Source organism: Conger conger, chromosome 2 (genome assembly GCF_963514075.1).
Source record: "Conger conger chromosome 2, fConCon1.1, whole genome shotgun sequence".
Lineage (NCBI taxonomy): Eukaryota > Metazoa > Chordata > Actinopteri > Anguilliformes > Congridae > Conger > Conger conger.
In genome coordinates, this window is record NC_083761.1 from 32,491,663 (window position 1) to 32,743,070 (window position 251,408).

The 251,408-nt window shown below is 40.5% G+C and overlaps 3 protein-coding genes and 2 long non-coding RNA genes across 11 annotated transcripts in view; 2 read left to right on the plus strand and 3 right to left on the minus strand.

Moving 5' to 3' along the window:
- Positions 1-816: 816 nt before the first annotated feature.
- On the minus strand, positions 817-3,011 carry LOC133122993 (uncharacterized). The gene is made up of 2 exons (XR_009708172.1): positions 2,453-3,011; positions 817-1,506 (listed from the first exon to the last, which is right to left on the minus strand). It is a non-coding gene; the product is annotated as an uncharacterized LOC133122993 (long non-coding RNA).
- A 4,649-nt stretch (positions 3,012-7,660) lies between these two features.
- Positions 7,661-106,877, plus strand: stx4 (syntaxin 4). 5 transcript variants are annotated; one of them, XR_009708010.1, is made up of 12 exons: positions 7,661-7,902; positions 23,551-23,658; positions 25,501-25,600; positions 34,713-34,787; positions 43,482-43,552; positions 46,264-46,372; positions 51,852-51,925; positions 52,500-52,637; positions 53,006-53,116; positions 72,865-73,032; positions 73,810-73,890; positions 105,999-106,877. XR_009708010.1 is itself a non-coding variant. In XM_061230762.1 (11 exons), exons 1-10 carry the CDS (start codon positions 22,945-22,947, stop codon positions 73,882-73,884), a joined length of 1,110 nt encoding a protein of 369 aa, XP_061086746.1. In that variant the 5' UTR covers positions 22,352-22,944; the 3' UTR covers positions 73,885-73,890; positions 105,999-106,877. The 5 variants fall into 5 exon arrangements, 1 of the variants encoding a protein (XP_061086746.1); XR_009708007.1 differs by lacking the exon at positions 7,661-7,902 and adding an exon at positions 21,896-23,193; XR_009708008.1 differs by lacking the exons at positions 7,661-7,902; positions 73,810-73,890; positions 105,999-106,877 and adding exons at positions 21,912-23,193; positions 72,148-72,323 and having other exon boundaries at positions 72,865-72,999.
- Positions 63,844-64,910, minus strand: LOC133121533 (uncharacterized). Its single transcript, XR_009708011.1, has 3 exons — positions 64,758-64,910; positions 64,598-64,663; positions 63,844-64,114 (listed from the first exon to the last, which is right to left on the minus strand). It is a non-coding gene; the product is annotated as an uncharacterized LOC133121533 (long non-coding RNA).
- A 7,455-nt stretch (positions 106,878-114,332) lies between the features above and the next one.
- On the plus strand, positions 114,333-179,781 carry LOC133118241 (junction plakoglobin-like). The gene is made up of 16 exons (XM_061228075.1): positions 114,333-114,488; positions 132,232-132,276; positions 135,738-135,902; positions 141,227-141,480; positions 150,234-150,472; positions 158,767-158,968; positions 161,599-161,743; positions 163,181-163,284; positions 165,378-165,716; positions 168,921-169,076; positions 169,958-170,077; positions 172,316-172,466; positions 173,039-173,160; positions 173,343-173,385; positions 177,581-177,737; positions 179,718-179,781. Exons 2-15 carry the CDS (start codon positions 132,264-132,266, stop codon positions 177,715-177,717), a joined length of 2,190 nt encoding a protein of 729 aa, XP_061084059.1. The 5' UTR covers positions 114,333-114,488; positions 132,232-132,263; the 3' UTR covers positions 177,718-177,737; positions 179,718-179,781.
- Positions 179,782-208,738: 28,957 nt separating this feature from the next.
- srcap (Snf2-related CREBBP activator protein) overlaps positions 208,739-251,408 on the minus strand; it is a 153,077-nt gene continuing 110,407 nt past the window's right edge. For 2 of the 3 annotated variants that reach the window (XM_061231270.1, XM_061231271.1), the window contains 11 exons: positions 250,705-250,779; positions 245,647-245,801; positions 238,988-239,292; positions 235,106-235,308; positions 233,583-233,752; positions 231,798-231,994; positions 229,637-229,751; positions 229,395-229,517; positions 221,292-221,486; positions 220,590-220,673; positions 208,739-213,595 (listed from right to left, as the gene is read on the minus strand). In XM_061231270.1, the coding sequence (XP_061087254.1) occupies positions 209,924-213,595; positions 220,590-220,673; positions 221,292-221,486; positions 229,395-229,517; positions 229,637-229,751; positions 231,798-231,994; positions 233,583-233,752; positions 235,106-235,308; positions 238,988-239,292; positions 245,647-245,801; positions 250,705-250,779 (5,294 nt within the window). In that variant the 3' untranslated portion in view covers positions 208,739-209,923. Of the gene's footprint in view, positions 213,596-220,589; positions 220,674-221,291; positions 221,487-229,394; positions 229,518-229,636; positions 229,752-230,756; positions 231,283-231,797; positions 231,995-233,582; positions 233,753-235,105; positions 235,309-238,987; positions 239,293-245,646; positions 245,802-250,704; positions 250,780-251,408 lie in introns of those variants that run through there. The other variant, XM_061231272.1, reaches the window with a different exon arrangement.

Genomic DNA, 251,408 nt, shown 5'->3' on the forward strand with positions numbered 1-251,408 from the left:
ATTGTTTATTATATTCAGTCTTTTTTCTTAATTTAGGTCCTTGTGGCAAATTTGTTCTTTGTGCAAAGAGGCTGACATTGGTCATTGACATACAAGTCTCTAGATTAAACAGGGCAGGTGTTTAAAAATTGCAATTGGTAAATGGCAGGTGTTTAAAAATTGCAATTGCTAAATGGCATTTATATAGGGCCTTTATCCAAAGTGCTGTACAATTGATGCTCCTCATTCACCATTCATACACCATTGGCTGCCATGCAAGGCACCAACCAGCTCGTCAGGAGCATTTGGGGGTTAGGGGTCTTACTCAGGGACACTTCGACACACCCAGGGCAGGATTCGAACCGGCAACCCTCCGACTGCCAGACAACTGCGCTTACCACCTGAGCCATTGTCACAATTGCAATTGTTTGACTGTTGCAGCACAACCAAGTGGCCTGTCAACACCAAATATGGTAGCCTCATGCAGTGTTGGGAGACACCCAACTTCCAATATGCAAGTTTCATAAGAATCTGCCAAGTGGTTAAGACAGTAAGTAATTAATATAAATCAAAAATGGTGGAAATTCAAGATAGCAGTGACCCAAAAAGCAAATGGCTATGTTCTGTGTAGTTATATTCTGTATGTAATACAGTAATTACAAATAATATTGAAACTCACCCAGGGTGGGAGGTTGGAGAACTGAATATGCAGTAACCCAGGCCCTTCAATTTCTGGTGCAACACACTCTCATCCAGGGGGATATTTATTGTTATTGTTATTGCTAATGAAAAATGTGTAACTTGCATTGCCAATTGTAATAAAGATCAAATGAATAGTATGCTAATATAATTTATTTCATAGAACTATGTTACTGGTAACATTTGAAATATCACATAATAAAAACTGTTATAAATGACAGCAAAAGTACATATAACATGAACTTACTGGTACTGAAAATACAATGTTGGTACACTGTTTCAGTGTACTGTGGTGCACTGGGGTTGGGGTTGACCACTGCACCACATGGTGAACAGACAGATACAATAAAGTAAGGAGGATAATTGGCCTTTATTTGGCCTGGAACCAAACTATCAAAAAACACTCAAATAATGAGGGAGAAACCAAGAACTAAAACACCAACACTACAAACAACCAAGGCTTCAAGCAGTTTCAGAAGAAAAGGTCTCTCCATGTCTGGAAACCAGGCCTCTTTCATAATTAGGTAATGGATCATCACAGCCATAGTCATTGTGATGAATCACAGCTGTAGCCATGTGGGGCATGTTCCACCTCTTGGTGGACAGCACCCATATTCAAGCTCCAGGAGGAAGCGATAACCATTGTACAGGGGGTCGGTAGCCTCTGGTGGGCCCTCTGGACAGGGTGGCACTGCCTTGCCTCCAGCTCGTTGCAGCAGGCTGTGGGGGCTCTTTTGGACAGGACAGCAGGGGATTCTCATCTGGAGGTCTTGCTGCTGTGCTTGGTACAGGTCATCCAGCTTTGTGGCCTCCAGCGGCTAACCTGGACTGAGCAATGGACACCACTTCTGACACCATGACAATGTGTATTAACATAAAGACAATCACATGATTACAAATAACCTTTTAGTGATAATCCTTATACTATTAGACCACTTTCTGAATTAAGTGCTTACTATGAGTCTTTCTCTGTCTCCCTCCAGCAGACAGACAGCCTTTCACCTTAATGTCTCTGCTTCTCAGCTAGCACATTCTGGTTTACAGCAAGGTCAACAAGGGGTATTCAGAAGACAAAATACTGATAAATGTTTGTAGCCAGCTTCATGTCTTTTGTTTTGGTAAAGCCAAAGTGTGTATAAGAGTCTTACTATGTCTGATTCAAATCAGAAAGCCGGTAAGCTTTCTCACTTTCTGTCATTTCTTTGCAAATAAATACGAAAGTTTAAGTTACTTTAACAAGAGCTATTGTTGTGTTTTTACTGGTTCTGTGTTATCAGACGATGCTCACCTGTGATATCTTATTTGTGCATGTTAAAAAGGGAATTTTTCCCTGCACAAACCTGCAGGATGCAGGATTAAGAGCCTACTGGATACCAACAGGGCACTACTGGACAACAGTTGGTTGTTGTAAATGTGTCCTGGTGGTCCCTATTGGTATCCATTAGCTGCAACATTCTCTAATGGTACCAATAGACACACCAATTGAAACCATTACATACCAGTATAAAGTCCAATAAACCATTATAATTTTTCTAATGCGGTCTATTGTTTTTTTTCAGCAGTACACGTATTCCAGCCCAAAGAACAGTATTAACTTCAATATAATAGGCTGAAGCTAGGATAGCATGATAAACCCACAGTACACTATTCCTGCCCCAAGAGCAGTATTCCCAGCATTCTCGGTATTCACTGAGGTAACATGATACTAGGATAACATGTATTATTTCATAAAATGTGGGTGTTAAAATAATAATGACAATCATAAAAAACTCACCATTGCAATAAGCCTCTTTCTCCCTTGAAACAGGAAAGCACACAATCTTTCCCTCCTTTTCTTCCAACGGAGTTGAAAGCCTTGTGTCCCACCACCTTTCATTGGTTATTTCACTGGACCATTCATATTCCTTTCTGCCCTTACAACACTTTTGAGTTAGTAAAACTCCTATGAGCCATCTATCTTGTAACCATAGTTTTTCAATGATACATTATTTCCTTAACTTAGTGGTGTTTTATAGTTTTTAAAATGTTAGCATTTTTCAACTCCAGCCAATAGGCTTATTTTCTGATTTTATAGAAAATGTATTTTATAGAATAGCTAACATTAGCTATTAGCATGGTTTTCACTTGCTGCGTCCATGACTGTCAGAGCATTGCCCAGCTATTCTGCTTTCCCTCCAACCCTGAGATGTCCCGCCAGTGGTAAAAAATTCTTGGTAGGTCTGTGGACGACTCAAATGTGGCTATGCAGTCAGCATTTTTCTCTGGAGTGTTTTGTGGATTTTATCTAATAGAATTGATTAGAGGTCCAGATGAGTTTTACGTCTCCAAGACGATGCTCTTCTTGTAAGCACACATATATCACCCGACGTCTGTGCGGTGTAGTCATATTCGTCTGGAATGGATTGTTCTTAATTCACGTCACAAATCACGTGACCATGACAACCAGAAGTTAATGTATTTTTCCGCTGAAAATATTGTTTTTAAAATCTCAGTTCAATCACATAGGATAAAAATACAGTGATAACACAGGTTCATTATGGTTAATTTCCGCAGTTTATGGTTGCTAAAATCGAGCTGATCCGGGGAGAGACAAGTTGTATTTTTGGTTTGCCAAAGATTGCCCACTAGGGATAAGAAAATGTAAAGTTATCAACAGAAAGAAGATCAAGTTGGATTCTTAAATGGAATATATATACGAGTTTGTTCAGTTCAGTTTGTCAATGCGTTCTATCATATAACTCAATGATATAACAAACCAGTGAGCTGAAAAATCACAAGGACCAGTTTTATCATGTGTAAAATCCAAACTAGCGAACTTTACAACAAAACCAGCTAATAAATGTTGTGGCACCATGATTTCTTGTATATCCTACTAGCTAACTGGTTATATCACAACTCTATTGAATGTAAAGTCATTACGCAGGTGGGTGGATAATCAACAATAATCCACTTCCAACTTCCACTTGGCATCTTAGCCAGTTTGCTAGCTAGATAAATGAAACCTGTAGTTCATTACCGAGTTGCAAAATGCCATGGTGTCACCGAAAAATTATGCTGGGTGCAGATAATATATTTTAGACCGTTATTTTCTTCTGTTACAGGTCAACCATCCAAACTTTATATGAAAACTGATATTGACGTCATCATATTTTTAAATGGATGCCATGTCATCTAGGCCTAGTTTAACCCGTGTTTTACTGCAAAAAAGAATGGGTTGCTATGGCTTCTTGACATTTTTGTTTTATTATTTAGATATCGTGGTACGTACTGGTGTTAAGGATCATGTCTATCATAACAAGTGCTCCAGGACCTGTAGAATTTGTTATATTTAAAAAGACCACCCGCCATATTTCAAAATCTATTCCTACCTACGTTTCACCACATGCAGTACCATGTACAGTCCCCTCCAAAAGTATTGAGCAAGGTCAATTCCTTTATTTTTGCTATACACTGAAGACAATTGACTTTGTGTAAGGGAGCAGGGTCGGAGGACCAAACGCAACTGAGTTGGGTTCTAAAAGTTACCCACATGACGTGAGATAACCACTAAATTTTTCTGGGGGCATCCCTAGAGACAAGAGATACACCCCAGAGGAGGAAAGGGAAAACGAAAAAGGGAATAAATAACTCCCAGACTATTGGCCAACCAAAAAAACGACCTATCAAAACGGTCAAGTCTAATCTGACTCGAGCGAGGAAATAACAAACAGCAGGGAAAATCATCCTCATGCCCTACTGATTATGGTGGTTGTAAGACGAGGCAAATCAGAGATAGGTATGCAAACAGTGCCAGGGAGACAACTATGCAGGCTCCCAACTGCGTTACAGCCTATCTATGGAACAATTGACATGGAATGGAAAAGTGATAACGAAAGACACCAAGACATCCCGTCTCTAATCAAATTCCACTGATGAAGCAGGAATACTGACCCTAACATTAGAATACACAAAAAACATTAATTGACGAAGCAGTATTACTTTAAAAAGAGATGGGATTGCATGAAACACATTAACCCTTAAGTTCCACTGCCGAAGCAGCAATCCTAATAACAGGGTAGGAAATGTACACAAACAGCGACGGGGGTCTCATTTCAGGAACCCCAAGCTTATCGGTGAGTTCACAGAGCTCTCCTCATGAGCTCTCCAATGACCATTGTTACGACTGTAAATAATGTGTTAAAATTTGTAAGGTGATCTCTCCTCCTGTAGCCTGTTGGGTGTGTGAGAGAGAGAGTTAACAGGTGGAGATGAGCGGCAGCAAGTTTCCTGTGATTGGAGTACCTGAAGAGACTGCTGGCTGCTGATTGGTCCAGGAGACTACTTCCACATATTTAAGTGGCAGCTGACAGCCACTTCTTGCCTTTACCTCTGTTCCCACACAAGACCTGTGTGTTGCTGTGAAAAGAGTTTTTGCAGCTGAACTTTGTAAGCTCAGTATGCAGTGCTGTAATGTTGGCAGTTGCAGCCCAATGTAAGTTGAGAACCCTTTTTCCTTTGTTTACAGTTTTCTCCTGTTTTGGTGTTAGGAGTTAGGTCTGAGGCCTGTTTTTTGTTTGACTTTTATTTTATGTTTATTGGGAAGTTTCATGGCTCAAGAAGTACATTTTTGTTTGTTGTGTAGGGGTTGCTCAACTGGGAAAAAACCTGAAAATAAATGGCTGCTTGTTTTAATTATAAATCGGTTTAATGGTCTTACTTGGGAACAGTAGAGTTGGGGCCACACCACATGCTATGCCCAGGTTACCCTAGGCCTGGGACATAACACCATGTATACCACTTCACCTTTAGGAAAGTCAGCAAGCACAGATATTGACCAGACGCTCACCAAGGCTCAACTGACTATGCAGGAGACTGATAAATGTGCCAACTAAATGCACCTAATGCTCCAAGGCTTATCAAACTCAGCACCCTGGGAGGTTGGCGAGTACCGCAAGGCTCTCCCATGAGAGGGGCGGTCTCCCACGACCATGCATTTAATCTTGGTGAATTCCACACTCTAATAGCAAATATATATTAATTATGACACAAATACAGTATGCTTCTCGGCTCCACAGACTTAAGAGGAAGCAAAATAAATACACAAGCTTGTATTTAGACAGTTTGAGGTCTGAAGATTTACATGAGTTTTAGCTTTTATTTCCTGGTATTTGTATCTATATTTGTTGAATAACTTAGAAACCTATCACCTTTTGTGTCAAACCATCCAATTATTTGGTGAGAATTGGTGTTTCTTGTTTCCGAGAAATGTCCTGTTAGATTGATTGGTTAAATGATAAATAGTTCAGAATGTATACTGGCTTTTGGCCTTGGGTTTTGCCAAAGATCAACCAACATGAAGACCTGTGAGCTGTCTTTGGGAGAAAAGCAAGCCATCTTTTGAAGCTTAGAAAAGAGCGGAAAACGATCAGAGCCATTTCACGAGAATTGTACAACAACTTGCAATGTCTTGAAAAAGAAAGAAACTACTGGTGTACTGAGCAACAGACATTGAACAGGTCGACCAAGGAAAACAACAGCAGTTAATTACAGAAACATTGTAAGAGATGTGAAGAAAAACCCCAAAACATCAGTCAGTTACATCACAAATATGTGACATCCACAGGACATGGGGGAAGGTTTCTCAATCAACCGTTCAAAGAAGACTTAGAGATCAGCAATATAGAGGCTATACCACAAGATGCAAACCACTCACCAGTAGTAAGAATCAGAAAATGAGATTACAATTTGCAAAGAAGTACAAATGATGAGACCAAGATTAACCTCTACCAAAGTGATGGAAAGGTGTGGAGGAAGAATGGATTTGCTCATGATCCAAAACATACAAGCTTATCTGAGAAGCACAGTTTAGGAAGTGTCATGGCTTGGGCTTCCATGGCTTCTTCTGGAGTGAGCTCACTAATCTTTATTGATGATGTAACTCATGATGGTAGCAGCAGGATGATTTCAGAATCATAAGCATTCTGTCTGCCAATTTACAGAGAAATGCATCCAAATTAATTGGAAGGAACTTCATCATGCAGCAAGTAAATTACCCAAAACACACTGCCAACACAACAAGAGACTTCATTAGGGAGAAAAAGTGGAAGGTTTTAGACTGGCCAAGTTAATCACCAGACCTAAACCTGATTGAGCATGCATTTCACCTCCAGAAGGGAAAACCCCCCTGAAACAAAAGTTATTGCAAGCAAGAGATATGCTACAAAATATTAAATGTTATTTATTTTAATTTACTTAAATACTCTCTGTCCCTATACCTTCTGCTCACCTAAAGATTGGGTGGTCTGATACCAAAAGTACTATATTTGAAGTAGTTTAACACATCTAGATGTAAATACCAGGAAATAAAAGGTTTATTGCAACTCCAAATGTATTCACTGTGTTGCAAAAACTAAGTAATTGGCCTTGCTGTTCCAATACTTTTGGAGGGGACTGTATTTCCAATGGAGGAAGAAGGATGAAATTGATGTAGGATTAGATGCCATGAATTTTTAAATTTGTCAGGTGGTCTTTATGTTTTTTAAATATGAAAAACTCTACAGGTCCCAGAGCATTTGTTAAGATAGACGTCATCATGCACACCAGTACTTGCCAAGGTATTTAAATAACAATGCACCCGCCCCCCCCCCCAGAGAGATTTCCATTTTCATTTAAAATTTTAACTTTGAATGCAAATCCACTTATGTGTACTTATATAAGAACATAATCATATCAGATAATGATATATTAAGTGTTATAGACAAGCCTATACAGTTTAAAGCATTTGTAATCATGAAAAAATGTGGTTGGCGTATGCATGCATGAAATCCACACGTGAAATGCAGCAACACATGCTGGCAAATAGGTTTTATAGAAATGAGTGTACAATCTTAGCTATATGACCTGCAATTACATCACAATTATATCCAGCGGTATTCATTTGAAAAAGAAAAACAGTTCAGAAATAGTTTTATTTACCGAACTTTTATTTTGATAAATGAAAACCGGAAGTTTCGAATTGTTGCCTGCAACAATTGCCAGCTTCACAGAGCCAAGCAAAACTAGCTAATGAGTTTTGAAACTTCGTATGTAGGTTGAAAACTAGCAAAAAAAATTAAGATGCTTATTATTTAAATCAGCCAAATCTTCCAGACCATTTTTTTTCACACCATCCGAGAATCGACAGGATTCCTGCACGGAAGCTGGCCTGGCCAAAAGATGCGAGACCGAACTAAAGAACTGGGCAAAGTGAGTTTCGAAATGTTCTCTGGATAACGAACACACCTGATAAAGTATTGCCTGGTTTCACGACAGATTGTCCGATATTTTAGTTAATCATAATTCTTAGGTTCAATATATACTTAATACGTTGTGAGCTATTCGCAGCGCTACGTAGCAAAGGGAAACTTGGATAGGCTAGCGATAAGTTAGTGAGTCTAGCTATGGTTCGCTAGCTGTGGATTCGATGGCGAAATGGAAGAAAGACCGTAAAAACTGCTCATTCACAACATTGATTTGGTTAGTGTCTGTCTATGGACCATCGAGTATGGACTAGGCTAGTGTAACGAATGAAACAGTGGTTAAAATGGAAATTTGAATCCCGCCCAACAGCTAAAGTAAACTTTGGTCCTCACCTAAACGAACTTGGCCAACTTACTGAAGAAAAAAAACATACATACTGCATACATACGCTAGCTTTTCAGGTGGGTACTTGGGGATTACATTTTTGGCTTACCAAACGTTTAGTGATTTTTAGAAGATATACTTTATTGAACCCCGCGGGGTAATTTGTCCTCTGAATTTGACCCATCCTAGTTACTAAGGAGCAGCCACCGTGCGGCGCCCAGGGAGCAATGTTGGGTTGTGCCTTGCTCAAGGGCCCAGCAGCTGTGCTGATCTTTTCATGGCTACCCGGGGCTTGCACCACGACATTTTGTTAAGCATAGGCCTGTAAAACTAGTGGTGTGTCTCAATTCTTACTCTGTTCCTGATTCTGGAGTGCCGATTCGTTTTCGAGTCATTCATTTTACTTAGTTTGTTTGATTAAGCGCCTGTGCTCCGTCTTCGTTCGCCAACAGTGTTGCCAGATCTCGCGAGAGAAAACAAGCAACCAGGTCTATGGAAACAAGCCCAAAAGAAGCGACTGAGTTCTCCAAAAAAGTCCGATATAGAAAGCAGCCCGATGAAAGTAGATTGAATTAAAATACTTATTTGTATTACCATTTAAGCAGTAGGTCTTTCTTTCATCCCACTTTTCTCCAAATTATTTTACCGACTCAACCCAAAGTATCATATATCCTTTTAACTGATGTCATCTGTGCATACATCAAATAATATGTAAAACGCTTTTCCCATATTCATGAAACAATCTTACAAATTGTGTTTGTAAGAATTGAATGAATATTTCTGAGTTGTTAGCTTTGTTTTTGCCAGGAGGGGAATACTTTGGAAAGTCTGCACAATGGGTGTGTACACAGCCACCTAGTGGGTGGACAAATGCCTATTTAAGATATTTTTTCCACATTGTTTTTCTTAACCAGTTATTTTAAAAACCATAACATGTAAGCTATATAATCGCATAGATTATTATTATTATTATTATTATTATTATTATTATTATTTATTTATTTATTTATTTATTTATTTAATTTGAGGAATGAATTTTTGAGGAGTTACTTTATGAATGAATGAAAATGAAAGTTGCATCCAACGAACTGGCCAAGTAATTATATCGGTGAAGGCAAAACAAATATCTTTTTGGCTTTTTAAACAACCATTGAAAAAAAAAAAAAGACACATGCTGAGGACCTTTGACTGGCCATCTAATATAATGTATGGGGAAAGAAATGTGTATCTTGTACTTGTTCTCCAATTCCCTGCCATTGTTGGCAAAGTAGGCTAGCTAAAGAAATTCAATCCAATCGCGCAATTTTTGAAATTTGAAATGTCTCACGTCACTCAGTCAGTGGCTGTGTCCGAAATCGCATGTTAACGTACTACTACACTTACTACGATTCAGCGCATTAGGTATGTGAGTAAGAACTATTATGGTGTTTCGGACGTACTATATCGTCATAGAACATAAGGCTGTATTATGCTCGAAAAACCATTTATATCACCATTTATGTATAGGGGGAAGGGGCGGGGCGGAGGCTACGGAGTTGTGGACGGATCCTGCAAGATGACAGAGTATCGTGTGTTTAAATAACATATCGAAAACATCTGCTTATGGATTTCAGTCAAACTTGATTAAACATGAGACATATAGGGAGTAAACCCAAATGAGCAGCTACAATTTAGAAACAAGCCCAAAGAGCCGCAACCCACGACTACTACTAATATTTGTAAGCGACTTTGCATAAAAACAAGCCCAAATGTGCTAATAAGCTGACGTGTCAACTCTGCCCGCCAGTTGGGACGCTCCTATGCGCGTGAATTTTGTGAATATGTAGTGCTTCATATGTAATATCTCGATTATTTATATACATTGAACCACGATATAGGCTACATCTAGCTAGCTAGAGATAGAAAGATCCCTGGCTAGCTAGGAATAAATAAACACCTATTGCTTATCTTCCTAGTTAGCGAGCGATCTATCCGTCCGGCTGTCTCGCTAGCTAGATATTTCGTATTTTGCTAGCTAGGGAGCTAACTTAAATATATATATCTATATCATGCTTATCTACTTCGCTACATATATTTATTGCCGAATGGTTTGCTGCCCGTTTCAGTAACTAGCTAGCGGTACTGATATTAGTCCACCGAGAGATGAGCACTAGCTATGTCTATGGCTATCTTAAACTTTAGGGAAATTGGCAATTTATATGTTTATATGTTATATGTTAGCAAGCTAAGCAAGTTAGCCAACATTCAGGGCTGGGGGGAAGACAATACAGCACTCTGGGCAAAATAGGAATATGCCGCCCCCTAGGTTCACATTTCTAAAATGATTTTTTTATTTATTTGTCGCATATTGACCCCTATTTTTGACTTAAGACAAGTGTAATATCGTTGACTCACTGTTTAAAAGAGCACATTTGTTGCTTTGGCTGCTGCAACCTTTTCAATTATCTTGGTGTAATCCAATTTGCAACATATTTGGTGGTTAATTGAAATTTTGGCCAATCTTGTGATGCAATCGATTGCAGATAGTTCAAGTTTGAGATGCAAAAAAAAACCCCTCTCTCCTGATGCCACAGTTACCAGCACAGTTAACAATAAGCGCAGGGCAATGCTATGATTTCAGTACAAATCCAAAACGTTTTCCCGGTAGTACCAAAGCATGTCAATGGGCGAATCGCGCACATCACTGGGATAGCTCTTGACAGTTGCTTTTATCTCAAAGCTCAGATAATCTTTCCTTTGCAAAATGCAGGCACTTGTCATTCAGTGTGCTGTCACTGATCGCTGTTTGCATCTCTTTGGCACTGAGGAGAAATCTGAACAATTTGTAAACAATTTCAGTTGTGAATATCTCTCAGTAAGACTGATTAAAGCTGCATGAACCTGGGGCAGAAAAACTTTTCACTTGTAGTTCTCTTCTGGTAGTATTGCTGGGTCATAATCTGGGAAAATAGTGCCCTTTTTTTCACTGGCAAACACACTACAGACCCATTAGTTGATTCATTGCGACCTTCGGCTTCTAGTACCACTGTCTCCTGTGATTGTGGTTGCAGATAAGTACCTTCCTTGTAGTCGGCCTTCGTCTTTCCATCCCTCTGCTCTTTATGTTCCGAAGCTAGGCTAGTCACTGCTGCACTAGAACTAGCTTGACTAAGGTTAGCTAGTTGGCTTATAATTGGCTATAAAATTTTCCACTTCACCAGTCCCCCCTTTTTGCTGTCAAAGGCACACTTATGTATGGCTTACAACTTCGAGAAGTGATGCATCCTAGGACAGTCATACCACACTGGCCTCAGCTTTAAACTGGAGCTGTTTCAAAACATTTATCTTCTGAACACTATATTTATGGTTAGTGGTAGCCATAGTTAAAACCGATTTCTTATAGACAGCATAAAACAATTTAATAAGCAGAATAAAGGTGATCAGTAGTATGATAATTATTATCAATATCGGAGCAATTGATTTAAGTACATTCCAATCATTTCCGAAAACATTGCATCTAAACCAGAGCCAAATATGCCATGTTCTTCAAGTAATTTCTCAATTTGGTTCTGAATCATATCAGCCAAATTCCGGGTTGCTTGTTCAGCGTTATCAGATATGAAAGTACAACATTCAGCTCCTCCTTCAGCTGCTAGAAGGTAATCTAGGCCCTTGATTCTAGGGCCATTCTATTTTGCATCACTACTTTTCTCATTCAACCATTTCACTAGTTATGCCTTGGAACGATTTTAGTGTTTGATTAGCCACTGCTTCCAGAGATTTAGATAGAAGTCTCAATTTCATCTAGAGCTTAATGAGCGCCATAAGGTGGTATTAAAAAACCAGAAAATGTGTCTGTTCCAAAGAGTGATCTTTTGTGTCTCATGTTCATGTTATGTTTAACTCGAGTTACTTGTCCTGCTTTAAAGGCAAATTCCATGTTAGTCATCATTCTAATAGGTGGCATTATGTAAGCCAAAAAAACGGGTTCCTGTCCTACCTGAAGGAAGGAGACTATGTGCTCTCTCTACAAACAAAGTACCATTAGGGGCTATTAATGCATTTTACATCCCGAATCACATTATTGTCGGTCCTCGTTCTACTGAGACAGTGAGTTCCGTACTGCAGAATATTAGGCAAAAAACATTTTCCTTCTCCTGATACACAAGTGCATTTCTTTTGAGAACAGTTTAGTTGGAGCAAGTTCAAAGTATTCTGCCATGGAACATATTGTATTGCAGCTATACAGTTAACTGGATTTAAGAAAGGATAATTTTCCAGTATTTACACATTTCTCAGTGTATGTCAAATGTGTGCGGTTAGTTTCACCTAACTAAATAAACTCAGTGAGCACTTTATTAGGTATTTATTTCACTTATTTTTAGACTTAATAAATATTTTGCTGCTGTAGCCTATCCACCAGAGTTGTGGCACGTTGTGTGCTCAGAGATGCTCTTCTGCATACCACTGTTGTAATGCATGGTTATTTGCGTTACTGTCACCTTCCTGTCAGCTTCGACCAGTCTGGCCCTTCTTCTCTGAACTTCTGCCCGCAGAACTGCCGCTCACACCATTCTAAGTAAACTCCAGTGACTGTTGTGCGTGAAAATCCTAGGAGATCAACAGTTACAGAAATATTAAAATAATGGTCTGGCACGAACAATCATGCCATTGTCAAAATCAATGAGATCAAATTTTTCCCGATTCTGATGGTTTATGTGAGCATTAACTGAAGCTCCTGATCCATATCTGTATGATTTTATGCATTGCACTGCTGCCACACAATTGGCTGATTAGATAATCGCATGAATAAGGTGTAATAAAGTAAAAATGTTCCTAATAAAGTGCTCGGTGAGTGTATATTTTCTGTGTTCACTGAGGCCAGACAGGGTGTCAATCAGTAGTTTGAATTGCCTCAGAACTTCACCTTGGTCTGCAGCAGGAGCAGAAGCAGGCTGCCTTGGCTGGAAATTCTGAGCTCTCTTTTCTGGACAAGTATAGGCCCAATGCCCTAACTGTCCACAAATGTGGCATGGATGGGTCTACGGGCCTCCCTCCCCCATTGGCCTCATTGCCTATCCCTTTCCCTTGGTTGGTTTTTCCCTACGCTCCTCTGCTTCCCCAAGAAAGTAGACTACTCCAATCAGTGATGGTGGGCAAGGTTGTCTGCTGCTTGTCTCTCATGGCAGAGTTCATGTTATTCAATACTGAGTTCAAAACAGCATCAGAATCAATTGAACAGGCACAGGCAGAGACACTCAACAGAGTTCTCAAAGCAAATTCCGGAGCAAGGGGCCTTGGAACCTGAGGAGCAGAGGGCCCTGTGATTACAGGAACCATGGACAGACTGTAACTGGGCGATTATTTAGATCCACGTAAAGTTTACGCTGATGGGGTGAAATGTCTTGTTGGCCATACACTCAATTGCGTCCAGACGTTTGGCTATGACCTCTAGCTCCTTTTCCCAATCTTTAATCTGATCTGTATCATCATATACCATATCATTCCATTTTCAGATCTTTGTCTGTATTCCGCACAATTCATAAGTATGCTTGATCACATCACATGGCTTATCAGTCTTATCAACCATAATTCCCTTAGACTCAGTAATCCATTGTGCACATAACACCATACTCTTCAGTCAGCCATTTACACTGTCTGGCCATACCCCATTTGCTTTCCAACCTTTGGTATTTTATGGTCAAAAACCTATTTTGCAACTTTAGCACTACTGAATACATGTTTGTCAAAATCAGTTTTTTCCCCCTTGGTTAGCCACACAACTCATATTAGTTGTTAACAACAAGCAACTTGAGAAATACACTTTCTTTACGATTGAAATCAAGATTGTATTTAGGTACAGTACCTTGCAAATTTTTAGGCAGGTGTGGAAAAATGCTGTAAAGTAAGAATGCTTAAAAAAAAAGAAAAGAAATGTGAATTATTTTTATCAATTAACAAAATGCAAAGTGAGTGAACAGAAGAAATCAAATCAATATTTGGTGTGACCACCCTTCGCCTTCAAACCAGCATCAATTTTTCTAGGTACACTTTTTACACATTTTGTAGGCATATAGTCAGGTGTGTGATTAACCAATTATACCAAACAGGAGCTAATGATCATTAATTTAATATGTAGGTTGAAATGCAATCATTAACTGAAACAGAAACAGCTGTGTAGGAGGGTTAAAACTGGGTGAGAACAGCCAAACTCTGCTTCCAAGGTGAGGTTGCTGAAGACAGTAGTCATACACAATGGCAAGACTGAACACAGCAACAAGACACAAGGTAGTTATACTGCATCAGCAAGGTCTCTCCCAGGCAGAAATTTCAAGGCAGACAGGGGTTTCCAGATGTGCTGTCCGAGCTCTGTTGAAGAAGCATAGAGAAACGGGCAACGTTGAGGACTGTAGACGCAGTGTTCGGCCAAGGAAACTCAGTGCAGCAGATGAAAGACTCATCATGCTGACTTCCCTTCACAATCGGAAGATGTCCAGCTGTGCCATCAGCTCAGAATTGGCAGAAACCAGTGGGACCCAGGTACACCCATCTACTGTGCGGAGAAGTCTGGTCAGAAGTGGTCTTCATGGAATAAATCTATGCACGAAAACACAGGAACTGGGGTGCAGAAAAATGGCAGCAGGTTTTCTGGACTGATGAGTCAAAAGTTGCAAGTTTGGGGTTGGAGATTTGGTCTTAATGAATGTCTCAATGCTGAGAAGTACAGGCACATCATTATCCATCATGCAATACCATCAGGGAGGCATCTGATTGGCCACAAATTTATTCTGCAGCAGGACAGCGACCCCAAATATACAGCCAATGTCATTAAGAACTATCTTCAGCATAAAGAAGAACAAGGAGTCCTGGAAGTGATGGTATGGCCCCCCACAGAGTCCTGATCTCAACATCATGTGGGATTACATGAAGAGACAGAAGCATTTGAGGCTGCCTAAATCCACATAAGAACTGGGGCTAGTTCTCCAACATGTTTGGAACAATCTACCTGCCGAGTTCCTGTGCAAGTATACCTAGAAGAATTGCTGTTTTGAAGGCAAAGAGTGGTCACACCAAATATTGATTTGATTTAGATTTTTCTTCTGTTCATTCACTTCTGCTGTTCGTGCATTTTGTAATGGATAAAAATAAACTATTAACATTTCTATTTTTGAAAGCATCATTTTAAAGATATTTTTTAGGCCTTTTTCAGCTTTATTGGACAGTATATAGTATAGAGAGACAGGAAGAAAGGGAGCGAGAGAGAGGGGAAGACATGGGACAAATGTCGGACGGTCGGATTCGAACCGCCGACGTCGCGGCTCGCAATGAGCATGCGGTCAGTGCTCTACAGGCTGCGCCACCGAGACACCCATTGAAAGCTTAATTTTACAGCATTGTTTCACACCTGCCTAAAACTTTTGCACAGTACTGTATTTGCTCAGACTTACGATAGTAGATTATCTAAACTCCTCAAAAAAAGTTTGGAAATTTGTGTTTGGTCGATCATATCTCTGTCATGCATTGTAAGGATCATGTATTAGTGGGATAAGCAGCACAGCTGATTATGTGGGTGGGGTCCCAAGTGAAATTTGCCAAATTTCCCTGCCAATGTCAAACAGTGTATTTCCCTGTTGGTATTGACTCTATTGTTTTTGGATGATTGAACTCTCTATCAGTAACAAGGAACAAACAAGAAATATTTATATTTTAGCCAGAACAGCTTGGCACCTCCTCCTCATGCTGTGGGATGGCATTCCATTCCTCATCCAGGATTCGTTGCAGGTCAGCCAACGTGGACCAGAATAGACTGTTTGAAATTTGCAGGCAAATTCCACACATTTCACTTGGACCCCACCCATATAATCAGCTGTGTTGCTCATCCCAGAAATGCATGATCCTTACAAATGGGAAATCATTGTAAATGGAAATTAACAGGCTTTCCAATGATATACAGTAAATCCTCAAATTGTGTCCGGGATTCTATTTGAAGCCGGACCTCGGATAATAGCCGGGGGCGTGGCCGATTTGGACAAATAAAGGCCGGCCCCCAAATACAAGCCCGGGTAATATTGCCTACCAGTAGGGCTATCAGTCCATGAGCACTAGAAGACATTGTTTTGATTTAACTCAATGAAATAAAAGAGCTCTTCTTAATATTTTATATTGTTGGTTGGTTTAATACTGTTGCCAATGAAAAGTCGTTGTCCTACACCATGGGTCTCCAACACGTTGCTCTCAAGCTACCAGTCGCTTGCCGTCCCCTTCTAAGTAGCTTGCCAAAGGCTGAAGCAGTATACATTTAAACACAATTGTTGCCGCGAGGCATTCCAGCCTACGAATTGAATAAAAAGTAAATCAGGCAAAATAAAAAATTAACTCAATTTAGGCTACTTGGCTACGCAATAAGGTTTCCATGTATTTACAGCACAGTGCACTTACAATGAATGAATGAAAGCGGCTGCCTTGGCTCGCAATAAACAGACAGGTGGAAATCCTGACACTCTTTCAACTACATAAAACTTAACAGTGAACCATCAAATATCCCCCAGATTTCAGTGCCTATCAGTCCCAACATTTAGCAATAGAATCAAACAGTCCAAAAGTAAATTAAATCCCAAACCAAAGCGAAGATCTTTTGATAGCCTACCGGTATGCTGCTCCAAACAAAACGCATGTCTCACAATAAAACGCACTTTAGGAAAAAAAGATCCTTAACTTGCTGTTATCTACGCTAATTTGTTATTGTTCATGAAGGCGTGTCTGGCAAGTTGTTATTTTATGGATTCTGGACTTGCATGTGATTTATTGTGTTTGAGAATATTTGCAATAAACTAAGTCTGTTAAGACTGACACTATGACTTACCAAACGGTGTTTCCTGATTAGCCCACACTAATTGATTTCTGAACGGTTACAGGAAGTGTTGAACAGTGTTGGCCCACTTTAAGTGTAGCCTTTTACTTTATTTCTAAGAATAAAATTCTACAACAGAAGCCAAATAAGAAATAAAGTCCTGCCTTGAATACAAGCCTGCCCCAAATAAAGGCCTGTGCTTTGTGCAGCCTAAGTAAGTAAAAGACCCCGGACACAATTTGAGGATTTACGGTAAGATGCTAATAATACAGTGACTACAGAGATATGATCGACCAAACACAAATTTCCAAACTTTTTGGAGGAATTTATCTGTTGAGGTGACCAAAAAGACTGACTGATTTGCCAGTAGTACGTACTGCATTTAGTTCCTTGAATGATCAGTTCAAGCATGCACCTCTCAGAACGCTGCTGAGTTAATTAAGTAAAAATGACTTTACAGACCACCCAAAATTCTAAAGACAATAAAATGTAAAGACAAAATGTCAGACCACCAAACTCTCTAAAACTGGGTCACATTTTAAAAACAAATAATTTAGCAATTAGCAATTTAGACGAATGAGCCTTACCTTGAGTCCCCGAATCTCCTCTCACTGGAATCAGAGTACAGAGTGTTCTCGGTGGAACCTCCAATTCTGCTGCAAACTGATCCAGTAGTTAGCCAGAACAACTTGGGAGAGACTCTTGGCAGATAAAAATGAGTTTTAATCAAATTATCAGGCTCATTAAACAGGATTACAAAATTGAAGAATCACTTCATGATCAAAATGGTTATTTCATAGAGTATAAGAAGTGCTGCATCGACAATTAAGTTTCATTAAGGGCTATCTCATGAGAATCACTGGATCCTGTGTTAGAAGTGCAGTGCCAGTCTGTGCAGCGTTAGGTTCTGTAAGTTTGTCTGTGGCACAAAGGGCCACACTCTTTTCTATGCAGTTAAGTCAGACGGGCTGGTATAAAGGGACGGTAGAGATGGCTCAAAGTCTCAAATCACTGAGTTATCTCCACAGCCAGAGGCCTTCAGCCATATGGCACTGACCAGAGGCCTTCAGCACTGCATCTCAGAAATCACAGGATTACATACATACATCTAAAGCTATACCTTGTTGATCAAAACATGTATAATATGTATTTAAACTTAATAATTAATTGGTTCATTATTACTTCCATTAATAATTGGGTTAGTCCAATACATTGGTTTACTAAACATCAATCAACACTATCTGATTCATTGTTTAACATTCCATGTCTCATATAATTGGATATATTTTCCCCTTCACCAATCGATTATTCAATGATCGTGCTCTTAATTTTAGCAAGGTTTGTTATAGTGTGGTGCCTCCTAGAGGTCTGTTGCCCTGGGCAATTGCCCAGTTTGCCCAGTGCTTCCACCGGCCCTGCCAACATTAGCAGCCAGGGGTAGAACATAAAGACTTGACAATACAACTACTTTTTGAAATTATGGTAGATAGGCTAACATTCCTAACTGCCAAGTGTTGACTTATCTTTGGTGGAATGCAGTATTTATAAACTGTAGACTCAAGGTGTTCCGGATGTAACCAAATAATCTTTGGTTTCTGTATGCAATGTGTAATTAGCCTAATTCCCTTTCCATAAACTTATGAGACACCTACTTACTTTACTTTTTTTTTTATATGTAAAGTATATATCTTGAACCAGTAGAGGGCGAAAGTGAACCGTCGCCGGGTCACTTTGACTCACGGGGGTATCGACCCCATTTATGACCCCATAAAGTGACACAAATAAGCACAATACACGTCGTAGCACTCGGTCTGCCCCAGCGTTCAGCATTTGCCAACCATTCGCATCGAGCAATGCAGGAGAGAGTGTATTCTCGGATACGTGAGGTGAAAACCATGTGTGTCTGTGGCATTTAAAACAAGGAAAAGACACTCCCCTAATGCTCGTTGATTTGTTGCTTTGTTGCCATGAGGTTTTAATTCGTCTCTCATCCAATCACCATATCTGTTCTAAAATCGACAGTGGCCGCTGATTGGATCGCTAGGTAGCGACTGACTGAGGGTGGAAAAACAAATGCCATGCGACACTTCAGCTAATGTACACATCACGGGACCGCATCTGAGGTAAACTTAACGGAGTGAAAAAATGTCCAAGGTCGGCTCGGGTCCAAGGTCCAAGGTCTGGCTACATTTCCAAGGTCCAAGGTCCAAGGTCTGGCTACATTTCTCAAAAACTGAAGACGTCGTAAAATGCAATATTTGCAATAAGAAAGTAGCTGCCAAGACAGGCAACACTTCCAATTTAATGAAGCATTTAATCGTGCATGGCATTAACCTGAGACTTCACTGTTTTGGTTTTACAATATCCATTTTATAGTAATTTTATTTTCTATTTAACATTGCATTTTGCACATTGGTTTTATTTAATTTAAAAGTACTTTCTATTGCCTTTTTTATTTTTAAACTGCATAAATGCATATACTTTGTTTATTTACAAGTACTTTTGCACTTGCGCTTATGCATGTTTTGCAGTTCTAATTAAATATTTAATAGTTAATTTAGTAGTTTAATAGTTCTTCAAGTGAAAAAGAAACAATAAACATTTCACACTTAAAATGAATAACATTTGGACTCTTTCTATTTGGAAAAACTAATGTAAAAAGACTTGCATAATAGTAAAAACATTTTCAGGCTATTGCATTACGAAATGTGCTTTTATTTACATAGGTATCGAAAAAAGTATCGTTTTGGTACTGGTATCGAAACTCAGGTACCGGTATCGGTACCGGTATCAAATTTTTTTGAATGATACCCAGCCCTACTCCCCTGTGACAGTGGCTTTTGTTTGAGAGATTTTAACACACTGTAGGCTATTCTATTAGTCTTTGGGAAAGTAATGTCAGTGTAACATATAGCATAGGTTTGCATTTGAAATTGGCATGGCCTAGTCTACTGCATCGGCGATTTTATTAGACGGTTTGGCGGTGTGTCTGTGTTTGCATGATTGACTGCATTTGCCTACTGTAACTACAGTGCATCTGGAAAGTATTCACAGCGCTTCACTTTTCCCACATTTTGTTATGTTACAGCCTTATTCCAAAATGGAATAAATTCATTTTTTTCCTCAAAATTCTACACACAACACCCCATAATGACAACATAAAAGAAGTTTTTTTTCAAATTTTTGCCAATTCATTAAAAATAAAAAAACTAAGAAATCACATGTACATAAGTATTCACAGTCTTTGCTCAATACTTTGTTGATGCACCTTTGGCAGCAATTACAGCCTCAAGCCTTTTTGAATATGATGCCACAAGCTTGGCACACCTATTTGTGGGCAGTTTCGCCCATTCCTCTTTGCAGCACCTCTCAAGCTCCATCAGGTTGGATGGGGAGCGTCGGTGCACAGCCATTTTCAGATCTCTCCAGAGATGTTAAATTGGATTAAATTATGGGCTCTGGCTGGGCCACTCAAGGACATTCACAGACTTGTCCTGAAGCCACTCCTTTAATATCTTGGCTGTGTGTTTAGGGTCGTTGTCCTGCTGAAAGATGAACCGTCGCCCCAGTCTGAGGTCAAGAGCGCTCTGGAGCAGGTTTTCATCCAGGATGTCTCTGTACATTGCTGCATTCATCTTTCCCTCAATCCTGACTAGTCTCCCAGTTCCTGCCGCTGAAAAACATCCCCACAGCATGATGCTGCCACCACCATGCTTCACTGTAGGGATGGTATTGGCCAGGTGATAAGCGGTGCCTGGTTTCCTCCAAACATGACACCTGGCATTCACACCAAAGAGTTCAATCTTTGTCTCATTAGACCAGAGGATTTTGTTTCTCATGGTCTGAGAGTCCTTCAGGTGCCTTTTGGCAAACTCCAGGTGGGCTGCCATGTGCCTTTTACTAAGGAGCGGCTTCCGTCTGGCCACTCTACCATACAGGCCTGATTGGTGGATTGCTGCAGAGATGGTTGTCCTTCTGGAAGGGTTTCCTCTCTCCACAGAGGAACACTGGAGCTCTGACAGAGTGACCATCGGGTTCTTGGTCACCTCCCTGACTAAGGCCCTTCTCCCCCGATTGCTCAGTTTAGATGGACGGCCAGCTCTAGGAAGAGTCCTGGTGGTTCCAAACTTCTTCCATTTACGGATGATGGAGGCCACTGTGCTCATTGGGACCTTCAAAGCAGCAGAAATTTTTCTGTACTCTTCCCCAGATTTGTGCCTCGAGACAATCCTGTCTCGGCGGTCTACGGACAATTCATTTGACTTCATGCTTGGTTTGTGCTCCGACATGCACTGTCAACTGTGGGACCTTATATAGACAGGTGTGTGCCTTTCCAAATCATGTCCAATCAACTGAATTTACCACAGGTGGACTCCAATTAAGCTGTAGAAACATCTCAAGGTTGATCAGTGGAAACAGGATGCACCTGAGCTCAATTTTGAGCTTCATGGCAAAGGCTGTGAATACTTATGTACATGTGATGTCTTAGTTTTCTATTTTTAATAAATTAGCAAAAATCTCAAAAAAACCTTTTTCCACGTTGTCATTATGGGGTATTGTGTGTAGAATTTGGAGGAAAAAAATGAATTTAATCAATTTTGGAATAAGGCCGTAACATAACAAAATGTGGAAAAAGTCAAGCGCTGTGAATACTTTCCGGATGCACTGTATGCAGTCTTGTCCCTTTTTCTGTAGCTTAGGCTGCCCCGAATTTAATTTATGACTTATTTTTTGAAAGCTTAAATGCCATAGAGTTGAATGCACAACACCTTTTATGGCTTACAGCAGCTCCACTTTTAGCAAAATTGAGAAAAAGAAAGACCACTACTGGTGGTCGGTAACATAAACTCACTGTGTTCCAAACACCAGGTTAGCTTACCACATTCCGAACAGTGCAATTTTCATGACGAATAACAAAAAAATTACTTCCAGATCAGCTTTGGTTTTTGTGTGTGTGATGTATAATTCCGTCCGTTTTCATAAAATAGCTTGGTATGGGTCACATACCCGATTCATTATTCGGTGAGGCTTAGTGCGAGCTTGTCCAGATACAAATTTTGTGCTTGGACAGAATAGTAGACTAGGCTAGCTATAGCTACAGTCCTGAATCACAACTGCTGTCTCGGGCTTTCCACCAGCTTTGCACGGTGATCGGCAAGACAACAGGAATGAGCTCACAAAATGCCCATGGCAAAAGAAAAGCTGCAGAATGTGACTGGGTTGTTGACAGAATAGCCCAGTTTAAATCATGGCAAAGTCTGACAATAGGCTGATGCATTCTGTCATACATTAGTTTTCCACACAGCCTTATTCCTAATCGCCAGATGCAGATCGAGCCCGGAATCGCTTACTATCTGGAAACTTGTTCTGGCCCGGTTCTGGCCCACTATACATTTGGTCAATGTCATAAAATCACTGTCAATGCCAGATGTCAATGATTTAGCCCAGCTCAGCACCACAATTAATTATGCCTAATGTTCTGGCCTACATCTTTTAATAATCATTGAAGAAACATTGACAACACTACTTTCAAAAAATCTAAATGTGTCACTGTCCAGGGAATTATGGTGCTCACTGTATGTTAAACCCCTGTTTAATGCCAGCATTGTGGTAAATCAGTAGTCAAGTCCCATCCATCCATCCATCCATCCATTATCTGAACCCGCTTATCCTGATCAGGGTCGCAGGGGGGCTGGAGCCTATCCCAGCATACATTGGGCGAAAGGCAGGAATACACCCTGGACAGGTCGCCAGTCCATCGCAGGGCACACACACCATTCACTCACACACTCATACCTACGGGCAATTTAGACTCTCCAATCAGCCTAACGTGCATGTCTTTGGACTGTGGGAGGAAACCGGAGTACCCGGAGGAAACCCACGCAGACACGGGGAGAACATGCAAACTCCGCACAGAGAGGCCCCGGCCGACGGGGATTCGAACCCAGGACCTCCTTGCTGTGAGGCGGCAGTGCTACCCACTGCACCATCCGTGCCGCCTAGTAGTCAAGTCAAGTCAAGTCAATCGCCAGCCTAGGAGAATGTATTATCAGTCAAGGGAGGTGGATTGCTTGTCTAAGCAGGTGAGTTGCTCGTCTAGGAGATTGGGTTGCTAGTCCAGGCAAGTGAGTTACCAGCCTAGGCTTGGCAGTTGGCAGTCATATACACTGCCTCTCAATGTACATATAAACCAATAATACAGCAAGTGAGCCAGCACCAGCAAAGTTTCTGCCCTCGGCAGAAATACATCAGATATTTGGCACAAATGAAGCCCAATTAATACGGCAATGGTCTATTTCAAGGACTAATGGACTGGCCTGGTAAACTGCAGGCATGAAGAAGAGCAGCAGAGGAGCTGAAGACTAAAACTTAACATGATCTTGGCTTTTTTTGTTGTTGTGTTTTCTCACTTCCATGACAACTTTCTGTCTTTATTTTAGGCTGCAGAGAGCTCCGATGAAGATGAGGAAAGTGTGCTTATGATCAAGCCAAAGACTAGGTCATCAGTAAAAGAAGGGAAGATGGAGAATGAGACTTTCTTGCAGAAGGTGAGAACCCCCAGATTCTGGAAAGAAAAGTTTTCTTTTCAAAAAATTTTGCAATATGTTAGGCTCAAGTTTTCTCCAACATTAAGCTTTCTCCCATATTTTCTCTCTTTTCTCTCTGACTTGTTCTTTATTTTCATCAACAATAGTTATGTAAATTATATATTTTAAGGTTTGATTCAGCATTCAACACTTTCGCAGGTCCATTGCCATTGCTTGCCTTCTTTGAAGGTATTGCAAGGCCTTTTTTAAAAAAGTCTGCATGTTTATATTCTTGCCTGCTGACCGGAAAGCACAGTTTAGAAGTCAAATCAAGTATGCACTTTGTTGTAGCTACAGTAGTGTGCAAGAATTTAGGCACCCCTGTCAAAAATCCTTTCACAATTAATATCTAAGTGAACAGAAGTAAACCTGACCTCTAAATAGTACAACGCTAAACATTTTCTGAAATTTTAAAGCAAGATTACTTTTTATTTTTCAAAATGTTTATGTTTCAAAATAATCAAAAAAGGAAAAACGCCCTGTGCAAAAGTTTGGGAACCATGTCTACTACTTTGTATAACTATAACAGCTTGTAAAGTCTTCCTATAGCCAGCTAAGATTCTTTAAATTTTCGCTTTGTACGGTATGTTTGAGATGTTTGTGGCCATTCCAAAGCCTTCATCTGTCTTTCCTGGAGGTACTAAATGGTTGATTTCGATGATGCTTTGGATCATTGTTTGCTGGTCTACCCAACCTCTCCAACTTGAATGTCTGGACTCACCTTTGAACATTAGCCTCTAGAATTTCTTAATATTTGGTGTATTATCCATTCTTCCTTCCACTCACAAAATATTCCCTGTGCCCCCAGCTGCCACACAACCCCAGAGCATAATGGATCCACCTCCATGCTTCACAGTTGGGAAGGTGTTCTTTTCAGCAAAGGCTTCACCTTTGTTTCTCCAAACAGACCTTTGGTGGTGGCCAAACAGTTGTTTGTGTAGCCTTCTTCTTGGTGGAAATGAACCATCTTCACTCACTTCAATCCATGGACAACTGTTTAGAGGAACCTGTGGTTATTAACACCAGACAGAGCCACTGCAGTTAGATTCTTTAGATTCTTTAGAAAGTTCATCCCCGGAATTATACTCACCTGACTCGATGAAGCCTTGGGTTAAAATTAAATTACCTGGTAATTAAATCGGCATAGCAATTTAAAAATGTTTTTTTAAAAAGTAACAAATATAATCTAAAAGGGTTCCCAAACTTTTTCCCATGCCCGTTTTCCTTTTTTAATAATTTATAAACAGTACAAAATTAAAATAAAAAGCAATCTTGCTTTACATTTTTCAGAAAGGTCTAATGTTTAACTCTGTACCAATTAGAGTTCAGGTTTACTTTTGATGACACACAGATTAATTGTAACACATTTAAACCAGGGGTGCCTACATTTGCCCCATTGTATCTAATTTGAAGTAGTTTTTTTTTTTTTTGTGTGTTAAACATGTTTCTGAATCTGGATACATACACTAAAATATGCTTTTTAAATTATCTTTATGCATAACTGGCTAAGTTTCTTTGCATTTGTTCCAAGATTAAGATGAACCACATTAATTCTTTCTTTCTCCCTGTACATTATCCTATTTCCACAATGGTATGATTATTTGGTATCATTCTCCTTTGTGTATAATTAAGATGCTATCAGTATGTGTCATTTCAATTATGCTTGTTTGTACTTATTTAGAAAAAATATGTTCCTTTCCAAATTTCGTACATCCCATTTAATTAAATTACATTTTTTTATTAAACTATGTTGTGTAGTTAATGACTGTATTTGAATAATGTTTCTAACCCTTTTCTTTCCAGGTACGAGAAATCTTAGAGGGTTTGGAGTCTCTAAAACGGAAGGTGTCTGACCTAGAGAACAAGCAGAAAATGGTATTAGGCGATCCTTTGCCTGAAGAAGGTGAGTTGCTTAACGTTGTGATAACGCTAAATATATGATGGAGTAAGTCTAGACAAGTGGCTTACAGGTCTGGAGGAATTTCTCTTGTTTTCCTTCAACAGTGTTTTAGCGCAGTGATTTGAGAGATGTGTCCATGTGGTACGTCATGAAATTGTGCCTTAGGCTGAAACTGTGTGCCTTATGCTTTAGTTGTCATAATGACACAATATTTAACAGTCGTCCTAGAACTGCTCAGTGCCTATTATCGGCCACGTTCTAAGGCTGCTCCTATTAATGTCCACTTCCGGCGTATGACGTGTTCCTTTTCCTTTCTTCCTCCTTTCCCGTGACAGTGAAGGGAAAACAAATGACTGCCCTCTTTTTCAATATTTGAAGTTACAAAATATGTTTTCTTCACAATCATACAAAATATGTTTTTTTACACATTTCACTATTAAAACAGCATTGTATTACCACGTGTGATCCTATGTCCTGCACGCTGCAAAATTCCACAACTTTGGATCGTCGCAAAACATTTTTCACGGTGGTTTAGCTCAATGCCATCAGAGCTAAGAAGCATAGGCCGCCATTACAGCTGAGAAGTTGTTGTTGTTTTTACATTCTACGGGTCGTTGCATAGTCCTAAAATGACAGAATCAATGAATCAGTCATGTGGTTTCACAAACTGAAAAAGTCACTTAGATCACATTACTTCCCCATTCTGACATGAATTTATTCATTTAAGTTATTTATTTATTACATATAACTCTACTGTTAACCTCACTATGTCGGCCAGAAGCAAATAGGCTCCCCCCCTGAATTCGGTTTTCTCCTGTTAGTCAGGGAGTTTTTCTTTGCCTTTGTCGCTCTAGGATTGCTCTGAGGCGGTCTCAGACCTTGACTCTTTGTAAATCTACTTTGTTACAATCTTGTGTTGTAAAAAGCGCTAGAAAAATGTAATTTAATTTAATTTAACTGTGTTCTTGTTGCATTCACGTCGTCCAATTAGGAAACACCGTCTTCATAACATTGTGAAATCTGGTTTGATGAAAATGAGTGGCAAGTCTCCACTGCATGACAAAAAAAACCGAATGTAGGTTCAGAAATAATAGAGTTAAGCACCTGAGATTAAAGCAAGTGATTTATCCAGGTTCAAGGAGTTAATAAAATTATAGATCAGGTTCAACAGAAGTATGAAGAGCAGAGGAAGTCAAAACACCTGAGTGAATGGGCGAGTGAATATAATTACTGAATAAAAAAATTAATTTACTAAATAAAATTAAAAAAATGGGGGCAAACTGCATCAGTAAAAAGGGACAAGGGGCAGGGACAACACAGCCAGAGGAAGTGGGAGGGGTATTGCAGGTGACAGTGGAAGGGACCATGGAAGGAGAAACAGAGCAGGATTAACCAATTTGTCAAAAGTATTAATAATAACCTTTCATTTTTCATACTCAAAGATAAAAGATTGGTTAGGTAGGCAGATCTAGCCTCCTTGCTTTTAATGTTAAAAGAGAGGTGATCAGGAAGCATAAACTTCTTCCACCTATGCTGCCCTTCTCTACATTGCCTTTTCTAAAGAATTCTTCACTCCCTTTTTCTCCCAATTTGGTGGCCAATTATACCCTATCTAATCCAATTAGTGCTAGTTGGGGATACACCTCCTCAAGACCCCGTCCCTCGGTAGCCCAGTAGGATCTTGCGACCCTGAGAGTGACACGCCTTCTCCAAGCCATGATGAATTAGACTGTTACTCAGAGGCGCCCGGGGTGCTATATACGGGGATCCCACTATCTCTGCCAAGTCCCTCCCCTGGAGCTGCAAGCCAATTATACCACTCCACGAGAGCCGGCCAAACTTGGCTTTTTGGCTTTTTGGCAGGATAGAATTGAACCCCGGTCCTTGGTGTGCAACTGCAACAAACTGCAACCACAAGTCTGCTGCATCTTAGCCTAGAGTGCCATTGCCTTTTCAATTACAGTCATTAAAACAAGGGCGAGAAATCGAAAAAGTCCTGTCAAATCAAGAGCTGGAGCACAAGTGTCATTAAAAGCAGTAACCAAATCAATGACTGTCAATAGCTGTGGCAGATTCTGAGTCAGATCAATAAAATCCAAAGAAAATGTTTTTGATGTCCGATTACTAAAAATCCCATGGGGGTAATGAAGAACTTCTTGTTTCTTCTTCAATACTATAACTGTTTCGCTGCTGGTACTTCGAATCGCGTTTCAGGAAAGAAAGAGTCGTTACTCGAAATTCGAGGATGTAAGACAAGTTCAGCTCTTTATTCGTGGTTCCAGGTAGTGTGCACGTTCTCCTGAGCTTTCACCAATCTTACACAATCCTTACTGGGAATGACAGAGTTTATATCAGTATCTGAAAGGAAGTGCTTCATCCATGGTGACAAAACACTCCTTTAGATATGATAATGTCTATTGACAGGTTTCCTGGTTAGGCCAAATGGTTGTGCAGACAAATGGTTGTCGGCACCTAGACCTCAAATCAACGCCAGGAAAGGAAAGTGGGGGAAAACAGGGTGATTGTGGGGATATGCATTTGAATAGGAGCAGAACTTGCGTGTCAACTTTTTAGCTCAGTTACATCTTGAAAACACCGAAATCCAACAGGAAGTACGGTTCACATCTAGCGTCAATTAGTCAAATGTTAGTAGGGGTCAAAATGTTAGTTGCTGTAATAAAGTCATTTTTACTTTATTACACCTACTTATTCATGTGATTATCTAATCAGCCAATTGTGTGGAAGCAGTGCAATGTAGGTATGGGTCAGGAGTTTCAGTTAATCTCCACGTCAACCATCAGAATGTGGAAAAATGTGATCTAAGTGACTTTGACCATGGAATGATTGGTGGCAGACAGGTTGGTTTGAGTATCTCCGAAATTGCTGATCTCCTAGGATTTTCAAGCACACTAGTCTCTAGAGTTTGCGAAGAATAATGCAAAAAAAAAAAAAAATCCAGTGAGCCGCAGTTCAGCAGACAGAAACACCTTGTTCATGAGAGACGTCAGAGGAGAATGGCCAGACTTGTCAAAGCTGACAGGAAGGTGATAGTAAAGCAAATAACCACACATTACAAGAGTGGTATGCAGAAGAGCATCTCTGAATACACAATGCATCATAACTCAAAGCGGATAGGCTACAGCTGTAGAAGTCTAATAAATACCTAATAAAGTGCTCACTGAGTGTATATGTTAAGAGATCTCTTCTCTATTACTGTGATTACTGTGAAACTTCTGAAAGCACCCATCTGAAAACCTACTGAAAATATTGTACCTTCACAAGCTAATGTTTCCTCGCATGCTACCATTTCTTATTTAGTAAGATCTCATTGGTAAGTGCATTGTTTTTATATTAACTTAAGCAGTGTGTAGGTAACGTTAAACTCGTAAACATTCAATACATTGTTACATGACACATTAATCGCCATCGAAATAAGGACTTCACCTGTTTATTAATAGCTTTGTGACATTGATGTGCACGACAACGTGGTCATTCAGCTAAATTCACGAGCTAGCCAAACCATCAGTAACACTGATACATCCTTTGTGACATTTAGGGATAATGTCAGGGAGTAAAGGTAGACTAAAAGCCAAAAAAGCTGTTTTTTCAGACCACCAAATAGTGGATGCGATTGCGACAAGGAAGAGATTGTCTTCTCCTTCATGACCAATGATCTAAAAGGTGACTAGATGGTTTAATGCAACATACTACTTTGTTTGCTTTGACCTACCCAGTCTTTTTTTTGTAGCCTATCCTGCCAACTTTCCCTAGGCCTTAAAGTGATCAGTTTGGATCTCTTGGTTGGTCTAGCACAGAAGCCAATCACTTAAAAACTTATATTATTTATTTTATTTTATTTTGTTATTGAAATGTGCCCAGCATTCCAAGGCTGTAAGAATCAGTAGCAAATTAATACAAGTTTTTTATAGAGTGCAAAAACTTTTATATTATTTATTTGAATGTAATTTATTTTGTTGTTGTTGAAAACACAGCATTCTAGGACTGTACATATTGTCAAATTCTTTGTAAGACTCTGCTATACTGTAAGTAGTTGTTGATTTTTTAAAATGAGTGTAGATTAAATGACTTGTTTATAACAGCATTCACATTATGTAGGCATATTTTCACATTTCCAGTCAGCTTTTAGCACTGACTTAATGTAGGGCCCTATGGAATCTGTGTTATAGCTTTTTAAAAATTCTCTATTCCTTGATTCTTTCCATTATTCTTTTGCAGAAACTGTAGGGCCCTACCGTAATGTTGCCATCAGTCTGTCACGGCAGGCCCCCGTCTGTCACGCCAGGCCACCGGCCCCCGTTAAACTTTTAAAAGGAACTTTTCTGGGAGAACCCTGTGTAAAGATTTGACACATCATGAGCAAGCAGAAGCTGTGAGCCTTGCTGGACACTAGTGCAACCGGGGCATGTTGGAACGCTGTGTTCCAACCACAGACTGTATAAAAATGTTCCAACATGCCCCTGCCTGTTATAAATGCATCAGCCACAATAACCTTTAATGTACCATTGTATATTCCATGTAGACCATACATTTATTCAGTCCTATTTAGCTTTTATTTAATGCCACCTCACTGAAACATTGAATAGGAGGAAGTCATGACAAATTATATAATTTAATGTTTCTTTGTGCTGGCATTATTAGAAAGCAAGTAAATCCAAGTATTATTTACAAATTACATTTATCTGGAAATATCTGCCACTTTCTCTCATTTTGGCAGCTCAGACTATGTTTGACTTGGGAGTAAAACACAAGATAGGTTACATTATGAGAGTTCTAAATGAATTCCATCGTATCGAGCCCCCAAAGTTTAAAAACTTTGTGCAGTTATCCAAGATGATTCAATGCTAGAGTTGTAGTTCAAGTTTATGAAGTGGAGTAAGGCTGAAAGTATACTATTCATTTAGTAAAAAAATATCTCGGATTGATGTGCACAGCATGGTCTATTTCTTGAACAAGGGACATGCATCAACTTAAGTTTCACCTTATTTCACACATTTGCATTTGAGTCTTGCCGGAGTGGGGTGGGTGAAGACATTAAAACAAGCTTATCTGAAACCTTACTTTATCCCTTTCGCTGTAACATTATATTCCTGTCCAGCTTTGCAAGCGAATATCAACCCCTGCTGAAAAAACATCTTAAGCTAGGTTTTGTAACAGCTGGTTAGCTGTTTGACCTGTTATGTTTTGAAATAAATGGGTAGCTCGTCTCAAACTGGTCATAGCTAGAATTGGACAGCGAATGTCAGCTAGTTGTAAAACCAAAATTTGTTTACTTTAATGTTGAATTAATGTTAATGAATTAATGCCTACTGATGAGCTAATGTTAACACCATCCATGTCTCTATAACGCTAGTTCCAAATAGCCTATATTGCAGTACGGACCAGGTCTAGCACTTTATTAGATATATGGGTAGGGCCTCCCTTTGCTCTCAAAACAGCCTGAATTATTTTTGATTCCACAAGATGTTGAAAACATTCCGTTGACAATATATGTTGATAGTCCAAGTGTGAATGTGTCTGACCCGCTATGCAGTAGCAAATTGAATGACAGAGGAGGGGACATCACAACTTGTGTCTTCTGAATTTGAAGAGAAAAAATATGTATAAAAATTCTGTGTGTATTTTTTGCAAAAACCCAGTCTCAAATATAAAATATGAATTTCAGAATCACAAGCATGTGACATGAGGAGAGGAGTGAAGGAGAGTGGAGTGAAAAATAATGGGATGCAGGCTAGGTATCTATGTGTGTCTAACAATGACAGTTTGTTAGCAAATGTAACCAGCTGGCTAGGTCTGCAAATGTTGGGAGTAATGTTAACTCTGCAAATTCGTTCAGAAGCTCAAAGCTGAGTAGACTATGCATTTATTTCATTCAAAGCTAGCCAGCTAGCTTAGAATAGCTATGAAAAAAAAATGAATGCATAGCCTACTCAGCGGTCAAATTATACATCTAGCTGCATCGCTAAATTTGACCAATTTTACAATAATTTGAGTTCACCAACCAAAATCCGGAACCGTTGCAAGGTGGACTGGAGTAAAACAGCTTAATTGTGAATTGCACAGGAGCTGCGCAAGTCACTCTGCACGTGTTTCATTTGATCTGTAACTGCAGATCTTACATTTGTGACTGGCTTATTGCAAAAAAATATATGCAGAATTTTGATATGTATATTTGCTCTTCATGTACAAATACAGTCGCCTCAAAAACAGCAAGGCCAATTCCTTTGTTTTTGAAATACACTGAATACATTTGGGGTTGAGGTAAAAAGATGAACATGAGACAAGAGTTCAGAATTTTTGCTTTTATTTCCTGGTATTTCCTGGTAAACTACTTCGAACTTCACACCTTTGATATCATACCACCCAATTTTTAGCAAAAATATTGGAATAGAGTGTATTTGAGTAAATTAAAGTAAATGACACTTAATATTTCCTAGCATTTCCCTTGCTTGGAATAACTGCATCAAGCCTGCTACCCACTGACATCACCAAACTGTTGCAGTCTTCGTTTGTGATGCTTTTTCAGGCTTTTACTGCAGCCTCTTTCAGTTGTTGTTTGTTTCGGGGGGGTTTTCCCTTCAATCTCCTCTTCAGGAGGTGAAATGCATGGTCAATTAGGTTAAGGTCTGGTGAGTGACTTGGTCAGTCTAAAACCTTTCCCTTTTTCACCTTTGTTGTGTTGGCAGTATGTTTTGGGTCATTGTCTTGTTGCATGATGAAGTTCCTCCCAAGTAGTGTGGGCCCATTTCTGGCAGTTGGCAGACAGAAGAATGTTTTTGTAGACTTCTAAATTCATCCTGCTGCTACCATCATCAGTTGCATCATCAATAAAGATGAGTGAGCCCGCTCCAGAAGCAGCCATGCAAGCTCAAGCCATGACACTTCCTCCACCGTGCTTCACAGATGAACTAGTATGTTTTGGATGAGCAGATCCCTTCTTTCTCCACACTTTGGCCTTTCCATCACTTTGGTAGAGGTTGGTCTCATCAGTCCATAAAACTGTTCCAGAACTTTTGTGGCTCCTCTCTATACTTCTTTGCAAATTTTAATCTATATTGCTGCTCTCTAGGTCTTCTTCAGACAGTTGATTAAGATACCTTCACCCCTGCCCTGTGGAGATGATTTGATGTCACTGTGATTTTTCTTCACAGTTCTCACAATGTTTCTGTCATTGACTGCTGTTGTTTTCCTTGGTGGACCTTTTCGATATCTTTTGCTCAAGTATGCCAGTGGTTTCTTTCTTTTTCAGGACATTCCAAGTTATTGTACAAGCTATCCCCTGTGCTTGTGCAATGGCTCTGATCGATTTTCCCTCTTTTCTAAGCTTCAAAATGGCTTGCTTTTCTCCCGAAGACAGCTTTCTGGTCTTCATGTTGGTTCATGTTTTCTAACATGAATGCAGTCTTCACAGGCAAAACCCAAGGCTAAAACCAAGATAACTATTTACTGCTTAACCAATCAATCTAACTGGACACATCTGGGCAACAAGAAAAACCTTTCAGTCACATGTTCCAATACTTTTGCTCACCTAGAAATTGGGTGGTCTGATACAAAAGGTGATATGTTTCTAAGTTGTTTAACAAATCTAGATACAAAAATACCAGGAAATAAAGGCTGAAATTAGGATCTGTCATCTCATGTGCATCTTTTCACCTCAAACTCAATATTCAGTGTACAGCAAAAACAAAGGAATTGACCTTGCTGTTCCAATACTTTTTGAGGGGATTGTATGTATGCATTTGTACAAATCAAACGACACAATTTGAGAGATATTTGTGTGTGGATATAAAAAACGCATTTATGAATTGTCTCTTTATTTGTCATGTTACGTGCATTTGTGAGCATGTCAGTGAGGTTACCGTGACCACGGAAGGAGCGGTATCCCCACTGAATAGTAATACAAAAAATATATATTGTAGAATATCCATTCACTTCATCCATTTCAGTGAATATGAACCATAATGCTAAGCATGCTCACTCATGTACAGTATTTTCATGTTTTTAAGGTTCACCGAATGCATTCACAATTCCTTTCGATCGCAAAAATATACCCAGCTTGAGTATAATTCAATGACTTTGGCATCTCGATGCAGCAAAGCCGTTTCTCATTAAAAATGCTCTCTGTATCAACCAACAACTCTGTTTCACCATTTACAACTTCGCTACGTGCCACGAGAGATGTTATAAGTTAGCCTAATGTAAACGTGTGGTGCAGGGTGGAGCTGGTCCAGACTGCAATTTAAAGCTCGTAATAACCTACAATGTATTCAGAACTAATCGTGTTATAGAAATGTGGATTTTGAAGAAGTGCTAGTGTGTTGTTGGCCTTTACTGGTCCACATATGAGGTTATTATGATGTAGCTAGCATAAGCTAATAGCACTAGACTAACCCCTACAATTAGCTTTTTAACAGGCTACTCAACAGTAGAACGATACAAATGAAAGCATTCGATTATGTCCAACAGCACTGAAAATTTCTGTCACAACATCCATTAACAGATTAACATTATAGGATCGATTTAAATCTTTAATAGTTATATAAGAGGTGGTGGAAGATATCCCCTTTCCATCACATTTGCTACCTGGTGGTCATTGTCTGAAAAACAAACCATGAAACATTATGGATTATAGGCAATCTTACTGCAAATTACTTTGCTTCCTGTTACAGGCCAAAATGCAACATGTCTGCCCCTACTGTCGGAACCTTGCAATTTTTCAAAATTCTTACCACAGAAGCAAACCGCCAAATGAAGCATGAAATCACTGTACCCGTACGTTAACACACAGCTAATAGAATGCATTCTATCGATAACAATAAAGACAAACCGGAACACACGTATTCACAGTGATTATAGTTAAGCTATGCCTGGGATGTAGTCAGTCTTCCACCGGTTAGATTTGAGTTACAGTAGCTAGATGTCACGCCTGGGACGGTGCTGTAAACGTCACATAAGTTTCCTTTGGAATCCATGAAAATGTGGTCTTGTGGTCCCTACACTGTAGGTGCTGTGTATGCCTGTTGTGCAGAATTCATTTTCACCAAATAAGTTGTGATCATAGAAAGCGTAATGTTGGATTGCATTTATTTTCATTCAGGCATGAAGAAGGATCTTCAGATGCTAAGGGATGAGATCAAAACAATAGCAGGACAGATCCAGAAGAATCTAAAAAGTAAGTTGAAATATCATGGAGCAGCCATCAATTATTGCAGCATCATCTCCTCCTTGCAGCTTCCCCTTTGTGCTCTCAACTGTCTTTATTTACTGCAAGTACCGCTTTACTATTCCTACTCTACCTGTCTGCCAAAAGTTGGAGGAAAGTTTATTGGGTATTTATTTTCAGAATTCACAAATTTTCGGTTGTATGCTAGTGAATTGTGGGCTACACTGTGTTAGATGCCCAAGCCCCCATAGGCTTTCTTCCTCCATTCTCCAGACAGACACTCCAGGTATCCCACCCACACACACACATCTTTCTGTTGTACTTCTGTCCTAGCCCCCCCTGTATTCCACTCCACTCCTGTGATCATGTTTTGCTGCTAATAGCATTTTTGGAAATCTGTAAGTGAAAAAAGCTTGGCCATAATTTCCTCATTGGAATCATAAGACATGGTAGATTGCATTTTCATTATTTTGATCAAAAACAAACTAAAAAAATTGGAACCCACATTCATAGATTTTTTAGATAAACAAATTGACCTGTATTTTGAATGTAATACTTCCGAAACCTCTGCTAGTACAAGATGGGAGGCATTCAAGGCCTTTATTAGGGGTCAAATAATTCGTTTTACTAGCTCCAAGAAAAAGAGTGCACAACTTGAAATGAATATATTAGATGACAAAATTAAAGAACTTGAAACCGATCTATATCATAACAGACCTAGCTCTATAGATGCACATGCAAAACTACTCCTACTTAGATCGCAATACAATGAATTGTCAGCTAACAAAGCAGCTGCTAATTTAATGAGACTCAAACAGTCCTACTATGATCAGGGGGAAAAATCCGGGAAACTTTTAGCATGGCGTATTAAACAACAACAAACTGAAAGGTCTATTAATTACATTGAGGCTCCAAATGGTAGAACTATAGTGGATCCTACAGAGATCAATGAGGCCTTCAGGGCCTTCTATGGGAGGTTGTATAGCTCTGAGTGCTCTTCCAGCCTGGATAGACAGACACAATTTCTAAACAAACTTAATATTCCTAGAATTTCCGAAGAGGAAAGTAAGGAATTGGACGGAGAAATAACAAAAATGGAAATTGCAGAAGCGATTGGCTGTATGCAGGCTGGAAAAACGGCGGGCCCAGACGGCATCCCGATCTATATTTACAAAAAATTTCAGTCCAAATTACTTTCACCCCTTTTAGAGATGTTCCAGGAATCCTTCGGGAATGGTCTTCTCCCCACATCCATGAGGGGCGTCCTAATCACACTGCTTCCAAAACCAGGAAAAACAAACACAAAATGTGAAAACATGCGTCCAATTAGCCTTTTAAATTCAGATACCAAAATACTCTGCAAAGTTCTTGCAAGAAGATTGGAGGACAAGCTTCCTCGAGTGGTGGGGGAGGATCAAAATGGATTTATTCAAGGTAGACAGGGCTTTCATAATGTCAGACGAATATTAAATATATTACACACTCAGGGAGAGGCGACAGACACGGCCTTACTCTCACTTGATGCAGAGAAAGCCTTCGATCGTGTTGAATGGCCATATCTGTTTGAGGTGCTCACACGCTTTGGTTTTGGAGATGTATTTTGTAAATGGGTTAGATTGCTTTGTACTGGGCTTACTGCAGAAATCTTAACCAATGGGGTGATCTCTAAACCCTTTAATATCTCTAGAAGTTGCCCGCAGGGAAGTCCTTTATCACCATTACTATTCATTCTAGCAATAGAACCATTTGCTATAGCGGTGAGGATGAATAGTGACATCTATGGAATACGAGAAGGTAATTCAGAACATAAATTGGCACTTTTTGCCGATGATGTAATTTTGTTTCTAAAAAACCTAAACAGTTCTATCCCCGAACTCCTAGATCTTATTGAAACATTTGGACTAATATCTGGATACAAAGTTAACCATTCAAAATCATCTATAATGTTGCTTAAAGAATCAGAGAGGAAAAATAGTCATGGTTATGCTTCTATTTTCAACCCGACAGACAATTTCACATATCTGGGTATAAAAATTGTCCCTGAGGTGAATACAATCGCTCAGATAAACTATGACCCAGTTCTGGAAGCTACTACCTCATCAATAGAACGTTGGATGTCTTTACCTATTTCAATGATTGGCAGGATAAACATTCTAAAAATGAACATACTCCCTAAATTTCTCCACTTGTTCCAGAATATCCCCCTGCCACCTCCATCATCCTTGTTTACTAGACTTAAAAAACTGTTCACCAACTTTATTTGGCAAAATAAACGTCCCAGATTACGTCTTTCCTTATTGTATTTACCATATGACCGGGGAGGTCTTAAGTGCCCAAACATCCACTGGTATTATTGGGCAGCTCAACTGCGGTCCATTATGTTTTATTTCTCCTCTGAAAGCCCCCTTGCTGGCTAGATTTGGAATCTAGCTCTGTTAAGCCAAGTTTACCACTACACTTGTATTTATACTCAGCGGATTATAAATACCTGAGAAAAAATACAGTCAACCCTATAGTATTAAATATGATTAACGTCTGGTTTGACACTTGTAAATATCTGAAAATAAATCCTTCCTGGTCGCGCTTCAGTCCTATCTGGGGGAATGTTAACTTTAAACCAGGGAAGAGCGACACAGGTTTTCGGATATGGGCTGAAAAAGGATTAAGGAAAGTTCAGGATATGTACAGTGAAGACGAAGTACTTATGTCTTTTGCAGAAATATCAACCAAATATAACATACCCAAAAAGGACTTTTTCAAATATCTTCAACTTAGGAGTTTTATTTCCGCATCTAAAAAACAATTCATTAGATATACCTGTCATCTCTCCATTAGAGGTAGCACTTACAGGACATTGTTATGATAAAGGTTTAATTTCATCTCTGTATGACAGCTTTGTGGCAGCATCTGATGAATCCTCAGAATCCAAGCTGAGACTATGGAAGGAGGATATAGAGGAGGAAATATCTTTAGAAGATTGGAGAGTGGCATGTAAGGAGGCTCAGGGACAGTCAGTCAACAGTAGCTTGAAACTTATTCAGTATAAATGGCTGATGCGTACATATATAACTCCTGTTAAATTGCACAAGTTTAATGATAACATTCCTGATACCTGTATCAAGTGTAATGAGATAAGAGGGACTCTGTACCACTGTATATGGGAATGTGTGAAAGTGAAATCCTTCTGGCAAGATGTTGTAACGTTAATTGATCAAATCCTATCGAAGAAATTACCTCTAGATCCTAAGCTTTTTATTCTGGGTATATATCCTCCCAACCCACACTTACAAAGCAAAGAGTTTAAACTCATAGACATGTGTATATTACAAGCTAAACGTATAATTGCTCTTAACTGGAAAAATGCTGATGGGCCCAGAATTGGAATGTGGATTAAAGAAATGGCGTCAAGCATGTCAATGGAAAAGATAACGTATATTGTTAGATGTAAACAGAATGTTTTTGATGATGTATGGAGACCCTTTAAATGTTTCTTAAGACATGATGTAAATGTGTCTAACATGTTGCAGCAGGAACAGGATCGGAGGGAGTAGGGTGATGTCACTACATGATTGAGAAACACCCTTTATTTTTATTTTATTTTACTATTATTATTATTTTTTTATATATATTTTTTAATATAAATATACTTTGTTTTGCTTTTAGTATTATTATTATTTTTTATTTTTGTTAAGTCTAATTAAGTGTTAGGGCTGGGGGTGGGTGGGAGGGAGAATGGGGCGAAAAAGTTTGCTGTACTTGACATAGCTTGCTGATTGTATTTGATCTTATTTGCAAACAAAATGAATAAATATATTGTAAAAAAATATATATATATATGTTTTGGCCTCAGTCAGCGGTCAAGTCTACAACTTATCCTTTCAACAATTACTGGCTGCAATATCATGCAAGTGTAAGAAGAATCACTGCATCAACTCATCAGATTGATAAATCATTGAATACACTTGAACTGAGCAATCACAGGTAGCAATCTTTAATATAATTACCAATTATATCATTAATCAATTGCATTCTTATTCACACTTCAGACTTATTCAGGTTATTTTGAGAATTTCATCAACATTAAATTCTCAAAAAAGCAAATGGTATGAAACAACAATGAGGAATCTACGGCAGGTAATACAAAAAATGTATTGTAAAAAATAAATAAATTATGTAATACAAAAGAAGGTGAAAAAATAGCAAAAAAACATGAACATATTGAAGTGTGCACAGTTCTAATGTCTTTCTGCTTTACGTACTGGGAATATTCTTGTGGAATCAAGTTGGAACCGGCGAAGTAACTACGGGCACTTCTCAATTGAAAAGCTTTATTACAGTAATGTGTGAAGGGAGATTTGTGAGGAATGCGTTCGACAAGCCTTCTGTACAACATGATAATCGTGAGTGAGGGTTCAAGTAGCCTGCTCAGAGAAGTAACAAATGTAATGAGTGAGTAAACATTGCGAACAAGGAATATATGTTGCACCCAGACTTCCTTGGGACCTCCACTGCCGGTGTGAACCCCTTTGATTTGTGATTCCTGTAATATCCTATTCAAGGCACTGACTAGAATAACAACACTTGACAAACCCTCTATGTGACCAACTGTCCCAACCAGTGGGAGGGCTATTGTAGAGTGTGTGTGTGTGTGTGTGTGTGTGTCTGTGGATGTGTATCCAAAAATGAAAAACCAAAAACAAGTGAATCAGAGTAAAAAGATTTCCCTTATACCTGTAAAATGGGTAGTCACAATTATGAATCTTGTGTCTTGTATCTCTTGTACTATTGTGTTCAATAAAATAGCAGTACAACAGGTGAATTGCTGAATCACTGTTATTAGTAGTAGTGATATGTCTGCATGGCAAATACTTTACTTGTAGATGTAGTAGTGTAATAGAAAAACAACAGACCCAACTGTCATGACATGCATGCTGCTTGTTCTGAGCAATTGACTCATTCATTGAAAGGGGCGTGTTCAAAATAATAGCAGTGTGAAGTTTAATTAGAGAATTCATTCATTCTGTAAAAAAAGGTGCCATTAATTGTCCTTTGTTAAGGAAGAAAGGAAGCAAATGTTTCACACATTGTTCTAAAATATATTTCCTTCTGAATTGCTAAGTAAAATCGGCCATTCCAAACATTGTTCGGAGGAACAACGTCATTTGATTAAAAAGTTGATTGGAGAGGGGAAAACGTATAAAGAAGTGCAGCAAATTATAGGATGCTCAAATGATCTCGAATGCTTTAAAATGGCAACAAAAACCTAAAACAAGGGGAAGAAAGTTGATTGAAGCTAGGCTATTCCCCGTAAGGCACCATTGTTGAAATAGGGCATGTACAGAATCGGTTAAAATTTGCCATGGAACACATCGATTGGCCCAAAGAGAAATGGCGTGATGAGAGTTAAATTCTACGACCCCCCGGGTACTGAATTCAAGACACAGTACACTGAAGACAGTGAAGCATGGTGGTGCAAAAATCATGGTATGGGGATGTTTTTCATATTACGGTGTTGGGTTCGTATACCAGGGATCATAGCTCAGTTTGAATACATCAAAATACTTGAAGAGATTATGTAGCCATATGCCGAAGAGGAAATGCTCCTGAAATGGGTGTTTCAACAAGACAATAACCCCAAACACACGAGTAAGCGAGCAACATCTTGGTTCCAGACAAAAAGGATTGAGTTAATGGAGTGGCCAGCTCAATCCCCCAACCTGAACCCCATTGAAAACTTGTGGGGTGACATTAAAAATGCAGTTTCTGAAGCAAAACCCAAAAATTCACAGGAACAGTGGAATGTAGTTTGTTAATTCTGGGCTGAAATACCTAGTTTCTAGGTGCCAGAAGTTGATTGACTCGATGCAACGCAGAAGCACAGCACTTATCAAAAACAATGGTTATGCAACTAAATATTAGTTCAGTAATTTAAAGTGAAGTTAAATCTTGAAGAATGTCTTCAGTTTATACAGTTTGAAGAGAGTTTGAAAAGAGAAATGTTGACACTGCCATTTTTTTGAATAGATTAATATTCCTTTTCTTTGCTTCCTGTAAAAGAATTACGCAGACTTGAGAAATTTGCTAATGCTTTGATTTGGAATTGAATGTGTAATGTTTCCACTACATTTGAAATATTGAACTAAAAGCTATTAAAAAATATCTGCTGCTATTTATTTGAACACATGTATTTGCGTAGTAAAACAAGTGTGGGGCCTTCTCTGCATTTTGGAAATCCACATACGACAAGAATGTCCATGTCCTTTTCAAGTCAAGGGTCCAGTGGACCAAATGCATAATAGTTTCTCATTAGAAAAATGTGCTGACTCAGAGGAACGTTGATAGAATGTCCAATGTTTACTTAGAATTTCTCTGGTTGAATTACTGTTGTCCGTTGCATACTTCTACAGACGTACTTATACATAGAAATGCTATTATCTACGTTTTGTATTGCCTCTCTCGAACATAGTGAGTTCAGGTACAATTGTTTCTGACCAGTATTTGCAACGTAACTGCAGAGAAAATGTGTTACCCCATCCATGTGTAAGAAAATAAATTTAGCTCAAAGAACCGACTATGGGCATGTTATTGAAGTGATGACAAAAAATTATTTTAGCTACGGACGTTACGTTTACAGCGGCATTTTTCAGCCTGCGTAACAAAAGCGTAGCATTTTCAATATGTATGCGGAGTCTGTTCGGGAAAAACAGTTCTTGAGATTTTATACCAAAAAGGTATAAATTTGCCTATATTCGCCAAGTTACCTAAATGGTATGGTGTTTAACTTAACAATATCTCGAATGTTACATACTCTATACAGACTCTGTCAGTTTATATGCTAACACCCTATGCCACCACATTCTGCTCATGATCTAACTTAGCCTAACATTAGACATTTCTAGCTCTAGCCAAATGCATGTATTTTAGTGAGCGAGAAGTCAGAAATGACAAATTGTACCTTTAAGTTACTTTACTTAAGTTAGCTAGTGGGCTGAATAGATTATTTAATGTACGTTCTCAGCCAAGGGTCTTTATTTTTTAATGCGTATTTACAATGACCTATCAACTATTAATTGAACCTAAAAACTAAGGAAATTAATCACAAAAACATGTGTTTTAAGTGGAATGTTGCATTTGCTTGAAAGCCTTAAAAGACTAAAATTACATTGATCAGCCTTAGTGCTAATGACATCAGCCTGCTCTCCATCAAGGTATCAGCACAGATCTTTGGCAACATGCAAAATTCTCATTTATACTAGGGCTGAACCATTAATTGATTTCACACCAAAATCACAATTTCAAAGAACACAATTAGCAAATCGCAAATCGCAGTTTTTCTTTGATAAATGAGTGTTTAGGTTTATTCAGGAGTGCTTATAAAGTTGTCCATCTGGAGGAAAAGTAAGGTTAGTAACCCAATTGACAGTAATGATACAAAATAGAACACACATATGCTGTTGCTTTACACTGGCAAATATGTAACACAACTCAATAGCATGAACTGCACACCGTAGCATTAAACATTATGTGGCATGGTTTGCCTAAGAACGCTTCTGAACGTCATTTACTTATCAGCAAAGGCTGCATGATGTGTCTCAAAGTGCCTCTTGAGAGGCGTGACTTATAAACATTAAATTAGCATTTTTAGTAGTGCTACTAAATGTTACTAAAATTATTTATAAGGTTACTTATTTATAACCATTTGTGTTGGGCGACCTTTGGCTTGCGCTTAAAAACTGGCTATTAGTCGCCTACTGATCTTTTTTTTTTCAGTGAACTCACCATAGCGGCATGGGAAATTAAGTAAGTAAGTAAATAAAGTGCAGAGTGCAGAGTCTGCTTAAATGGGAAGAGGGGTCTGGGTGAGAATGGCAAGAAGATGGGGCGCAGACACACCTACTTCTGCAAAACCTGCCTTTACTTTGAAGTATACCACACAAACGTTGTGACAAACGTATTGTGACCAGTATCTTATGTGCAATTAAATCAGGAATGCTGACAATGGGAAGGGACAGAGCGAGAGTGAACTTATTAATAAACACTGATTTATTGCGTTATTATTGTGGGTTTATTATGGCACTGATAGTTGGCCTATTCTTATCAGAATGCCAGTGAATTTGTGTAAAGTTCAGATTTTGAAGCATCCTGCATTCCAAAGATGCAGGATATTAAGCCAGATATCGTGCTTTCTAGCTGGTTATGTACCTTTCATGTTTTGTATTACCTGTTACGGACTCATTTTTGTTTCCTTTTTAACAATGCAAGGTTAATTATAAGAATGAATAAGAATGCTATTGATTGATGAGATAATTGATAATTATATTAAAGACAAGCTAAAATCAAAATAAACTTTTTCCTAAATTTAGTCAATACTTCATGAACATTTAACGTCAGTCAAATCGAATCAAAAATTCCCTCGAAAGAGCCGTTTCACGTGTATACACGCTGTTCCAATTTTCATTTCAGGTTGCCATTTAGGATTGCTACCTCTCAACTCAAGCTCTTTCAGCATTTATCAATTTGAGGATAAATTGTAGACTTAACCTGATTTGTGTTGATGTGCCGGCTGAGGCTGTTTTTGATCAACATAATGAAATAGGGTAGACTGCACTCTATCTTTGATTTGTATTGTTCTTGATGTCCATGTCCATCAAAAAGAACAGATGGAGAATGAACAGCACAGGCTTCCATATTTTATTTTTACAGGTATTGAACCTAAGAAAGAAGAAGAAGATGGGAAATATGTGCCTATAAATATAAGGATGCAGAGAACGCAAGTGAGTCAGCTGCTATTGACTGTGCACACTGGTACAGAGAAACCACTGCAAACATATTGGTTCTGTGGTACTTTGAAGTAAATACATCTCAATCTTAAGGAACTGGGCTGTGACCTCCCATGGCTTCCTGTATCACTGGTTTTAAAGATTAGGTCACACACAAAATACATGTGTCATCCAGATTTCGCCTTCACTATTGCACAACACCAGTGGTTTTCAATCTTTTGGGAGCGAGGCAAAGAACTCTTAGAATAAGCATGACAAATTCAGGAGATGGCTACTAACACATTAAACTAATGTGACTAATGAATTAAGACTAGTGACTGCTCAATTAAATACATATGTGCTTTTCATTGAAAAGGGGAGTCCAAATGCAGGTTGAAGGATCTTAATTAAAAGATTATGTCTGCAGGAATAGTCTGTACAGAGCAATAGCTTTGGAACTGGGATTGCAACTCCCAAGGTTATAGGTTCAGTTCCTATGTTGGCCATTGGCCTTGATGGGACTTTTTCAGAGTAAATTGCACAGTTTACATGCATTTTCCTTACTATCTAATTTTACTGTACAGATGGATATTTACATGAACTGGAATTGCCTAAATATCCAGCTGTGTAATCCACCATCATAAGGTTTTCTTAATCTTCCCTTGAGATTGTAATAACAGCAGAACTCTTATCAGGACTGTTTTCTGGAGCTAAGAAAGATTTGATTTTAGCAACATGTAGATACAGTGGGGCAAAAAAGTATTTAGTCAGCCACCAATTGTGCAAGTTCTCCCACTTAAAAAGATGAGAGGCCTGTAATTTTCATCATAGGTATACCTCAACTATGAGAGACAAAATGAGAAAAAAAAAGAATCCAGAAAATCACATTGAATTTATTTGCAAATTATGGTGGAAAATAAGTATTTGGTCAATAACAAAAGTTCATCTCAATACTTTGTTATATACCCTTTGTTGGCAATGACAGAGGTCAAACGTTTTCTGTAAGTCTTCACAAGGTTTTCACACACTGTTGCTGGTATTTTGGCCCATTCCTCCATGCAGATCTCCTCTAGAGCAGTGATGTTTTGGGGCTGTCACTGGGCAACACAGACTTTCAACTCCCTCCAAAGATTTTCTATGGGGTTGAGATCTGGAGACTGGCTAGGCCACTCCAGGACCTTGAAAGGCTTCTTACGAAGCCACTCCTTCGTTGCCCGGGCGGTGTGTTTGGGATCATTGTCATGCTGAAAGACCCAGCCACGTTTCATCTTCAATGCCCTTGCTGATGGAAGGAGGTTTTCACTCAAAATCTCATGATACATGGCCCCATTCATTCTTTCCTTTACACGGATCAGTCGTCCTGGTCCCTTTGCAGAAAAACAGCCCCAAAGCATGATGTTTCCACCCCCATGCTTCACAGTAGGTATGGTGTTCTTTGGATGCAACTCAGCATTCTTTCTCCTCCAAACACAACAAGTTGAGTTTTAACCAAAAAGTTCTATTTTGGTTTCATCTGACCATATGACATTCTCCCAATCCTCTTCTGGATCATCCAAATGCTCTCTAGCAAACTTCAGATGGGCCTGGACATGTACTGGCTTAAGCAGAGGGACACGTCTGGCACTGCAGGATTTGAGTCCCTGGCGGCGTAGTGTGTTACTGATGGTAGCCTTTGTTACTTTGGTCCCAGCTCTCTGCAGGTCATTCACTAGGTCCCCCCGTGTGGTTCTGGGATTTTTGCTCACTCTTGTGATCATTTTGACCCCATGGGGTGAGATCTTGCATGGAGCCCCAGATCGAGGGAGATTATCAGTGGTCTTGTATGTCTTCCATTTTCTAATAATTGCTCCCACAGTTGATTTCTTCACACCAAGCTGCTTACCTATTGCAGATTCAGGCTTCCCAGCCTGGTGCAGGTCTACAATTTTGTTTCTGGTGTCCTTTGACAGCTCTTTGGTCTTGGCCATAGTGGAGTTTGGAGTTGGACTGGTTGTGGACTTTTATACTGATAACGAGTTCAAACAGGTGCCATTAATACAGGTAACGAGTGGAGGACAGAGGAGCATCTTCAAGAAGAAGTTACAGGTCTGTGAGAGCCAGAAATCTTGCTTGTTTGTAGGTGACCAAATACTTATTTTACCGAGGAATTTACCAATTAATTCATTAAAAATCCTACAATGTGATTTCCTGGATTCTTTCCCCCCATTCTGTCTCTCATAGTTGAAGTGTACCTATGATGACAATTACAGGCCTCTCTCATCTTTTTAAGTGGGAGAACTTGCACAATTGGTGGCTGACTAAATACTTTTTTGCCCCACTCTATTTACTTGCTCAGTTCTTCTTTTTTGGTCATATAGCTAGTTTTTATGAGGGTGTGGTTGACAGCAGTATAATATCCTATTGTTAAATTTAAAAAGTGACAGATTGATACATGAAATGCTTTTTTTGGTGGTTACTAACTAAGTTGGCCTTTGGTGAGCATGTCGGCAGGCAACACCTAAAAGGGTAAGCAATATAAAACAACATGTCATAGTTTTTCAATTGGTTATCATGTTGAGTTGCTAGTCAAACAAGAATTGACAAGTTAGCAAAAGGATATTATTTTAGCCTAACAAGCTTTCCATCTGGGCGTAATAAGTGATTCCGCAATAACCGCAATTCATTTCTACCATTTTTGCCATTGTCAATGGCCATGTCATTGATTCTTGCTCTCTTTCCCTCTCCAGCATGGTGTCCTGTCTCGGGAGTTTGTGGAGTTGATGGGCCGATGTAATACCATTCAAGCCCAGTACAGAGATCGCAATGTCGAAAGGATACAGAGGCAGCTCAAAATCAGTCAGTATGCATTATACATAATACATCATTTGGGTCAGAATAACCAAATTACCGTTATTACCGTTATTCGTTCATAATGGCAATTGTCGGTTTTTTAATTGTAGTCGTTAAAATGTATAATTGATTGTTATTTTTGTTTGTCATGCATTAATGCCTTCGTTTACGAAGTATGGGGGTGGGTCATTGATGTTTTGTAGATGTTGTGCTGCCAGTGGTCCAAGGGGCAGTAGTTAAGATCAATGGCACAATGAATAAAAAGAAAATATGAGGACATTTTGGCAGAAAATCTGGTTGGCTCTGACAGGAAACTGAGATCGGGTCGTAGGTAGATTGTCCAGCAGGACAATGACTCTTTCTCAGACACCATCTGTGAATAATAGGGACTGTAGAGGGTAACCGTTTGTCAGGCATCTCATATGAAACTGAATTCCCAAGACCAGTGCTTTAATAGATGCCGGCTGTAATCTCTGTGACACAAAACGGTAAACTATACTTTAACACATACTTTATATGTACTTGGGTCCACTGTGAAAATGGCTACTGAAAAACCAGGCCGAGTCAAACCTGCTCTCATGGCATTGCAGATTATCCTCTAATCTAGGCTGAAGGGGGCAGGATAGACCATTTGGGGCAGCACCTGGGCATAGGAGTCTCAAATCCTAAAATTAAAATCAAGACAAACAATCAACAAACAAGCTATTTTATCGCCTAGGCCAGGAATATGTGCTGCCTGGATTGTGAAATTCCCCATAACACATAACCATGTAAGACACCTGATCAATCTGTAAATGAAAGCGATTGAAGAGCAACCTTTATTGATTATGTTAACGGTGGATTCATTGCCACAGAACATCATGATTTTCTTCCTGGACCATTGTTTTCCCCAAAGAATGGAAGCTACCACTATAGGATATATTTCAAGCAATGCTGAGAACTTCTGATTCTCTTGGTCAGACATCAGAAAACCATTGGTTTTTAAAGATACCACCGAAACCAGTCGAGAGGGCTGCATCAGTGAAAAATTCAAATTTAACTGATGTTTCTACGCAGTTGTTGTAGAAAAAGGAAATTCCATTCCACTTGTTTAACAAAGATGACCAGCATTTTAAATCTGATCTGCATCCCTCATCTAGTAAGACTACTTTGTGCAGACTCTGCGGATTTAGAAAGGTCAAGTAGCCTGGAAATAAAAGAATGGCCTTGTGGTATAATACACATAGCGAAATTCAGATGCCCTAGCAGAGAGAGAAACTCTCCTTTAGTGACTGATGGCGTTTGACATACTTTTGAAAGCTCTGTGATGTCAGATTGACCTAACCAAGCACTCCCTGCTGATTTCATAAATTGAATGGCGTGATCTACTGTAGCATAGAAGAGTGAGAAATGTTCTGAGGGAATTAGGTTATTAATGCTTTGAACATCATCAATTGAATGGGGAGCAGACAGATCTACAATGAGGCGTTTCCTTGTGGTGATGCCTATACGATTTATGCGAAACGTGTTGAAAGGTGATGTAGTGAAAGGACCAATCATGTAACCTTAATTAGCGCGTCCACTACCTCAGGTTCTTTGCCCACTGAAGGTTAGAGCAGACGTGTGATACGTTTGGGAGAAAAGTTAAACCTGCTAAGAACCCTTGAACTAAACCAGTCATCAAATAAAGCACAAAACACCGGTTTGGATTGAAGTGTAGCAGAGAAGGACTTGTGATATTTGTAAAACAGGGAACCGCCATAGGTGATGGCCAGATCCGACAATATAGCAAGGTAAGTGTCCAGCTCTTTATGCCTATCAGGGTACGCCTCACAGATAATATCTGTACACCCCAAAGCCACATTGAATTCCGCCATTATTAGATTTTTTTTATGTCTATGGTCGCTTTCTTTAAGCAGAACAAAGAAAGCTACATCTACAATGCGTCTGTCGTTAGAATCAGTATTTATCAGAATTCTGACTAAGTTGATGTCATTACATGCCAGAATCTGCACTCTCAAATGAGGAGTGGAAAGAAAGGTACACCAGTGGCCATGGCCAGAACTGGGCAGGAAGGCCTCGTTGGCAGTGGTTGGGGGCTGGAGTAACCAGAGAATCCTGCTGATGGTTCAGCTTTGTCGCGTAGCCTGGATAGGGTTGCTGTAGGATGACGGTGAGACTCCAGAGCTTGGATCCTAACGTCTGTGTCCGAAAGCAATCCATGGATGGAGACCTAAGTGGATAATACCGGGTGGCTGGCCAGTTGCTGTTGCTGGAATTCACTGGCTTCAGTGGCAGGTTGGACCCTAGGGTGTTTGGAGGCTGGTGCTGTTGTGCTGGAATCCCGGGCACAGTTTTTCCTTTTGGTGGTTTCTTTCCGCAGAGTGGCTGTAGGGGAAGATGTGATCTCTGGCAAAGATAAAACATGCTCTTGTGAGAAAAGGAAAAGTTCTTGGTGCGAAAGATCCAGGGGAGCTTGAAGTGGCTGTATAAGGCGGAGAGAAGGCCAGTCGCCGATTAAGACATGTTTGGCTGCCAACCTAGAGCTGCTTCTGGAGGTATGCGGTGGCCTCTTGAGGAGATAGCTGGGGGTCTTCCAGGATATCTGCATTTAGCTGCAGGTTATCCTCAAGATTGACGCTTGACATGATGGTGAAAAGTCAGGGTAAGGATTTTTTTTTTTGGTAAATGCATACCAAGTGAGAGCTGTACTAAAGTGGTGGGTGTTGGTGAATTAATGTAATGTAATGTTTTTGTAGACTTCTGAATTCATCCTGCTGCTACCATCATGAATTACATCATCATTAAAGATTAGTGAGCCGATTCCAGAAGTAGCCATACAAGCTCAAGCCATGACACTTCCTCCACCATGCTTCACAGCTTGTTTGTCCACTGGGTATACCATTTTGTATTGTTTTATCAGTTATGCTTTTATTTATTGTGAATTGTCTTTTGCTCATGGCATATTTGAAGTTATGTTTTCCATTTTGTCGGACCATTGTACTGTATTAGCAGCATATTGCTAATACATATTGCTAATTCACTGCTACTTTGTGACATCACAGTATATTGTTTGTGCAGACAGAACGCTAGTAGCTAATCCAATTACGATTCTGTTCATCTACTCTTTAATGATTTGACAATGTTCTAAAAGTAATTGTCTGAACTCCGCCCCTTTTGATTTATCTTTGATTTGAGAAGAGGCTATACCGTTTTGTATTTTTTCATCAGGAGGACCAATAAAAACCCCTTTGATGCACCTGAGTCCACTTCCTTAAAACCATAATTAAAAGACACATCGCAGAGCGAGAATCGCAATGAAGATTGCCAGAGGTTATACACACACCAATCTGTTCACTTTCCTCACCTGGTTCTTCTGAATCTCCAACTGATGCTCTCCCTTCTCTCTCTCACAATCATAAGCAAACAAGCACCTCCATTTAACTAGAGGATTAAATGTTTATATCTGAAGGGATGTCATTCCTGTCTGAATTTTTTCAATATCACTTGATCCATAAGTACTTCAATGGAGTAAGAGGAAATGAGCAAGCGTGTGTCTGAGCGAGCGAGCAAGTGGCTAATCTTACCTGGCTGCTGCTGGTCTGTTTTCCAGCAACCTTAAAGGTATACACCAACATTTTCGACTTACCCAGACTTGGACGAGTTTTTAGATTTCATTTTTTCACTGGCTGGGTTTCCATGTTAGCATAACACGTTAGCTTAGCAAAAAGACTTCAAGCCTATAGGAGTCAGTAGCCTACCTCCTCCTCCAAAGTGAAGGAGAACCATCTAGCTTCTCCGAAACCATAAGTCAGCTAAGAGTTGCTGTAAAGTGTATTTCTTCACTTTGAAGGAGGTAGGCTACTGACTCTGTATTTATTTAAAAAATATCATTAGCTAATGTTATGTATCCAAATTTTGGCTATTTCAAATTAATATTGGACACACTGACAAGAAACATACTACTGTTATTCGAACGTCAACTTTATTAGTGGTTAGCTCTACTCTTTATTCTTCAGTTTTTCAGCACTGAACTACTTAGCCATACTTTCACAGAGAAACTTTGTTCAACTTGAAACTGTTCAGCTTGCTTTGGAATGGTGTGCTATTGCTATTGAAATGAATGGTAGAACGTTAGGGCAAGGCGGGCCATATCTGTTTCTGGATTTCAGACCAACTTCTGCTCTGAATTATTTCATTAGCCATGATCTGTCATTTATAGCCACATTCACTGATATAAACAGCTGATAAATGTTCTTGTCTTGTAGCAGTTTATTGTGGTCTAATTTACGAGTGAATCGGTCATAGTGCATATGGCTAATTAGCTGATTGAGCCAGGGTAACTTGTGGCAGCAAAATCCTGCATATACACCGGCCCTCCAGGCCTGGAGTTGCCCATCCCTGTGCTAGAGTGTGCCAGTTGGAATTAGAATTTTTAGAAGTTTTTCTAAACTGCCATTACTCTCTCAGTTTCTACCCTACATACATATATTATACATCAAAATATTCAGTGTTTCATACTGATTCTCACAATGTTGACAGCTTTTGGTGCTTAGTACTTATACTTTTTGATTTATGAGCATTTGTTTGAGAACGGCTTTCTTCAATTCCTCATTTGATATGCAAATGAGCTGTGTGCCTGAACCCTGTGATATTACAATAGACACTAGCACGAGTTGATCTAGAACTGATGTCTCACCTCTCTGATTGGCTGATATAAAGGCCTAGCAACCACCTAGCAACTGATTAGTAATACCCTAGCAACATATATAGACTCATATAGATGTATATAGGCCACATATATTTTCATTAAACCACCTACAACTGACTAGTAATAGAACTTAAGTTGTCTTTTATAAGCTTCATAGACTTTCATTAAATATTTATCCGTATATGGTTGATATAGTTTCATGAAAGCAATTGCCTTGCATTATGCAGTAGCACCTCACATCTCTGATTGGCTGTTATAAATGCCTAGCAACCACCTAGTAACACCCTAACAACCACCTAGTAATACCCAAGCAACCATCTAGCAGCACTCAGCAATCACCTAGCAACACATTAGCCACCACCTAGCAACACCCTAACAACGAGAGGTTAGTTGACACAAATAGAAATTAATGATCAACCTGTTATGCTTAGGTTATTGTCAGCACCCATTGGTACAAAAATAAATGGATTATAAAGATGGAAAATGTGTTATTGAAGAGAGAAAGAGAAAGGATGGCTGTAAAATTAGTTGATAAGAAAGGGATGGTACAAATATGAATGAATGATTAAGTTGAGTTGAGTTGCCTTTCTGTTGTAGTTGAGCCTTCCTGTTTTTCAAAATGATAGAATCTATTGCCGTAGTCAAGTGTATTTTTTTTAAAGAGTTGTCTAAGTTGCCTCCATTCGAAATTGTTGAGTGGTATTTCTCATTAAATGTTAAAAATGTTTTAGATTTCGATGTTTTCTCAAAATTGGGTCTGATTAAATGGAAATAATGGGGTCTCCTCTCTCTCAGCTGGAAACAATGTAACTGATGAGGAATTGGACAGGATGATTGAGAGTGGGCAGACTGATGTCTTCATACAGAATGTGAGTATTCCTTGATAAGTTATAGCTTCATAGCTGTGTTATCCATGTTTTATGACTGTTCTGATGCCACCATGAGGAGATCAACCCAGCAAACCAAATAGCATACTGAACAAATTCCTTCACTCAGCATGGCTTCCTTTTGGAAAACGGCCATAAACTGTCATTGTAAGGCCAGCAGGTTGTCAAATCCATTGTTAAAAAGAAATAATAAAAATAATGAATTAAATAAAAAAACCCAGACTTCATTAAGTTGGGTATGGTGCCACTATGAATATGCCTTGATAGTTATTTATTCTTGTGGACACCTGAATGACTAACTGTGTGTGGCTTATCCAAAACTTTATAGAAATCTCTTATGGTGTGAGTGAGCAAATATGAGAGAACCTGCTTAATATACTCATACTTTCATCAAGTCCGACACTAAAGTACTGGCCCAATGAAAATGTATGGTGGTCCTCTTGTTTCCAAATTTGGAATGGCAACTGGGATCTGTATTGTTTTCTGGACTTTATGCAGCACTGTTTATCTTTCAATTAGTGCCTTTAAAATATGTAAACACTTATCTCTGTCTCAGATTTTGAGTGATGCTAAAGCCACCAAGCAAGCCCTGAATGAGATTGAGTCACGGCACGATGAGATCCTCAAACTGGAGAGAAGCATTAGGGACCTCCATTATATGTTCCAGTGCCTTGCGGGGGAGGTAGAGGCGCAGGTGAGAAAGAGCTATTGGTGAGAGGGGTATCACTTAGAGGAACTAATTAATTAGATGGAGGCAATATAGGTTTGGCTGAAGAAATGGAGGGATTCAAGAGAGACTATTGGAGATTTTGGGGACTCAAAATAGGTAACATATCGTATTGTTTAAATCTTGTTTGTACAGTGAATATGTTCTGGACTTCAACAATTGTGTATTCAAAGCTGCCATGTCAGACCTAGAATTTATTGCTCTTCACTTAAGAAAGAAGGTGAATGCAAATTATTGAATAATCTTTTTTCCTATGATATGTTTTGCCTGTAAGGCTGATTTTGATACAGGAAGTTTTTGGTTTTCTGCTGTTCATCACTGGTTTATGTCTGCAGGGGGAGATGGTGGACCGCATTGAAGCCAACATCATGCACTCCACAAACTATGTGGAGAAGGCTGTCGCTGATACCCATCAAGCTGCCCGCAACCAAAACAAAGCCCGCAAGGTGAGGTGAAGTGGGCCAGAGCTCATTGAAATGCTGTAACCCTTATAATATCAGTAAAATTCCAAAATGTTTTTATTTGGTTGGTTTCATGGATATATATTAGCAATTGACAGATGGGTATTCAGATTCTAATGATACCAAAAGAATTTGAGCATTTCAAATGCATTTTTGTCTGGTCTACATTCCATTAATGGCATTTGGCAGACGCTCTTATCAGAGCGACGTGCAAGAAGGGGAAAGTGCATACCCATAACCAGGGATCAGTGCCCTGAAAGACCAGGGAAGTACAATTTCAACTGCTACCTGTACAACAAAGATAAGGACCAGGGCCTATTTGATCATCAGATTTTTATTTATTTATTATTATTGAAGATGGCAAGAGATTCTGCTGTTCTGACCTCCACGGGGAGGTCTACTGCCCTGAATAAGCTAGTAGACAGAAAAGGTTGTGCTGTACATCCTTGGTAGCCTGTGTGTTGTGTGCAATTTTTACCCATTTATTGTCAGTGAGAGCACCTGTTACAGAAGCCTAACGTTATCAAAACAATGCTTCAGCAAGCAATAGCGGCTAGACAGCTATGCTTGATATCAAACATGCTATAGACCAGACCTAAAAACAAATTGAATGTTAGGTAACATGAGTTCTATAAATAACCTGATTTGTTTTGTATCACAGTCAGACGATCAGACCTACACCTCAGTCCACTAGCTGGAAATACAAAAACGGCTATCCTTTATTTTGCAATGAAATACAGAGTCGAAAATGTAAACTTACAACGGGTAAAACTACAACCCAGGGTGCAAAATCCCTCGTTTCAAAGTAAAATACGCCATTGGCATGTTGGTTAGGTCTCTCTCCCTCAAAAGTCGGATAAGCCAGAGCAATGGGACTACTGACGCAATGATTTCAGAGTCTATGCAGTTTATTCTATAGCCTAATAATTTCCCCATTTCGGTGCGTTTGCATTATGATGACATAGTATTATTACTAAAGGTGCCCATTATTTTAGTCGAAGTGAGTTGTTGTCAGTGGCTATTTTGTTTCTGGTTGGTCCACCCACGGTTTCTTGAAGAGAATTCTGCAACAATGCAGGTAATACACATTGTATTTTTACTGTATTGTAAGTATAAAAGTGGACTTAGTTATCTGCTGGTAGCTATGCAATTGATATTTGTTATGAGATGGAGCAATTGCCTATTCACATATGATCATACAGTGATCATACACCTACTGACAAAATCAACTGCTCATAAAACTTCACATTTTAACGTTTAATTATTAACAATTAATTGAAAACAAACATTGTTATTAACATGTCAAGAACAGAGAAACTCTGAATGGAACTGGAAAACCATTGGTAAAACACACGGTTAACTCTAGTCACATTGCAACTCTGGTTAGTCGGTAGCTATTCTAGTCATCGAAAGTCTCTTATCGGTGTGTCTTGTTGGATCGGTGGTAAAGTGATGTTACTAGCTAATTGCGTTAGCTATCTACGTAAGAGTAACGACAATTTAGCTATGATACCAACTTCTAGCTAGCTCGCTATGTTATTAAGTCCTGTAAAGCGTACACATTAATCCTTTGACGCATACGGACACACTGGTGTTACATTGCTAGACTGGTTTCTGAAGCATACAGTCACACCGGTGTAATTAGAACACAAGATTGGAATGTGTATTTATGAATGACACAACAATTAAACACAGTTATTTTCCATAAAATACTGTACTAAATAACTCTTTACAATGCTGATATTTATGTCCTCAGTGTGAGCATTTTTTTTTTTTTATGCGGACATCCATGCTCATGATATGCTCAGGGGGATATCATGATGCAGAATTACTGTGCTAGGTGCATAAATTCACAGAGTAAAACCCGGAACCCGGAACACCCGGATTAAAAAAAAAAATTTTTTTTACTTCATGCATGTACTAGTTTTGGAAGGGTCCCATGCTTTGCGATTCACCCCCTTGAAGTAGGAACAGTTGAGTCGAAATAAATGCAGACTTAATACTAGGCTATCCAGTTAGCTAGCTAACATTAGACTGTTAAAGCTGTCACCTTGAGCAAACTACGGGCTAACTCAAAGCAGAATATAAATTCTCTAATTACAACGCTGTATCGCGTCACCAGTAAACTCACCAGTGGTCAAAATGCCAGAATAACCACTCATAAAAGTTTGAAAGTAATCCATCAATAATACTGTTTTGCAGAGCTGCCATCTTGTTGTTCCACATTCAAGATCTAATTTAATCACCACGATGTTGCTCTTCCTCTCAACATATAACCCCTTATGATTTCAAAAGAGTCCAAAAGAGTGAGTGATCTTACTCACATTAACATCTTTGTTTTGACCAGATGACGTTATATGGCTGCAATCCGTGTGAACTTTACAAACAGTTATTTGGTTTTACCTTTATTTTAGCATATCGTGATCATGACAAACCTCACAAAACATGTTACAAACATAGGTGTCCATTACAATGTCTGCTAGAATTGAAATACGTCATTTGTAACATCTATTTGAAAACATACAAAGAATATATTAAATAATTTTCACCACTTGAACCGCATTTGCTGAAATTGATTGATAAACAAAATAGGCAGACAGCTAGCTTGCCTCATACATGCTACACACAGTAGTGTTGTTGTATTGTTGTATATTTAGCTATATTGAACTAAATTAAAAGTTGGATGTCCAGTGCAGGAGAAATTGAAGATGGTTAGGTTTTTAAAAATATAAACAGCAGCTGCTAAGCACACACTGAAAAGCTGCAACTTTTCCACTAAATGGTAAGATTATTGTTATTAATATTAATTATATCAAGCACTAGGCCTACTTCAACTGTGTGAAGGCAAGTGAGATGTAACAGTTTTTATTCTAGAAGGGCTGTTGCATGCAGAAAAAAAAATTCACTGCGTGGCTGTTGGAATTATTATTACATTACATTACATTATTGGCATTTGGCAGACGCTCTTATCCAGAGTGACGTACAACAAAGTGCATACCCATAACTAGGGATAAGTGCGCTGAAAGACCCTAGAGGGAAGTACAATTTCAATTGCTACCCGTACAACAAAGATAAGGACCAGGGCCTATTTTTATTTTTTTAAACAACAAATAAACAAACAACAAAGCAAAAGTGACCAAACTTAACTATCCAAATACTGCTTACCTAGCCAACTAAAAATACCGAAACACAACGTAAATCACAAAGACAACAATTAAGGTTCACAGGGAGGTAGGGAGGGATGGGGAGAGGTGCTGCTTGAAGAGGTGCGTCTTCAGTTTGCGCTTGAAGGTGGGAAGAGATTCTACAGTTCTGACCTCAACAGGGAGTTTGTTTCACCACCGTGGAGCCAGAACAGACAGTAGTGGTGAGCGTGAGGTGGAGGTTCGGAGAGGGGGAGGTGCCAAGCGGCCTGTGGAGGCTGAACGAAGAGGTCTGGCAGGGGTGTAGGGTCTGATGATTTTTTGTAGGTAAGCTGGGGAAGACCCCTTAACTGCTTGGAAGGCTAGCACCAATGTTTTGAATTTGATGCGAGCCATGACAGGCAGCCAGTGGAGGGAAGTAAGCAGGGGGGGTGACGTGTGAGTATTTGGGAAGGTTGAAGACCAGACGAGCTGCTGCATTCGAAAGGGTTAAACCAACAACAGCATTGGACTGGTACCTAAGAAGTGCCTAGCAAGGAGAGAGGCATAGGCCAAATTACCTGACGAGGGTTTAGTCAGAGCCACATCAGCGGTGTAGGGTCAATTTTCATTTTTGTTATTTTGGAAAATGCTTGAATTATAGATGCCCAAAATATGGCAAGTAAGGTCGCAGGATCTTGTTTACATCAGTCGCAGATGGAGTCTACGGTTGGAAATATTTTATGAAGCTTAGATTTAGACATGAATACCATGAACAACCTTGAATAAGTCCGTGCCTAGCACAGACCGAGGTAAAATAGATCTGATTGAGTATCCTATCCCACAGATCCTCCTGTATCTCTGTACCCAGTTCACGCTACCAAGTCTCCTTTATTGTTGACAGTGAATAGTTATCGATCTGGGAGATGATTGCATATCGTTTAGATATGGTTCCACAAGCTTCAGGGTTACAATCCAGAATCAAGTGAATGTCGTAGGTGGTATGGAGGGAAATTGGATAAACCACTGGTACCACTGGTTAAATGTATTATCTGAACTAGTGATTATTAGCTACAGGGACAACCTAAGTCCAAAGCACTTTCTGAACTGGGACCAAATCTTTAAAGAATTCAACACAACAGATTTTGACAAGACTATGTGATATGCAAAGGAAGAGAGGAGCACAGAAGGGCACATAAAGATGTAGAGCTACAAAACCTTGATTCAATGTGCAACCAATCAGGAGAAGAGATATCCCTACACCAGTAAAGGAAACTTTTAATATTCACAGTCCAGTAATAATACAAGTAATATACAAGAGGGTATAAAGGAGAAAGAAGAACATCATCCGCATATAATGATATTTTGTTTTTCCGCTGTAGGTTCCGAAGGGTAATATTCAAATCAAATGGTCAAATGAGTCTCATTTAATTATTTCAGTTTAGCTATGTTATTAATAACGAACTCAATAGTAATGATTAAATAAATCAAAACAGTCATACAGTTGAAATCATTATCTTAATTCAGTAACAACTTATTTCTGTTAAATAATAAGTTGGCTAAATTATAGTTCCTGACTAGCTAGTTGGCTTAGTTCAGTGTTGGAACAACATTGAGATGGACAACCGGTTACAATAAAAGGGTATATATTGAACAGATTTAATTACAAACACAGCTAAATAAAAAAAGGCCGTGACAGAAAGTGATGTGTGGAAGAGGAAAGGAAGATGGAGGACAAAGGAATATGCATACACGTATGCACCCGTCGAGGGAACGAAGGAAGGAGACATAAAAGGAAGAGAGGAAGAGTGCGTGTCCGTGAGTACACATGATGGATGAAGAGGATGGGGAAAGGAATTTGTAGTGAATATAGCTTGGGCCTTACAATGGTGGACTATGGTTATAGTGCGTAATGGCGCATACACCTAGTTGAAATTGAATACAAATTAATGCAATCACCCCATCCCCATGCGTGGGTTGGAAGAGAGACCGGTTGTCTTCTGGCTCCGAAGTTGATTAAAACTGCACAAGGTATGTGCGACCTCCGATAAAATTTGGGTCCTTGCAAGTATACGTGATGGTTAATTTCAGAACTAGCAGGCCCAATGAACAGAAGGGTTCAGATCAAGGGTTCAGAAAGGGAATATTGTAAAATTAATTAGGTGGGAGTCTTTTTTGGAACGAATATATATATATATATATTATGTCCAAACATATGGGGAAACTATATACTTTTATGCTAATACAATTATTCTAATTTTTCTTTTCTTTTTATTGAGTAATGCTATTTTTTATGAAAAATTTAGGTGTCCAAATTATTGGGAGTATTAAGATTATTTTAAATAAAACCAAACAAAATTAAATCTGCAGTAAAATTCTACTTATTTAAGTTAATCTGAGTCTTAAACAGTCTTAGTACATAAACGGTTAAACATACCACTAACCACTGTTAGGACAATAATCAAAAAATTTCAAACATCTGGAACAGTTTCAAACTTGGCAGGATGAGGACGCAAGTGCATCTTGCACATGCACAGTGAGGAAGATGGTGAGGGAGGCAAAGAAGAACCCAAGGACCACAGTTCAAGAACTGCAGACTCGAGTTGCATCTTGGGGTCCCAAAGTCTCAAAATCAACCATAAGACGCCACCTCCATACCAACAGACTCTTTGGAAGGGTTGCATGAGCAAAGCCCTTACTGAGAGCAAATTCAAGCATCTGGAGTTTGCAAAACGTCATTGGAACTATGACTGGAATAGGGTGCTATGGTCAGATAAGACCAAAATTGAACTTTTTGGCCATGTACACCGTCGGCATGTTTGGTGTCAAAAAAGGGATACATACAAGGAAAAGCACCTCATACCTACCATCAAATATGGTGGTGGATCATTGATGCTTTGGGGCAGTCCATTAGCGCAAACCTAAGGATATGAAGGATCTTGAAAGGTTCTGCATGGAGATCCCTCCAAATGTGTTCTGCAACCTTATTCAACATTATAGAAATAGGCTCAGTGCCGTTATCCTTGCCAGGGGAGGCTGCACCAAGTACTAAAAACAGGGGTGCCAGTAATTGTGAAACCTTTTTTTTTTTTGGAAAGAAATGTATAATTTGAAAAATGTGTAATTTTGGTCGATTCCATTGAATCATTAATAAAGTAAAATATTTTCCACTTCCACTTCCAAAATTACAATATATCTGAGTAATGGTATTATTTGTTTTCTACAGTCTTTTTTGCTAATTTCATCATTAGCAAAAAAGAGTGCCAATAAGTCTTCTGTGAAAAGCACTAAACAAAACACATTGAATTGAATTGAATTGAATTGAACTGAATTTGACCCAAGTGATTAAATTCAAGGAAGACCGAAAACCAAATCTGTGTAAAACATAAAACAAATAGTTCCACTCTACTCGGTCAAATGCCTCTCAGCATCCAGAGTGAGAAGTACCTCTGGACACCTTGAAGACAAAGCTGTGTATAGGGTGTTAAGTAGCTGCCTAAGATTAAAAAAAATGAATAAAAATTTAAAAGAGGATTTTTTGGATAAAACCTGTCTGATCAGAGACAATAAGGGTGGGTAACACAGGTAGAGTGCCAATAACTTAGCCAATATTTATTTTTATCTACATTTAAAAGGCTTATCGGGCTCTCAGCAAACATGGCTGTAAGTAATGGAGAAAGTTTGGGAGAGAACTTCTTATAAAACCGTTTGGGCCTGGGGATTTCCCACTTTGCATGGATGTGATTGCTGAGATTATTTGCTGAGTTCACTTAGGAGTGCTTTGGAATCGTCAGCCACCGACAGAATGTGGAGACCATCAAAAAATTGTCCATCAGAGCCAAATCTGGGACAGATTCAATCAATCAATCAATTTTTATTTGTATAGCGCTTTTGTCACAAAGCAGCTTTACAGAGAACCGGCCTCCAAGAGGGCAGTAGTGGCATAGAAAACCCCCTTGTCAACAGGACGAAACCTTGAGCAGAACCTGACTCAGTGGAGGAACCCATTTGCTGCTGGGTTTGTCGTAAAAAGGATAGTAAATATAAACGGATAAATTATAGTTCATAAATGTCCAATCCAAAATAATTCAGTCCAAGCAGAGATGACTCTGTTCACATGGAGGGATGGCAGGCACACTAATGAGTGGCACTGTCAGGCAAGGGGACAGGCTTGGTGCTACCACTGAATCAGCAGTGGCAGGAGGGGGGTACATAGCTGGTCTTGGGCTGGAGCTCCGGGCCAGGAGAGGGAGCTCAGGAAAATTGGGCTTGAGCTCTTGGCAGGTGCCCAGAGCAGGGCAGCTCTGTACATAATGCTGCATCAAATCTGTGAGGGATGAAAGATTGACAACTTGTGTGTTAGTATGGTGCAGGGTTATACCTTTGGCCTTCATGCAAGTTTTACCTAGCAGTGTTTTATAACCATACGTTTTGGGCCTGGCCGATACAAATTTAACAATGTGATCCCCGGATCAAGCTCACTGGTCAGCTCACCCATAAAGTCTCCAATTATGGAGTCGTGTGATGTGTTGTGATACAGAACTCTGTCAGGCATTTTGGCCATGACCGAATAAAGCTTGAGCCAGGAATATGCGGTGGTGAATGCCGCTATGAACACATTGCTGTGTTTGGGTGGCTTAAGGAAACCCTTGACGTGTTTCCACTGAACCAGGGCCACGTCTTCTGTTAGAAATGAGAAATGTGAGATGTCATGTTCACTTAAACATGAATTGCAGAAACTCTGCCGGGTCATGGATCAAAGTTGTGTTTGGAAGACTCGCTCGCTGCGCAAACTTGCCCCACAACAAATTTAGACACAGCTTTGATACCCGTCTTTTGGCTTTGTTGACTGAAATGTTGTTTGGATCCAGACGGACACCCTCCTTCTCCCAGTAACTCTGTATGTACGCATCCTTGTTGGTATCACTAGAAACCCAAGAGGGGTAGCCTGATGCTCCTTGTTTCCCCTTTAAATGCATTTTAATATAGTCACTAAAGAGAGTATTGGATCATTCTGGAAAATGCCAAACTTCCAAAATTTTGTCAATTTTGTAGCCTTTATCTTTATCACCAATAATTCACAAACACCTTGATGCTCTGATTCCGCACACGTTCTGCAAAACGGGAACATTCATTTCCCTGACACCCTGTACGGTAATACTGGTAAGTAAAGCTGTCTAGGAGGATGCTTTGACCAAATCAAAATAGTTTTTGATTGGGTGTCTCGGTGGCGCAGCCTGTAGAGCACTGACCGCATGCTCATTGCGAGCCGTGACGTCGGCGGTTCGAATCCGACCGTCCGACATTTGTCGCATGTCTTCCCCTCTCTCTCGCTCCCATTCTTCCTGTCTCTCTATACTATATACTGTCCAATAAAGCTGAAAAAGGCCTAAAAAATATCTTTAAAAATAAAAAATAAAAATAAAAGTTTTTGATTGGGTCAAAGTCGCGGAAGATGATGATGGGGTGACCAGTAGGGTAAACTTCATAATAATGTATTTGCTCACCTTCTTTACTTTTGTAATAGTAGTTTGCCCTTCAAAAAGAGCATCACATGGTTCTAGACGTTCAGGATAATCAAAGTCTCACAGGAACGTCTGTACCTCGGGGCTCTCCTGTTTGAGTTTTACCCATTTGTGCTCCCACATCACAACAACACGCAGATTGTAGGTTTTACATTAGTATCAACTTTCTCTAGGAATGTGTGAAACATATCTCCAAAAACCACTTTTGTCAAAGGGTTAACAGTGTTTGAATCAAAGAATTCTGGACAACCATGGTAAAAACAACCAGCAATTTCATACGACGTATGGACCCCATCAATATCCATCTAGATAGTACGAGCACATCTTAACCTCCCCCCAGTTTAGAGCATGCTGTATGAACACATTGTCACGGTGGTTCAGATATTCTAACCACTGACGACTTTTATTGCTGGATATAGTTGTCGGGGGATGTTATAGCAATAGTGTCTTTAGCTAAGAAACTTGTGCAGAACTGCTTCATACATACCGAGGCTATAGTTATGCACAGGAAAGGGTCTAGACCCGTGCTTCCTAGAACCTCTGTGCAGAACCTTAAACTGGCTTCTCACAAAATGACAACATTGTTCTGACAGTATTCAGCCATTTCTCTTCTAAGTTGAACCCCCCTCCAGACACGGTAGTATACCAATGCATAAATTCCTCAATCTCCTTTTCCATCATTGTATCAGCACCATAGTACAAGGGTGGCGGGTACGGGCCAATGTAATTCTGGTTCTCGATTTTATTCCAGAAATGGGGAAAGTAGCCTTTTTTTGAATCTGCAAATCCTAGAGCTGCTGGCATGGTACTAAGCTTCATGGTCAGAAAACAGAGGGAATCGATATACCACTGTTCAAAAGCATCATTGGTAATACACATGAGCTTGCTGCCCTGGGTAATTATGTGTGGTGTTATGCCTTGTTTAATTAAATATTGCATCAGCAGGTAGCCGTCATAACCCTTTGAATTATGCGCACTGAATGTGTAACACTTCTACTTTTGAGTCCGATACCGATTGAAAAAAGACTACACTTCACCCGAGAACACACGTGCTTACTCTCAGGAACTAACACAGCCTTGCATATGTGACATTGCTACATCTGTGAGGCTTAGGGTCAGTTGTACTGACATGATATTTCCTGGAGCATTTGCGGCAAAACTTGTAATGTCACAGGAGCTGTGCATTACAACAGATTTGCAAACAATCCTTACACTGTATTGATCTCGAACGGTGCGTAAGACATTCTGCATTAAAACTTGCAATAGTCTTTTGCAGCTATGGCTAATTTTGAAGCTGTAGGGTGTGTAGCAGTAGTCACAAACATATGGACTACCCAAGAAGCCTTTCAGGGACTTTATGCCATAGTAATGCCCCCCATCGAGATAGAGAAACAATGTCTTGGTATGAGGCCTGGAGGATGTTTGAAATTTTGTAAGGACACCATTTGTTGTACCATGCCACCACACAACTATCTTGATGTCTAGCAATCTCTCAAACCTTTGAATGTCAGAAAAACATTGTAGACCATGTCATGTACATGTAGACCAGTGGACATGTAGACCAGTCGACCTTTGTAATTGTACAGCCTGTCTCTCAGCCTTGCACACGGTAAATGTCAGATTTAAAAGATGTGCTAAGCATATTGCGAAACAGAGATTGCTACCCCGATTGTAGCTCACAATTAAATGCCGTAATATTTTGCGAATAATTTCACTCTTGAGACACGTTGACAATTTTCAGCGGGCTCCCACACCACCATTCTTGTTTTTAATAATGTGCGCCACCAGAACAATGTGACATGATGTGTCATCAGCCAAGATGTCAAAATTGCTCTGAACCATGTTTTCGATCATGCTCAAAAAAACATCAAAATCAAGGTCCTCGTCAGTGAACTACTGTCACGCTCTCAGTCAGGGAATTTCCACGCAACTCTAACTGTACAATGTCATTGTTGTATGAATGTTCTCAAAATCTTGTCATCAACCATTCTCTCCAACATCCTATTTTCAACATTTTCGAGTGTAGGCCTTTTGTTTCTCTGAGAATCAGAGTGTGTACCCCTCAGTCTTTTCGGCACCATTTTAAATGTTCAGGCACCGGTTTGCCAAATCACACTCACAGGTCAACTGTGCCAAAACCCATCCTGCTGTCGATGATGCTGAAACCGCCTTGCTGTTCATCTGAGCCGACCTTGGCCTGGATGTTGGGGATGTCTCTACCTCCGCTGGTGGTAATGGTATGATCACAGCCACTACCTCTGGTTGAACGATTGCGGACAGTAGAATATCCTGGTCCAGTTCCAGGGTTTCCAATTCCGATTTGGATATACTGCTCTCTGTAGCATAAAGAAATAAAATAAAACATAATTAAACATGTATTTAAAATAAGACACATATTCCCCTTTTTTTGTTTTTTAAATATGAAAAAAGATTTTTTTTAAACTCGAAAATAAGATACAACCGATAATAATAATATATTAATAATTCTGTGTTAAATCAGCCCCAGAATCGAAAGAAGTGTTTGTGGCTTCTGTGACCACTTCTACTTGACTTTCAGGACCTTAAAATAAAAAAAACCCAGCTCAGAAAATGTCACAAAAATGGATGTTCATAATACATTTTGAAAAGTGTCAGCACTGTAATATGGCCTTCGTCGTCCTCTGAAGCGTGAACCTTTGCCGCTATCACTATCGTAGGACGTTCCAAAAACAGCTGCAACAATGGACATAGATACAAATAAAATAACAAATAAACAGTTTTTAAAATATGCACACACACACACACACACACACACACACACAGATAGGCCAGTGACAAACCTCGATACCGGTCACATCAAATTCGTATAGAGTTGTCGACGGTCTGCAATATAAACTCCTCCAAATCTATATGAAAAATAAGAAAAAAGATTTCAAAAATAGGTTACCCCTTAAAAAACTAACCTATGAACACTATACCTAATAGATTAGCCATACATACCAGATACACTGATTAGGTGGTTTTCCGTGTCGGATTCGATGAGCATTTTCAGGTCGTCCTCCTGGTGTCAGTAGAGTCACCCGAGATCCTGTAATGATGATCTTTGAAGGGCCTTATTTTATACCATAAAAGGGGATAGCTCCAGGGTTGATAAGACACCTGTTTCTGTTTGAAACCTTGTTCTTGTTTTCCAGTAAATACCGCCCCCCTAAATTAAAACCACAACTGCCGGGCATTTGGCGGCATTTTAATTTTTGAATACTATTATAAGATATCCTGTACCCCGTTATAATGGGTATTACTTAGTCTATAATATTATAGCTAACTAATTTGACCATGTAGGTTTACATCTCAAGAAAGTCAGTCGTTATGAAATTGTATTGCATGTTTGGGCTAATATAGTTTATTCTGAATCGATTGCACCTTGCCTATGCTTTATTAACCATTCATATTGGTTTGAATAAATACCTGTTTATTCCGTAGATGTACCATACTTTAACACTAATTATCTAATTGTTATTTTAGATAATGTTGTATTTAAACAAGTTTGAACATAGCCTGTTATTTTAAAAGGACAGTTTGCATGCATGTATGCACCAGCCATGTACAATGTCCATGTCCATACTGATTGTTTTCGGTAACTATATGATCCAGTACACTTATTGTAGACAAGTTACTAATACCAAGTTCTTTTTAAGCCATTAAACAGTTTCTGTTATCTGGGGACTTTAATTACGCTTGTTTAAACATCTGTGGTTTAGAACGGGGAGAGCCTCGTGCCTTGGATACATTTGCGTGGGAGATATTGCTGACTGCCTTTAGAGACAGGATACGCCGTTTTCCCCCCAATGCACCTGACTCAGCAGCTTGCACATTTGCTAACATCAAATTCCAGCGGTTGATTTGCTAACGTCATATCTTTAAAAGCCAAAAGCAACTTCCTTAGTCTTTAACAATTTTAAAAACTGAAATAACTAAATGTGAAATGTATATAATATGTTTATTTAGATAATGCTACAGATACATAGGCCTGACGTGGTGCTGAAAGATAAGTTTGATAGAAAATTTTATTATTTTACACGCCTTAAATTATAGTCGTTCCCAGTGATCCTATGTTGACCTTCAAATCCGTAGGAATGTATGTTTTGGAATAATACATTTTGTAATCATTATTAATGTTTATTTTGTAGTTTTAACATAAAATAAAAATTACAAAATAACGGTCTGCATTTAGACAGACGCTTTAGCGTAAACTTATTTTTATTATTAGCTATTTGAAATGTCCAAAACACTCGGGTTACTTATACTGAGTATGTAATTGTAATGTAATTGTCCTATTTTTATTATCTAGACAAGTTCAATCATAGGCTAATACCTTAAAAAGGACCATTTGCATGTAAGTACGAGGATTACATTTATACCAGTAGTTAGCCACTAATATCGAACTAATACCCACCCAGAATGGCTACGGACACGTCACATCCTTCAGCTCTCTGTCTCTGTTCATTTCCAACTGGCTCGCGGACCAAGAACATCTCCAGACTGCCCACAGCCTTTTTCACCAATGCGAGTCTGGACAAGCTTTTGCACTGCAACTGAGAGAGAGGAAAAAAACCTAAGTATTTCTGTCTCTAAAATACCCAACTCTTTTCTCATAGAAACTAATAACTAACACTTTTCAAAATGTATTATATACACATGTCTAGATGTTTCTGCTAATTTAAAATGTCTTAATATGCTTTTACTTCAAAAAAGTACAAAAACATATATATAAATATCTTATTTTCATCTTCATTTATGTGTTAGGGGTCTGTTTGACGAAGCTACTCAAAATTAAAAATCATAAAGCACATACATAAGCAACATAAGCAATTAATCATCCATCAAACTGAATAAAACTCAGTCAATTTCATTCATTTGACTGGCTGAACTGTTTCTTAGTTGATGTGCCAGAACTTTTTTTGTTGTTGTTATATTCATACTTGTGCCTTACCTCTAATAAAGCCTGTTCAGTGGAAAGTAGGTCATATTCTGTGTGATAATTTGCTTCTTATGTAGTTCCAGAGTGAGGCTTGGATGATCTGTCACATTTCTGGTTTGAACAGTAAAGTTAGCCAAACTTAATTCGCAAACATATACTTAGCTTTTGTGTGTAGTAAGCAGTTATTGAAATGATCTTGAGATGGAGCTATCATGTTTTTGGGGGTTTTTTGCACCCCGCGGTGAAGTTGCCCCATAGGATCTAGGATCAGATTTCCCTCCCCAAATCCTAACCTTAACCATTAGTAGTAAACTACGGACCCTCGATCACAATGAAAAGAAGTCTGAACTTTTTGTTTTTGTCCTTGTTTTTTTGTTTCGTTTTTTTAACACCGGGCAATGTTGCTAGAGCAAGCTGGAAAGAAAAAACTTTATATGCTCACGCAACTCAACAGAACCACAGCATGTTGCCTATGTCATCCAATAGCTACATCATCCAGTATCTATGCAGATTCTTCACAGATTAGTTTCTCCACATGGTGAAGCATCAATTGGCACTAGCCTTGGTGTGTTTATAGGGGTAGGTTCATAGTCTATAGTGTCGTCGCTCTCCAACAACCCCTAGATCAGATCCAGCAGCACTGATAGAGCGAGAGAGGGACACGCATGTTGCGTACTCCTTCAAACACGATAACACAACCTCGAACTCTCTGTGAGATTGCTGTGTGTAAAATAGTGGCGGTCTGCTGTTATTTGTATCAGAGGAGGCACACATGCGGCATCTGTGCTCCCCATGATGATCTGAGGTATGTTGCGGCGGGATTAGATGCATAGATACATCCGGGTGGGAAAAGGGGGATAAGATGTATATAGAACAGTTGATATTTAAAAAAAGGATGTATGACCCCTTTAAAATGCAAGGGGTTTGTACTTGTATATCTGAGTCTCTTGAAAAAAAGATGCATCATAGAAACACATAGTACATACCGTAAATCCTCAAATTGTGTCCGGGGTCTTTTATTTACTTAGGCTGCACAAAGCACAGGCCTTTATTTGGGGCAGGCTTGTATTCGAGGCAGGCCTTTATTTCTTATTAGGCTTCTGGTGTAGAATTTTATTCTGAGAAATAAAGTAAAAGGCTGCACTGTTCAACACTTCCTGTAACCGTTAAGAAATCAATTAGTGTAGGCTAATCAGGAAACACCGTTTGGTAAGTCATAGTGTCAGTCTTAACAGACTTAGTTTATTGCAAATATTCTCAAACACAATAAATCACATGTAAGTCCAGAATCCATAAAATAACAACTTGCCAGACACGCCTTCATGAACAATAACAAATTAGCATAGATAACAGCAAGTTAAGGATCTTTTTTTCCTAAAGTGCGTTTTTTATTGTGAGACATGCGTTTCGTTTGGAGCATACCGGTAGGCTATCAAAAGATTTTCGCTTTGGTTCGGGATTTCATTTACTTTTGGACTGTTTGATTCTATTGCTAAATGTTGGGACTGATGGGCACTGAAATCTGGGGGGTATTTGATGGTTCACTGTTAAGTTTTATGTAGTTGAAAGACTGTCAGGATTGAAGGTGCGCTGTGCTGTAAATACATGGAAACCTTATTGCGTAACCAAGTAGCCTAAATTGAGTTAATTTTCAATTTTGCTTGATTTACTTTTTATTAAATTCGTAGGCTGGAATGCCTCGCGGCAACAAGCTACTTAGAAGGGGGCGGCAAGCGACTGGTAGCTTGAGAGCAACGTGTTGGAGACCCATGGTGTAGGACAACGACTTTTCATTGGCAACAGTATTAAACCAACCAACAATATAAAATATTAAGAAGAGCTCTTTTATTTCATTGAGTTAAATCGAAACAATGTCTTCTAGTGCTCATGGACAGAAAGCCCTACTGGTTGGCAATATTTGGGGGCCGGCCTTTATTTGTCCAAATCGGCCACGCCCCCGGCTATTATCCGAGGCCCAGCTTCAAATAGAATCCCGGACACAATTTGAGGATTTACTGTAGTACACAGCTGTTAATAAAACATTACAATTGGCTTTTAACGAGTGGTAATGTATTATACACACTGATGAACCAATGACAACACTACTGTAGTCTTCTCTGGAATTCTACATGTACCATGTGCAAGCAGAGGGAAGCACTTTATCTGGAGGTTTAACACGTGGCTACAACATTTTTGTAGGAGAGTGACTGGATGAATGGATGACTGGAAACATAATACCAATATATAAGAAAGAGGACCGTACTGATCTAGGAAACTACAGGCCTGTCAGTTTAACTTGTATCACATGAAAAATGCTGGAATCTATCCTTAGGGACAAAGTGGACTTATTTCTTGAAAATAATAACATTCTAAGGGATAGCCAGCATGGTTTCGAAAGGGTAGGTAATGCCTGACAGATCTTTTGGCATTCCTTGAGGAAGCTACCAAGTGTTTTGATGATAGCAGGGCTTATGATATTGTATATCTAGATTTCCAAAAAGCATTCGATTAGATACCACATGACAAACTCATTATCAAAATGAGAACTGTAGGAATTGTAGGAGCTATTTCGAAGTGGTTTCGGAATTGGCTACGGGATAGAACGCAAAAGAGTAGGAGTAGGAGGGGCCTTATCCGAGCAGGGTATTGTGGGAAATGGAGTCCCACAGGGATTGGTGCTGGGGCCACTGTTCTTCCTCATTTACATAAATGACCTTGACATAGGCATTGAAAGTAATTTAGTTAAATTTGCAGACGATACAAAATTAGGAAGTTTAACTAACAGGACTATGGACTCTAAATCTTCCTGGATTACTTTAGTAAACAGGATCTAGAAGTGGACGCAAACCTGGCAAATTTAATAGAACTAAATGTAAAGTTCTACACATGGGAAATAAAAATATAAGGCAGGATTACTTAATGGGGATACAAAATTGGATAGTGTTCAAGTTGACCAAAGCCTTTCGGGTTCTAGTCAATGTGTGGTAGCAGTAAAAAAAGTGGGACCACGCTATAAGAAAGATATAGAGGCACTGGAAAAGGTTCTGAGAAGGGCAACCAGATTGATTCTATGTATAAAAGATAAGACTTACAAGGATTTAGGATGATACAAATTATATTAGTAATTCATATATTAGTTAATTAATATATAATTAATTAGCAGCCAAGTGTAATATTGTAAAACGCAGATTTTGAAATGGTTTAAGTTATGAAAACACAAGATATAATCGGTCAGGGCAAGCAATGTTTATATAGATATGATTCGATTAGATTACGTAGCTTTCCACTATGCTGTATCTACATAACAATAAACAAAGCAATCATTGGACAAATTTTGCACATATTATTACAATACACTAGCAAGCTATTTGGGGCCATTTCAGAGGGTTAAGAATGCAAATACAGCAGGGAATTGAATGCTCCAGTACTATAGTTATCAAATAATTTCTGTGTTTTAAATCTGTAGTTGTGTGTTCACTTATGGCTGATTGTATGGAGTTTCTTCATCCGCATTTATTTGTTGACACACAAATTCAAACTACCAGCCAACTAAACTTCGCTTCAGGAGTGGATACAACACATTATTATACACATTATGATATCCTAAAATACACACCATAATATATAAACTTAACAGCATGTCTCTGCTGGTGACATTGACATACTTTCAAGTTTAACATCAGTTTCTCTCTGACAAATATTCATGATGATATCTCAAAGGTAATCACTGCCAAGTACTGCCATGAAAAAATCTGGCAAATGTACAATCAGATCACAGAAAACAACATTTGGACATGACTTTGTATATTGATTTAATAGATTTTACTTTTAAATATTCTTAGTTTCTATTTTTAAATGTGCACTCAGTGAGCACTTAATTAGGTATTTATTTGAGTTATTTTTTAGACTTCTGCTGCTGTAGCCTATCCACTTTGAGTTATGATGTGTTGTGTGTTCAGAGATACTCTTCTGCATACCACTGTGTGGTTATTTCGTTACTGTCATCTTCCTATCAGCTCTCCTCTGACGTCTCTCAGTAACAAGGCGTTTCTGTCTGCAGAACTGCTGCTCATGGGATTTTTTTTCTTTTCTTTGTGCACTATTCTTTGCAAACTCTAGAGCAGGGGTGCTACTTTTAAAATGACCAAGTGAAAATGATCTACCTACATAAAAAATGCTAAACATATATTTATTTATATATATATATACTAAGTATACTTCATATATACAATATATGTTGGTGTACCTTGCATAACTGCATGAACCTGTATGGCACAATACAACATTTTTGGTCATTACCTTACTCTGATGACTTGCACTGCATGGAATTAGCCAGGGTTGCATAGTCCAGACAGTAGCTGCTGGTAGCCATCCTCAAGCAGACTTCCAAATGATCATCAGTCATGGTGGTACGGTATTTGAATTTAATAATCTTCATGTGGGAAAAGGCTGACTCACATAAATAAGTGGAGCCGAATTATGCAGTCAAGGAGGTAGCACATTTCCTCATGTTTGGGTACTTTTCCTCTGTGAGTAAGTTCCAGCTTAATGTCAGCTTGTAGTGTCAAAATCTCATCCTCCACTCCAGATGAGTTCAGGTGAAACAGCGTTGCAATTATTTTTATCCGATTTTTTCCCCTTTTTCTCCAAATTTGGTAGCCAATTGGACCCCGTCTGATTCAATTAGAGCCAGTATTAGATACACCGCCCATACCCCGTCCCTCGGCGGCCAACGGGAGAGCGACACGCCTTCTTCAAGCCGTCTCGCCTCCCAAGCTGTAACCGTGATTCTGAGGCGCCCGAGGTGCTTGTTTGTGCGGCTATCTACTAACCCTGCCAAGTCCCTCCCTCTGGAGCAGCGAGCCAATTATTGCTGCTCCACGTGAGCCGGCCAAACTTGGCTTTTTGGCAGGACCGAGAATCGAACCCCGGTCCCCGGTGTGCAACTGCAGCGAACTGCAACCGCGAGTCTGCTGCGTCTTAGCTTGTTGCGCCACCGCGGCTCCCATGCGTTGCAATTTTTGATGCGAGTGAATCAACCTCAGCATCTTCTCGAAATGGGTAGTACATAAATGTAGCGACTGGCTCGAGTAAAGCAAAGTCTTGAAAGCGTTTGTCAAACACTGACAGACAATTGTCAACTGTCAAGTTGCACACACGCCTTCTGTTGCGTCTCCAGCTCTGACGCAAGTTTTTGGAAGTTCCCCAAATCATGGCGCTGCAGCTTTGAGGATAGATAGCATTTTTAGTTTGAAAGCATTAACTGAGCTGAACAATTTGACCACGGTTTTGTCTTTTCCTTGAAGCTCTAAATTAAGCTCATTCAACATATGTTGGTCAGATCGGTTAAAAATGCCAAGTCTAGCAGCCACTGATCGTCATTCAGTTGGTTGTATTCTGCATGTTTAGCGACAAGAGGAAACTCCTTTATCTCCGGACAGAGCTCTCGGAATCTCTGCAGGAATTTCCCCCTACTAAGCCATCTCACATCAGTGTGTACCAACAACTCAGTGTGGTCGCAGTCAGCCTTCTCCAGATGAGCATGGAACAGCCGTCTTTGAAGAGATCTAGCTCGAATAGAACAGGTAATCTTCATTGCCACATCCATTATCTGCTTGTTGATGTATTATGCAGTGGTAATTGAGGAAGTCGGGGAAAGCGTCGTCCTCCCTGCACTTGGCAATAAATCCATTTGAGCGGCCAACCATTGCGGGCGCACCATCTGTGGTGATCGACACCAATTTGCACACTGGGAGCTGGGTTTTCTCAATAAAGTTTTTGAAAGACTGAAAAATGTCCTCTCCCCGTGTGTGTTCTTTCATGGGCAGTATTGTTAACAGCTCCTCTTTTGCAGTCATATCTGTAAATACCATCCGAATAAAAATGCACAATTGTATCACTTACGTCTGTAGACTCGTCCAATTGCAGTGAGAAACGAGTCAGCTGCTTCAACGAATGCCTCTTTTATCATCTCTCCATCTTGAAAAGACTTCTTGTGCTTAATGATGGAGTGACTCACCCGGACGATGCTTCGGTGGCTGCCTTAGCTTTTGAGCTCAGCTGTGAGAAAAATGGCTGCTGTCCGGACAACTGTGATTTTAGTTCCTTTACCTTTCTCTTTCTCAGCTCGCTTTTCAGAGGGAAGTCAGTGTCGCAGTTTTTATGAACAGTCCGAAAGTGCCGCTCCACATTTCCCTTCTTTGGAATAGCGATGGTAGATTGGCAGATCAGACAAACGCACTTCGAATTTGACATTGTGAAAAAAAAGTCCTCCTCCCATTCCGGATTGAAGTGGTAAGTTTTTGGTTTCTTACATGGTCCAGCTCCCCCACTCATTTTTATAGCCTTTCTTTAGTAGAGATAAATTGGAGCTAACTAGGTTATTAGCTCGCCCGTGTTTTTGCAGTAGCTCGTGTGGTTGACCGCGCATGCGTGGCGACATAGGTGTCACAAAAGATGAGATCTCAGACTGGCTGCCCTGTACGCCAATCAAGTGGCACGTGCCATAGTGAGGATGGATGATAGGCTATCTAATTTTTTTAATGCCATGCCATCTACACACTCTACCTTTGCGATCGACCGGTCGATCGTGTTCGACGTATTAGGCACCCCTGCTCTAGAGTCTAGTGTACGTGAAAATCCCAGAAGTTCAGCAGTTTCTGAGATACTCAAACCATCCTGTTCGCCACCAACAATAATTCCACACTCAATGTCACTTAGATCCGATGGTTGATGTCAACTGATGGTTGATGGATCCCATTCTGATGGTTAATGTGAACATTAACTGAAGCTTGTGATGATGGCATGAATAAGTAGGTGTAATAAAGTAAAAATGTTCCTAATAAAGTGCTTGGTGAGTATATGTGTCTGTGTGTATATATATATGTGTGTGTGATAAAGGCATACCTCCTAGATCAGTATGGAACATTTTGAAATTGAAATCATAATTGTGCATTCAGTGGCAATGTAGTCCAACTCTCCTTGCTTGCAGATCACCTTCATGTTATTTTTGGATTGTTGGTTTAAATTGTTTTGCATAATGCTATAACTGCTTTCTTTGTCTCTCTGCAGAAGAAGTTGTGGATTGCATTGTGCTGCTGCATTCTTCTGATAATTGTGGCCATTGCCTTGGCTCTGTCCCTCTAATGAAATGTAAGTTCACTTCTATGCACAGATCCAAATGTGTTTTATTTCCCATTAATTATACCATTGGACTGTAAGAATATGTTCTAGCATTTTAACTAAGTGAAGACGTGCCATCTTTGTGACGCATCCAGCTCCCTTTTTCACACATGCTTTCTGTGAAATGTTTTGTGATGTTCTTGTGTGTGCATCTCAGAGGACTTTTCTTAAAGCATAGTTGAATGGCCAACTGATTCTTACAAGAAGGTTACTTACCACACATAAACATGTGATAGTTTTCAGTACCCCATAAAAATGTGCTTTAGAAAAGCTTCTTTTTCATAACTAAAGATGACTTTTCTATTAGGGGTGTGAATGGTTAAACGTTTAAATGGTTAACAAACAATGCTAACCGATTTTTTTCTGAAGCTGAAATGGTAAGCTCTGTTTAAAATGAACCACCAGGTGTATTATTGCGGTTTACATTCTAAACTAACAATCGACAAGCTACAGCAGTTGTTACATTTCAGGGGGGTTAAAATGCTACCACCTCAGGGAATTGAATGCTACAGTATTGGAGTTATCAAATAATTTCTATGGCTGTTGTTTGACTTATGACATGTATTTGTTTTCTCTCTTTGCTTGATTTATACCATTGTCTTTTGGGCCATTCCGTGTCAACTCAAATTAAGTGCACCGCCTCAATTTCTTAATTTTATTATTTTGTGTCATGGTAGGCAATGATGAGGAATAGAAATCCTGAAAATCTAAGCTTAATACACTGCTTTGTTTTCGGGGGGCATCATTTAAAAAGTGCCAAGCTGCATTCATCTCTGTATTATGAAGATATTGGGCCTTAAAAGTGACATTCTTTCACACAAAGCTACTTTCGAGGCATCTCAAAAAGTAGACCTGTCTGTGGAAGTCTTATGGTTTCTATGGAAGCTTCAAAAACATCAAACATTGGTATATGCTCCACCAAATGAAATAGTCCATAATAACTTTTTATAAACCTTTTAAGAAGATAATTATATTTTATTGGGCATCTAAAACGTTCAAGTGCATTGTATTTTTGAAGAAAATTACATATATAAACAGTCTAGCTTCAGATAACTATCATATAAGCATGGAGATCACTCTGGTGATGTTGATAGCTCACAGACTTCAGGAAGTCCTGGCATGCAAACAGTATGCAACCAAATCCAAAACATGACTGAATTTGACATTGTTAATTTGTCTGAAACATTGAAATACGGGGCTATGTATGAAAATGATTGTAATTACGACATGATGAAACCAATATGTACAGAAATACCCTTTAATAAAATCTGAGAATCTGCACTTTGACCACGTATAAATTGTTTGATTACAAACAGAGAAAATAATTTTTACTGGTACTGTATATCAAAATAAATTGCACAATAGACACATTGCATAGCTTGAACCATTTAAAACAAATCACACTCATAAAATCTAAAATAATATTGGATCATAAGAAAGAAAAATAAATGTGCAGCATTCAACTCTGAACTAAACTGGGTCCTTTTTTCTCTCGCCGATTGTTATAGGCTACTACTCTATTGTCTCTTAGTTGTTTTATTTATTTTTGGCTTATTCATCTTTATTTATCATTGGTTTCTTCTTTTTGTGGATTCTCTTTTCATTTCAGATTGAATCCATAATAAGTCTATTAGATGGGCTTATTCCACAACATAGATATAAATACAATGAGATGTCATTCATGATATATAGTGATAGGCAATCAAATGAGGATTGTTGCTCAGTTCAAAAACTTGCGCACTGATTGATTAATTAATTTATTGATCTGTCGAAATTCTGGAAATTCACATCAGATGAGAACTGTGTTTGTTTCTATTCAACACAAAAACTATGTGTAAAGTGAGAAATAATGTCATAATGGTTGGCAAAAGCTGAAAAAGACAGGAAATTCAACCCAAAAACTGTTTTAAAGAAGAGAGAGAGGAGACCCTGCTGCTGAGACGCTGTTGACGCCGTTTGCTATGCACTACGTGTCTACGCACTTCCTGTTTGTGGTGTTGGGTGAGCTCCGTGAAGTTGGCAACAATTAGACTTCCTGTACAGAAGTTCCGGTTTCAACTTCCTGTGATTTTCCGTCAAAATAAGAGCTGCTGAGTAACGTTAAATAATGAGAACATAGTTACTGCGTTTGCTGCGATTCCTCACATAATTACCATTGTTTAAATTCATTGCTGATAGAACTTACAAAAGTCAGCAAGCAACTAGCTTGCTATTTGACTAGTGACTATATTGTAGGCCAAGCATAAATTGCTTGACCTTGTCGGTTCAATAACTCCTCATTTGCATACCTGCTTACTGTTTGAAAAAAAAGTTGCCAAATATGAAGGGGCATACATTAAATCTATGTATAATATATATAAAATTATACATTTATTATCTAAAATCATGTTCCGAGCAATTGTTGCTGTATTTAGTGTGGTAAGGGCATGCAATGCCATTGACTGTCAATTCACAAGCAGCTCATTTGCATAGCTCATAACTCAAAAACTAGAAATTGTTTCAAAATGAAAGGGGGTATACATTTGTTAGTTGGACCCATATCTTTAATATTCTACAGTCCTTTCTGCAAAATCCTGTTCCGAGCAATTGTTGCTGTGTTTCTAGTGTGGGGAGGCCATACATTGCCATAGACTGTCAATTGCCACCCAACTCATTTGCATAGCTGATAACTCAAAAACTATGAATTGTTTCCCAATGAAAGGGGGTATACATTTGTTAGTTGGACCCATATCTTTAATATTCTACAGTCCTTTCTGCAAAATCCTGTTCCGAGCAATTGTTGCTGTGTTTCTAGTGTGGGGAGGCCATACATTGCCATAGACTGTCAGTTGCCACCCAGCTCATTTGCATAGCTCATAACTCAAAAACTATGAATTGTTTCAAAATGAAAGGGGGTATACATTTGTTAGCTGGACCCTTATCTTTAATATGAAACAGTCCTTTCTGCAAAATCCTGTTCCGAGCAATTGTTGCTGTGTTTCTAGTGTGGGGAGGCCATACGTTGCTATTGACTGTCAATTGCCACCCAGCTCATTTGCATAGCTCATAACTCCATCCATCCATCCATTATCTGCACCCGCTTATCCTGATCAGGGTCGCAGGGGGCTGGAGCCTATCCCAGCATACATTGGGCGAAAGGCAGGAATACACCCTGGACAGGTCGCCAGTCTATCTCAGGGCACACACACCATTCACTCACACACTCATACCTACGGGCAATTTAGACTCTCCAATCAGCCTAACGTGCATGTCTTTGGACTGTGGGAGGAAACCGGAGTACCCGGAGGAAACCCACGCAGACACGGGGAGAACATGCAAACTCCGCACAGAGAGGCCCCGGCCGACGGGGATTCGAACCCAGGACCTCCTTGCTGTGAGGCGGCAGTGCTACCCACTGCACCATCCGTGCCGCCTAGCTCATAACTCAAAAACTAGAAATTGTTTCAAAATGAAAGGGGGTATACATTTGTTAGCTGGACCCATATCTTTAATATTCTACAGTCCTTTCTGCAAAATCCTGTTCCGAGCAATTGTTGCTGTGTTTCTAGTGTGGGGAGGCCATACATTGCCATAGACTGTCAATTGCCACCCAACTCATTTGCATAGCTGATAACTCAAAAACTATGAATTGTTTCCCAATGAAAGGGGGTATACATTTACTCTATATACCCTTATCTTTAATATTCTACAGTCCTTTCTGTGAAATCCTGGTCCGAGCAATTGTTGCTGTGTTTCTAGTGTGGGGTGGCCATACGTGCTAGACCCCTATCAGTCTGGCTTCAGATCGGGCCACTCGACAGAGACCGCGCTGCTCTCCGTCAGTGAGTCACTCCATGCCGCACGAGCAGCCTCCCTCTCCTCTGTCCTCATTCTCCTAGATCTCTCTGCTGCCTTCGACACTGTGGATCACTCCATCCTCCTATCTGCCCTCTCAGCAACGGGCATCTGTGGCACAGCCCTGGACTGGATTGAGTCCTACCTCTCTGGTCGCTCCTTCCAGGTTGCCTGGGCTGGTTCGGTATCGACACCTCGGCCCCTCGCCACAGGAGTTCCCCAGGGCTCAGTCCTCGGCCCGCTTCTTTTTTCTCTTTACACTCGCTCCCTTGGCCCTGTGATCACTGCACATGGGCTATCCTACCACTGCTACGCGGACGATACCCAACTCTTCGTCTCGTTCCCGCCGTCTGATACGCAGGTTTCAGCCCGTATCTCTGCTTGCCTGATTGACATCCAGAGCTGGATGGACAACCACCATCTAAAGCTCAACCCAGGCAAGACTGAAATGATATTCATCCCTGCTAAAACCTCTCCCCATCTGGATCTCTCCATTTCCCTCGGGGATACCACACTCACGCCGTCACCCAGTGCAAGGAACCTCGGCGTGGTGATGGACAGCAGACTGTCCCTTTCCGAGAACATTGCAGCGGTGACCCGGTCTTGCAGGTTCTTCCTATACAACATACGGAGAATCCGCCCCTTTCTCACCCCCTACTCGACCCAGCTCCTGGTCCAAGCGATGGTTCTGTCCCGCCTGGACTACTGCAATTCCCTCTTGGCTGGCCTCCCAGCGTCTGCCATCAGACCCCTCCAACTCATCCAGAATGCAGCAGCTCGTCTGGTCTTCAACCTTCCCAAATACTCACACGTCACCCCCCTGCTTACTTCCCTCCACTGTCATGGCTCGCATCTAATTCAAAACATTGGTGCTAGCCTTCCAAGCAGTTAAAGGGTCTTCCCCAGCTTATCTACAAAAAATCATCAGACCCTACACCCCTGCCAGACCTCTTCGTTCAGCCTCCACAGGCCGCTTGGCACCTCCCCCTCTCCGAACCTCCACCTCACGCTCACGACTACTGTCTGTTCTGGCTCCACGGTGGTGGAACGAACTCCCCGTTGAGGTCAGAACTGTAGAATCTCTCCCCACCTTCAAGCGCAAGTTGAAGACGCACCTCTTCAAGCAGCACCTCTCCCCGTCCCTCCCTACCTCCCTGTGAACCTTAATTGTTGTCTCTGTGATGTGCTTTGTGTATCGGTATTTTTAGTTGGCTAGGTAAGCAGTGTTTGGATAGTTCACTTTGGTCACTTTTGCTCTGTTTGTTTGTTAATTTGTTCACTTTGTTGTACGTCGCTCTGGATAAGAGCGTCTGCTAAATGCCAATAATGTAATACATTGCTATTGACTGTCAATTCACAAGCAGCTCATTTGCATAGCTGATAACTCAAAAACTGTAATTATTTCAAAATGAAAGGGGGTATACATTTACTCTATATACCCATATCTTTAATATTCTACAGTCCTTTCTGTGAAATCCTGGAAACAATTGGCTAAATGATTCCATTATAAACACATACCTGTCATTTTTAATCAGTACCCAAAAAAATAATTCTTGCAGTCCCCTCTACTGCAACTATTTGTTAGCCAGGAACTGTATAGTTTGTACTGCAAGACAATTGAGGTCTTGCCAAATTTACCAAATTTAAAAAGAAATTGGTGGAGATTTAAATTTGTCCTTGTTCCAGTGAATTTAGATTTGTTACATTGGACCATGATTCATATTACAATGGAACATTGCAGGATATTAGAGGGAAAAATATTTTTTAAAGCAATATTAATGGATTCACTGAATGATTACATATATAGTAATCAGTTAAATTGCAGTCCAAGTAAAATGCGAAAGGTTGTCCTGGATGACTTAACTTAAAATTAAATACTCATTAGAATTAGCCCAACAGTAAATCCTCCTTACAATTAAGGCCTCGGTTTGTTTCCAAGTCCCATTTGTGTCCCTACTTACTTCCCACTGCCATATTGTCATTTTTTCCCCCTTCTCTTCATCACAATCATACTGCAGCGCTCATCTCATCTTTATTAGCAGTTCTTGACCGTCTCTCACTCTATTTATCTTTACAGTATTTTGGCATTACAGGAAAACTACATCCAGTAAATTTGGTTTTTGAATATGCTCACCAATGTCCTTCCTTTCCAGGTCAGTTAGATGGGAGCAGCTTTGGACTTTACGTTTGTGTTTTCAAAAAGTATAATACTTGATAGTAATCAGTTAAATTGCAGTCCAAGTAAAATGCGAAAGGTTGTCCTGGATGACTTAACTTAAAATTAAATACTCATTAGAATTAGCCCAACAGTAAATCCTCCTTACAATTAAGGCCTCGGTTTGTTTCCAAGTCCCATTTGTGTCCCTACTTACTTCCCACTGCCATATTGTCATTTTTTCCCCCTTCTCTTCATCACAATCATACTGCAGCGCTGAGACACCCCCCACATACTGCCCCAGGACCGCCACCTCCTTCATCTGCACCCTGCCAATCTCACACACATTCAAAACCCATCACATGAACAAATTGTTCATAATTAATTGTTAATTGTTTTATCTGACCATCATTGTCACCCGTAAGCCAGCCAGAGGAGAATGGGCCCCCCACTTAAGTCTGGTTCCTCCCAAGGTTTCTTCCTTCTCCACCTTGGAAGTTTTTCCTTGCCACTGTTGCCCTAGGCTTGCTTTTGTGGGGGGAAAGGCTGGGGCTTGCGCTAAAGCTGTGTTTCTCAACTCTAGTCTTGCCGGAAGGTTTTTGTTGTAACCAGAAACTGAAACAACTAATTTAATAACTGAACCAATCATACCACCAAAAATGCCCTAAATTAAATAAATCAATTAATAAATTCCTGGTTGAGAAGCACTGCTCTAAAGCATGTACTGACAAATATAGCGTGAAATGTGCAACACAAATAAAGTTGATTTGACTTTAATTTAATTGTAAAGTTGCATGGTTTGGGTTTATCCCTGGGTATATAGGTCTATAATGAGCAGCATGTGAATTGACAGTCTATAGCAATGAATGCCCACCTTGCACCTGACACACAGCAACAATTGCTGTGAACAGGATTTTTCAGAAAGGACTATAGAAAATTAGAGATAAGGGTCCAGCTAACAAATGTATACCCCCTTTCATTTTGAAACAATTCATAGTTTTTGAGTTATCAGCTATGCAAAAGAGTTGGGTGGCAATTGACAGTCTATGGCAACGTATGGCCTCCCCACACTAGAAACACAGCAACAATTGCTCGGAACAGGATTTCACAGAAAGGACTATAGAATATTAAAGATATGGGTACAGCTAACAAATGTATACCCCCTTTAATTTTGAAACAATTTCTAGTTTTTGAGTTATGAGCTATGCAAATGAGCTGGGTGGCAATTGACAGTCTATGGCAATGTATGGCCTCCCCACACTAGAAACATAGCAACAATTGCTCGGAACAGGATTTCACAGAAAGGACTGTAGAATATTAAAGATAAGGGTCCAGCTAACAAATGTATACCCCCTTTCATTTTGAAACAATTTCTAGTTTTTGAGTTATGAGCTATGCAAATGAGTTGGGTGGCAACTGACAGTCAATAGCAATGTATGGCCACCCCACACTAGAAACACAGCAACAATTGCTCGGAACAGGATTTTGCAGAAAGGACTGTTTAATATTAAAGATAAGGGTCCAGCTAACAAATGTATACCCCCTTTCATTTTGAAACAATTAATAGTTTTTGAGTTATGAGCTATGCAAATGAGTTGGGTGGCAATTGATAGTCTATGGCAATGTATGGCCTCCCCACACTAGAAACACAGCAACAATTGCTCGGAACAGGATTTTGCAGAAAGGACTGTAGAATATCAAAGATAAGGGTCCAGCTAACAAATGTATACCCCCTTTCATTTTGAAACAATTTCTAGTTTTTGAGTTATGAGCTATGCAAATGAGCTGGGTGGCAACTGACAGTCAATAACAACGTATGGCCACCCCACACTAGAAACACAGCAACAATTGCTCGGAACAGGATTTTGCAGAAAGGACTGTAGAATATCAAAGATAAGGGTCCAGCTAACAAATGTATACCCCCTTTCATTTTGAAACAATTTCTAGTTTTTGAGTTATGAGCTATGCAAATGAGCTGGGTGGCAACTGACAGTCAATAGCAACGTATGGCCACCCCACACTAGAAACACAGCAACAATTGCTCGGAACAGGATTTTGCAGAAAGGACTGTTTAATATTAAAGATAAGGGACCAGCTAACAAATGTATACCCCCTTTCATTTTGAAACAATTAATAGTTTTTGAGTTATCAGCTATGCAAATGAGTTGGGTGGCAATTGATAGTCTATGGCAATGTATGGCCTCCCCACACTAGAAACACAGCAACAATTGCTCGGAACAGGATTTTGCAGAAAGGACTGGTTAATATTAAAGATGAGGGTCCAGCTAACAAATGTATACCCCCTTTCATTTTGAAACAATTTCTAGTTTTTGAGTTATGAGCTATGCAAATGAGCTGGGTGGCAATTGACAGTCTATGGCAACGTATGGCCTCCCCACACTAGAAACATAGCAACAATTGCTCGGAACAGGATTTCACAGAAAGGACTGTAGAATATTAAATATAAGGGTCCAGCTAACAAATGTATACCCCCTTTCATTTTGAAACAATTTCTAGTTTTTGAGTTATGAGCTATGCAAATGAGCTGGGTGGCAACTGACAGTCAATAGCAACGTATGGCCACCCCACACTAGAAACACAGCAACAATTGCTCGGAACAGGATTTTGCAGAAAGGACTGTAGAATATTAAAGATATGGGTCCAACTAACAAATGTATACCCCCTTTCATTTTGAAACAATTTCTAGTTTTTGAGTTATCAGCTATGCAATTCAGCTGGGTGGCAATTGACAGTCTATGGCAACGTATGGCCTCCCCACACTAGAAACACAGCAACAATTGCTCGGAACAGGATTTTGCAGAAAGGACTGTAGAATATTAAAGATATGGGTCCAGCTAACAAATGTATACCCCCTTTCATTTTGAAACAATTAATAGTTTTTGAGTTATGAGCTATGCAAATGAGCTGGGTGGCAATTGACAGTCTATGGCAATGTATGGCCTCCCCACACTAGAAACACAGCAACAATTGCTCGGAACAGGATTTGCAGAAAGGACTGTTTCATATTAAAGATATGGGTCCAGCTAACAAATGTATACCCCCTTTCATTTTGAAACAATTTCTAGTTTTTGAGTTATGAGCTATGCAAATGAGCTGGGTGGCAACTGACAGTCAATAGCAACGTATGGCCACCCCACACTAGAAACACAGCAACAATTGCTCGGAACAGGATTTTGCAGAAAGGACTGTAGAATATTAAAGATATGGGTCCAACTAACAAATGTATACCCCCTTTCATTTTGAAACAATTTCTAGTTTTTGAGTTATCAGCTATGCAATTGAGCTGGGTGGCAATTGACAGTCTATGGCAACGTATGGCCTCCCCACACTAGAAACACAGCAACAATTGCTCGGAACAGGATTTTGCAGAAAGGACTGTTTAATATTAAAGATAAGGGTCCAGCTAACAAATGTATACCCCCTTTCATTTTGAAACAATTCATAGTTTTTGAGTTATCAGCTATGCAAATGAGTTGGGTGGCAATTGACAGTCTATGGCAATGTATGGCCTCCCCACACTAGAAACACAGCAACAATTGCTCGGAACAGGATTTTGCAGAAAGGACTGTAGAATATTAAAGATATGGGTCCAGCTAACAAATGTATACCCCCTTTCATTTTGAAACAATTCATAGTTTTTGAGTTATGAGCTATGCAAATGAGTTGGGTGGCAATTGACAGTCTATGGCAATGTATGGCCTCCCCACACTAGAAACACAGCAACAATTGCTCGGAACAGGATTTTGCAGAAAGGACTGTTTCATATTAAAGATATGGGTCCAGCTAACAAATGTATACCCCCTTTCATTTTGAAACAATTTCTAGTTTTTGAGTTATGAGCTATGCAAATGAGCTGGGTGGCAATTGACAGTCAATAGCAACGTATGGCCTCCCCACACTAGAAACACAGCAACAATTGCTCGGAACAGGATTTTGCAGAAAGGACTGTAGAATATTAAAGATATGGGTCCAACTAACAAATGTATACCCCCTTTCATTTTGAAACAATTTCTAGTTTTTGAGTTATGAGCTATGCAAATGAGCTGGGTGGCAATTGACAGTCAATAGCAACGTATGGCCTCCCCACACTAGAAACACAGCAACAGTCTATGGCAATGCATGCCCATACCACACCTGACAGACAGGTGGCAAACAGTTTTTATTGAAATTTGTGCACAATTGTATATTCTCTGCAAATACATCACAATCATATCCAACTGTATTAATTTAACAATTAAAATTGACAAAATTACAGTTCAAAAATAATTTTATTCACCAAACTTTTATTTTGATAAATGCGAACCAGAAGTCTCCAATTGTGGCCAGCAACATTTGCCAACTTCACGCAGCTTGTTGGGTGTTTGGTGTTTACAAAGGGACGAAGGAGATTGGGTGAAGTTGTTCTTGTGCTTTGAATCGGAGGCTAATATTAGTTCGCGTTTTTTTTTTTTTTAAACAGCTATTTTAAACGCGGTAAGTAGATTTGCTTTTAAGGTGAAAAACTTAGGAAAAGGAAATTTCCCCCCATTTTTTTCCTTCGTTAGCACTCGGCTGTATGCTGGTTAGATAATCAGACCCTATGAAGCTAACAAGGTTTTTTTGGGGGGTGGTTTTAGCCCTCTTGGAAGCAAATCCCTGTTGGTAGTTAGTTTGCCTCCTCTGTAAGGGTTATTGATAGTGTATTTGCAAGTATAAACGTAGTCCGGATAATATTTTTGGTGTATTTTTGTCTGAATAAAAATAAAGGACGAGCTATTTGTCTAGCTACGTATTACACAGGCTCTTTTCTGTTCTTTATAAAAACAAGCAGCTACACTAGGTCAGTAGATTAGTAGATAGTAGATTATATTGTTGATTATATCGTTGACCTTAGCGCCGGATAGTTTCATTTGTGCAGTACATTGAATTAGCTAGCTAAGTTTATAGTTAAGAGGCGTTTTCATCTCTCCAGTTTTCTGCTGCTAGCTGTTCGGAGCCACCCCTGGCTTTTTTTAATTTGGTGTTTACATTTTGGCAGTAACTTTCAGATCTACGGAGAGAGAAGAGCATAGTTAGGGGTAAAAATGTGGCTGAAGCTATGCGAGGGGGGCAGAATGATCGCTCTGCTGGAAAGCGATTTCCTTGAGTCGTTCGTCTGTCATCGTTGTCTGTTTGTTGAGCATCTCCAGACCAAGATTCTTGATCTGGAGGGCCGGCTCACGGGTCGATTGCATAGCTCTGAATTGGAAGAGTTCCAGGAACTGCATAGCATGTCCTTTAAGGAGCTAGTGTGCACACTACAGCCGACAGGGAGAAAGACTACAGACCAGGTAGGATGAGAGAGTTGGGTGACAGTAGGGTGCAAGTGAGGGAAAAGGTGTGCACACTACTCAGGGGCTGTATCTCCAGATGTGGTGGTGTCCAACCGATTCCAACCCTTGCAGGAATTGGACCCGGCCCCTGTCTCTGAGAGTGGGAGGATTGATGAGCCTCAGGGCACCCCGATGGCCACATCCTCCAAGAATAGGGAGTTATAGTGGGGGACTCAATTATTAGAGGTATAGACAACAGCGTAGTTTGTGCTTGTGAAAAGGAGTCTTGTGCGGTATGTTGCCTGCCTGGTGCCCAGGTAGGAGACATCCTGGAGCGCACAGACCAGCTCCTGACCAGAGCAGGGAGGGATCCAGTTGTCATGGTCCACATCAGGACAAATTTGTGGAGTTAGCAGAAAAGATTAGGAGCAGAACCTCAACGGTAGACTTCTCCGGAATTCTACCTGGCATTGGGGCATTGGGACTCCTTTTGGGACAGGGGTGAGCTGTACAAGCGCGATGGGCTGCACCTGAACCGGAGGGGAACCTTTGCATTGGGTCAGCGTATGCTTAGGGTAGCGCAGGATTATTTAAACTAGGGACTTGGGGGGCAGGGAGGATAGAGAGTGAAATGGGAAGGGAGGTACAGATTGCGCAGACGGAAACGGCAAAGGCTACATGTCATGGTGAGAGCAATAACAAAATCATTTCAGGGCAAAAATCAAGTAATGGTGGCTTGGGACAGCAGGGAGTGAGGGAACAGGAAAGGATGTGTAGACGCAACAAACTGAAATGTCTTTGTTTAAATGCTAGAAGCATGCAAAATAAGTTTTTGGAACTTGAGGCAGTTGTTATTAGTGGGGGCTATGACATTGTAGGGATTACAGAGACATGGCTTGGGGATGAAGATGGGGATGAATATAATATAGCGGGGTATAAACTTATTAGGAAGGACAGATCTAGTAAGAGAGGTGGGGGTGTTGCTATTTATGTAACAGAAAATCTTAGTGTGCAAGAGATTCCAGAAATTGATCAACACATGGGTGAGGATATTTGGATTAAGTTTATTGGGAGAAAGATGAAGGTGTTAACACTGGAGTGTGTTACCGACCGCTAGCTTCAGATAGTAGTGTAAATACAATGCTCTTTAAAATTATAAAACAAGCTTTCCAGGGAGGCGAGACTATTATCATGGGAGACTTCAATTACCCAAATATTAACTGGAATTCAGTGACCAGTGAAGAGGAATTTTTGGATGTTATAAATTACCTTTTTTTGACACAGTATGTCAGTCAGCCTACAAGAGGGCATTCGATTTTAGATCTGGTAACATGTAATGATTCAGACAGAATTTGCTGGACAGAGATAATGGAACCACTTGGGACAAGTGACCGCAATAAGTTTTGGTGTATTTTTGGCAAATTAAGAGGGGTTCCTCCAAGTCCCAGATTTTTTATTTTAGGCGGGCCAACTTTAAAAAGATGCGATCAAATTTAAGTAATGTAGACTGGGAGCAAGTTCTTGATTGCAGGACTGCAGGTGGAGCAGTTTCATAAGGGTTATACTTGACGCACAGTGTAAATTTATTCCTTAGGTGCAGAAATGTAAATTGAGAAAACAGTGGATGAATACAGCTATATGTAAGAGTTTGCAAAAAAAGAATAAACTGTATCAGATATATAAAAAGGACAGCACTGAGAGTAATAAAGCAGAATACTGTAATATGCATGCTAAGGTTAAAAAATAACTAAGGGTAGCCAAAAGGCAATTTGAAAGGAAAATCGCGGATGATGCAAAATGCAATCCCAAAGGATTTTTTCAATACTGCAGTAGGAAAAGGAAAATTAAAGAGGAGGTCAAGTGCATTAAGAATAACAAAGGAGAACTGCTGTATAACAATAAAGACATTGCGGAGGCATTAAATGCTTACTTTGTTGAGAGTGTTACCAGGGAGGAGGTTACTAGTAGGCCAGAAGGCATACTCAGTACTTACAAGGTTTTAGCCAATATTGAGATAGGAAATATTGGATAAATTACATAAACTAAAGACTAATAAGGCAGCAGGCCCAGGTGGCGTATTCCCAAGGGTACTCAGAGTTAAATGAGATCATTTTTAGACCACTGGCAAGTATTTTTAGACGGTCCTTAGACACTGGAGAAATACCAGATGACTGGAAACAAGATGATATAATATCAATATATAAGAAAGGGGACCGTACCGATCTAGGAAACTACAGGCCTGTCAGTCTAATTTGTATCACACGTAAAATACTGGAATCTATAATTAGGGACAAACTGGAATTATTTCTTGAAAATAATAACATTCTAAGGGATAGCCAGCATGGTTTGAAGGGTAGGTCATGCCTGACAAACCTTTTGGCATTCTTTGAGGAAGCTACCAAGTGTTCTGATGATAGCAGGGCTTATGATATTGTATACCTAGATTTTCAGAAAGCATTCGATAAGGTACCACATGACAAACTCGTTATCAAAATGAGTATGGTAGGAATTGTAGGAGCCATTTCGAAGTGGGTTCGAAATTGGCTATGGGGAAGGACACAAAGAATAGTAGGAGGGGCCCTATCCGAGCAGGGTATTGAGGGAAGTGACGTCCCACTGGGATCAGTGCTGGGGCCACTGCTCTTCCTCATTTACATAAATGACCTAGACATGGGCATTAAAGGTAATTGAGTTAAATTTGCAGACGATACAAAACTAGGAGGTTTAGCTAATAGTATAGACTCTACTAAAGTAATCCAGGAAGACTTAAACAGAATCCAGATGTGGGCGGAAACCTGGCAAATGAAATTCAGTACAGCTAAATGTAAAGTTCTACATGTGGGAAATAAAAATATAAAGCAAGACTAGTTCTTGGGGGTTAAAAAATTGGATAGTGCTCAAGTGGAAATAGGGGGGTCATAGCCTTTCGGGTTCTAGTCAATGTGCTGTAGCAATAAAGAAGGCCAATAGGATGTTAGGATACATAGCCAGGAGTATTGATTATCAGTCCAAGGAAGTTATGCTCACCTTATGCAATACTCTTGTTAGACCACACTTGGAGTACTGTGTGCAGTTCTGGGGACCGCACTATAAGAAGGACAGAGAGGCACTAAAAAAGGTTCCAAGAAATGCAACCCTAATTGATTCCAGGTATAAAAGATAAAGAGTTACGAGGATAGACTTATGATGCTTAATCTCTTTAAGCTTAGTTAAATGAGGCTAAGGGGGGGATTTAATTTAGGCTTTTAAATTCATTAAAGGGATTAACAAAGTGAATTCACAAGTGAGGGGATTCTTCAGGTTGAGTTCGGTTAGCAGAGCGAGAGGACACAAATGGAAATTGGCTAAGGAGAAATTCCATACAGATATTCGGAAGTATTTTTTCACACAGCGTGTGGTCAATGTGTGGAATAGCTTTCCAGCGCATGTAGTGGAAGCAGAAACACTGGGGGTTTTCAAGACCAGGCTTGATACGGTGTTAGATTTTATTTAGCTTTTAGGTAATTTAGGTGGTAGGAAAAAGGCGAGCATTGCTGGGCTGAATGGCCTGTTCTCGCCATTAACTTATGTTATGTTATGTTATAATGATTGGCAAAAGCCTTAAAAGACAGGAAATTCACAGAAGCACCAAGAGTATTATCTTGACCTATGCACTGACAAGGCTTCCAACACACAATGCATTAATACCTGCTATGGGTACTGTAACTATGGTGATCTACTTCAAACAACATGTACCACTGGGCAGGCTGCTGAGGATTCAATCTAATATTCTCTTTGAATCAACAACCAAATAGATTATTTTCAGAGGAAGGCAGGAGTTGATTAATTTCTGATTTTCTCAAAATCAATTATGTATTTATTTTGTTGCTATGTGTACTTAAAATGTACCAATTGTGTCTTGTTACTTTCTAGTAATTAATGCTCTGTAAAATAAATTAAAAGAGGTAATCACTGCCAAATTGCACAAGTACATAGTGTATATCTGAACTAGTGGTAGCAGCCATGAAAATCAATGTTCAGACAACTGTACATCACAGCAGAGAAGATTTGTACATTTGCAAATTTGTGATTTGATTGATTTTACTTTTCAATTGCACTAGTTTCTATTGTAGAATGTATTGTTCTATTTTAAATGTGTTTCTTGTCATATTGTACTGCTTCTACTGATTTTTGTTAATAGGGAACTCTTGACAGGGAGACGTGTCTCAATGAGCCCTCCCGGTGTGAATAAAGAATAAATTAAAATAATCCTAATTTTATTGTTAGTCACCATAGTAAATGTCCTTTTCCCCCCAGATTTTGTAAAGTATTTAGGTTCTTGAAAAGTGCTATATACTATTGTAAAAACACATTTTCTTGATTATTATTATTATTATGTCTATCATCATTATAACATTATTATTCAAAGTTGGTATGATTTAGCAGTGCAACCCACATTAACCTCTTCCCGTCATGGGGAAAAATTGGCCAATCGCCCATTTTCACTCGTGTCAAATAATGATCTATATCTCAAAAACTACACAGGCTACAGATATAGACTAAATGGTCAGAATTCACTTAATGACAGCAAGTTATGTTTAGGAAATGTAAAAAAACAAACAAAAAAAATGAATACTTTCATTCAAGTTCTAGAATCTTTCCCTGATGACCTACAAAAACTATGGTGGATTTTTTTAAAAATTCTATTCCTGAATATGCAGACCACTGCTGGTCAATTCAAGTTTTACAGTGGATTTCTTCAGGTCTTTTGGTTACCAAAATGTGCCGAGCTGTGCCAAATTGTGCCAAAAATGCCAATGTTCCAAAAAAATTTCAATGTGATTTATTTTGAAAGTGTTTACAATAAAATAAGCTATTTTGACAATAAAACTGAATTTTTAGAGATGGAACCCAACAAAAACATTATAACTGTGGGGTGTCTCGGTGGCGCAGCCTGTAGAGCACTGACCGCATGCTCATTGCGAGCCGCGACGTCGGCGGTTCAAATCCGACCGTCCGACATTTGTCGCATGTCTTCCCCTCTCTCTCGCTCCCATTCTTCCTGTCTCTCTATACTATATACTGTCCAATAAAGCTGAAAAAGGCCTAAAAAATATCTTTAAAAACATTATAACTGGAAAAGACAGTCATACCCCCTCTGTGCATCATTTTGCCCATCTGTATTAGGGTCACTGATGTGCAGCATCCAGGAGATTGCCTCAGACCTGATTCTACAGCAGACTGTGTGAGGGAAAGGCAAGCTGTAACACCTCACATGGTTCCAATAGTCCCAAGTCTCAGGGCACCTCACAAGGCCCATGCTAATCAGCACCCCAAAGTAGCGGTACAGCCCAACTAGTTCCAGAGGGATCCAAGGAATTTGAATTCCTATTCACAGCAGGGTGCAGCAGGGGGCAATAAAATGAGGTGGAGTTTACAACATCATTAACACAATTGTAACTTGTCATTCTAGGCTTAAAACCCACTTTATCTGAAAGATTGATGTCTCTTACGGTCATTTAAAGAACATTTTGCGCGATCAGTTCATTATATTTTACTAAATTCATAAAATATAAAATGTATGTAATTTGATCATGCCTACGTGATTGATAGGGGGCTTCTGACGCGAAGAGGTTAATATTTTGTGTGGGCTCACAGACATTACACATGTACTCTAAATCAGTTAAAAAATACAGTGGCAAGAAAAAGTATGTGAACCCTTTGGAATTACTTGGTTTTCTGCATTAATTGGTCATAAAATGTGATCAGGATGTCTGGTGTGAACAGCTCTCTTGAGGTCATTCCACAGCATCTCTATTGGATTCAGGTCTGGACTCTGACTGGGCCACTCCAAAAGGCGGATTTTCTTTTTTTGAAGCCATTCTGTAGTAAATTTACTTTGATGTTTAGGGTCATTGTCCTGCTGCATCACCCAACTTCTACTGAGCTTCAGCTGCCGGACAGCCACCCTGACATTATTCTGTAGGATACCTTGAGAATTCATTTTCCCCTCGATGATGGCAAGCGGTCCAGGCCCCGAAGCAGCAAAGCAGCCCCAAATCATGATGCTCCCTCTACCGTACTTCACCGTTGGGATGATGTTTTCATGTTGGTATGCAGTGCCCTTTTTACGCCATACGTAGCGCTGCGTGTTCTTCCCGAACAATTCAACCTTGGTTTCATCAGTCCACAAAACATTTTCCCAGTAGCGTTGTGGAGTGTCAAGGTACTCTTTGGCAGACTTCAGGCGTGCAGTGGTTTTTTTTGGAAAGCAGATGTCCTCCATGGTGTCCTGCCATGGACACCACGCCTGTTCAATGATTTGCGTATGGTAGACTCATGAACAGAGATGTTAACCAGTTCCAATGATTCCCTCAAGCCTTTAGCTGTTACTCTAGGATTCTTTTTTACCTCACTGAGCATTCTGCGTTGTGCCTTTGGAGTCAACTTGGCGGGGAGCCCACTTCTAGGGAGAGTAGCCACAGTACTAAATCGTCTCCATTTGTCGACAATTTGTCTAACTGTGGACTGGTGAATACCTAAAGTCTTGGAGATTACTTTGTAACCCTTTCCAGTTTTATGCAAGTCAACAATTTTTGATCGTAGGTCTTCGGAGATCTCTTTTTTGCGAGGCATGGTTCACATCAGCAGATGCTTCTTGTGAATAGCAAACTCAAAAAGTTTGAGTGTTTTTTATAAGTGGAGCGAGGTGTAGAGCTACTTTGAATCTCGTTTCATTGATTGGACTCTAGGTTTGCTAACTCCTGACTCTAATTAGCTTTTGTTGAAGTCATTAGCATATATACAGAAATGCAATAGCACTTATATTTTGAAGCTGGAGCCTTAAAGCAATAGTTCACCAAACAATTATCAGCAGACTTCTTATGTCAAAAATAATGAATTCACATTCAAAAGGATCTTTTCCATACATACATTACCTTGCTCAATCACAAATTAATGGTAAAGATAGGAAAGCCTTTGGGCTGAAATTAGCTGGTTCATATTGTTTCCATTGATTTTGATATCAAGACCTATTTAACATTTAGAAATACATGTATATATTTCAAATTAAGATATGGAGATAATTACTGACTGAAACAAATGGATTTTGATATTCCTCTATGACTATCTATTATTTTCATTGTCATATCTTGAATGTGACAGTGATATTTATTTTCTTCTTCAGAGCATTAATTACTAGAAAGTAACGAGACACATAATTGGTACATTTTAAGTACATGTAGCGACAAAATACTTACCTAATTGATTTCTAGAAAATAATCAACTCCTGCATTGCTCTGAAAATACCCTATTTGTTTGTTGATTCAAAGAGAATATTTGATTGAATCCTCAGCAGCCTGCCCAGTGGTACATGTTGTTTGAAGTAGACCACCAGTTACAGTACTCATGCAGGTATTAATGCATTGTGTGTTGGAAGCCTTGTCAGTGCATTGGTCAAGATAATGTTCTCGGTGAATTTCCTGTCTTTTAAGGCTTTTGCCAACCAATATTACATTATCGCTCACTTTAATCATAGTTTTTGTGTTGAATTTCCAGACTTTTTTTTACCGGAAGTTAATGTAATCATATCTATATCTGCAAATTTGCATTTTACAATATTCCACTTGCGTTCTGAAGAAACTCCGCTAATTTTGCCATAATAACTTGAAATATTATTTACTAATATAATTAGATTTTTTTACAATTTAAAAAGAATAGAGAACCATAAGTAGTTTAAGACTGTTACCTATCAAATACATAATGGCCCTTACACATAAACGTCACAGCAGCAAGAGCTTGAAGTAGTCACCAACCCTTGAACCACATTCTTTTCTGCCTTTTCCGGACCGAGTCAGAAATGAAATAGTATGGTACGGTAATTGTATGGAAGCATTGTGATGGCTGATTTTGCAAAACCCTCAGCTACCGTTTGGCTTGTGCCATTGCAAGTGTATTTATTTATTATTTTTTTTAAACATATCTTTATTGACAATACATTCAACAAATCCTATTCACATGTGTTCTTTTTATTGGTGTAAAACGCCGGTTCTTTTTTCCAATTTCTTAAATCAATTAATCATATTAATCATATTACAATTAAATTGCCATCTACGACCTCTGATTCCTTCCTGTTCCTGACAAATGGAAGACTAGCCAGTGCCAATGGTTTACCCAGATTGAATGCTTCAATGTCTAACCAGATGGAGCCTGGGCCATTTCTCACCCAATCTGCCTGAAACTGGGAAGCGAGCTGGTATAATTTAATATTGGGGACTGCCATCACCGCCTCCTATTATGTAATGAACAGCGATACATAATCTGCATACAATGATATCCTATGTTGTCTTTGATTAACTGGATTACCATGAATATTGGGGTGGGTTCTAATGGTTTCCACAAGTGGTTCCATCGCAATCGCAAATAGCAAGGGCAGTGTTGTCACCTTTACTGTTTGTGACAACAGCCCCCAGCGGATTGTGGTATAACAATTTGACCCATTCAGCAAAATTATTGCCTAACCCAAATTGATTGAGTGTGAAAAACAGAAAATCCCAATCTATGTGGTTGAGCACCTTTTCAGCACTACCATACCGTTGAGACTATTTTGTTGACATAATTGAATATTGAGTAACCGTCTAACATTATTGCAAGAGTTCTTTCCAATAATAAATCCTGTTTGGTCTTTATTGATAATGTGTGGAAGGATTTTCTCCAGCTTCAAGGCTAGTATTTTAGACAAAAGCTTGACATCTAAATTTAACAAACTGATAGATGGTAAATGGTTGGCATTTATATAGCGCCTTTATCCAAAGCGCTGTACAATTGATGCTTCTCATTCACCCATTCATACACATACTCACACACCAACAGTGATTGGCTGCCATGCAAGGCACCAACCAGCTCGTCAGGAGCATTTAGGGGTTAGGTGTCTTGCTCAGAGACATTTCGACACAGCCCGGGTGGGGGATCGAACCGACAACTCTCTTACTGCCTGAGCCATGTCGCCCCGAAATGTAGGCCAAAAAGATGAACTTTCATCCTCTGATTTATTCTTCTTAAGAATCAAGCTAATGTTGGCTTCTCTAAGAGTTTTGGGAAGAGAGCCTATCTCAAGAGTGATTGAACATGTTTAGTAGGGGCTTCACCATCAATTATTTAAATTGTTTGTAAAATTCTGAGCTAAGGCCGTCAGGCCCCAGGGATTTTCCTGATTGTAGGATGCAAATTGCTTCCGTTATTTCCTCTAGTGTTACAGGTCCATTCAATTCTGTTTCTTGTTTGTCATTAGGCTTGGGAAGGCGTAGATTAGAGAAAAAAAAATCTCCATTAGTATTGAGGCCTCTGTCAGCTGTTCACTTGTGTACGGCCTTTGATAAAATTCTTTGAAAACCTTATTTATGCCTTATGCCATTGCTATCACGTTTGACCTGTCCAGTGGCATCTTTAACAGAGGAGATGTTCTGGGAATCAGTCCTTCTCTTCACCAAGCCAGCCAAGTATTTGCTGGGTTTGTAACCAAATTCATATAATTTTTGTCTCGCAAATCTTATATTCTGCTCTGCCTTGCGAGTGAATAGTTAATTAAGTGTTGCTCTTGTGGCAAAAGTCGCTTTTAGATTAGTCTCAGTCTAGATATAAGCAGTTTCACACTCAGATAGCTGTTGTTCCTTCCGTTGTTGTAACTTCCGTTGTTCTTCTAGGCACTTTCGTTTTGTGCTTTTTTTCATAGGATATAAATAATCCACATGAATATGCCTTACACATCTCCCATAAAATGTTATTTATAATAGAATAAAATGAGCGGAACTCCTTTTGGAAGTATGAAATAAAATTTGGGTCATTTAACAGATGTGTATTAAAATGTGTGCATTAGTGTTCTCAAGTGGGTTTGTAGCATTTTCTCCAGGAGTAGATAAGTATCATTTCTTTGTGCTGTTTCTAACTGAGTTTAGAAGTCACTATAGTGTGATTCTGCTGTTTATTTGTTTGTTTGTTAGTTAGCACAAGTGGTGTTATTTAGATTGCAGTGAAACTGTTATTTCTCTCAGGTGAGCTAGGCTATTGAGTTAGGCTATTTTCTCCAGCTGGCTGGCTGGCCGGCCACAGCTTTTGTTATAGGAGGAGCCAATAGTTTGCACACTGTTCAGGGTATAATTACTGGCACAGCTGAGCTCACTTCAGAGTGCATTAGTGTTCTCCAGTGGGTTTGTAGCATTTTCTGTGATCCGGTTGTGTAGCGCACCAGTGGCAGCTGGGTGCGGCAGCCTCGTCTAATTGCCTCGGCGTACGAAATCGCAGGCGTACAAAGTCGAGGGTGTCTATCTACAGTTGTCCATCGAGGCTGTCTGAGAGCCTTATGATTTTTGCTGCCTGCCCTCACTTCACTGCGTAGGATACCTCTTGTCCACCCTAGTACCCTCTCCATGTGTTTCCTTCCCAGCCTTGTCCTCTCTCCTCTCCCCAGGTCCCAGTCAGGTAGGAGGTTTGCTTCCCGCCAACATGGCTGGAATATCTCTAAACTGATTTTCCCTCCCTGATCCGCTGGTGTTGATCTCTGTGTGGCTGGTGGCCTCTGGAACTGCCAATCCACCCTCCAGAAAGCAGACTTCATATCAGCCTATGCCTCCCACCTCAACCTTGACTTTCTTGCCTTAACAGAAATGTTGCTCTCACAAGAGAACACAGCCACCCCAGCTGCCCTTTCCTCTGCCTTCTCTTTTCCCCACACAGATTAGGTGGCACAGGTCTCCTAATCTCATCCTCATGGAGATCTAGTGTCTTCTCCTCATCCTTCTCCTTCTCTTTTGAATTTTATGCAGTTTCTGTTACTTTCCCATGCAAACTCTTTATTATTGTTGTTTATCACCCCCCAGGTCCTCTGGGGAGCTTCTTGGATGAGATGGACATCCTCCTTAGCTCCTCCCCAGACAATGGCACTCCCCTGATCCTCCTGGAGTCCACCCAGTCTAACTTTCTCTCCCTCCTTTCTTCTTTTGACCTTACCCTCATACCCACAAAGCAGGCAACCTCCTTGACCTTGTCTTCAAAAGGAGCTGTGCACAACAACCAACCTCTCTATAACACCACTCCATATATCTGACCACTCCTTCATCTCTTTTTCCTCTTCCACCCATCCATCTCTCCCACCATCCACTGTTACCTGTCGGCGCACCCTACGGCATCTGTCTACCGCCACCCTCTCGTCTGCAATCCTCTCCTCCCTACCATCTGCGGAGTCTTTCTCTCAACTGGCTCCCGACGATGCTGCTACAACCCTCATGTCCTCCTGTCTTCCTTTGACTCTGTGTCCCCTCACCACCAAATTAGCCCGGGTCTCCCCCCCCCAGTCCTTGGCTTTCTGATGCTCTACGAGCTGTCTGAACCAAACTGCGGGCAGCAGAGAAAAAATGGGACAGGTCCTGTCTCCCCAGTGATACAGCTTCCTTCCATGACCTCCTATCTATTCTATTCTATTCTATTCCTCTGTCTCTCAAGCTAAATCTTCCTTCTTTCACTCTAAAATTGACAAATCCCCGCAAACTGTTTTCAAACTTCTCTTCTCGCCCCCCATCCCCCCCACCTCCCTCATCACTCACACCTGATGACTTTGTCTCCTTCTTTGAAAAGAAGGTAGATGCCATTCGCAATTCCTTCTCCCCACCCTCTCCCCCTGCTGGCCCTCCTACCTTGCCCAACTCCCTATCCTCCTTTTCTCCCCTCTCTGACTCCGACACTTTGAAACTCCTCACATCCCACCGCCCAACCACCTGTCCTCTTGACCTCATCCCCTCTCCCCTTTTACAATCTATCTCTAATGACATGACCCTCTCTTCTGGCACCATGCCCTCATCCCTGAAAAGGGCCAGAGTCACTCCCCTGCTCAAAAAACCTATTCTTGACCTCTGCTCTGAACAACTACCGGCCTGTCTCTCAACTTCCCTTTCTAGCTAAAACTCTGGAACGGGCTGTCTGCTCCCAACTGTCCACTATCTTCTCCACAATCCCAACCAGATTGGCTTCAAGAGTGGCCACTCCACTGAGACCGTCCTGCTCACTGAGGCACTCCACTCTGCTAAAGCCAAATCCCTCTCCTCTGTCCTCATCTTCCTTGTCCTGTCAGCCACCTTCGATACAGTCAACCATGAGATTCTGCTCTCATCGCTGACTGGGATGGGTGTCACAGGATCTGCACTGACATGGTTTTCCTTCTACCTCTCTGGTCGTTCCTACCAGGTGACTTGGAGGGGCTCAGTCTCTGACCCCCACCCCCTACAAACTGGAGTCCTGCAGGGCTCAGTTCTTGGTCCTCTCCTCTTCTCTCTGTACACCATGTCTCTTCGTTCTGTTATCTCTTTCCATGGCTTTTCTTCCCATTCTTATGCCGATGACACCCTACTATTTCTTTCCTTCCCCCCCAATACCCAGGTCACCACAAAGATCTCTGCCTGCTTGGCTGATATCTCTGCGTGGATGACTTCCCACCACCTGAAGCTTAACCTTGCCAAGACTGAGCTTCTCTACATCCCTGCTAAGTCCTCTGACAATCGACCTCTCACTGATTGTTGAGGACTTTGAATCGGCCAAGAATCTTGGGGTGACTCTTGATAACCACCTCACCCTGGCTCCACATGTATCTTCCACTGCCAGAACCTGCAGGTTCTTCCTCTACAATATACGCCATATCCGACATCTCCTGAAGGAGAAAGCCACCCAGCTTCTAGTCCAGGCGCTCGTCATTTCCTGCCTGGATTACTGCAATTCCCTCCTAGCTGGTTTCCCAGCTTGTGCCATCCAGCCCCTCCAGCTGGTCCAGAATGCTGCAGCCCGCCTGATCACCAGTCAGCCCAGGTCGGCTCATGTCACCCCATTGCTCATTGGCATCCACTGGTTTCCTATTGCCGCACGCATCCGCTTCAAAGCCTGAGTGTTGGCATTTCAAGCTGCTAAAGGGACCTTACATCCAATCCTTAATCACTCCCTACTCCCCAGCTAGACCACTCCGGTCTGCCAGTTCTGGTGACCTTATGGTTCCCTCACTACGAGCACCTGGCGGTCGAGCTGCACATTCACGTCTGTTTTCTGTTCTGGTTCCTCAGTGGTGGAATGACTTGCCTACCACTGTCAGGACAGCAGAATCCCTCCCCCTATTTCGACACAGACTAAACACACCTTTTCAAACTGTACCTTAATCCTCCCTCCTGACACCCCCCCCCCCCCCGTATTTCTTTGTTTAGAACAGCACTTCATGTGTATTTTAGTAGTTATGGATGTGATGCTCTAACTTGTGGAAGAACCTATGCACTTGTAAGTCGCTTTCGATTAAAAGTGTCTGCCAAATGACTCAAATGTAAATGCCATCTATTTGAGCGTTGTTGGGCATCCCCATGTGAAAACTTCAAATAAACAGTAGCATGGTCCGATATTGTAAGCATTGTTTTTGGGACGAACAGGTAGTCTATTCTAGATCCACTTTCATGAACGTGAATGTGAAGAATGTGAATTCTTTATCGTTAGGGTTTAACGTTCGCCATAGATCTAAATCGCCTAGCTCCTCACAGATAGCAATTGTTGTTCGCACACGTTTAGTGGGATTGCTTCTTTCACCAGGTATTTAATCTCTGCTAGGATCTAAAATACAGTTGAGGTCTCCACCAGCAAATGAATGAACACAGCCCAACTCCGATAGTTCTGAGAGAACCTTCATAATAAGATCAGGAGAGTGGCCTGGTGGGGCATAAGCATATACAATTGAGATATTTTCACCAAACAGACATCCTTTTATTATAACATGCCTTCCAACATCATCTTTAATACAGGATTCTAATGTGAATGGAAGCCATTTGTTAATAAGGATATAAACTCCTCTACTATTGGATGTGAAGGATGAAAAAAATACCTGTCCTTCCCATTCTCGCTTAAGCTTTTCATGTTCTGTGTCTTTTAGATGCGTTTCCTGAATTAATGCTATATCAACCTCTTCTTTTTTAAGATATGCCAATAGTTTTTTCCTTTTCACTGGATGATGTATACCCCCTTATATTCCATGTACATACTTTAAGTGCCCAGTTAATCATGATGGTGGGGACAGATTAAATATGATTAGGAGCGACTGTTGTCCCAAATCCGTATCCATTTTATTAGCCATAGTCCAGTACCCCCCATTTGTCAGTCCTTGTGATTACCAACCAATAATGCTGTGCTGACTCATGTAAACTTAAAACCAAACCCTTAGCACAAATATACATACATTGTTCCCCCATAAGCAAGTAAACAATGAGAAATTAGAAAATAAAGAAAAGGGTGACCCCAACTTCAGGAGAGAAACCCTCACAATTAGGTCCTCTCAACCTTACTCTGGATGTGTCTATGATGTTCCTGACTCGGCAAAATCAAATGCAATCAGATATTCATTCTCTACATCAGCCAGGTATTGTGCTTCCCAGCCTTACAAAATGTAGGCCTATGTGTATTTCTTGGGCTACCTCGGTAGGAAAAGCACAAGGAACTTAAATAATAATGGAATAAAAATTATATGGGCTGCTGTACCAACGTCCCAGATTCCTTGTCCCAGAACATTGTATTAAACATTGTATAACAGAAAAATCATTGTTAGGCTACCTTTGGCTTGCCTATATATAACAGAAAAGGTTAATCGGTTCACGTATCAGAAATAAATGATAGGCTTCCTTTGGAAGCAGCCCAACATAACGTCATTGTAGCCTATACAATGACACAGCAATTATTTCCACAGGGTCAGTCGCAGTTGCTATAGCTTCTCAAATCAGCACCTTTTTTTTTTTTTTTTTTTTTTTAAGATCTTTTTTAGGCCTTTTTCCGCTTTATTGGACAGTATATAGTATAGAGAGACAGGAAGAATGGGAGCGAGAGAGAGGGGAAGACATGCGACAAATGTCGGACGGTCGGATTCGAACCGCCGACGTCGCAGCTCGCAATGAGCATGCGGTTAGTGCTCTACAGGCTGCGCCACCGAGAGACACCCAAATCAGCACCTTTTAATACGACAAAGTTATCTGCTTGTTTGGAACGCAAGATAAAGTGACCACTTATATAAAGATGTCTGTAATCAGTAAATATAGTGTGTTACATACACCAATCAGCCACAACATTAAACCCACCAGCTTAAACCAGTTTTTTCATGATTAAAAATGCTTTAAACAGTTATAAACTTGTCTATAAACACTTAATATTTAATTCTATGAAATGTGTCCTTATATAAGCATATTATCATAAGTGAATTGCATTCAAAAGTTAAAGACCACCCGCCATATTTAAAAATGCATCCATCTAATCAGTTTCACCCTTTTTCCCTCCATTGGAATTACATGGAACTGCATGTGGTGAAAGTTCTGTGTGGTTGCATGAGCGTACTACGTTTTTCTTTCCAGCTTGCCATAGCAACATTGCCCAAAGTAAAAAAAAAAACAAGGATAAAAACAAGAAAGTAAGACTTCTTTTCTTCTTTTTGATCAAGGGTCTGTTGTTTTTTTCATTTACTAACAGTTATGGTTAGGATTTGGGGAGCTCCATCACCAGATCATTTCAATAACTGCTGACTACACAGGTTAGCTAAATATATGTTTGCTAGCTAGCCACGTGACCAACCAACCAACCATAGGTGACAAATTTTGGCTAACTTTACTGTTCAAACTAGCTAACCTTACAGCATGATCAAATGCAGTTACTAGCTAGCTCTGCCTATATTGCTAGTTATGATAGCTATCCATGTAATTAATGTAATGGCGGGAAGTGAAAGAGAATGAACGGAGATGAATAGATACCTCTTGCCAGGATGTGCTAGCTGTTGATTGCAGCAAATCTGGAGATAACATTACATTAAGGCAATGTTGTTTTGTAAGCTTGGCGGTGACAACTAGTCTGCTGTTGTTGGTTTAATGTATATGCTTTACAGGACTTAATAACATAGCTAGCTAGCTAGAAGTTGCCATTATAGGTAAAATGTCATAGCTAACGTTACATAGCTAGCTAGCTGACGCAATTCTAGTAATGTTAACGTTACTTTACCACCAAGCCAATATAGACTAGTTAGCTAAGCATAGAGCTAGCTAGCTATCCCAACAAGACCCACCGATAGACATTTGATGGCTAGAATAGCTACACAGACTAACCAGAGATGTTGTTTTTTTGTGGTGTAAAGTGTGTTACCCATTTATCCAGGGTCAGACATAATGCTCCTTAGATATTTTGTGAAATCAGGTCCTAGTGCAGCAGGGCAACACAAGCCTGAAGTATAGATAGATAGATAGCTAGGTAAGTAAAAACATTTTTTTTAAGTTGACTAGTTTAATTATAGCTTTGTACAGTTGTATTGCTAGCTACTAGTAACTAAGATAGTCAGCTATCAATAGCTAATGTTAGCTGAGCTAACTGCCATCTTGGAAGTGGTCAGAAATAGCCTGTCATGACAACGAGTGTGTCCCATTAGCCGGAAAGTGCATATTCCTTAATTGCACTTACCACCCTCCTCCAGAAATATATATACGGTAAATCCTCAAATTGTGGCCAGGGTCTTTTATTTACTTAGGCTGAACAAAGCACAGGCCTTTATTTGGGGCAGGCTTGTATTTGAGGCAGGCCTTTATTTCTTATTAGGCTTCTGTTGTAGAATTTTCTTCTTCGAAATAAAGTAAAAGGCTACACTTAAAGTGGGCCAACACTGTTCAACACTTCCTGTAACCGTTCAGAAATCAATTAGTGTAGGTTAATCAGGAACACCGTTTGGTAAGTCATAGTGTCAGTCTTAGCAGACTTAGTTTATTGCAAATATTCTCAAACACAATAAATCACATGCAAGTCCAAAATAACAACTAGCCAGACGCGCCTTCATGAACAATAACAAATTAGCATAGATAACAGCAAGTTAAGGATCTTTTTTTCCTAAAGTGCGTTTTTTATTGTGAGACATGCGTTTCGTTTGGAGCATACCGGTAGGCTATCAAAAGATTTTCGCTTTGGTTCGGGATTTCATTTACTTTTGGACTGTTTGATTCTATTGCTAAATGTTGGGACTGATGGGCACTGAAATCTGGGGGGTATTTGATGGTTCACTGTTAAGTTTTATGTAGTTGAAAGACTGTCGGGATTTCCACCCGTCTGTTTATTGCGAGCCAAGGCAGCCGCTTTCATTCATTCATTCATTGAACGTGCGCTGTGCTGTAAATACATGGAAACCATATTGCGTAGCCAAGTAGCCTAAATTGAGTTAATTTTTAATTTTGCCTGATTTTTATTAAATTTATTTATTAAGTTGCCTCGCGGCAACAATTGTGTTTAAATGTATACTGCTTTAGCCTTTGGCAAGCTACTCAGAAGGGGGCGGCAAGCGACTGGTAGCTTGAGAGCAACGTGTTGAAGACCCATGGTGTAGGACAACGACTTTTCATTGGCAACAGTATTAAACCAACCAGCAATATAAAATATTAAGAAGAGCTCTTTTATTTCATTGAGTTAAATCGAAACAATGTCTTCTAGTGCTCATGGACTGATAGCCCTACTGGTAGGCAATATTACCCCGGCTTGTATTTGGGGGCCGGCCTTTATTTGTCTGAATCAACCACGCCCCCGGCTATTATCCGAGGCCCGGCTTCAAATAGAATCCCGGACACAATTTGAGGATTTACTGTATGCTATATATAACACCCAGCATTAATGATCAGTAATCTCAGTAATTGGTCATATTTTCCCCTTAAAATCCACCAGAAATGAACATTTCTTAGCTGCCCTTTTAAAAATTATGCCACTGGTTGTAGCCTACATAAAACCAGCCTGACTGTTAACAAGCAGGACAGCTACAGTTATTTAAGTAGCCTACATAATTCATACATGGATGAATGTATTCAACCAACCGTTTCCAAATAGCATATTTATTACCAATACATTTGTTACAGATGTTACAGTGGTAAGTAATTGTTTAATGTGAACACTCACGATAACGGACATATGAAGCGCCATATGGCATGGACTACATTTCACTAATGTTCAGAAATGTTTCTGATATAGCATTTGTAAGATGCAACCGACGATAGCCAAGAACATAAAACTGTTACAGTACATGGTGTTGAGATCGGACACATTAGGATTCTGGGATTAGCCTATGGAGGTGGTCAAACTGGTCAACCAGCTGTTTCAAAACCTAGCTGAAGATGTCTTTTTCAGCAGGGGTTGATATTGGCTTGGCTTTTAATCCAAAGCGACTTACAAGTGCATAGGTTCTACCACAAGTCAAAGCATCACATCCAGAACTAGGAAAATACACATGGAATGCTGTTCTAAAAATATAGTCGTCATCATAAGTGCAATTTTTTTTAGACAAGGATAGGGGTATCAGAAGGGGGGGGGGGGGGCAGGGGAAATCAGGAGGGAGGACTAAGGTAGAGTTTGAAAAGGTGTGTTTTGAGTCTGCGTCGAAATAGGGGGAGGGATTCTGCTGTCCTGACAGTGGTAGGCAAGTCATTCCACCACTGAGGAACCAGAACGGAAAACAGGCGTGAACGTGCAGCTCGACCGCCAAGTGCACGTAGAGAGGGAACCATAAGGCGACCAGAGCTGGCAGACCGGAGTGGTCTAGCTGGGGAGTAGGGAGTGATCAGGGATTGTATGTAAGGTGGGGCAGTCCCCTTAGCAGCCTGAAATGCCAACACTAGGGCCTTGAATCGGATGCGTGCGGCAATAGGAAGCCAGTGGAGGCCAATGAGAAGCGGGGTGACATGAGCCGACCTGGGCTGACTGGTGATCAGGCGGGCTGCAGCATTCTGGACCAGCTGGAGGGGCTTGATGGCGCACGCTGGGAGACCGGCTAGGAGGGAGTTGCAGTAATCCAGGAGATGACGGATGCGGCGTATATTATACAGAAAGAACCTGCAGGTTCTGGCAGTGGAGGATACTTGTGGAGCCAGGGTGAGGCAGTTATCAAGAGTCACCCCAAGGTTCTTTGCCGTACGGGAGGAGGTGAGAGGTCGATTGATGGAGAGGACTTAGCAGGGATGTAGAGAAGCTCAGTTTTGGCAAGGTTGAGCTTCAGGTGGTGGGAAGTCATCCACGCAGAGATATCAGCCAAGCAGGCAGAGATCTGTGTGGTGACTTGAGTGTCGGGGGGGAAGGAAATAAAGAGTTGGGTGTCATCAGCGTAAGAATGATAAGAAAAGCCATGGGAAGAGATAACAGAACCAAGAGATATGATGTATAGCGAGAAGAGGAGAGGCCCAAGAACTGAGCCCTCCAGGACTCCAGTTTGTAGGGGGTGAGGGTCAGAGACTGAGCCCCTCCAAGTCACCTGGTAGGAGCGACCAGACAGGTAGGAGGAAAACCAAGCGAGTGCCGACCCTGTGACACCCAGCCCAGACAGCGATGAGAGCAGAATCTCATGGTTGACTGTATCAAAGGTGGCCGACAGGTCGAGGAAGATGAGGACAGAGGAGAGGGATTTGGCTTTAGCAGAGTGGAGTGCCTCAGTGACTGCGAGCAGGGCAAAGGGCTAAGGTCTTTGCTGAGTGCCATCACTTCCGCTCTGCCATTTTGGCTCCATATGGCTCTGGCAATGTATAATCCGGATGTTCCGTGAGGCGCGTGGCTTGCAGTTGCGCAATGCCTTACATTATAGAGTCACTGGCTAACAGACAAGCTAACTTTTCACCATTCATTTTCAACGGGGCCTCGTTCTCAAAATATACATTTTAATAACAACTGTAGCGCATGAAACCACGATTTTAGGAAAACTAGTCAGTTTAAAAGTAGGACGTGTTGTAATTAGGTAGGAAACTGTAAAACGCTTTAAAAAGTTTGTTGAAGAAAAAAAAAAAAATCTTACAAAAATGCAAATATTTTCACTCATCTTTTTCATAAAAACTACCAAACAGATTTTTATGAGATTTTCAGGATTAATTGGAGTAGCACATCTGCCTTACCAATAATACATTTTTTATTTTTATCCGATTTTTTTTCCCGTTTTGGTAGCCAATTGGACCCCGTCTGATTCAATTAGAGCTAGTATTAGATACACCGCCCAGACCCCGTCCCTCGGCGACCGGCAGGAGAGCGACACGCCTTCTTCAAGCCGCCTCGTCTTACAAGTCGTGACTGTGATTCCGAGGCGCTCGAGGTGCTTGTTCGTGCGGCGATCTACTAACCCTGCCAAGTCCCTCCCTCTGGAGCAATTATTGCTGCTCCACGTGAGCCGGCCAAACTTGGCTTTTGGCAGGACCGAGAATCGAACTGCAACCGCAAGTCTGCTGCGTCTTAGCCTGTTGCGCCACCACGGCTCTACCAAAATATTTTTTTATGTATATTGGTCCCAGAACGGTGAAACGACTAGGCTACCGATTTTCGTGTTTTGCATGCAAGTGTGGTTCACACATTATCTACTAGAAGCATAACCGTTAATAACTGCTGCATCAGTTATGGCACTGATTATACTGCATGTGGAAGTGAAGTTTAGACATTAACATTATTCTGTTGGGAACTGATGAACGGTTGTGAATTCAGAAACCGAAAAGTACAGGGAATCCCCTAAAGTTGTGGGGGGAATGAAGGATGAAAGAGCAAGAGCAAAACATTTTACAACTTTCTTTTAGTTGCACCAGTACTCTCAATGTTCAAATTTAAGAAATAGAAGAGATGCTGCAGTGTACTTCATTTGAGTTGACACTGAATGGCCCTAATTATTGTGTGGTATTGTATTTGTTATGGTTCACTGTTACTTTGCAGTGTTCAAGCTGGTATACTGCCCACATATCCTACTTACCTTCTTTTTCATTTTACAGAACTGTTGGGGCTTGTACCAGTCTTAATGCCTTCGGACTCACAGATGAAAGGAGCATCAACCTCACTGACAAAAATGCCTTCTCTCTCTCTCTTAATTACAGAAAATAGAAATTGAGACAAGAAATCTGAATTAAAATGTTTTTATTGTCAAGCTGTTCCTCATTCAAAGTTCTTTACATCCAACCCAGGTGCAGATGTATCACTCTCAGTATGCACCAAGTTATGCTCAGTATGGCTACTCTCACATATTGACTACAGGCTAGTGTATTGACTATTACAGGGATTTTACTGTAAAATTGATTACTTTTATTTACTGTGGCATCTTTGTTTCAACATACATTGATGAGCCAAAACATTATGACCCGCCATGGCATGGACTCAACAAGACCTCTGAAGGTGCCCCGTTGTTTCTGGCACCAAGATATTACCAGCAGATCCTTTAAGTCCTGTAAGTTGCAAGGTGGAGCCGCCAGGGTTTCCCAGCAGAACATTGCCCAGAGCATCACACTCCCGCCACCTGTGCATACTTGTGCCATCTCTTCCCCAGGTAAATGGCAAACACATACCAGCCATCCATACAAAGTATCAGCATGTTTGAACCTCTTTTTATTCCTGTCTAAGTGTATCTTGACCATGTGAATTAAGTATCTCCATCCTACACTGTTGTGCAGATTTTGTTTTCTTGAATGCTTTGTATTTTGCCCTTAACACTGCATGGTGGTCTATTATTCTTGAGCTAAACAAAGAATCATCCGGGCCCTAAAGGAGAGTGTCAGTGTGCTTATGCATATCTGCCATGGCATTTCTTCTTTGTGGTGTTTTTTTTTTTTCTTTAAAGCCATTTAAAAAAAATAATAATAATAAAATAGTTTTTTGCATTTGCTTTCATGTTCCTTAATTGTGGTAGTGCTCATGTTTGCGTTCCCTTCAAAATAGCACATTTTGAACCTCAATATCTCACCCGTTTCAAAACCAATTTCAATGCCATTTTGCAGGTCTACTACAATGACAACGCGCTCACCAACTAGTGATTTTGGTATTGCTACGTTGCACCATTTCTGTATTATGGATACCCTTAAAAAATTAGGTATGGTAAACGTCAAAAGCAATTTAACGGTTGATGGATTGCTTATTGATGTCATAGTTACGTGTTTAAAAAAACAAAAATTGTGTTTTTTTTTAAATGTGTTAGAAAAAATTTGATTTTTGTGTAAAAGTGCTTTTAGAGTTTAGAATCTTTTATTATTATTATTAGTATAATTGTTTAGCAGCATTGTCAACCAGACCCCTAATACATAACTGAACAAGAAATAAGATATACAGTACTGTGCAAAAGTTTTAGGCAGGTGTGAAACAGTACTGTAAAATAAGAATGCTTTCAAAAATAGAAATAGTTTCTTTTTATCAATTAACAAAATGCATGAACAGAAGAAGTGAATGAAGAGAAATCTAAATCAAATCAGTATTTGATGTGACCACCCTTGCTTCAAAACAGCATCAATTCTTCTAGGTATACTTGCCACAGTTTTTGAAGGAACTAGGCCGGTAGGTCGTTTCAAACATCTTAGAGAACTAGCCACAGTTCTTCTGTAGATTTAGGCAAATGCTTCTGTCTCTTCATGTAATCCCAGACAGACTAACTTCTTAATGACATTGGCTGTATGTTTGGGGTCTTTGTCCTGCTGCAGAATACATTTGTGGCCAATCAGATGCCTCCCTGATAAGTATCTGCCTGTACTTCTCAGCATTGAGGAGACCATTAATTCTGACCAAATCCCCAACTCCATTTGCCGAAATGCAGCCCAAAACTTGCAAGGAACCTCCAGTATGCTTAACTGTTGCCTGCACACACTCATTCTTGTACTGCTCTCCAGCCCTTCGGCAAACAAACTGCCTTCTACTACAGCCAAATATTTCACATTTTGACTCATCAGTCCAGAGAACCCGCTGCCATTTTTCTGCACCCCAGTTTGTGATTTTGTGCATAGCTCAGTTGCTTGGCCTTGTTTCCACATCAGAGGTATGGCTTTTTGGCCGCAATTCTTCCATGAAGACCTCTTCTGACCAGACTTCTCCACACTGTACCTGGGTCCCACTGGTTTCTGCCAATTCTGAGCTGATGGCACTGCTGGACATCTTCTGATTGCGAAGGGAAGTAAACATGATGTGTCTTTCATCTGCTGCACTAAGTTTCCTTGGCTGACCGCTGCGTCTACAGTCCTCAACATTGCCCATTTTTTTGTGCTTCTTCAGCAGAGCTTGGACAGCACATCTGGAAACCCCTTTCTGCCTAGGAGAGAACTAGGATCTCCACTGGCCATTACTCTGAGAAATGAACTTTTCCCAATTTAAAATTATTATTATTTTTTTTACATTTTAATATGAAACTTAATTTCAAAAAAGCGTAAATGGGCGGGTCATAACTATGACATCAATAAGCAATCATGGTTAGACACTTATCATTAGGACAGTGCACTCTGGAAGAACATTTGTTACACTAACTTCAAATCAGTCTCCCATAAAATTGTTGAGAATCAATTGTATTGGTACTGTAACACTGGAATACAGACACTGCAATACAGAAAACACAACAATGCAGGGGAATCAATTGGAAATAACCAATACAGCACAGTACATGTATTCTTCATCATGAACTTCAAACATGCATTTACTGTAAACTGAAATAGCATGAAGAATGTCAATATTGCACAATTGCGCACACAGTGGACTGGCCTACAGTAGGCTGCACTCTTCAACTATGCTCTGCCATTGTAAGACCATGGTTGATTTACATGGTCCACAATGTTGGCCCTCACTTTACTGGAGACAACCATGTGCATTTGTCCTCTTCTGCCTCTTCCTCTGTTTTGTGGTCTTCTCCTCAACATGCATCCTTACTCCTCTTTTTCTTGCTCTTGAATGAGCAGGCACTTTCCCCTGTTTGCCTGAGCAGTTTCCTCCGTAATCAGAAAGTGTAGTACTGTAATCGTGTTGCTCCTATGCCCTCCAGTAATTTGACAGTAATTTGTGGCTGGTTGATCTCAGATGTGGGAAACTTCCCTTCTTAAGTAAAATCCCAGATTCACCTGACAAGCAATTTGTCAATTTTGCTTACATTACATCAATACCATGTCACTACAATTTTGGGAGTATCTACTTGACATAGTAAGATGGGTTAACTATTTTTCATGTCACATACACAAAGAGTAGTTGCACAGATGTGTTTGAGAGCTATTCAACAGAAGCATAATTTATTCTGATCAGCAAGACTTATGCAATTGATAATTGGGCCAATTCAAGACAATTGTACACAATGCTAACTTGAATGAAACTAATTTAAAGTTCTAAATTGAAAAAAAGTTCAAATCTTTATGTTAACATGAGACCAGCAACGTTATCGCGTGCAGGTCGTCGCTAGATGACATTTCATAGCCTATGGACAGCTGTCAGTCTCACGGTCTGTCCAAAGTAGAAAGCAAGCACTCAATTTGTGAAAACGTGCTGGATACAGTAAAGCAAGGGCAGCCAAAAGTACAGCTAAATTGCCAGGTATTGAGGGCATGCTGGAGAGACTCAGGGGAGCTGGCGATTAGCGTGCAGTCATCAGCATACTGAAGCTCACAGATTTAGAGGGCAGTAATCTTGGTGAATGCCTGAAGGCGCCGGATGTTGAAAAGGTTTCCATCCAGACGGAATTGAATGCTGACTCCATCTGTACTTAGTAGGTGTTTGTGGGAGATGAGGGTGACAGCTGTGAGGAAGATATTGAAGATAATGGGTGCTAAGACACTTCCTTACTTCACGCCCATTCTGACGTTAAATGGGTCAGATTGGTGTCCACTTATTTGAACACGGACTTGCATACCATCATGAAATTGCTGGATAATGGCGAGGAATTTGGATGGGACCCCAAATCGACTGAGTGTACCAGAGTAGTTTTTGGTTGGCAGTGTGCAGGTCTTGCTTGTGCTCTCTGGACTTCTCCTGAATTTGTCTGGCGACAAAAATCATGTCTGTGGTACTACGGTCCTTCCAAACCCACATTGGGTTTCTGGCAAGATGTTTTCTGCAATGTCCATAGCCAGGCGGAAAAACATAATTTGTGTCAAGACTTTGCCTGCAAATGATAGGAGTGAGACACCTCTGCTGTTTGGGAGAAGCCCTTTACAAAAAAAAAGGCATATCCTTCTCCAATCTGCAAATAGAGTCCTCTCCATGAAAGCTAGTCTGTATCCACATTGTATCTCCTCAGCTCATGAGCAACCATTGCTGTTCTCCTTTGGGGGTGGATGGATTCCTTGGATGCATCTAAAAGGGTGCACACATTCCAGGTTGCAACTGTGAGGAGGGAGAAGGTATTTCTTTATATTTCGACTGCAGAAACGGATGTTTTAGTTTGGCTAGGTAATCAGTGTTTGGCTAGTTAAGGGGTTTGTTCATATATTTGCGTGTTGCGGTATTATTTATTTTAAATATATATATATTTTAATGTAAAAAATATCAAATCAAAGTCCTTATCTTTGTTGTGCAGGTAGCAGTTGAAATTGTACTTCCCTCTAGGGTCTTTCAGCGCACTTATCCCTGGGTATGGGTATGCACTTTGCACTTTGTTGTACGTCGCTCTGGATAAGAGCATCTGCTAAATGCCATTAATGGATGACCCGACAGCAGCGGTTAACAGTCCGGGTTGGACTATTTTTGGGCCACATTTTCTAGGCCTCTCCCTCTTCGGGGTGAGCAGAGCAGGGTGCTCAGTTGCATGAGAAGCTGCCAAAGACACGTGCTGCTCCAGAAAGTGGATGTGTGTTCGTAGTATTCCGATTACGTCACTTGAATAGCTGGGTGCCATATTGTAGGGATAAACAAACCTGTCACTAACATGATCAATTTTTCTGTTAACCTTTTTCCTTGAAAATGGTCACAACATGTGTCATTTATTGTTGTCATAACAAATCCAATGGTGACAGGAGTAGGCAGTTTTTAAAGAATCCCAGTGGTGAGATAAAATGAGGGAGAGGATACGAGGAGTTTTAAGCCAAGCCAGAAGGAATTTATAGCTTGCCAGAATAAACCAGAAAGATTTTCTGCCTTCACAAAGCAGCACACAAGAGTGTGTTCTGACTACATCGTTTAAGGTAGAATCTAGCCAGACATTAACATTACCCGGCTAGTTACTTAACATTAGTTGGCTGGTTAATGTTAGCTAGCGTTTGCTCATTTACATTAACATTAGCAGAGAGAGAGAGATCATTATCTTAAATGAGCACACTGGCCACTCTACTAGTAATCTTGACTTGTGTGTCATTTGGCTGAACAGCTCTGTGTGTTGTAAGATTAATCAGCTACATTTAGAATATCTTCCCTTTATTTCCAGGCAAACCGGAGTGGCAATTGTCAAGTTTTGTTATGTCTATATCCATATTGTTTGTAACATTAGTTCTCATTATTATTTGAGTATGCTCTCTGAGCTGTGTACCTTATTTATATCAATTGGTTCGCCGTTATCATGTATGTAACCTGTAGTTAATCACACACATTTCACTCCTAACCACAACTGTTCCAAACTCCACTAATAACTATTAACGCACACTATACAAACTCACTGTGTGTCCTCCCCTCACTTTGTCCAGAGACAAAAATAATTACTGGTGCAATTATGCGCACACCTGCACTGACACACACACCTCTCCTTTGTGAAGTCTGATTTATACTTCTGCATCGAATCTACGCAGAGGCTATGGCATAGGGAACGCGGCTATGCCATAGCCTACAGAAGTAGAAATCAGGCTGTAGCCTATGCGTAGCCACATTTGTAACCTGACACGCACCTCCCCAGAAATGTAACTATGCATTGTAGCCACTGCATAGCCTACGGCGTAGGGAATGCGGCTACATGTAGGCTACGCCGTAGCCTCTGCATAGATTCGATGCAGAAATATAAATTCCTACCTCCTCTTTTTAGCATTGATTCTCCGTGATCCGATTAGTCGCTGTCTACTCTGTGTTGTAGTTTTGTTTAATAAATTATTTTATTAAATCCGGTGTCTGTTTTGGTGTTGCATGACATGAGAGCCGAGTCAAATTAGTCTTCCGAAGAACTCCAACCTTCATATTATCTGTATGTTTAATAATTTATATTGGTTATTTAAATGATTAATTCAAATACTAAATTTGTGGTTAGATATTTCAGATAATAGCAGTTTTATGAAACTGATTACAAATTGCAGTATACACTGTTCCCCTACATATTTGGCACTCACGTGAGGACAGTATAGTCATCCTCACTATTTCGTAGAGTGTAGAAACCCTACAGCTAGTAAGCATGGTAAAAGTGCAGTGAAAGCAAAGGCTCGTAGCAGGTTAGTGTACTGGTGCACTGTGCATCCGTACAATATGGCCATGATTAGTTTTGAGTGATGTCATGGAATACTATGCGTAGCAGTAGCCAGCCAGTGGAGGGCAATGAGTGGGGTGACGTGAGCCGACCTGGGTCAGGCGGACTGCAGCATTCTGAATCAGCTGGAGGGGCTTCATGGCAGACCATAATGGGAGACCAAGAGACATGGTGTATAGAGAGAAGAGGAGAGGACCAAGAACTGAGCCCTGCGGGCTAATAACATATTAAGTGAGTTTTCAGTGTTCACATTAAAAACTATTATTTCCCACTGTAACACAAATTTATTGGAAATAAATATGAAACAGTTGGTTAAATACATTCAACCTGTGCATGTTCACATACTGAAATAATAGTAGCTGCCATGCTTATTATATGAGCCACAAAAATGAACTGACATTTTGCAATCCGGGTAGAATGTGTGATAACACACAAATTTGGCTAAATATCTTGCATAATTGGGGGAATTCAAATTACCTGCCATCTCCGCTTTCTGGATCTCCATAGTGCCAGATTTTGTGGGTTGGGTTTTCATAGCATTTCGGCATGAGCACCCAGAAATGTGAAAAGACTTCCACTGTAACATACATAGTTGTACACATCAGTGGTGGAGTGGAGAGTGTAGTTGAAGCCGTTTTGTTTGTCTACTTCAATGATGGGACAATGGAGTCCACAAAGATCAGCTTCCGAGGAATGGAATGGAGCGTGGTAGTGGAGTGAAGGAGTATGCATTTTCAGAATAATGAGACACACCCTCATTCGCTCCATTTCTCCACTTGTTAACTCCACTCCTTTGCTCCACATACTTGGCATACTTCCACTGTAGTGGAGGAGTGGAGTGAAAAATAATGCCCAGGGTACTTTCCTTCCTTCAGTGGCACCTGAAAGGCAGCCGGTTCAGCTCAGTCAACCACAGATTGGGCCTCATTTATCAATATTTTCTTAAATCCCTGTGAAAATGTGTGTGATCAATAACAAACTAACTAATTCTACCTGATTTTAGAATGACTTGACTCCCATACAATACCTTATAAATAAATATTTACATTTGTTCGCCGTTATTGAAATGCTGATAGTCCTGGTGGAGAAACAAAGAGCTAAAGCTATGACACACAGAACCGGCTGTAAAGACAACATAGAAAAATGTTATTTGAAGCGCCGCCTGAGCTTCTGATAAGTAGCCGATTTAAATGTGCTGAACTAACATCTAAACATAATTCGTTGTTTAATTTTGTCAATATAGGCTAGATAAAGTACGTATGGCGACATGGAATAAGACTGGAATAATAAGGAAACGGGTGTAAAATGTGGTGCGGCGACCTACGTGCTTGTATACACTCTGGAACTGCGCTTCTTACCGTAACAAAGGCAGAAGTGGATTGGCAGGCCCGGGGAAGACTAGACTAAAGACTAAAACTCTGCATGGAGTTCCACGTACTATGGAACAGGTAAAACAAACATGGTTTGACATTACACTGGAGGAAAAATTATAGGACGTTGCCGTCTGGAATTACCCAGGAGGGCGACAGCGATATGTTTTCACTATCCTGTGCCAGTCCCCAAAGAAGCTGACGACGAAAAGAACCTGAATATTGTTCTGGAATTGGACAGGGACGGAGTTATTGATCTTCTGAGTTCTGTGTTGCGATTAGTTTTATGGTTCTTAAAGCAGCTGCCTTCCAGGCTTCATTGAGGGAAGGGAAGTACCTTGGGCAAAAATAATGGGACGTAGCCCAGTACAAATCATTTCAAAAGCGGACATTCCGGTCGAAAACCACCGGAAGTCTGGTAGTCCTAAAGGAGATTGACACTGCATGAGCCTATCCAATGTTAAAGGAATGTTTTACCGAGTCGCGATTGGTATATTTCAGCCCAGCTGAAGTGCGAAAAATACCTTTGTTATCGATTTAACCAATGGCAGCCCAGAGACTGGCGCATGGGCGGACGTTTCAGCGAACACTCGCATTCCTTGTTTAGCACAGTCCGGATTTGAGTCTTATGTGTTCGGTAGCAGTATTCAAAACAAAAACGTTAAAGTTCGCGTTTGAAACATTGGACGTCCACCTTGCCAAACCGACTATTCCTCGTTTCAAAGGTAACATATTTCATCTTGGTTTAGGTCTATATTCGATGCATATCAATTTCTGTTTCAGTGAAAGTAATGTGCACTTTATTGTAATATTGTTTCTTGCATTGGGGTGTTGTGGTAGGCTACGCACTTGAGCAACTGTGTCGATTATACCGACGTTATGATTTTGTGGATGTAACCGACGTGTGTCTAATGTTCACATCGACCTCTTCGCTTCGTTTTGGCTCAATAGCGGTAATTGTTTGCTGTTATTTTGCAGTAATTATTGTTCGCAAACTTCGGTTTCAAGTCTCGTTTCGACGTTGTCTTTGCGGCTTGTGTGTAGACCATATGTCGTTCATGTATTTTTGCCGACTGCAACATTAACTGGACATTAACATTAAATTGGACACACAGGCTGTGATGTGGATGGCTGATTGAGGGAACATGGTGTATTTGAGGGCATACAATGGGATAATCCAAGTTTAATAGGTAGACCTTTGGTGTAAAAACATTGTTGTAACAGCTGCTCTCTTGAAGTCACACTTATAAAAACGACAATTAAATGTTGCTCGAATGTTGTTGCATTCAGTTAATTACAGAACGAAGTCGGGCTTTTCACGTCATCAAATTAAATTCTATATTCAACTACAGTAGAGCTAGCTACACAGAAGGTGCAGGTTGTCAAATGTGGAATGAAAATCGCACAATGGATAACTACACAACATTCTTCTCATTTTGGCTACCATGTGTGATTCTCAGCTTCCACTGTTTTGTACTTGAATTGAGCTGTAACATACAGTTCTGCCTTTTAATAGTTGCAGATGCATGTACCTTACGCGGCAGATTTGGCTCAGAGCTTCGTATTTTTCATACAATGGTCAGCTTGTCACAGGAGATGCCACACCTCATTACTGAAACTAACGCTTGCGCTGAAGTCGATCCAAGAGGGCTAGGTTTCGGTTTATGGATAAGAATAGGAACTGCGGTTGAAATGTTAAATGTATAAAATAGAATCCATATTTAATTTCTCGGGTTGCTATAACAATTCTTGAATCAAAAACATTCCCAGTGGAATTGCTTTTCTTTGTTGACGTTTACAGGGCTATGAAATTAGCTATAAAGGGCGCTTCAGTCTATATCCATCAGGTCTCACAAAATAAAAATCAGATCCTTTAATTATACTAATATGGAATTGTTGTGGATCCAAATCAACCCACTTTTGAGTCTCATCTTTATGCCTAAAAGTCATACAAGTTCCAACTTGTTCTGTCAGCTACACACTTGATATTGACATTAGGGAGGTATGTGTATTTCTTAGCTATGTGTCACACCACCAAAAAAGTTCAGTCTGATCAAATATATTCTTCCCCCTTCATATGCAGTATTGCGTTTGGCTTTGTTGTAACTGCTTTGATGCTTTAATGGAGTAAATCATGAGGTGAGCACTGGTGATCTTTGAGATTTGTATTTGATATTCCACATATTTAACAAAAGTGGTAGCCTATTGATGACTAGATATAATGCTTAGACTATCTGAGACCTTCAAATGCATATATTTTTCACACAATCAATTTAGAGCACTTAAATTGTCTTATTGAACAACACCAGAACCTCCCCAGAGTATGTCCTTTAAATGTAATTTTCAAGTTTTGACCCTGGTCTTGCGGGAAGTGGGAACCCCGGCCTCTCACAAGGCAAAATTGTTATCAGTTAGCTAAAGGCGAAGTCGCCTCTAGCCAAAGGCAATGTTATTTTTTAATTTGAGGATTGTGTGGCCAGAGTGTTGTCACAGTAACCTGGTATAAGACCTTTGCTTTACTCATAGACTGTATTAACAGAATGGACAAGTGATGACACAATTCATTTTCTAAAGCTGGTGTACACTGGTGCATGGAAGCCCAAACCTGGGTGCTGCCTTTGTTATTTTTGCAACCGTTTGCAAGCAACACAAGCACAGTTGAGTGAAAGGGTGTAGGGCATGACTAGAGGAAAATCCAAAACTACTGCCTCACATGGTAATTAGGCATGCCCATGTCTGGAAAACTGGTGTGTCATTCTCATTCTGGATGCAGGTTAATGCAGACCTGGACACCAGCAGACCAGAATCTCGTAGTCTGTCGCCTATAGTGTTGCATTTCTGAAATGCTTCATTTTTTGGGTCTCTGCCTGGTAATAAAGGCATGCACACGCTATTGGTAGCAGTAGATACAATTCAGGGCTTGCTTCTTCAGTTGGCCATTGGAGGCAATAACTTGGCTAAACAAGCTGCTGTTGCCCAGCTCACCCATTTGAATGTTTTTATTATTTTCAGGTGATGAAAAGCCATAAATATTTAAATGGTACATGTGAAAACTAAGTTAAAATGTAATAAATGTATTTCTCACTGTTTTAGTGTTTAACTAGCGTCCTAACAGAAGCAGTTATTAGGCTAATATGGAATGCTAGTGAGTGAATCCTGTTTTAATTTCTCTTCCTGGTTTTAGGATCTAAAACGGCCACAAAACGTTTGCAATGTGACATAGGTTTTTTGAAAAGACCCTAAACCTGTCCCCCCTGCCCTCTGCCTCCCATGGTCATTTTGCAACGTCATCCAGTAATTATGCAAAAGCATACGTCATGTCAAGATTGCAATTGTTTTACTTGAATCAGTATGCAACACAAATCGAAAACTCCAGGAGGACATGAAATGCTAAAAAAAACAGAAAATATTTGTGTAGCCTTTAATATTTTATTCTGTAATATGCAAGTGAATTATCTGTAGTCAAAATAGTGCCTAACCTTACTGTATTATAGCAACTTTGTGACCGGTCCTATCTCTAAAGTGAGTAATGGGTGTTTGAGAATAATGTTTAAGAATGGTATGAAAACCATGTGGAAAACTGACTAGGTTAGTCAAAATTATGGGTCACAAGAACTAAAACAAAATTGATAGCAATCCAGTAAATGCAGACAAGGTTTCTGACAAGAACATGGTATGAACACTGCTACAGATGTGATCAGTTCAAAATGAGGGATTCTTCAGGTCTTTTGAACTTCCGTGGGTAAGTCCCACATTTTTCCATGCTTGTTCTTGTTCACTTGTTTTTACTTGTTAAATAACAACAAAAAATATATATATATTCCAGACTGCAATGGCAGACAACACTTTTTTGAAAGTTCAGCCTGTTTAAAAGTAGTTGGCTAAAGGTGAAGTCGCCCCAAGTTAAAAGTGAAGTTAAAATGTAAACTCTTTTGTTCATTAGGGCTTGGGCTCCTCTATCTCTGCACTGCGTGGAGGCTCTCTTTGAGGCTGGTATTGGGGCTCTCTGTGGGCCTGTCTGTGAGGCTCACTGGGGCCTGAGTGGCTCTGGTGTGGAGGCTCACCGATCCCCTCTCTACAAGACCAAAAACAATATGATATTTCATCATTTGCGAACTAGAATCACTCAGGTCAGCAGCGAATCCGACCGAGACAAACCGTGGATGCAGTGGTTTCCTAAAAAGCGGAGTGGCTTTACAATGTCATTAAGCCGTTCAGTTTGTGACAGGTAATAAATTGAACCATCACAAACTGAACCAAATTTCAAATTCATGAATTGGTAAAGTTACATAAGGTTTATATTAACGTTACCTCCTCCATTTTACAATTGCCTAAATTTCTGAGTGCGCAAAATCAGATCTTAAGAATGAATCAATTGATCTAGAATATGTATATCTTACAGTTATTGTTAGGCAACTGACCTATAACTGTTTTCTTTACATAGCCTGTTATTGTCTGCCGGGATCTGCCTTTATCCAAAGCCTTTATCCAAAGCGCTGTATAATTGATGCTTCTCATTCACCCATTCATACGCACACTCACACACCAACGGCGATTGGCTGCCATGCAAGGCACCAACCAGCTCGTCAGGAGCATTTGGGGGTTAGGTGTCTTGGTCAGGGACACTTCGACACAGCCCGGGCAGGGGATCGAACCGACAACCCTCCAACTGCCAGACGACTGCTCTTACTGCCTGAGCCATGCCGCCCATATCGGCAAGTAAGCGAACGTATGCACTGATCCAATATCGTCCTCCAGTGTCCTTATCCAATACCATATCACGTAATTTGATGATAGCATTATTATTTACGCTACTCAGACAAACAACATGCGCGGTGCTAGGAGAGTGCAACGTTAGTCAGAGCTAGCAAAATGTCAGCAATTTGGCAATATTTTACACTGTGAAATCCCACCAGTAAAACGGCAATGTGCACAGTATGCAAGGCTTTAGTTTCTCCAGCAATCTTCTAAAGCATTTGAAGGCGCATCACGTGAAATAGCACAATGTTTTCACAAAGGCAAAGGGAAACTAAGTTGTTTTACAAAAAATTGCTAGCCAATAACCATCATTTTTTTCTGCTGAAATGGTAATCTCAGTTTAGAATAAATGCGCGTTCACCACCGGTTTATTGCGGTTTATATTCTAAACAATCGACAGGCTACAGTCGTTTTTGGAAGCAATCTGCCCTTTCAGGGGGCTTAAAATCCAAGCACCACAGGGAATTGAATGCTACAATATTCTAGTTATCAAATAATTTCTGTAGCTATTGGTTTACAAACAGAAGATCCATGTTTATTCGTTGACATGCAAATTCAAACTACTGGCAAACTGAACGTGGCTTTCGACTATGCTGTATCTACATGAAAATAAACAAAAGCAATGCATCATTGGAAAAATGCTGCACGTAATATTAAAATACACTGTAATACTCTTCCATTCTAAACTAGCAATCAACAAGCTACAGTAGTAACCTACTAGCCAGCTGTCTGCGGCCATTTCAGAGTGTTAAGAATGCAGACACCGCAGGGAATTGAATGCTACATTAGTTATCAAATAATTACTGTGTAGTTTAAAGTAGTTTAAATCTGTAGCTGTTGGTTTACTTATGGATTATTGTATAGCATTTCTTCATCCGTGCTTATTTGTTGACACACAAATTCAAACTACCAGCCAAATGAACATCACTTTCCACTATGCAGTATCTACATAAAAATAAATAAAGCAATACATTACCATTAGGCTATTTATCGGATATTGAAAGCGAAAGTTCCTTGCTTTCAGCTAAATATGGACCACGTTAATCTCACCACCACGTTTGTTCCGGGCCATACAAAATGCATTAGCAAAGTTTACCGTTACATAAATATCTAATTGTACAGAGACCTGTATTGGCATAAAAGTAAAATCATTAGACCAGTTGCCTATGGTAAAATGGACCCAGAGGTATCATATGATATCATTTTGAGTGCACAACCCCGTCTGTTACAAAGTTCTTAACTGCAGCATATGAACAGATTTCATGCCAATCAAGTCTAGCAGGCAGAAGCCATAGGGACGAGGGATGAAAACAGAATTATGCATTTTTTTTTAAATGACATATGATTGACCAGCATGCCTGGACGTAAGCCACAGGGATTTAACTATAGATTTCTGCAACTGTGAGGTTATACTGCATTAGACAAAAACATGTTTTTTTATTTTTTATTAATTTTTTAATGCACAGGTATCGGATCGGTAGCCTACTCTGTATCGGCCGATACGTTCAGGTATCGGTATCGGAATCGGTATCAGGAAGTGAAAAATGGAATCTCTACCAATTGTATAATCTACTGTACCTTGAGACATTTAATTGTCACTGAAACCACTCAAATGCCATGCGTATAAGCAGCCACACACAGGGAAGGCCAATGGAAGCAAAGGCAAAAGCATCAACATGTTGCATGCTGGTCTTTCAGTCAGTGTGAAATAACACTGTGCTTACACTGTGGTGGGAAAGTTGCAAAGACCACTGATGAGGTAATACTATGTTATGGAAAGGGAATTTCATCACCCATTGAGGAATGTCACGCCAGGATTAGAGTTTGGAATACAGAGCATTAATTATGTATTTTGCTCACTCACATGAGCTGAAGCTGGGGGCATTGGCTTATGTTCCTCTGCCCCACCTGTGGTAAGTTCCTTTTAAAAAAAAAAAGTAGAGTTCCCACCAAGATCTGTGGAGCTTATCTCTGTATTGCTTATTGTTCCCATCACTGAAACCATCATAATTATCCCATTTACAGCCCTTTAGGGAGTGCGTGTGCATGTGCGCGTGTGGGAGAGTGTGTGAACTCCCGCAGTTGCTACACTACTCCAACATTACAAAGGGTCCGAAGGACAGAGCTTTGCCATCAATGATTAACTACTGAGATCTGCTAAGTTGATCGAATGCTCCAGTTTTGTCTGATTGGGTGGTTGACTATTATATTGGCTGACAGTAAGGCAAATCCCTACGTCGTGATTCTCTACGAGCTACTCCATGTTCTTCTGTCACCCATTTTATCATTGCTATCTTTTCTATAGTTCATGTGAGGCTGAAAGCTGCTGTGCACCTTCACCAAAGTTACAGGCCCTGACATGCTAGGGCTGAGTACTGAGTAGTCATTTCTGGGTGTGGTGTGCGTATGTGGTTCGGACAAGTTCTCACGATATGGAGCTCAGTCAGGTGTGCATGTGATGTTTTTGTGACAGGATGACTACTGCAGGGTGTGTCACAAGGGTGAAGTTTCTGTCCCAACTGACAACACTTGTTTTCAACACCTGGCCCTGCCTATGAAAATGGCATTTACACAAATGCCACACTTCACCATGAAGCGCTATGATGATGAATTTCCAAAGACCACCACATGCATATGATCTCATGCTTCTTTTTCTCTGCGAGTATGTGTATTCTTTTCGTTTTGTGTAAGCACAAAGAATATATTGCATTCTGAAATCATTATGAACTTGCATGTATACTCGTGTTTAATTTATTTTTGTGATTTTCTGAAAAATTCTATCAAGTCAAGTATCTGTAATGTCATTGTATAAAACAACGAAACAGCAAAGCATCGCCCTGAGCCACATGGTACAAAATATGAATGGAGATAAGATGGGAAAAATAATGCTAAGAATAAATAAATATTGAAAACACTTATTACACATAATTACACTGCAGGAGCAGAGGCACAATAAATAGAACGTTATAGTATTGTTACTAATAAAAAATAAAAAAAGAATTCCAGAATATACTTGCATGGAGCAGAATAGAGAGTTGGAAAAATTTATATCCAGTAAAATTTATATACTGTACCTATAGATTCATTGAATTCATTCATTCACCAGCTTAACCAATAGAGCAAAGGTTAGTTAACCAAACAACTCACAGGTCTGGGTCTAGTGTAGTGGGTTCAATTGAAATTGTTTATGTGTAGCACCTCACTTTAAAAAGTGACAGGGGCTCTTGAATAGAGAATGAATCTAGTAATCATAAACAGCAGCTGAGAAATAATTGCATGAGGGTGAAATGTGTTATTTTAGTCCTTCAGCCACATATTGATTGCCCACATGGTAATATCTGAGGGAGTGAAATGGTGGAAATTCAATTCAATTTTATTTGTATAGCACTTTTCACAGATGAGTGTCACAAAGATGTAACACAAGGGAAGAAAAAAGGGGAAATGCCAACCCTTCGCCCCAGATGGCACTAGACCGAAATCCCTTTCAATAATACACAGCCATGGGATATACTGGAGTTTTTGGGCAATGAATACTCTTATTTGATTTGGTGAGTGTGGTGCCTGGTGCAGGACTTTGCCTGTCAAACTGCACACTGTTCAGGTCATGGGAATCAATGTGTCTCGCCATACTGTCTCCAGCCAGCTACTCTCATTACAGTCCAGTGGGATCATTTATATCTAGCCTCATCTTTGATGTTCAAAGGCAAACCTTAAACCTCAAACTTTGAGGAGATGGCATCAATCTTTCTTTCCTCCCATTTGTAAGATATTAGTATTTACTATTAGTATCATTTTGATTTTCACTGATGTATCTAACAATATTTTTTTCTCTGTCATTCATACACTTCACCATCTCTCATAGGTTACCATAATGACACTCCCAGCCGAGACAGAGTAAAGATCTGCTTTCTGGAACACTGACTCAGTGGTGACTCAGAGTATACGTCTAGCTTGTACATGCACATGCAGTTAAGTATCTTATGCAAAACCTGCACTGCCTTTGGCACTGATGGTATGATGTGACTGCTGTGTGGAGTGAGGAAAATTTTGTTTACTCCACTATTAGATTATGTAGCTTATTCTTATTTTTTAAAGTTGCATTTGTTTCTTCTTTGTATTCAGCTGCATTGAACCAAAGTCCAATGCCTTAACCATGCGCCACCGCAGCGCCAGAGAAGCATTTTCTTTTTTCTTAAAAATAAATAAATAAATAAAATAAAAAATTCTAAGTAGACAGAATTTATAGGTCCTTGAGGCAAATTTGTTTGTCAATCAGGAGTGACAAGTATAGACACAATTTCATGACTGTAGGTGAGACGGGGTAAGATAGATGCCTGTTAAAAGTGCAATTTCAATCGATTGCTATAGCACCCCCCTATGGCAAATTGGTGTAAAATTCATGGCCTTTAGCCATTACCCTCTGCCATTGTGCACAGTTTCATAAAAGTGATCAGTTGCTTATATGTTATAGGTGCTGCCAATAGACTCCCATTGTGGAATAATAAAAAAAGAAAAGAGGAAAGGATTTTTAGAAAAGAAACGTGTGTGTGAAAAATAAAAATAAAATAAAAATAATAGTGTGGCTATCCACCCACACTGTGTCTTGAATGTCAGTAATGAAAGTCACAAGGAGGAGAAAGACAAAGATAAAGGGTGAACAAATTATAAAGGGTTAGTCAAACCAAGAAGTGTAAGAGAAACAGCTGCAAGACCTCAAGAGGATAAGTGATAATAGGATCACAACTGCTCCCAACCCTGCCTGGGGGGGAATCTGTCCAGTGTGTGAGAGGGAGGATCACAGAAAGAAAAGAGAAGATACTGTAAGATAGAATGCTGGATAGCGACTTCGTATACCACAAAACTATTTTTGAAACTTCAGGAGAAAGAATTTGTAAGAGGTATGGTGCAGGTATTGTTTTGTGAAAAACAACAAAAGGAGAGAGGGTGAGAAGGAGAAGTGGGTGTGCTAAAACCTGCTGAGCCTGCTCTGAATTGCACATTCAGCATATGGGTGGTGTTCAGGGTCAAAGGTGAAGGAGCTGACTCTCCGGCACCTTATGGCCCCACCCCTGCTCCTGTGTCAATGAGCATGCATTGAACTCAAATTACATTTAGCTGGTAAGAGATGGGCTTATCACATTTAGTACTTGTTTGGATGGCTTTAGTAAATATTTGACAGATTTTAGCCACATGGTGATGCTTTACTGCACAGCCAAATTTTTGCATTCATTAGCCCAAGAGATGTCCACTTCCCCTGTAGTGACTAAATTTGTTACAATGGTCTCTCACCTCATGATTGAACCTGCAGCAATATTAGATGAAGGGTTACCAGGACGTGCCGGTTTTAAACATTTATATAACTAGCCACAAGAACCTGCGCACAATCTATTATCTGAGGTACTCACACCGAAAAGTTCATGAGGCTGAGATGCCAATTTATATATATATATATATATATATATATATATATATATATATATATATACACACACACACACACACGCACTCCCTGTAAACATTTTTACTTTATTACACCGACTTATTCATGGTATTGTCTAGTCAGCCAATTGTGTGGCAGCATTATATATATTCACATTTTTTGTGTGTTTAATATAAAACATCCCTTTTTTATACTAACAGTATAAAAACACTATATTATATTTATACTATAGTATAAAAAGTATCTCCCTGTCCCTCCCTACCTCCCTGTGAACCTTAATTGTTGTCTTTGTGATTTACTTTGTGTATCGGTATTCTTAGTTGGCTAGGTAAGCAGTGTTTGGATAGTTAAGTTTGGTCACTTTTGCTTTGTTTGTTTGTTCGTTTAAAAATAAAAAATAAAATTATTTAATTAATTTCAAATAGGCCCTGGTCCTTATCTTTCTTGTACAGGTAGCAGTGAAATTGTACTTCCCTCTAGGGTCTTTCAGCGCACTTATCCCTGGTTATGGGTATGCACTTTGTTGTATGTCGCTCTGGATAAGAGCAAATGCCATTAATGTAATGTAATGTAAAATGTTATGAAATTTTCTGTATAAAATTGTGAAAGATTTTCTGATTAGATCATATTCTTACTGGATTGATTCATAGGGTGGCCTGTAGTGGCCACAATAAGATCCGCACAGCCGTTGTGCCCTTGAGCAAGGCCCTTAACCCTGCATTGCTCCAGGGAGGATTGTCTCCTGCTTAGTCTAATCAACTGTTCATCGCTCTGGATATGCTCTGGATATGCCAATAATGTAATTTTTATAGATAGATATATTGATAGATTACCTCAGCACCAGTGTCAATTAATATTAGCTAGCTAGTTCAATGTCTTGCATATAATGGCATGTATATAATGAATGGGAATGCTCGGAAGACTTTCAGCTTGTCGGAACTATAATTAAGAAAATATTTGATATTGTTGTCAAAATATATAGCCAATTTAGGTCAAATATCCTATTCTCATTGTGTTATGCCTGCCCCCGAGAAGGGGCATCGCTATGGAGGTGACGCATTGCCAGTCTGGTCTATCAGTTGCCCATTCAACTGTTACCAGCCACTGTTGCCCCAAGAGTTGCCTCATCACCTTACGGGTATGGGTAAAGGTAGATTGACCGTCTGATGTTGGCTAATAGCTTCATTATTAATGGTAAGGTTATGATGTTATTTCATATTTTATGACCGCTTTTGATTGCAGAAGAAAATGATCTGTTGTCCTATGGAGTGAGCTGGCACGTTGACCGTTTTATGCCTTTTACCACCAAAATGTTTCTTTATTTATTTTTTAAGATAATAGTGTTGGGACAATGTTATGAACTGTTATGATGATGGTGATTTTGTTTTTGATGATACCATGGCTCTTCTCGTGGTGTAAACGCTGCATTTTGAATGTTTAAATTAAATTAAATTAATAATCCCAAACACCCACACTGTGATCGGTGTTCGGCCCCAAGGACCCTGATCTGAGCATCCCTACTTTGCGTACTCTACAGATGTTCCACCAACAAAGAATGTGGAGGACCCACAGGAAAAGTGACCGGACTCGGCTAGACTTTATTTATTTTTATTTTTTTCCAGATTTTCACGTTGTCAGGTAATGGATTTATACCTGAATGATAGACTAGTATTTCAAGATTCCAGATCTGCCCTTATCTCATTTTTGTATCAATCAATCAATTTTTATTTGTATAGCACTTTTAACAAAGGGCCTTTGTCACAAAGCAGCTTTGCAGCGAAACTGGTCCCCAAGAGTACGTCAAGGGCAACAGTAGCAAGGAAAAACTCACTGGCTAACAGGAAGGAACCTTGAGCAGAATCTGACTCAGTAGGGGAACCCATCTGCCGCTGGTTGACACCGGTTTGTTCAAAGAATGGTTTTAAATACAAACATGAATGAATAAAAGTATTATGCACATAAATGTCCAATCCGAATTAAAAACTCAAAGCAGAGATGAGGTAGAGGGATGGCAGGAACACCAATGGGTGGTACTGTCAGGCAAGGGGACAGGCTTGGTGCATCAGGTGAATCAGCAGTGGCAGGAGGGATGTGCACAGCTGGTCTTGGGCTGGAGCTCCGGGCCAGGAGGGGGTGCTGAGGAAAAGTTGGGCTAGAGCTTCGGGCAGGTGCCCAATGCAGGGAGAAGATGTACCTTGTTTTTGAGGCGTCCGCTAAGTTAGCTAGCTAATTATACGGCTTTTCTTGTTTTGAAAAGTTTAGCTTACTTGGCGCTCATCAGTAATTTGTAAGTAAAACGTTTGTTGTTGCATTACATCGCCAGAAGTGTATCGATTTCGGTCGTCTGCTAGCAAAGCTGGCTAAGTTAAACCCTCGTATTAAAATTGGCTGTGTGTGTAAATCGATTGTGGACAACTTGCCCAAAGTTGATTGCAAACATTTAACATCTCTTTAGTTCATCAAGGAGTGTTATTCCCCAATGATTGTAAGCATTAACTTGTAATTAACTCCGTGTTGCAGACTGCCGTGCGTAAAGGTCTTTGGCATTAACGTTGGAGAGCTACATGTAGAGCCCGAGTTATAGCTATTCGCTTTATGCTTATATTAAACATAAAACCATAAGATATATGCATCACGGTAGACGAAGCGAATATATCAATATCCAGACTTGTGACAGTGGTGTTCACTGACTATTTACGTTCGATGGCTGTGTGGCTATCTGAGCTAGCGAGATAGTGTTGGCTCAGTGAAGACAGTGCGATTGTAAATAAATAAAAGTTCCATGACAGCACAGCTTTCAGGATGCAGTAAGGTGTCCCAGATTGATAGAATTACTGAACATATTCATTCCAAAAGCCATTCGACTTTCTACGAAGTTCGTTAAATCAGACACATCAACTGCCTGGATGCCGACGTGAAGCCAGTACTGCCAGAAACGCATCAAGCTAATGAAAATGAGACCTGGTGAAGTCCTGATAGACTGCCTGGATTCAATTGAAGATACCAAAGGGAACAATGGAGACCGAGGCTACTGGTGACCAATTTAAGGATCATCTGGCACTCCTTGGCTTTACCCAGAGTCAATCTATGCCCCAGCGGCAGCAGCAGCAGCCCATCCACCACCAGGCCGGGCTCAGGCCCCAGCGGCAGCAGCAGCAGCCCATCCACCACCAGGCCAGGCTCAGGCCCCAGCGGCAGCAGCAGCAGCTCATCCACCACCAGGCCGGGCTCAGGCCCCAGCGGCGGCAGCAGCAGCCCATCCACCACCAGGCCGGGCTCAGGCCCCAGCGGCGGCAGCAGCAGCCCATCCATCACCAGGCCGGGCTCAGGCCCCAGTGGCAGCAGCAGCAGCCCATCCACCATCAGGCCGGGCTTAGGCCCTAGCGGCAGGGGGCCCCCAGCAACATCAGCAGCTGAGATCCACACGCCACCACTAGGCTTGCACATGAGAAAGCAGAGGCTGTTTCGTCTCTTACAAACTGTTAATCATGCTAAAGTCCTGTGGGACCCAACTGTGAAACCTAGGGGTCTATTTGGGGGGCACCTCAACATCAGAAGCCTTACTGGTAAGAGCACCCAAATATCCCATCTCCTTTCTTTGTCTAACTGAGACTTGGTTGAAGGAAACAGCTCCCGCGGACACATTCACGGCGCCAGGGTATCAGTGTTTTAGACAAGATAGACCAGATGGAAGGGGGGGTGGTGTGCTTCTTTATGTAAGAGACAACATCAGATGTGAACGTGTGACCTACAACACCGGTAGCATGCTGGAATATGTTGGTGTTAGAATTATCCTGTCTCAACAAATGTCTTTTAACATCTGCTGATCCCCCATCTGCTACCGATGCTTTTTACGATCAACTTGAAGCTACCCTGAAAGAATGTAATCTGAATAAGGAACTAATCTTGATGGGTGACTTCAACGTGAACTTGGAGGACAAATCCAAGAGAAAAAAGTTTAAAATGATTACTGATAAATTCCACCTGGAACAAGTAGTCAACGGTCCGACAAGAATAACAAAAAGCTCTAGCACGCAGATCGATCTGATGTAACTTAATTACCGGTCTGTCCGACCACAACTTTACCTTATGTGCAAGAAAACTGACCAAAAATAGGTTTAGTAATATTACAACAAAAAGGAAGATCATTCAGTGTATTCCCAGAGCTAAACAGGACCAATTTGCCAACGAAATTACCACCCTAAATTGGGATGACCTGCTGTCCTCTGACGATCTGGCAACTGGATGTGACACGTTCACTCACAGAATTAACTCTGTGAGGGAAAAATTTACTGTAAGGTTAAAGACCAAAAAGAAAAAGAGAAATAATTTACCCTGGTTTAATGGTCAATTATGGAAGCTTATGAAATCTAGAGATGCTGCACTGAGGAAGGCTGTTAAGACCAGGAGAGACACTGACATCCTTCTATATAAAGGCCTTAGGAACAAAGTCACTCAGGAGCTGAGACAAGCTAAATCCAACTTTTATCTTAGTATACTGCATGAAGCGAAAGGGAACAGTAAACTAATTTGGAAGAATATAGATAATCTTACAAGGAGGGACTCAAAATTCTCAGGTGATCTTAAAGTCAAAGTTCAGGGAGAGTTAATTGAAGACCACCGCACGGTTGCCAATGTTTTTAATAACCTTTTTCTTGAATCTGTAAATGAGCTGGCGAAAGGTTTTATGAAGCAGGACCTGGTCATCCGTCCTACTGATGACACAAAGCAGGCTTTTACATTGATTGAAACAAGTGAGGTTCAGGTACGCAAAATAATTAGTTCCATGAAAAACTCTAAAAGTAGAGATGTGTTCCTATTCGACACTGCGTTCATCAAAGCACATAAAGATCTTCTAGCTGCCCCCATTGCACATCTAATCAATCTGTCTCTTAAACACGGTACTTTCCCCGATGCTTGGAAATGTGCTATTGTGACACCTATCCATAAGTCTGGAGACCGCCTTGATGCCTGTAATTATAGACCGATAAGTATACTGCCTATACTCTCTAAGGTTGCTGAAAAAGTGGTCGCTGACCAGCTGACCACTTTCCTCAACACAAGTGAGTTTGGGCTGCATCGGATGCAGTTCGGTTTCAGAGTGAACCATTCTACTGAAAGTGCAACTTTGCATTTTATAGAGCATGTCAAATCCAGGCTTGATAAGGAAGCTGTAGCTGGTACCGTGTTTTTAGATCTGAGCAAAGCTTTCGACACAGTGAACCATGCTGTCATGCTGTCAAAGTTTTCTCATTTTAATTTTTCAAACACAGCACTGACATGGATGTCTTCATACTTATCTAATAGGAGGCAATGTGTTAAAGTGGGTGATACTTTGTCTAGTGTCATGAACTGTACAATGGGTGTCCCACAAGGGTCCGTGTTGGGGCCACTATTATTTAGCATGTATATAAACGATCTCCCACAACACTGTCCTCAAGACATCCATCTTCAGATGTATGCTGATGACACTGTTGTGTGGACTTACGCAGCAACAGCCGTGCTAGCAGCTGTTAAGTTAACAGCTGCGTTGGAGAGTATCACAAAATGGCTAGAAGAGTCAGGCCTAAGTCTCAATGTATCTAAGACAAAAGCTATGTTCTTCCACAAGAAACCCAGGAAGATGACTCCAACAGCGGACATCTTGATCAAAGGTGTCAAGGTTGACGTAGTCTCTGACTTTAAATATCTTGGTGTGGTACTAGACTCCAATTTAAACTTTAAGAGCCATGTAAAAAAAATGGTTAAAACATTAAAGTACAACATAGTTAATTTTAGACGCATCAGAAACTGTCTTTCCTTAGATGCAGCTAAGACATTTATGCACGCTATGATTCTCTCCCACATGGCATACTGTATCACATGCTGGGGACAAGCTAGTGAATCAGGTACAAGACCTCTCGCTTCTTTGTATAAGCAAAAAACCCTGAAAACTTTAGACAAAAAGCCTATGCACTTCCACCATTGTAAGATACTCGAGAAACACAGGCTACTGAGCTTTGAACACCTTAGACAACTAGCAGACTCATGTATGGTCTACAAAATCATTAATGGGTTGGCACCTCCTCCACTGTGCGACTTTGTACACATTCGTCCTACAAATTCCATCAGAGCTACAAGAACAGTGTCAGCACTTGATTGCGTTAAACCGTTCCGCTACACTGTGTTTGGACAGTCATCTTTTTCTGTAAAAGCAATAACTTATTGGAACAGTCTGCCAGAAGAGATGAGGAGGTGCAGCTCAATTGACACCTTCAAAGTTCACTTGAAAGGACAATTGCTAGCTAGTCAATTCTGTTCCCACTTTCAGTAGGGTACCCTTAGGGGGGCGGGGGGGGTTCTGTGTAGGTCGGCTCATTGACCGTAGGGTTTTCTTTTAATATGTTATTGTATGTTTATATTGTATTGTTTTATATTGTATGTTTTTATTGTATTGTTTTATATTGTGTGTACAAGGGACTGGAGATGTAAAATAGCGAAAGCTATAATCTAGTGCAATGCATCTTTTCTCTTTGGAGACTAATGGTTTTTTGTACGTTGTCCCTGAAATAAACTTCTAAATAAATAAATAAGAGGAAAATAACGTTGTTAGGGGGTTCAGGTGGTAATTGGTCAATCACAGCAAGAGAGAGAGAGGTGCCTGCATGCGAGAAGGAGAACCGGCAGAATAAGACTATGGCAGCATTGCGGAGGGAAACACATAGCAGTGGCCAACACAGCCATGAGGGCAGGCTTGATACAGTCACCACCAGACCATGACTGGTAGTGCTTAGCTCAGCACTACCAACAATGATCCACTGACAGCGCTGACCACTAGAGACTCTATAGCTTATGCCAGCCACCCACTCTTGCCCCTCAATTATAGGACAGACTAAAGAGATACGTTTTTAGCCTAGCTTTAAATAAGGTGATAGTCTGCACCCCGAACATGAGCAGACAATTTGTTCCACAGGAAAGGAGCACGATAAGAAAAGGCTCTGCCAGTTTCAGTGCTGTGGAAGGGTTTCAAACCAGATTGAAAAACTGTATATATGATTGGGGTGCAGAAATGAACAAAGTTGTTTTGAAATGACCTTTTCTAGTATTTTAGACAGGGACGGGAGGTTTGAAATGGGCCTACAGACAAGTCATTGACATCTAAGTTTGGCTTCTTAACAAGGGGTTTGATGACTGTAAGTTTAAGAGTCTGTGTCTGTGTCCAGATGCTAACGAAGCATTGACAATATGTAAGAGTGGTTCCAATCACTGGTAGTAGCTCCTTTAAAGTTTTGTTTGGATAGGGTCTAGAAGACAAGTAGAAGATTTTGAAGAACTATGGTATTAAACCCAATGAGATCTATTGGAGTAAAGGAGTTCAGATAGGCCAGCAGTCCTTCTGAAGATTCTGCATTTATGTGTTGAGTGGATGGAAGGGCAGACCCTATAGGAGGGGTGGTGGAATAACTTTGAATCTTGTCCCTGATTTTTAATAATTTTGTCATCAAATAATTATTTTTTTTGTGCTTCCAAATTTTCTATAATTAAAGTTTCAAATCTGTAATGCCTTGCTGAGTCCATGCCGTGTCTCCTCCATAAAGCAAACATGGGAAGCAGAAAAGCACATTCTTGGTTGTGTTCTTATTGAAAAATCCACGGTGATGTGCTATGGGGTAAGATGATGGGGCAAGTTGTCACAAGTGTGCACCCTCTACTTCACTTTAATTCTGTATATGAAATATGTGCCTGAGAGTTCATCCTGGGCGGCACGGATGGTGCAGTGGGTAACACTGCCGCCTCACAGCAAGGAGGTCCTGGGTTCAAATCCCGGTCGGCTAGGGCCTCTCTGTGCAGAGTTTGCATGTTCTCCCTGTGTTCGCGTGGGTTTCCTCCGGGTACTCCGGTTTCCTCCTACAGTTCAAAGACATGCAGGTTAGGTTGATTGGAGAGTTTAAATTGCCCGTGGGTATGAGTGTGTGAGTGAATGGTGTGTGCCCTGCGATGGACTGGGGACCTGCCCAGGGTGTATTCCTGCCTTTCGCCCAATGTATGCTAGGATAGGCTCCAGCCCCCTGCGACCCTGTTCAGGATAAGTGGGTTAAGATAATGGTTGGATGGACTTCATCCTTTCATTTATGAAATTTTTTATTGTGATGTTTTGTGCCCAAGAAATGTAAGGGAGTAAAAGTGTGACAGTATGCCCTACTCTCCCCTCCAGGTCATAAACAAAAATGTGTCGCTGTCCAAATACGTATGGACTGCACTGTATAATCTTTCTATTCTGTTTCTTCTAGGTTATCCTGACTAAAGGCTTGGGTTGAGACCAATGGCCATGCAGAGTAAGTATTTATAATGATAATAATAATAATAATAAAAATAATAAACTTTATTTATAAAGCTCTTTTCATGCATGGAAGCAGCCCAGAGTGCTTTGACAATAAGAAAGAAAAATAAAAAATAATAAAAAATGCAGGACACAATATTACAAGACAGATTATAAAGCACAAATAATAAAATAAATGATAAAGCATAAAATCAGTTACATAATACAAATAAAAATGGTTAAAACAAAAGGCATTACTAATTACAGTTAAAAGCCAGATTAAAAAGATGTTTTCAAACGCTATTATCATGTTTATTAGTAATACTCTTATTAGTAACCTTTTTTTTGTTGTTGTAATTATTATGAGATGGAAAGGCCTGCGACGTTGAGTTGCAGCTGCAGCTTCTTTTCTCTGATTTCAGACTCAGTTTTAAACAGCTGCCGGTTTGGCTCCTGCACCTTATACCAATAAGAAGCCTACTCGAAATGGACATAGGCTACGTAGATGCAGGACACTATGTGTGGAACAGTGCATAGCCTACAATACAATACATAACATTACGTTACATTAATGGCATTTGGCAGACGCTCTTTTACAGAGCGACGTACAACAAAGTGCAAACCCATAACCAAGGATAAGTGTGCCGAAAGACCCTAGAGGGAAGAACAATTTAAACTGCTACCTCACACAACAAAGATAAGGCCCGGTTGCATAAAACACCTTAAGTTTCCCTTAAATTTAAGAGAGTTGCACAACGGACCCTTAAGTGTCTCTTGAGGCTTTCCTGAAGTGAAATGTCAGAAACCCTCAAAAACACCCTTTAAGTATTGCATTTTCCAGATTAAGTCTCGGTAAACGACGGAATAGCTGAGTTTTTATTTTTTGACATTGGAGGCAAAAAAAAAGTGTCCCTCCGCTGATTTTTCATGATACAGAAAATGCTCTAGACTACATGACATGCATATAGATTTGCACGTAAATCTATTTACAAGATCGCAAACAACCTGGAAGGCGAACTCGATCACCCAATATATACAACTTTTAATTGCACAGTGGTTTTTTGCAAAAATTCTCAAAGCAGTGCTACATCTACAGAGAAGAGAGTGATTATACTAGGCATACTAATTTATTGCATATTTCATAGTTACTTCTTAAATGACTCTGCTACTCCATCGGCTCAGGTGTCCACTACTGAGTCCACTCTCTAAACCGCCTGCGATACCAGCCAGAACCGATGAGTCCTTCCCAAGAATTACCATTTTCGTGGACTCTGATAAATCGGCTGGGGGCGGTCCACTCCTATCAAGCAATGTAACTTGCATTAGTTTGGCTTCAACAGCGCCGTAGAATTGTAGCCGATCATTTGGGCTTCAAACGTTAATACAAATTTTAATTTTAACGTTACTTGATCGAATATGGCTTGCTATAGTTATCTATGGGTAGCTAACTAGCTAGCTATTCGGCTACTTTAGGTCTCACTGGTTTTGCTGGATTCCCTCCTATAGCTAATTGCTCAATTCTTTTGGCAGATACGCATATTCACATATTTTTTAACAACCTCCTGAATTGTCTTGATGGCTATATTTCTGGCGTTGATCTAATCTGTTATTTCCTCCCACATCTTCTGTTTTTGGTCGCTGTCACAGTCGGATTGAAAATGTTTCTTATTTTCACTTATTCCTCCAACAGTATACACTTCCCCCTCATCCGACCAATTAGGTTTCTTTTTTTGTTTTCTGTATCTTCCATTTTCACAAAATAAAATGTAGCTAGGCTACCATAGGTTAGTGGTTAAAACCTTATTTTATTGTATAGCCTACAGTCAATGATCGTAACGGATGAGATAACGAATCCATGGTTACGGTCAAGTTTTGCTACAGTAAAACGTCAACCATTGAAGCAAAACACTTAACCGTTTCCCTTACCAAAGAAAAACGTCTAAGGGTTTATATGCAACACCCTCAAGTAATTCCTTACTGGGAAAATCAACCCTTAAGTGTCAGAGTTAAGGGAAACTCTTAAAGTGTTTTATGCAACCAGACACAGGGCCTTCGTTCATCGTGGTTTTTTTTTTTGTGGTTTATTTTTTTTTTGGGGGGGGGGGGGGTTTAATTGTAGTACCGCAACACACAAATGGATGAACAATGTATGAACCACTTACCTAGCCAAACAATGCTTACCTAGCCAAATAAACCATCCTAATAGACAAGTAAATATCTCTGGTAAAGGCAACAATTAAGGTTTACAAGGAGGGACAGGGAAAGACGTAGCTTGAAGAGATGCGTCTTCAGTCTGCGCTTGATGATGGCAAGAGATTCTGCTGTTCTAACCTCCACCCACCACCGTGGAGCCAGAACAGACAGTAGTCGTGAACGGGAGGTGGAAGTTCAGAGAGGGGGAGGCGCCAAGCGGCCTGTGATAGCCAAACCTAAAAAAAAGACATTTGGCAGACGTTCTTATCCAGAGTGACATACAGCTGATTCGATTAAGCAGGTGACAATCCTCCCCTGGAGCAATGGCCCAACGGCTGTGCGGATCTTATTGTGGCTACACCAGGGATCGAACCACCGGGGATCGACCTTGCGGGTCCCAGTCATATACCTTAATCACTACACTACAGGCCGCCCCGACATCAATACTGAACAACATAACAGGTAGATAAGTCCACTCGTAGGTTATTGCGTACGTTGGCCAACAAGAACAATCGTGTTTCCAAAACGAAAGCGGCCTGTAGCGTAGTGGTTAAGGTACATGACTGGGACCCACAAGGTTGCTGGTTCGATCCCCTGTGTAGCCACAATAAGATCCACACAGCCGTTGAGCATGGCCCTTAACCCTGCATTGCTCCAGGGAAAGATTGTCTCCTGCTTTGCCATTAATGAAAGCCCAATATGAAATGTGCTCCAAATCAAGAAATTATGCACATTTCACAAGAAACATAGAAACATACTGCAAGAGAAGAAACCTACTGAAGAATGCCTAAGCAAATGTAAAAATTTTGCATGTTGAGAAACTATTCAAATGGGACAAAAAGGAAAGCAAAAACACAAAGGGAAATGTGCTCCCAATTCAAGAGGCTAGAAAACCAGTTGCTTCAAGGGAAATTCTCCATGCCACTTGGGGGAATCACCCAATGGATCAGAGCTGAAATGTTCTAAAAACATGTTTTCACTTTGTCATTATGGGTTGTTCTACACTGCTATACTGTGGTACTGTGATACTGTGTGATGCTATCAAGTCCTTATTGACCAAAATCCCTAAGGAGTGTTTCCTGCACCTTGTTCAATCTGTGCCAATCTGAAATAATTCAGGCTGTTCTTCAGGCAAGAGAGTCCCACCGAGTACTAGAATGTTTAGCCCACAAAGTGGCCGCTGAATGTATAATCTAAATATTCTTGTATACTTAAATTTTACTAATACAACTGCTATGTCAACAGCACATCAAATATTTAACATCTCTCCATCCCTCTCCCCAGTGAGTGAGACAGAGGGCACAGTGAAAGTGACAGGCTGGCATCAAACCTACTATGCTGGAGACTCAGGGATCCAGTCAGGTGCCACCACAGTGCGGGATGATGATGGGTCAGAGTACAGCACCCAGAAGTATGCTGTCACGACCACAGTCATCGAAAACCCTGCAGGTATGACATGCTAAAACTAAAAATATGCCTAAGAAGCCACTGGCTCCTAAACTAACATTTTTGGGAGGCAAATAATTTTTATTGGATCCAGAGTCTTCCTTCATGCATTTATGTGGTTCCTACTTCCAAGCTTGGAATTTGTAATCAGGCTTTAAATGTTCAGAATTGTACAAAGAAATAATATACACACTATGGAAAACCTTTTTGTAGCTGGCTGGTATTTTCCTTCTGAATACAAGCAGCACAGCACACATTTTTCGCACATTGATCGAATGTTTTGTTATTTAACAAATGTTTTTAAAATCTTCAAACATAATTCTTTTTTTTTTTTTTCATGACACACATCTCTTAGATTTTGGCCTATTGAAACATTAAAACTATTCACACTATCACTATTCTATAGCAGTATTTTCACAATAGTGTTGTCAATACAATATGTCAATACAAATACCAGGTTTAGTATCCCGATACCTGATGCAAAAACGATACTCAATATTCAAGCACACTGATCGATGGTATGTACAGTCGTGAAAAAATTAGGACACCCCGTTAAATATTCAGTTATTCATTAAGAAATCACATATCGATGTCTAATCTTGTTTTTATTTATCTCTGGAAAAGAAAGTGATCTAACAACAAAAATTAACCTTGTTTTACACATTAAACAAAAGACATCAACATAAATGCATATTCTAACTGAGGAAAAAGTTAGGACACCCTACCCCCTAATACCTAGTGTTACCCCCTTTGGCTGAAATAACTTCAGTGAGACACTTCTTGTAACCATCTACCAGTCTCTGACATCGGTCTGAGGAAAGTTTGCTCCACCCCTCAACGCAGAATTCTTTAACCTGTGAGATGTTTGAGGGTTTTCTTGCATGTACAGCCAGTTTCAAGTCACCCCACAGCATCTCAATGGGATTAAGATCTGGGCTTTGACTGGGCCATTCCAGGACTCTCCACTTCTTAGTTTTCAGCCAGTCCTTGGTGGATTTACTGGTATGTTTTGGGTCATTGTCATGTTGCAGGGTCCAGTTCCGCTTCAGCTTAAATTTTTTTACAGATGGTCTCGCATGTTCCTCAAGCACCCGCTGGTACACTGTAGGATTCATGATAGATTCTATGATGGTGAGCTGGCCAGGTCCTGCTGCAGCAAAGTCCTGGTCTTTGTCCATGTTCTCTCTGGCAAACTTCAGTCTGGCCTTAATGTTTCTTTTGGAGAGTAAAGGTTTCCTCCTTGCACACCTCCCATGAAAGTTAAACTTGTGCAGTCTCTTTCTGATTGTGGAGGCATGCACTTTCACATCAACAGTCGCCAGAGCCTGCTGTAGGTCCCGTGATGACATTTTAGGGGTTTTGGAGACTTCTTTTAGCATCTTGCTGTCTGCTCTCGGGTGAACTTGCTTGGACGGCCAGACCTGGGCATGGTGGCTGTTGTTTTGAATGTCCTCCACTTGTAGACTATTTTCTGGACAGTGGAATGGCTGATTTCAAAATCTTTTGAGATATTTTTAAATCCCTTACCAGACTCATAAGCTGCTACAATCTTCTTTCTGAAGGCCTCAGACAGGTCTTTCGATCTCACCATTGTGTTCACTCTCACGTCAACAGTCAGAAGCACACCAAACTAAATGTCTGAGGTTTAAATAGGGCAAGCCTCCTTCAAAATGCTGAGTAACAATGTTCTAATCATGTGCACCTTTTTATTTTATTACATTTTACAGAAAGTTTTTAAAAGGATTTTCTTCAGTTTTACTTGTTTAGTTATATTACTTGAAACTTTCAGTTTTGTTAAAATTGATATTAAATATCCATAGGTCTAAAAATGTTTAAAAAAAACACAATTTTCCATAGGGTGTCCTAATTTTTTCACATGACTGTACCTAATACTTTTGCATTACATTAATGGCATTTTGCAGATGCTCTTATCCATAGCAATGTACAGTTGATTAGACTAAGCAGGAGACAATCCTCTCCTGGATCAATGAAGGGTTAAGGGCCTTGCTCAAGGGGCCAACAGCTGTGTGTATCTTATTGTGGCTACACCGGGGATCGAACCGGGGGTGGTCATGTACCTTAACCACGATGCTACAGGCCAACCTAAAATAACCTTAAAAAATCAGAACCTGAATGCTCTGCACAAAATTCTATGAGGAGTTAAGTTCCAAAATTACAAACCCTTCTAAAACATGCCATTTCCATTGCTTTTTAGCCAAGGGGAATTATCAGGGTTCATAGGCAATGGTAAATGAAAAGCAAGCACTTTTCCTTGCACCATTGGGGAGCTTTTTTTCTTTCTCCCTAAGGGAGTCGTTTACCTCATATGCTATTGGGGGCTTAGGGCTGATATGTTTGATTCACTCTGTAAAGCGTCTTTTTGACAGCCTTCTGTGAAATACAAAATTAATTTAACTGAATTACTCTCATTTTGACATGGCTTGACTGCTTGCTCTGAGGACACACCTCCAACTTGGGAACAGTCCAAGTTTATCACTGGAAATTAATTAAATTACATACACTCTATCAGTAACAAGGAACAGACACGATGTATTGGTAATTTTACACTTTATTAATTGAGAAAACAGTCAGGAGCCTCAGTAGCTGGCGTGCTGTACCTGCTAGAGTGACCAATGCAGCCATGTTGGCTGACCTGCGAGGACTCCTGGTTGAGGAATGGAATACAGGCTGGGGACCAGCATGAGGAGGAGTTGCCAGGCTGTTGTGGCTGTGTATGGTTATTCCACCCACTACTGAGGCTTCTAACTGTTTGTTCAATGAATAAAGTGTAAAATTATCAATATGTCTTGTTTGTTCCTTGTTACTGATCGAGAGTTCAATCATCCAATCACCCAAACAACTCTTTTTTGAGTTTATATTTTAGTCACATTTACGACCTACCAGTTGCAGTTTGGAGCCCTGGTTATGCCCACATCTGCCAGCATGCAATATATACACACCGTGCCCTCAAAGTATGTTAAAGATTCATTTGTTTTTTCTTATACTTAAGTAGTTGAATGCAACAGTGGCTGCCACTCTGTTCCCTCACTTGCGCCGCTGTGTAACGATTTATTCAACTACTATCAAGTGTACAAAGTAAACTTCATGTACACATTTATTGTGTACATTGTGTAAATGTTTTTATAGCTCACCAGTTTCAGATGAGAATGTTACAGTAAGCCCTCAAACATTTCAATGTTAAGCTAAAATGGTGTAAAATGTGTTTTTGTATCCCAGTGGACATTTATGCAGTGAAATGGCATCTAGGCATTCAGGTGAAAGTTCCTCATGGCTAGGACATTGCCAGGCTATATCCAGGGAAAACCTGAGCTATATTGTGGTTTTTCCGCTTTTATTTCATACCAAATGTCTAATTATCTTGATTTAAAAAGACATGTTTTATCTGACAACTTTAGCCGTGCTCCGCCGCAGCTCTTCATATTGCCTTGAATTTCAAATTAACCTCAGACCAAACAAAATACCTATTGTTTTTCACCATGAATTGAACACCAATAGTGGACCAGGACGCTGTGGGCACAGGTGGTAGGGTGAATGGGTGAACAGGAGTTGGGAAACGTCTGTAAGGGGAGAGAAAGAGCGGGCGGGCAAAGGAGATGCGAATATCTGCGATCTTCTCATTGAAAAAACTGCAACGTCATCAGCAGCAAAGGAGGACTGAGGAGGAGGAGGAGGTGTGCTGAGCTGAGGAGATAGAGAACAGTTTGCAAGGGTTAGAAGTGGAATTATGATTGTGTTTGATAGTAATTTACCTTGGCAGTGGTGACAAGAGAATCTCGCCAGGAGAGACTGGTAGGTTGAGAGATTTGATTGGTCTCTGGATTCCCCCCACTTCCTCGCAGCTGTACAAAGGCTGGCCCTGGAGGTACATAGGGTGTGAAAATAGGACATCCAAGGACTGGGAGGAGATGTGCGAGGTGGCCTTGGGACAAGGGGGCAGAGAGAGTCAAAGGCAGAGGAGAGAGATGAAAGCAGTGTGGCAGATGCAGAGGCAGCACTCGCTATTTCTAAATATGTCATTGTTACATGGAGCCAACTGTACATGCTCACACACATGCATATGCTTGTCAGAACGTTTGAAATGCAATTTTACTTCAGTAAATTGACCAGTCATTTTCTGGTCATGGTGACATCAGTTGTGCAGTCCCCAGGCTCAGGAACTGCAGCAGCTCCCAAAATGGATGCTCTGGAAAATGTTAAACCGTAATGGCAGTAGTATTTCATGTGTAGGAATTTAGTCCTTTGTGAAGTAAAACTTGTCGTCCAATATTCAGGTCAATAACAATTTATTCATACAGCAAAATAGTCTTAATTGCAGTATGAAGCATACCGAGTAAAAGCAAGGAAGGGCAATTACAAAGAAGTGTTGTGTGGGTACAAGCTTAATACCTCACAATGCGGGTTCCTGTCCCTGATAGGGTGAGACAGACAAACAGACATTGTTACTTATGCATGTGATGTGGAAAGAAACCAAATGGTCACCAAAGCAGACCGTAAACTCTCGTTTCATACCCATTTACCACCCTGGCTTCCTCCTTGGTGGTGCTGGGCTTTGATCCTAATCCCCCCCCTTGATCATTGAGTATGGTTGATGTGTTAGGTGGCTGTCCAAGTGCACAAATGTATTCTTCCCTGCACGTCTCATATTTTAGCACTCTACAGTGATCCAACAAGCTCTGGGCCATAATCTATCAATGCAAGCAATTTTGATGGTGGCTGTTATTAAGTAAATATAAATATGCAGCTCACAATACCCCTAAGCTGCCTTTACGTCAGAAAGTTACGGGGTGTCTCAGATATAGTCCCCCATCGGGTAAGCTTCACACAGGTTGTTGTCTATAGTGAGTGATGGAACATCTCTGTAAACAACAACCTGTGCAGGAAGAAGCTGGCATCAGAGAAGCATGTCCCTGTAAAACGCTAGAGAGGTATAAGCGTGGGGAAAACACCTGCAGGGCAAGCATTTATAGGTGAGACAAAATGGCACTGTCACTACTACTGTAGAAGGGCTACCTGCTGTTTTTATGACTGGAGACCATGCAGAAACAATGAAATGCTACCCCATGAATAAGACCCAGAAATGTTTTTTTGTCAATAGTTTCATTTAAATGATGTCTGAATAATGGATTCAGGTTCATTTTAATTTAAATTTTAAGCACTCAATTAGTATTCGAATGTTTGCTTTTCAACACAAAACATGGAGCTCAAGAGGAAAAATATTGCATTTGGAATTAATGAACAAATGACAGTGATGAGTTTTGTCACACCACAGAGTGAACATTCAGAATATTTCACCATTCTTTTTGCAGATGTGGAGTCTCAGTATGCCATGACACGAGCCCAGAGGGTCCGTGCAGCCATGTATCCGGAGACGGTGGTTGAGGGGACATCCATCCTGTCAACTCAGACCGATCCAGGGCAGCAGACTAATGTGCAGCGCCTAGCCGAGCCATCGCAGCTGCTGAAAACTGCCATCATCCACCTCATCAACTACCAGGATGATGCTGAGTTGGCCACCCGTGCTGTCCCAGAACTCACCAAACTACTTAATGATGATGACCAGGTACACGGATGTACACAAGTCTATAGACACAGTCCATAAGTATTGGAACCCAAAATGAAGAAAAAAGGTTGCCTATGATGGACAACATCGATAACTATACATGTACAGTTCCTAAAGAAACTGTGTGGGCTTGCTGAAAGCTAGATTGGTACTAGTAATGATAGCAAGCATAATAGTGATTGTAGTAGTAGTGTTAATGATCATAGTAGTAGCGGCAGTCTAAGAGTAACCAGGATTGCAGTATTTCACGAGTAGTAGTTGTAGTAGCAGTAGAAGGGCTAATAATTGGGAGTGAGATTGAGTCATTCTTAATTTACTAATGATTACTAAATTACTAGATGTTTGCTAGGGCATGCTCGGTGGTTGCAAAGGTATTAGTGGGCGGTTGCTAAGGTGGTTGCTAGGGTGGTGCTAAGGGCAGGTACCCAGAACAGGGAGAACAGTAAAGTAACATTGTTAGGGGGTTCAGATAGTAATTGGTCAATCACAGCACGAGAGAGGTGCCTGCGTGTGATAATGAAAATCCCGGCAGAATAAGGCTATGGCAGCATAGCTAAGGGGCAGTGAGGGCAGGCTTGAGACGGTCACCACCAGACCATAACCGGTTCAGCGTAACACAGCACTACCAGTAATGATCCAGTGACAGCACTGAAGTTTTAAGCCTAGCTTTAAATAATGTGATAGTGTCTGCACCACAAACAGGAGCAAGCTATTTGTTCCACAGGGGAGGAGCACAATAAGAAAAGGCTCTGTCACCTATGGTACAAGTACAGATGTAACCACTGTCGGAAGCGAGGAGTAGGTCATTGAGTACTTTGACCAGGGCTATTTCAGTGCTGTGGAAGGGTCTAGATTGAAAAACTTCCGATATATAATTGGGGTGCAGAAATGAACAAAGTTGTTTTTAAATGGCCTTTTCTTGTATTTTAGAGAGGAACAGGAGTTTTGAGATAGGCCTGTATTTAGACAAGTAATTCACATTTATGTTTGGCTTCTTAAGAAGTGGTTTGATGACTGCAAGTTTTAAGAGTCCGTGGTATGTGTCCAGATGCGAAAGAAGCTTTGACGATATGTAACAGTGGTGTCCCAATCACTGGTAGTAGCTCCACCAATTGCTTTGTTGCGATAGGGTCTGGAAGACTAGTAGATTTTGAAGAGTTAACTCTGGGTATAAACTCAATGAGATCTATTGGAGCAAAAGAGTTCAGATAGGCCACCCATACTTCTGAAGATTCTGCATCCATGTGCTGAGCCTAGGATTTTTTCTATTTTCGTCTATTAAGGTAGAGAAAGGTGCTGTGGAGAGGGCATGTTTATAGGTTAGTTGGCTATCTTTCCAGGCATGGAGGAATACTTGCAATTTTGTAGAATGCCATTTGCGCTCAAGTTGGCAAGCGTATGGTCATTAAGAGGTGCGTTAATATACAGGGTTCTGGAAAGTACGTAATTTATTGTATAAATGCCGAGCATCCCCCTAGCAACTGATTTGTAATACCCTAGCAACACATATAGTCTCATATAGGCTTAATAGAATTTAATTAAATGTTCATGCATATGGTTGATAAAGTTCCATTAAACCAATTGCCTTGCATTATGTAATAACAGCCCATCCTGTCATGACCAGAAATACAGAAAAAGAAATCCTCAAGTCCCCTCCAAAAGTACAGCAAGGTAAATTTTTTGCTGTACAATGCAGACAATTAAGGGCAAAAGATGTACATGAGATTACAGATCCTGATTTCAGTTTTTATTTCCTGGTATTTTTATCTATATTTGTTAAACAATTCCAGTCAGTCACATCACAAACAATCTCCACAGGGCAGGGGTGAAGGTATCTCAGTCAACCATTTGGAGAAGACTTCGAGAGTAGCAATATAGAGGCTTCACCACAAGATGTAAACCAGTCCTAAGAATTGGAAGGCAAGATTAAATTTGCGAAGAATTTACACAGAGATGAGCCACAAAAACTTCTGGAACAAAGTTTTATAGAGTTGGGCTTGCATGGCTGCTTCTATATTGGGCAGCCTGTAGTGGAGTGGTTAAGGTACATGACTAGGATATGCAAGATTGGGGGTTCGATCCCCGGTGTAGCCACAATAAGATCCGCACGGCTGTTGGTCCCTTGAGCAAGCCCTTAACCATGCATTGCTCCAGGGGAGGATTGTCTCCTGCTTAGTCTAATCAACTGTACGTCGCTCTGGATAAGAGCATCTGCCAATAATGTAATGTAATAATGGCTCACTAATCTTTATTGATGTAACTCATGATGGTAGCAGCAGGATGAATTCAGAAGTCTACAAGTCTGCCAACATACTGAGAAATGCATCCAAACTAATTGAGAGGAACTTCATCCTGCAGCAAGACAATGACCCAAATCAGACTACCAACACAACAAAGGACTTCATTAGGGGAAAAAAGTGGAAGGATTTAGACTGGCCAAGTCAATCACTAGAGCTTAACCCAATTGAGCATGCATTTCGCCTCCTGAAGCGGAGATTAAAAGGGAAAAATCCCCTGAAACAAACAACAACTGAAAGAGGCTGCACTAAAAGCCTGGAAAAGCATCACAAAAGTAGAATGCAACAGTTTTTGATGATTTTGCAGGCTCAATGCAGTTCTTTTAAGAAAGCGGTATGCTACCAAATATTAAAGGAGCACTGTGTCGCTTGTTTCACTTGAGTTTATTTGGATTACATGCTAAAAGGTACAATCGGTAAGATTTCAGTGTTAAAACATTGTTACAAGGCCTTTGTAAATCCCATGTTGATTCACCCTCTGCCTTTGTTAATAAGTCCTTAAATTTGGGTTTCAAAATATACAGTTGACAGCCCGACACTCTGTACCAAAACATTGTTTAACTGTACAATAATTCAAGTTCATTCACCGTTAGAAGTCCGAAATTACCTATTGTACCTTTAAATTATGTGTGTAGACATTTTTTACATCACCGTCAGTGCAGCAGTCTCTTAAATATTGAGCAAAACCTCTCAAAACACTGGACATGTTTGGCTTGAATCTCTAGCCTGTGTTTCCCAGAAGGTAAACTGAAATTCCACCCTTGAACGCAGAGACTGGTTCATGGACAGCCGCCCATCCAGGCGATCACATAACAGTCCCAGAAAAATATGGTAACATTAGCATAAAAATATCACGGCACCAAACTTAGGTAGCCTGAGCGATATGACGGACAGCTCTAATTTCGAGTTAGTATTTCGTATTGTAACCAGGTGTGTGGTATCGTTGCGGACCGTCCACTAGACGCGGTAAAGTGTAATTTTATCATTGCTAATTTGAACAATCTAAGGTTAGGACTTGAGCCAGTCTGTTTGTTGTATTGCTGTTGTATTTCTGTTAATCACTCATACTGGTTGCATACCTGTAGAGTGATTGAACGTTTGTTTTGAAATTGCTGAGTTTGTCAGGAGTTTGTCAGGAGATTAGCGCTAATTTGATACTGCTTGTGAGCGATTTGTAGGTGCTTTAAATAGGCGTCTTCAGAGCGACGCCAGCGTATATTAGTCTTGTGGAAGTAGTCCTTCGTCATTAGTGCATCATTGTAACCAGGTGTGTGGTATCGTTGCGGACCGTCCACTAGATGTGGTAAAGTGTAATTTTATCATTGCTAATTTGAACAATCTAAGGTTAGGACTTGAGCCAGTCTGTTTGTTGTATTGCTGTTGTATTTCTATTAACCGCTCATACTGGTTGCATACCTGTAGAGTGATTGAACGTTTGTTTTGAAATTGCTGAGTTTGTCAGGAGTTTGTCAGGAGATTAGCGCTAATTTGATACTGCTTGTGAGCGATTTGTAGGTGCTTTAAATAGGCGTCTTCAGAGCGACGCCAGCGTCGCTCCGTCCCATTTTGTTATGTTGTTATGTTTCACCCCATCCCAGTGTGCTCTCTCCCCCGAAGACACCCCCACGACGTGGGCCTCCACGGCGCCGGAACCCCTCCAACCTCAGCTACCCCCCGCTGACCCCCTGTAAGGACTTTGCTGTCACAGGGGGACTATGGAACTGCTAGTCTGCCACTCGGAAGGCTGACTTCATCCCTGCATATGCCTCCCTCCAGTCCCTACAATTCCTTGCCCTAACTGAGACCTGGATCACACCTGACAACACCGCCACTCCCGCTGCCCTCTCATCCTCCTTCTCCTTCTCGCACACTCCCCGGCCTTCCGGCCGTGGCGGTGGTACTGGTCTTTTAATTTCCACCTCGTGGAAATTCTCTGTTCTCCCCCTCTCTGACCTGTCCATATCCACTTTTGAATTCCATTCTGTTGCAGTATCCTACCCTACTAACCTTTTTATTACAGTTATCTATCGCCCTCCAGGGCCCCTGGGAAGCTTCCTTGATGAGCTAGACACCCTTCTCAGCTCCTTCCCTGAGGATGGCACCCCGCTGATTCTCCTTGGAGACTTCAACATCCACCTTGAAGCCTCCCAGGCTGCTGCCTTCCTACCGCTACTCCACTCCTTTGGCCTCTCCCTGCAACACTCTCCTCCAACCCACAAGGCGGGCAATGTCCTATACCTTGTCTTTGTGAGGAACTGCTCATGCTCTGATTTCACGGTTACCCCTCTGCATACATCTGATCACCACTTCATCTCATTCTCCCTCCCTCCCTCTTCCTCCCCATCCTCCTCCCCCTCCTCCCACCTACCCTTCCTCAGCCTGCCGTAACCTCCGCTCCCTCTCACCCTCTTCCTTTGCCACCACTGTCACCGCCTCACCCCCCCCTCTCGAATCCTTCTCCAAACTCCCCGCTGACTCTGCATCTGCCACCCTCCTTTCATCTCTCTCCTCCGCCTTTGACTCCCTCTGTCCCCCTGTCTCAAAGCCACCTCGCACATCCCCCCCCCCCCCCCGTCCCCTTGGATATCTGACACCCTCCGTACCTCCAGGGCCAGCCTCCGCGCAGCGGAGAGGAAGTGGAGGAAATCCAGAGACGCTTCAGACTTCACGACTTACCAGTCTCTCCTGGCGGCATTCTCTTCCGCTGTCACTGCCGCCAAAGCAAAATACTATCAAACACAAATTCAGAACTCCGCTTCTAACCCCCAGAAACTTTTCTCTATTTTCTCCTTTCTCCTCAACGCACCGCCTCCTCCTCCTCAGTCCTCCTTTGCTGCTGATGACTTTGCTGATTTCTTCGATGAGAAGGTCACAGTCATCTGCAGATCCTTTACAACCACTGTGCCCTTCCCCCCCCCTCTAGGCCCATCCCTTTGTTTTCCACTTTCTCCCCCCTTACAGACTCTGATGTTTCTCAACTCCTGCTCTCCCACCGCCCTACAACCTGTGCCCTTGACCCTATCCCCTCTTCTCTTCTCCAAACTATCACACCTGACATTCTCCCATTTGTCACCTCCCTTGTCAACTCCTCCCTGTCTTCCGGCTGTTTTCCGGCATCCTCCAAGAGGGCCCACATCACTCCGCTGCTAAAAAAGCCTACTCTGGATCCCTCCATCATCCAGAACTACCGCTCGGTATCTCTTCTTCCTTTCCTTTCTAAAACTATAGAACGAGCCGCTCCTACTCAACTTTCTTCTTTCTTTTCTAACAACAACCTGCTAGACCCCCATCAGTCTGGCTTCAGATCGGGCCACTTGACAGAGACTGCGCTCCTCTCCGTCAGTGAGTCACTCCATGCCGCACGAGCAGCCTCCCTCTCCTCTGTCCTCATTCTTCTAGATCTCTCTGCTGCCTTTGACACTGTGGATCACTCCATCCTCCTGTCTGCCCTGTCAGCAACGGGCATCTGTGGCACAGCTCTGGACTGGATTGAGTCCTACCTCTCTGGTTGCTCCTTCCAGGTTGCCTGGGCTGGTTCGGTATCGACACCTCGGCCCCTTGCCACAGGAGTTCCCCAGGGCTCAGTCCTCGGCCCGCTTCTTTTTTCTCTTTACGCTCGCTCCCTTGGCCCTGTGATCACTGCACATGGGCTATCCTACCACTGCTACACGGACGATACCCAACTCTTCGTCTCGTTCCCGCCGTCTGATACGCAGGTTTCAGCCCGTATCTCTGCTTGCCTGAGGGACATCCAGAGCTGGATGGACAACCACCATCTAAAGCTCAACCCAGGCAAGACTGAAATTATACTCATCCCTGCTAATACCTCTCCTCATCTGGATCTCTCCAATTCCCTCGGGGATACCACACTCACGCCATCACCCAGTGCAAGAAACTTCGGCTTGGTGATGGACAGCAGACTGTCCCTTTCCGATAACATTGCGGCGGTGACCCGGTCTTGCAGGTTCTTCCTATACAACATACGGAGAATCCGCCCCTTTCTCACCCCCTTCTCGACCCAGCTCCTGGTCCAAGCGATGGTTCTATCCCGCCTGGACTACTGCAATTCCCTCTTGGCTGGCCTCCCAGCGTCCGCCATCGGACCCCTCCAACTTATCCAGAATGCAGCAGCTCGTCTGGTCTTCAACCTTCCCAAATACTCACACGTCACCCCCCTGCTTACTTCCCTCCACTGGCTGCCTGTCATGTCTCGCATCAAATTCAAAACATTGGTGCTAGCCTTCCAAGCAGTTAAGGGGTCTTCCCCAGCTTATCTACAAACAATCATCAGATAGTGACCAAGCGGCCTGTGGAGGCTGAACGAAGAGGTCTGGCAGGGGTGTAGGGCCCTGCCAGACCTCTTCGTTCAGCCTCCACAGGCCGCTTGGCACCTCCCCCTCTCCGAACCTCCACCTCACGCTCACGACTACTGTCTGTTCTGGCTCCACGGTGGTGGAACGAACTCCCCGTTGAGGTCAGAACTGTAGAATCTCTCCCCACCTTCAAGCGCAAGCTGAAGGCGCACCTCTTCAAGCAGCACCTCTCCCCATCCCTCCCTACCTCCCTGTGAACCTTAATTGTTGTCTCTGTGACTTGCTTTGTGTATCGGTATTTTTAGTTAGCTAGGTAAGCAGTGTTTGGATAGTGAACTTTGGTCACTTTTGCTCTGTTGTTTGTTTCTTTGTTCAAAAAAATAAATTAAAAAAATAATAAAAAATTGGCCCTCGTCCTTATCTTTGTTGTACAGGTAGCAGTTGAAATTGTACTTCCCTCTAGGGTCTTTCAGCGAACTTATCCCCGGTTATGGGTATGCACTTTGTTGTACGTCGCTCTGGATAAGAGCGTCTGCCAAATGCCAATAATGTAATGGAATGTAATGTAGAGGATTTCGAGTTAAGGAGACAAGCTTTTCGAAGAAGTACATCCTTACAGTTCTGAATTGGAATTTATAGGAGAAGAATTGTGTGAGCGGGAGAGACATACAGTGGAGGACGAGGCAGCTGAAGATAACCGAGAGGATTAATTGGAAGAAGTATTCACAACCAACGTTTTGATACAGCTTGTTAGCTAGATATTTACTTGCTTGTCACTTAGTTGCCCTCCTGGACCCCTTGGTTGTGGACACGTCTTCCAATGAATCCTCCTATTGCTGCGGAAGAAGTTTCAAACACTTGAACTGCAGTACTTACCAACTTCTTCTGCAGCAATAGGAGGATTAATTTAGAGTAAGTAAATATCTAGCTAACAAGCTGTACCGAAACCTTCGTTTTCAGCGCCTGAAATGCTTCTGGGAAACGCAGGCTGGAGACGTTACTGGATGTGTCTCCAGTTTTTCCCCATATTTTGGAAACTGCTACACTGACGGTGATTTTAAAAATGCCAACACACATAATCTAAGCATGTAATCCGAATAAGATTAACTGAAACAAGCATGACAATGCTCATAATTTGTTCATCTTTTTATCTTAACCCCAAATGTATTCTGTGTATAGCAAAAACAAAGGAATTGTCCTTGCACTTCCAGTACTTTTTGAGGGGACTGAATGTGTGAACAGTTGGTTTGGTAACTGTTCTGTTGAGAGAGTTTGCATGGATTGTGATTGTATTTGGAGAGTTAGATGTAGGATGTTTCTGGGGAAATATTCTGGTTTGGTGAGATAGTGAGGAAATTATGGTTGCAGTTTTTGATTGAGTGGTGCAATTGTATACTATTGCTTTTGAAGTTTGTGATTTGTTTCATTTCTTGCACTATTGTAGTATGAGAGAGAAAGTATACAGAATGGTTCATGTATGAAATATGGCTGACACTTTTATCCAAAGCAACTTACAGTTGATTTAGACTAAGCAGGAGACAATCCTCCCCTGGAGCTATGCAGCGTTAAGGGCCTTGCTCAAGGGCCCAACGGCTGTGCAGATTGTGTGGTCTGATTGTGTTCAAAAGGAAGTGAGTGTCTGCATGAGCTAGGTTGGTTCTGATGTTATGTGCACAGATAGAAATGGAAGCTATATTGAATATTTTAGGCACAGAATTCTTTCTTGCTTTAAGCCCTGTATACATGTAATTGCTCATGTAATTTATCTAATGTTCACCTCTTACTCTATAAATGAACAAAATGTTCTTTTAGAGCTTTCATGGAACCCTATTGTTGCCATATATTCTCTGCTTGCAAGCCTTAACCTCATGCACGAGCAGATCTGTTTTGTCAGAGGTAAATCTGTCTTTTCACTCTTGCTAAATCTGCTATTATTTCAGCAAGGGAATGGGAGGTGACTGATTGGTTTATTGCATTTTATGCCTAGGCACGTTAGAGCAACAGATAAGCCCATTTCATCCTTGCACCTTACTTACACTCCAATCCCTTTGACAAGCAGAAGTGGATTTGAATGCACTTGCGCCATGTGCTTTAGATCACCTACTGATCATCCCTTCCTATCTTATTTCTACTTTATATGTAGGTTGTGGTAAATAAGGCAGCCATGATTGTGAACCAGCTGACAAGGAAAGATGCTTCCCGGAGGGTGCTGATGCAGTCACCACAGATGGTGGCAGCGGTGGTGCGCACCATGCAGAATACCAATGACATGGAGACTGCCCGATGCACTGCCAGTATCCTGCACAACCTGTCCCACCAACGTGAGGGGCTGCTGGCCATCTTCAAGTCTGGTGGCATCCCTGCCCTGGTTCGCATGCTCAGGTGAGACTTAAGCCCAATTTATACCTCCTTGGCTCACGGCTCACAGGCATGAGCCGTTGGCTCACGGCTCACACAGCCATGAGCTCCGGGCATTTATACTCAATACACCGGCTCACTGACGCATCCTGTAGCTAACATTAAATTATTATAGTAATAACAATATAATATAATAATATTAATGATTATAATTAACTAAATAATAATAACTAATTAATTAATATTAATATAATCCACTTTATTATAGTGTTAACGAACGTTAACGTTATTTAGATTTTAGCCTACATGTTGCGAAGGCTTCTCCAGGTATCCTTCACTCGTTTGACGTTTGGATTGCCTTCGGGGGTGCGGGCAACACCAAGTGTTTCGGAAATTTCGACCCATGAATTCATATTTCCTACCACATCTTTATAATCCTGACTGCTGGAGTCATATAGATTACGGTACTTCCTCACCTCCTCCGCCAGTCTCTCTTCAAAACCATTCATATTATTGACTCGGTTGACTCGGCTCCGATCAAAACACGGAACTTCTCGTCTCCTAGCAACACAGAACGCTCGTCCAGGCCAGTCAACCAATCAAAGCTATAAGACATGAATGACGCGGTGTGAGCCGCTAGAAATTTCAGGTGGTATGAGCCAAGACGTTCCAAATGACGTCTGTGAGCCACGGCTCATGCCTGTGAGCCGTGAGCCAAGGAGGTATAAATTGGGCTTTAGGCCATGTGTGAATATGGTTAAAAAAATGATGGTAATGGTAAAATCAATTGTAATATAAACAAATTCTCCCACTACTGATATTTCAGTCCAAGACCTTCAATCTCACGATAAGATACAAATTGAATCTGACATTCAATTTGTATACATTTCTGATGTATATATTTTTAAATGAAATAAATACAGGTAATAAACTAGTCGATTTAAAGGTTTTGTTTAACCTTACTTTAGTCTTTGCTACTAACTATACCATAGGTGGCAGTCTCATTTGCCTACATAAGGTGTAACAAAATATAACCTGAACTTCAGTCCCAATCTGATTTAAACTATTAATTTTCAATGCTCATAATGCGTACATATGTTGTAGCAAAATATAATCTGAACCTCAGTCCCAATCTAAATCCAATTCTAAATTCAAATTTTCAATGAAATGTGCAAATAGAAATATTGTGCGATTGGTGCCTCACAGAGATACAGATATGGCTGCAATGTTGCGGATTCGCAGCTGTCGCAATAGCCGATTCCTGACTATCCAATATTTCAGAATACATTGCCTGCAAGGATCCTGCTCGGGGTACAGGTGGGCTCTGTGTGAGTTTCTCTCAAACTTTTTTTTTTTTTTTTTTCTATGTCTGTGGGTCTGAACCTGCTTTTGTGGCCAGGACACTGGAAAGCAATGTGCGTGCATGGGCTTTGCAATCGTCAAGTACCGGTTCTTGTACTTTCAATGAGAAAATAAAACAATAGCCTGACATTTATATTGTGGATGAGATAACTTTATCAGCATTATATATATATATATATATATATATATATATATATATATGGTGTTTTGGCGTTTTGTCGTTGGGTTGTGTTTATTTCAATGAAATATTTCGTTTCTCTTGAAATGATTGATGCGCACGACAAATGGATGCGCATTCATTTAATTAACGGGATGTCAGCAGAGGAATAAACTGTAGGCTATTACTTGGCCTATTATTATTATTGTTATCATTATTAGCCTATTATTATTACTATTATTATTATTATCTTCCCAGAATGCAGAGCGATTCCTTAGCGACGTAATAATTATTATTATTTAGTGTTATAATGTGTGCTCATGGAATTAATTATGATGTTTGCACATGAGGTTTACATTGCCGCCATGGAGAGAGAGTTCATGTTATGTAGCCTACCATTCAGACCAATGTAATTTGATACTTGACTTTGTTAGTAAATTCTGAATTTACTGAGGAATGAGAAAATGACCTTTATCTCAGTGAAGAAGCAGATCAACCGTTCTTAGTAAAAAGCAGGAAAGTTTATTACGGTCAGGAAAATGTTCCAAAGAGCAATGGTGTTTGGGGTGTTTATAGTATTACATTTGCATATATTCAAATATATCTACAAATCAAGTGTAACCTCTGATTGGTGGTAAGGATTTGCGCCTATCCCGAGCGCTTCAGATTGGGCCATTCAAATCCTTAATGGTAGTGGGGCCTTGCCCCGCTCCCCCCTGGAGCCCAATGGAAAATCCCCAGAGGGGGAACCTTGAAACTGCATTATCGTATGTGGTCCAATACACAAATTTGTCTGTCTCCCAACAACTTTCATACCACTTACACAGTGCAGCTCGCTCGTAAAAGATTTCCCGATTGCCTAATTTGGCGACCAACAATCAAGTCATTTTGTATTGAAAATCGTCTGATTTATATCGGTAGCCTATCCATTGGAGCATCCCTTGTTATAACCAGAAAAAAAAAACTTGATTTGGTCTTCCTCTGTTTGACTTTGATTTGACAAGTCTCAGCACATGTGCAGTAAAGCAGATATGGAAATTCAAACTTAAAACTGCTTTGCATATATTAAGAAAATGTAAATGGTGGCTAACTGGTCATAAAATTAGGCACATTAAATGTCACTAGAATTAATTCATTTTTTTATTTAAGTTCCACACAAAAAAAAGTTATGCACATGGATTAAAGCAAGACCGTAATTGTTTGGTTTACTATGTGTGCCAAACCGAAAGTACAGTACTGAAGGAAAAGAGCCTTGACGAAGTGAGAAGTGAGTGGTGATTTTTTGATTACACACGTGTTACTGCTTCGGCTCGAAGAAGTCAGGTCTCTCCCCTGATTGCATGTAGGTAGAGCGGCAAAGACATACAGGTGACACAGGCTACTATTTGTGTGACAAGTGAGGGCATAAAGTTACATTCTTTGGGGAGAATCCTGCATATTTTTCCATGTATGATTCCTTATTTAATATGTTTTTGTTTAACTGCATTTGAAAAATAAATCATACAAATAAATACATCCACATTGCTTTAAACCATAGTCATTTTATTTTTTTTGTTCCACATATCTCCCTGACAATGGGCCTCAATATTTATAAATATTTTCGGAAATCCGTGTGCAAATGTATGTATGATCTGAACCAAACTAACAATTCTGCCAGATTGATCAAACACGTGTAGACACAGCTCTTATTTGTATCCACATGTGTATGTTGATAAATACCAAGTTGTCATACATCAAAGGTGCGTTCACAAAATTTTTGTTTAGCATAAATTCACGCCCCTAAAATACCATATATGGAATTTTGGCTATTTAAAGAGATGGCTGAAAATGGAAAAAAGCTTCTCTGAAGCGGAGATTGAGGTTCTGTTCATGGAAGTACAAGTCAAAAACATATTTTATTTCGTAGTGTAAGCAGTGAATTATCAGCTGGGGAAGGCTAACAACTGGCCATATATAGCCTAACTTTCTCTTTCACTCTTTCTCAAGTGACACGCACTATGCAGCAGGTAAAAAGAAAATGGTTTGACATTAAACACGAGGCAAAAAGGGTGGTGCATTCCTTCCCACAGTGAAGCCTGGAAGGCAGTAGTTTCAGCTCCGCCAACCACAGATTGTGTAGCTACATGTTATTACTTCGCAGGCAGCTTTTCTTTAATGTGCTTTAATGAAATATATCTGTATGTTGTCTGGAGTCCCAGAGGGTGACCGCAATAGCCTAAACGTTTTCCCTGTCCTTGCAGAGAGCCAGAAGGAGGTGTCACAAGCCTCAAACAATGTGGTTATTCCGATCATATCGGAATGATCAAATTACCTCCTTCCAACTGCGAAAAACTGTTCACTTCAACCTCTGACATTAAACACAGGCAAAAAACTAAACCAATAAACAAATGAAACGCATCAGCCATGTGCCTTGCCACTTCTATACCATAATGTTTGCAGGTGTAAACTTGAACTCACCCAAACTGTTGTTTCTTCTGTGAGCCTCACCAAAGAAATCAACTTTGAAGATGCGCTCTTTCCAAAGTAGGCTATGCCATGATCCCAAATCTTCTAATAGGCTAAAGCAATAATGTACATGTAATGTAAGGAGAGGCCAGCAATATAAATGATAGTCTTAGCAGGCTAGCCCTATTTATAGCAAACCTTTAGACTTGTGAGCTATGCCATGTTTATAGCAAACTTTTTTAATGGGTTTTATGGAATTTATATTCATCTCCTCTTAAGAATGAATTAATCACGATTGAAATACACCCATTTTAATGTTGAATCCGGTTACATTTTTATATGATTGAATTATAATATTCAATTGCCTTATTGAATTAATTTTGCCACTCTAAATCAAAATTTAATATAAATTGGTGGAATGCACAAAACACGCTTTACAACCGTGCGCTTTCATTTCCATGCAAAATACCATGGAGAGATCACTTACAGAAGAATTGACAACCCACATTATTTTTGCAAATGCATTTGATAAATGAGGCCCAATGTGTGCAAAGTATTTTCAGTGACTTCAAATTGGTCCAATACATGAAAAACATGCAAACAGGGGCAAAGGGGCTGTGGTGGTGCGATCGCACCGGGGTGGGGAGGGCCCCGTGCTGGAGCTTGTGTGTCGCTGACAAGACTCGAGTCGTTGAGTTGTATAGATGAACTGAGTGATGATCTTCGCTCATGCTAAAAATACTTATACCTTATACCATATCTTCCTCATGGTTAAAAACCAATTAGTTTGGCAGTAGAGCAAATGACTGACATGTTAATGTTGTAAGAGGTGAAATGGTTGCTTTTATTATCTTTATATTTACAAATTGGTTTGTGGGAAACCATGTCTTTTTGACACATTTCACATGATTGGCATGCTTTGAACTGGGCTTCATATATCACGTTCAATCTCATGAGTGCCTTACTGTACACTCTATGATCCAATAAGAGGGCAAGAGGAGATGTGTATAGATTGGCTACTACAGTGGTGAGCTGGGTTTACCAGAGATTAACTTTGGTGGCTAACCATGGATCAGCCAGTGTTTGGTGGCATTACTTCCGCTAATTTTTTTAAGCCAACTAAATTCTATTTTGTATGTCAGCTGACTGGCCAAGATAGCTGGGTCCCACTGCATAGTACCACTGTTGATAGCGTTAATATTTAATATTAATAATCAGTCTGATTATTTCTTGCTCTGAGAGGCAATAGTTGATTTTTGTTGCAAAGATTATTTAGTGTATATTTGAAGCCTAGTGTATACCTGTGTCTCCCCTGCTCTTTGGCGGCTGAGAAATTTCACACACAAATCATGCAAAGTAGTTACTGTGGAGAAACCCAAAAATGTATGCAAATTGTCTGCCAAATCTGGTGGTGGGAGGGCCAAATGAAACTCGAAACCACTGTATGGAGCTAATTCCAGAAAATAAATGTTTTTGATAATAATAATAACGATGATGATGATGATGATGATGATGATGATGATGATGATGATGATGATGATGATGATGATGATGATGATGATGATGATGATGATGATGATGATGATGATGATGATGATGGTGGTGGTGGTGGTGGTGGTGGTGGTGGTGGTGGTGGTGGTCTGACATTCAAAACTAGATTTAAATTATTTATTTAAAAACAAGCTGACATTTGTTGCAGTCTTTGCAAAAGCTATCCCATATCCAAGGGTGGAACTTTAGAATTTGAGGAACTAGCCACCCAGTTAGCCAATAAATACAAATCCCCTTTTTTTAATATTTTCATTCCAGTGTGACTTATCAGCAGTTACTGTCGGGGAACTAATTCCTCATTCACCATTTGGCCATGGGAAACTTCAAAGGGCCAACTCACAGTGGGTTACAGATAAGAAGCAGGAACTGAGAGGTGTTAGTGCTTGTGTGTGTGTCTGTCTCAATGGGGGTGGCCTAGCAAACCTCACACTGGCGCCTCTCATACTATTAACATTCCAGAACTTAAAAATCACCTACAGCCACTATTTTGGGGATTCTAGATCAGCCCATACCAGAAACGGGCGGAAGCCAGAGTGTCACTGCTGTCTTCATAACTTGATGTAATTGCTGGCTATCTAGTCTCACAAGCATTTAATTAATAGCCATAGCTGTCATTCCCAAAATATTCACTGAATTAATATTCAGTGTCACCATAATGCTTACTAGGAGAGGGTTAATTTCCCTAAAACCTTAAAAAAGGATATGTTGTGTGCAATATATAAAGAAAGACATTCTAGATGCTTCGAGGATGCCCTCTCCAATCATTAATTAATATGCGTGGGCCAGGGGAATCGGGGATATCTGGCATTCTACATTTGATCCCTGTCTACCCAAGAATGTGGTGATATAATTTATTTAAAAAATGTATAAATTAAATCAAATACATTAATTTTACATGTTGGATGAGTGAAGGGTATTCAGAGTGCCAAACATTAAATGAGGGTATTGACGGTTAAAATAGCTGGATTTGGAAATTAACCAGAAAAAGAGTAATTGCATAACATTTGGTGTGGTTAGTTATATTGTTGCAGTTATTATGATTGTTAATATTTTAAAGAGAGAACATAGATTGTTGGGCTCTCAGGGGTCTCAGGGGCCTGAAGGAGGCTTTGTGCTGATTTTTTCAAATAAATTGCTGTTATAGATATTACAGCTAGCTAGATAGATACAGTGGAATTCTTGGCACCCTTAGTAAATATGCAAAAAGCTGTATTGGGGGGGGCAAACAGTTATTGACATAGGTTCCACAATTATTGGCACCCCTGGTTTAATATTTTTTACATTACATTACATGTTATTTAGCTGATGGATTTATGCAAAGCCACTTACAGTTGATTAGACTAAGAGCCTTGCTCAAGGGCCCAACAGCTGTGCAGCTATTATTGTGGCCACGCCGAGGATTGAACCACCAACTGTGCGGGCCCAGTCATGTATTATTGATATCTTTGGGAATCCCCCTCTTCAGTTCAGGCCACAGGTTTTTCATGGGATTTAAATCTGGAGACTGAGATGGCCGTTGCAGAACATGGTTGTTGGTTTTACTTCACCATTTCTGTTTGGATTTTGGATTGGTTCTGCTTCCTCGCCCGATTGTCTGCCAAGATTTCCTGGTACTTTGTTGAATTAATTGTGCCATTGATCTTAAATTGTGCCCCTGGCCCACTGGCAACAAAACATCAACTGCCATATTTTACAGTAGGTATGAGGTACTACTCCTTATATGCATTCAGTTTTCCCACCAAACACATTGATAGCCAAAACGTTTCATTTTGGTCTCATCTGACCAGTTCTTTCCTAATCATAATTCCAGTGAAGTTTGGAAAACTCAAGATGCTTGGTTTTGTTTATTGTGCTGTCTTTCTGGGTTGTCTTTTTGTCACCTTCCAAAGAGTTTGCTGGTGTGATAATATTGATAATTATGTTTTTATTATTGCCCTAACAGTACTAACCAGTATGTTTAACCGTTGATTTATTTTTTGTACCCATTACCTGACTTGTGATGGTCAGTTACCATCTGTGTCTTCTGAATTGACAGTTCAAGGCTTTCCCCTTGCTGATGGTCAACAATTTTTTCTTTTTTTTCAGATTTTTCCCGTTTTCTCCCAATTTAGTAACCAATTGTACCCTCCTCTAATTCAATTAGAGTTAGTGTTAGATACACCGTCCACACCCCGCCCCCTGGCGGGCCGAGGAAGAGCAACACGCCTTCTTCAAGACATCTCATCTCCCTAATTGTGTCTGTGGTTCCAAGGCGTCCAAGCCACTTATTGTACAGTGATCAGCTAACCCTGCCAAGGCCCTCCCTCTGGAGCGGCGAGCCAATTAATGCCGCTCCACATGAGCCGGCCAAACTTGGCTTTTGGCAGGACCGGGAATCGAACCCCGGTCCCCGGTGTGCAACTGCAGCGAACTGCAACCGCAAGTCTGCTGCATCTTAGCCTGTTGCGCCACCGCGGTCCCAACAAAGGGCTTTTGCTTGCTTGTTGCATCATTGTTTATAATCTAGTGAAACAGGAGATGATAGAATGACACAATATACTGTAGTTCCTTTAACTAGATTCAAGTAAAATTGTATTGCCAATTTCACTTTGATTTTATCAGCAATAATTGTTGCCACCTGCAGTTTTCAGAAAAATAGATTACATTGAAACATGAGAGTAAATGTATTGAAATGCAAGTATGGTTTTCCCATAAGTTTGAACAGAAAATTTAGATCATTATCCATGTTGGTTTTTATATGCTGCCTTTTCTCTCCAATTTTATGCAGATCAGTATGAATATGTAACCCCATTGTTTCAAACAGCTCTCCCATGGAGTCAGTGTTGTTCTACGCCATCACTACTCTCCACAACCTACTGTTGCACCAGGAGGGAGCCAAGATGGCAGTGCGACTGGCAGATGGTCTTCAGAGGATGGTGCCCCTTCTGAAGAAAAGCAACCCCAAGTTCCTGGCCATCACTACTGACTGTCTGCAGTTGCTGTCTTATGGCAATCAAGAGAGCAAGGTATGCATGGGCTGTGGAAGGGGGAGGCTCTTCTTGTTGGTCATGATTTTTTAATTATGTAAAATTTTAACACTGACATCTTAAAAGTACGATAAGTAATGTTGGACTTCTCACGGTCAAGTGAGGAATTGCAGCCACAAACATGCTCAAACCACAACACTGTTTATCCCACCCCTTCTCTGTCAACGTGCTGATGTTGAAATGCCATTGCCTGTGGCAATTAGAACCAATTTTCATCCAATGAGCTTGAATTATTGTACAGCAACAATGTTTAACCAAATATGTGTATTTTAGCTTCTTCCTCTCAAGCGCTTCATAGCCCACAAGTCATGCCAGCTGATCTTCCTCTTTCCTCTGTGCTTAGCTCATCCATTATCCCTGCTTTACTTGAGAACCTGCCTCTGTCTTCCTGCTGCCGAATATTCCTAATTACCGTCTGCCTGTTCTCAGCCGCTGTAGCTTTAGCTCATCAATTCTGAGTGTCATGGTAAATGGTAAATGGTAAATGGTAAATGGTTGGCATTTATATAGCGCCTTTATCCAAAGCGCTGTACAATTGATACTTCTCATTCACCCATTCATACACACACTCACACACCGACGGTGATTGGCTGCCATGCAAGGCGCCAATCAGCTCGTCAGGAGCATTTTGGGGTTAGGTGTCTTGCTCAGGGACACTTTGACACAGCCCGGGCAGGGGATCGAACCGGCAACCCTCCGACTGCCAGACGACTGCTCTTACTGCCTGAGCCATGTCGTCATCTAATCCCAATCCCGTTCTCCCCTTTTGGGAACTTCAGCTTTCCTGGAAAAATGTCCCAAATGCTATTAATACCCTTCACATTGTCCTTCCTCTCTATCACTCAGTGAGGAGCTATATCACCTGCCGAAGCTCTTAACTGGCTTCTCTACTATAGAAGTAGTATTACTTCATCAATACGTAGAGATTTGCTAGGCATAACTTTCCATCCATCATCACCCGCTTATCCGGAGTCGGGTCGTGGTGGCAGTAGGTAAAGCCGGGTATTCCAGGCGTCCCTCTCCCCAGCAACGCATTCTAGCTCCTCCTGGGGTATCCCGAGGCGTTCCCTGGCCAGGAGAGATGTATAATCTCTCCAGCGGGCTCTGGGTCTCCCTCGGGGTCTCCGCCCAGTTGGACGAGCCCGGAAAACCTCCAAAGGGAGGCGCCCGGGAGGCATCCTGATCAGATGCCCGAACCACCTCAATTGGCTCCTTTCGACGCGAAGGAGCAGCGGCTCTACTCCGAGCTCCCTCCGGATGTCCGAGCTCCTCACCCTATCTCTAAGGCTGAGACCGGCCACCCTACGGAGGAAGCTCATTTAGGCCGCTTGTATACGCGATCTCGTTCTTTCGGTCACTACCCAAAGCTCGTAACCATAGGTGAGGGTTGGGACGTAGATCAACCAGTAAATCGAGTTGATCCACAACGGTCCGGTGCAACGGCCGCATTACTGCTGACGCTGCACCGATCCGCCTGTCACGCTCCCTTCTACCCTCACTCGTGAACAAGACCCCGAGATACTTGAACTCCTTCACTTGGGGCAAAGACTCGTTCCCAACCTGGAGGGAGCAATCCACCGTTTTCCGGCAGAGAACCATGGCCTCGGACTTGGAGGTGCTGACTCTCATCCCGGCCGCTTCACACTCGGCTGCAAACCGCTCCAGTGTGTGCTGAAGGTCACGGTCCGATGAAGCCAGCAGAACCACATCATCCGCAAAAAGCATGCCCATAACTTTCCATCTTTCCCATTTAAGTTTGTCATTTAGGTTAGTCCACGGATGGACGGTACACAGAGCAGTAGGGGTAATCGTTGTGATCTCATCCTGCAACTTCTTACCACTGACAACCCACTTGAAAGCCTTTATAATCACTTCCATCGCCATGGTGAAAGAGTACATCCAGCCACTATCCCTTTTTCCAACCGTTGCCATGACCTCGTATAGCCATCTGTACTAAAGCAGAACTGTGTATCTCTAAAATATGCACCAGTATCATAATACTAACTAGATATTTTTCAGACAATGGAATTAAGTTTTGATACATTATTACATGGTATTAGATTAACTGCTATGTGATCTAATCTGAAATAAACCTTTTGTAAAACTGTAAACAAAAGTAAAAAATAAATAAATAAATAAATTACAGTGGTCTGCCCTGAATCCATTATCAGCCTGCTCTCCATCAAGGGGTATCAGCACAGATCTTATGGAGTTATGAAAATTACATTAATATCCTCTAGCGATCCAAACAATATACACTTCACACTACAATATACACTCAAATACAGGATATTTCACTTAATTACACTAGTTCAAAAATATTGGAAATGAAGTATGATTTATTTAAGTGCAACATTTGTAAGTCTATTGCCAATATATGGCTGTTTGAGGATTGATTTAGGGTTGAATCTTAAGCAATTTCCCCCTGCTGAGTACATTGTTTGAAGGATAGTAGACGTATTGTGTACAGGACTCTAGCCGTTGTCAAAGCTCTGTGCTGATGTGCCTTGATGGACAGCAGGCTGATGTGAGCATTATGGCTGATCAAATTCATTTCCTGTCTTTTGAAACTTCTTCCCACCCCTCACCCCCCAACCACCCCGCCTCAGCTGATCATCCTGGCCAATGGTGGTCCGGAGGGACTGGTGCACATCATGAGGAACTACAACTATGAGAAGCTGCTCTGGACTACCAGCCGTGTGCTGAAAGTGCTCTCTGTCTGCCCTAGCAACAAGCCTGCTATTGTGGAGGCTGGTAGGTGACCTACTCCAAGATTGTATGCAAAATGTAAACGGTTTGAGTATACAAAATGTTAGCAGGGTGAGTTGCTGTAGAAAGCTATCTACTAAATGCGTAAATTAAAATCTAGATTGTCATCGACAGGAAGGTGACAGTAACGCAGATAACCACACATTACAACAGTGGTATGCAGAAGAGCATCTCTGAACACACAACTCATCATAACTTAAGTGTATAGGCTACAGCAGTAGAAGTCTAAAACATAAGTCGAATAAATACCTAATAAAGTTCTCACTGAGTGTATGTGTATATAATAATGCATTTACAATAACATTAGTATTATTAAAAGAAACTAGTCCCCAACGTTTCCCCAAACTGACATGTGCTAATTATGGCTTCATTTTAAGGTCATCTTAACATAGGACTGCATATTCTCTCTTCTACTCAGAACAAAAATATTATTTAGAAAATTCATACCTTAAATTAGTTTTATCACATAAAATATGAAGTGCCATTTTTTTACTTTTTCATCAAGGGTCCAAGGTATCAAACTACTGGGCTGCTTTCAGATATGTAGTAGATACTACAGGAATGGTTTCTCCTGAATATTTTCTCCATTAATTTCAGCAGGAAAATTAGTCCAAGGAAACAATTATTGTGGTATCCACTGCATACCTGGCAGCTGCATGATGGTTTGAGCCTCATTTGATACCTTGGACCCTTGATGACTTAGCCATTTAGCCAACAAATGTTTTCCATACTGTATGAGCATTATTTACACCTAAATCTAGTCCCACCCTCCAATTCCAATTGAGATTAATTCAAATGCAAAGACTTTTGTTATCACTTGTAGGACAACCTGAAAATAAGATATCCAGACTCTGTTGATGTTGATAGGTGACAGACATCAGGAACTCAATACAAAGCATATGTAACCTAATTCAAAACATGACTCTTATTTGATATTCTGTTAATTTGTCTCAAACATTAAATGGGGGACTACATATAAAATGTGCTGTAATTACTATATGGTGAAACCAAAATGGATAACAATACCCTTTAATAAAAGCTTTGTAATAAAATGCTTTGACCACGTGTGAATTGTTTGATTACAAACAGAAAAAATTAAATATGAAAGCAGAAAATGACAATGATTCCAAACTTTAGAAAGGTAGTGTACTTAATCACTGCATAATACCTGCAGATTCAAATGTGCCTGTCCATGCCTGCCTGCAGATATAAAACACCACATCTGTGGCAGGGCCTGCAAACAGACTACTAACATGTGATGCAATATGTGAGAAATGTTTTGTCTTAATGTGATGAAACATGGAAAAGCATGGAAAGGTGGTAGGTTAAAGATGAGGGCATTCTTAATGAACAGCCATATCCCAATGTATCTAGCCCTCAGGGTGTTAACAAAACATAAGCATAAGCATGCACTTTTCCCAGGTGGAATGCAGGCTCTGGGGAAGCACCTGACTGGATCCAGCCCGCGCCTCATGCAGAACTGCCTGTGGACTCTACGCAACCTATCTGATGCTGCCACCAAGCAGGTGAGTGTGTGAGAATGTCCAGACACCATCCTCCAGAAACAGGATTGATTCAAATGTACCAAATGCCTGTTTTGGACCATATGCAATCCCCACCGTTTTAACAATAAATAAGATGGCTTTTTTTCTTTCTTTTTTTACCCAGCGGAGTTTATCCAGCATAACTGCATTGTCTTCTGCATTAATTTCATGCAGATTGATAGCACATCAAATAAGTTGTATCATTTAGTCCATTTCAAGAAAATGGCCAAAAGGACACAAATTATTCAATTTCAACATTTCTGTTTCTAAATTGCAGCGGTTTTGTTTTGTTATGTAGGCTTAGAGAAAGATGTGTCAAAGATGTGTGAAGAGCCCTGTTCGGACAGGACTCGCTTCTCCAGTGGACATTGGGTCATTATGTGCACCAGAGACGTAGCGTCATCTCGTCTGAATTAACCACATTTTTCATGCACCATCTCAGTGGAAATTATGGTGCAGATTACCTATGGTTTTTTTGTTGAACTCGGGTAATCTAATAAATTCTTCTTTTCCGAATTGAAACCTTGATTTGAATGTGAGTTGCATTTATTTTTGTACATACATTTTGGCCACTATTTGGTAATGTCAGATCTTTATTTTTTATTATGATAAAAATAATTACAATCTGGAAAAAACACAGATGGTGGTCCAAGGAAATAATATTAACACTGATAGAACAACAGGTGGAAAAAAAATGAGAAAGTTGTGAGGGTGCAGAAAGAATAGACATGAATGAACTTGTAATTAGTCTCCTTTCTGGGGTGTTATGGATGCATTTCGTTCATGGGGTGGTCATGCTGCCGTGGATGTGAATAGCCTACAGCCAAGCACCCTTCCCCCGGCATCATGCATTTGGGCTATACGCTATATTGGCATACATAGAAAATACCGCCTACTTTCAGGAGTTCTAGAAATTCCCATGCAAAGAAGGGAGATGCAAATGAATGCCTGCTTTAGTAAATTTGTCGGAATGCTTCATTTTCCAAATTTAAATAATATCCACCCTGTTTTACAATCAGAATTAGAATCACTTTATTCGCCAAGTAGTTTTCACATACAAGGAATTTGCTGTGGTTTGTAGGTGCATACAGACAACAAAGAATAATACTAAAGTAGAATTTAAAAAGCAAGTACTGCAAAACATACAGGATGATTCTGCAGCAGGGTATGGGAAATATTATTAATGTGCAAAATGTACAATATATCTGTTTTTGAAAAAGTGAAAGGACTGAACAGTTGTGCAAGAGCTTAAAAATATAATAAATAGAATAGAGATATTTACTATACAGAATGATTTTGCGCAATATGGAAAATATTTTTTCAATTTGTTCAATATATCTGTTTTTAAAGCAAAGGACTGTGCAGTAGTGCAGAAATGTGCAAACATGACCACGGAGAAAGTACAGCGAACAAGGATGTCCAAAAGGTTCATTTTAGCGTTTTTACTCCAAGTATACATATACATGAAAAAGCATAATGATTTTTACTTGGGAGTTATATAACATTGGTAACAATTCACTTCTGAACTTTTTCAGGCAAGTTTCACAGGAGAGGTTTTATCACTGATATTGTCATATATTTTAATAATATGGTTTTTGTCACCACATCAAAAACAGACTTAACTGGCCATGAGGGGGAGTCAGTTAGTCAGAAATAACTTCTATAACCAAAAAAGTGCGCCCAGAACAGACAACAGTGGTGACTGGGAAGTACAAGTATAAAGAAGGGGAGGCGCCAGGCGTCCTGTTGTGGCACAATGGAGTGGTCTGGCAGACGTGTAGGCTTTTATAGAATTATCTCAGCACTATCAGGGATCCAGTGCCAATCTGGGTTACCTGGACAAAGTTTTAGTCACAAGTGCTATTAATGGAACACTGGTCCCTGGGCAACAAAAGATTTTTAATAAAACAATGAAATGCTCTATTTTAGGGAGTTGTTAATTGATTTGCTCTCATCATTCTCTCAGCTTTATATTTTACCATGCCTGTGCTCTGGCCCGCAACCATTTTTTCCCCTCCCTTTGCTATTCCTGACCTTCACTCTGAACACTTTCTCTTGGTCTTACCCCTCCCTAGGATGGCCTGGATGGGCTTCTGCAGGTGCTTGTTAGCCAGCTGGGCTCAGATGATGTCAATATGCTGACATGCGCCACAGGCATCCTGTCTAACCTGACCTGCAACAACAGCCGTAATAAGACCTTGGTTACACAGAGCAATGGGGTAGAGGCACTCATTCATGCTGTTCTGCGGGCTGGTGAGAAGGAGGATGTTGCTGAGCCGGCTGTCTGTGCCCTACGCCACCTCACTAGCCGTCACTCCGATGCTGAGCTGGCACAGAATGCTGTGCGCCACCACTATGGCATTCCCGCCATCGTCAAGTTGCTGAACCAGCCATACTACTGGCCTGTCATCAAGGTGAGACTGTTATTATTGTATTCATATACTGGGGTTTTCCTGGCCTTAAAAATTAAATGCAAGTTTAATTCAAAACAAACAATTTGCCTTAAGTTTACTTTGTAAATATGTTATGTAAACTTAAGGCAAATTGTGTGTTTTCATACTTTTGCAATGTGCAATTTGTCCTCCACTTTGGAATGAAAACTACTTGTTGGTCTTGATTTACATACATAAAACTTACTGCACAAAATTTAGGTTATATTGATGCATACGTAGTCTGTGTGAAATCAACGCCTTATTTACTAATGCCACAGCTAATTACACAGTCAGCAATTGGGACTGGCCACTATTCACATTTTGTGAATGAAGCAGAGCCTAAAATGCACAGTTAATAAAAATAATCTTTACAGGAATTTACAGGACATGATTATAGTCACATCAAAAACGTTCTGTTAATATAAAACAATGATTAAAGTATATTTAGCATTTGCATTTTTGGATTTGAAGTTTTGACGGGGAACTAAATGCGTTATGAGGTAGCTGTGCACCAGAGATGTTCACAAGTCATCAGATGCAAGTCCGAGTCAAGTCTCAAGTCTCCAGAATGGTGCAGCCTAAACAACAGTATGGCTATAGAAATTAATCACGATTCCTATGCTAATTGAAGATATAGAAACCAGAAGGGTAGAAGACATCAAGTGTGTGACAACTGAAGAAGCAGTATTAGCAGGGGCATGCAAAAAGATAGTGGTTATCTCATTAATTTATTCATACATCAATGAATTAATTACCAGGCCTGAGCCAACATTTTGGCAAAGCCTTTCTCAAGATGGCTGGATAAAATAAATAACCATTCTATTTTTTAAGAACTCTGTGTGACTTGTGACATAATGTAAGCATTACCATTGGCTGTATATAAAATGATGGTCAATAACAAAATATTGACCTGTTACATGGACACGGATTAACCTTAATCCTGGACTAAATGCAGCTCTTTATGGATAATCTCCAATTAAATTTAGTCTAGGACTAGCCTTGATCTGCATCTTCAACTCAAGAATAATAATTATAACTTTATTTGTAAACAAAGTTACAAAGTGTTAAAATTTGAATAACGTTGCAGTATTGGTTTATTAATATACTCATACTTTTACATTTTTAAAAGAAAGGTAACTGTTAAGCATTTACTTTAATCATTCAAAAAATCAAATGAGGCAATTTTTTAAATAGTGCAGCCCTTGATCAGGCTCCACGTTGACAATGAAAATTTATAGGGCTTTTCAAGCCAACCTGAATAAGTTTGTTTTAACTTTACTGTACCATACGCTCATGGTTCTCTAGCTTGCATAACTTTTCAAGATCAACCATTTGAAATGCAAGCCAACATCGCTACAACTGGGCAGTCAACAAAATAAGAAAATATGCGCTTTTGTTATGCTGATTAACAGTGACATGAACATCAGCCAACGTGAATAATTTGTATGGAGTTCGTAAGAAAACACCCACTATATGGGAATACGTGTCAACCATCAAGAAATGAACCTCGGCGATTTGTGTTTGTTAACGAGCTGCCAGGGGGAAGTCCATTCGCTTGAGCTGGCCTCAGCGATGCCATTCAGTTCACATAAGAACCTTGCTTATTTGGGGGGAAAACCACCCATTGTCCCAGAACCATCCTGCAAAACTATTTTAACCGTCCTCAAGTGAATGTCCACCGTTCCACATTTAAAGAGTTGTTTTTCCACGTCATCATTGAAGTCATTCATAGTGATTGTTGGAACACATTAAACACTGTAAAACAAACTGGGTCAAAAATATGAATGTGTTTATTTAAATATTTTTTTAAATTCAAGTTGCAGAACAATAGTTTGTAAGATCAGAGTGTCTTGTATTATAAACATAGGTTTGCTACTACACTCTCTTAAGGACTGACATTTAACCTCTGTATTTAATAGCCTACTTTTCACTACGTATTTTATCATGGCAAATGCAACCAATATTCCTAGCAATGAGGCTGTTTTGGTGCTTGCATTACTGTAGTAGGCTATGTTAATTTGCAGAATACTTTTGAGCTGCTTTTTTAGTAGGATAATGTTGAATCTTCCCTGTCAGATTTAGAAACCGCTGGCTGTCTGAGCATCATTTTTCAAATCCTTCAAGTTATTTTGCATGACCTATTCCGCCAATTCCCTCATCTGTGCAAAGTCTATTAGTCCCAATACAGTGTACTGGTTCTTTCTGAATCTTATCATTTTTGTGCCAAACTAACATTGAAAAGACAGAATATCTGTAATCTCTAAACAGTGTAACGAGAACTTAGCCTACTATGATTTTGACTATGACTTCAAGTAAACATTCACAAATGAAACCAGCAGCCTAAAACTAAGTCTAATTGTGGTAAATAACTAGCTACACTGTGTACCAAATGCGCCAGTCCAGTGGCACTTTGCAATAAGTAACATTGCTTCCTTTCACTTCTCTCTTAGACCTAACTCTTAAATGTAAATCAGTTACAAAACAAGCTATAAGCAAAATCTATGAGCTACTCAGTGCACACAATCTGATGCCCCTAGATCTACTTCAGAATAAATGGGAGATTGATTTGGATGAACTAATACCAGAAGACACTTGGCATGTCTGCATTTGTCTAAAGCCAGGATCTCTAAGATCTATACTGATATGGATCCTATACGCAATCGATGCAGACAGGCCCCAGCAACTGCTGCACGTGTTCTGTTTGAAACTATATATTTTGGCAAACCATTTTCGAGACCTTTTCCATGATATTTAGGAAAAACAATAAAACCATCTCCAATTATTGCACTGTTCGGGGTGCCCCCAGAAAATGCCCCTCTTAGAAAATCAGTATAATGGCCTTCTGCTCTTTATTGGCCAGAAGACTGATACTATTTAAATGGAAAGATCCTATGCCTCCAACATATGGTCACTGGATTAAGGAGGTCATGTACAATCTTTGGTTAGAACAGATTAGATATACAGTCAGAAATTTCATGATATCTGGCAACCTTTCTTAACCTACGTTGAAGGTATGGAGACTGACAGCATAATGTAATGCAACCTAATGCACTGTTTGTACAATGTAAAATGAAAATAAAAACTTCATAGAATGATTGGTTCCAAGAAGCCTGCAAATGAATGCTATGATATGGAAATAAATATATTTTTTTCTGGTATCTCCTTGCCCCCCCCCCCCCCCCCCAGGCTACCGTTGGATTGATCCGTAACCTGGCTCTGTGCCCAGAAAATCAGGGCCCGCTGAGGGATGCAGGTGCCATCACCCGACTGGTCACTCTGCTGCTGAAAGCCCATCAGGATGCCCAGAGGCACGCGACTTCCAGCACCCAACAGACTTACCAGGTTAGTTCAAAGTCTCCATAATTGGTTACAGTAGAATAACAGTCCGATGAAAACTGTACATGTATTCATGAATAAGTCTTGGCAAATACCAGCAGTCCTGTGACAGAGTCATTTTAGGAAGCCATTTTCAGAATATAACACACAGGCTAGTGGTGTAGACTAAGACACATAGCTGAAGTCATGTTGTGATTTCATGGTATGAAGTCAAAGAGGATTACTTTCAGTGGAAGATGCACATTAAAGAACATCTATAATGAGGGACATTTCTAGTCCAATATAGTCCTCACATTTCCATTCCTACACTGACTGAGCACTTTATTAGCAACACCTGTACGCCTACTTAGTGATGTGATTATCTAATCAGCCAATCATGTAGCAGCAAAGCAATGCATAAAATCATGCAGATACAGGTCAGGAGCTTCAGTTAATGTTCATATCAACCATAAGGATGTGGAAAAATGGATTTAACTGACTTTGACAGTGGAATGATTGTTGGTGCCAGACAGGGTGCTATCTCAGAAACTGGGATTTTCACACAGTTTGCAGAGGATGGTGTGAAAAACAAAAAACATCCAGTGAGCAGCAAATCTGCAGGCAGAAACACCTTGTTAATGAGATTGGTCCAAGGAGAATGGCCAGACTGGACAAAGTTGACAGGAAGGTGACAGTAACGCAAATAACCACACATTACAACAGCGGTATGCAGATGAGCATCTCTGAATACACAGCAGTGGATAGGCTACAGCAGCAGAAGACTTAATAAGTATAAAAAATAAGTAATAAATACCTAATAAATTGCTCACCGTACTAATGCCTATATAATACCATTTAAGTCTCAGCATGCTGACACTGGGCTGTCCTGCTCTCACTCTCTCTCACAGGATGGTGTAAGGATGGAGGAGATAGTGGAGGGCTGCACTGGTGCCCTGCACATCATGGCCCGGGACCCTATTAACAGGAGTGAAATTGCCAACATGCAGACCATCCCTCTCTTTGTGCAGGTAACAACAGTTTAGGAATGTTTTGAGCCCTCATTAGCCACCACTTTGAGAAATAAATCATTTTCAATTACTAAAAGTATGTTCACTTAAGTATATCAACAAAATCAGTGTCCGTTCAGGTATATCATCCTACATTACAATAATAGGTCTTATGGAGTAACTACATCATAAAGCCATGTCAAGAGAACATGCCATTGCTTTATCATACAGTATATAGAATTATCAGCAGAGTATCTGGCAGAAATATGCTTAGAGAACTGAAAGGGTCAAATAATATTTAATCTTTTTTTGGATGACACTGCATCCAATTTAACTAGCAAAAAATAACTATGTACAGGAATAATACAATTTAAACATTATACATAACTATATTGTATAAACAGCAAATAAATGCCTATTTATATCTATTCATATAATAACTCCCAATTATTATGTCTTGCCATGAACTGCATGATTAAGCAACTGAAGCAGGTGACAAACTGCCTACAAGTTAGGTACTGTATTGCCTCCAAAATGGTTATATTCATATAGTTATAATGGTACATACAGTAGAATATGTAGATATTAATGTTTATATTTGATTGCACAAAATGTAAAAACAACATGTAACATATTATAATGGCTTCATTTTCAGTATGTTCACAACTAAGTAGTTCTGCAGCATGGAAAGAAACCGCCTCAGTTAAACCTGATTTTCAAACACAACCCTACTATTACTGTTCATCAATTCGACATAGTCCCAAGTCTTCCCTGCATAACCCTCTGGGATCTGAGACTAAACTAAGGAACACTGGTGATTGTGCTATGCTCTGACAACTTATTTATCAACTTTTATTTTAATCAACTTTATATACAGTGATTCCGAAGTGTTTTAATATTTTTGTTTTCAGCACAAGCTCAGCTATAATAATTTGGCGGCAATATGTAGGTCAGAATCATATGTGGATTGCAAATTGCTCTACATCACACACATTGTAAACCGTTGTAAAAACACACATCAACCAATACTAAGAACATTTTTGGATCACCAAAATTTGTTCAATCTGACAATATTTTAGCAAATCCAATGAGAAATACAGTCCCCTCCAAAAGTATTGGAACAGCATGGCAAATTCCTTTGTTTTTGCAATACACTGAATATATTTGGGGTTGAGATAAAAAGATTAATATGTGACAAGAGATCAGAATGTGACGCTTTTCCATACGATATTCCATATGATACAAAAGCCCATGAACCATAACCATCATAATTCACAACACCAAACCATCACCAGCCACATTAGCTAAATAACCGACTTTGAACAGTTAAGTAGTGAGGCGCAAAACACACAGGTTGTAAATCATAGCTATACCATGGCAGGAATGAAAATCCTAAACGTTTTAAATAGTTGATTATTCAGCGTTACCTTTAATGGCTTCTGGGGGGAGGTTTCTTATTAGTATTTGTGTTATTGTGACATTCAATTCTCTGGCCAATCAGAGCTGTATTCTGTGTCCAAGAACTACTGCACGCTCAAGCACAGGTCAATGGTAGATGGTTTTGTGATATACCCCCTAGCTGTCAAGCTGGTAATGTTATCCTCATTATTGCTGCTGCCTATTCTATACCATTGGTAGTTTAGTGAATTGTTGTTGGAAATCTATTGTTCAGTTCAATTGCTGTGTGGTAACTCTATGACCAGAATCACTCAGACCTTTAAAAAGCTCCACCGTGAAGAAAGTGTTGGCAGGAAACGTGATAATGTATGTGTGTACATTTAACCACAGCAACCAAATGATGTCATGCAATATCATCCCATTATTGTACCTATGTATCAATATACATTTGCGCCCCTTTGTCCAAACTCAGCAATACGTCCTCAAAATACGAAAGTCCTTAGACTGTATTGGGACAAGGCCTTAGCTTCCTGTGACTGTCAAGCTGCTTCATTTGTAGAGAGAAATTAAATGGTAATGAATGAGGTTTTTTCATTGCAGTGAGCACACTATTTTTATTTAAGCAAACTTGAAATCTGTGTGTTAGAACCCTCTGAGATATGTATCACTGTGCTGATGTTCCTTTACGGCGAGTAGAAAATTTTAAGTTAAATATTTTTTAAATAATTTCATCATTTTTTAATTAAAACATCCCATTTGTATAATTATTATCTGTTGGGACATGGGAAATGTATTAATTACTCATTCTGTGTGCATTAACTAGCATCAGTAGAGGTTTGAATCTTTCCTATCTCCTTCCAGCTTCTCTACTCTCCCATTGAGAACGTGAAGCGTGTGTCTGCGGGTGTCCTATGTGAGCTGGCTCTTGACAAGCACTCTGCCGACTTAATCGATGCTGAGGGTGCCTCTGCACCGCTGATGGAGCTACTGCACTCCAGCAACGAGGGCATCGGTGAGGAGACACGAACAAGGAGAATGGAAGGAAGAGGGGGGAGGGGTAATGGGAATGGGAAGATTAGAGGGAAGGAGTAAAGAAGGAAGAATTGGAACAAGTAGAAGGGAAACTGAATGGGAGTGACTCTTGCTGGATATTAGCAGCTTAAATTGTAAATAGAGGAAGAATAGAATACATGGGTGAATTGTGTGGGTGAGAGAGTGATGGCATAGCCCTCTGCATGCTCATCAAAACCCCCAAAAATTCAGGTTCAGCAGGCTGGTGGTCAAGTGATTTAGACCATTCCTCTTGCAACACAAGCTGCTGGATAATGCAGAATATAATGGTAAATAGTTTGCATTTATATTTCGCCTTTATCCAAAGTGCTGTACAATTGGTGGTTCTCATTCACCCATTCACACACCCACAGTGATTGGCTGCCATGCAAGGCACCGAACGGCTCGTCAGGAGCAATTGGGGCTCAGGTGGTATCGAAAAGGCAACCAGAATGTGATGCCAGACTGCCAGACGACTTCTCTTACCTCCTGAGCCAATGTCACCCCAAAACAAATTTTCTTTCCCCCCCACAGCTACTTATGCTGCTGCTGTCCTGTTCCGTATCTCTGAGGATAAAAATTCAGACTACCGGAAGCGTGTGTCAGTAGAGCTGACACACTCCCTCTTCAAGCATGACCCAGTTGCCTGGGAGTTGGTGAGCATTATTTATTATCCCTTTGGAAGTTTGATTTCTGCATTGTGCTTCTTTATCATCCTTTGCATGGCTTGATAATTCCACAATAAACAAGGATTCAAAAAATATTTCAATAGCTTCTTTCATTTGCAATGTTCTTTTAGAACTATCGGAGGTTAATTTTGTTGACTTGCTTTCCCCAGGCCCACAACACCATATCCATGGATCCTGACTACCTCCAGGATGGTGCGTATCATGGCATCCCACAATCGCTTGTGGGCATTTTTGTGTTCTTCTTAGTTCACAAAATACATCTCGATCAAAAAAAAAAAGCCGTTTTGGCAGTAAACTGAAATTCTTCTGATTGATTGCCATTTGTTTCACCTTATAGGCTAATTGTTAGATTAATTTCAAATGCTAGATACTTGTTGTTCTACCACATCTCAAAATATAATGCCAATAACTGTATTTCTAAAGCCTACCAGAAATGGACAAGCAAACAGAAAGGTGGTACCCCAATGGCAATGGATTCCACATCTGCAGTGATCACTTTGTTAGGTAGACTGCAGTATATTTTTAAATGTCTTTATTTGCTAGTTTTGCTAAAGAGCTGCTGATAATGCATCACAAATATAACCTTTATTTGACTAGGAAGTCTCATTGAGATTAAAACCTCTTTTAAAATGCCAAGATTGGGACAAATAGCAGCATACAATTACACTCAAATAGCGGGGTCAAATGGCAGCATAAAAAAATGACCGAATATTAAATAAACCTGAGTAAAACCATTGTAGGGTCCTCACGCGGTCTGCCAAATAACGTACGGATTTTACACTCTACGAAATAGTGAGGATGACTATTACATTACATTAATGGCATGTGGCAGACGCTCTTATCCAGAGCAACGTACAGTTGTTTAGACTAAGCAGGAGACAATCCTCCCCTGGAGCAATAAGGGTTTGCTCAAGGGCCCAATGGCTGTGCAGAACTTATTGTGGCTACACAGGGGATCGAACCACCGACCGAGGTATACGTCTCAGTCCTCACACGGGTCACACAAATACCTACACGCTAAGTGTAGATTACAAGGATTGATACCTACAACGTTTCGTGCTAGTAATCCTCATGTATGACGCCAATTAACGTTAGGTTGCAGTATAACTGCAAAGAGTAATTAGTCTCATAAAATTACTATTATCTGAAATATCTAACCACAAATGTATTATTTGAATAATTAAAATAACCAATATTAATGATTGAATATACAGTTCTTTGAAAGACTGATTTGACTTGGCTCTCATGTTTTTGTGACACCAAAACAGACACCGGGTTTAATAATATAAAATAAATGTATTAAACAGATATGCAAACACCGAACATATATGGGGTTGAGCTAACAGGAAGTTAGGTAGGACAAGGTAGGTGTGTGTGCATATGCGCAAGCGCACGTGTCGTTAGCTAGCTAGCTTGGGTAGTTAGCTAGAGTTCTGGGTGGGAGTGTTAGTGTTAGCTGTGAGGAAAGAGACTACTTGCGTAATTTAACTCTATATTACATTACATTAATGGCATTTGGCAGACGCTCTTATCCAGAGCGACGTACAACAAAGTGCATACCCATAACCAGGGATAAGTGTGCTGAAAGACCCTAGAGGGAAGTACATTTTCAACTGCTACCTGCACAACAAAGATAAGTACCAGGGCCTATTCGATTATTTTTTTAACAAACGAACAACGCAAACGTATGACCAAACCCCTTAACTAGCCAAACACTGCTTACCTAACCAAACTAAAAATACTGATACACAAAAAAGTAAATCACAGAAAGACAACAATTAAGGTTCACAGGGAGGTAGGGAGGGACGGGGAGAGGTGCTGCTTGAAGAGGTGCGTCTTCAGTTTGCGCTTGAAGGTGGGAAGAGATTCTACAGTTCTGACCTCAACGGGGAGTTTGTTCCACCACCGTGGAGCCAGAACAGACAGTAGTCGTGATATATATACGCTAAACATGCCAAATCTAGTTACATAAACATACGGCTAATGGAATGCATTCAAACAATAACACAAAGACAAATAAAAAAGCACAGATCCATTCGGTTCTGAAAAATGTCCGCTGGTCCTTTCTCTGTGTTTTTTATTTGTTTACTGCAGTTTCTAGTGGTGAGCTGATAGCAATTCACGTACAACAGTTTCCACTCAATATAGGCCACTTTAGGTGTGTCCGTGGAGCGATGTGGAGAACTCGGCCTCCGAGTGTCCGAGTGTCAGGAGCTGGGCGAGGCAATTGCAGGAGCCGGGAGGCAAGAGAGTGAATAGGGTGAGAGTGCAAAGTAGGGCCAGACAACGCTTGTCCTAGCTCTTATACTGTGGAAGTGTATTGCCCCCACCGTTACAGTATTGGCTAAACTAGATGTCATGCTCTCCAGAACTCTCCATGGCGGCAAAGTAAACATTGCAAACATCTTAATTAAGTCCATGAATCTTTAACAAAAACAACAGTACACATTATAACAAATAATAATTATTAACGTCCAAATTAACAAATGTAAATAAAACATGAAGGCGTATTGCTAGGTGGCATAGCGGGACGGGTGTGATACCAAAATCTGATATCACAAACCGTAAATTATATATACTGTTGGATAATTTAGTTTGTCATTTTTAAACTATACTAGTAAGTTTCCACGAGTCGTGCTAGTCCTGTAGTGTTTTATTCATAAATAACGCTACTTTCTCTCATAACACAGTCAAGCAGTCGCTGCATAGAGTGAATAATCGATCCTGAGGTAGTCGATGGGCCTCGTAACGTTGCATGTAGAAGCTGTTTCTTAAGCTTTAAGCAACCTAGTTTGCTTAAACCTAGAGATAGTTTGGGGAACATACCTAGAAAATTAAACACCTTTCAAGTCTTTGTAAAACGCTAAGAGACACCGTTATTGGGAAACGTGGCCCTGGATGTTACTAAAGAATCGCTCAACATTCTGGGAAGAAGAAGATTAATAATAATAACAATAATAACAATAATTATAATAATAGCAGCCTTAAGTCTATTCCTCTGCTAACATACCCTTAATTAAATTAATGCGTGGCGACTACTTTTAACGCGTATCTATTTCAAGGAAGAAACTAAATCTAATTTCCTTAATTGAAATAAACACAACCTAAAGACAAAACACCATTATTATGGCTATAAAGTCATCTTATCCACAGTATAAATGCCTGGCTGCGGTTTTATTTTCTCATTGAAAGTACAAGGTACTTCGCAGACGATCCCAAAGCCCATGCACGCACATTTCTTTTCGGTGTCCTGGCTACAAAAGCAGACAGACAAACAAAAGTTTGAGAGAAACTCACGCAAAGCACCCCTAGAAAGTACCCCGAGCAGGATCCTTGCTAGCGATGTATTCTGAAATATTGGTTAGTCAGGAACAGGCCATTTCCGACATTGCAGAGAAATGTATCTCAGTGAGGCACCGATTGCACAAAGCTTTCTGGCAGGTCAATAAGGGCCGTTTCCCCAGCACTTGCTGAAGCAGCTCGTGTATACCTTGATGCACCTTGCACGAGTGTTAACACTGAGCGGCTGTTTAGCACAGTGGCTCATATTATTTATGAGAAAAGAAATAGATTGTCTTCAAAGAATGCATTCATAATTCCCTCTATGCTTAGTGAATAGTGAACAAAGCTCAAAGTTCAAGCCTTTCTTTGTTTTAATCTTGATTGAGCCTTTTGAGTAGGCTATGGTCTGGTATTCAGTTTCATATTTGTAGCATTTACACAGCCTTGCACATTTATTATTTTTATTTGCACATTTCATTGAAAATTTTAATTTAGAATTGGATTTAGATTGGGGCTGCAGTTCAGATATTTTCCGTTTTATATGCCTTATGTAGGCATATGAGAGTGCCATAGATATTTTAATATAGAGAATGTATCAAAGGTCCCAATTTCTTTTCTTTTTTTTCCCATTTCTCAACATCAAGTGTAGAAGGCAAGATTGTTACTGTATTTTACTGTCCTAGCCTCTTTGATTTCTTCTTGTTTTAATTAAGAGAGGTTACCAAATTCAAAATCTGTCACTGTAATATATATCTGATATATACTAATAATATTTGGAGGGCCTATTCAAGTTTTTATGAGTTGTAATGAGTATTGAATAAAGGGCAACCTTAATCTAAGCCAGCTCTATGCAAAGGCTGTGTCATCATATGGGTACAATCACCTCGTCATACTTGTCCCTGTGTTCAATCTGCACTTCCTTGATATTGCTGGTCAGGAACATTTCTCATTCCCGTTTCAGTCATTGTAAGAAGTAGGCTAACTTAGGACCATGGTAAGTTATTTGTCTAGTTTAAAAAGATAGTATAGTACAAGGATCATGGGTGAGGTAAAGAATAGCATTTATGTGTGATACACTAACTTTTCCTGCATCTGTCTGTCGCAGATCTTGATGTTGCCTGTCATCCCTATGGCTATCCAGAGGGTATGCCCATAAATGGTGGGCCAATGGAAGCAGAGATGCATGATGACTACCCGCCTGAATTGCAGCCTTTTGACCTGCCACGCAGACAGCCTTACTAGCCTTACTAGTACAAATACAGGTCAGTACTGCAAGCGCAGTCATGCATAGGGCATGTCCCCACTCAAATGTTTTGTGACAGGTAATAACTTGCATTGATATAATCTGCTTGTAAATTATTTTAATAATTTTAAGTTATGCACAAGGTAAATTTTTCGTCTTTGCGACACTGACTTTGTGAGATTGAGACTGACTTCACAACAGTGGTTGCTTAGTATGTTAGTTCATATGTCGGGCCACCAGTATGTCTGTCACATGACTAGCAGGGATTTAAATTTGGATTTAAATTGCTATCCTCCAGCGGTGCTGATACCTTGCTTGAGAGTAGGTTGATGTTAGCGTTAGGGCTGATCAATTTAAGTTCCTGTCTTTTGAGGCTTTCAGCAAATACAGACATTTCACAAAAAACTAATTTTAAATTAATTAGACTTATTCACTTAGCATCTTACAGTTTTCTTAACAATTAGCTTCCCATAATTAAAATCTTTAAAAACCAAGCTCTAACTGGGCCATATCCAGCAAAAATGTTGTATTGTCAATGGCAATAATGTGTAAATTATACTTGAATTATATATGGCTTCGCAATTTAGACCCCTTCACTTTTTGGACACTTTATTGTGTTGTAGATGTAGATTTTGAATGGATAACATTTTCTTTTTTTGTCCCATCAATGTGCATTCAATAACCCATAAGTGGAAAGCGATTTTTTAATCTCTCATTTTTAAACGACATATTCAAACCCTTAATTCAGTATTTTGTAGAAGCCCCTTTGGCAGCAGTTACAGTTTTGAGTTTTTTTTTAGGTAAATCAATTTGATTTGGGTAGTTTATCCCATTTTTCCTCACAGATCATCTCAAGTTCTGTCAGATTGGAGAATACAACTTTAGAATATCTGCTCATGGACAATTCTATGTTTCACAGAAAAGTGTGGCTTTCAGCTGGGCAATGAAAACATTTGCACAAGAATAAAATGGAACTGCAGTGTTACTGGTTCAATTGGGTTACAGCTGAGGAAATGGTTCAAAATCCTACTTAAAAGACAAAATGACGATGAATGATAAATGAATGTACCTTCATATATATGGATGTGTTTTCACATGTCTATCAATTACAAGACACAATTAAAGATGGTCCAATTGAAGTAGAGATCCTTGAATTTTCCTTTGAACTGTGCAACTTTCCCAACTGTTATTTCATTTATCATTTTTCTAAATATGATTGCTTATTTTATTATTAGTAATATCAGTAAACAGACTATTTCTGCAAAGTTAAATGTTCTATGAAGCATTTTTAAGAGAACTTGGCGCATTCACTAATTATCTCATATTTAGAATTTGTTTCTTAGGTAGGAAGCAACATTTACAAGTGGCCCCATCCTGCATGTAAACCAAGCTTTCCATTAATTTCCTAAGGAGAGCTTGTAATGCAGCACCTCTGAGATCAAATATGAATAAAGATAAGCAACTGCTTTATTTCTCGTCATAAATGTTTTCAGAAATGTGTATTCTTGGACTCTTTAAGTGGAAAAAGACAACAGTTATCAACGGTCTGCCATATTATCGTGTTTTGCCAAAAACCAATGGACTGCATGTAGACATCCCTTGTTCTTGTTAATCCGATTGGCTATATATCCAGCGGAACCCACCTACAATACCGTATATTCTGTATTATAACAAACATCTTCATTTAGGACAGTTGTCTGAAGTTAGGTGCATTTGTTGAATCCTACATGGCACACTTGTACTTCATATGAAAAAAGTAAGATAAATGTATGATAAGAATAGAAAAATGTTCTTGCATGAGGCCTATTAATTAGTGTAAACTTTATTACTTTTATACCAAGATGGATGTGGTGAAATTTCTTAACTCTAGAGTTTGTGGCTTGACAAGAATTGTTTGTGTCTTGACAAGAAGGGTATCAACTTTGAGTGGGGACATGCAAGAAACCATAAACAACTGTGGCCCAAACTGGTGGTAGATATCTATTCTATTCTTTTATAGATATTCTTTTAAAGAGTGAAGAGAAAGAGAGCTGGCGGAAGAGAAGACATTGATCACATGAGGGGGGGGGGGGGGTGGGAACTGTGAAACAATGACAAATACAGTGCTGTGCAAATTTAATTTGGCCCCTTCCTGATTTCTTCTATTATTGCATATTTGTCACATTGAATGATTTAAACTCTTGAGACAATATGTAATATTAGACAAAGGGAACATGTACACGTGAAGGGAATGTGAGTAAACACAAAACACTTTTTTTCTTTTTTTTTCATTTCATGAAAAAAGTTATAGAACATATCCATATCACCCCTATGAAAACATAATTGCCCCCATAAATTATAACTGCAGCAATAACTCCAACGAAATGCAACCTCTAATTTGATATCAGTCTTTCACATCACTATTGAGGAATTTTAACCCACTCTTCTGCTTTAATAAAGACAGTTGTTAGGTTTTTCAGCATGAACTGCTCTTCAGGTCCAGCCACAACATCTCTATTGGATTCAGGTCAGGACTTTGACTAGACCACTCCAGAACTTTCATTTTGACTAATCTGTCCATAGAACAAAAGGCTTGGGGAATCATCCAGGTGCTTTTAAAAAAAATGTGAAGTAAGATGAGCATTGATGAGCATTCTCTTAATTAACAGAGTCATGGCCACTGACTTTAGCTGTGGCTGGAGAGGTCTGCAGTTCTTTGGATGTTTTTCTTGGATCTATTGTTAGTTCCTAGATGAGTTGTCAATGCACCCTTGGAGGAATTTTAGTGATAATGGCTCTCACAGTTTCTGTGTCCCAGAAGCCTTAGAAACTGATTTGTAAGCCTTTCCAGACTGATATATATTTTTTAATTAAAGCAGTTGTGCAAAGAAAATTGAGCTGAAGTTCCTCCAGAGTAAAGATTGATATCAAGTTATAGGATAACCATTTACAATAAGGTTACATGAATTGGCATGGACTGATGTAGTTATTAATTATCTAACTACTAAGAAATTAAGCTGTTCCGTATTTGTAAATCATGAATAAATGCTAACAGCTACATTATTTCATGCCAATTCATATTGGAATGAGAACCAGTTAATGTGTCTGTTAATGCTTAACTAATTATACATTTATCCTATGGTTTGCTAATGTATAAACAATCATGCATTAACGAATGAAAAGTGAATTTCATGCATTTTTTTCAATGCATTTGTATCAATCAGTAATTCTTGTTAACAACTAAATTAGTTAATGCCAATTCTTGTGACCTTATTGTAAAGTGTTACCAATTATAATAAGTGATTGATTGCAGTTATTGCAAATTATAGTAGGGATTGATTGCTAAATGTGTTAGTAATACCACATTAAACCAGTTATTAATATTAAGGGGCCAATGACTTTTTCACAGGCATGGTACTGGTGTGATAGCTTTTCTCAAATTCTTTTTACATTTCTTTTTACATTTTTTCTGAGGATCTGAAACCATTCAGTCTGACAAATATTCAATAATAGAAGAATTCAGGATGGGGGCAAATACGTTTTGACAGCACTGTACATACATACCAATACATACCTTTTTCAACCTAGTTTCCTGAGTTGATTACTCATAAAAGAACCTTTGAAATAGAGAAGCTTTAACTTTTTTAAATGCTTTGTTTTACAAATACTTTATTGCTTCCCAATGTTTTTTAACTTCATTTTTATTTTTGTGCCCTTAAAAATGTTTTAAATGTTGCTAAAAAAAATGTATGAAAAAAACCTTTATTTTTTATATAATGAGTGATATTTCATATTTCAGAGGGAGGTTTGTTCATTTTCATAACAGGAAAATTGTTGCTAGCAGTAAGAGGTGGTTGTGCAAAAAGGGCTTGAGGTGTGGTACAATCTGATCAGCTGCCCTCTCATAGTAAATACGTTTGTTCATGAAACAGGATGTCAATCCTCCCCTTTCTCTTAGCTTAAGAATTCTCTCCATTCATTTGCAACACTTGGTCTTTGTGAATTGGAATGAACCCTTTCAGTCCCAAGAGTGCCATTTGCCACTCTCAACCTTATACCTGTTCAACCAATCAAAATGACTCCTATACTATTCATATTGTTTTGAACTCCTATTAAAATCCTACTAAATGTTTGCAATTTTCTCAACCAAAGGCAAAGCCCATTGGGATTAGGGTGGAGCCACTTCCTATTGGGCTTGGGACTGAAAGGATTAAGGGAATTCTGAACTAGGAACTTTAAGTGCCACTTAGGAGAACTCTGTGGTAATATAAAATGTTTTGTGAATATATCTGCTGGTCTCCAGAGTCACCCTGCCTTGCCAACCCTGCCCTGCTAGCTCCAATGTCTCATAATTTTGTTTATTTGCACAAAATATTCTTGGCAATTTAGAAAAACCTAAAATGGGTTTAGCTCACTGATGAGTCAACCTCTGGTGAACACACTGGACAAATGTAACAAAGATCCCTACTCTTCCTACTCTTTGGCTGTAATGTAATCCTGGTTTGGAGTATTTGAATGTTCATAACTATTAATGAAAATGAAAAACTATTGATGATTTCATGAAAATTATGATGATGAGGTATGTCTTTTGGGGGAGAGGATGGGGAACTATGCCAAAGAGATTTATTTTGTTATGATAATCATGTAGCTTTTTTGCTTTTATCTTTTGTTTAATTGGTGGAAGTTTAGAAAGCAGTGACACTAAAGTTTCAATGTTTGCTTGTAGTTTCCTCACTGGCACTGCCATTTTAACTGGTCTAGGCTATATGCTTTGCTGGCACTATGCTTGCTGTGACCCCCACCTCTTTCTATATGTGCAATCATACAGTGATTTCACATAATTTACACAAATCACAAAATCCTGGACTGGTTGCTCAAAGACCCTGATCAATGATTAAGGTATCTCCAATCCAACAGTCCAATAAATTCTATGACATAAAATTTATATAATTTTTAGTTTGTAACTTTTGTCAAAAATTAATAAAAAAAATATATTAACTAAACCAGATTGTGTGTTTTATTCTTTGGGGTTCAGGTCAGGCGAGTTGGCTGGCCAATCAAGCACAGTAACCATGGTCAGCAAACCAGTTAGTAGTTTTGGCACTGTAGGCAGGTGCCAAGTCCTGCTGGAAAAGGAAATCGGCATCTCCATAAAGCTTGTCAGCAGACAGAAGCATGAAGTGTTCTAAAAATCTCCTGGTAGACATGGCACCCCAAATCATGACTGACTTCACACTGGACTTCAAGCAACTTGGATTCTGTGCCTCTCCACTCCTTCAGACTCTGGGATCTTAATTTCCAAATTAAATGCAAAATTTTCTTTCATCTGAAAAGAGGACTTTGGACCAGATGCTTCTGACGTTGTCTCTGGTTCAGGAGTGGCTTGACCCAAGGAATGCAACCATTTCCTGGACACGTCTGTGCATGGTGGCTCTTAATGCACTGACTCCAGCCTCAGTCCACTCCTTGTGAAGCCCCCCGAAGTTCTTGATTCGGCTTTGCTTGACAATCCTCTCAAGGCTGTGGTCATCCCTGTTGCTTGTGCACCTTTTCCTATCACACTTTTCCCTTCTAGTCAACTCCCCATGAGAGTATTGAGTGCATAAATGAACCTACTTTTCAGAAGGTCGACATTTCTGTATTATAAATCCTGGATTTTCATGAGCTATAAACTGTAATCATCAAGATTAAAACAAAAAAAGGCTTGAAATATTTCAATTTGTGTAATGAATCTAGAATATATGAAAGTTTCACTTTTTAAATTAAATTACAGAAAAAATTTACTTTTCCAAGATATTCACATTTTTGAGATGCTTACACAGGTAACAAGACACAATGGGATTCAGGTGAGTGTGATTACACATTTGGAAACCCATAACAGGTGCAGGAGGTGTGACTGGGCAAACTTAAAAACACAAAATGGAACACACACTTGCATAAAAACGGAGAAACAAGGAAACAAACTATGAAACGGGCATGGGACGTGACGCATACACATGAATGAAAAGGATTCTCTTATCACATTAAACATTAACATTATGTATGGTATATTTGATTAAATGTAACAACAGCATACACGTCACAAATCATGTGACCTTGACTCATCTGCCAGGACAACCTGTTTGTACAACTGCATGTGTTTTTCCCCAATAAATATTGTATTTAAATCTCAGGTCATCTATACTAATTATAAATACAGCGATTGAGACTGACAGATCATATTTTTGTATTCCTATGTATTATTATTCCTATTTAGGCAACCTATAATGTAGCAGTTAAGGTATATGACTGGGACCTGCAAGGTTGCTGGTTCGATCTCCGGTGTAGCACCTAAGATCCACACAGTCGTCAGCAAGGCCCTTAACCCTGCATTGCTCCGGGGGAGGATTGTCTTCTGCTTAGTCTAATCAACTGTACGTTGCTTGGATAAGAGTGTCTGCCAAATGCCATTAGAGTTATTATATATTTGTATTCTTACTCGTTCATATGGCACATGATGACCATGCAGTTGCAGAATAAAAGCAGCTTGCTGTTAGAAAACTATGAGGTAGGTCAGTAGGACTTGCCAGTTGCCACCTTCACGGTGTAATTTCATACTAGCCTCGGTATTTGTGAGCAAGCAAGCTAGTCTAATTATCATTAAAACGGCGTTATCTCTGTCATGTATAACTTACAAATATGCAATTAATTTCTGAAGCAGTTACGTTTTGTATAGTTTTGGCAGTTTAGTAATTTGTCATCCTCTTTTCTTTATAGTTCTTTAAAAATGTTAATTTTGATCATCTGACCTGCTGGTTGCAATGCCCAGAAAGGAAAGGCTTAAGAAAAAGAGTGGATACAGCAGGCAGCTCAAAGTAGCAGCCCCCTCCTTTCATGGATCAGGCCAGCTAGTAGCAGTAGGGCAGATGAAAGCACAGTAAAGTAATTTTCATTCATATGCTTTGTCATGTTCACCCTTCATCTGTATAAGTTTTCTCTGGAATCAACAAATGCAAACATTCACACTGGCTGTTTCACTCACCACCGCTCAACTCCACATATAGTTCCTGGTTCTCTTAGGAATCTATCTCTATTCTTTCTCTTCCCCCTTCCCCTTTTGCTTCGCCTCATAAGTTGCTGTGGCGTGGGTGGAGGGTCGGCTGGCTCTTTAACAGTGTTGATGGCGGGACTGCGGCTGCTGCCTGTAAGGGAAAGGCAGAGGTGATGGCGGAAGCTTTGAGTCATGTGCCTGACAGAAGCCTTTAGGCCTATCCGCACTCATTCTGTATTCTGTATTCTCTCTCTCTCTCTCTCTCTCTCTCTCTCTCTCTCTCTCTCTCTCTCTCTCTCTCTCTCTCTCTCTCTCTCTCTCTCTCTCTCTCTCTCTCTCTCTCTCTCTCTCTCTCTCTCTCTCTCTCTCTCTCTCTCTCTCACAGGAGTAAATAAATGCTTATTATGTATGTGTCGGAGGAATGCTCAGTATGTATCAGCTAGCGCAAAAGAGAGCTATTGTGAATTCATAGCTTAGATTCAGTGATTCCTCAGTCACAAACAGTTGTATTAATTAGCAAAAGATGCTAGCTAGTTCTATCTATCTCTTGCTTGTTAGCAATATACTAATCTAATGAGAGAGAGGGCTAGGTCGACCTTACAGTTTTAGAAATTATTAAAAAATCAGAAACGGAAATCTCTCATTTACAGAAGTATTCTGTCCCTTTGTGCTGTGGCTCTCCAAATTGTGTGTGAAACAATCAGGAAGTGAGACAGATGAAACAAATGACAGTGAATGAATGAAGACATACTGGGCTTAGATATTTTTCCTTCTTTATAAGCTACTGTTACAAACAATTATAAGCAGGTAGAGTCAGATCTAGATCATTGGTTACCCCTTTTAAACTCTTTTCAAGCTTGGGTTTTCATTATTAAGATGAACATATTACCACGTATCAATTTCCTGATATCACCCCCTGCTGGTCACTTGGATAAATTACATAAATTAGTCACAAAATCTGGAATGGGAAACGCCCACATATTAAAATGTCTACTTTACAAATAGGCAAATAGGTTCTGGCGGCCAATCTATCCCAAATTTCTAATTTTATTTCTGGTCGTTTACAAGCCCTTCATATTAGTTTGAACCCAGACGTCCAGGTGGTCTGGAGGGAGAAATGGATTCATACCATCCATCCATCCATCCATCCATCATCTTAACCCGCTTATCCTGAACAGGGTCGCAGGGGGGCTGGAGCCTATCCCATACATTGGGCGAAAGGCAGGAATACACCCTGGACAGGTCGCCAGTCCATCGCAGGGCACACACACCATTCATTCACACACTCATACCTATGGGCAATTTAGACTCTCCAATCAGCCTAACCTGCATGTCTTTGGACTGTGGGAGGAAACCGGAGTACCCGGAGGAAACCCACGCAGACACGGGGAGAACATGCAAACTCCACACAGAGAGGCCCCGGCCGACGGGGATTCGAACCCAGGACCTCCTTGCTGTGAGGCGGCAGTGCTACCCACTGCACCATCCGTGCCGCCTGGATTCATACCCTTTCTGATAATATGATATATTATTAGAATCAGATATTATCTCTGTAGATCCTAGGCTCCGATCATTGCAGGACCTTCAGTCTAATTACAATTTACCTGTCACTTCTTTTTTTTCTTTTTTTAATCTGCAACTTCAAAGTGCACTTCGAGTGTACAGGGTCCTCTGGGAAGTTTTAGAGCCATTCACAAAATGTATATGATTAATGGCACAAAAAGCTTGGTTTCAAATCTTTATACATTTATCTCTAAAGCTACAGAGAAAGCATTGCAAGTTTATACCCCCGTTGGAGTCTTTCCATTTCAATCAACGAAATCAATTGGGAAACAGTGTTGGAGAACATCTCCCTATCAACCAGAAATCCAAATCACCAAATGATTAATTACAATTATGCACACAGACTACACTGTACTCCCCATAGATTAATTTATCCCAAAATCCAAATAGTGAATTATTATTGATATTGAACCGAACTCAGATAAACTGTGGAGCCTGTCTCGGCCATTCTCCATGTTCCATTTTCCTTTGAACACCTATGTAATGAATGAGGTAACGGCTCTGACTATTGGTTAAGAGATGTGTGTGATATGAATTGAGATCCTTGGGGACTGATGGTAGGCCACTAGGAACCTGTGATTATCAAAACTGGGATATATATTGTTTTTTTAATCGGGGGGGGTCATTTATGTGTTGGGGTCGCATTTGTACATATTCGCCCATCCTCTGAACTTTCCATTTTGACATATATTTCATACAGTATATCCTACCCAAAACAGGGTTACCGGAATCAATGGAGGTCGTGTCCACAGGTGAGTGCCTTGTGGCTGGGCTCACCCCAAAATGGGATAATTTTTTATGTGGGATCAGCATGTGGTCCCACTACCTGCAAGGTCTAGGGTAGGGTTTTGGTGTAAGGTAAGGGGCAGAAGTGGAGGACTTTTTGGACTTTACCTCACTCATAGGGCAAGAGCTGGAGGTTAAGAAGGACTGAATAAATAGGGGGTGGTCTCTCTACTACTCAGGAGTTCTCCTGGGTGAGACAACAAGCAGGAGCTGGGATATTCACGAGTCCCTGGCTGGTGGCCAGTCAGTTAGAGTTTCCTGCAGTGGATGAGAGGGTCACCTCAATGTGACTGGATGGCAGAGAGGAAAACTGTTATGGAGTCCGGTCTTTCCTAGACTCTGGCGATTCTGTCAATCACAAAGCCGGTAAAGTGGTAGTTTCAGGAACTTCCTTAGCTTTAGGGCTAGCATAGGGTTTGGGGAACCTTTTGACATTCTGGTCGGGTTCCTAGTTTAGGGTCTCGCTGCCTGACATTTCGGCAGTTTGATATCACTACCTGAAATCTCCTCTCGCCTCGTTGTATCAGCTCATTCAGTCTTTACAGCTGGAGGCAGAGTCAGCTGGTGAATATCATGCATCACACAGTAATGTCTAGCCATGTTTGGTCGGCTTATTAGCCTGGAGACCCATCGCCTGAAATTGCGGCCCTTTGGTCTCTCTGCCTAAAATTCTCTCTCGCCTCTGTGTATCACCTTTTAGGTTAGCTGGAGCCGAAGTCTGCCTTGCGCATTTACTTTAGTTTTCTCTTAATTTTATCTTTAGCTTTCGGTCATTTACCCAAATAGAGTACATTTTCACCGGAGAACTGTTTTTCCCTTATTCAAATAGAAATACCCTTTCATTTGAGCAAGATGGCCCTGGGCTGGGATTATTTCTCTGTGAGGTTACTTATTAGTGCCCTTATTACTGCAGTGATGTGGTGTGCTCGTGTAGTCGCTCTGTCATTATAAAGAGAACTGGAGGCAAGAGCATTAGTTGGTCTGGGTTTGTTGTCATTTTCTGTTTCTGTTCGCAAAGCCATGATAAGATTAACCGCTCGGTCATTATTACTAGAGCGGGTTAACCATTTCCTCACCGGTAGTAGAACAAGAGGCAGAGTTGGCTTTATGCAATTACTTTTGCTTTCCCTTTCCTGTTAGTTACAAAGCTATGGTAGAATTATCCAGAAAGACTGCACCCCTCAAGCCATTATGAACACAGCACAGTGGGTAGAGCTAGAAAGCAGTCTGAACACCTTACTGTATTGCACTATGTGTGCCTTTGTACATCCTACCATACACAGTGCTGTGTGTAGCGCCCTCGCCCCACTCTCTGTGCCCCTCCCGCCCCAGGCCCACCCCTCCCTTTTCCACTTTCTCTCCCCTTACAGACTCTGATGTTTCTCAACTCCTGTTCTCCCACCGCCCTACAACCTGTGCCCTTGACCCTATACCCTCTTCTCTCCTCCAGACTATCACACCTGACATTCTCCCATTTGTCACTTCCCTTGTCAACTCCACCCTGTCTTCTGGCTGTTTTCCATCATCCTCCAAGAGGGCCCACATCATCCCACTGCTAAAAAAAGCCTACCCTGGATCCCTCCATTATCCAGAACTACTGCCCGGTATCTCTTCTTCCTTTTCTATCTAAAACAATAGAACGAGCTGCTTCTAGTCAACTTTCTTTTTTCTTTTCCAAGAATGACCTGCTAGACCTCCACTGTCAGTGAATCACTCCATACTGCACGAGCAGCCTCCCTCTCCTCTGTCCTCATTCTTCTAGATCTCTCTGCTGCCATTGACACTGTGGATCACTCCATCGTTCTGTCAGCAACGGGGATCTGTGGTTCAGCCCTGAACTCAATTGAGTCCTACCTCTCTGGTCACTCCTTCCAGGTTGCCGGGGTGGTACAGTATCGACACCTCTGCCCCTTGCCACAGGAGTTCCCCAGGGCTCAGTCCTAGGCCCACTTCTTTTCTCTCTTTACACTCGTTCCCTTGGCCCTGTTATCACTCCACGCGGTCTATCCTACCACTGCTCTATGGACGATACCCAACTCTTAATTTCATTCCCACCATCTGATACACAGGTTTCAGCCCGTATCTCTGCTTGCCTGAGTGACATCCAGAGCTGGATGGACAACCACCATCTAAGCTCAACCCAGACTGAAATGATATTCATTCCTGCTATTACCTCTCCTCATCCGGATCTCTCCATTTCCCTAGGGCAGGGGTCGGCAACCCTGGTCCTGAAGAGCCGCAGGGTGTGCTGGCTTTCGTTGTTACTTGGCATTAATTGATCAATGAAAGCCTGGTTTCTTGGGTCTGAATCGGTTGCTTATTTTAAGGTGGAGACGAAAGCCAGCACACCCTGCGGCTCTCCAGGACCAGGGTTGCCGACCCCTGCTCTAGGGGATACCTCAGTGAAGCCATCACCCTGTGCAAGGAAGCAGACTGTCCCTCTCCGGTGACCCGATTATGCAGGTTCTTTCTATACAACATCCAGAGAATCCGCCCCTTTCCATACTCGACCCAGCTCCTGGTCCAAGTGATGGTTTTGTTCCACCTAGACTACTGCAATTCCCTCTTGGCTGGCCTCTCAGCGTCCGCCATCAGACCCCTCCAACTTATCCAGAATGCAGCAGCTCGTCTGGTCTTCAACCTTCCCAAACACTTGCATGTCACCCCCCTGCTTACTTCCCTCCACTGGCTGCCTGTGCTGGTTCACATCAAATTCAAAACATTGGTGTTAGCTTTCCAAGCAGTTAAGGGGTCTGCCCCAGCTTACCTCCAAAAAATCATCAGACCCTACACCCCTGCCAGACCTCTTCATTCGGCCTCCACAGGCCGCTTGGCACCTCCTCCTCTCCGAACTTCCAGCACCGGCTCACGACTACTGTCTGTTCTGGCTCCATGGTGGTGGAACAAAGTAGAATCTCTTGCCACCTTCAAGCGCAAACTGAAGACGCACCTCTTCAAGCTTCACCTCTTCCTGTACCTCCCTACATCCCTGTAAACCTTAATTGTTTTCTTTCTGTGATATTTACTTCTGTATTAGGATGTTTAGTTTTACTAGGTAAGCAGTTTGTTCATACATTTGCGTGTTGTGGTACTACGATTAAAAATAAAAAAATATATATTTAAAAAATCATCTGATGATCGCTATGGATAAGAGCGTCTGCCAAATGCCATTAATGTAATGTAATGTAATACTGCCACTCTGTACACAGTGCTGACCTGTGTATGTAGGGCTACATGTCAGTTAGAACATCCTAGTTACACACTAACTGTGTGTAGGATTGTAAGCCACACATTGCCATCTGTTAGGGACATAGGAATGCCCTGCAGCTTTGGACTTGGATGGGGGGTTGTACCTATTCCCTTCTCACCTCATTTGATTAGCTCTCTCTCTGCTAGTAGGGCTAGAGGTGGAGTTTGCTGGGTGTACAGCTTTCGTCATGACCTGCCACGTCACCAAGCTAGGTTGATGTTAGCCGGAGGTCTGGTTTCCGCTCCAGGATAGGCTGCCCTTGAGTTAGGCAGTCGTGTTACCAACCTGTTGTTCCTCACATTGGATGTGCGGATTACTAAAGGAGTGCGAGGCAGATGGTTACTTGGGTGACCTTGGTCGTGTGTTGGAAGTCCCCTGCTTTATTTCTGTTATTTTTTATTTGTGTTCCCTTCCTTCAGGGTAGCTTTATGTCGACAGTTTGCCAAGGAACCTTTTCCTTATGTAGTTGCATTTTATTAACTAGTGGTTACCTCACTGTCTGTGAGTAACTTAAAGATCCCCTTCACAGTCACACCCGGTCCTTGGGCCGCTCACTCTCACTGTTCACAAAAGCTCCCCTTCACAGTCACGCTTGAAGCCACACCATTACAGCAAAGGCAGTTCAACACTGTATTCTTGTGTATTTCTGGCATATCAGTAGACCCACAATAAAGTATGCATTCAAGTGAACATGCAGTATCCTGTCATACATCATACATATCATACTGTTTACAACCATGTGATAGTGAATCATACTGTTATATGAATTATAAGAAATTACATATTAATTATTCTGTAGCAGGTAAGGACTGCTGTATTATATGACTATGACTATGGCTATACAAAAATAACAATATTGTAATTGCCACGGAAAGAATTATTACTTTCTTAGCGTGTTGCTTTGACAAGGCGGTATATCCCCATACCAATACTGTGTGTATATTTATGTGTACATCTGAGTGAATATACAAAGGGCAGTAGACCAGATTCAAACCATTGGAGGCAGTGGCCTTAACCCCCTCGTGATGTTTGGGTCAAATTTACCCACTTTAAATTTTAACTAAAAGATGTAGGGTCACCGTCAAATAACGTAGGGATTTCACACTCTATGAAATAGTGAGGATGATTATTAGAAACATGTACATCGTGTATAGAGAGGGCAACGAAATCGGGAGAAAAAGGGAAAAATCTGAAATATTTTATATTTTTAAAAATCCCAGTAATATGCCGGGTAAATTTGACTCAGTGAACAGTACTAACGTGTTAGTTAACACAACGGTTAACCAGGGGACCACCCATGGCCACCACAGGCAAAATTGATACTAATTAGTCGGGTTGAGCGAGTACTGCATTACTTGTATCCATTTCCATTTACAAGTAAACCAATAAAATTATCCGTTACTCGTACTCGGAAGTGGGCGTGACTTAACCCGGAAGTGGTGTCGTTTAAACAGTCCCCCTACTACATTGCGATTTGCAGTACATTGAAACCAAGACTTTCACCTGAAGCACAACTACTACAGTATTGCACTCTGTTATGCAGGTAACTCTCTATTAAATCTTTATCTGGATAATCTTAACATTAATTAAAAACTGAAACCGTCTATATAAGATGTGTGTATGGGTGTGAACAATTTCACAAGGAACACTTTTGTATGAGCCACTTTCCCGTTCCTATCAGAGCCACTATCCGTGTTGCCATCACACTCGCCTCTTTAAACACACACACACACACGTTTTCCATAAATCACAAACACGTGTGTGACCAGCGACCACACACAGAGGCAATGGAGGCAATACATCTCATTCAATACACTTGGCTCGCATGGATTATCGGTATGTTTCAAAATAAGTATCTGGAAAAAAACTGCCCTATATGGATGTCTATCTATCACCCACACTACAATACAGTCAGCTTAAACTAGCCGGCAAGCCTACCAACCACTAAGGTTACAATACACAGGCTAATTTGAATTAAGGAGCTGAAAAAGTATGTCTGACCCAGGTAGAAAGCTTGCTCCATACAAAGTGCCGCCATTAATGCTTTGAAATGTTTGGGGTGTCATGGGTTCATTGAACTAACATGAATAACCAGAAATGGAGGCGTTGAGTAGTTAAACATAGGTGATGAATGGTGAGACATTAAAGGTTTTCAGACGTCCTCACACATTAAAGTGTGTTCAAACCACTTCGGATCACGGATAATCTGACCATAAAGATCACGGCGAACCTGAGGGTATAATGCGGATTATGCCACCGAAGGCCTTACACCAAGATTAACACAACCCTTCAATAATCAGGTAAACAGATTTTCCCCAACTTTTAGCACAGGTACGTTTAGACAGAGACGTAAATTCAGCCTTTAACAATGTTTATTGCCTAGCACAGATCATACAAACTAGATAAAATTGGGACTGATCATAGACACTTTAATTGTTAATATCAAGTGAACACAAGAAACAATAGGGAAAAGGAATACTCCACCTGTATATTGGTGGAGTATTTTAGTGATGGTACCGTCACAACACATTCTATTCCCCTTGCAAAACTCATGTTTCCAGTTTCCGATTACGTTCCCCTCATGCGTAAGTTAGCGCCAAGTCAACAGCGTGGTTGCCAAGCTTTATCTGTTGGTTGCTATGATACGATCCATAAGATACATTCCCCTGATGCATACGGTAGCATCAACCGGCTAGCGTGTCTTTTTGTGAGCGGCATGCGCTTAGTCATTACTCATTACTTCATTACTATATAAATTGCTATTTTCTTGAAAAGAGAATAATCCAGTTATTTCCAAATTAAAAAATGTATGATGATAGAAGCATCACTGTCATATATACACACATTAGCCATTGACAATTTTAGGAGTTTGAATTATGACCAAAACGAGCATTTCAAGCTTTCCCGCTTTAAGGATCCTAGTTTGTCAAAATGTGCATATCTTGAATGAGAGAATACACTATTTGCTTCCAAATGACATGCATAAAGGTGGAAGATTCTGTGTCATATATACTTAATTTAGCCATGTACACCCTTTGGAGCTCGAGACTAGAATGAATACTTCAACTTTTCCCGCCTTTACGAACAAAGTTTTTCAAACTGTGCATATCTTGAAAAGAGAATAATCAAATTACTTCCCAATGAGAAAATGTATGATGAAAGGTTCACTGTCATATATACACACATTAGCTATTGAAACTTGTAGGAGCTTGAGATATGACCATAATGAGCATTTCAAGCCTTCCTGCTTTCAGGATCCTAGTTTGTCAAAATGTGAATATCTTGAAGAAAGAATATACTACACAACATTCCCTACTTATATATATATATATATAAGCTGTTTCAATAATGAGAGGTTAACATGAAGAAAACATATATGTACAGAAAATTTAAAAAACAAAATAACATTATTCGGCAGTTATTTCTGAGCTATCTGACAGTTTAATTTTTATCAATGTCTTTCTCCAACGGATTTTTTGTTTTGTTTATGCCACCAACAACACTAATAGATTTATGAGGACACAATTTACCATAAAACCTACAATTGCCAGGAATATCCAGTCACAAAATGTGTTTTGCCAGACCATCCTTATAGCAAATGGCTTAAAACTTATAGCTTGTTTCATTGCTTTGCATATGTATAATCTGTCAATCTGTTGGTTTAACACTTCGCAGTTCAACCCTTTTACAACACTGATCATACACAACAATGACATTATCTAAATCACAAATACCATATGTTGATACCATATCATAATTAATACTTATTACACACATAATTTTTATTAATTTATTTCTGGTCCAAAAATGATGCCTTCCCTAGGAATCGGGTACAGCCAGTTGATTGTTTTGATCTTATTTTTATTTTTTAGAAAGATGTGCATGTACAATTGTGGGCCCAGAGGGTAGAATTACCCACCTCTGTGCCAGTCCAACTGCTTCATTCCTCCCGTTCCTTCAGAGGGTGACATTGCCTATTTTCACATGTACCTTCATATTGTTTTAACCATATCAATTTGGATGCGTCATTGTTAGACCAGGATAACTTGTTAACTAACGCTTCACAGCCCATCTCCACTGGTTATCCTGTCCCTAAAACCCAACTATTATGTTATTATATGTCCTTTAACAGGCTTTTCCTGTAACACCGAATTGCTAATCAATTCTTCCATGTACCCTCTGTTGTGATGCTTCACCGCCTTTCCACCATGTCTGAAGTCCAATCGGTGAATCCAACTGGAGCTGGGCATATTGTCCTTGATTGATACATTGTGTGTGGTTTGTGAATATGACAGGAACCTCCCACTTAGTACTGGCCCCAACCAGTCTGGTCCACAGTTCTGGGAGCATTGTCCTCATCCCGATTAGTACTATAAGGGAGAGAAAGATCAAGTGTGAGTGTATGTTCTTAAGCAGTTTTCATAATTTTTTTATATTGACATTGGTGTCAGGTTCAGCTTTGTTGAACAATTGATCCCCATGATACCAGAGATACTGTATCGGCCTACCCCGCTTTTGTATTGCCAATTCCAAATTTGTTTCACCAAGTTTGTCCATAACCTTGCCAGTTTGCTTCCCAGCCCCCACCTTTAAAAAAAATGTTCAGCATCATTTGATCCCCAACTCGAAAAGTCACTGTATGTGGGGGCATAGGCCTGTGCTCCATAACGATGGGCTGCTCCCATCTTGTTAGCAGCATTTAGAAGTTTACTCTGAAGTGCCTGTGCACATGGGTAAGAAAATCATCATGTGTGGCTCTTGTGGTGATGGGAAGAGGGAGGGATGTGAAATCTGCATTGGTCTGCCTGTCATAAGCTCAAAAGGACTGTAACCTGTAGTATGCACCTGTGCCCTAATAACCATTAGTACACCCGGGAGCGCTGAAACCCAATTTTAAGCAGGTTTTTTCAGTTTGTTTGTTGCCTCTATCATAGCCTTTTTGAGGCCTTGCTTTATGGTTAAATCATTCAACCACACCGCTAAAGTGTAGGCAAAAGTGTCTTTCTACCCCTAAGAAACTACTAGGAGGAACTGATATCCTCCTTTTGCTTTTGGTGATGGACCAATGCAGTCAAATTGTAGTTTCCCATGGGCCATCATTCAAGTAAGAGGTACCCATGGGTACCTTGCGATGTCTGCCTGTATTTATTCTGTGTGCTTGTGGATGATATAGGACGCGGTGGGAATTTGGAGCGCCTTATTGATGGTAGAGTAATCCAATGATTATTTTCAGAATATAGTATCAAAAATAGAAGTGAAGTTCAGCAGCTGCTTGGAGAAAAACGTGCCTCTGATTCGAACAGCAAACAGTAAACAGCGTCAACAGGGGTATAACACACCAAAGTCCTGCACCTCCAGAATCAGGCAATGTGTTGGTATGCTTATTAGGGCCCAAGCAACATAGGGTGCGAAGGACCCTATTGTTATTGGAAGGATTATTATTATTAGGGCCCAAGTACCGTAGGGTGCAAAGGACCCTATTGTTATTGGAAGGATTATTATTATTTAGGGCCCAAGCACCGTAGGGTGCGAAGGACCCTATTGTTATTGGAAGGATTATTAGGGCCCAAGCACCGTAGGGTGCAAAGGACCCTATTATTATTGGAAGGATTATTATTAGGGCCCAAGCACCGTAGGGTGCGAAGGACCCTTTTGTTATTGGAAGGATTATTATTATTAGGGCCCAAGCACCGTAGGGTGCGAAGGACCCTATTGTTCTTGGAAGGATTATTATTATTAGGGCCCAAGCACCGTAGGGTGCGAAGGACCCTATTGTTATTGGAAGGATTATTATTATTATTCTTTTTTGAGGTGCTTACCATGCGTGAAAACACGTCAAAAGTGTGCATAAGCAGGATATATCAGATGCTCAGACCTGGGCGTGGCCGAGGGACTCCATAGCGCCTCCTATCGCACTGTCGTCTATTGTGGGCAGGCACTTTGAGCTACGTGCACCTAATTTGGTGTGCATGTGGGGCTCCTCAAGACACACACATTTATCAATTTTGTCCCTTAACTTTTCCGAACAGGAAGTCAGCCATTTTGGATTTTATGCGTTTTACATGACCTAACCAGATTTCTGATATCTCGAACGGTATGGCAATGGTGAAGCGTACAATACACACGTTGCGCACAAAAACAGGAAGTAGGCTTCATTTCATTCTACGTCGTCTGATCTGGCTGATATTTTACAAATATGTTCACTGTTGGAGTGCAATCACTCCTATTGTTCTTTTCTAATATTGTGGACATATACTTTCACGTAAATGCACCAAATCTGGTAGAGATGTGGGTCTCCTCAAGATGCACATATTTCTCATTTGCATCCCTTAACTTTTCCGAACAGGAAGTCAGCCATTTTGGATTTTGTGTGTTTTTAAGTGTTTTTTCACGTACCAAACTTTGAAATACTCCTCCTAGGGGATAGTTAAGCTTAACTTCCCTTAACTTTTCCCATTCATTCTCAACGGTAGTTCTTAACACTTCGGATGTAATATATTATTGGCCGCACGTTGATATCGCGGCGCTGTTCCGAGCAAAACGAATGACGTCTTTTCAGTGCAGATTCCTTAACTATACGAAATCGCCTGGCGCGATTCATTTCCAGGGGCGCCGACGCACGTTTCGGTAAGTCTATCTATCTAAATAATTAGTTTACTACTAACGGGTCCTTGAATGATTTTATATATTTTCTGTAAAATTGCCTGTAGTTTAATCAGTTACTGCGATGTATTATTGTTATTTTGAATGTTCCAATTGTTCATTTTTTATGTGGGAAAATTACAGGTAAACGGGATAATATCTCTGCATGTCTGTTTCACAACGTCGTAGCCAGCTACATTAACATGCTATCACATTAGGATTTAAAATATCACCGTCATTAATGGTATTGCCACTGTATATTCACTGTCATGAAGGCTTAGACATAAAATGTATTATTGTTATTCTTATTTCACTGCTATTATAAAAGCAATAAGTAGCGCCAATACCAATTGTTTATTGTCATAGGCCTAACTTACTGACATTCAGACATCTTATTATATGTTCCTTTATTTACCATTAATATATTATTGTTGTTGTAGTTAACTTGCCCAAATTATGTCGTTGCCCAGCTAAGTACTTAAATAATAGAGCAGTTTCCACAATAATTATATTATACAATATTTACACCCGTGTTACCTTCAATTATATGAATGTACAGTAAATACATATCCTTATTGTTTTATTTTTTCTTTATTTAGTACAATAATGACTGTAATGCCAGGCATTACAGTACAATTAGGCAAACAGTATAATTAGTACAGGTCTCTTGGTTACTTTCATCCTAACTAATGTTACTTTGATATCTCCGGGTGATCAGCATGTGGAGGCGTGTATATTTTCTCCCAGGTAGGCTACAGATGTACTTCCAAAGAGGTCTGTGAAGTCCTTGGCAAAATCGGAACAATACCAGTACTTAACACCAGTCCTAAGAAGCTTCAGGAGATCCAGCAGTTGTGGCAGCATCTGACTGTGCGTGCCAGTTGTCACTTTGCCTCCTGCCCTGGCTATTCCAACTGCCCCAGTCCCAAGCCCAGTCTCCTTTAATACCTGTGCATATCAACCGTGCTAATATTGTTACAAACAACAATATATAGTTATTCATTTATATTTTTGTTGCTGTTGTTGTGTTTATATGTTCATAAGAATTGTAATATGCAATGCCCTCCGTAATGCTTGGGACAAAAACATGAATTTAGCTCAGTACACCACAATTTTATATTCATAAACAAGCGATTCAAAGTGCAAGTTCACATATTTTATTAAAGGGTATTTTTATGCATTCTGGTTTCACCATGTAGACATGACAGCACTTTTTATACATAATCCCCCATTTCAGGGCACCATAATGTTTGGGACATATTTATGTGATGTAAATTAGTCATGTTTACTGCATATTTTTTGTATGCATTACTGTAGTCTTCTGTGGACAGTAGTCTCTGACCCATCCACGCCTGCCTCCTAAAGAGTGTTTCTGATCGGTCGGACACGTGTTTGGGGATTTTTCTTCATTATGATGAGAATTCTTCAGCTATCAGCTGTAGAGGTCTTACTTGGCTTGCCATGCCCTTTGCCCCATTACATGTTCTCTCTCCTTAATGCTGTTCCAAACAGTTGATTTTGTTACACCTAAGGTTTGACATAACATTACATTACATTACATTATATATTATCCAGAGCGACGTACAACAAAGTGCATACCCATAACCAGGGATAAGTTCGCTGAAAGACCCTAGAGGGAAGTACAATTTCAATTGCTACATGTACAACAAAGATTTTTTTTTTTTTTTTTTGAGAACAAAGAAACAAACAAACAGAGCAAACGTGACCAAAGTTAACTATCCAAACACTGCTTACCTAGCCAACTAAAAATACCGATACACAAAGCAAGTCACAGAGACAACAATTAAGGTTCACAGGGAGGTAGGGAGGGATGGGGAGAGGTGCTGCTTGAAGAGGTGTGTCTTCAGCTTGCGCTTGAAGGTGGGGAGAGATTCTACAGTTCTGACCTCAACGGGGAGTTCGTTCCACCACCGTGGAGCCAGAACAGACAGTAGTCGTGAGCGTGATGTGGAGGTTTGGAGAGGGGGAGGTGCCAAGCGGCCTGTGGAGGCTGAACGAAGAGGTCTGGCAGGGGTGTAGGGTCTGATGATTTTTTGTAGATAAGCTGGGGAAGACCCTTTAACTGCTTGGAAGGCTAGCACCAATGTTTTGAATTTGATGCGAGCCATGACAGACATTACAGATTTTAATTTTAATTTTTCAGTCTCAGAATGGCTTCCTGACATTCATTGGAACAACTCTGGCCCTCATGTTTCATGACAATACTACAAACCAAAGGCAAGAAAAAGCCTAGAGAAATATGGTGTTTATGGTTACTATGTATAAAACACACTGTAATTTCAATGTGGTGAAACCAAAGTCTGTAAACATGCCCTTCAATATTTCCTGAGAATATACATTTTTACCGCATGTCAATTGTTTGATTGCAAATCTAAAATTGTGGAGTACAGAGCCAAATAAAAAAATGTCTTTGTCCTAAACATTACAGATGGCACTGTATGTAACATTGTAATCTTTTTTTGTGTATGTAATAAATTGCAATAATTGATGTAATGTCAGTACTTTCCATATATTGATATACACTGCTATTTGCACATGCATACTTCCGTACTACTTTTATGTTGCCTCATTGTGTTAGTGTAAATATGTTTATACAGTTCTGTACTTTAATAAGCTATACCCTTCACCTCAGGTACATATGTTCTATTTGATAATATACACTCAGTGAGCACTGTATTAGGTATTTATTAGATGTATTAGGTCTTCTGCTGCTGTAGTCTATCCACTTAGCGGTTTGACGCATTGTGTGTTCAGAAATCTGTTCACTGATGAAATGTATATTTATTTGCATTACTGTCACCTTCCTGTCAGCTTAGACCAGTCTGGCCCTTCTCCATTATCTCGCTCATCCTCAAGCCATTTCCGTCCGCAGAATTGCCGATCACTAAATGTTTTTTTGTTTTTCGCACCGCTCTGAGTAAACTCAAGAGACTGCCACAATAAAATTGAATAGTTTCTTTAAGCCAATAGTTTTATTTTGAGTGCATATGTATAGCCTAATGACTTTTAAAGCATAAATATACCAAAAATGGCTCAATGTTATAGCGGCACCAACATCTTCATTGATCAAAGAGGAATTTCTGTGCACACTGTACGTTGTCCTAGGACGTTGATTTTTCCAACTATGCCACCAAGGCGGCATCAGTTTAGATCATCTGATATGCCTGATATTACACAGATATGTTCGTTGTTGGACTGTAATCACATCCATATTCCAAAAACGACTCAATGTTATAGCGCCACCATCTGGAAACAGGAAGTGGCCTTAATTTCACTCAACACCTTCGATGTGGCTGAAAATTTGAAATAGGTTTATTATTGGAGTGTAATCAAATTCAAAAACCATACACGGCTCAATATTATAGCGCCACCATCTGGCAACAGGAAGTGAGGCTTATATCATTGATGCTTTCCAATAGCAGCACCAACATCTTCATTGATCAAAGGGGAATTCCTGTGCACACTATACGTTGCCCAGGAAGGTGATTCTTTCCAAAGTGTGTACATATTGTTGAACATGTCATTGGCATAACTATGCCACCAAGGCGGTTGCGCCCATGGTGCTTGGGCCTGTTCATTGCTGCTTGCAGCTATATTTATTATTCTTTCTTCAGGCAAATGGGCATTTTTGAGGGGCTTGCCATGCGTAAAAAGTCTTGAAATTTGGCACACATGAGAAGTGATGGTCATCAGAATCTATCAGATGCTCAGACCTGGGCGTGGCTGATGGACTCCACAGCTCCCTCTATCGCATTGTCAGCGCCCCCCTATCGCATTGTAGTCTATTGTGGGCAGGCACTTTGAGCTACATGCAACTAATTTGGTATGCATGTGGGGCTCCTCAAGACAAACACATTTCTGCATTTTCAAATGTACTAAACTGTTAGGTACTCCTCCTAGGGGGTTCATCGCATTCACACCAAATGTGGTCAGAATGGTCTCAGGATACTCATGATTCTGAATTGGAAGGATATTTCTGATATCTCAAATGGTATGGCCGTGGCGAAGCGTACAATTTACATGCCTCGCCGCACCAACAGGAAGTGGCCATAATTTCAAGGTCTGCATTGTCTGATCTGGCTGATATTTTACAAATACGTTCATTCTTGGAATATAATCACATCCATATACCAAGAACGAGTCAATGTTATAGCGCCACCATCTGGCAACAGGAAGTGAGGTTTTTATCATATTTGTATGCGTTCCTGCTAGGGCATTCATCACATTCACACAAAATGTGGTCAGCATGATCATACAATAGTCCTGACCATAAATTGTGAACGGATTTTTGATATCCCGGATGGTTTGGCAATGGCGAGGTGTACAATACACACGTTACGCACAAAAACAGGAAGTGGGCTTAATTTCGTTCTACAGTGCATCCGGAAAGTATTCACAGCGCTTGACTTTTTCCACATTTTGTTATGTTACAGCCTTATTCCAAAATTGATTAAATTTATTTTTTTCCTCCAAATTCAATACACAATACCCCATAATGACAACGTGAAAAAAGCTTTTTTGAGTACATAAGTATTCAAAATTGAGCTCAGGTGCATCCTGTTTCCACTGATCAACAGTTTCTACAGCTTAATTCCACCTGTGGTAAATTCAGTTGATAGGACATGATTTGGAAAGGCACACACCTGTCTATATAAGGTCCCACAGTTGACAGTGCATGTCGGAGCACAAACCAAGCATGAAGTCAAAGGAATTGTCTGTAGACCTCTGAGACAGGATTGTCTCGAGGCACAAATCTGGGGAAGGGTACAGAATAACTTCTGCTGCTTTGAAGGTCCCAATGAGCACAGTGGCCTCCATCATCTGTAAATGGAAGAAGTTCGGAACCACCAGGACTCTTCCTAGAGCTGGCCACCCGTCTAAACTGAGCAATCGGGGGAGAAGGGCCTTAGTCAGGGAGGTGACCAAGAACCAGATGGTGACTCTGTCAGAGCTCCAGCGTTCCTCTGTGGAGAGAGGAGAACCTTCCAGAAGGACAACCATCTCTGCAGCAATCCACCAATCAGGCCTGTATGGTAGAGTGGCCAGACGGAAGCCACTCCTTAGTAAAAGGCACATGGCAGCCCGCCTGGAGTTTGCCAAAAGGCACCTGAAGGACTCTGACCATGAGAAACAAAATTCTCTGGTGTGAATGCCAGGCGTCATGTTTGGAGGAAACCAGGCACCGCTCATCACCTGGCCAATACCATCCAGCATGTTGGTGGCAGCATCATGCTGTAGGGATGTTTTTCAGCGGCCGGAACTGGGAGACTAGTCAGGATTGAGGGAAAGATGAATGCAGCAATGTACAGAGAGATCCTGGATGAAAACCTGCTCCAGAGCGCTCTTGACCTCAGACTGAGGCGACGGTTCATCTTTCAGCAGGACAACGACCCTAAGCACACAGCCAAGATATCAAAGGAGTGGCTTCAGGACAACTCTGTGAATGTCCTTGAGTGGCCCAGCCAGAGCCCAGACTTGAATCCGATTGAACATCTCTGGAGAGATCTGAAAATGGCTATGCACCGACGCTCCCCATCCAACCTGATGGAGCTTGAGAGGTACTGCAAAGAGGAATGGGCGAAACTGCCCAAAGATAGGTGTGCCAAGCTTGTGGCATCATATTCAAAAAGACTTGAGGCTGTAATTGCTGCCAAAGGTGCATCAACAAAGTATTGAGCAAAGGCTGTGAATACTTATGTACATGTGATTTCTTAGTTTTAAATTTTTAATAAATTTGCAAAAATTTCAAAAAAAACTTCTTTCATGTTGTCATTATGGCATGTTGTGTGTAGAATTTTGAGGAAAAAAATGAATGTATTCCATTTTGGAATAAGGCTGTAACATAACAAAATGTGGGAAAAGTGAAGCGCTGTGAATACTTTCCGGATGCACTGTACATTGTCTGATCATGCTGACATTTTACAAATATATTCACTGTTGGAGTGCAATCAAATCCATATACACATTCATCTGGGCGTGGCTACACAGCGCCCCTATTGTTCTTTTCTAATATTGTGGACATATACTTTCACGTAAATGCACCAAATCTGGTAGACATGTGGGTCTCCTCAAGACACACATATTTCTCATTGGTATCCCTTAACTTTTCTGAACAGGAAGTCCGCCATTTTGGATTTTGTGTGTTTTTAAGTGCTTTTACTCCTACCAAACTTTTAAGTACTCCTCCTAGGGGGGTTCATCGCATTCACACTAAATGTGGTGACAATGGTCTCAGATTAGTCGTGATCCTAAATTGAAAGTATATTTCTGATATCTCAAACGGTATGGTCATGGCAAGGCGTACAATTTTCATGTCACGCCGCACCAACAGGAAGTGGCCATTCTAGATCGTCTGATCTGGCTGATATTTCACACATATGTTCAAACGGCTCAATGTTATAGTGCCACCATCTGGCAACAGGACAAGGCCTTAATTTCACTTAACATCTTCCGATATGGCTGAAAATGTAGAAATATGTTTATTGCTGGAGTGTAATCAAATCCATATACCAAAAATTGCTCAATGTTATAGCGCCACCATCTGGAAACAGGAAGTGAGGCTTGTATTACAGTTTAAAGCGTTCCCCTGCTAGGGTGTTCATCACATTTACACAAAATGTGGTCAGCATGATATTATAGCCCTGACATACAACTATGAACTGATTTTTGATATCTTGGAATGGTATGGCTATGGTCAGGCTTACAATTAACATGTCACGCAGTGCAAACAGGAAATGGTCTTACTTCAATTCTACATTGCTTGAAGTGGCTACAACTTTACACATGTTCATTGTTGGAGTGTCATCACATCCATATACCAATAAAGGCTCACTATTTTCGCTGGAGAATCATTATATCCAGTCTTAAAACTTCAATGCAAGTCGCAACTGATGACTAACTTTCCCCCATTCATAATATGCAGAATGCCATCTATTGACAAAGGGTGGTATTTTTTTCTTGGTTAAAGTCATTTCTCAACGACAGGTTTTGTTTCTTTTTGCGAGCCAGTAAGCATAACGAAGTAACAGCGGCAGCCTACGTGACAAAATGTACTGACAACACCCAGCCCCCAGCAACGGTTTTTCTCATCTACCTTAATTACATGGATTGAATAACAAATTTTAAAAATAAAGCTTTTACTGGCTCCTGCCAGTTTCCTAAGTATCATATTTAAAAGGTGAACCCATATCTTGCGTTGACGTTAAATGTTATTTTGTTAAAAAAAACGTAATGTTTGTCATGTATGGCTGGTGCGACTGGCATTTTCGATGCCGTTGACTATAATCGAATGCTGGAATTTATATCGTTCCACTGACTAAGTACCATTAAAAAGCACATTGTAGGCTCCCTTGTGGAAACAGTGGAGCTGACTACACAACCTATTCTACTCACAGACTAACTGTGTCACTGTAACTGCCTGCCTCACTTTCTGCGTCTGCCCCGTTTCTCCTCTTTCTGTCCCCTTACAGATGCTGATGTGTCTCACCTCCTGCTCTCCCACCGCCCTACTACTTGTGCCCTGGACCCCCCATCCCCTCAAACCTTTTTCAGGCAATCATGCCTGACATCCTCCCGTTTGTCACCTCCCTTGTTAACTGCTCTCTGTCCTCTGGCTGCTTTCCCTCATCATTTAAGAGGGCCTACATCACCCCGCTCCTAAAGAAACCCACTCTAGACCCCTCCTGCATTCAAAACTACCGTCTGGTATCTCTCCTTCCTTTTCTATCCAAATCCATTGAACGAGCCGCCTCCAACCAACTCTCTTCCTTCCTCTCACAGAATAACCTGCTGGACCCCCACCAGTCCGGTTTCAGACCTGGCCACTCGACGGAGACCGCACTCCTCTCTGTCAATGAGTCCCTTCAGGCTGCACGAGTAACCTCTCTCTCCTCTGCCCTGATCCTTCTTGACCTCTCTGCGGCATTCGACATGGTCAACCACTCCATCCTCTTAGCCTCTCTGGCATCTACAAGGATCTGTGGCACAGCCTTAGAGTGGATCAAATCTTATCTCTCTGGCCGGTCCTCCCAAGTGTCCTGGGCTGGAGGAGTGTTAACCCCTCGCCCCCTTGTTACAGGAGTCCCCCAGGGCTCAGTCCTCAGACCCCTCCTCTTCTCCATCTACACGAGATCTCCTTGTTCTAGTAAGAGTGTGAGCTGCTGCATTTTGAATTAGCTGGAGCCCTTTCAGAGAGGAATTTGCACATCCAGACAAAAGAGCATTGCAGTAATCTAATCCTGAAGGAACAAAAGCATGCACTAGCTTTTCTGCATTATTTAGGGACAGTATCTTCAGAATTTTGAAGATATTCCTTAAGTGATAAAAAGCAACCCGAGAGATGTTTTTAACATGAGCATCAAATGCAAGATCTGGATCAAAAGTAACTCCAAGGTCTTCGATGACAGCACTTGAGGTGATGCAAATTCCATCAATGTTTGGCATATCATCAGATAATTTACATCTCAAGGACTTGGGCCCCACTACCATTGTCTTGGTCTTATCTGAGTTTAGCAAAAGAAAGTTAAGATTCATCAATTTATTTATGTCTTTAAGACAAGCTTCCATTTTTGACAGTTGGACAACTTCCTCAGGTTTGACTGATAGATACAACTGCGTGTCGTCAGCATAGCAGTGGAAGTTAATGCCATGTTTGCAAATAACTTGTCCCAGGGGAAGCATATAGAGAGAGAAAAGCAGGGGCCCAAGCACAGATCCTTGTTGTACTCCATATCTAACCCTGGATTGATACAAGGAGTCATTGTTAAAGTGCACAAATTGATATCAATCTGATAGATATGATCTAAACCAAGAGAGAGCCTGTCCACGGAGGCCTACAAGCTTTTCAAGTCTATCCAACAGGATCAGATGATCAACTGTGTCGAATGCTGCACTTAAATCTAGAAGCACAAGTACAGAGATGCAGCCACTGTCAGAAGCGAGGAGTAGGTCATTGAGTACTTCGACCAGGGCTGTTTCAGTGCTGTGGAAGGGTCTAAAACCAGATTGAAAAACTTCCAATATATGATTGGGGTGCAGAAATTAACAAAGTTGTTTTTGAAATGACCTTTTCTAGTACTTTAGACAGGAACGGGAGGTTCGAAATGGGCCTGTCAAATCATTGACATCTAAGTTTGGCTTCTGAAGTGGTTTGATGGACTCCAAGTTTAAGAGTCTGTGGAATGTGTCCAGATGCTAAAGAAGCATTGACAATATGTAGGAGTGGTGCTCCAATCATTGGTAGTAGCTCTTTCAAAAGCTTTGTTTGGATAGGGTCTAGAAGACAAGTAGAAGATTTTGAAGAATTAACTATGGTATTAAATTCAATGAGCTCTATTGGAGTAAAAGAGTTCAGATAGGCCATCGGTCATTCCGAGGATTGTGCATCGATGTGTTGAGTGGATGGAAGGACAGACCCTATAGGAGGGGTGGCAGAAGAACTTTGACAACATTTTTAAAATCAGGGACAAGATTCAAAGAAATTCATGAAATCATTGCTACTAAACGATATTGAGACACAGGGATCAACATGATTCTTAGTCAATCTGGCAACAGTTTTAAACAGGTGCCTAGGATTGTTTCTATTTTCATAAATTAAGGTAGAGAAATATGATGAACGTGCTGTGGAGAGGGCATGTTTATAGGTTAGTAGGCTATCTTTCCAGGCATGGAGGAATACCTGCAATTTCGTAGAGTGCCATTTGCACTCAAGTTGGCGTGAAGCTTGCTTGAGTGCACGAGTATGGTTGTTGTACCAAGGTGCTAATTTCTTATGGCCAACTAAGAGGTGCGATAGTATCCAGGGTTCTGCAAAGTATGTTATTTATGTTGTCAGTCAGCTGATCAATTGAGTTAATGCTAGATGTGTATGCATTTTGGCTGGAGCCAAGGAAATCCCCACAGTGCACAAACGAGTCTGGGAGCTCATTAATAAAAGCATTTGCAGTCCTGGAGGATAGCTTACGGCTGAAGTAGAAAGTAGGATCTGGTGACAAATGAAAAACTTGTGAGATTTGAAAAGTAATTAAATAATGGTCTGATAAGACAGGATTATTAGGCATGACTGCTATGTTTGCTCTTTCTGTGTCATAAGTTAAGACCAGATCGAGAGTATGGTTTTGGGAATGTGTGGACTGATGTATATGTTGATCAAAGCCAATAGATTCAGTGATAGACAGGAATGCTGATCACCTTCACTATCCATGTGAATATTAAAATCCCCTGCAATAACTTTATCTGAATTAACGAGGCTGGAAAGGAAATTGGCAAACTCAAGTAAGAAACTACTGTATGGCCCTGGTAGCCTGTATACAATTGCAAGGACAAAACGGACTGCTTTTTTTGTCCGGATGAGCAAAACTGAGAACAAGCACTTCAAAAAAAACATTTAAAGGAGCCGGAGCAGCAGTGTGTTTAAAGGAGATTGGCATTATATACAGCAGCAACACCTCCTCCACAACCTGTCAGACGGGGAACGTGACTATAACTGTAACCGGGAGGGGTGGATTCATTTAGGGCAATATATTCATCAGTTTTAAGCCAAACAGTCAGTTAAACATAGGATTTCAATTTGATGATCAGTAATTAATTAATTTACAAGAGTTGCTTCAGGAGCTAGTGATCTGATATTAATCAATCCAATTTTTAGCTCAGTTTGGTCAGCCACATTATAATTAGAATGACAGGGTCTGATTTTTTTTAGATTAGCCATACAAACACCCTTGATGGGCTTTTTTGCAAGGCTTAATTTAGGTCAGCGCACAGACAGTATCTCAATAGTATGAAACCTGGGCAGCAGTTCTTGGGAACAAGCAGAAATCTGTGTAAGACAGAAGGTCTGCTGCCTAAAGGGGAATTCCTGTTCACACTATACATTGTCCTAGGAAGTAGATTTTTTCCAACTATGCCACCAAGGCGGCTGAGCCCTTGGTGCTTGGGCCCGCTCATTGCTGCTTGCAGCTATATTTACAATTTGTGATTGGAGAGCAATTTACAACCAACATATGACCAGCTAACTCCGGTATTATTGTAGTTTGTGCTGAAAAAAAGGATATGAAACACTTTGGAATCACCATACATAAAGTTGATTAAAATAAAAAGGTCAGAGCATTATTTTGGCCTCAGACCCCAGAGGGTTAAGTAGCCTGACCAGTGAAGAAGTGATCTGAACATTTTTTTATTATTTATTTTATTATTTTGGACCTTGCCAACTATTGGTTATCGATATCATCTGGAGCTCTGGACTGCGATTGCGGGGGAAGTCCGGGGCGCTTTTTGTAAGCGGTAATCCTCCCGGCCAAGTCTCCCCTCCCTTCCTAGGAGCAGCGGGCCAATTATGCCGATGCTTTAACCATGCACAGATGGAGAGAACTGTTTTAATAGAACGTGTAATAAAATTTGATGAGTTGGAGAAAATGGTGCAACTTTGGATGTTTATATTAACTAGCTAATATATGTAGTTATCAGTTACATTAAACATCTTTCAAGACACTAACACACAGCATAAGAAAATAATTCCCCCTCGACCCACCATTTTTCCTGACAGTTTGCAGAGTTTTAAGTGGCATCATGTGAGCTCAAATATGCACAGTTAAAAGTGCAGATTAACTAATGGTCCTAGGTGAAAACAATAATCAGATAACAGGGTCAGGGTTATGCTGGGGTATGCTCAGTGCATGAGCATATTTTGTCAGAACCTGGAAGAAAACATTAAACTGCATTCCAGCCAACAAATAAAACCATCGCACAGAAGCATGGTTGTTTTTATTTTTATTTTTTTAAATTGTTCAAGTAAAATAATGTGGAATTACAAGAGAACACAGGAATGTAGCAACTGAAAAGTAAAAAGTAAAATAAGACCGCCACCATATTTCACCCTTTCCATCAAAACACCACTCCCCAAAAGCTTTCACAGAAGCAAGGCATTCCCAAAGTAAACTGACCTATCACATATCGCATGACATCTGTCCCATCAACTTGTAACTGCTGCAGAGGTGCTTTATTTCAGATTGCCATGGAGTCTACTGCTCATCTGACTCAAGGTATAACACCTCAACTTCAACCACCCAGCCCCCTATTAATTTAATCATCATTCAAGAGACATATCTGCACATTCTTACCTGAAGAAATGAATTTTGAGAGCAATCAAGAATTGACAAAGAAAAATAAGCAAACAGAGGGGACAATTTGTCAGGTGTGCAAATATAGGCAGATGGAGAGAAAATGACTAGGGAGGCCCAAGCAAAGAGTAACTCCAGCATAGTGCAGTAAATAATAATTTCACAGAATCCCTCTCGTTTTACCTGGAATAAACTATGACTTAATTGACTCTATGCAAACAAAATCAGAACATGTCAAAAACTGCCCAGAACCTGTCTAAAACTTTAAACATACATCTAAACCCCAGATTACAATCATTAATGAATTTTGCATGACAATGAAGACTCTCATTAATACATTTTGCACAGGTAATCAATGTATTCAGGGGTGCAATATGACTTTGGGGGGTAAAGAACATACCCTTCAGTCTTCTTTCACTGGTTTACAGTACATTGCCTGAATGAAAACCAATGGTTCCATACTTAAGTTCACATGTCCTTGCAGCACGGTCAGACAACCGACATATCCAGTGGCTCACAGAGCTTAATGTCTCTACACTCAGTTGAGCCATTAACCCCATCACTCAGTACATGGCAGCTGCACAGCAAATTGTCCATCTTAGCAATCACAGGTTTGGTGATCAGCTTGTTTTATGGGAACACACTGGAGGGGAGGGACAGAATATTAAAGAGGAGGTCACTGTTCAGAAACCTGCAGTCTTCTTTGCCTTTCCATTCCAATTAGTGGTCTCGGTTCCCTTCTCTAAAAACTACTGACCTGTACCCACCACCTTTTCTTTTTTCCCATCTGTCAGCTATCCTCCCCCTCCCCTTTCTCTTTAGGTCTTGGTACGACGACCATGGGTCTGTTGTTGATAGTGATGAGTAGAAGAGGAGCGAGTGTTGCCTGCTGGGGTTCGGGCTTGAGCAGCTGCCAGAGCAGCCACACTACGCAGCACCCTGTCAGGTGTCCCTTCACTGGAACCAGCACTCACCTCTGGCCTCTGTGACAAAGAAAGGGAATCTTTCTCCTGGCGTCTCCACTTTTCCTTCCGACTCCTTCTACCTCTATATGCTCTTTCCCTGGGATTTGTCTTCTCCCCAGGTCGTTCTCCATGTTCCTGACCCCTTTCTTGGTCACTACAGGAGGACGGGGCATGGGAGTGGGAGCAGCTTTGGGAGCTGAGGCTGCGGGTGCGCTGGCTGCTCACACTGCTGCTCCGGCTCCGGCCACTGCCATCCCCACCGTCACTACTTGTACTGCTACCTGTACTTTCTCCTTGGGGTGATACGCTGCCTCTCCCCTCCACTTCTTTCTTTGCAGCTTTTTTTACTGGGTTCTTGGCTCTTTTAGTCTCCGTTTCCAAGGGAGGCACCAAGCAGCCTGGTCGCTGGCGGGTGGAGCGAGAAGCAGTAAGGCTAGAGTTGGTGGGGACTGGTTTGCTACTTTCTGCTTTGTTTGTGCAGGAGTTTGGCTCTCGTGACCCTCTTCCCAGTGTTTTATTGCTCCTTATCTGCCCCACTCCTCTGCCTCCAAGACTACTTGACCCTTCATTTCCTCTACCACGCATCGCTAGAAGTTTGGCTGCAGCATTCAGGGCTGAACATCTCTTTCCCAGGACTTCTGGAACAGCTGGCGACTGTGACCTGCCTTCAGGGGAAGGCTGAGGACCTGAGGATTTTCGGGTGAACCTAGGAGACACATTGCTGCCAGGCTCGGATCGGGATCCTCCGTCTGGAGTCCTTGCTGATCTTTTCTTCCTTATGTTATTGTCATCTTTCTCCACTTCCATCTCGCCAGTCTCTTCTGCTTGTTCCAGCTTCTTATGGGCTGCTCGTGTGAGGCGTGGCTCCTTTATATCCCCACAAGAATCATCAGAGTCAGATGAGTGTTGTGGAGGAATTGAAAATGGCATTGGAGGACAGGCCGACTCAGAATGCTGGCTATGAAGGAAACCTGGCACCCCCTCCACATTCTCCCCTTTCTCTCTGTCTGCATTCACATGCTCTCGTTTTCTCTTCAGAGGTGTCACACTTGCTCCCACCTTTTGGGAGAGAGGCAAACAGGTGGAGGTAGAATGTGAAGAGGAGGGGGAAGAAGATGCAGATTCTTGACTGCTCTGTCTACAGCCGAGTCTCTTCTGGGCAGTGTCCCTATTCTCCTTGGCTCTATTCTGGTCCTCTTTCTCTTGACCATCTGCCCCCTCAATTTCAAGAGTGGTCTGGTTGACTGCAAATGGGGATGGAGTTGGTGAAGGAGGATCTAATTCTTGGCAACCAGAGGAGCATGTGACAACTTTCTTGTTTGGCTGAGATGAACCCCCTTGCATATATAAACCTTCGACTTCCTTCAGTTTCTTCTCACTGTCTAGAGTACCTTTTTGCTTTGCAGACTCCCTGCATGTTCTTTCATGCCTCTCCCCTTCTGATGCGGTTTCTGTATCCTTCCCTCCCTGATCATCCTCCTCTTTTCTAAACAGTTCTGCTTCATTCTTGATGGTACCTTGAGTGGGACACGATGTTAAAAGAGTAGCAGTGGATCCATCCTGTTGGGGGCAGTCACTGTTGAGGCTACTGCTACAACTGTGTACTTCGGTTTTTAGAATGGCTCTATGTGAATGTGGGCAGACTGTGGGGGAGAATGGAGGGTCCAAACCAATCCCCAAACCTACCCATACAGGCTCACTTACTTTTGATGAGTCTTTACGAGGGCGACCCCTCTTGCGTTTGGGAGAGGAAGAGGGGCTCCCTTCTACACTACCTGATCTTTCCATCTCCATAACCAGTGCAGGAGAGTGCAGCTCTGTAGGAGAATCAGTTAATCTGGGTGGCGTTTTAGGAGGACGACCTCTCTTGCGTTTTGCAGGGGAAAGTGTGTTCACATTAGGTATGACATAAGTGTATGTTTTTAAAGAACTTAAGGAGTCCTTACTTCCTTCTAGTTTTGTGTCCTTTTTTCGAGGGAAGTTGGGAGATAAACTAGCCCTTCTCTCTCCCCTTCCCCTTCCTTTTCCAAGTTGCTGCTCTCCTAACTGTGCAGCCATGCGAGACTCAGTCTCTAGCCGTCGGCGCACAGGTAAATTTCTCAAGACTGGCATATCTGGAGAATGGTGGGTGGGTGAGTAGGGGGAAATCACTCCAGAGTTTTGGGTTAGCTGAAGTAGTGGTGATATTTTTGAAAGTGATGTTTGTGGGGTAGCCATGTTCTCCTTTTGAGAAGTGCTGGGTCTGTCAGGAGTCTGAGGTCCAGTTCCTCTACTTGGCTCATCTGCTGATTTGCTCATCTGAGCACTACCATCTGGTTTCCCACTGGCGGTTCCCCCTCCTCCACTGGCCCCCCTTTTCCTTTTCTTGGGCTCCTTGTCCTCTACCACGGTGACCAGGCGGCCTGGCAGTTTCCGGAGGACTTTAGCAGAAGGCGAGTCTTCAGGAAGGCCACTCAAGACCTCCCCATCAGCAGACTGCCTCTTGCGTGGAGAACGGGCAAGAGTGGAGAGGACTGAAGGGTGAGAAGACAGTGTTACCAAAAGCGGAGCCTGCTGCTCTTGGGTTGGGATATTTGTGTGTTGTGTGCCAGTATCATAATGTTGGGTGTGGGCAGAAACGCATTGGGGTTTAGGGGAACATACTGGTGTTTGTGTCAAGCTACTTGCAATCAATACAGTCCCTTTAAAATCCACCTGTTGCTTCTGGTCATTCACAAAGGGAGACTGAGGAACAGCCTCATTGGGCACTGTGGGAGAATCTGATTCAGTCCCTTCCAACTGTTCTTTACCTTCCGCTCCCTTTAAAGAATGACTTTCAAAGTCTTGAATCGTGTGAAAGTTTACAGTTGTGGGATTAAAGGCAATGGATGGCACAAGGCTGGGCAGATGCAGAGGGGAAGTAGGAAAAGGTGCCGATTGGGATCGAGGCATAAAATCTGAACCAGAGGAAGGGCAAACTCGCACAGGCTTTCTAGGATCTAGAACTCTTGGGAAAGGTGACACTGATTGGTCTTGCTCAGTGTGGACAGGGGAGTGATTGGTTGATGCAGAGTAATCTTTGGCCATTTCCCTTGCTTGCAGAGCACAGTGGCCTCTGTCAGGAACTTCTCTGAGCACAAGTGGTTGTGGTAGGTTGTCCTTCTTGGGCTTGACAGAGACAGGGGCAATATGATGCTGTTGAGGAATATGAGCAGACTGAGTGATTGAAGCAGAGGCCAAATCTGTATACAATGTTACCACTTCCGTTCTTTTTCCTATATCCTGCTCAACGCGAACATGTTTTGGGGTTAGAGTGGGGTCTCCAATATGTGTTGTGATTGCCCCTCGGAGCCTCCCACTAGCACGAGTGGAGGGTGCCCCCTTCTCCTTGTGTTTTCGAGGGCGACGGTAGGGTGTTGGATGCAAGGTTTCCTCTGCACAGGGCAATGGACCAGACTCTTCATCATCGCTGTCAGAAGTCAAAGGCAATTTCAGGCCCTCCTCCTTAGCCTGGTCCAGACCTTTCCTGGCTGCTTCAACCTGTTCCTGTGAACACAGTAAACAGGAACATCATACATTATTATTACTTATCTAAAGGCTCAGACTTCAAATAAATTGATGAGTTGCATTTTGTACAGTTGGAGCTAAATAAAATGAGCGCTGAATTCACCGGCAGTGAACCGGCAGTCATTCACCGGCAGTTTCCATGGATTCATTTGAACGATTTCACCTCTGTAGATATTTTTTTACATTGAATACAATGGCAAGCTCTTTTCCATGCAAGCATGTGCAGTAGAGGCTAGTTTCAAATTACTTCCCAGGCTTCACCACCTGGCCCTTTCTACCTTCTCCAGTTCCAGTCGAGTTCTCCAGTTCCTACATTTGATGATGACTCTTACAGTGCAAGACCCCACTCGCAGCCATCCGCTCTGCAGCAACCAACCATACACATGCAATTTCAACGCATGCTTACAATCACAGCCAATAGCTTAAAAGGTGTTGCAGCCTCAAAGAGTCTATTCTTTGTCATGTAGCCCATATTGAGAGTAAAATATGAAATGTATAGGCAACCCTTACATAATTTGAATATGATTTTGAATGACAGTGTCGTAGCTTTGTAACGTAATGTGGCTAAAGAGGGTAAATAATCTCTCTAGAAACATCTTGTTAACTGTGGTCGAAACAAAAACCAGAATACCCAGGAATGTGATTGAGAACCACCAGGCTAGGGTATATACTATATAATCTAAAATTTCACAATTTTCTCTGATTGTTTTGAATTTTTTATATTGAAGGGTAAGTGCATCTCGATCTCAACCTCACCTGTCATACAGTGGACAAGTTCTATCCTCCCTGGGTTTTTATACTTTTATGTTGGCTATTTCAATGGCTAGACCAGCACTACTTAACTCCTTGTCCTGGGGCCACAGTGTCTGCAGGTACTTAACTTTGTCCGTGCGCTACACCACTTTCACTAATTAGCTTATTATCTGAACCAAGCAGGTAAAATAATTTGTGTAATCAGGTGGTGTAGCGCACGGTAGGAGCAAATACCTGCAGACACTGCAACCCACAGGAAGAGGAGTTCAGTAGCGCTGGGCTAGACTAGTTACTGAGCCTGGACTTGGTCTGTCTTTCTTTGTATCTGAAGGTAAAAGGATACTCAATTATAAAACAAATTTGCTATTGGATTAAGCATACAGGGTATGTTGGTCGTTTATCCCATTTAGTATACTCAAGTTTACTGAGTGGACCCTACTACACACCCTATGGTGTGATAGGCAAGGTCACGCTGTCAAAAATCTTTACAGCGCGATGGCGTAAAGACACTGTGGACTGACCTTTTCCTTTTGATGACTTGCATGTTTTTTTACATTTTGCATTTTTATTCACAATTATATTAATGTTAATTTTATGCTCTCGGCCAAACAGAACTCCTGAGAAAATGAAGTTGCTGCAGAAAGTGCTGTGGGTTGGCCAGTAGAGGGCGATGATCTTCCCTCTGGTCAAATCAACCCACCTCATCACAGTAAAGCACTTGGAGTATGAGAAAAGCGCTATATAAATGCACACAGAAGAACCATAAATGTATAAGTAATAAATAAATTATACAATGAGCCGACAGTTTAACACTAGAAAGACCAGAGTCAATGCCATAAGGCATTTGGACTTCAAGATTAAACTTACTCCAACAGTATAAATGCAATACGTTCCATGACTTTTCCTAATATCTGTATGAAATTTATTTACAGGCTGCTCTGGGTGCTGAGATAGATGCTTTAATGCTGGACAAGAGGTAGTAAAGTTCTAGGTAGTAAAACAAATGGCAGTTTTTGGCGACAGGGCAATTTTGCATTCCTCACTCAACCTTAATATTGTATCGTCTTACTCTTATTTAAAAATAAAAAAACCAGAAAATACATAAATGTTTGTTTAAAAAAAAAAAAAAAAAAAAAAAAATTATACATACATATACATATACACACATATTGTAAAGTGTCGTTGGGTTGGGAAAAACATTATATAAATAAAATGTATTATTTTTATTATTATATCTGATGGTGAAGTGAGTACTGTGAATAAATTGTTGTATTAAGTGTTGTATTTACTTGATCCTCAAGTAAAATCAGGGAAAGTGTTCCCCACTGCTTAAAACATTTTTCAAATAGTATTTATAATTTAACAACGATGTGAAGAAGCGGCGTGTTTGATCTGATTGATTACTCGGATCGTGGGTACGCGTGTCAATCAATGGAAATGAAAGAAAACAGATTGATATCAATCAAATATTCATTTAAAGGAAAGTACTGTGCTCAAGAGACGCCACTGCTAAGTAAATAAGAATAGCAATCGCTGATTTAACTCGCACTCATGCATATTAACAAAAAAGTTACGTTGTGTTCTTGCTCGTTGAGTGCACGATATAGCATTCTAGCGCAGTGGTTTTTAAATCATTATATACAGAGGACAATCTTACTGCAGTAATCCTAGCAGTAATATTTTTGATGTTTTGAGTTTTAATTTGCAAAATACAAAGATGACATGCACAGAAAATAAATCAAATGCATTATCTTAAAAAAAGCTACCAAGAGCGTGACATCTAGTTTGACTTCATACAAATGAAGCGTTCTTTCTTTGAATCTCGTAATGCGATCCATGCACGGCTGTAATATTATGATCTATGAATACAAATGTCAGACAAGGAAGATGAATGGCTCAAAGAAACAGGAGTAATTCTGCATTAACACAACCTGTGCACACAACCACACACACCATTTATGAAAAAACGATATATACAAAAACGGACTGTAGCAATAAAATTGCACAACATGGAATAAGCATCAGTGTTAACATATGTGCAACCTGTCCATGGTACAAAACTACAATCAATGTAAAACTACATTGTACAAAACTACAAATGTAAAACTATGGTGAATGTTAACCCTCTGGGGTCTGAGGGCAAAATGAAGAAAGCTGCTGACTGTGCCATGCTCTGACATTTGTCATTTTAATCAACTTTATCTACAGTAAATTGCTCTAGAATCACACAAATTGTAAATAGTAGTTTTGAATATGTGTACAAATGCTATATAAACACATACTAATCTATTGTAACAAAATTTTTGGATCACAGAAATTTGTTAATCTAGGATTAGGGTATCAAGACGTCCAGTCACCCAAACACGTTTCATTTTCCATAATGAAATGTGTTCCGTGATGAAAAATGTTTATCTCAAAAGTGAATAGCCTATGTTTCAGTATGTATTGTGCTTTACATTTGGCATTCTCGTGCATGGTATCGCCCCACCCCTGCCAGAGAATAATTATCGCCTCGTTTCAATTTGAATGAAATTCAAATTGGAATTCGGTTTGCACAAAACTCACATATTAATGAGTAAAGATTAAGAAATTGCAGTGGTCTTATTCATCGAATGTAAAACATTTTAAAACTATTAATATTGTGCATCAATAGGTGCATTGCGAAGTCAAGATTCTAAGGTTTCTGTCAATATGTTCATTGTACGGTAAAATCTCACAAAGTGAATCAACCTAATAGACAATGCCGACCCCAGAGGGTTAACGTTGAAAGAATATTGCTTGCCTACAATGCCATCGCGTCAATGTACAGCAAAGTAATAACCCCACCCATTCTCCCCGAGAACTAAATTTTTTAACCAAACTGAATAAATAACAATCCTAAGTAGTTATGGCCACATGTTGACAGTATTAACAGTTCAGTTATGGCACAGAACAAAGTAAAGAATGTTTCTAGTTTACTGTATCTTCAGACAGTTTCGGGGAGTTAGAGGAACTGTGTCACTCTGCTGATGTCAGAACATTGCAAGTATTTCAGACAGCCCTGGATTGCTCACTTGCCACCTGGTGTGAACAACAAATGGTTACGGTGGAAATACAAAAATTATTGCTAATTTGCCGCCGCCCAGCAGACATCACAAGGTGCCAAATGAAACATGAAACCACTGTAGGTACCCTTTTAGCATTATTAAAAGGGATTCTTAACTTAGAATAACATAAAGAAGAGCATCTTGGAACATTTTTACCAAGTAATACTTTCCATTATTGTTCCATGTGTTCTTTTAGTTGTAATTATTCAACATCCTAATTGGTAAACAATATGGCAGCATATCAACTCACTGTATAATCAGTTATCAACATTATCATTAGTAATGAATTCTGAAATGTAGAAGCCCCTTCAGCAGCAATTACAGCTTCAAGTCTTCTTCGGCAAGTCTGTACAAGCTTTGCACACCTATATTTTGGCAGTTTATCCCATTCTTCCTGGCAGATCCTCTCAAGCTCTGTCAGATTTGCCTCTAACCAGCCATCTTAAGGTCTCTCCATAGATATTCTATGGCGTTTTAAGTCTGGGCTTTGGCAGGGCCACTCAAGGACAGAAATGTATAGGAGTGCGCTAGTTTTACAGAGACAGCTTTGTTTAATGCAGTCAAAAATACTCATTTTTGCAGTATTATTTGCGGTGTTTTTCTGTGAATGTGGGTGTTTTTCCATTACATTACATTATTGGCATTCGGCAGATGCTCTTATTTGTTTGTAGTTCATCACCCGTGGAAAAGGAGGGTGGGCTTTAACAAAAACACTCTTGTTGCACACATGATTAGGCATGTGACAGAAGACACAGAACTGAGCATTTACTGTTGACCAAAAATATTATACTTCCGGGTGCTGATATGCTCCCCATTGGTTTCTATGGTCTTCGCTGTCCCTACCCATTAAATACTCTTAGAGCTTCTCAGAGAGGAACAGGAGACTTGCATAACTACGCGAGTGCATGGAACTTCCCGGCCTCTCATACAACCAGACTAAAGTGGAATAGGAACTGATAGTTAAGAATGCCGTCCTTCTCCTAAACCGTTTGATCTGCATCTCCACAGATTCTAGCAGGCAGCATCACAGGTTGTCACATCTATCACTTTTTGCAGCCCCAATCAAACCTAATGTTATAACACACGTAGCTGCACAACTCTTCTCCACCATAAACTTTAAAATCGAGCCCAATTTCCTTTCTTCTTCGGCTTCCATTATGACGTTCTCTCCCACTTTAAACATCGTTTTTGGCTTGAATTTCCAGACCTTTTCTTTTTACCGGAAGGTAATCTAATCATATGGACCATGTTAATCTCACCACCACGACTGTCTCGTGTCATATAAAATGCATTGGCAAAGTTTACTGTTACATAAAAATATATTAAATTGTACAGAGACCTGTACTGGCATAAAAGTAAAATCATTAGACCACTCCCCTACGATAAAATAGACCCGGTGTTATATCATGTCAAGCAAATAGCCTATTGCGTGACCACAAAATCTGGAGTAGGGGTGTGAACGGTTAAACATTTAACCGGTAAACCGAAACTGATTTGTAAAAAGGTTACAAAAAAAGTATAACCGCTAACTGTTTTTCTGAAGGTGAAATGGAAAGCTCAGTATAATTAAATGCACGTTCATCACCAGGCGTATTATTATAAACTATTAGCAATCGACAGGCTTCAGTAGTTTGAGCAAGCAATCTGACCATTTCCAGGGGTTTAAAATGCAAAAACAATAGGGAGTTGAATGCTACAGTATTAAAGTTAGTAAATAATTTATTTAGCTGTTGGTTGACTTATAGGTAATTGCAACATAAATCATAAGGTTCACAGAAGATTCGTATTTATCCGTTGACACGCAAATTCAAACTGAACGTAGTTTATCACTAAAATGCAAGTTTAGTGTTACGTAAAAATACATCAAATTGTAGAGACTTATATTGGCATGAAAGTAAAATCAACAGAGCAGTCGACTATGGTAAAATAGACCCGGAGTTATATTAGATCAGCCAAGTATTGCGTGACCATGGAATTTGGAGTGCGCAATCCCGTCTCTAACGAAGTTGTTATGCTAGCAATGCTGCAGTTTAGATATTACATGCCAATCAATTCTATCAGGCAGAACCCATAGGGAAGAGGGATGAAAACATGAAACCAAGGCATTTTAAAAAATTACATGCGATCGACCAGCATGCTTGGACGTAAACTACAGGGATTTAACTACAGATTTCTGCAACTGTGAGGTTACACTGCACTATGTCAATGTAAATCTTTAATTCAGCAATTAGGCTATTATCTGACTTACAATGTTGACATTTAACCATGAAAGTTTAAAAATGCAATTCAATTGGTCAGTAAGCCAGTAAAAAAAATAAAAAAAAAGAATCAAGAAAAAGTTACAACCCCTAGCGCTTACATGGTTAAACATAAAAAAAAAAGGGATGTAAGCACAGGAATCGCTAAAAATCATATCAGAACATCTCTAGTGGAGAGGTTATACCTAAAACAGAGAGCACTAATACACAGGAAAATGCTTCACCGAAAACCTTTTCAGTGTCTTGCAGTTACTGTATGAAAAAAGGAGGGGAAAATGTTCCCATATAATATGGCCAAAAGTACACATAGGCAACACATTGGATAAATCGGTTTCCTTTATTCCATTTTGAATAAGAAAAGCATGGAAGTATAAAGCATAAATTGTTGTTTGTTTGCACCTTTCCGTTTCTCTTCTCCTGCCCAGATTTGGTAAACTGAACAGCGAATCAGAGAGCCCACTCTTCAAGTGATCCAGCATGATGAGTCTGCGGCAAAGCCGCTGATAAGATCTGACTAGTGCCAAAGGTGCAGGACACATAGCAGAAGCTATGGGCAGCATTTGGCAACCAATGGTGAAACTACAGCCGAACAGCCAGTCAGCTTGGAGCGTCATGGCCTTAAAAGCTTTTTTGTTGGTGGTCTTAATGCCCCAGAATGCAGCTAACGACTTTGGAGGTGCAAAAGCACCGTTTCCCCCCTATACAACCTCCATGAAGCCACCCCCTGCCCTACTTGCCTTGCCCGCCTTCAACAGTAGGGCCTGAGCACTACTTTGGAAGAAATCTAAGGAGAACCCAAAGACTTACTGATGCAAAAAATGGACATATGCAACTTATGGTGAAGCACACAAAGGATGAATGGGAAATCAGTTTTACCTCAGCCTGTTTCAACTCCTCCTTGCAAACATCTTCCAGTGAGGCTTCCAAAAAATTCATGGCGTAGCGCTCTATTGGAGTAAGCTGAAAGACAGTAATCGAAAGACGAGTGAATAATATGAATAACTGCTCATAAATAGCATCCTCTCTGGGAAATTACTAAATGGAAGAGGGTAATTCACAAAAGGAAAAACAAAATAAACTGTCCTGTTATTTAGTGATTTAGCCATTTTTGTTCCTAGCCAAATATGAGCACAACAGAGTGACAAAACTACTGTGGAAGATTTGGCAATCTATGCCAAACAATATCTTATCACTGTGGTTATTAACACATAACAGTAAAATGGATGCTGACTAAAAGGCATCTATTTATTATTTCATGTATTTATTTACCAGGGACAAGTGCACATTAATCAACATTTTCAGTTTCGATATCAATGTAAAGGTGCCAGTTAGCTCATGAGCTTATTTTCATCTGCAGTCCCTAACCTGCATGTCTTTGGACTGTGGAAGGAAACCAGAGTGCCCGGAAGAACATGCAAATTCCACACAGAAAGGCCAGGGCTCAGGATGTTCTTGTGAGGCAACAGTGCTACCCACTGTGCCGCCAATTAAGGGCAGATGTGTTCATATTTCTCAAAATGTCTGAAATGCAAGGAAGTTATTGATATTCTACACATACACAATATATTTCACAATTACCTGCTCAACAACAGCAGCTATTTCCTGCTCAGCCTTGGATAGCTCCTCTTCCTCCTGTTGCTGCTCTCGCACAACTGCTTCACCAGTCTCTTCAAATGGAATGCTCTCATTGAATTCAGCCAGTTCAGCCACCTGTTCTGCTTTAGCTTGGGAAGCAGCCACAATGTCTTCCTCATCCTCTGCACGACACAGGGCCTGAAGAGAAAAGTATTTTTACAAACACTCTTAACTACTTAACGTACATACAATGGGCCAGATTTCTGAAGCCTTTTGCGACGATTTTCAGACACACATCTAACATTCTGCCCAGGAAAAAATGTTGTATGCATCAAACTGGTGCACAGGGCTGGAACTGCAGTATGCATGTGATCTACTCATAGCGTAACTGATATGTATTCTGTTGAATTAACTAAAGTTGATTTGTGAGCAAAATTTATCCGACTCTAAATAGCAGGCGTAAACTGAGGCGCAAGCAGGCGTCGTCAGAGACACAGGCTGCAAATCTTGAAGTAACTTAAAATAATCTTTGCAACAAAAATCACACTCCAATTTCAACTCCAATAAATCAAACAGATTAAGATGAAATATTAATTGATGATTGTAACCAAGCAATAATTAAGGCCAGGTGTTTGTCACAGAAAATAATTTAATCATCAAACTGGCAATGCTAAAATAATAAAAACAGGGTTGTGTTTGTTTGTGTATTAGTTATCCTCCAAAACAATTATATTAAAAAAAGGGAAAGACTTCTGTGACAAACAACCAGCCATACAAATAATTGTGCTTCAGGGAGAAATTAAATATGTCATGGAACCTCCGACACAAATTCCCCGTTCTATCCCAGCAATAGTCAAGCTCATTGTATTAAATGTGAGATGTAACGTTGCAAACTACAATAGCCACCACAGCCGGAATATGTACACATTTTGTCCTGCACTATATGCGCTTTTACGTGGCAACCGATACAATGAATACGCCAAACACAGTGAAGATATTCAATGGACAAAACACGTGCATTAAAAAAAAAAGAAAAAAAAAAGGTTATTTTTATCAATTACAAAATGCATGAACAGAAGAAGTGAATGAACAGAAGAAAAAATTGGTGTGACCACCCTTGCTTCAAAACAGCATCTATTGTTCTAGGTATACTTGCAGTTTTTGAAGGAACTCGGCCAGTAGGTTGTTCCAAACATTTTGGAGAACTAGCCACAGTTCTTCTGTGGATTTAGGCAGCCTCAAATGCTTCTGTCTCCATGTATGCTTCGTTTTCTATTGCTTGCTTGTTGGAACTCTACATGTTACTTAGTTATTAGTTGGCTCAGATGGAATCCCCGGCTGCAGAACTCTGACGAAAACTGCACAGAATTCCCACCGAATTTGAACGTTGTGAAAAGTTGACAACTTTGACGTCTCGCGCTTGTGTGTGGTGCTGAAACGATAGCAGCCTACTTCACTGTGTGGTGTGTGAGACAAACTGATAGAATTGCTTTGTAGTGACAGTCACAGAAACCATGTAAAAGTTTTCGATTGAGGAGCGTCATTTATCACCGAAGGTTACGGCCCAGGACAGGGCAAATTCATTTTCCAATGATTTGTATGAGGATGGGGTGTTGTTCTTCTGCCAGCATTCTGTGGATTAACTCCAGCGACAGTAAAAAAAAAAAAAAAAAAATAATAAAAGAAAAAAAGTTGTCTAGGTAAGCGTCATGTATTCTAGCACTACTAGTTTGATATAATCCTGAATTCATTCATAATTCGCCGCAAATTTCAAGTTGATTAACGTTTGACAGATTCGCCGTCTCCGTGATCGCCATTTCTGTCATTTTATTTGGATAGCTACAGTTGTGTTAAAAAAATAGCAGTACAACATCAGTAACCTGACGAACCACTGTTAGTAGTGATATTTCTGCATGGCAAATACACTACTACATCTACAAGTAAAGTCATAGAAAAACAACAGACCCAACTGTCACAACATGCATGCTTGCTTGTTCTGAATAATTGACTCATTCATCGAAAGGGGCTGGTTCAAAATAATAGCGGAGTGGAGTTTAATTAGAGAATTCATTCATTCTGTGAAAAAACAGGTGTCATTAATTGCCTTTTATTAAGGAAGAAGGGAAGAAATGTTGTTATAAAATATATTTCCTGAATTGCGAAGTAAAATGGGCCGTTCCAAACATTGTTCAGACGTCATTTGCTTAAAAAGTTGATTGGATTAAACGTATAAATATTATAGGAAAAGAATTATGGGATGCTGAGCTTAAATGATCTAAAATGCTTTAAAATGGCAACAAAAACCCGAAACACGTGGAAGAAAACAAGCAACTACTGTTAAACTGGATCGAAGAATATTCAGAATGGCAAAGGGCGACATGGCTCAGGCAGTAAGAGCAGTCGTCTGGCAGTGGGAGGGTTGCCGGTTCGATCCCCTGCCCGGGCTGTGTCGAAGTGTCCCTGAGCAAGACACCTAACCCCCAAATGCTCCTGACGAGCTGGTCGGGGCCTTGCATGGCAGTGTTAACAATGGCAAATTGTTAATTGGTTGATCCATAGTGGTTGTACACGGCGCTCTGTCAAAATGTTTCAGTACGGCTGGTAAACTACAAATGCGCACCGTTTGCAGCATTACGGTAGTCAGGGGGGGGGGTCGCCAAATACCGGTAGGTACTGTGCTTACCTACCCCCAGTCATACACCACTTGTAAAAAAAAGACCCCAAAATGGCACCTTTGAAGAGACACGCTTACGACGCAGAGTTCAAACTCAAGGCTATCAGTCACGCAGTAGAACATGGGAATAGAGCAGCAGCGAGAGAATTCAACATTAATGAATCAATGGTACGGAAATGGAGGAAGCAAGAAGAAGACCTGCGCCAAGTAAAGAAGACTAAAAAGAGTTTGCGAGGGCACAAAGCGAGATGGCCACAGTTGGAGGACCAACTCGAACAGTGGGTTGTTGAACAGAGAGCAGCAAGTAGAAGCGTCTCTACAGTCACTGTTCGAATGAAGGCAGCAGCGCTAGCACAGGACATGAACATCAATGACTTGAGGCGGTCCTTCTTGGTGCTTTCGTTTTATGAGAAGACGTAATCTCTCCATCCGCACACAAACTACCGTCTCGCAGCAACTGCCAAAAGATTACCAAGAAAAGCTGGCCACTTTCCACGCATACTGCAAAAACAAGATCACTGAAAAGAAGATCCAGCCAGAGCACATCATCAACATGGACGAGGTTCCACTCACCTTTGATATTCCTGTGAACCGCATTGTGGCGAAAAGGGGGACCAGTACGGTGTCTGTACGCACCACAGGGAATGAGAAGTCATCCTTTACTGTAGTTCTCGCCTGCCAGGCTAATGGCCAGAAACTTCCACCCATGGTTATTTTCAAGAGGAAGACCTTGCCGAAAGAAAACTTTCCAGCCGGCGTCGTCATCAAAGTTAACCCAAAGGGATGGATGGATGAGGAGAAGATGAGCGAGTGGCTGCGAGAAATCTACGTCAAGAGACCGGGTGGCTTTTTCCACACAGCTCCGTCCCTATTGATCTACGACTCCATGCGCGCCCATATCACCGATGCTGTCAAAAAACAAGTGAATCAAACTAATTCGGTGCTTGCCGTCATTCCGGGTGGATTAACTAAAGAACTCCAGCCGCTAGATATTGGCGTCAACAGGGCGTTCAAAGCTAGACTGCGAGCTGCGTGGGAGCATTGGATGACAGAAGGCGAACACACGTTTACAAAGACGGGGAGACAGCGCCGGGCTACTTACGCCACTATCTGCCAATGGATCGTGGATGCCTGGGCTGATATATCAGTTACAACTGTGGTCCGAGCTTTCAGGAAGGCAGGAATAATCACGGAACTGCCAGGCAACAGCAGGCGACACTGACTCAGATAATGACGAGATGGAGCCGGGTTGATGTTGGATGCCATGTTGGATGCCGTACTCGCCCAGCTGTTCAATTCGAACACTGAAGATGAATTCGAGGGATTCGTGGATGGGGAATGAACTGAAAAAGTGAGCTTTAATATGCACTGCACATTAACGTTTGAACAACGTTGAGTGACTCATTGTGAATGCACTAACTAAATTACATAATATACGTAAGTTGCAGTATGTGTTATACGTAAGGCAAAGCAACGTAAGTTGCGTGTGAGTTTTTGTGAATGCACTAGCTACGCGATATGCGTAAGTTGTAGTACGTGTTATACGTAAGGCAAAGCAAAGCAACGTAAGTTGCGTGTGAGTTTTTGTGAATGCACTAACTACGCGATATGCGTAAGTGTCACAAGTGTTATAGGCAAAGCAACGTAAGTTGCGTGTGAGTTGTGAATGCCTTTCTTTTACGAGTTTACTGATTTAGGGAAAAGTTTACCTCCACGTTTGGGAGAACAAGTGAATAGTATGCAGATTAACGTTTGAACAACGTTGAGTTTTTGCACTGCTGGTTTGTATTGTATTAATAAAGTTTGACTGACTGAGTTACGGTATCTGACTGTTTTGTTCACTTGGCGCCTTATAATGTGTGCGCCTTATAGTCCGGTGCGCCTTATCGTCCGGAAAATACGGTACCTGTAAGTGCTGTTACAGACAGAAGACGTTTGATTGAAGCTAAGCTACCAGCAAGAAGACCCCATAAAGCACCATTGTTGAAAAAACAGCATGTGCTGTTTTTTTCATTGTCGAAAAAAATTTGAGAAATGGCGTAACATTTTGTGGACTGAGAAGTAAATCCAACGCGGACGCGCAGCAATTATCAAAAACAATGGTTATGCAACTACATATTAGTTCAGTAATTTAAAGAAGTTAAATCTTTAAACATTTCAATTTATACAGTAAGCTTTTGAGTTTGAAGAGGAAAAAAAGATGACTGCCATTTTTGTTTTTAATAGATTACCATTTCCTTTTCTTTGCTTCCTGTAAAAGAATAACGCAGACTTGATAAAATTGGTTAATGCTTTGATTTGGAATTGAATGTGTAATGTTGCCACTACATTTGAAATATGGAACTAAAAGCTATCAAAAAAGCTTCTTTTTTTACGCACTGCTATTTATTTGAACACACCTGTACCTATTATCAGCACTGATAACAGGTAAAGTCAATGCTGGAAATAACATTTTCAAATTATGAGCAATGCCTTGTGGCGCTCAATTATAGGCATCTATCTGATTGTGTAACGTTATACAAAGACAGAGAGGAAGAGAGTCCTTGAAGTCAGTTCAAATGCTTCCTTTGTCCCTTTGTCCTTGTTATGTCACCTTGGTTCACCACACAGAGAGGTAGAGCCGAGTTGGTTAAAACATCCAGACACATGCACTAAATTAAGGCCATCACAAGTTTGGTGGAAGGATGAAGTTTTCCTTTATTTAGCGTACGTGTCTGGATGTTTTAAAACAACTTGCTCTGCCTCTCTGTGCGGTAATGTTGTATTTGATATGCCCTTTAAATAGAGTACGCGATCTAGACATACGAGAGACTAATCTCTGCACGTCTGATTTGACAGCCTTTTCACGTTTTGTTTTTCCAGTACGATCTAGGACACAGACGCTGGCCTCCAGCCTCTCAAAGACCCCATCTACAGCTGAGAGGAAAGAGTTTGTGCTGGACTTCACCAACTTCTGGAGGCAGATATTCCCCTGGAGAAAGCCCCCAAGCTTTTTTGCAGAAATACTGCAGCCTGCACTAAGCTTGTATTTATCATAAGCTTCGGTTATAGCGAACCACTTTAGCATAACTTAAATCTAAATCCTTGCTCTGCTGTGAATAAACGCCTGCTTATTTGAAGTTGTGGTTATAGATGAAGTGGTTTTTTGTTTACGGCCACTAGCGTACACCTGAGTATTGTGGGTCGTAACACTGGTAAAACGCACAACAATGTAAGCGTTTCTTATAAAGCAGCGCTCCTTCATTATTCCTAATGCACTTTACCACCTCTCTAACTTTCCTTTTCCTACTACAGAACAGAAAGAAATGTTTTGTATTACTTTTATCATCTTTAAACATGTGCATTTCAAATAGCCCTTAAATCCTATGTTGGTTATCTAAAAGCCACTGATGCAGCCCAACAATCTTAAGTTTACCAAATACAGTGGATAGAAAATGAATACACCCCCTTCAATATTTTTATGTCTTGTTGAGTCACAGAATGTAAATTTAATGGATTAAAATGGGACTTGTTTTTCCCTGACCCAAAGAACACAACATACCATATGAATGCAGTGAAATTATTTTAATTTGAAAAAAAGAGTGCATTCAAAGGACAAAACTGAAATTTCCTAATTTTTTAAGTATACACCCCCCCCCCGAGGCAATACTTGGTGGAAGCGCCTTTGGCAGCAATTACAGCTACCAGTCTTTTTGGGTAGCTCTGCACAAGGTTGGCGCACCTGGACTTGGAGATCTTCCCCCAGTCCTCTTTGCAGAACTGTTCAAGCTGGGAGAGGTTTGTTGGTTTGCGCTGATGGACAGTCAACAAGTTTTCAATTGGATTTAGGTCAGGGCTTTGGCTTGGCCATTCCAGCACATCCACCTTGTTCTTTACAAGCGACTCAGTGGTAGCTTTGGTCTTGTGCTTTGGGTCATTGTCGTGCTGGAATATGAAGTCTCCTTGCAGACTTCTTCAGGTTCTTCTCCAGAATATCCCTCAATTTGGCCCCATCCACCTCCCTTCAATGTTGACAAGTTTCCCAGTCCCTTTAGATGAGAAACATCCCCATAACATTATGCTGCCACCACCATGCTTCACAGTCAGGATGGTGTTTTTTTGGTGATGAGCGGTGTTGGGTTTTCGCCAAACATAGCGTTTGGCATTCATGTTGTTTCATCAGACCACAAAACGTTCTGCCAGTTTGTTGCAGGTTCCCCAAGGTGTTCTTTTGCAAATTTCAAGCGGGCCTCCTGGTGGACCTTTTTGAGAAATGGCTTTTTTCTTGCCACCCTTCCATACAGGCCAGATGTGTGCAATATCTTTGATATAGTTGTATGATGCACAAGTTTCCCTCTGTTGGCCATAAAATCCTGGACCTCTTTCAATGTTGCCATTGGATTCTTGGTAGCCTCTCTGACCAGTTGTCTTCTCTCCCGGTCATCCAGTTTAGACGGATGCCCTGATTTTGGCAGACTGAGTGGTGCCATGCACTTTCCATTTCTTAATTATGGTCTTAACAGTGCTCCAAGGTATCTTCAAAGCCTTAGAAATCTTCTTATATCCCTCACCTGATGTGTACCTTTCCACAACTTTGTCAGACTTCTTTTGCGAGATCTTTGGAGCCCATGCTTCTGCCTTTCAGTGAGACTGCTCTTGCATACTACGGGACCATGGTAAACAGCTGTTTTTATTCATGTCATCAAGTTAATTGCTGTGATTTCACACAGGTGTGGGGCAATTAGCTATTGTTTGGTCTTGAAGGCAATTTGCCATTTCCTGATAGTTTATGGGATGATTCAGTAAAGGGGTGGATACTTATCAAACCAATTTATTGCAATTGTTCATTTTTAATTAATTTAACAATTTTTTCATTGGTTTATCACTTTGAAAAGGTTAAGTACTGTATGTAGATTTGTAGAAAAAAAACACAGATTAATTGCACTTTAATTACAGGCTATATGTCAAGTAAATCTGAAAAAAATGTTCAGGGGGTGCATTCATTTTCTATCCACTGTATATATAAATAAATAAGCATAATAATGATTCCACAAAACCAACCACCAAATATGTAGCAAATAAAAACAACCAATGACCATGGAATAATTACAAGTACAAGACACAAGACATTGGAGCTTTTGATTCTCAGTGGGACCAAAAAACATTTTTAGGTTCTCCTTCTGTTGACGGCATGGTGCTTTTGGCTTTCCTTCAAGTGCTGAATTAGAAAGCAAGACTTAGAAAATGTAGTGACACCAATTTTTTCAAAGATATTCTATTTACTGAAAGACCAAAATCCATTTGACTTGCTTTAAATGTTACATCTGCGTCCAGTCTGGTGTACTCCTAGAGAGCTGAGAATCTATTGTCTAATTAGGGATAAACTACTTTTATTATATTTATTATAAAATTGTGTGGAACAAAATAATTAAAACTTTCACTGTTGTGTTTACCTGCTCAAGAATGGTGGTATGCTGTTTACTGAGTGCATCCTCTTCCTCTGGGCGGGGAGTTAGACTTGCTTCCACCTCTTTCTTCTCCCCCTCATAAACATCAAACAGTTCTCTGATTGTTTGCTGAAACCAAAAAACAACAAAACTAAGGTATTAATCTGCATGTAAACCTTGAGTCATGACCCTCCACAATAAAATGATTGTGCATTTCTAGCTGCAAACAAATATGCAAGAAGATGCACCTGTTTGAAAAAGGCAGTGGTGAAGTTGCCTCCCTCAATGGCCATGTCTCCAAGCATTCTCTTCTGGTTCGCTTTTTTCAGGATGTTCTCTTCTACGGTGCGTTCACTTATCAGCCTGACAGTGGGAAAGAAACCATCAATAAGATCAATATTGCGTGTAATGTCCCATCAGAGTAATTGTTTTCTGCCTGGTAAGACTGGTACCTGCTAATTTGTATCAGTCTCATCAGGCTTACAAGGTGAGCAGAAACATTTATTTCATGTTAAAATACGACAAACACAATATATGAAAGTTGACAAGGCGTCCTGTGACATTAGTGCAGGGGTTCTCAAAGAAACAGCACGCCAAGAGGCCAGATTTTAAATGCCCATATCTTGAACCACTGGTCCAAACTAGAATGCCGCAGTAATGTTCCAGTTACTTACACATTTTACAAAGCACAGGCTGGTAAATGTAGAAATTGGATTGAACAACTGGTTACAGACGAGTGGCTTATCACAATTCAGCCTGCTGGTAAAGTCACACAAGCATGCAAATATACAGATGCTGTCACTTAAAATGAGCACAGGATTCGGCAGGTCTCGTGGGTAAAGCCCGCGTTTTTTCCTTGGGTGTCGCTGTTGCTGTTCATCTTTGATTAAATAATTCCATCAAAGTCCAGCAATGTTTGGCAAGAACACAATAAAATTACAACAGTCAGAATGCTCAGTGTACCAATATAATTTTCTCAAGTAGTTGTGTGAGGCTTATTGACATAGTGGTTTCGTGTTTAATTTTGTGGTTTGCTTCTGCGGTAAGAATTTCGCTGGCCGGGAAAAATTATTCTGAGGTTCATTTTTAGCATTCTACTGACCAAGTAGCTACTGTTAAAAGCCTCATTTTATGGATTAGTGTTATTGGGTTATGCTAGCTAGTTTTATTGCCACTGTTGTGAAGTAATAAAGTGGACAATCTACGTTCCGCATCTTGTGGAATCCATGCCACAAAGAATTAAGGCTTTTTGAGAGCAAAGGGTATTAGTATTAGTGTTCCTAATAAAGTGCTCAGTGAATATTGTGTTGTCATGGTCAATATATCTGTTAAATGCAATATTTAGGAAATACATGCTATTGACAATGCCATGTGACATAAAAGTTCAGCAATTGTTGTTTGCTAATTTAAGTCCGCCATTCTTGCTCTAAAAGTGCATTTGCCAGTCTCGCATTAAAAAGCATTTCTCGACAGCTAACGTTAATACATTCAAGTAACTTCATTCACAATTCCTTTCTACCACAAATCTACCAGCGCATACTGCAATATGCAAGTAAGCTTCTGCGTAATTCAAAGGCATACTTGGCTTTCTAATAATGCCAGCACAATAAAACATTAAATTATATAATTTTTCATGACTTCCCATTCAATGTTTCAGTGTGGTTGCATTATTTAAGAGCAAGTACGAACATTGTTTGTGATGTCACTGACTGACGTTTTTGGGGTTTTCTTCAGCAGCTGATGACAGAACCATTGTTAGAGCTGTGTTGTTGTTTTCCTTGGTCAACCTGTTCAATGTCTGTTGCTCAGTACACCAGTGGTTTCTTTCTTTTTCAGGACATTCCAGGTTGTTGTACAAGCAGTGCTTATCATGCCGTTATGGTCCACCTGATTCCTGCATACAGGCAGAAATTAAAGCTCTCTAAACCTGTTGAGGACATCAAAGAAGTGGGCCAGTGAAGCAGTGGAGGCATGTTTGGACTGCACCGACTGGGATGTTTTCAGGACTGCTACCAACAATCTGGATGAGTACACAGAGGCAGTGACTTCCTACATCAGCTTCTGTGAGGACAGCTGTGTACCATCACGCACCAGGGTGGGCTACAACAACGACAAACCCTGGTTCACAGCCAAACTCAAGACAGTTAAGGTCAGAGAAGGAAGAGGCGTTTAAGAGGGGGAAAGAGTCATCTTTGAAGTGGCCAAGTACAAGTTTAGCAAGGAGGTGCGAGAAGCTTAACAATTGTACTCAGAGAAGCTACAAAACCAGTTCTCAGCCAATGACTCTGCTTCTGTCTGGAAAGGGTTCAGAAAGGGTTTCAGGGGGCAGCACCTGAAAGATCTGGGTCATAGTAGCACCTATGCACCAGGGTCAGCAGCAAAAATATACACTACACTGGGCCGTCCTACCTGTAGATGTGTACATCTCGGGTCTGACCAATCCGATGGCAACGGTCCTGAGCCTGGGCATCCATGGTGGGGTTCCAGTCACTGTCATAAAAGACCACAGTGTCGGCTCCTGTTAGATTTACGCCGACCCCACCACTACGGGTTGATAAGATGAAGCAGAAGATCCGCCGGTCAGCATTGAATCGCTCCATTAGAGCCTGAAAGAGAAATTCAGAAAATATCAGGAAAAGTACAACAAAAACACATCTCTGAAGATGGAAGACTAAAGAGGTCTCCCAAAAACTGAGAGAAGAAATCATTTAATTGCACTAGAAGGCCATTGGGTATAAGAAGAGCTCCCAAACATTGAACATTCCAAGAGACACTATTTGCAGCATCATACAGACGTTCTAAACTAATGACACTACAGCAACCCTGCCTGATTGTGAGAGAAAGGCCGACATTTCATCAAGAGGCCTTAGCCGTCTGATCTGGACAACTAAAAAAACCCAAAAAAAAACCCTGTGTTACTGCAAAGCACCTACAGGATGACCTGATGAAGGCCAGGACAAATGTGTGAGTGACAAACGAAGAACACTAAACAGTCAAAGACGTCATGCCCGGACTCCACTCTTTACCAAAAAGCACATGGTCAACTAGAATATGCCAGAAGGAATTTGGATAGGCCTGTAGAGTTCTGGGAGACAGTTATATGGCACTAAACTGGACGACACTAAACTGAAATATCACCCACTCTGGGAAACCACTAAAGTAGTAAGAAAGGAGAAAGAATTTAATTTTAATTTAATTGTTTTTGTTGTAACTTGTCTATCTTGAAAGATCTTGAACTCAATGACACCACCTGTTTAAATAAAGGAATAATAATAAAACATAAAAAGGAAAACAACGAACACAATAAAAAAACAAAAGCATAAAAACCTGAGCAACCATCATGCAGAAAATCCATCACACAACAAAAATCAACTTGAGGACATCAAATGAAAAAATAAAATGTTAAAAGTCATAATAAAAAAAAAGAAAAGTCATTCATTGCTGTTAAAGGATTCACATGGCAACATCATGCAGACACAGGAGGGCATTAAGAGACCCAAATATAGCAGACATTCATTCATTCCTATATGACATCAACCTAACAAAGCTCATTCAAAAGCACTTGATAGCCCACTTTGAAGTATGGAATTAGAAAAGACTATTCACTTCCATGTCCAATGATAGATACACAGGGTTTGAATTCTATAAACACTTGGAAAACTCTCACCACTTTTCATCAGAATGATAAAGGAAATAAAATAAAATCACTTATTCCAACATGAATACAGCCCAGATATCGGTATTACTTAAAGCTAACAAAGATCCAACTAACAGCTCAAGTTACCACCATCTCTGCCTCTCCAATATGGACTGAAAATATATAAGGAAAGCCCTAGCAACCAGAAATAAATCAGTTATTCATCTCATAATCCACCCTGATCAAACCGGTTTCAGCAAAGATATACATTCGTCAAACACACAGCCTCTTTAATTGAATGAATTTATGAAAACAAAACATTAATGCGATCATAACATCCCTTTATGCCGAAAAAGCATTTGACAGAGTAAACTGGACATTTCTCTTTCAAACCTTGGAAAAATTTTGAGAAAAGAAACCTAGAGGATATCTGTTGCCTGCCTGATACCTCACTAAGTCCAAATTGGAAGGAATATCAGAGAGCTGTTCTTTGAAATTGCATTTGATTCTGTACGGTACATAAATGACTACCGTTTCTACTTCTGCAATTCCCTCACCTGTCGCTGCTCCACTCGAGTACTGCCATCCAACCGCAAGTAGATATGTCCGTGATAATTGAGGAACTGCTCCAGCACATCTAACATCCGGGTCATCTGAGTGAAGATAAGCACACGATGGCCCTCACCCTTCAGCCTCCTCAGCAGCGAGTGCAGGGTCTGCAGCTTACCTTCAGGATGAGAGAGCCATAGTTAATCAATGCAATTACAATCAAGTTGAATTAAAATTATTTATAGCAAGCTCCATGTTGGAAGGCTTGTGCATCAAAATAGTTCACTCAATGATTTCAAGTTAGAATTCTCGTTGGTCCAAACTATAGTAATGTAGATGACCACTACAGATATTTAGAATGGGCGGTTTCATGAAAGTAGAAAATTGCCAAGAAGTAACACTGTACAGGATAAACTGAACACTCCAAAAATAATGCAGTTGCAATGAATCCAACTAAGCCAAGAAAGTGAAAAGGAGGGAGTTCAATTTTGAAATCACACTTCTCCCCAGGTTTGAAATATTTTATTATATTTCATAAACCTCACATTAGATACTTTGAACTAGGGATGTAAACACTGTGTTGATTTGTTGTGATCACGCATGTGGAATAGTTAATATAATAATCAAAATTATTTGCTTTTTCCCCCCATTCTGAAATCACAAAAATAAAATTTAAAAAAATCACCAAATGTTACCTAATAAGTGCTGCCAAATTTGGATTCTGCATATTGACATCTACAATGTTAACCCAAATACAAACTGAACATCAGAGGCAGAGAGATCAGAGCAAATAAGTGACCAACTTTGTAGTGAGACTGTGCCAGTGTGATGGCTGTCCAGCTGGAACCAAGGCAGATTTAACTGCTAAAATAATGAAAGACATGCTCCCAGTAAGCATGTTAAAAGGCGAAGGGCGAAGTACTGAAAAACCATCACAACTTCACTTGAATATAGTGAAACAGCCAGCCCTCTCCCATTCTATCCATGTCCAACAATGTTGTGATTACCATCTGTGTTGACAGCACTAACTACTACTACTGTCTAATGTGCCACTTCATTAAAGATGAATGTGGTAGCCTGTACAGTGAGTGAAATTGTAAATGGTTGGCATTTATATAGCGCCTTTATCCAAAGCACTGTACAACTGATTGCACGGTACAATTGATTCACGTATTGGCTGCCATACAAGGCACCAAACCAGCATGTCAGGAGCATTTGGGGGTTAGCGGTCTTGCTCAGGGACACGGACACACCCAGGGCAGGATCGAACCGGCAACCTTCCGACTGCTCTTACTGCCTGAGCTTTTATTAACGGCACCTGACATCAAACTGTTTACCTAATAATAATAATAATATACAAAAATTAAAATAAAACGAGGCAATGGTCACAAATGTGACAATGCGACAAATGTGACATTCCTATCCCTAGTTTAAACTGGTGTGACTGCATGCATCCTGCAAACCTTTGGTCCCAAAGTTCTGATTACATTATGGTATACAAAACTTCTCTAAAAGGCAAATGGGAACTCACCACAGTCATACTGGATCAGTCTCAGGTCAGGGAAGTGCGTCCTCATGTTGCACTGGATGCGGTGTAAGGACCGGGTCAGAGGCACGAGTTTGGAGGACAGCACAGAGGAGAAGGCAGCTTGCTGATGGCTCAGCCAGGGAGGTGGATGGCAGCTGTGCATAGTGATAGGCGGTGCCTCCACAGGTGGGACAACAAAGATGTACCTAATAGTCGGGAGGGAAACCAAAAGATGCATTTCTGTAAATCAGTATGTGATCAAAATATCAGTTTAACCTTGAATCAACATATTGCAGAAATAATTGTCTTTGTGGAATTTGAATGTGATACTGATTTTTTGGTGGCTTTTAAATGCACATTTCATCAATTGTTCATTCCTCGTTTATATTTATGGGGCTTTGAAACGTACATAATGGCTCTTACTGGTTGATTTTTTTCATACTAATCTATGTTCAAACTCAGAAAACAGACAGCCAGACAAAGACGGCCAGGTCAATCATTTTGCTGGACACTCGATATATCCCACGTGATATCTTAAAGGTCCCAGCTGATTGGTGAATAATTCTAATGGATTTTGATGAGAACAATATTTCAGGCTCCAATGATGTTAACATTTACGAGAGCATGGCAAAGTTCTGGCAGCAAATAAAACTGAATCCTTCTGACAATTTTCAAAGCAAATGAGCAACGATGCATGCAATCTGCATGACCTCACTGACAGTGAGCAAGAGAAACTGGTGATGATTCCGAAAACAGAGTGCAGTCCATATGTACTTGGACAGTGGTACAATTTCTGTTCTTTTGGCTCTATACACCAGCACAAATTAAACAATAAATGAGGTTAAACTGACGGTCGCCTACAATTTTAAGGGTATTTACAGCCATATGAGGTGATCAGAGTAAAAATGTCATCCTCTTTATACAGCCCCCCCCATTTTAGGGGACTGGAGGTAATTGGACAGTTGGCTTCTCAGCTGTTTCTGATTAGTGAGGTGAATTCAATCGCATTCATAGTGCAAGTTATCCGTTATTGCAGTTTGTCATCATGAGGGCCAAAGTTGAGGAAGTGACAGTCAAGGAAGCAAAAAACAGACGTATTCCAACAAATATGTTAAAGAAAATAAGTAGTTTGGAACATTGTTAAGAAGAAAGAGCACTGGCGAGTTCAGTAATTGCAGAGGAATTGGTAGGCCAAGAAAGACCTCTACAGTTGAACAGGGAATTCTAGCCATAATGAAGAAAAACTGCCAAGCACCAACTGACCAGAAACGCTCTCCAGGGGGCAGTTATGGACTTGTCAGTGACTACTGTCCACAAACAGAAACACAGAGGTGACACCGCAAGATGCAAACCACAAGCACAAAAACAGGACGGCCAGGTGACAGCTTGCTAAGGACATAAATGAGCTGGCAGAGTTCCGAAAAAACTTGAATTAGAGTGATGGCAACAGCAAAGTGTGGAGGTTAAAAAGATCCAAAACACAGCCCCTCATCTGTGAAACATGGGGCTGTGGGGGTGTTATAGTTTGTGCATGTATGGCTGCCACAGATGCTGGCTCACTTGCCTTCATTGACAATGTAACTGCTGATGGCAGTACCAGAATCAACTCTGAAGTGTGGAGAAGCATCTTATCAAATTCATTGACCAGTGCTTCACCCCAATGAGGCAATGATCCCAAACATACACTGGAACATTAAGACATGGTCTTCTTAATGTTCATTTCAGTAAGCCAATTGTTTGGCCTGTCTCCACATTTCTTATTTCTCTGCCTCATAAAGGTTTCCTTTACCTTCATTGGCATAACTCTGGTCCTCATGTTGACAAACGCCAATGAAAGACTCCAAAGGCAATCAAAAGTCTAAAATCAGGAGTAAATACTGAAAGCTTTCTAATACAGTACAGTCCGTAAGTATTCGGACAGTAACACATTTTCTGTTTTCACTCTGTTCTCCAGCAAGCAGTTGAGATTAAACAAATCATGAAGTGTTTGAAGTGCAGACTTTTGAGGGTTTTTACATCCACATAGGGTGAACTGTGCAGCAATTACAGCCCTTTTTATACAGTCCCTCCAATTTAAGGGGACGAAAAAATAAATTGCCCAATTGGCTGCTCAAATGTTTCCTGGACAGACGTTAAATTTCATCATTAGTTCATAAGAGCTAGCAAAAGGTCTTCAGGTGATTCTAGGAGTGCAATCCGCATTTGGAGTCTGTTTTTGTTGTCTTAAAATATGAAGACCAAGGAAGTGTCGATGGCAGTAAAGCAGGCCATCATTAGGCAGACAAATCAGTCAGCCATAAGCAAAAAATTTGAAGGTGTCAAAAATGTACCAAGCAAGAATGCACTGATGAGCTCAGCAATGGAAAATGACATGGTAGACCATTGAATACTGAAGAAAAATTCCTTCTTTGCAACTGTTCACCAGATCAAGAACGTTCTCCTGGATGTAGGCTTAGATGCGCCTAAGATGACCATCAAGAAAAGACAGCGCTAATTTGCCAGATGCACACCTGACATGCCTCAAGAATAGAATGGCCAGGTTACGGTGTGCAAAAACATGCTTTTTTTTCTTTCTGTTTCCTCCTAATTTCGTAGCCAATTGCACCCTAACTATTCCAATTGCTGAGAACGACACGCCTTCTCCAAGACCATCCCGCCCGCGACCGTGATTTCAATGCCCCAGGGTGCTGTTGTACGCAACAATCTCACTAAGCCCCCTTGCGGAGTCCTCCTCCCGCCCACAGTGGCGAGCCAATTATTCCACTCAATGTCAGCCGCCAAAACTCTGCATTGGCAGGTGCAACTGCAATAAACTGATGCCTGTTACTTTAGCCAGTCATCAAAACTGATTGGACGACAAGTTCTCAAGCCAAATAGTCGAATGCTCTTGACTGGCTAAGTCAATCACCTGACCTCAATCAAATTGAGCAAGTATTTCACTTGCAGAAGACCACAAAATGAGCAGGAGCTCAAGAGGGTGGCATTATAGGCCTGGCAGAGCATTAACAGGAAAGATATCCAGCATCTGATGATGCCTATGGCTTGCAGACTTCAGGCAGACTGACTGAAATCATATTCAATATTCTGTTGCAGATCCTTTGCAGTTTGTATCAATTTTTCCAATTACTTGTGGTCCCCTAAAATAGCTACAAAAAGGCTGTAATTTTAACATGGTTCACTTCAATATACAGTATATGTATATACAGTGTATGTCCCCTAAAATGGGGGGACTATGTATATATAAAAAAGATGCAATTCTTCCACAAATCACCCGATATGAATACAAATACCCTCAAGTTAAAGGTGACAGTTGACAATTCATTGTGTCATTTAAAATTCAATGTGCTGGAGTACAGCTAAAATAAAATATTTTACCACTGCCTGTAAATGGGCATTTCCACAGTCATGTCAGCTTGAGCATGAAATAATAAACTTACTTACTTCCCAATTAAACCTATTATGTCCCAAACAGTAGATTGTGACCATTTTGAAATCTGATAATTAGGGTATGTAACAGGAAAATGCTAAAAATGGCAGCCATCTTGAAAAACCATTTCAGATGGTTTTCTCAATGTCAAAACTGATATTCAGAAGTGTGTTACGATCAAATTCGATTTGGAAGATTTTATGTTCAGCCAAGCCTCCTACATTACATGGCGAACAAACTTTCTGCATTTAACTTTAAAATTCAGTTTTTAGAAAGATGTATAATCGCCCCAAAAAACCTGTCTTTTTGAATCACATCCATAACATAAGAAAAACAATGACAAATAACTTAACATGTAATACTGCTAAGGCTTAGTGTGCCAGAACACTGGCATTGAATGGGCTAAAGTACAGAGTGTGGAGTTGGGCAAAATTATATAATTATGCAAAGCATAGTACCGGTCTATGATGTCACTCAGCAGCTGCAACCTCGCTTCTGTTGAATGAATTGTAGCTCTCAGCGCCTCACTCTGCCTCCAGTAGATGCCAGATGTATGAGTCTGAGCAGACAAGCAGTTGGTTCGTCCTGCATGACCCCAGTATTTAGGATCAGGAGGGGATGGTGCGGCACAGGGGAGAAAAGTGAGGAAATCCAAGACCTCGCGACCATACACTGGCTTAGCGTTGCAATGCCGTTCGTTGACAAGCAGTATCCGGTTGAGGCGATTTTCACGCTGCGACTTGCGCCGATCTGCAAGCCATGACTGAGGGGGGACAAAAACACAACTCAACATTAGTTAATACTGTTGTGTCTAGGAAACGACAGAGTCCAAATCTTCAATTTGTCGAAAAACATCTTCGCGAGGGAAAAGACGACACCAGGCAGCAAGATCTTCAGGAAAATCAGACTTTATTAGCACACGTGCATAAAGCCGGATCAGCTCTCCAGAACTGAACCCCGACTGGCATTTGTACACCCATTTTATACACAGTTACTCCACCTACAACTCCTCCTAAAACCTCATTCTGGCAAATCACCCACACTTTTCTTATCGTAACTCCTCCCAACGCTCCTCCCACAACGTCATTGTGGCAAATTGCCAACGGTCCTTATGTTCTGCCAACTCTGTACAAAGTTCAGGGCATTCTGCCAACTACGTGTCCTCACTTCACCCCGCACCTGCTCTTGGCAAACTACCAGACCTCATAAAGTTCTGGATGCCCTCCCTCTAACACGTCATCCATACACGTCACTCTGTATCTTTCGCTTTTATAAGACTAAGCAGCAGTAATCATTGAAAATCTACAGACAAACTAAACATTTCATTAATATTCACTTCTAATATACTTTTCTAATATACAGACATACTAAACATTTGATTAATTATTCTTTGCTCAGTTTTCACTGTGGTTTCTTGCGTTTTCATAAGCTCAGCTATAATTAATGTTCTAGGTCAAATAGATGCACTCCTGGCATAAAACATTGAGAGTCCCGGAGAAATCAGCTGTACAGTCATATCTTGCTCTGCCCGTGTCCTTGACAGTTTGGTCTACACAGTTCAAGACGGGCCCCCCCCTGCCAGCTGGCTGGGCTCACTGTGTTATCCTAGTACAATTTAGCAGTTAATCAGTTTGAAACTATACAGGGTACACATCATACTTTAATACAGATATATTGATAAACTTTTAGCACACATCGTCGAGAGTTTTGGAGGAACCAGCCTGCTCACTAAGGTGGAGTCTGATTTTGACTTGTGATTGGTTATCATGCTTTTAGGAGGGAGATCTTTCGTTCTGTGAATTTTCCCCTACAATACTGTGAAAGAATGGACATCCATGCAATATAATGGATTTTCCTTTCAGGGTTTGATAATGTTTATTTGGGCACAAGCTTCAGCCTTGTGCTCGGCAATTTCACAGGGGATGTGAAATGTGAAATGATGTGGAAAAACATTACCAGAATCACATTCCTGAATATCAAACTCACCATTCACCTAAATGTTAAAATTACAATCTTTGTGTAAATGTGAAATTTCTTTAATACTGGGACAACTTGGCCTTCCAAGCTCTGATGAGTGGGGAGCCCTTCAATGGTAGGTGCCTCTGTTCAGTGGTCAGCGTGTGCTGCTTCCTGAAACAGTTTGAAGGAGGGCTACCTTCACACCTAGAACGATGTGATGATATAGGCAATCAATTTGTCTCAAGCAAATAAAGGTTGCATAGACACACTACAACGATTACTATAAATGCAGCAGAAACAAAAAATACAATCCTATGTCATCCAAAAAAAGGCTGACATATGATATGCATGCACTGTGCCTTTTGCTTTAGAATGCGAGTACAGTAGTATGTCATGAAATAGTCGCCCTCTATCTTCCAAATGACGCTTCACAGAACGATACAGTGGAACAATATCATACAGTTCATATGCTTGATATATTACCAAGATATGAATTCTCAAATAAACTGCCAAATTTGTTGATAGGCAGAGCAACTGTTGGATCAATGTGTATGGACATGCACAACTCAAAGAAATTAAGATTTTATGAAGTTACATAAAAATCAACGTCTAAGTCGAAATACAAAGGTCAACTACCTTACAGAACATTCAAGATCTAGACAAGCAACAGTCACAAGAGAAATGAATGAAAGAAAATACCAAACCACAGCTGGTTTCCTCCAATGACTAGTCCCAGTATAGCCACTGCTCAAATATTCCAAAATGACCAGGGATAAATGTAGAATGCCATGAGATGTGTAGGGCTTGCCAAATTCCAACTGAGAAACAAACTAAAGAAGTTAGTTTGGAGTGGGGGCGGGACAACCCAGCTTCCCCTGGCCTATGCAGATTATTAGAGATTGGGAGGGGTATTGGTAGAATTTCCGGGAAATTAACCCTCTCCTAGTGATCATTATGGTGACGTTGAATATTAAGGACTACTTCTGGGGGTGATAGCTATGGCAATTAATTGTGACCACTAAGAAGAGACTAACTAAACCAAGTTATGAGGACTGCAGTGACATTCAGGCTTCCACTTTATTCTGGTATGGGCTTAACTATTTTTAAGATCTGGAATCTTAATAGCATGAGATGCCAGCATGAAGTTTGCTTGGCCACCCCCATTGAGACGCACGCACACACATTAGCTAAGAATTGACGGCCCTTTGAAGTTTCTATGGCCAAACGGAGAATGATTATTAGCTGAATGAGTGTGAGTTAGACCGCCGATAGCTATTCCACTGAATAGACATCAATTGATCATATTCAACTTGCCTGCTTCGAGATGTGGTTTAACCTGCTAATATTATTTTGTGGAGAAAAACCGTCAAAACAGTATAAAATTGCTTTGAAATTAAGGTCTCTTCGCTTGACTATATACAATCATTGTCTTTGAGTAGCTACAATAATTTTATTTTACTACATGGTATAGCCACGTATAGCAAATGTATTGGAACAGAGTATTCAAGTAAATAACACTTAATATTTGGCAATAAGTGCATCAAGCGTGCAACCCACTGACTGGGTGGGTTCAAACTGTTGCATTTTTCTTTGTGATGCTTTTCCAGGCTTTTACCACAGCCTCTTTCAGTTGTTTTTTTCAGGGGGTTCCGTTTCTATTCAATCTCCTGGAGAAATGCATGCTAAATCAGGTTAAGGTCTGGTAATTGACTTGGCCAGTCTAAAACATTCCATTTTTTTCCCCTCTCCCTAATGAAGTTTTGTTGTATTGGCAGTGTATTTTGGGTCATTGTCTTGCTACCAAGTTCCTCCCAATCAGTTTGGATGCATTTCTTTGTAAGTTGGCAGACAGAATGTTTTTGCAGACTTCTGAATTCATCCTGTTCCTACCATCATGAGTTATATCAACAATAAAGATTAGTAAGCCCAATATAGAAGCAGCCATGCAAGCGCAAGCCAAAGTCATGATACTTCCGCCACCGTGCTTCATAGATGAGCTTGTATGTTTTGGATCATGAGCAGATCCCAGAACTTGTTCCAGAACTTTTGTGGCTCATCTCATGTACTTGTGTTCAAATTGTAATCTCGCCTTCCAATTCTTCATTGATGAGTTTGATCCTGTGGTATATAGCCTCTATATTACAGCTCTAAGTCTTCTTTGAACAGTTGATTGAAATATTCTCTCAGAATGTCTCTTTCCTGCAGTTTCTTTCCGTTTCAGGACATTCCAAGTTGTAGTACAAGCTATCGCTAATGCTTATGCAATGGCTCTGATCGATTTCCCCTCTTTTCTAAGCTTCAAAATGGCTTGCTTTTTCTCCCAAAGACTCTGGTCTTCATGTAGGTTGATCTTTTCAAACACAAGTGCAGCAGACTTCACAGGCAAAATCCAAGGCTAAAACCAAGAGTTGACATTCAGAACTATTTATAGTTTAGCCAATCAATCTAACAGGACACTGGCAACAAGAAACACCTGCCAGCCACATGTTCCAATGCTATTGCTCACCTAAGAATTGGGTGGTCTGATGAAAAAGGTGACATGTTCCAAGTTGTTAAAAAATGTAGATAAAATGCCAGGAAATAATAAATAAAAAATAATAAAATTAGAACTTAATCAAATGACGTTGTTCCTACGAACAATGTTTGTAATGGCCCATTTCACTTATTCAGAAGGAAATATATTTTCTAACAATGTGAAACATTTGCTCCCCTTCTTCCTTAATAAAGGAAAATTAATGACACCTGTTTTTCCACAAAATGAATAAATACTCGAATTAAACTCCACACTGCTATCATTTTGAACACGCCCCTTTCAAATAATGAGTTACTCAGAACAAGCAGTGTGCATGTCATGACAGTTGGGTCTGTTGTTTTTCTATTACACTACTACATCTACAAGTAAATTATTTGCCAAGCAGAAATATCACCAGTATTTTATGGAGTTACGATTAGTCACTTTCAAATTTGATAACGATTCAATGACCCACTGCGCGATGTTATTTTAAACCGGCAAATGCCGTTGTTCGATGTCAGATTTATTATTTTTCTTTTTAATCGATTTTCATTTTTTAATCCAACATTAGTTAAGGCGGGGCTGTTCACAGTTTCTTGCACCAAGTTTTAAGTGGCTGCCTGTCCCCACCATTTTCTTAAACCACAGAATGAACCAAACCCATTTTCATAAATTTTTCACTCCCCTCCCAATTAGACTTGTGTCTTCCAGAGTTTGAATGGAGTTTGAGTTTGAATTTGCTTCCATGTTTCAGTGGACAATTTCCTGCACAGCAAAAAAAGAGTGACACGGTGATAGACAGACTGACAGTAGCTCCCTACTCATTTGATGAAAAAATGCCTTATAAACACCGTTGGTAATTGAAGAACGAATGTAATTGGATTAGATGCATCCAGAACAAAAACAAAGACACATGGGATCACGGTATGACATTTACGTTTTAAGACCTTGTGCTCCAAAAAGAAGGGATGTTATCATATTGATACATTTCACGGGATTAAATTCCTCCTGTATATAACTATAATTTCAGGGGGAAAGTAGCAATGTTAAGTATTATCTTAACCAGGGGGTGATTGTTCTGTTCTCTTATTTTTCGAGAATATTATTGTGCAAAAAATGGCCAAATGCCAGAAATCCAGCACCATGCCTGAGAACTTTAAGCCCTGTTTTTTTTTACAGGCTACTGTATCCTACCATGCAATTTGTGCTTCAAACTTACAAGCAATTTTGTAGCCTTAAATGGGCTGACCACATGTAAGATCTGTAATTGGCAATGGGAATACATGTGGGCTCTGCAAAAAAGAAAGATTATGAAAGGGCTATTTCTTCAATAAAGGACGTCAACTTGTTACGCCGAAGCCGAAAAGCCTTCTCAATTTTCTTCACGACTTTGCTCCACTCCTTTGTTCCACATTCTTTTGCTGGACTGGAGGAGTGGTAGTGGGGGAGTGGAGAGAAAGATAATGGGACGCAGCCCAAGTTGCTATGTCAATGTTTATAAACAGAGGTCGCTAAGATACTTGCAGGTGGCCATTCAATTATTTTCAGTGGCAGACCCATTAAACTGTTATATTACATGGATCGTGTATGCAACTCGTACCAAGTTTTTAGCAAAATTCGACTTAAAACACACACAAAACCCAAAGCTGATCTGGAAGTATTTTCATTTATTCATCTTGAAAGTTGCACTGTTCGGAACATAGTGAGCTTACTTGGTGTTCGGGACACAGTGAGTTTACATTATGCCGAAATAGTGTTGTGTCTGGGGCTGTAATGTCAAATTAATCAGGTACAAAGTGGATTGGGATTTTTCCGATTCCCCGCTTCCAAGTCTAAATGGATTTAGAGGATAAGCCAGAAAGTGACCGCCTATTTACAGGGCAGTCATGGATGTAATGTTACTAAACTGGGGAAAGGCTGGCAACTAATGACAGATGACCGTATTTGCAGAAGACCGTTTTGGTTGGGTTGCTATATTGGCTGGCTAGCTAGTGCCAAGTTAACCATAGAGCTTGCTAGCTGGTTCAGTTCACAAATTCTTTTTATATTCTAACATTTAAGTGTTCGTAAATGACACGGAAAACACTGCCTGCTATTCACATTCCTTCGCCAGTCAGCAGCAGAGCGATTATTGTAAATGGTAGGCATTTATTGAAGCTTCTCATTCACCCATTCATACACACAAACGGCGATTGGCTACCATGTAAGGCGAACTGAACCGCGACAGCAAGGTTTGCTTCATCTGCACATTGTCAATATTGAAATACTTCAAACCCCATTTTTGGCACTATAAACATACAAAATAAATTAAAACATTTAAATACTCACCAGCATATTTTAGCATTATTCATTATTTTAGGTTTAGAGCCAACAAAAATCATGACATTTCCTGAATCTTTGGGTGGAGATTCACCCCCACCAATTTTGGTGATACCTTTACCAGCAATGACTTCCAAACCCCCACCCAGTCCACGATTGCCATGCCCCGCACATTTGCGGATATATTTGTAATTTTTTTTGTAATTTTATTTAATTTAATTTTTTTAACAAAAATACTAGGCCTATCTGAGACTTCCAAAATTGGTAATTTTCCATCCAATATGTCATAATGCAACTGCGGTGTTGTGCAGTGGTTAATTATCTCACCATGTAAAAGGGGGAACGTGGAGGTGGGGGAGGTTGTGTCCGAGCTCGTGGAGAACCATGTCCAACACCAAAGGATCCCAAGTTGGTAGGTGCTGCCATCCGTAGGGTTATAACATCCGTACTGTCATCACGTCCTGAAGATGCGCTCACTCGCCCTAAAGAAAAGGACGAAGCAAACAAATACAAACTGGTAATCAATTAAGATCAACTGATATGAAGAACCAATCACACCATTAATGCATTACGGTCACAGACTGTCTGAATTGTAGCTCACTTGATCTTGGGCTGATAAACTGTCGGGTCATTCCACAAAAAATCTACCAATCCAGTTTATTTTATAACGCTTCCTGAATGGTCAAATCCATAACTTTCAAAAAGATACTGACTACGGACTACTAAAAAAAAGGAAGCAATTGTAGATCAGATCACCTGGGTGAAAGTTAGCTTTGCATATGAATTTTAATACAATCCCATTTCAAATGTCAGTTTTGCAGAAACATTTCCTCAAAAACGTGACAAAGGTTACATTAGGGGTGGCAGTCAGCCACACACCTTTACAAGATTCTATAAAGATCAATTAAAACAAAGCTTATTTACCTCAATTAAAAAAAATTCAAAATTCAAAAATATTTTAAACACTAGGGGCAGAAATGACAAGTTCAGGGAACCGTTCCAAAAAGCCATCAAATATAGTTGACAGAAATTAAATTTTTGTGACAATGCATCCTGCACTGTAATGGTAATAACATGCCATTTCATTAATTCCATTGCCAAATTAAGTCTGTACCACAAAATATACACCCTAAGAGTAAGAAGTTTAATTGGGAAGTATGTACATTTTTTCATGCCTGTGGAATTGTCCATATTGTCACCAATGCTTTTAAGCCAAATGAGGCGATGTGTCAAAAAGAATTCCCATTAAATCGCCATGGAGTAACTAATTGCAGAACAAAAATGATTTTTGTTTATTTGTTATGCAGGGGAGACTTGAGATTCTCAAATATTAATTATGTTTAATAAATTGTATTGACCAACAGTAAAAGCGAGGTTGTTTGTGAAAATCAAGTCTACATTTAGCTACATTTCGTCATTTTCACTGTGGATGTTTATTTCCATGCTTCAGGACAATGTAACTGAAAACAAAACTAATGTGAATAGCCATTATTGCAATGTGTTCTGTTGTTTTTACCGCTGGTGCAATAAAATAAATGCTAATATCTACAGTGGCTTCAGAAAGTATTCAGACCTGTTCACTTTTTCCACACGGCGTTGTAGATTTAATTTTAAATGGATAAAATAGCCATTTTTGCCCATCAAGCTACACCCAATAACCCAAAGAGAAAACGCATTGAGAAATCTTTGCACATGTATAAAAAAAAATCTAAAACTGAAATCTCTCATTCAGTATTCAGACACTAAATTCTGTACTTCGTAGAAGCCCCTTAAGTAGTATTTACAGCTTTTAGTCTTCTTTGGTATGTCTCCACAAGCTTTACACACCTGAATTTGGGCAGTTTAACCAATTCTTCCTGGCAGATCCTCTCAAGCTCCATCACATTGGATGCAAAACATGTGAACTGCCATCTTCAGGTCTCTCCAGAGATGTTCTATGGGGTTTTAAGTCTGGGCTTTGGCTGGGCCACTCAACAGACTTGTCCGAAGTGACTCCAGCGTGGTCTTGGCTGTATGCTTTGGGTCATTGTCGTGCCCAAAGGGGAACAGTTATCCCAGCCTGAGGTCTTCAAGGACCTCTCTCTGTATTTGGCTGAATTCTGACTAGTCTCCCTGTCCCTGGCACTGAGAAGCACCCCCATAGTATGATGCTGCCACCACAACACTTCACCGTAAGGATGGTATTGGCCAGGTGATGCAGTGCCTGGTGTTTGCCAGACATAGTCCTTGGAGCTCTGCCCAAAGAGTAAAATGTGCATCTCATCTTTTTCCTCATGCCGTCAGGGTCCTTCAAATGCAGTTTGGGAAACTCAAGAGTGGCTTCCGTCTAGCCACTCTAAAAGGCCCGATTGATGACGTGCTGGTGAGACGGTCACTTTATAACTAGGCCCTGATCTATGCCTCACCACACAGAGTTCCTTGGACTTCATGGCTTGGTTTTTGTCCTGACATGCAGTGTGAATTCTGGTACCTTACATACACAGGTGTGTGCCCTTCTAAACTATGTCCAATCAATTAAATTTGCCACAGGTGGACTCAATTCAATTTTATAAAAACATAAAATCTACCCGAGTCAGGTCACATTTCCTGTTTGTCCTCCATTCTTCTTTGCTGGTGCATCAGCGGTAGCTTTACAAATTAAGTGATGAAAATGACGTATATGTTAATTGATGACCCGCCCACTCTAGCGACTATGGTCAAAACAGATGGCGCTACCAATAATGTAAACTCACCATGTTCCGAACAGAATACAGGGAAGTGGCCGCTTCCACCAGAAGCTTCTCCCTAGAAACATGGTTTATAATTGTGGTTGCTTCTTGACTATCCCAACACTGACTGATGTGAATTGGACCAATATTTATAGAGAAAACTACAAATAACTGCATAATGTCCCTGTGTTCAGAAGACCATGTTAGCTGGTCCGAACACTTATTCACTCTGTTATGGAAGCTGAGGCGTATAAGCCGGCCCGGTTTGTAGTCTCTGGTTAGCAACAGCTTCCCCACCACAATGTCACAATGAATCAGCATTACCATGTCACTGTATGCTGAAATGGATTGCCTATGTGATTTGTAAAGAGTTATGAAAACGGAAGGAATTAGACTTAACACACACACAAAACCCAAATGTGATCTGGAAATGTAAAAAAAAATTATTTACTCGGTGAGTTTGTTACCATTAAGCCAGCGACTGCAAGAAATAATAGTTTGTAGTTGGAGATCAGATCTGCTTACCATTTCTTCAAACCAACAGCCTTACATTATGTTGTTGAACTCCTCGTTTGGGCGTCTAGTCACAAAGAGCTTTGATGATGACAATATACATTTCAATTGTGCATAAAAATAATGAATTGGAAGAAATACAAAGTAAACCAAGGAACATTATGGTACAACTACTACCTATAGCTAACGTTAGCTGCTGAACATTTTTTGTGGTGAAAAGTGAAATCCCATCTTGGTGTTCTGGTGAAAACCCATCTACATTTGATTGAAAAGTAATGCTTTACTAGATGACTAGGACATAGCTAGCTATATCCTGGCAAACCCTATACTGGGGTTATTGCCATTGGGATATACACACACCAAGCAAATTATTAAGTATTTTAGACTTCTACTGCTGTAGTCTATCCACTTAAGAGTTACGATGCATTATGTGTTCAGAGATGCTCTTCTGCATACCAATGTTGTAGTGTGTGCTTACTTGCGTTACGGTCACCTTTGTGTCAGCTTTGTCCAGTCTGGCTATTCTCCTCTGATGTCTCATTAACAAGGCGTCTCTGCAGACCTACTGCTCACTGGATTTCTTTTTTGCAAACTCTATAGACTAGAATATCCCAGGAGATACTCAAACCACCTTGCCTGCCACCAACAATCATTCCATAATCACTTAGATCAAATTTATTTCCCCATTCTGATGGTTGATGTGAACTGAACTGTTAACTGAAGCTCCTGACCCGTATCTACATAATTGTATGCACTGTACTGCCGTCAAACATTTGGCTGATTAGATAATTGTATGAATAAGTAGGTGTAATAAAGTAAAAATGTTCCTACTAAAGTGCTTGTAAGTTTTTGTACATGTCAAAATGGCTATTTTAAGCTAGCTAGTTGGCTCAGCCTGCCTAGTTATATGGTGTAATTCTAGCCTACATAAAATACAATTCTGCCAATATGCTTCACTTTTGGTTGTCAGTTGCATTTCAGGTGGCACGTCATAAAATATAGCTAACAGATCATCTAGCCAAGTTGGCCAGGTAGAATGCATACTTTACTTTAAAATAACAGGATGATTTCATATTTTACAGGACTGCTGGCAACACTAAACCAAAATATGATTTGCTGCTGTACAGTCATTCATGCACAACAAGTTATTATTTTTATTTTTTACTTTTTGGCTATCCCAGACACTTAAAGACATCAAGAAAATTGACTCATACCAAGTTTTTATGGAAATAGAAGTAAATGCGTGAATTAATAGGCTAACTAGATAGAACAAGTCATTTTAAAATGATGGGATGCTGTCACAGGACCGCTAACAACACTAAATCTGTGTTTTAGTGACTTGCATAGTCAATAAGCAACCATAATCATAAACCACATACCTCAGGAGAAAAACTACCATTGTACGGATGTTAACTTCTGGTGGAAGCAATCGCTTCCCTGTGTGCTGTTCGGAACAGTTATGTTATGCTTATAATAACCCCCACAAATTCTGCCTCCCACCTAAAGATCATGCATACATTATGAAGCTCGTTGACACATCCAGACCTATGTCCTGCCCCAATCTCTCCAGACCCTCCAAAGCAGTGGCTGATGGTCCGGTTTTTATGCCAAGGTCACTTCTAAGTGAGAAAGTGACAACCGCTCAAATTTTGAAGACTGATTTCACAAAACCACTTCTTTAATCAGCCATATCTCCAAAAGGATTGCCCAATACAAGTGATAAGTCATTTTGTAGCTCAGTTTTCTAGCTTCACATCAAATTTAAAAAAGTGAAAGTTAAAAAATGAGATCTGCACAAAGATACACCATTTATGGCGTTGTGTCACAAATGTCTAAAAACACATCACTACGGATTATTGAGTGTAGATGGTAGAATTTCAGACCATCAATACAATAATGTGTGCAAATGCAAAAAGTGAGTATGTCTGAATACTTTCTGAAGCCACTGTCTGAAGCTTGTCGGGTCACATTTAGGCAAAGTTGGGAGTATTTTAAAATGTATCGTCCAAAAACCCAATGGTTCTAGTGCGAAGCAACCAGTGCGAAACAATCTTATCTCCAGGAAAGCATCAGTTCATAGACAATATTCTGTATCATTGGACAAGATATATCACCAAATACTACAAAAGCTCAGTTGGAATAACAAGTAGTGTTGGAAATGTACCTTTCTGCATGGAAGCAGTAGCTTCCTTCAGCTCCTCCGTAGATACTGGTGAATCAAATTGCTTTGCTTGATTGGCTGAAAGAGATAAGAGTATTCAGTGATCTTTTGCAACACACAAGAACTTTGCTGTGTGTATTTGTGGTTCCCTTGATTATTCCAAAACGACCTCTATTTTTAAGTTAAAGCTGTTATTCTGAATATTGAGGTGGACATTATCAGAGCGTAATCCTCCAGGTCAGAAATTAGATAAAGGCTGCCTGGCTTTGCAGAATTTCTGAGCCAGCTGCTCCATGGACTGCAAGAAAATGATCCACATTTTAGAGTAGGTCAAATATAGTTACTTGTGTCAATGCACAGTGAATAACAATGAAACAAATGCCATTCAAAGTTAAAATTACACCTTATCCAATTATTAATGGTAAATGGGATTCTAAAAAACAGGAATGGCACTATTTATTTTGTCCCGCAATGCCATTGATTGGTTACTGTTCATTGGTTGATGGCCTCTCAAAATCTCTTAACACCAGACTTGACTACATGAGTAAGGCGTAAAGCAAAGGCAAAAATGGGAGAACACAGACCAGTGGCTCCAAGCAGGTCTAAAAAAAAAATGCACGTTACAATTACTGGGTCTCCTCTCAGAATTACTGTAGGAATTGTTTTACAGTCTGAGCTCAATTATTTTTGTACCACAACCCTTCTCC

Coding starts and splice junctions, on each gene's coding strand:
- stx4 (XM_061230762.1), top strand. CDS start 22,945: ATGTCTTTGGACTGTGGGAGGAAACCGGAGTACCCGGAGGAAACCCAC. Junction 43,553..46,263: donor TAAGGATGCAGAGAACGCAA/GTGAGTCAGCTG, acceptor TTCCCTCTCCAG/CATGGTGTCCTGTCTCGGGA. Junction 51,926..52,499: donor CTGATGTCTTCATACAGAAT/GTGAGTATTCCT, acceptor TCTCTGTCTCAG/ATTTTGAGTGATGCTAAAGC.
- LOC133118241 (XM_061228075.1), top strand. Junction 141,481..150,233: donor TACTTAATGATGATGACCAG/GTACACGGATGT, acceptor CTTTATATGTAG/GTTGTGGTAAATAAGGCAGC. Junction 172,467..173,038: donor CTCCAGCAACGAGGGCATCG/GTGAGGAGACAC, acceptor TCCCCCCCACAG/CTACTTATGCTGCTGCTGTC.